Raw genomic sequence first — 288358 nt, 5'->3', positions numbered from 1 at the left:
AAAGTGAATCACAATACCATTTCTGGTTTTGCTTTTGTTTTTGGATTTGGTTTTTTTTTGATTTCAGGTTTATTTGGATGTTCGGGTTTTTTGTTTGTCATGTTGTGTTTTTTGTTGAAGTTTACTATGAGGACTCTGCTTTTAGGCAGATTAAATTCTTTTTGTATCCCTAAGGATAAATTGTTGCTATTTCTTCCCATGTTAGTCTACTATAAATATGTGGCAACACATGATAGAAACTTTGTAGCACTTGCTAAGTCTCCAGTATTGTGTGCCTCTTCTAAGCATGAATATAAGGTAAGTCTTGCTTCCTTGTGTTTCCTACATACACTCCAGGCACCTCTGCTCTGGAATATTGTGCCTGTTCTTGTTAAGAAGGGGTTTATATTTGTTTATGTAGGAATCCAGAAGCATTAGTGTTAATGTGCAGTCCATGATCAAACATACCGAGTGTGACATTTTCAATGATGTAGATTTTTTGTGTGTGTTGGATTTTTCAGACTAGTTCTGCTGTGGCAAAGAAGCTGCCAGTTCTGTCCTGCCAGAGGTTCCAGTCTCTCTGTACCTGCAGTCTGCTCTATGAATTCTTTATTTTATTTCTGGATGCCCTCCTGGTATCCAGAAGGGCAGCCTTGGCAAGCAGATCAGGATTTTCTCAGAGTAAGGCATCTAGTGATGCATCAAATTCTTCAAGTCACCACGGTGCTTAACTCTGTGTGCAAACCTTTTCTTATATTGACACACATAAAAAGGAGCAGAAAAACAGAGTGTGAGTGCAGGGGCTTATGATACCTTAAGACCTGTGCAAACTTGTCCAATACACTGCTCACGACTCCAGTATCTTCCTTATGTGCACCCTAGGAAAAAGCAAACAAATGTCCACTTGTGTAAACTAGAATCTAACAGCAAGTTTTGCCCTACACCAAGTTGCCAGGTTTGCGTGTTGGGCTTGTGGTCTGACAGCTAAAAACCCTCTTGTAATTTGGCTCGATGATGTGTCACGATTTTAATTACATTTAATACATGGTATGCTAGCAGAGTCAAGTGCCACTTGTGTGGAGGTGAGTTTTGAAGATAATGCACATCCAACTGCAGTGTGCTGGGTTTCTGCCAGTGGCTCTTCTTAACACACACAGAATCAAGATGTTAATGGAAATAGTGTCAGTAGCAGGATGTGATGATCCTTTATCTCACCACGTATTGAAACAAAAGGCATCCAAGGAATTCTGGGTCAGCTGTCACTGAAGATCACTGAATACAGCAACTTACATTACCATTTTTCAGTTCCATCTTTGGTGTTCTGAATGTTGAGCAGCATGTGGCTGGGACCTGATTTCCCTGGATGAATACAGGCTGCTATGAGCCAGAGGGTTAGTCAATAACTAAAATTGTACAGTAAAAGCACACCTGAATCTGTTTTGAGATCCCTCCTTTCTCTAAAGTATGACACAACTAAAGCTAGCTGGTATTTTTTAGTGTGTGTGTGCAGGGTACTGCTTATTATATTGACAACTTCACAGGCTTCATAGGGCTAAAGATTTACCTGTAAGGTATGTCACGGAGATAAATGTCTTTGCAAAAAAATGATTCCCAGATTTTTACAGTTATTGTCCTGGAATACCGTATATTGTCCTGGAATGAGCTTGCTCATTTGAAAGTTTTACACTCCTTTCTGACATTCATTCTGTTCAACAACATTGTGCTGTTTTCTCCCTGAACAACTAAGTTTTGAATTATCCTTTGTTGTTTTGAGGTTGTAGGATTCTTAAGGCTTTTTCATATTTTTGATGTTGTGTTTCATACAAAAGTATCAACTTCTCTGCAAGATGCAGATGTGTTTTCTGCCCCTTAGTTTGTGACCCTTTGGCAGGTAAAGGGAACTTGAATTCTAGTATTTGAAACAAACTAGGGGGAAAACCAAAACTCACTTCTACGAAAGAATCAAGTTTACAGTTGGATAGTAAATGTTAAGGAAGCTATATTTGTTTAAATTCAGCTATAATATATTTTTCCAAGAAAAACTGTGGCAAAGCACAGAGGATACACAGATATGTGCTCAGAACACTGTACACTGAAATAACAACAAAAATCTTTACTGTGAAGACATAGGAACTGTTTCTGGTTTTGGCTGCTTTTTTTGTTCTACACTATAGATTGCAGTATATATATATGGATTAAAATTTATGAGTGATGTTTTGTTCTTTAATATGTGTGCATTGATATAAAATACTTGTATCAATATATAATGTCCAAATATGACATTCTATGTTACTTTTCAAAGCATGTAGTAGTTACTGGGTTTCTTTTCCTTGTACTTTAAAGAAATCACTGGAGCGATGTGAGATTGCCTAACAGTGGAATAAATGGGGATAGTTACGTTCTCAGCATAGCTAGGTAACTTCTTTGTGCACACACCTGATATGAAATGATCCAGCCAGTTGTTATTAGTTAATACTTTAGCAACTTAACTGTAGGAGAAAATCAGGACTTAATTCTGCCTGGTGTCTGTAGAATATTGTGGAAGAAACTGATTTTGGTCTGTTTTTATTCTAGTCAGCTGCTGAAAATATATGCTTGTATTCCATTTTTGAATGCAACACTTCATACACTTCCCCAAACAGGTGACATGAATGAAGCCAACAATTTGGGATTTGCATATATTAAATGCAAACAGCCTTTTTTGAAGGGTGTGACAAAATGCTATCAAAGAACTAGTATATGGGAGAGAGATAAAGTGCTTTTAAGCATCACAGTGGAGATTATTTGTGGACTTATTTTACAAAGAAAGTGGAGAGGCAGCAAAGTAACTCTTGTATATCCTAACACTTTAACAACAATTTGCAGGGTGGTGCTGACAGGCTTATGAAAACAGTTTTTCTGCTAGATTCAGCTGGTGGATTTGTATATTCATGGAATAATTTTGCCCTGATTCTTTGCTTTTTATGCATGGGGAGATTTTAACATGGGAAACAATTAAACTATTTGTATAAGGAATATGCTGATGTTGTACAGAGGAATTCATTTGACTTTTATGGGAGAAGGTTCTTCTTCTGAAGAAGAAGTTTTGCATTTTTTGTTGGGGTCTTGGCTCATTCTTCCAGGCAATGTATTCATATATATATAATATATATTAGCTTTGCCTTGCCACCAAATCACTGGGATTTTTAGCTGAGGCACTTCAGAAATGGGCAAAAAGGAGAGATGTCTTTGGGTATTTAGTTATTTAAGAAAGATGCTTGGTCTTTTCTCCTTTTAGATGAGTTCAGTTCAACCAGTCTTATTGTTTAGGAGAGACATTGTTTTGTGGACTGCTAATGTTTGTACATTTCTTAAAAAATACTATTCCAGGATAAAAATGCTCTCATAAGCCTGTGTGTAAAAAGGAATAGCCTGGTTAAAAATAATAGGTTCCAGAAATAAAGAGTAAAGACATCAATCCTTTCTTAATAAAGGATAATTAATTCCCCTTATAGAATTTGGCTTCTAATAGATTATAAATGCATTTTACTCTAAAGACTAATTTAGCAACTGGGTCAGTGGCTACAATACCATCCTTATCAGTTTTATGATGGATAGAAGCACCTGACAATACCTTTTCTCTTTGAAAGGTTTTCAACAGATTCCTTTGTAATTTTGAGGCTGCCTTCGATCTTTAGCTTTCAAAAACAATAAAACATGTAATGACTTTGTAGTTGCTAGTGCTACATATTTATTAAGAACAAAAACGTAGTCTATGCAGAAACAGTATTTTCATTTATTATTATTCAGAAAGGTACTAGTATTTCCCCATAATAATTTATTACAGTTAGTTTAAATGAAGAATGGCATATGCTCAGGAAATCTGGGGTGAGCAGATTTGCTTTTTTTTTTTGGAATGTGGATGAGAATAGTTGTTTCTTCAGCTGTTTTGAAGGCAAAATACTATAGTGTGCAATTTCAGAAAGGATACCAAACTGAATATCTTTTGGAGGCAATAAGGAATAATTTTTACGGGTTTAATTTTTTATAAAAGCTAATGCCTGAGCAATGTGGCTCTGACTGTGTTTGAGCCAGGTATAAACAGACATTTCACTAGCTTTCTACATCCAGTTGTCAGTGTAGGTTAATCCAGGCCTGACACAACCCTCAGATTCACTCTAGGGCCTCTCAGCACAGACTACCCTTGTTATGAATGGTGTCAGACAGGGTGATGGCTTTGTGCTCATGATGTAACACCACCACTGCAGGTAGCAGAATCTGCCACTTATTTTATTCTAGCTTGGGAACCTGAAGCCTGAATTTATAAATAAAAACACAGACCCAAAAAAGGACCTCAACAAACCCACAAACAACATAAAAACCAGAAAGATAAGCTTTTTTTTTTCCTAATGTGTATATTAGCTATCATTCATAAGCTATCATGAGTTATCATTCATAAGTGAAAGCTTAGATTGCCCAGGTTCACAGACTTCATCAGTTGTAAACTAGTTTGTGCAAAGCCAGGTAAGTCCTTGGTCGGTTGTATCTTGTTGAACTAAGCCTTTAAATGATGTAAGAATTTAATGCATTGAAATTACCAATATACATTTCAGAAAAGCTTAAGGCTTCTTCTTTCTTGAAGGTACTGATTTTTTCTATGATTTTATTTTTTTTGGGTGATTGCAACTGTATGATACTTGTATAATATAGACAGAATATAGAGCAAGGTTGCACAACTGTTGTGGTTTGGGAATGTTATTCCCCAATTTATGTTTGCACCAAAGCACTCCAGGTGCTGCTTGCTCACTCCCTCATGCCCTTTTCCATCTCTCCCTGGGCTGGAGAGGAGAATTGAAGGCACCAAAGTCAAAGATTACAGCTTGAGATAATAACAGTTTACTGGCAGCAGCAATGGAATAACCAAACCAACAATAACAGCTACAACATCGATAACACAGGGAACTGATCTTACCCAAATTCTCCTTTCGTCATGCTTAACCACCCCTTCCCTGCCCCCAGGAAATGACCAGAGGTTGTGTAAAATACCCTCTGTGCCCAAGCATGTCCCTCCTGGCTACTGCAAAAATTAACCCCATTGTGGCCAGAATCATGACATTACTCACCCCTTATTCTAACTATTTCCTTCATGCCCAAATCCTATACCTTCTAGCTCCATTTATATATATGCATACAGACACAAGCACAGGTGACATTTCCACAGTCAATGGCAGTCCCTCCAACATCTCTGAGTTCACTCAGTCCATGGCTGGGTTTTAGCCATCCTGGAGGTTTTCCAGGAGGGCTGGTCTGGTGTCAGCTGGTTGCTGTATCAGGAGCTTACAACTGGTTTATCTGGAGCAGTCCTTACACCTTGTCCCTGGTAGTTACGGCAGGCACTGGCAGCATCATTCACCATGCTTTGTATCCCCAATTCCACAACCTTAGGTGCTGCTCTCAAGCCTCCCTGAGTATTTTTTTGCCAGAGACCCAAGGAAGGAAGAACCAGGAAGGGCTGTTCTCCTTGGCTGCAGTGTAAAGCACATTTTTCATGTCCTGTCTTGAACTGTCCAAGGGCTACTGCATGAACAATCTCCTCTTTGATTTGTTCAGAAGCGTAGCAGGGTGTCTCATCCCTCACAAGAGCTTATCTGCTGTTTGTTAACCCGTCAGATAACCCAGACAGGACAAGCTGCCTTGCTGTCATTTTGGTGCCACGGGGTTAACACTGTTCTGGCATCTCCCAGCTGCCAGTAAAGGTCTTACTGTTGAAGTGGGATCTGTCAGGATAAGCTAGATTTTTGTCTGACAGACACCTCACTTTACAAACTCTAAAAGCCACACCAAACATCATTGGAATACGGTTTTTCCTTTTGAAAATAACTGTCAAGTTTCTGCCCTTAGTCCATATGATGTAAGTTGTTCTTACCAGTGATGCAGTGTATGATTTCAACTGTCTAATAATTTTTCACCAACACTTCTTGCATGCCACCTTTTTATAGAGGAATCCAGATAGAGAGCATGAGGATTGCGTGTTTACTCAAATGGGGAAAGCCTTGCCACTGGTATTTCCGCTGCTGCTATTTTATCTTCTAATTTATTTTTTAATTGCTGGAGAGAACTTGTTAAAATAGCTGTATCAGTCTTTTGACTTATTTGTCCTTCTTGAATAAACAGGTTTTACCTTAGCTGAGATTTCTAGGGTGAAACTGGTTGCCTAAAACTTCCTATACGATCAGTGGAAAAAATTAGGTCTACACCATGCCATGATCCATCTTTATATGAGGCGTTAGTTCTGTGGTTAAATGAACCCTGAAATAAAGTCCTTTATCTCTTGTCTTGTGGCCACAAAGAGAACACAGGGAGATGAACCAAGATGTGTGCATCTACTGATTAGAGTCTGAAACTAGGCCTAGATTTTACCTCCAAAACCATCCAAGCCTGTGTCATATTGGTGCAGCACTTTTATTTCCAGGATCTGTGCATTGTCTCTCTATGAATCTTAGATGGATGCTGTGAAACAAAATTATTTTTCCTGGGTTAGAATAAAAAAAATCAAAGATTAAAATACAAAATGTCAATTAGGTTAGCAAATATTTGATCCCAACCTGTAATATTATTGTAGCATAGGTTGATTAGTAATAACAATGCATGTCAAATGATAATATGGACCTTTGCTTTCTTGTTTGGTATCTGAACTTGCACATCAGCTGTGGAAAATAGCACTGCAAATATGTTCTGTGTTTTCTAGAAGGTATAAAACAAGAACATCACATTTAACCAGCTGGACAAATGGATTCTTTTGGATTATTATTAAGGGGAGAATTCTTCTTTATTTCAGTATTCTAGAAGTTAGTTTACTTGTAAATTAATGAAAGACCTTAGCACTTTAAAATAATTTACCTCAAAAAAAAAAAAAAAAAAAAAAAAAAAAAAAAAAGCTATAGATGTGGACTACTTTCAATTACTCTAAGGAAGACAAAACGGGGCAAAGATAAAACTGAGTTGGTGAGGACCTCATGGGAAAAGCCCCTAATTTCCATAGGGGCACAGGCAGGAGAACATACCAAATGTACAAAGGATGCCCCAGAATACCATTCTGTTCAGATCAATATAGGTTGTTATAAATTCTGAGCTCTTCAGATGAAACTCTGTGCTTTGTCATTTACAGTGTGGTGTTGTGTAGTGTAATTCAAAATGAGAGGAGTTTATATATTTGACATTCAAACCTTCCTTTGAAAAAATATGCCTGTTTCAGTCTCTGAAGGCTTCTTTTGAGAAGTTCAGGACTTGCCTAAAATTCTGATACGTATTTTATAAACTGAGTTTGTGAGTATGTATCAACAAATACATGGCACACCATGGAATCTATAATCTAAACTGACCTTTAACTGCTTTGCCTGGTGCCCTGAAGCACTGGTCCTGCTCATTATTGCTATTTGACATTTTAAACATAGCCTGAGAACTGAACAGGTAAATGACAATTAGATGACTGATGATATAAAATCAAATCTTGTGATTCATTATGAGAAGTGAACTTCAATTTCAAGGATGTTTTTTAAGAAAACAACGATCGACAAACAAAACAACAGAATAAAATTGTTCCTTATGTATCTGACAAAACCAAGTATCTCTGAGTTTAGTAGTATACCAAGAAAGATATTCTGAATAATTCAAGAAATGGAAAAAAACCTGGCTGTTAAATTTTATTTCTAATAACTGCAGCTTGACTATTGATACAATTTCATTTTTCTATTAAATGCAGTTTAATGGTTTGTGACTTAAAAACATCTACATTTAAAATGAGTGTGTATACAGGAATCCACATGCATGCATAGGAATTCCCTGGAATGCTCCAAACACCTCTGTATAAAATGTTCCATATTGATCCAGTGCTTGCAAATGTCTGACAGGGCAATGGTTGTGTTGGAACTTGAGATCATATATGCCCCTTTTGTAGAAACATAAATCACCTGCATGCACATACATGTGCTAGGCTGTTAAAAGCACATTCCTGAGGCTGCAAAGTCACCAGCCTCAGATTTATGAGGAGTTAAAATGGAGGCTGCTTTCACATCCTTAACCTACTCCTTATGCGTATGTGTTTGATACACTTCTATGGGAATACAAGCCACTGCTATCTTTTGTGTCAGCAATCCCCTGTGGTGAGAAAGGATTGTATATTTTTTAGTGGGAAAAAAAAATTCCTTTGTTATATTTTTTCCTGGGAAAGTGTTTGACCTGCACCTTGATAGTTGCTCATCAGTTATGTCTTATCCTTAAGATAATTTTTCATTTATTTACCACATTTTTGGCCAACTTTAGTATGGTTTGAGTTCTTCACATGCAATAATTAATGTCGTGTCCCAATTTAGTGTTATATCAGTGTTTCTGCAATTCAGACAATAGAATCAGGAAATGAGATAAAAACAAAGCTGAGGATACACAGTTAAAGATGTCTAATAGGTAGTCTGGGCTTGTCCTCAATAGTTGTAGCATTAGACTCTTCCATTTTTTAGTCCACTATGATTTTTTGTTTTTGTGAGTTTTGATGGTAATTTGTAAGGACACAATGCAGTCCTGTTGTGGTAGTCATCTCCTTGGGGAGCGCAAAGTGATAATGAAAAAGAAATAAAGAATCTTTTAGTCTTGTTCTCAATTTTGAGAGACATTTCTCATCTACTTTTGCTGTCACCTGACAGCATTATGGAAGAATATGGGCCATGTTATCTTTGCTGTACCAAACACCCCCAACCCACAGGTATATTTGAGGATAAAGTGAAACATTTTTGGATTGCGTTGCTAACCATATTGCAACAGTAGAGTCTGTCATAATGCACTATGGTGATATAATTTGAGCAAGGTACCTAGAAAAGGCTGAAAGGAAGACCTTGGCACTTTCTACACCTCCCTGAAAGGAGGCTGCAAGCAGGTGAGGGTCAGTTTCTTCTCGCAGGCAACCAGAGAAGAGGACACAGCCATAAGATCCATCAAGAGGGGTTTAGGTTGGGCATTAGGAGGAATTTGTTTACAGGAAGGCAATTGGACATTGAAATGGGCTGCTCAGGGAGGTGGTGGAGTCACTGTCCCTGGAGGTGTTTAAGGAAGGTCTGGATGTGGCGCTCAGTGTCATGGTCTAATTGACAAGGTGTGTTAGGTTGGACTTGATGACCTCAATTTTTTTTTTAACCTAGTTAGTTATGACATTCTGTGATTCTGTATTGGCTTATAGACGAGTTGTCTAAGATTATCCTGTCCTTTATCATATTGCTGTAAAATGCAGAAGTTTTCTCTAGTTGCTACTAGAAATATACACACACAAAAGCAAGGCCGAAAGGTCTCCACTTGCCCATGCTTTGTGTTTTGTATTTGTTGCCAACTGTTCTCTACATATTAATTACATCCCTTTACGTTGTGTATAAAAAAAGATTCTTTGACATTTTCAAGATGACACTTCTCACTATGTTCATAAAAAATCAGAGTATTAAATTGTGCTAGTTTTGGCTGGTAGATAGTTAATTTTCTCCACAGAGTGGCTGCTATGGGGCTGTGTTTGGATTTGTGCTGAACACGGGTTGATAAGAAAGGGATTTTTTTTTTTTTTATTGCTGAACTGTGCTTGAACAAGAGTCAAGCCTTTTCACCTAACCCCAGCACTGAGAAGTCTGGGGGTGGAGAGGACCCTGGGAAAGAGGAGCAGATGGGGCAGCTGACCCAAGACCATATAGTATCATTCAGCATTTGAAACAAAGGGAAGCTTGGCTGGGGAGCCACTGATTGGGCATCAGGTGGCGAGTGGTGAGAAATTGTCTGTTTGCATGGTTTGTCTTGCTTTCCTTTTCACTACAATTTGTTATTATTACTATTTTATTTCAATTATTAAGCTAGTGTTTTCTCAAACCGTGAGTTTTCTCACTTCTAATCTTAATCTTCACACCCCTACCTCCTTCCCTCTCCAATCCTTTTTGGGGACAGGAGAGTAATCCAGTGGCTGTGTAGGGCTTCGTTGCTGGCTGGGGTTAAACCATGATAGCCCTTTTAGGAACTCTGGTTCAAAGGGTTTGAGATAATAACAGATTGAGCAGAGTGTGTTGGAAGGCATTTTTTTGTCTGTTAATGATTTCAGGTCACTATATTGATTCATCTGCTCTCAATATTTATTTGGTCTGCACTGTGCTTGGGTATTCTGCTGTGCCCGTTAAAGATTGCTGTTGGCTTTTGCAGTTTGCTGTGCTCTGTAGTTGTCAGTGATGTTTTGCCTGAGAAACTTGCTTTTTAAAATGCTGACCTCAAGCTTAATCTGGTATTTGGGCTCTGAATTGAAGCCATTAGTGTACCTCCAGTACTGTCTCATGGAAACAATTAACAAATACTTCTTCCTCTGAGAAGTTTTTTTGTGGAGGAAATACAGAATGACACAGTTGCTACCTCCTGTGATGTTCTCTCCCTTGTCATAATAGCTTCTCAGTATCTTGAACGTTCTTGGGAAGTTACAAATACTAATTTTGATATTTCTTAGACAAAACCCAAGCAATTTTCCTAGCATTAACAAGTAATTTAAGAATATCACCCAGACCACACAAGAGTATGGTCCACAAGGTGTTTAGGCAAATAAGGGCATGTAGCTAAAGAATTTCTCACTTCCAGGGGCCTGGAACTTTGCTTCCAAGAAACCATTAGATCCTGATCAAGTGATAAGATGTTTGAAAATGAAAAATATTCTGTGGCTAGTCCAGAGGGGCACAACTTACCACACTGTGCTGGGCCCTGGCCAGCATCTACCAAACACTGCTCAGTGTTATGCAAACATTATAAAATACACACACCACAGACCATATGGTCTTAACCCAGGTCTTCAATGCATTTCTGAGTTTAAGTTGTGCAATAATACTCAACATGTTTTATATTAAAACATAGCTGACTTGTAAGGCAGTATTAAACCACCTACCAACAGATTGGAGTTTGAACGCATGTGAAGACACTTGCCTTTTTTTCCTGTGTTGTCACAAAGAGAGTCTGTTTGCTGGTGTCAGGGAGGCTCTGTGGAAGAAACTGAACTCCAGAGGTAACTCTTTGCAGGTGTAACCATGATGATAAGCTGCATCATGATCTTCTGCAAAGAAGACAGAAGGCTTGTAGAGAAAATGGAGGGCTTGTAATTCCTTAGGGGTCTAAAGCCTCTTTCATATAAAATTTTAGGTGGACCTGTTAGACCATCAATCTACGGAAATAACTTCTCTTTGCAGTTTTGGCAGGAAGGGGAGAAAAAAATAATGAACAAGCATATGAGTAGGAAGAAGCACTAGAGAGACCACAGTTAGTGGGTTAGAATATATCAGGGAATACAGTTCACTGAAGTCGTGGAGAATTGGACAGAATTGGGAAAAAGAAGCTGTAAAAAGTACTTGGAGGGCTAAAATGGGCTTTTCAAAGGTTTTTTTTTTTTAATGGGAATATGTATGCTACTTGCTGGTGTCTTCTCTAAAGATGCAGTAAGACAAAATGAGAGAAACTTGAAGCCTGAAGAACTGTTTAGTTTTGTGGCTCAAGTAGTATACTTCTGACAGATAAAAATAGCCTTGGAACATCATACAGAATAATGCAATGCAGTCTGGGTTGTTCTCATACTTAGATGAAGGATAGGGAGCTGCGTATTTGGGTCTCCTTAGCTCTTGAGTGTTGACACAGCTGAAATTCTGTCTGGAGAAGTGCTGCTGCATTCCTTGAGTATACCCAGTTAAGGATTTCTAAAGAAGAAAATGGGCTTCTGGCGCACTGACTTTTGCATTCCAGTAACAGTCACCGTGTATGAAACTGATATGTGACTTCCTCACAGAAAAGCTTATGGCCAGATAGATCTACTGTATCTAAATTTTAATGCTGCTATTTATACTTTGATTGCAAACTTGTACTTCTGAACATGGATGTCTGTACCATTATCAGTCTGTCTCTGGGAAAGCTGATTACTGCTCACTGTATTTGTGTTTCCATAGAGCCAGCATGTAGAAAACACACTTCTCTGAGGCAGGTGTTGAATTTAGTTCTGCTTCATGTTTGGAATGTGTGTGTATTTATTTTCTCCTTTCTATATAGAAATATGCCACTAACAAGACACTGTGCATTCTACTTACTGTCCCTTTGTTACTTACTATACTTTCATTAATGCCATGATTAATTACAAATCAAGTCTTCCAAATGTGTATAAAGCATTATAAGGATGTATACCTTTGTTTTCAGTTGGCAATACTCCTTGCTTCATTTGTTTGGGCTCACTCCAGATATAACAAATTATTATGGATGAGCAGTTACATACTGTACAGGTTTACTGGTTACTTATAAAAGTATCTGTCAGATGACTAATTATCTATAAACAACATATTTATCAGGGAGAGCTTCAGTGGCAGCTCAGAGGACAAATATAGTCACCCTCTTAATTTTCTGTTTTCTTCATGAAAATTTCTTGTACTCACTTTAAAATCAATTTTCCTCACTAAGAAGAGGAGTTTAAAGATTTAGGGATTATCTATTTTCAGTTTCTTTAGATCATCAGAGGTGTATGAATGTCAAACTGGTGAATAATTCTGAGACAAAATCCTTTACTGGGGAGGTTTCATTCTTGGCAGAGGCGATGAAACAGCCTTGCTGGGAATTGGCGGCAGGAGTGCAACCTGGAGGAGGCAGGGTGTTGACTCATTTTTAATAATGGCACAGTAAACCTTGTCATTATGGTGTATCACTTTGTAATCACTGTGTCATCAGGGCACAGACAGATTGTTCTTAGGTTCTTTCTTGAACGTAGGTGTAGGTGCAGGAGACCTGTCACCTTTAGAGATAATGGTGGTGGTTGTTTCACACAATTTCCTGTTGTTGCTTGCTATAAGAACCACCTCCAGAGCCTCGAACAAAGGAAGGGCTGTTTGAGAAGTGTTGTGGTGATAACAGAAGCAGGAGCTTGAGAGGAGAAGGCAGAAGTGTGTCTGAGGGCAAAGCAATGGGAGGTGCACTCTAAGTTCACTGCTTGGCTTTCTTCATGTAAGGTGACTGGGTGATGGAATAGTAGAAGTAAGCTGTAGGAGAAGTAAAGCAGAAAAAGGGGAGAAAGGTGATGATTAGAGCAGCAAAAGGAGAAAAGCAAGGTAGCTGTATGAAATAGTTTCAGTCATTCCACGTCCAAGTAACATTATTTTGACTGTTTTGTTGCTGTTGTTAGGGACAAATCTATTGCATTGAAGCATTTCTTTAAATATGCCTACATACATATGTAGCAATTTGCAAATGTCTTGAAAATCCAACCTACTTGTGAGGCGTGATACTGCATACAAACACAAATAATCGAATATGCATTCTTTGGTAAGTCACCTTGGATCAAAAATGAATCTTCATGAGTTACTACTCAAACCTGTGTTTTTCTCTTTGCATATGCAACTACACAATATCAGTCCTGAGGATTTTAAAACAAGATAGAGGACAGCAGACATTTAAAGATCAAGACCTTTTCCTTACCATTAAAGTGTAATAAACTCCTTTTGGTACACTGTGCTTATATAAATTTATTGACTCTAGTCTTACTGGTTTTTCACAACGCTGTTCTTGCTGCCTTTTAGAGTAGCTATCCTCATTTGCCTTCCTTATTCCAGAGTGAGAAAAAGAATATAGAAAAAAGTAACTCGCCACTGCTAAGGGTCATTTAGCAAACTTTGGATCCCTATTACAGTTTGCCTTCTGGCTGTCTCCCTGTCTGGCATGCAGCACTGTATCATCCAGTTGCTCAGAGAAAGCATAATTGGCATATTGAAAACAGCAGCAGAACACAACTTAAGGTCTGAATTAAGGCTTCAAGTTTTACAAAGAACAGTTGAACATGTTTTTATAGGTTTTTCAAAGACATTTCTAGCAGATAGGAGCACTTGTGTATCCTAGACAAAATCAGTAGGAGAGCCATAAGGTTTTTTTCCCTGTCTCGTGTAATGTGTGTTTATATGATTTTAGTACTGCCTTTACAGTTTGAAAATCTTCTTTATGTTGCCTGGTTGAACAATATGAGCTACAAATTAAATGACAATTATTCCAGCATTTATAGCTAGGCAAATGCTGAAAATATACATAAACTGTTATCCATTCAGAGCATCTGATGTACATCTTCTAATGCAGAGTGATATAATTATACTTAATGTACAGTTCACGAAGCCAATGAAATGAAATTTCTAGAGCAGCTACTTGAAGCAGCAAGTCAATTATCAGCCTATTCATTCTTTCTAGCTTACTTGAAGCATTTATTTAAAAAAAAAAAAAAAAAACAAAAAAAAAACTAAAATATTTTTTACCTGTGTGTCCCTGACAAGGAAACCAAGTAGCTGAAAATGTTGACAGCAAGGGAACCTTCATATTGGCTGATAATTTACTGAATTAAGTGCAGATAAAGAGCCTGGGGTTGATTAGGTGCTTCTGATGTTAGCAGGGTTTGTGATCCTAGTAGTACAGCTTTTTAATAATTTGAAGGCTGTGAACAGTTTATCATTTTAATACTGTGACTGATAAATTATACTTGTGTGCTTTGTGAATACTGGACCTCTCTATTTTATACATATTATCTGATACAGATTCAGAAGAAAAGTTCCCTTAAGCTGAACAGCTGGAAATTTTGAAATATCTAATTCTAAATTCTGAACGAATTCTACCTTGTACTGCCACAGTTTCTTTTCCCAGTATTAACCTCCCCTTCAATATCCATCTCTCCTCTTTAAGCAACTGTTGATACTGCAAACAGTGAATCATCTGTGTGAAAGGCAGGCTTAGTGGAACACCTTGGCCAATCTTCATTCCAAAACATATAATTATTTGCAAACCACTCTCAATAATGTCAAGTTAAGCCTAAACCACAGACTTTCAACAACACTTTCCTACCCTGCTTATCAGTTTTTAGACACATTGGTTTGGCCCAAATGTTTAACTTAAAATATGCCATCTACAGCTAAGCCTTCTACATCCTCTTTTGTTTTTTTTAGCTAATGAGAATAATTGATCCTTTTCTTCTGTATATCAGCCCTTTAGGTGTTGGTAGACATTCACATCTATACACAATCTTTTTTTTTTTTTTTTTTTTTTTTTCTAAAATAAACACACCTTGTTAACTTAATCTTTCTTCGGATACCATGAGTGGGTTTTTTTTGTTTTTTTTGTTTGTTTGTTTGTTTGTTTTTGTTCCTCACCACATGCTTGAGATTTCTTTTGCTTCTCTCTTCTAAACTTTCTTGGCTTTATTTTGAAATGTGTCAATATACTGCTTTAAATGAGATATGAGTTATTGTAGGAAAAAAATAATGTGCTGAAATTCTTTTCATATTTTTCTGTTCTGACTAATGTGATCTTAAGTTTGAGGGCTTGGGAGTTTTTTGGGTGTGTTTTTTTTTGTAGTTGGTTAGTGTTTTTAAATCAACAGAAAGACAGTCTTAATTCTAATAACACTTTTAACGCTTGGTTTGCATGGTTTCAGATGCAGCTCAGGCTATAAATTCACTTACTACATCGTTGTTCTACTTTCTGCCTTCACTTTGGGTAGTAAGTGTGTCAGATGCCTGGTGTCCCACCAACACTTTTTTGAAGAATCTGTCCACTGAAGTGGGTCACAGTCCAGGAAAAAAAAAAAAGTCACCTCTAGTTCATGCCCAGGTGCAGATGTATTGCAGTGAGGGAGGAATGAGGAAGGTACAGACACCTTGTGTGAGGTGCCCAAAACACACAGATGATCTTTACCCATCACTTGTTGTGTTTTAAGACACTCCAGAATAATATCACACAGATTTGGAAGTTTTCACTGGGGCTCATAGGATTATTGATATCGACATTTTTGACTGAGGCTGGATTGGGAACAGTTGTGTAAAACTTATTGATTCCATAGCACTGAATTGAAGGGGGTGTGAAGATTTTATTCTACACGGGATCAGTTTAGAGTTAATGATAAGACCCCCCAAACTGGTCCAGTAATGCCAGTCATCTTGCAGTGTAGGGCACACTCATTAATAAATTCTGCTTATTTGAGATGTAAGATTCTTAATTTGAGATTATAAACTTCTTAAATGAAGTTATTTTTCATCTGACAATACTGTATAAAGTTTTATCAATAGAAATACAGGACTGGAGCCACACAGCAGTTCTGTATTGAATTTCCCTCCCTGCTGACACCTATGAACTGCAGGAAAATGCAGTAGTAATGTGAAATTTACTTTCCTTCATAAAACTTTGAACAAACAACTGTTTTGATGTAATATGGAAATTAGGACGTTGTATTACAGCTACTGATGCTGTGATGTTGAGAGAGTATGAAGTATGTCAAAGCTGCTAGAAACTAATCTAAAACTTTGCAATTTTTGGTGTTTCCCATAGATCCATGGAATGAAGCTATTAAATGTTAGTGAAGCACAACAGTATGGGGTTTTTATGAGTTGTATTGTAAAGGAGAAAATAAATAAATATGTCTCTATTGTCCCTTGTTAACCCTGCTTAGAGAAGTATGATGAAAACCTCTGAAGACCTAATCAGCCCCTTGCTGGTGTTTCAGCCTTTAATTTATATCCCACCACATTGTATGCACTGTTAATAAGCTCTGTGACATCCATTTTATTTCTTTACTATAGACTACACATCTAAGTAAAAGTACAGTGGGTATTTTAGTACCCACTAAAGAAGAAACTTCTTGCAGAAATCTGAGACTACTTTTTCAGTGTGCAAAGGGAATTAAAAAAGAAAAAAAGCTCTAAAAACATCTTATATCATTGAATTCTCATTCCTAATAAATATATTATTGTTCCTTTAAAAGAAAGGAGTTCAGAGGGGGAAAAAAAAGCTTCCTTAACTTTCCAAAATGGTAAAATTAAATATATAAATTTATCACCTGGCTCTTGATAGATCTCACACAAACCCCTAGTTTGCTTACATCTTCAGGGCTGGAGAGAGTTACTAATCTATCAGAAGCTAACTGATGTCAGAATCTTGAAAAGTCATGAGCTTTGAGGCAGTTCAGACTTTCAAGTTCTGCTCCATCTCTAATGTTTAATACATACAGTTTTATACTCTTTAGAAGTCAAAATATACACTTGAAATACCAGCTTCAAATCCTTCTGAAGTGTGTGACATATCTCTCTGGTAATATATAGCATTTTGGAAGTTTTTTGGGCCTGAATGATTATATGAATGTGAGGAACTGAGGGAATCCAAAGGCAGTAACACAGGCAACTTCTCATGTGTGATAATCTGCTGATCTCCTTTGAATGATGATGGAAACCTCATAAACATTTTGGAAATGTGACAAATTTGGAAAAAAAGTAGCTTAGACATGTCACATGCTGAAGACCAGTAATTGAACTTTTTAATGATGAAGATGAGAAAATATTTCAGTAAGTACTTCCACTACTTTCTTATATGCCCAGATGCAGAAAGTGTGGCATGACTGCAAATAACTTTGTGAAATTGACAATTCTTATCAGATATGGTTTTATAAAATTTATGTATTTGCATATTAGTATTTAAAACTCAAACTTTCAAAACAATTAAAAAAAAAATTGAAGGCTGATTAAGAGGACAGCTTGTAATCAAGGTGTTAAATTATGGAATTACAAGAAGTTCAAGAGTAAAAGCAGGAGATGTCAAGCTAGTAAGTGGAATAGTAGATGCCTGAATACACTTGCAGCACATTACTGTGCTGCAGGAAAAGCTAATTATATCACTGGACTAGAAAGCGAGGCATTTGGAGTGTACATCTGTCTCTGCTAACCTTTCTGTGCACATGACCTGTGGGTTAGTCTTTCCATATGTGTGAGATTTTTTTTTTTCCCCTCATCCTCTGCTTCAATCACTTACCTGGTAGAGCCTTCCCAGACAAGGGTTTTTGTTTAATGCATTAGCATCTGTCTCGGGGGTGCTGCAGTCTGCAGGAGTGACCTGGACCTTGCCTAGAGCTCCCAGAAACCCAGGCTGGCCCTGCCTGTGGCTGCCTGAAGTATGAAAGAAACATTTCATGTTCCTAACCAAATGTCTGTGAGATCAGATCTCAGCCCCACAAATGTAGTTTAATACCAGAATGGTCCAATTATACTCCGTAAATTTTCCAAATAGGAAAGGTTATAGACACTTACAGGACTGTGGGCTGTGTACTGAGAAGGAAAATGGTGATAAATCTGAGAATTACACTGTAATAGAAAACACAGAAAAATCTGATGGAGGATTATATTGTGATAGAAAGCATAGAAATAAAGGTGAATGTCCCTGACTGAAAGTTGTCACAAGTATCTGTTTATGGAACTTGAAAAAGAGTAAATAGAAATAAGATGTTCCTTCCTCAGCAGGAGGCCAGGTGTGCCTTAATCTCCTACACTTTGTGGTAGAAGTTTCAAAACAATTATGCAGTATATGCTGGCTTTTCTAAATGAGACTACCTTATATCTATTCCAGTGCAATTAAAATCAATCCCCCTACTTGTGTATCCATTCTTGTGTGCCTGAGTGACCTGGACCTTGCCCAGAGCTCCCAGAAACCCAGACTGGCCCTACCTGTGCCTCCCTGAAGTATGAAAGAGATGTTTCATGTTTGTAACCAAATGTCTGTAAGACCAGATCTCAGTCCCACAAATGTAGTTTAATACCAGAATGGTCCAATTATACTCCATAAATTTTTCAAATTCCTGATTCTGATATAATATACACCATTTATGTAATTTCCATACTTAATAAGCACAGCTATCTTTTCACGTTATCCACTCACCTTCATGCTCTCTAAGCCTTTTTGTGAGGGTTGTTTCAGCTGTGTCCCATGACAAAGTACATACCAGCTTAGATCTACATTCTTTTCAAGGGGATTTGAGCCACAGGCTCAACCCATTCCATTCTAAAGTATTTTTCTGAAAACACAGTCCAATGCTGCTGCTGCTTCACCTTCAGTTTTTATAGTATCTTTTTCTTTTCAAGTCCTTCCCCAGCTTTCACTTTCCAAGTCCTGTGGAGAAATTTCTTTGCATGTGGTACCTAGTTCTTGTGTAATACTTCTTGCTCCATCTGCAAGAACCAAATCTCAGATGTCATGTCAAAATGATTCAGTAACTTTTTTTATTGCTATTCTTCATGTTTCAGAAGTTCAGAGTCTTCTGTCTCTGCATTTATGTTATCCAAGGTTGTACTGCAAAATCAGCATAGGAAATGAAACTTTCTTGAAGTATGGTGTGCATTATTTCATAGTCAGCCTCCACAGTACAGAGAATTGAACCTAAATTTCTGTGTTTATTGTGGAAATTCAAATCTACTTCTTTTTGAAGAGTATAGCAACTATTCAAAAAAAAAAAAGATGAATTCCTTCTGTGTGTGGAGAGTGTTCTTACTCTTTCAGATTGAAAGTTGCCCTTTGAAATAAAACACAAAAAAAATCATGAGTCACTGGGGTATAAAAAGAGAATGGAAAAGGTTAGGGAATGTTAATGAAAAGAAGTTGGGAAATGTTTACGAAATCCAGAGTATGGGTAATTTTAAAAACAATTTCTGTTTTAATTTTAAGGTTTGCTGGTGCCAATATATTTTGTCATAAAAATGTCTGAGGAAACGAGACACATACATACAGTTCAGAGAAAAGAGACTGTCACTGTAACACTGAAATGTTATAGATGACACCAGCTACAAGAACTGTTCCTGAAGTACCCATAGGCTGATTTTGAAGGCAGAACCAACTTTAGTAATAGGGTATTCAGCACACTGTAGGAAACTGATTAGGTGATAGATAGCCCATTGCACTACAGTAGTAGCTTTTATTTTTTAGCATTCAATTGTTTAAATTAAAGAACTTTGCTGTTTAACAAAACACATTGTTGTCTCATACAAAGAAATATGAAATTTAACACATCTCATTTTCCAACAGCTCTACACTTCTATCAAGTCTCTTTGGTTTTCCTCCTGGTTGCACTGTGATTACATTATTTTATCAGATATTAATTTAAAAGGACTACAATGAATCTGGGTAATATTTTGACTTTAAGTATCAATTGTCTTTTAATAACTTGTATAACACTGCTTCTTATTTTACTACCTTATTTTCAGAATATTACTGTTATTCTAATATTTGCATGGAAGGGCGTAGCTCCTATTTTTATTTTTTCTCCTACCTGTGTTGATGCAACTCTAATGCTTGGGAGTGTGACGCAGTGCATTACCAAAATAAAATACAAACGTGGCATGCTGTGCCATGACTGAGGGCAAATAACACTAAGTACTGATTTATATGCTAAGGCATGATCCTGCAAACATTTATTGTGATCGAGTTTACCATATGCAACAATTTATTTGGATCTGTAAGCGTTGGCATTAACATGGCAAAACAAAGAGCAGCTGGATCCTACTCTACATGTCTCTCAAATGGAGAAATAACACTAATACTGAGGTACAGGTAAAATAGCTGCACATTATTTCAAATATATATGTTCCTTCTTCCTCTCATTTAAGTGTAAAAATGAAGGAGGTTTACAGGATCTGTATGAGCATCATCTTTAATCATGTTTTATTGCTCTTTCCATTATTATGAGTAATTAATGGCAAAAATAATGTTGTTTCCTTACTGCTGTCCTCAAAAACAATTAATAGGACCGTGGTAGTGATCTGGGAAAGCTACTATATTATAGCAGGAGGAAAAATGTGTTCTTCTGGCACATGTTATTTTAAAAACAATAGCATAAGTGTAAGTTGATGAGCTGAGCCTCCAAGACTGATAAAGGGGTGTGTGGCTTTTCTGGATCTACCAGGACACTCATTGCAGAATAATAAAGTCTAATTTTTGAATTATAGAGATGGTGCAGTAGTACTTTCTAACTTTTATTTAAAAAAACCCAAACAAAACAAAAACCAGAACTCCAAAACGGTCAGATTCAAATAATGAAACTTTTTAACAAAGTGAGACACCCAGAAAATATAAAAAACCAAAATAAATTTGTAGGTAGGAGCATACTTGGACCATCCTTATTAACCATCAGAGTGTTTTCCTGAAGCCAATTTCATTGGATGTGACTGAATAATGAAGACTTAATGTTATCTTCAACTGACCTTAAGTACAAATTACTGTACTGCCAATATTGTAGTTGTCACGATGCTGCCAGCCATCCCTCAGCAATGCAGTTTAAATGTTATGCATGTAGGAGGAATTAGAGAAGTGCTTACTGAAAACCTAATTAACCCCCTAATGCATTTAAGGTGAACTCCCTGTTTCTTAAATCTCTGAATATGCATAATAACAACAGCCCTCCAAGGGGAGGATTGAATGTCCATATTACAGGATCTTTAAAAGATTTAATTAGCTGGTTGTAGGAGTTTAGAAGAACACGAGGAAGTTTTTAACTTGACTCTATGACAGTTTTCTCTTGCCCTCCCTAAGACAAAGTTGAAAGGATCTGATCCATAGTTTGCTTCACTAAGTGATAAAACATTTTAGTAAATAGATGATGTTGCATCAGCTCACTACAGGAAACTATGTGTAATTCAAGAGCTGTAGAAAGCTCTGCTTAAAAGAATAAGAAAAAGAAACCCTCTGTTTTTTGATGGAAAGAATTCAAGGGGTTACAAAATTAATACAGCACAGCTCTCAAATGTGAAAGATTTCAGTCAATAAAGGCTAAAGTAAAATGTTCCTGCATCAGCTTGAGGCCTGAAGCTGTGGTGGCTCTTTCTTGACGTGCCACATTTCTCCTACTTAATTTGTTGAAAGAAAAATAAAAAATCTTTAATAAAAATTTGTGCTGGTTTTGGCTGGGGTAGAGTTGATTTCCTTCCCAATGGCTGGTACGGGGCTGTGTTTTGGATTTGTGCTGAGTGCAGGGTTGATAACACAGAGGTATTTTGGTTATTGCTGAGCAGGGATCACACAGAGCCAAGGCCTTTTGTGCTTCTAGTACCAATCGTGCTGGTGAGGAATTTGGGGGTGCCTGGGAGAGTGGGAGGGGACACAGCCAGGATCAGTGACCCAAACTGACCATGGGGATATCATGCTCAGAATGTAGAGTGGGGAGGAAAAGCAGGAAGGGGTGACATTTGGAGTGATGATTTTTGTCTTCCCAAGTCATCATTTTCTGTGATGGGAGCCTGCTCCCCTGGAGATGCCTGAACACCTGCCTGCATTCAAGAAGTAGGGAGTTAATTCCTTGGTTTTCTTTGCTTGTGCGTGTGGCTTTTTATTTCTCTAATAAACTGTCTTTGTCTCAATGAGTTTTCTACCTTTCACCCTTCCCATTCTCTCTTCAGGATCTCACAGGCGGGAGGATGAGTGAGGAGCTGTGTGGTACCTGTGTGGTTAAACCATGACAGAATTAATATCAATTTGCTTCTGTTCAGTCCCAGACAAACGTGGCCCTAGATGTGGTATTGTAAACCAGATTAGTTTTCAATAGAACTATAGAAGGCAATACTTGCTACAATTTGTGACTTGTCTCCGCTTTCCTTCTGCCTGGCCAGTAAGCTTGGTTAAGAAAGAATTGGGTTTTCAGGTGTGTGGGGTTTTTTTGTATATGTGGTTTGTTTTGTTTTGTAACTCTTCTTACAGTAGGGTTTGAGTGGAACCTAAGACACTGTCACAGCACAGTGAGTGCAGGCTCAATAATCCCCATCAGGAGGCAGAGATGAGGTCATGGTGATCTTGTCTCAGACTGCACCCACTGACAGACTCTATCCAGGTTGTTGTGTTCTACATATGATCACCTTATTTTGCAGTGGTGTTTTAAACACAAATGGGGGGGAAAAAAACCCGAAAGCTTTATGGAGAAAAACTGACTATAACCCTTAGGAGATAATTTCAAAGACACAAATTCCATTTACCATCTGAATTGTAACAGTGACTTTGCAAATCTTCCCCTATAGGACCAAACCGTCTAAATTAAATGAAGTTGAGGCAAACCAGTTTAGTAATTTTGGAATAATAAACATTGGCAATGACACTTGCACATGTGGGCAGCTGAATTTTACATGGTGTTTTTACTGTTTATTTTTTTCAAAATAAAGGTGAGTCAGGTTAGTTAGAGGTATGGAGTACTTCAGTAGGAATTCAGCAGCAATTCTTTACATAAAAGTTAATTTACTTAACTTGTCCATTTTCAGGTTTTATTTATAGCATTGCTACAGACCAGAACATTTTAAAGTTCACCTCCTCAAGGTGAATGTCGTTGTGTTCTTATTTATTGTATTTTTGTGTATTCAATCCTTTCCGTGTAAATAAAATGTGTGAATGGCCATGGCTTTCGTACTGTGAAAAAGATGAGAACTTCAACAATGAATCAGAGAAATCAAAGGCTGAAATCTTGTAGGCATGAAATACTGCTTTTGTACCACAGCAGCACAGCAGAGAATTTTCATTAGGGCCATGCCCCAAAGAAGAACTTCTTTATTCCTGCTTCCTATGCTAACCTTTAAACTCATGGCAAAACATCAGAGAGATGAGCTCTCCAGCTTAGGGCAACTTGTAATAAAAAATTTTGTCTGCGTGATTTAGTAGAATCCTAAGATTTAGGTAGAATGTGGGGTGGTTTTGTTGGGAATTTTTTAACATAAGGCTCAGTTATATGAACACAACATTCCACTTAGCTATCTAATTTTATTAGCTATTTTTAAAACTTTTTCATCTAAATTTAGTTAATTATGTCGTTAGGGACGAGGAAGTTGATAAAAGCAAGTAGAAAGTTAACTCAAAACTTGTTAAACACCTTAATAGTTCATAAACCAACTCTTTTATGACTCTTTCATTTTGTAAATATATAAATTTTTCAAGTCTGTGTTGGTGTACACACAATCCTTTGTGTGCCATAAAAAGACAAGATATGACCACAAAGTAAAAAAAATATACCAGTAATTAACAGTAATTGACACTTAGTGACAAGTTAAAACAGTAGTTTTTAACTTTTTACTTACTTAACCACAACTTTTATTTGTTGCATGTTATAATTGAACATTAATATATTTTTTTAAATGTCTAAGTTTCACCTATAGTTTTTAACTAAGGAAGAGGGCTCTAAACAGTTATGAAATGTAATAGCATTAGTATACATCCTCCAAGAATGCTAAAAAATCATTGGAAACAAATGAACTATAAATATTTCATTGTCCATTTGCAGTCATTGCATTCCCTGACTTTAGTCATTAAGCATTAATCTGTTTTGCTAAAATGCTACAGCTTAAAATAATAAATGGATCAAAATGTATCAAATATGGGAAACCATTACTAAAAGGAAAAAAGGACATGAAAATTAATTGACAGGTTTAGTTGCTGCCAGACAGATTTTAAAAATTACTTTAAATCTCTTCTGACACCTGAATACATCTTTAAATACCTTCTGGCAGCTCTTCAACCTTCTTAGTATGGGACCAGCATGAAAGATGAGGCCTTATAACAGTGCAAGGAAGTACCATGCAGCAGATAATGTGCAAAAGTTGAAAACATATTTAAATATTGCTTGTGAACTCTAGTTTCTCCTCCAGAAGAGAACCTTGTACCTTACAGAACATATCAATAGCTTGAGTTTTTTGGTTGGTTGGTTGGGTTTGTTTCTCTCTTTGGAGCTGTTAGCAGTGATGTGAAGTATTTAAAAAGGAATCCAGCCTAGGAATCCTGTAAGTGTTGAGTGACCCACGAGTCTGTGGAGTGGTTTGCTCTCATCCTGTACTGTGCTGGCTCTGGAACCTGTGCCATGATGAACTGGAAGGCAGAGGGTGCTTGCTCCTGGTCTGAGCTCTGTCTGACAAAAGCTCTCACCTGCAGCCTGGGAGGCTTCAAGGCTTCATCCTGCTCATGGGAGAAGGATGGGCAGCTGATGCCTTAAGTTTTAGCTTTCATGCTTTTCAGATTCTGTGGTGCTTAGGTGTAGTTCTGAGTCTCATATTAAGTATTAGCCAGCTATCTTCACAGAGTAGGGAGGCAAAACAAATCCTTTTCCTGCTGGAGACCAAGGACAACTTCCAGGCCCAAAGCACAAACAATGGTGGACTGAAGGGAGGAACAAGAAGGATGAGACCTCACAACCTGAAGCTGTAATTGGACAATTAAACCCCAATATGCAAATGGCCCAAAACTTATAAAAAGTAAGATCTTGTGACTGGTCAGACATTTTTGTGACCATTTTGGGTCCACCTTGGGTGTAGTCCTGGTCTGGCTCTTGTCCTGCCCAAGGTGAATCCTGGAGGCCTTTCAATGAGTATCTTCTTTATTCTCTGGCTCTGTCCAGTCCCTGTTTCAGGTCAGCCTTCTCACGGCATCACAGCCAAGCCTGTGCTTTAACTAATGCTCTTCTGGATGGAACGACACTCTAGGCTGCTTTTAGAGAGTTTTTGGAAATGGCTACTACTTTAGATAGGTAAGAAAACTCCTTTTGTGCTTAATCACGGGCTGATGCAGAGTTGCTGTGCTTGGAAGCTGTGTGCTGACCTGTTTGAAGGGGACACAGTGCTGAACTAAAGCAGGGCAGTGCCGTGCCCTCAGTGACAGCAATTCACACCTGTTCAGCACCAGCCTGGTGTACTCAGTTTGGGTTACCTTGCATCCATAGTCTTGTCTTTTGTGTTTTGCAGAGTTGCTTAGGTTTGTAGGAACTCTGTTCAGGCAGGATGAGATTAGAGCAGGTTTTCCAGGACTCAGTCAAAGCCTAACTGCACAAATAAGTTCTCTGGGCCACTCATTCTTGTGTTTGGGCAGAATTTCCTGGTGGGGTTGTTGTTGTTGCCGTGGGGTTTTTTTATTTGTTTGGGTTTTTTTTTGGTTTTTTCTTTTAAATTTCTGTTTCATGTTTTGTAGTTTTTGCTACCTGCCTTTTGCTCCTGTTAGTCGGTGTTACTGAGAAAAGTCTGGGTGCTTCCCCTTCATTCCCTTGCATCAGCTATTTTCACACATAGAGAAAAACCCCCTGAGCCTTCACCTCAGTCCTGTGCTCTCAGGCTCACTTTAGTCCCTTTATTGTCTGTGTTAATCATATCCAAAAGACATCTCAGCTAGTGGAGTGGAGTACCAAATTTAAAATGTTGTGTTTTCAACAAATCTAAGTCTCAGAGGCTCTAGTTAAGACCTTGGATACATAACTGATGTGTGCAGGTGAACCAGGGAATACTGGAATGACTTATACCTCACTGGCCTGTGGAAGCAGGAAATCTTAGTAGCTGCTATATCTAGCTAGTAATCAGAAGTCCAGCTCTCTATTTTCAAAATAGGAAAATCAAAATGAACATGTTTGGTGATAGATCTTGGAATAAAACAAGATCAGCCATTCACAGAGGTAACAGAACATGGAATTTTGTGTCCTGCTAATGAAATCAGTGATTAGCATTCCATAAGGGTCAACTAACACAGGCAAGGAATGCTGTTCTCCAATAGGATGAATTACCAATCCACTGCTGACCATTAAAGAGAAGGGGAAAAAAAAAATAGTCCACAGAGCTGAAGATAAACTGGTTTTGATTACTTACAGAGGTCAGGAGAAAAAGTCAGAAAACCAACCATCTCCAGGGAAAAAAAAACAATGAACACACCAAACCAGAAATAGTGATTTATTCTGTCAGCTAATGTGTGCATATTTATTTGAACTAAACCTTGCATTTCCAAACTGAATTTGAAAATTAGTTTGGGAAAAGAAAAGAAAGTTTTGAAATGTCAAAATAATTCTGTTTCATCATTCTGAACTGAAGCATTTCTGGTTCCTTAAGCCAGTGGCTAGGAAACTGGCCTGTAACCTTTTTCTAATTCAAAAGGTAGGCTTGTACTCACCCTTTTGGGATCTTACCCTCCCAAAAGTAGCCAGAGGCCTTCCAACATGAAGGAATAATGAAGGAATCAAGCTTTCTTTGAATCACCAGTTGAAAACCATTTATCTAGATCAATCCTAAGTATTCAATAAGGAATAAAAGAGAGACTCAGTAGCCTGTCACATTCTGTCACATCCAGTGTATTTGAAAAGAGAGGATCAGAGGGGGGGGAAAAAGATCCCAAAACACTTCTATTGTGGGTCAATTGTTCTGAATTCATTTCTTTGATTATTCAAGTCAGTAGCTAAATTGAAAAATCAATTATTTACACATCTGTAACTACATGCTTCCCTTTGGCCAACCAATTGTTGGGTATGGGCATTTCACCAGCTTCCCTTCTAGCCTGAGAAACTCAACCTCCCATCCCTCACCCTGCTTTTATGGAGGAGAGGCTGTGTGATAGCTTCATGGAGAGTGTATCAGTCCTTATGGAAAACTTGCAGTCCTATTGGGATCTAATTTATTTGCCTAAGGGACAGAGAGTTCTTCGTTACAGATGGGACAGAAAGTCAGTCTATGGTGTTTGGCGGTGGGGAGAGTTCCTCACGCATGATCACTGATTATAAACAATTTATGGAGCTGAATGAAAACCTGTGGAGCTGTGTCTGTGGGAGATTAAGACATTGGAGGAGAGGTCTGACTTGTAAGTAGGACGTGGATCATTTGTATGTTTTTCTGTTGAAATGGCAGTCTTAACTGTCTGCATGTAAAAGCAGAAGCTTGACTGAAAATCCAGAACTTTTTCTTAAGCATTACTGTTTAAGATTCATAGCGTTGAGGTCAGACACTTCATTGCCTTGTAAATCATTAGGGCATCAACAGTATGGGTGTTCAGTCTTTGGGAGGGAGTGTCACATGAGCTTGTAAGTGTGCCTGAGCTGGATGACCTGAGAAATCCTTTCTGACCTAAGGCACTGCAATAGTACAGTCTAAATGACCAGTGGGTCTTTTTAAAATACAGAATCTGCTCAGGCAAGCTCTTTAATGAATGCCATCTCCTTTCTAACTCCTTCAAAGTGGATACTGATTGTCATCCCATATTCTTATTTTTAATAAATTCCTTCCAAACGCAAAGATCAAATATACAAGATTATTTGCACATTCCTTTACTGTCCTCTGCTTAATAAAACAAGCAAAAGCAAATGAATAGCGATTGCACATCTAAAAGACACAGCACTATTCATAAAGCATATTGCTTCTTTAGGTTCCCCAAATTCTAATTAGAACTTTACAAAGCAATAACAAAGATAGCAACTGGAGTCTAAACTAATAATTCTAAGCTCTGTGCAAACAGGAAAGCCCCAGTGTCAGTAAAATAATACAAGACACCTGTTTTATATGGTACACATCAAAAGCAAGCCCCAAGGACAATAAGTTTTAATATAATAATTATTAAATGTTTATTAGCCAAAGCTCAAAATATCAAGATATGTATTGTAGCAGAGAAACAACTATCTCCCAGGCACACAAAATCTTTCTATTTTGATGATTAAAACTTTGGTTGCCAATAATCTTGTGGCCCAAGGTAGCAGGTGTTATTACTGTACTTAGAAAGTAATAAAAAGGATATTTCTTATCATTCAGTTTTCCTATTTATAATTTAAAGTACACTCCTGTCTGTTTGAAATTAAATTCCTAAATTAAATACTTTATAGCTTTTTCATTCTCTTTGAGATAACAAAATTACTAATACAAAAAAAAAATCTATTCAAAAGACCCAGAGAGGGTTTCAAACACAAACTTTGTAAAAGTGGATTAATGTTTTGCAGATACACAACTTCAACTTCAGTAAGTCTAGTTTATCTCACAACTACAACTTGAGTAAGTGCAGTTCTTGCACCAAACAAAATTATATTTAAATCTAGACCAAAACTTTAAACTGCTGCTCTTGTTTTGCTAAGAAAGAATATCCACCAATAAACAGAATGACATTGTTTCCTGCTTCTCCTTCAGGCCCAGTTTATTAAATTTCTTCCAAGCATAAACTGGGACATGGAATTAAATTTGGATCTCTGGTATCACAAAAGAAAGGTAAAGCAAAAAATAATAAATAAAATTAGAGCGTGTATAGGACTTTCCCCAGTAAAGAGGGAAGGAAGAAGGGAATAAGCCTTTCCTGTGACCTATCCTTTCCTTAGTACTGCTCTGAATGATCATCCACTGAAGACTCTTTTAGACTGCTGCTGCTATGTACTTGCTTACACCTAACAAGGAGGTGGGGATAATTGAGGCAGAGGATTTAAAACTGGGGAAGAAGTGCTTGAGGTGATAGTGAGCTGAGAATCAGCAGGGATGTCCCTGGTTCTTCCCTGCTGGGGGAAGAGCAGTAATAGGAACTGGAGCTATTCCTGCTAGAGTGGTGCAATGTATCTGCTTGCAGGCTCCTCACCTTTGGGTATAGCTCAATCCACAGATGATGTTAGTGCTTCTGGAGGCAAAAAACATGGTGCTAAAAGGATGTGTACTGTGGTGTGAAGGGGCTTCTTTAACAGAGAACAGAGCTTTCTGAGCTGTAGTTGTAAGAAGCAGGTTCAGAGTATCCTTGGATTAAGTGATTGCTGCTGATTCCATTTAAATAAAAGTGAACCCCTCTGAGTAGGAATAGAGGTTTCTTTTAATATAAATGTATATATATTTTTTTTCCTTAATAGATAACTTTGATAGACTAATAGTACTACTTAGTGAAATCAGCTAGTTCCTTAAATAAGGCTTTGGAATCACTCTAAATCAATTAAGATGAAAAATGGTTGGAGAAAAACTCCTACAACAGAACAAATGAAAGGGAGATTTTGGAAACTATCAGGGCGTATGAGGGGAAGAAAAAGGAGAGAGTGTTGAGAGAGAAAATAAGCATTTCTCTAAATAAAAAGTATATTCATATATGCCAAAGCAAATAGTTGCAGACCAAGTGCACTAACGTTGAAATGTAATAGGTTTTGAAAGCAATTTTTCAACGAGGTTGCTGTACCACCTAAGGGCAAAGTTGATAACTATCTGCTACAACCCTTAAACTTTAAAATACTTCTCTGTACATGAGATAAAAAAGCTTAAAGCAGCAACAGGAATGAATTCCATGTTTTCTGTAGCTTCCTGGGTGTTCTAATAGCTTGAAAAAGAACTCTGATGTTCCCATTTACAGACTTGTATTGTTTCTTTGCCACTATACTTTCCCAGAACTTGTTATAGGAGTACATAGGAAGTGTCTGCTGGGTGCAAACCCACCTGTCTCTAATCTACTTTCAATCATCGAAGGCAGAATTGGGTATCTAACCAATAATATTCTTTACTGAACAGAGCATCTCATGAGGTTTTGGGAGCCTTTTACCTCTCAGTAACATAGACAAAAGCTGGCACCACCACGCTGTGTTAGGTTTTTTGCATTTAATAGAGACACTCTACATTTATTTGTGAGGAATGGACTACATAGTTTTCAACAACAACAAGAATTTAAAATTTTAATCTTGGGTACTTTCTTTCCCATCTATTATTTTTTCTTAGGTTTATTTAATTTCTGATTATAGCAAATTATTATGATCTCTTGTGATATATCTAGTCTGACAAAAAGCATGTAGAACAAAATAGATTTTAAATACTATTTTCTTTCTCCTTACTCCAATTAATCTGCTGTTGAGGTTGACTAGAAGGGAAATTTGTCTCTAATCCAACAGGGTTTTTTTCTTTTCCAATTGAAAGTCTGATCCAGTAAGTGAATCTCTAAAATTCATGGGTTTTGCTTCAATAATTTTTAGGCTATATACACCCAGTTTACAATTCAATGATGGTTTTTTTTTCAAAACTGCCAGGGATACAATAATTTGAAACAGAGTGAGTGATTTACATTATATGCATTTTCAGAGATGACACAGACTATGTTAGGTAAGTCTCATGCTGCAGCAGTGCAACCATTTCAGTTTGTCTTCAAAATGCTCATTGGATTCACAGGTCTTGCACAGTGCTGTTGCTGTTTATGATGGTACAGAGGATGGAGTAGAATGGTTCAGCCATGTTGGCCTAGCAGTTCTATAAAATATTCAATTAAATCTGTATTTCTGACAGTTTTGTGAGATAACAGCCTTGTGAGGTAAGAAGGTATTGTTTCTTTGTTTAATTGCGTATCAGCCTTGATGAGTGGATGTTTGAGAAATTATAGAAGTGTACCAGTTTAATCTGGCAAAAGAATGGAATTTGGCAATAATATAGAGTGGGATAATGTCACATTTTCATTTGCAGAGATATGATTTATAAGTGTAATCTCTTTAAATTGTGGTTTGATGAGGCTGCAGTTGGTTACAGATTTTTATTAGCTGAAGTAAGGCAATATGTCTTGCACATTATTCCTGAAGCATTCATGCACCTGTGCTGCTTTATATAGAACTGCTAAAAATCTACCAGTAAAATAAAATATCACCTGACACTGTTTCTTGTTAGATATAATTTTGAAATATGCAAGCATCTCAAAATAAATCTTGATGCAAAGTAGGGGAAGTTAGAGGTTCTGATCTCCAGAGCAAATAAAGACTTGAAATTGCCATGGGAAACACACTAGATGCTGAACAACGCTTTCCTACCCACAGGACACGTAGAGCAGGTGAAATACAAAGCTCCTGTGGAGTCTTTTAATATTACTTGTGACTCCTCTGGAGGTACTAATTTCGAGTCTGACAGCACAGTCAGTAGGGGAACTCAGTTAATCTGTGTTTGTTTTCTCTGAGGTGGCAGCCACAAGCTCTTGCTGGGAGGGTGGTTTTTGTGATGTGGTCACTAGTCCACTCGGGAATGGGCACAGACCCCGGGGGGTTTGGAACTAAGTCACTCCAGAGCTGTGAGTGATAATGACTTTCATGCTGGAGGCACTATTTAGTTAAACAACCTTCATGATTTCAGACATTTGTGAGAGATGCTGCATCTTTAAGAAATGAAGGGCTTTAACAAGCACAAATTCATAATGTAAAACCAGAAGTTATTAATTTTTAAAGGATTTTCAAAAGCAAAACGCTATTACTTTAAAATAGGTTTAACTATTCAGTGCAAGAGCTACAACAGAAATCCAAAGCAGGCCCTATGTGGAACTGGGAACACTTGCAAGCTGGAGAACAGCTAAAACTCACCATGGGCCCCTCTGTTTGGTTTGCTTCGTCTGGCTGCCTGTGGCTCCCCCACTGAGTGTGCTTCAGTCCTCTGAGATCTGGGTTTTTCACCCAAATGTTTCTTTTAAGACCTGTAAAGGACCTGGGTGGTGTCCTTGGAGAACACTTTAAAAAACCTGGTGGCTTTGGATACTTAGAGGGGGGAGTGAAAGTCCTTGCTTTTTTCTTTTTTTTTTTTTTTTTTCTTTCCAAGTGTGTCTAGAAGATGCAGAGATGTTGACAGGTGGCAATATCTGCTGCTTGTTAAAAGATTGGGTGGAACTATCTCCAGAGGCACCATTCTGCTGTGCCTGCCTCTGAGTGGGATACAACTTGCAGGCATTTGGGCATGTTATTTACCCTCCCTGTTGCAACAGTTCTGTCACACAAAAAATTCTAAAATCATTTAGAATTCTGGAGCTGATACAGCTTGTGAGCTTCTGACTTACTTGGTTGGGGTTCAGAGATGGGAGTTTTGCTTTAACATCTTTTAGAACAAAATTACTTTGATGGCCGCTAGTTAAATCAAACTGATTTGCTAGTCTTTATTAGAATTATTGCATCAATATTTTAAACTTGCTTAACTTTGTTCTTAGAAGGATGTATTTCAAACTCTTATTACTCATCTTTGTTTACTTATTTTCTTTGTACACAAACATGCTTTGATATGGAAAATACAATATTCAGTCTAACTTCAAATGCCTGTATATAGACATTTGTTAGAAAAGGTACATTTTAATTTACCAGATAGATTTTTAAAGTCAACGCCTGCAATCACTTCATGATTCTTCCAGTACTGATAATAATGGCGGAGAGGTTCCTAAATAAGTTAGTAGATCAGACGGCACTAAAAGCTGCAAAAGTTCTGAGATAACTTGTTGGAAATTAGGACAAGATTTTATCTTCAGGTAAAGGATGGTGCAAGTTACAGTAGCCAAGATTTTAGCAAATTTGCAGTTGTTTCAATAAGAAACCACTAGGTCTCTTAAAGCACCATAGACAAATGCCAGCACTCTAATCTTACAGAACAATTCACGTGTACATAGTAATAATTTTATGGCATTCATCACAGAATCACAGAATGTGCTGAGTTGGAAGGGACCCATCAGGATCATTGAGTCCAGCTCCCGGCCCTGCACAGGATACCATGAGAATCACAACATGTGCCTGAGAACATTGTCCAAACACTTCTTGAACTCTGTCTTGATGCTGTGAACACTTCTGTGGGGAGCCTGTTCCAGTGCTCAACCAAATTTTATTTTTGTTTTGTTTTTGTTTAAACACTATTTACGTAGCTATTTTGCCATGGCATTTGTTCTGTTTACTGGTGGTGATAGCTTCTTATTTGGTTTTTGACTGTATTTCATCATATTGATATTTCAGGGTTAACTGTACCATATTAGTTACTTCAGGAAATGCCTTCAGTTTATTGGTTTTTGCTGCCAATAATGCTCTTTCCTGACAATTTCAAATTACTGTTATGAGTGGTAAAAAAAAGAGGAACCTTAGCATCAATGGCTTAAGTGACAGTTTTCCACTGCTATTTTACAGACTGAAAAACCTACTTTGAAACTTAGAAGGGGTTCAATGTCTAGAATTTGGTCTTTAAATGACACTTTTATCTCAATTAACTATGGCTGTATACTTTTGTCATGCTACCTTTCTTCACGCACATTTTTGCTTCTGGAAGAAATGTGGAATATGGAAGTCGGTAATGTGCCATGTTTCATCCTTGAAGAATGTTAACTGCATGTTTGGGAAGGGCACATACAATTTAGGTTGTATTCTCTTGACTTGATTACTAAAAACAGTTCCTATTTTTGCCTATTTTTTTCTTAATTTTTCATGTTTGGATTGAAGTGAACTGTGTATTGTACCATTATATTTTTTTACCAGTGACATCTCTGTAACATAATGCATAATAAAAGAATTTTCAGTTTATAGTAGATATTCCCTAGTTCCCTTTAGCCTGATTCCCAAGCTAAGTAGAATCGGTCTAAGCCCTAAATGATAATTTTTATTTATATCGACATCAGGAAAATGGCAAAAATTGCTGATGTTACTATGATTTTTAAAAAGGCAGTAAAAATACTGAGTGTCATGATTATATTATGCCTGGAGATTTGAAGATATTTCTTGTCCTATTTTATAACCAAATCAAGCTATCAATGGAAAGGGTGGTGTTAGATTTCAGCACAGTGTTCTCAACTGGACAATTGCAGTGTGAAATTAGAAATAATTGTACTTTTTCTTGGTATTATAATATTTGTTATTTTTGGCAGTTTTAGGATGCTCACCTAGGGCTTTCCCTGTCATATAAGTCATACAAATCTTACCTAAGCTCATAAAGGCCCTTGAGATCATGCATTTCTGCTTCTCACCCACAGTTAATTAGGGATGTGGAGGTTCTGAGATGCTCAAAGAGCAGGAAGCCATGCCCACTTCTCAGAAACTCCATAAAGGTGCACTGTGATGGGCTTTAAAGCTTAGTACTAGATCTGACTTGGAATAGCTTGCTGTCCTCACCTGCTGTTGCTCTTGTGTCCTGTCTCAGACACTACTTAGACATGACCATGAGCATAAATAACTGAAATTGTTGTTATTAATGACTGTAGAGAATAACATAAAGGAGAATAGTGGTGGATTAGGAGATACCTCAGGATTTGAGGAAAATTGCCTCTGATGTATGAGACACCTTCATTTGGCATATCTCCCCCTAAAAGTGCTACTTCTTTAACCTGTTTTCAGCCCCATCATCTCAGAGTCATTTTGAAAAGCTGCACAAGGTGTGTTGCTTTTCACTTTGTGGCTCTCAGCCTGAGCCCTCTCTGGGATACATCCCTGCCCTCTGCAAGAGTTACCGTCCTGCAGGGCAGGTTAAACAGGCAGCACAGAAGTCTTCTGACCTCTCACTGGGCTTGTGGAGTCTGGTGCAGTCCAAAAGCAGGCCTGTTGTTCATCTTGGCTTTTTCAGTGTTTTACTTTTTCAACCATACTGAAGTTAAGTGTCAGCCACAATAAAGCACAAAATAAATGTCACTCATACCCGTGGTTAGGCACAGCTAAGGCTGAAGCCAATATTAAGTAAAAATTTAAGGTTTCTTTATGTTTTTTCTTGTATCTTTCTTACTTGTCTAGAAAGACATATAACGATTCTGGCTGGCTTCCGTTTTTCCTCTCCTAAAAAGAGAAAATTTAGTGTTGATCCTGTACTACTGAAAAACAGGCTGCTTGACTTAGACTGTTAAGAGACCTAGAAAATAACTAGAAGTATGTGTCCTGGTGACTCATTTTTGATGTGAATAGTTTTGTGAAAGTTATTTATAGAACACATCTATAAAAGTGTAAAATTGGCCTTTTTATTTCTGCACAATGTATAATACCAAAACGTATGATTTGGAATAATTTGTAAATTTAAGCAGCAATATTTACTTGGCAGACAATGCTGCCAAGTTGGAAGCAATTGAAAAAAAAAAAAAAAACAAACCCGAAAAGAATGATTAATTCATTTAATAGAATGATGGAACAATTTAAGAATCATTGTGGAAAACAGCAAGAAACCAGCATTTAAGCAGCCTGCCACTACAGAGCTAACTTGAACTTGTTCTACTTAGTACTACAGAGAGCAATGAAAATGAACACCTAGAAAAAGAGCAATTAAGGGTAAAGTGACTAAAATGTCAGGTTACTAACCCTTAAATATTGCATATTGTTCTACTGAAAAAAAAAAAAAAAAAGAATCCTTTGGATTATTACTGCTAAAGTAAGAATTTTGATCAAGATAGATAAATATTCCATATTTCTCTTAATTTCCAACAATATATAGAAGAAAAGAATATTGATTATATTAAAGCATCCCAATAATTTTGAAGTGATCATTGTGGAATGAGCTTCATGTTCCAATAATTGTGTTGCTTCAAAAGAACTGCTTCCTCAAGAGAAATTTTATAACAAAACAAAAAACATGGCCTCATCTGAAGTATGTGTTGGCAAGGAACTACTAGACGGGTTAAAAAATCAGGCTGTTTATTTTGGGGTTGTTTTAGGAAATACCAAAGGCTCACATATTCCCTCTAAAATCTTGGAAAGAATAGAAATACCTTACAGCTGCCCAGTTTAAGATTGGTAGTTGTGTGCTCCTTTTGTGTGGAAGTTTGATCCCACAAGACAATCTTTCTCTCTCACAGCAACGTTGTAAACAGCAAGATCCCATTTGGGTAAAAGTAATAGCTGAAATTGGCAAAAGAAATGGGTAAAACCACTGGAAATTTGAGAATGAATTTTTGGCATTAGCTGTTTTTCTTCCGTATCTTTCAGGGAACGTCTCACCCCAGTAGATTACCACTGTCAACTCCTAGCTGCATCTTGTAATTTCTTTCTTGGGAATTGGAAAAATCCAGCTATAATAATCAGCCCTGTTTCAGACACCTTCAACAAATTCCCTGTCTCCATGTGGCATTTAGTTAATTTTGAACTTTGTCTGCTTTCCTACTTTAAGTACCTGTAAGAAACAAGATTTCAACGCTGGTAACAATGCTAAATAATACAATGCACAATGAGGAAAACACTGCATTACTTTTGCCAGTTAACCACATTTTTCCAGTAGTCAGATTGCTAGGAATCTGTACTGGGTGGGTAATAAAATCTAGTGTTTACTATTCTACTTGTCCCCTTTCATTCCTTCTCTCTTATTTTTCCCTGAAGGATGTTTTAGGTTACTTTAACCAAATGAGCAATGGAAAAGGAGTATGGTCACTTTTTAAACGAAGTCCATCTTCAGATTAGATGTGTTCAATGCCTTGCCTTTGTTTCTTCCTCTCCTTAAACGAGACTGTACTAACAGATCTGTACTGCTGATCATTATCAAAGCCTGAAATCAGGACTCATGTTTTCAGTGGAAGGGCCAGAGTTATGCTAACAGCTTTGAATTCCTCACCCTCTTCTGTCAGTGACAGGTCGTTATTTCATTGATATAACAGGTCCTTGACACATCTACTCCCAAATATGATAAAACAAACAAACAGAGCAGTGTTTCCTATTGTGATTTTATTTGTAGAGGAAAATATCATCAAAATTTCTAGATAAATTATTTTATTTAAAATTCTGTTAATGCCCACCACTCTACTTTGTTTTTACTTCCAGATCCACACCCTAATTTAAATTTTGGTTCATGCTTGTTGCAATTGCTCACATATACATGGGTCTGCACAGGGTGTGCAGATGCAGATAATTATCTTGGATGGCTGTTAGGGCCTACTTGCAAATACACAAAAGCAGGCATGGCTACGGTCTGCACAAATATATGCTGGAAGAAAGTTAATTTCTGGTAAATTTATGCTGAATTCAGGCTTTGGATTAGGGCCTAAATTCCTATACAAAATATAAGCACATGAGTGGTATCTCTGTTTCAAAATGAAGCCCTAGATATGTAGTAGGAAACGTAGAAGTTTGGTAGCTAGATCACCAGTCATTAGAAATGTCAGTTGCAATAATTTCACATTTATTCGGAGGGACTTCACATCCAAAGACAACTCCAAAGGGGCATGCTTCCAATAAAAAGAAAACCTCGAAGGCCAGCTTCCTATTGTAGTTGATTTAGTACTCTTTTTCTTTACATAACTTGACACATACTGGCCTTATTACACTCTTGCCCTAGCTTGACGAAGACTAGTTCTGACTTGATGTGGTGAAATGAGAGGAAATTCTGATGTGACTTAGAAGTTGAAAGTGAAATGCACTTGGTCTTCCCCAGCATGGTGGAGAGTTTCTTGTAACTGCCTGGCTCCAACAATTGTGTGTAAGGGGTGAACTATTTTCCTTTCTGATTTTGTAGTAGTGACTTTTAGTGTTAGAGCTCAGCAGACATGGAGGCACACACAGTGTAAAGGCTGGAGCTGGTGTGGTGACATAAACTCAAGTATAGAGGAAATTAGGGAAAATAAGAGAGCTAACAGTGGCTGGCTGTGCATGTGTATACCTCTGGGGCTGCATTCATTAGGACAAACTCTTTAAGGTCAGGAAGATGGGGAAGGCTTCGTGTACCTTTTTGACGTACATGAAGATTTTTCCTTCAGTGCAGTGGAGTTTCTTGGTAGATTAAGAGGAGATGTAGTGGACTTCATCGACACATCTGGTCTCAGCCTTCATGATGATGACCTGAATGCATCTTTCTTCTCACAGAGTCTTTAACTTTATGTTTCCTCCTGCTCATATACTTCTGGGAGAAATGAAATAATAGAAAAATAGTCGAATTGCCTCCTTCATATGGAAAAACAAGGGTAAGAAGGCCTTTTCCAAGTTTTTTATCCTTGGTTAATGAGATGAAACTTCTAAGAAGATATATTAAGATGAATGTAAATAACTGAAGGAGAGGTTCTAATATGCAGTGTTGACCCTCACCAACCTCTCCATGGAAGGAATTTGACTGGTTTTCTTCTTTCCTCCCCCTGTATACTAATTTTCAAACCTACAGGTTTTGAAAGACCCTGGGTTCATTCTGTACATGGGCACCCAGCAAGGAGGTCTAGAATTTCACAGTATCTTCCATCCTCTTCAATTTACACGCAAACGTATTCAGCAAGATAAATGAGAAATGTTGCTTGTAGGAAATGTGGAAAAAAAAATAATTGAATTATTGTTCCTGGTATTGCACTTCTGCTTCTCAGTATGCAAACCACATCTATGCAACCCCTATGCACATAAATCTCAAACAGAAGAAAGAAGAAACTTCTTGGGTTACAAAAAAATTTTTATTAATAATCAGAGGCCATCATCCATCCAAAAGTAGGAGAAAAAAGACAATTATTTTTCTTTACTATGGACATAATTTGGTCCATTGACCTCACTGAAAAATGTTGATCTTAGGGCATGACAGTATGTTTCCAGAAGATAAAACTGGGGTCTAAATCTACAGCAAATGATCTGTTTTAAGGTGCCTTGCACTTAATGCAAAAGAAGAAAGAAAGAAAGACTTCATGAATTGAAAAATGAAGCAACATCCCTTCTTTTTCTGAAAGACAAAATTCTGAAATAAACCCTTTAATTTAGGATGAGAAAGTAACTATTGAGATAATCACTTCTGTAATTTTTGCATGAAGACTTTGTATTTTATCAGCTGTTCTTCATACAACTCCTGCAAATTCTGGTCTTACTGCAGAAGCTGTCCATACAGAATTCTGCACCTTCTGTCTATGCTGAATGGATCAGAGGTGGATCAGAAGATGCCTGATCTCTGAGCAGACCAAATCACTTGGACTAATATTCTGCCTCTCATGGGTGTTTTCTAGTGTAGGCTCAAAACCATAAAGTGTCACCAGAATAAACTTTTGCTCAGAATGCTATGTGAATGCATCCTAATTTTTCATTCTTTGGTGATACATCTCTTAATTTCTAAAGAGTGCATCTAATTTCACAACTTTTTCCATTCCGATGTGTTGACATATGGGATTCAGGGAGGTTATCTGAGTACCCTTATGGCGGTGTGGTGGCTGTCTCAATTCTTTCCTAAGCTGGATAGGATAATATGTTCATGAGCTCTGACTTACCAGAGTGGATACAAGTTTATGTTGAAAAGTCAGACATGCCTGTTTCTCTGAACTGTGTGAATATGAGTTCATGGATTGCCGGCTTGAATGTGGTTGAGGTGGGGGGGGAGGGGGGCAGAAAAAAAAAGAAAAAAGAAAAGATACAAACCCAATAAAATGCAAATCTGCATAACATGGCTGCAGTCCAGGGAGGGATGGTGTAACATTTCTGTCACTGAACGCTCCGGGAACAATATTTTCAGATTAATAAGTGTAAGCAAAAGGAATTCAAGTTTGATTACCTTTGTAAAGATTTGTTTCAAGCACTTACATTTTAAGATTTATTTATTTATTTTGAGTAAGCCTTTGGGACTTATTTTCTGTTAATGACATGGCCAAGAAGGAGCTGAAACAGCAGAATTCCATTGCTAAAGTTGAGATTGATTGTCACTGTTTAACACTGCTTTATAGCCTCTCTGGAACAAAGAAAATATCACCTTTTAATATAGAGTTAAAATATTTCAAGCTAGGAAGGAAGGAGAAAAGAAAGAAAATAAATTTAACAACACTTACTATTTCCAAAACAGACTTTATTAAATAGGGCATTTTTTTTTAATTTGTATGTTTCAACATTTTTTTAATCCAGAAACTACCTTATAGGTTTAGATTAGTTCAAGTGCAATAAACTAATATTTGATTTTTCTTGTTAACTGTGAAGAAAAAGATCAGGGATATGTATATCTTATTTTTTTGTATTAGATTTCTGCCTAGTGCAAAAATGAAAAAACTGAAAAGTAGTAAAAAAAATTAAGTCTTCTTACAATAGAGGTTGGGCTATTCTATTAGTAAAATAAGGCCTTTGAAAAACTCTATTCTCCATTACTGCTGTTTTTGTGGGTGTGAAACAATTAGCAGTCAAAATTTAAATGAGGATTATGCTGTTTGAGGCTGACCCAAGCCAGACCCGTCCAAAATGTAATCTTTTGGAGCTTATAAACACATTCATGGCATGTCTCTGCGCACTCTCAAGTGTGCTGTTGTTTGTGAAAATCTAAGTTTCTTGCCTTCTGCATAGTTTAAATGCATGGGAGGAGTTAAATGGGTTAAAAATGGGTTGATTTGGTGTGGTAGCCCCAGTTTTGACTAGCTGGGGTAATATTTCTGTTGATGCCTAGAACTGCCATGTGCCAAGCCTCTAGGCACGGCCCCAGCGTGGCTGGTGTTTGTCCCCATTATGTGTGGCCCCCTGAGCCTGCTGCATTAGGGTGGAGGGAAGTGTTGATGCTCAGCTTGTCCTCAGCAGCCTGAGGACAGCTCCAGCCTGCAAGGTGAACTGTCACCTGCACAGGAGTTCAGTGGGAAGCCAAACATCACCTCCCAACCTGCTCTTTCAGATCAATCTAAGAAGCACAGGAACGCCTCAGATACACTTTTAAAATCTGTGATCCACTCCTTACTTGCATTTTGGTTTTGACTTCAGTTAAATCTGGAGTTAAACATTATTTCCATCTATAATGGCTTTTGCTTCAATTGCTTGGGGCAATTTTAACTTCTGCTTACAAAACAAAATATTTTATGCCAAAGCTTATGCACATGAGTACTCATAAAGTGAAAGCTTTTTCACACTTATGACTTGAAAAGTCACAATTTCTGGTCTTAAATTTTAGTTAACAGTCAAGAAACATTAATTTTCCACTGTACATTGAGCTGTAATGTATGAGAAATGCACACTGTGAAGTGTGTTTTCTTGTTTGCTTACTTTCCCAGGGATGACTAAAGAACAGCTCTTCACATCAATTGCCATTGCCCAGCATTTATACAAGGTGAGGCTGATTGACAGGAACACCAAAATTAGTGTTGGGGAAGAATTGTTAAGGTTTAGGAGCTTCAGAATAGGACCTGTCAGAAAGTTGGGGAAAAAAACAAACAGAAAACGCAACATGACAACTTTGGTGTTTAAATGAAAAGTTTAAAATAAATTATGCATGAACTCCAGAACAGAAGTCCTTAAATGTTTTCCTTGTTTTATCTGCTTGCCCTTTGCTGGGAGATCAGGTGAAGTCACAGGTTCCAGCAGTGAATCTATGAGAGAAAAAAGTTCAAGCATTTTTTGTTTCAATCTCATGGTAACTGACATCTGATTGTCCATAAAAATACACTCAGTATTAGCAAAGAGACCCTGTAAGAATGGGAAAAAAAAGAAAAAAAAGAAAAAAAAAAGAGCTCTGATTCAGATGTAGTGAAAAATATTTCAAAAGAGAAAGTGTTTTGTAGACATGCTAACTTTTATTATTGCATTGCAATTTCTGAGTATAGATTTGCAGCATAAATAAAAGCGATACAATTTAGTTAAAGGGAAAAAAAACATTTTTATTTGCTTTCTCTTGGGTGGGTTTGGATGAAAAAATGTCTTTTCTCCTTTCGAAAAAGGAAAAAAAAAAAAGCATGGGGACTATGGTGAAGTAATTTTTATGTATTTCATAACACTTCCATTTCCTAACAGCCTCCCTTCCTCTCCTACCATAGGATCAATTATCATCCTCTCTTACAGTTACAGGAAAAGGTCAAAAGTGAAATAAGAAAATACCAGCTTTCCAAGGGAACGGATTCATAATGTGGGAAGGAGCCTGTAATTTGGCAGCTGTAGCTTTGGGAAGCTAAAGTTTAGTGCAGGAAGAAATTGGAATGTCTCTTGGATGGGGAGATAGTGGTCATCAGAGAGTGCAGCTGACACGATTTCTCTTTGTGGAGCTGACATCGGGGTGCTTGGTGCTGTCACTGAAGGAAGGCAAGCAAAGGCTCTCTTTTATGCCATTGTCAGTTCTGCTTTTTTATCTCACATATCATGCTCAAAGCTAATTGTGTTTACTGTGCTCCTGCAAAACAGGTAGTGAGCATTGTATAATTAACTGGGAAATTCCAGCCCTCCTTTTTTCTTCCAAACAGCGTATAGATTTCCTTCTGTCTTTCCCATCTAACCGGGTTTGTATTGGTTGTTATATTTTGTATTTTTTTTTTCACCACTGATACATCTTCAGTTAATCTGTGGTGTAAATGGTGGGATTTTTATGTTTTTGAGTTTGGGATAAGGCAATGTTAGACTTGTATTTTTTTGCTTTGAAATTAAGATATTTATTTTATATTTTGGCTCAGAACCAGTTCTGTTTTTGACTTTGCACATTTGCCATTCATTTGTGCTGAATAATGTAATCATTAGTCCATTAGAAGTGAAGATGGCTAAAGAAGGAAGCACTAATAAGAGAATGAAAGATGAAGTAAAGATAAATCCAGATTAGACCTTAAAATAGAACCTTAAAGGATAATTTCATTCACAGCCACAGGGTATGAAATGAAGTCCTTCCTTCTGCAGGATGACCACCTGCAGGCTGACAGTGCAGTGGAAGCAGATCCTGTTGTAATGATACTTCAAAAAATCAGATCCTAGGTCTGAAACTTTCATTAAATGCTGGGAACATATATTAAAAGAAAAGAAAAAATCAATAAAGTCATCTTGTGCACTTAGTTCAGTTCTAGAATTGGTGTTCTGCAACTTTTTGTTGTTAATATACATCAGTCTATAATTTAGAACAAAATTGCCTATTTTCTCATCTAAAGTTGTTTTCTGAGTTCTGAAATGAGTCCAACAACTGAAAATATGAAATGTCTCAGATGTAATTGGTGAAAACTTGACTGAAGAAGCAGCATCCAATTATTGCAAAGTGTTTGTTGCCCATCAGCTCCTTTGGCCTTTTTACTTCTTAAGACTGCTTCAACCATATGGGTCACTTTTGCCACCAGAACAGAATTTGCTTACAAGCCAAGGAAAAGGAAGTTGTCCTTATAATGGCATCAAGAGGTTTTATTTTATATATATATATAACATATCAGAGAAATCATTCAAACTTTATCTTCTTTGGAGGATTAGATGTTTGTTTCAGGCCTTTTCTAAGTTGTTACGCAGCTTATTTTTTGTTCTGTTTGTGGAAATTGATTGCTCAATGGTGTTGTGGGGGTTTTTTTTAAACTACTGTGTGTAACTTAGGTATTGTTTGATTGTTGGATGCACCTAAACGATGTAATCAGAATTAATATCCACTAGAATAGAAGAGGCTATCCAGGCTACAGAGAACTTCAGGTGTAAAATGAGACAGGGAAGAAATAAGAAAGGAAGGCTAAGGGAAGATATGTTGTTTCCTAGTGCAATAAATGCACCGTGCAGTACTCTGTTGCCTTAACTGTAACAGGATCATGTGTGCTAGAGTTAGCCAGTTCCTCATGCCCAGAAAAATTAGCTGACTCTTCCCCAGACCAACCATTTTACAGCTGTTCTTAATCACAGACAGACCCCTACTAATTAGACCATGCTGTCTCTTACACTGTATATTTTATTGATAATGCAGTTAGCAAAATACTGTAGTATGTACTTGACATCATCTGGGGTTTTTACTTGTATTTGTTGTCCTTTTCCCTGTCCTTCTATTGAAAACTGTTCAGTATTTTTTTCTATTCTTCTTCTTATTTTTAATTTCTAGGGCATTCTCTCTTACACTACATATATTTCTTACAGGTGAGAAAGAAAATCAGCTTGTTTTTTGTTTTAGTGATTAATTTAATTTGACTTCTTCCTATACTGTGAACATGACTGTCTACAACAAAAATGTTATTCTGTGTCCTTGAGGTTTCTGTTGTTGTTCTTTGGTTTGTTTGTTTTTTGTTTGTGGTTGTTGTTTATTGGTTGGTTTGTTGGGTTGGGTCTTTTTGTACATTCAGGTTTTTTAGAGTGGTGAGAAATTGCACTCATACATGATCTATGTTACTACATAGGGACCAACAATTTTGATTTGCAGCTAAAGCAAAATCTTTTCCTTGTGAAATGGTTGTGTCCCCAGATTTATGCAGGGGGGAGAGATTCTAAGAGTTTCACAAATTCCTTAAAATGCAGGTGAGAAAATAGAGCTGTACATGGAGCTCTCCTTTGACCTTTGTCATTCATAATTATCACCTGTAAGAATGCCTAAGACTTTTGTGTAGTTTATGCTTTGTGTTTATATATGCTTCCTCACTAAACGGAACAGTAATGATGGGCTTAAGAAACTCGGAAATATGGTAGACTGAAAATAATTAAAATATTCACCCTTCATTTGTTCTTCATAATTCATCTTGCCACACTTGATAATTATGAGAGAGATTAAAAGCTTGCTTGTTCTCAGCCAATCTCCTTTTCATACTTGATCCCCACAGTGAAGTTGCACTGCTGAATTTGTGGTATCAAATTCATTTCCATAGCAGCACAGATTTTTGCTGTGGCATCCCATAAGTAAAATGATTTTGACTTCGCTGTGGGGTTAAGCTGCTATAAAGGGAGAAGGAAGAGAAAAAATAAAATGTCCTTATGGAGAAAAAACAACTGCAAAAGCAATGCTTGTGATAGCTTGATCCAACAACTGCAAATCCTGTGAGAATTCTCCTTATTTTAAGTCAGTGGGGCTGCTCAGTAGGGATTTCTTTCACAGTAAGAAATAAAGGGTAAGTCCCACAGCATGATCAATTTTGTAATTTTTTTCCCCCTCTTGAAATACTGTTTTTTCTGAGATTTAATTTAGCAGAAAATTTTTTCCTTAAAGCATCTCTATCAGGATTCTTTCACACACAAATACAGTACTCGCAGGCTCTGTCTGATCACATCCCAGGAAACCCAACACACAATATTTGGCAACAGATGTGTAAAGGAGTGGTAGATACATGCACATAAAAAATAACAACAGTGGAATATTTTCCTTTTCTGCCTGGTATCATTTAAAGATTGTGATGACAAAAGGGCGTGCTTGGAGACACCCGAACCACCACCATGAAGAGAGGCAAGAAATGAAATCACTGTAATGAGAACTGCTGCCCACTGCTCTGCTAAGAAATGAAAAACACTTTAATGATGGGTGCAGTGGGCTAATGTTGGTCAGTCTCCTGGAAAATAGAATTATGCATGGCTGGTAAACTCTGATAAAATGAAGACCAAAGTTAGTCAGTGACAGACAAATACCAATTGTAGTCTAAAGATTAGCAGGCTCAATTTTAGACTCATAATGTTTAAAATTCTTTTACTGCTGTTTCTAAATGTGCTAGTTTAGCAATGTATGCATATTTTTAAAGGCAGAGAACACACTTCTAGCTGGATTTCCATTCAATGCAGAATCATTGTAATTATACCAGCTAAAGCTAGTCTAAAAATACATTTAATCTGAAATCTAATTTTTAAAAGAATTATTAATTTTGAACCATGCTTTGGATTTTCATATTAAAAATGGGTTCTCAGGAGAGGCAGGCAGAGTGTTAAGGACAGATAAAAGGTGCTGAAATAAAATGGCTCTTTCTTCCCTTTTCATCCCCTCTCAAAACTCCTCTATTTGGGACAAGAATATACTTGACAGTGAAAATAAATGGTACAGGGATGGTGGAGTAAAGACATCTGGAACCATGCAACAGTTTGAACCATAGATTCTTCCATCTAATGTTTTTGAGCTCAAAATCTATTTCTGAATCAAAAGGTAATTCTTGAGCAAAAATGGTTTATTGTTTTAATGTTGGTAAATGGGAAATAAAAGTAAAAGAGATTCTTCTTTTATGAAATGTAACAAAGAGCCAGATTATCAAATGAGAAGTCATTATACCTGGTGAAGTTTCATGGATGGCAACCACACCAGGAAATGAAAAAGAAAATGCTGCAGATCTTTGTAAAGAACTTGGCACCATATTGATGGAAAACAGTCTGCAGGAGAAATAAACTCTCTCTTTCTCTAGCTGACTTTTTAGGAGTTTCCCTACAGCTTTAGCTGGAATCTGACAGATGGTAGGGAGAAGATCAAGGCCATGAGCCCATGTCATACAGCAGACTTAATTAAAATTTCTTTTTTCTTATCCATTCTTTTCCCCGACTCCCAATGGGGCATTTAATGTGTGTGAAAGAGTAAAATCAAAGCTGTGCATATGGAGAAAAGTCCATGAGGAAGAAAAATATTTGGTAATCTGTCTTAGTTATGAAAACACAGCTGGAAATGGTGTGTGATTAACAAAACTGAGTTTCTTCAACAGTGTTGCCATGCATGATGGTTTAGGAATGGTATTCCCTGATTCAGTGTCCCCATCAAGGCTCTCCAAACCACTCACTGCTCTCTCTCGATTCCCTGCTTCCCTTTTTCCCCCTCCCCTGGGACAAGATTGAGAGAAATGGAGGCATAAAGGGCAAAGATCATGGGCTGAGATAAGAACAATTTACTGCCAATAGCTATGAGATAAGAAAATTAACAGTAACAGCAATAATACTAATGACAGAGGGTACAAGAAAGTGAACAATTCAACAGGAAAAAAAAAAAAAAAACCCAAACAAAACCACCCTTCTGTGATAGACAGATAGTGGATGTCTCTTGAAGTGTCCACCAGAAGTCCCTCCTTTCCCCTGGAAGAAAAGTCTTTACCCCTGGCCCCAGCAATGAGCTGAGGTGGTAGAGAATAATCTCCAGGTCCTGGTCATGCCCCCTCTCAGCTACTGCAAAAATTAATGATGTCCTGGACAGAACCAGTACACCATGATGGATCATTTACCAAAAAAGACAAATTCATTGCTCTCTCACCCCTAGATTACCAATTTTAGAAACACTTTTTTGTATTTATAAGTTGCTGTTTAGGTTACTCATACAAATATCACACATCTCATGGTGATTTAGATTTTGCAGTTGCTATGAATGAATGTCCTTTTTTTTAAGGTACTAAGGAAAGAAAAGTTCTCAACAGAATTGTTTTGTGTGCTGGGGACTAACCATAGTTGCTTTGTCGATGCCAAATGTGAAAGTGAATATCCACGTGCTGTCTTTTATTGCACTGCAGTATGTGTATGAGAAGTCACCAGTAAGCCTGAAAAAGGGGAATTAGCCTGCATTTCCAAAGGAACAAACCCCCTCCCATTACGTAAAACAGAAAGATATAATTCTGGAACGGAGAATGGTTATGAGAGAAGTGAGTATTGCTACTCACAGTCTTGCAGTAGGTGGTCTTGATGGTTCAGAATGAGGTGCCCAGGAGTGAGTGTATTCCTGCTTAATAAATCATCAGGTTCCTTTTATCTGTTCACCACACAATTTGATTGTTTCATGTTTTTCATTATGAATTGTGCCTATATTTGTGTAATGTGTTGCTAGCATAGGAAGAAGCCTTAGGAATTCAAAATAGTTATGAGTGAGAACAGAGGGTTAGACATCACTCATAGAAGGAAATATACTAGGAGACAGAGTAATGATGAGATGGAGGGGGAAAAAAAATCCCATTTTTTTGTTTATCCAAAAGAGGTTTCTGGGAATAGACTTAGTTTTGACTGTTTTTCAGGACGGAGTTGAAGAAATGTTTAAATGATTACTCAAGCATCGTGGTATAATTGTAAGTTTCATTCTTGATATTTTGTCAAATTTCATGTTTCTAAAATCAGGTTAATAACCTTCTTGGCAATACATCCATACAGACCAAATATGTTTAGAGTGATCTTGTCACCCATAGCAATATATTTTTAGCTGTGTGTATTTTTATTCAATTCTTAGGCAAATGTCAATTTCTCTTTTTTTTTTTTTTTCATATATGTGCTAAGTACAGAAAAGCTGTTAGATAGATTGTCCAGATTCAGTCTGAAGGTCCTTCTAGGATTTTTGTGTTCTAGCCTTGTTTTTCATGAGTTTCAGTTTACTGCATAGTTGGAATTGCATAAATAGTGATCTTCACTTGTGTACCCACTCACATTGTGTTAGAAACTACATGGTGCTGTGATTTATTGATTAGTAATGATCTAGTTTGCTTTTTTTGTCCCCAGTGTTTTCTTTCTTTTCAGTGACACAGTATCTGTGGGTATGTTTAACTTAGGTAGTCTACCATCTGCTCAAAGACAGTTGAAAAAGTAAGAAATGTTTGAATGTATTCTTATTGAAGAAACAATTTTTCTTCCTAAAAGTATGTCTTAGTAGAAATTAAAATGCTTGAGCAAGAAATGAATAAAATTTCAAATCTACAGAACTGCAAACCACAGGGTTTAATCAGTATTTAATCCATGGAGACTCAAATCTCACTTTCACAAATTAGGATTCCCTATGGAGTCATTTGGTTAATGTTGGTATTGTATTATAAAGCAAACTGAGCTGGGATATATTTTGCCAACTTCTGAAAGTAAAAAGATGTGACATTCACTCAGATGGACTATGGGTTGGGTTTCGGTTTTGCACTTGTTTGCTACAGAGCCACCTCAGAGTACTACACTATTTTTTTTCTAAAAACGTAGTTGTATCTATTGAAATTTATGTGCAGAGGTGGATCATTCATTGAAAAAATATATATGTTCAGTGAGGGCATACTTTTGAGGTAAAAAGCAGAATTTTGCATAAGAGGATGTGTGTTTGAATGGACTGTGGTGGTCCTTTTGCAAGGACTTCCTAGCTCTGAAAAGTTAGAGCTAGAAAAAAACAAAAAAACTCCAACCAACCAAACAAAACCAACAAAGAAAACCTCCACCAGATTTAAAAGGAACATGAGTCTTGGATAAGAAGATACCGCTCTCTGCTTAAAAACATATAAATAAGCACTACAGAGTTTTTACCTGCCTGTTAGCAAGGAAAGAAAGTAAATACATAAAGCAGATAAAGTTTAAAAAAATATTAAAATTTCCTAAAATGATATCCAGTGCTGATTCCCATTATGCTTCCTAATGATGCTCATTACAATCCTAACTACATTTTAATGCTGAATTCTAATGCCTCCATTCATCATTGGGAGGAAATACAAATGCTGACAATTGACACACTTAAGAAGGTTCACAGGACTGAGAACTGTCTGCATATTTATTAGAACACAAAAAATCTATGCTGGTTGAAGTTAAGGAATACATTCCAGGGCAAAAAAACCCAAATGGAAACAAAACAAAAGTCTGAATACAGATGGAAGAAAAAAAGGAAAGGGTCATCCCCTGAGCACAACTATTGGTATTTACAGACTTTAAGGGGTAGCTTTTGTCTCACTAACTTTAATCCTTTAACTCATAAAATCCTTCTTTGCAAGAAAATACTAAATATAGAGAAGAGTGAAGAGCAAAACATTCTGAGTGATTTTGATAAATTAATTTGAAACTATGTTACCAGCAGTTTCATACATTACAATCTTTCACATTTATATATTCGCTCTGAGCATTTGAAAATTATCAATGTACCCACTCAGTTAGTTCTTCAAAATTGTCAGTTGTCAGTGTACACCTACCTCTTCTGATGCATAGCACACCTATAAAATTAACGCTGTAAACTGATCTTTAAGATTAAAAATAAATTGGTTCCAAGGCTTGAAAAGCAAACATCCAAACATGCAAAATACTTTATTTAATCATTGTTACGTTTTCCTGCTTTTTCTCATTCTTTCATATAATAAAATCTCAACAAATCTGATAAGACTGAACACTAGATCTCAGTAAGTTACTTGGTGCAAAGGAAATTTTATCTGCATGGTTGACAAAGTTGAATTCTCAGTTGCCCAACATAATATAACCCTAAAGCTGAAACTAGAGGAATAAGATTTTTTTGTAAAGCTTCTACTACAGTGGATGCAAATATATTAATTTTGTCCTTGTAAAGTCAAACGTTAATATAAATCTTCCATTAGATACTTCAGTTAGTGGTTTTCATATAATGCGACTGTCTTTGAGTAGCACTGAAACTGTATTAATGATTTTTCTAATAAGATCAACCTGTTCTTAACAAACCCTCTTTATGGTGGGGAGAGGCAGGAACAAGGGTGTCTTTCTAGAAAATTGTACGGAGTCTCTCTTCCTGATAAACTCCTTTGATTCTTCTGTTTGTTCTTCATGCTCTAAATTGTTACACTTATTGTATCAGAAACATATTTTTCTTTCCAATACTCCCTATTTCAATATTTTATCATAATATTCTCACCTTTATCTCTTCATTTTTCTTTTACACTGCTTTTTCCCTCCACTTTCTTTTTGCTTCTTTACATTGCCCACCCAGCTATCCTTCCTGCACTTTGGCTTCTTTTAAATAAAACTCTCGTGTCCAAGTTGCCATGACGTAGAAATGTAAAAATTATCCTCAGTTAAAACTTTCACGGTCCTTTCAGTAGGGCAATACTCTGAGGGATTGATGGGGGACGGAGAATGGGGGCTGTATACCACAACTAGATATATTAGAAATGGGTAAAGATAATGCCTATATACACCTATGGTTGTTTTAATATAATGTGTGCAAGTGATTCCCTTGGAAGAATTTCTGAAGACAGAAAACAAAGTATGTTTGTAAAGCATTTAGGTTTAGTCTTCTGTTAAAACAATTTCATCAGGAAATTAAATTTAAAGCTCGCTTCTCTGCTTAGTATTTTTCACCTTCCATTATTTGGAATGTTTTTTCTTCCAAAACAATTCTTTTTTTTCCTCCATTTGATTCTACTCTGCACTTCAATTTTTACTCTTTTAGCAGAAATATAGTTACTATTACTTTTAACTAAAGCTCATTGTTTAGAGTATCTATGTCTGTCTTGACCCAAAAAAGTACTCATATAGTAAATGAAGGCTGAATAGGGTTAAGAAAGTTCAAAAGAAACATTTTTCCGTCTGATACATAGTTGTGGGCAGCCATAAAGAAGTATTAGAAAGCTGGGTAGAAATATGGTTGTAATACAGATTTAGAACTTTTATCCAAATTACCTACCATTTTTGTGCCCAAAAAGGGAATTCTTGAATGATAACAGAACAGAGGAAATAAGACTAAATGGAACAAATCCTCATACCCAACTTCAAACATGGCACATGCAAAGGACTGTTCATCTTTTTCTATCCTATCACATTTATATCCTTCAAAAGTAAGTGCTTAAAAATTCTACCTATGCTCCTATCTAGTTATTTTTCTTCATTTATCTTTCTCCTCTTCAATAACTTGAAAAATCTGGGTTGAAGGTGTCATCATAATCCATTTATCTAGACCAAGTGAAATTATATAATTGAACTTTAAATAGGTTTATTGGATATTTGATTGTCTTGTCCTATAGCAGTGTTCTGCAGATTGGTGATTTTTTTTCCTTTTGAGTAGAAAGCAACTATAACTTTTGGCAATAGTAGCAAGTCTTGACAACTGGTATACTTCAGAACTATTATTAGGGTAATCTGAAAATATTCTCTATTACTATTTCTTTTGTTAAAAATTCACATTATCAGAATATTCTCATCACTTACAAACACGGGACACAGATCTAACTAGATTTACAGTCTTTGAAAAATAAATGGAAGTGGAGAAATGTTGACTTTTTTGCAGCTTTTCCAAATATTCAGAAATAGATAGATCCGGCTCAGTTTTCTTCCCAACCATGGTTTGATGTACCTCCTAATGCCATTTTACTTTAACAGAGTTCACAAATGGCACGCTGTGTCTCTGTGTGAATCTTGGCCTTCTTAGGAATTTTGCTTCTGACCAGAAGATCTTTAGTGTATACAAAAAGAAAAAAAAAATAAAAAAAGGAAAATAGCATGGTAGGAAAAGCGAGAACTGAAAGGTTCAGGAAAGGTAGCTGCTCCCTTTTAGAGGTAGACAAGTTGTAACTGAAGCAGTGCTGCTTGTAAGGGGGAAGTAAATGAAAGTTTTTCCCCCATAGTGTTATCCGTGTGTCAGCTTTTATGTACAATAAAATAGTCCCTGAAATCTAAATTTGAGTACAATTAAAATCAGACACAAATTAATGCACACAAACCATGCACACACCTGGATGGAAGACTACTCAGGTTAGCTGTTGCTGAAGAAAAGTACATGATTCGAACAGGACAATTATTTCTAGGTCTCATCTAATAAAAATGAAACTTTGCACAGCAAACCAGTCTATTAGACAGTCTTTGATTTCCTGTAAATACGTGTCTAGGTCTTTAAAAATGAACTCTTAATAATAAAGCAACTTTTATGTTCATCTTGATCCTTTCTGTGTGCTCTTACTTGGAGTCAGTGTGATTGATACTCAAGTTATTTCCTGAAATGTAAATGATTAAGGTAATCCCATTAGGAAATATATGAAACTGTAAATTTCTTATGAAATAAAAAATTACAGTGTAGTCTGATGTCTGGAGAGCCATTTCACAGCCTTGCCAAGAAAATTAAAAGAAAATAGATAAGCTAGAATATGCATCATGTGGTCTACAGGTCTGTACTTTCTCAAGTGATGCTTGTTGCAGTTGACTGAAAGCCAGTGTTTCATATTTGCAGTAGCTTCTAGGTTATCTGCTTGTCCAAATTGCTCCCAAACCTTTAGGAATTTAGCAAGTAGGTTTTCTGCATTTTGCATCTGATTTGAGTCCAAGTATCCCCCAGAAGTCCTTTGATAAGCATGATTACTTCTCTCTCTCTCTTTTTTTTTTTTAATTTCTTTTTTCTAAAAATACTTTGCACAAGAATTCCTGATCCCCTTAGACTGTTGTCTACAACAGAGTATTGAGCCCCACAGAATTACAGCTGGCAGAAACCATTTCACTTCTAGCTTTTATGCTTTCCTTTCACGTCTTGTCTTCAATGGGAGCCAAGATTGCATCCTCTTTATAAAGGTTATCTTCTTAAGACATGATTACAGAAATCCATTGTGCTGTTCTCTGATGCAGAACCAGATTTTGTAATTATGTAATTGCCCTTTAAATAGATACATTTGTGAGTTAGAAGGCAATCCTTTCAGCGGGAGAGAAGCAAACAATGGAAAGGCATATTTCTCTTGATCTGGTACAAAGTGGAAGGGAGAGGGGTGGAGACAAATATTGAAGGGGAGAAAAATGTTAAGAGGAGCTAGGTAGCTTATTGCAAGTGATTGTTGGATGCTGTTTCCCATCTATTTGAGAAACAGAGAAAAATACTTAGAAAAAAATAATTCTGTTTCATATTTGCTAAATGCTTAGCAGACTTAGTGGCATTTTAAATAGGAGCATAGAGAAGCACCATCACCTTGCCCTTCATAGATTTCCTTTGAATTTTGCCAGAGGAAAGTAAATGGGATTTGGAGAGCCACAAGACGAGACAGATGTTCTACAGAAGAAGTGAGAATAGCACTTTCATAACATAATGTTGTAGAGAAAAGATGAGAACAGCACTTTCCAGAGAACTGTCAGAGACACGTTCATGCATTTAGGCAACAATTTTGATTTTCATTGATTTCCCAGGAGAACTTTCTGCTTTCCTTTCCATGAGCACAATATGCAACCCAGAGGAAGAGACCCTAGTCTTGTGGGGAATGTTGAGTCTAGAGCAAAGAATTAGCCAATCAGTAACTGTGAGCTTTTTCTTTTTCTCCCTGAACAGCCTGTGGTTGTGGTTTTAGCTTTCAGTTAGTTAGCCAATTAATATTGTAGTATGGAAACGTTTCTTAGATTTAGGATTGTTTCTATCCTTTGATAATGCTAATGCTAATGACCTTGAATTTTTTAGGGAAATGTGAGTCTATGTTCAAGGTATGCCCTCTCACAGAACTCTCTCTAATTTGTTGCAGCTTTACAGTTCATTCTCACTGCATTAACTTGGTTTTGTTGCTATGGTCTTTCTGCAAATATAAATCTTGCTGAGATGAGCTCCTCTTAAAAGCTAGTCAGCCGAATTTTGGGGATGCAGTACCTAAAAGGAGAATGGTATCTTGTCCTGTAGCTGTGTTTGTTTATTACTAAGACATGGTGCAAGATTTTCTATTAATTTGACATCTACCAATCCCATAAAGATAGGTCAGAGTTCCCTCATGTTTTTTCTTGAACCTGCTCTTAAACATAAAGTGTGACTCTTGAGTCAAACATTTTGTTATGCCACATGAATACATTTTACATTCTCTCAAACCAGGACATTAAAAACCCAGCTTTGGAACAAAACTGAACTTTTGTTTCTTGCCTTCACTACTCCTACGGGATGTAATTTTCAGAACCTCAGTTATCAGATGGTTAATAATAATTTTATAGCTTTTAAAAGAGAGATTAAAATCTAGGCATTATTAAATTTGTTCTATACTGACACTGTTTTCTTCTTATCTATATTTTCTTTCTATTTATGGTATTTACTCATCTAATAACAGCATGGAAAAAGTCATATATTTTCATTGTTCTAAGAAGACTGAACAAATAAAGCTTACACTTCACTGTATTCATGCCTTTTATCAGCAATAAACCAGTTCTCTTTAGGAGACTGAACTGAAAAAAAATTCGGAAGGAGTTTGGTCCTCACAGAGTTCAAAATCTAATTGTGTCCTAAAGCTTGGAGCAGGAGAGCACCATCAGTAAATTTTTACTTTATGAGCTGTTCAGAGCAGTTTTTACACCAAAGTTCATCTGTCTGATATATTTCAAAATACATAAATTGAAATGTTAAAAAAAGCAAAAAATCCCCAAACAAGTAAACAATCACAATTTAAAGTGAAAATTGAAGACACTAAGACTTGAAATTTATAACTTCTCAAAAATACTAGATATATTTTTCTTTTCTGAGCAGAGCAACTTAGGAAAACTGAGCATTCAGAAAAACTTAATAGTTGGCAAAGATTCTTTATTTTTTGAGTTGGTTCACTTCTTTTTCATCAGAACTTACAATATACTGCAGTGGTCAACAGTAATTTGCCACAGGGTTTGCAATATGGAGACTTCATTTTCTCTTAGTTTTGTATTTTCAAAGTTCAATTAAATGAAGCAAATACATGAAAGTAATCTTCCTGGTGTTTTATCAGTTTCATTTGTGCTCCAGATTTTTTTTTCTATTAAGATGTTTGATACTTGGATTAGTCTGCCAGCCAATGCGAACAGCATTTTTTAGAAATTCTCTAAAAATCTGTTTTTGATGATGACAGGTTGATATATTTTTGGTGTTGTTTTCTGATCTAGTTACTGATATTGTTCTTAAGGCAAATCTTGATAGCCTGATGAGTTGGTTCATATTTGGCAGAATTTTGAATTTAATTCCCATCTTAGATACTCATGATCAAAAAATTGGTCAAAGTGGCTGTTCCAGATGTTAAAAATGTCTTGACTCACTGAAGATAAAAGTAGGGGACTTGCTGTGCTAAGTGTACTTCAGTGTTCTCCTTCTTGGAATGCAAACCTCATTAGATAAATAGCAAAGTTTACTTTAGCAGAAAAACAAGCAGCTCAGCCCTCAGATACTTTATATATCTCATTTATATCTGAAGGATATACTCTTGCACAAATTGGCAATACATATAGCACTTGGTATAACTAAAAGTGCAGATCTTTAAATATTACATTTTCTTTTTCACTGCTTTACCTATCCGAAGAATGTAATATTTAACAGAATACTTATATTGATCAGGTTTCGCTCTGTACATTTGCTGTATGAAATTCAGAATAAGGCTGGAAAATCTTTGCCAGAATTCATCAAATGTGGTTCAAATGAATTTTTGCCAGCTCTGAAAGAAGATGCTTGCTTGCAGTATGTAGTGGTTTGAAAGCAAAACAAATGAGAGGCTCCAAGTCAGAGGTACAATTTAATAGGAAGAAAGGAAAGAAAGTAAAATAAAATAGATGCAATAATACAAAAGACCACTGACAGAGTCAGAATACAACCTGAGCAGAGTGATGGAAGCAGTCCACGTGAGGTGGTCTTCCTGAAGCAGTGATCCTGTAGAAAGGTCTGGTAGCTCGGGTCCTCTGGGAATCCAGTGGGTAAGCGCCCCTCTGGTGTTCAGAGTCTCAGCTTATATCCAGGCTGGAATGCTTGGTTCCTCCCTCTGGGCGGAGCATCTCACAATGGGATGGTGAGTCATGTGATAAGGCCTGATGGGCCCATTAACAGGAGATAGTCCAGGAGGGGGTTATCTGTGAGTCCTGTGGCAAAGGTGCTGATGGGCCCATTAACAGAAGATAAGCCAGAGTGGAGGAGGCAGGGAGCACTGCCTCACCTGGTTTCAACAGTTCTTGAAGATGGTGATAGAATATACTTCAACCCAGGAAACAGCATTTTTCTGTAAGTCCACCACAACCTAGAGCTAAATTCTTGGGCTGTATTATCTGAAATCATGACCATTTTTGGTCTCTTCAGCAGCAAGGAGGAGGAAAATGCAGATTACATTATTTGCCAATACTCAGGCTGCATTTATTTAAAGGTGCTGAACACTTAAGGGAAGTTCTGCAGTCATTGTATTGACTGGGCTTCGGTGAGGCTCTTCGCTTCTTAGTTAATTTCTAATACTCTTCTGTCTTGTTGGTGAGCATGTGCTGGCTCAGGGGTTAAAAGAACTTGCTAACAGCTTCAGTTGTATTCTATTTCTCTACTAAAAATACTAGAATGCTTTGTCCAGCTTTAAAGGTACAGGTTTACCAGAGAGAATGTGGCCCTTACTTAGGAATTAAGATTCAAAAATATGAGAGTTAAATTAAAGACATTTACTAAAATTGAACTTTAATTTTTTGTTTTTTAGGAGATTAGCTTTCTTGCTCTATATCTTACTTCCTCTCTTACAGAAATTCAGAATCACCTGTATGGACTCTGCCCCTTTTTCTGTCTCATCATCATATATTCTGTTGACATACCATAAAGGCTTCTCTATGTATTTATTTCTGACAAAATATCAGTGTTTAGATCCATCTCAATAGATGGCTACGTCCTACAGTGGCCTTTGTGTTTACTCTCACCTCAAGAAAATCACTCTGCATATAAAAGTTGTAACAGACCTGTTCTTCCAAAGCACCTCTTAAGCCATAGCTTAGTTTTGCTATGGAAAATATTTTCTAAATTGTGGATTGTGTTGGACGCTGACTTTAAAAGCTCATTCTGGGTTCAGGTGCTAAAGCAGGTCAGTTTGGTCTGTGAGTTCAGAACAGCTAAGTGACTAATGTTCAGTCAATATTTAGGCAAATAATTATTGATAGTTGATTATATTTAAGTTCTTATTTTGCAAATATATTTGTGAGGAAAAATTTGCATTCCTATGGATTCCTTTTGATTTCCAGATTTGTTAATGCACATTCTAGTTTTTCTGTATGGCAAAGTTTCCAGAGCAGGAATGAGAATAGCTAGGTAAGAAATGAGAATTCAAAAATATATTTGAGTCAACTTACACATTCTTTTTTGAAAACCTTCTCTATTTGTCTTCTACAGAATTTATTTGGTTTAAATACTGCTGTTTCCTCCTTGTGAAGACTTTCAATTATAGAGTAGTGAATAAACATTTGCATTCTTTCGTAAATCTGAAGCTATCATAAGTAAACACTATTTTGCTGCATGATTTTTGGGATTTTTTGTGGGGTTTTTTGTTTGGTTGTTTTGGTTTGTTTGTTTTTTGTTTGTTTGAGTTTTTTAAATTATATACATAATTTCTATAACCTTGATGAATATATTTTTCTTCAAATAAAAGAAATTGCATCCTTATGTTAAAAACAATGTATATAGTCCTTCAATACCATCTTACCCTGGGTTTAGTGAATGTCCATAGTACATTTTTCTAAGTCTTGCTTCAAATCATTGCCATTGATAATTAGAGTGCATACTTATGTTGGATAATATAATATTCTTACTCCTTCACCTCTCTTCATTCTCTCCCATTTTAAAAAGTTCACAGCATCCTTTATTTTCTGTATATCATACATTTTTCACCATGTAGACAGAAAATGGGGCGTCAACCTGCTAATTCTTTTTTAGCTACATAATTTGTTCCAGTGATCATAATATTTATGTTTGTGACATTTCTGGATCATAGCTGAGTTATCATGGGAGCATTTTTTAAGAGAATCTCCATGCTTTAAACCTTTAAAAATCCATTTTATATTTTCAAGTTCAATTTTTAAGTCAACTCACCATTTATTAAAGCAGTTCAATTTAAGATAGGTTCAAAATTCAAACCTCTGCACATTGGTTCCACTTCAGCATGCCAAAGAGACCTAATCCTCACAGAAATGCTATTTGATCCCAGGAAGAAAGAAAGATAATGGATTGACCCTCTACATGAAACCATAAAACAGAATTCTGGGTTTCTGCCATTCAAATGAATAGAAACCGGCAGCAATTCTAACACCTTTCCAGTTTCAATTTTATTGCATCTGCAGGCATCATGCTGGAACGGTAAACATTTTAATGGTCAGACTCTGTCCACTTATACCACTACTATTTCCCTATTATCTTCTATTTTTTGTGTGAAACGGAAACGAAAAGGTGTCAGATTATTGCAAATGAAATGAATGGAGATGCCATTTGCTTTCAGTTCAGTTGAAGCAAATCCTCTTCTTTCCCATTTCTTTGTTGCCCTTCAGAGAGATCTCTTACAGCTTCTGAAAATCCATGAGCCAGGCACTATATTTAGATAGTGCTACTGAAGCCCCGTGCATCAGTCTGTCACCAATGTGATAATGCTAAACCTGTCTCTATAGAGTCCATAATTTTTTAAAATCTAATTGATTCAGATTAATAGAAAGATTTCAGCTACACATGCTCTGAAAAGCTTATTTTTTTTTTTAATAAGGATGACTCTCTAAAGAATCCGGGGCACAGAAAACCCGTATAAAAGCTGATCAGCTTATATACTTGTACCTTTTTCTTCAAAATAGGCTTAGCTAAGGCACTGTCCCGTGTTGTCCTTATTAAAGGTGAACTTGCGTATTTCCATTTCTTTGGCTAAGATACAAGTTGTGAGTGTCAAGTCATATCTAATTGTTAAGCATGCAGTACAGAACATTCTGAATGTGCCTTTACTCAAGGCTGCATTGGTTTTGAAATGTTCCCTTTACTGACCTATCTGCCTCCCATGCTAGAACTTTGCTCTGGTTTTGCCCCCATGGGCCTCATAGGTTTGGGTAAGTGAGCAGTTTCTTTAAAAACAGAGTTCTCTGTTAAGAAAACAAGAGTGTTTGGAATAAACTGTCATGCCTGAGGATTTCAAGGAGGCAGAGATTCCTCCTTGGCTGACATGAAAGGAGACCCCAGATATGGCTGATCCTCAGGCCTGCAGGTGAAGGAGAAATAACCAAGAGATTACTGAGGTGAGGACATTATAGCATTGACTGCATAATCTCAAGGACCAGTCAGCTAGACTGAGGAATTCAGTTTTGCATTTAGAGTCAGGCATTTTAAGCTCAGATGGTCACTGGGGGAAGGAAATTTATTTTTCAACTCAATACTGTTCATTGCCCCAAACAGGTAGCACCTAAAATGTCTTATTGCCAGAGGATATAAAAGGAACTCATGTGATTAAGTGGGGATGTGCAGTCTGTAGTCCTGGTTCCATAAGCATGGCTGTAGGCCTGCTCTGCAACACTGATTCACTGCCAAAAATTAAATGATACTGCTAATTGTAACATGCGAAGAAAAACTGAGGATTAATTCTGCTGTCTTTACTTTCTTGCCGTGGTCCTGTGGAGATGGACAGGCTTAATAGTATTTTCTTCTGTACTGCACATAAGAACAGAAAAAAAAAACCCCAAAAAACCCTCAAAAAACCCAATCAGAAAAAGTTCAGTAGAGTTATAAAATTAATTAAATTCTGGTAAAAATAGCAGCCCCAGAAAATGACATCCAAATTGCCGCAGACCAGTAGTTCATACATTTTCATGTTAATGTGTTTTTACACATAAAAGTTTTTATAGTTTTCAGAGTTTAAAATTGTTTCCAGATAGCTTTATGAGACTGTAGCATGTGGCCCTCTCCAAATAAAACTTTATTCCTCCATCTGTGATTTCAGGAGGGCTACCACTGCCATTGTGGACCTGAGGGTCTGAGACAGTCTTTTCTGACTTCACAGAGAGACTGACAATCTCAGAGAGCAAGGTTTTAACCAGAAAAAGAGAGAACTTACAGAGAGGAATCTGAGCAGTTTTAAAAAATATTTTACTTGATGCTTTTAGTTTGTATGATTTAGTTTCAGCTAGTCCTGCAAAGACAGTCCTGGAAACTATGTGTGCTGGAGAGGCCCATCAGCCTAAGAGCTGGAGAAGGCTATAGATGCAACCACTCCAGCATGAATTTTAAGAGTGTATGTAATGCACTGACTCAGGATAAACCCAAAATACTCTTATGATGTGCCTTGATACACAGATGGTGTAGCTGTGTGTTCGTAATTACATGTACAGCCTCTCTTGTACACGAAACTCAGAATATAACATGTTTTATGGTATTCTAGAGGCATGCATTTTGAACCTTGGCAAAATTCCTGAATGTGAGATAGAAATGTAGGCAAAGACACATGTAAAGGTTCTTTACTAACTGAGTTCCAACTCAGTGATAAGCTCTCCACATTTCCTTGTGGTATATACACTAAGCTTTCTGCAAAAGAGAAGCCTTAGAAAAAAAATCACATCATCAGCCCAAGAAGCAGTCTTTATTGTTTCACAAGCATGGAAAAGTCCCAATTCAGAGCAAATTTCATACCATTTGGAAGCTAACCATAGTTTCAAGCCAGACTATTCCATCTGAAATCCTCCAAGGCTGTTATAGTTCTGATATGAATTTGGATTCAAATGTTGTGGCTGCCTCATATGAAATTAAATACAAATACGGATCCAAGTGCTCCTAGGTTTGCCAAAGTATCCAGATTCAGTTTGAAATAACTAGTTCAATCTTTATTCTTAAGCTGACCTTTTTTCTTAACCAAAAATGTCTTTCTCACATATGGTAAGACTAAAAGAATGTGGTAGAGAAGAATTTTCCAACCACCTTCTATAAAATATCCTGTGAGCCTGGGTTTGCCATTTTTAGATTACAGGAACAATTTCTCGCAATTTTGTGCAGTTAGAGCCACACTTTTAATCAATCAGCTTGCAGAAGGATTATCATTTTTATGTCACTATGCACTCCCTTTGGTTACTAAAGGTGGTTATTTATTAACTTAAAGCTGCAATTATTACTCACAAAGTAAAAATTTAACGTTTATCCTCTTCAGCTTTTACAGGAGGAACATCCAAAAAGGCACACTGGGAGTGGTAGTGGTGATAGAGGGAAGAGCCTGAATTACTTAAAAATTCTTCCTCCATGGAAGTTCATATGTATGTACCCTATGGATGGCGAAAACATTTTTCTTTCATTGTTCCCTAGTGATTGCAGAGAATTTGCTATCTACCCAGATCACATATTCAGGTTCTGATAAATTAGATCACATTACATCTCCACCAGGTTTCTCTGATGTTTATGGACATTTTCTATATTCCTTTTCCTACTGTTTCCCAAGCTTGTTCTGCCCTTTATTCAGTGAGAAGTGGTCATTATCCATGTTAGATAGGTTGACTATCTGTGGTGGAATCCTCAAGCTGGCTCATGGCTAAACATCCCTGTGCTGAAGGTTTACAAATAATTTTCATCCCATCTACAGTCCCACCTAATTTTTTTTTTTTTTGCTTTACTTTTGATGAGCCAAGGTGGTATAATTGTGCTGGTTACAAGGTAGGGAAATTACTGTAACAAAATGTGGTACAGATATTGATGTTGGAAAAGAAGCAGAAAAATTCAGAGTTTTATGTTCATCATAGATTTCCAAATACAACTATTTGAATGCAACTCTAGCTCTGGAAGCTATTAGTGTCTTTGCAGTCGTGCAAAAAAATCATGAAGGAGCACCTTGGAAACATCAACAAAGCCTCCCTATTATCTTCCTTCTTAAATCCATAGTTAGGAAATGAAATTCTCTCTTTTCAGGCTGTCGTCCTAATAGTTTTTTGTTATTTCCTTATACTTCATACACATCTATGTCTTTTATTTGACTAAAATTGTAAAGCTTTTACTGTTACAGTCACTTTCATATTTCCTGCTTTTCAGAGCAGAAGTGGTGTCTAAGCCTCCAGTATACTGTCATGATAACAGTAATTAAACAGCAGCAGCAGCACTGAATTGCCTGATATAGAAAAGGATTTGTGTACTGACTGTTGAATGGGAAGGTCAGAACACTGTCTAACACTCCTGACAGAAGCTCAACATCTAGCATGAGTTTTGTTTTGGTTTTACAAGGGTGCGAGGGATGCAACTTTTTATTGGTTTCTTTCCATGTAGCTTTAGAGACTGTGTTCATAGGGAAGACGGAGGTTGTAGAAGGATCAAGAGCAGCTGTGAAGGAGCAAGAACAGTACTGTTAGCTTCAGAAGTAGCACAGGGACGTTTTTCCTGGGCATCTAGAGGCTGTTGTGTGCATATAGTTGCAATCTGTAAAGTTAAAGTTGCAACTGTTAAAAGTTGCTTAGGGAAGAACGATTAAAAGGAAAGAATCAGCAGGGATTGCTTTTAAATCCTCTATTTTCTTATTCAGGAGTTTAGAGTTTTCCCATTTACAAAGTTTCTTATTGTAGACTATTAATTTGAAATTTAAACTATCAGCAAAAATGTACTAGAAGTTACTTTCTCCTATACACATAATGCATACACAGCCTTCTCTAGGAAACAAGGACTGCAGGGGTTGTGTACAATTTTTGTTCTGTTTGTTGCATAATGCAGAAAATCCTAGTAATCTAAAACCTAAGCACTTTTGTGAACCACCCTTCCTGGAGAGAAACATTTTATGTGTTTCAGTACTAGGCAGAAAATAAGTTTATAAAGTAACGGAAGATACAATCATAATTTCAGAGCAAATCCTGACAAAGGTCCTGAATAGAGCATTCTGTGCTCTCCAGCAAGTGACATTTTCCTTGCTATCTTGTTTGCACTTACAGCTGCTTTCTGTGTACATGACAATAGGGCCTGCAATTGAAAGCAGACGGCGAGACAGGCATGACCAATAACACTCCACTGCTTTACCGATTCTTTAATAAAATTGGGAAAATCAATTCCATTTCTAACTTTTCTAGAAGAAGTGTTGCCCAACAAGATAGAGAATGATGAATGTTGATCTCTTAAAACCACTAAAGTATAAAGCATTACAAAAGAGTTTTTTTAATACAACAGTGTGATAAAGCAGGCTCCTGTTGATGAATCACAGTGATGTGGCTGTCCTAACGCTTATCTAAAACTGTGAAAAATGAAGTCATTAGTAAAAATAAAATGCAAATATTACTGAATGCTGGAACATTTTTCTTCCCATGTTTCAGGTTGGATTTTCAACTCCCTGGGTGACATTTACATGCACCGAGATGAAAATAAGATGCATAAACTTAGTTCCCCCCCGTATCTCAGTAAAAATTAGTGAACCAAGAGAGCTGAAATGCCACCTGCTATTAAACCAAAGCTACCTGACAGGAAAAAAGAGAAACCAGGACAGATGAGTATCATATACAAAGCATGAAAAGAACATTGTAGTTACAATCCCCATTGACCACTTTCTGTCTTTGAATACCTAAGGATGAAACAAGGAAGCAAAAAGGGGGAGAACTTGCTGCCCCAATGCCAGCCAAAGACCAATATCATATTATCTCACAAAGACTGAAGGATATTAAGATGCAGAATACTAATTTGACAAGTTAGGCCCAGGTCACAAGCCTGTATTCAAATCCTACTTACAGCCTCAGTCTGTCCCTGAAAATGTCTGGTTATTTCAAGATTAGTCCTGGGATGAAGCTTCTCTTCCGGTTTTACAGGCAGCAAAGTCTTCCTCTCTCCTGGTAGAAGTGGATGGGGAGAAAGAGCTGTGGACTCACTCTGTGGAGTTTTTCTCCTCTTCACTCCTCTGAAGGAGGTTCCCTCATCAAAGGAATCGTATTGCTGTTAACTGTCCTCTGAGCAGGAGCTACAGACAGGGCAGTTTGTCATTGCCTGAGAGTGCATGTACCTACAATTGATCAATATATCCCCTTCTTAAGAATATGTTTAGGATATTTTTTCTCTTAGTATTAGTCTGGATAGAGCTTAATGTAGTCTGATCTCATCTCAGACCATAGAAATGCATTTATGCTTCCAACTTGCATGAAGCCTTCAGGCATTACAAGCTTCTGGCCAGAACAAAACCCTGAAGAGTAGTTGTCATCATGGGAGTAGCACATTTGTCTTTTGCTTTCCATGCCACTGTCTCGTATGATATCAAATTTTAAGATGAAGTTTTGATCGTTTATCCACAGGTTATCTTTTGGCATTTTGGCTTGTCAAAAAATGATTTACCAAAGCTTAAAGAGAATGGTCAACCACTGCCTCGCCAAGCCACCACTTTCTTTTGAAGGTCTTTTTTTCATCTGTTTAAATCTTGATAATGGACTGGGTGTGCACAGAAGGTGTATTTCTTTGATGTGATGTAGCTAAATAGCAAGTTAAAGACTAGGGTGGGAAGGTATACTATAAATAGATCCAAATAATTAACTCCAAAGCAGACTACCAAAAGAATGCACTTCACCTCACATGTTTCTATGTTCTGAAACAGGAGACAATAAACAGCAGGATAAATGGAAATAGCATTAATATATGTTGCAGGGGGGGATGCTCAGGTAACAATATTTGTAATTATTCATAAACACAAGTATGCACATCTAAAAAGTAGAAAATAATGTATGTCTGTTCTCTTTTGTGAGTTCTTTGTCTTGCGGAGGAAAAATTCAGAGACATTAAGATTTTGGTTTTCTTCACTGGAACTTAATTTAGATATGTTGCTTAGTTGTACAATTCACATGGTTCCTATCAGAATGTAGTGGTTCTGAACAACATCTTGGTTAGAGAGGCCCCAGAGAACTGTTTCTCAATACAGGACAGCATGAATGTGGCTACCTATGTCACTCAGTATGTTTCTATAGTGTAGTGGGAAGGGTTTAGCACTGCTGGTTTTGCAGGCACAGAGATGCTGGTGGGTTCTTGAATACCCCTAATTAAGTTTGAAGACTAGGGTGGGAATTGAAAATGGATCACAGAATAATATATGGTTGCCTGGATTTCACCCCATCTGGAAACCAAGGCCCAGGCAGTGCTTGGTCACTCCCCCACCAGCAGTACTAGGGAGAGAATCAGAAGGGTAAAAGGTTAAAAAAAACCTCATGGGTTGAGATAAAGACAATTCAATAGGGAAAGCAAAACACACCTTCAGAAGCAAAGAAAACCAAGTCATTAATTCAGTGCTTCCCATGGGCAGGCAGGTGTTCAGCCTGGGAGAGCAGGGCCCCATCACAGTGACTTGGGCAGACAAAACCATCACTCCAAATGTTCCTCCCTTCCTCCTTCTTCCCCCTGCTTTATATACTGATATACAATGAGGTCATATAGTCTGGAATATCCCTTTGGTCAGTTGGGGTCACCTGTCCTTGCTGTGTCCCCACCCACCCTCCCAGGCACCCCCAAATTCCTCACCGGCATGACTGGTACCAAAAGCAGAGAAGGCCTTGTCTCTGTGTGATCCCTGCTCAGCAATGACAAAAACATCTCTGTGTCATCAACCCTGTGTTCACCACAAATCCAAAACACAACTCCATACCAGCCATTGGGAAGGAAATCAGCTCTACCACAGACAAAACCAGCAGAATAGTTCAGATTAGAAGAGACCTCAGGAAGTCTCTTGTACTTCCCCAGAGCAGAATTAACTCGAAATCAGGCCAGGTTGCTCAGGAGTTTAACCAGCAGGACCTTGAAAGCTCTGAGGGTGGAGACAACCTCTCTGGGCAGCAAGGTAAGATTATCCTGGAAGGAACATTTGTTTTCCAAGTTTGATCCACCAGAGCAACCTTAAATTAAACTTTTTTTTTTTGTCTTTTCCGTTTTACCAAATTTCTGTTTCTGAAAAGTGACAACAATTTCATTAGCACTTCTTAGCTAAAATAGATTGATATATTAAAAAAAAAAAAAAAAAAGAAAAAGAAAAAAAAAGCTAAGAACAAGAAATTGGAAAGGTTGCATTAGAAATGGATATAGTGGCTTTCCTCCTCTATGAACTGCAACAATATCTTTTTATCCTTGGATGTTATTATGAGACCAATCTGGAGCCTACTGAAATTTAGGGGACTCAGCCTCTGAGTGAAAATATAAAGATATAAAATATCTTCCCAAACAGATAATTTGATTTTATTTGCTAGACTAACCTTCACATGATACAAGTGAATAGAAAAGTACAATTTCTGATAAGACAATGAATTTAAAATCAAATATTATTTGACTACAGGGAAACAAGAAGCCTCTTCACCATTCATAATGTGTGTCTGAAAGATCATCAATACTACATTATTAGTCCTGTTAATGATGATTATTAGCTTATTCCATAATTGAATTGATATTTAATCAAACAGTGTAAGCTATATTCTTCTGTAAAATGTGAAAGTAGAGAAATTATTAAATCAGAAAAGGAACAGGATTTTCTTTGTAAAATCTGTTAATAAATTCTCTCAGACATCAGTGGCTGTTAGACAAAAATCTTGCAGTAACCAATGATTAGGCAGCATTAGTTGAAAAGTTACTTTTCAACTAATATATAACTAATATATAATTGATATAACTTTATCTTCAGTATAAATATAATTTAAGTAGAAGTATTCCACCAGTTAAAAATATTGCATGCAATTAATTGTATTTATTTCTGGAAGAAAACAAAAAAAAAGTGATATTACTTTTCTTTGGTTAATCAATTGCTCTTGCATTTCTGTGAGATCTGGGGCCTTATTCCCCAAACAACCTATCTAGAATTAGGTTGATAAAATACATTTTATCAGAGTAAGGAAGTATTTTGCAGCTTAGATGATCCATCAAACAAACAGTGCAGAGCTGGAGTGGTACAAGTTTGTCATCCAAAAATCAAATTTGTGATAGCAAGCTCCCCATATGCATCATTTCCTTCACTGCATTCAAACTCCATTTGATGAGACTGACTTACAGTCCACATCACTGGCTTTTCCTGAATTGCATTGTCTTTCCGACGCCATGAGATTGATTACTAATGCACACACAGGACTCTGGTCATCAGAGCACAAATGAGAAAACAGGAAAATATAATCAAGCATAATAGAATATGTAAAGTTTTATCTATAATATGCATATAAGCAAAGACAGAAGGGTGAATGAGGTTCTGGCGTTCCAAACTTTGACTTTTGACTTCTGACAATGAATGAGAAATCACAAAGTTTAACTACCAATACAAAGTGTTTGCATGTTTGGTGAATACATTAAGTGAATTGTAACAAAATGGTTTTCTTTCCCTCATACCATTTGTTGAACTGAAGGGATGGTTTGATGCAGAAAGGGGAGGTGCTTTTAATATAGGGATAGTGCCAATTGCAAGCTCCTTGGTGGAGAATATTTTTCTGCGTTTAATATGAACTGTTTTTATGTTATTGAATTTATATAGGACACAAAGCACAGATTGCTCAGCACAAAGATCTTGTTTCTACTTGCATGGAGAGGAGATCTGAGCAGAGAGAAAATACAATCACTGGGAAATATCCCATCTCTATTTTATATATCTTGTTAACACCAGGGAGTAACAGTAGCTGAAGTAATTAGATAAGGCTTTGTTCCTTCCACCTAAAGGAGAAGCCATGTGGTGGCAAAATATAAAAGAAAATTGCTAGACCACATGTATTGCAGTTCTCTGTTTCCACTGTGCTGTTTTCTTCAGTAAAATGCTTACTCCAGAATAACAGTGTCTACAACAAGGATCATTCCTACATTGTTATGTAATTTATGGGTGTGCTTTTAAACTTCAGCCCATATCATCTCTGGCAAGTATGTAAACTTCTTCAAAATGGACTTCTGTAAGAAAATATGCGGATTTATGCTGCTTCCTCTGGGCAGAATCTGCCAGTGTTCAAAGCGAAAATCAAAATTCATCATTTCCCACTAGACTGAGGATTGATTTGCACAAAGATATTTTTTGCAGCAAATCTTTTTTTGTGAGTTCATGAAAAGTCCATAAAAATCAAAGTGATCATTTTAAAAATAAGTCAATTAGGAATCAAATAGGATTACTCACAACTCAATTTGTTGCATTGAAAAATACAGGAAGAGAAATGTAAAAACAAACCAAAAAACACAGGAGCTGGGTGATACCATCTTTTGTGTTACAGCTTCATCAGTGTAACTATCTGGTTATTAAAATTCTAAGAGAGATGCCTCTGATGGAATTAAGGTGCAAATGAGACCATATGCTGAAGTCAATTGTATGGATTTTATTTAACAGTAAATGTGAGGAAATGAGCAAGAAAGAAAGAGAAAGAACGTGATAGATTAACTAGAAAATACTACCACTCCATGGATGCTGATGGCATCCTCTTGATCCTCATCTTCTGGTCTGCTTTGTGATGAGGTTACCAGAAAACATGGCAACCAAAGAATTAATATGTAATTTGGCCAGGTAGGAAGGCCCAGGTACCTCCCCTGGCGGGGACAAGTTTGACAGAGTCTCCTGCAGCAGCAGACTCTGGGTGTGTGTCAGCCCTCAGCCTCACGAGCAGTGCTCTGCTGCGAGGCCCCAGCAATGAGTCTGGGCAGCGCTTTGGGGCTCTGCGATGGGTTGATGGCACCTCCTCAGCTGCCCCGCACGGGAATGTCTCGTGGATGTGGCCTTCCTGGGGTGAGCATTTTAGAGCTGAGCCAGTTTGTGTGAGGGAGGATGGGTGTCCCCTGCCTGTGACCAGAGGTTACAGCAGAGCCCCAGAACCCTCCTCCTCCCTTGCTGGTGTTGGGCAGTGTGTGCAAACGTGGCCTCAGCAGATGAGCCTGTGGGCTATGGCCTCCCTGCCCGAGCCTGGCCCAAGGTGATTTTCAGGACAGCCGCTGGGTTTGGTTTCTTGTGGATGCATTCTCCTGCCTTAGTGTTGTTTCCTTGTCCCCAGAGCAGAGGTAATTGAGCACTAGTGTCACCTTGAAGGTATCTCAGGTTGTGTTGGGCAGCCCAAGTCCCAGCCCAAAGCTGCAGCCAGGTGAAGGAGGGGTGGGCTTGGGTGGTCTCAGCCTCTTTATTCAGTTTTGCCATAATGGGCAGGTCTCCTTCCTGGCAATGTTGAAACCATTTCCCATAACTTTCCAGTCTCCCACAGTCACTGAAAGAGGATTGTGTCTCCCAAGATGCCTGATTTAAGTGGAGCCTTACAGCTAGATATCCTAGTGTTTCTGACTCAGAAGAAACAAAGTCTCTAAGTCAATGAATTATAAAGGAACTTAACAAGGTCTTAAGACAATACTGTAATCAGTTGTTGAGATAAGGAAGAAAGTCAAGAATTTTTTCTATGTCCCACAGTAAAACAGATAAATTGATGTAACTACTGCAGCAACAACAGTAAAAATAATAGCTATTATTATTATTATATACACAGTTGTAAAATATTAAGATCCAAATAAAAGGAGGAAAATGAATTAGTGGCAGCAGGAAAAGTTAAAGTCATGATGTTTCCATATGATAATATCCGTTCTGTGCAGCTGCTTGAAAAATTTGCATGTAATATCAAGAAAAGAACATCTGCTGCTCAGCATGCAGCAGACCACCAAAGCTTCTGTAGAGAAGAGGTGGGAGGAACAGATTGATAGGAACTAGATCATGATGAGCAAAACACGAAGTGGCATCCCACTGAATGGCATGACCTCTATTTTCACTTTCTAAGTCATTTACTCCCACTTCTCAACTGGGGACTAGTGCTCATGATGCTGGAGGTAGCTGCCATAGGCAGGTTAAGCCAATAGTAAATTTGCTAACGTGGGATAATGTTCATGGAATGAATGTTTTCCAGAACATGTAAAATACAGACTTTCAAAGTAACAAAATCCTTTCTATGAGCTTGTGAGCACATGCCTAACACTGTCTTCCAACAGGTACAGAGGTAAGGTGGGGAAGCAACAAAGTAAAGTACTGTAAAAGACAGATACAAGTGTGGAAAATGATTCCAGAGTAAGTGTATAAGGATCCATTTGTGACTAATCACACATAGTGAGAGACATGGGAGTCAGATGTATGAAAAGCTCTTACTTCAGGCAGGTTTTTTAGTGTTGTAAGGACCTTGTTTTTTTGTTTCTGTTTAGCTCAGTAAAGTCTTTCCCTTTTAATGGTTCACTACACTGAAAAGCAAGAAATTACAGGATGGAGTTCTCAAATCAAGTTGCTACCTGCTCAATGCAAAGAAACCCATGTGTGTTTTCTTTTCTGAGTATCTTGGTAATTCAGAAATTCAGTATTAAGGGCATGTAAGATATTATCGGGAATTTATGGGGTTTATTTCATATATATACATATATATACATAGGCATAGACTGTTAGCTAACCTTTATTTTTAAGAGTGGTAATAAACCATTTGATTTTATTTCCATTATTTTCACATGCCTATGTTGCTTGTCTTTCTCTATCCTTCTATACTGTCCATATGTCCAAAATATACAATTTGGGATCATTTCAGGAACCCATTTATAATGCAGCACTGCTCAAAAAATGTTTTAAGATGGGCTATGTTTGGGTTGAGAGGAGCACAATTATCTAATAATCTAATAATAATTTAAAAATCTGTGCTGCCATCTGTGCAAAAGCCCTGATAGAGAGGCTCAACTTCAGCACAGTTTGACTTGCTTAAACATGAATCAGTATCTTTAGTGGGCAGGTGTTTTTTCTAGTTTTTTTACTATCAGAGCTGGCTTTCTTCCCCGCATTATATGCACAGAGGTCCATTTCTAGGAAAGACAGGTAACTAAGAGAGTATTGTTGTTATAAAATGTCATTTCACTTGTTATGTGCAACAATTCTGATTAATGGATTCTGTAAAACAGAGGGAAGTGAATTTTTAGTATAATCTGGAGAATTTTGTGAGTTACAACACTGTGAAGTGCCAAGCACGGCTATTAGTCACAGAGGGATCTAAGACTTTTGCTTGTTTAATCAGTGAACAGAAATATTCAAGAAAAGTGTAATTTTGTGAGTCACTACCACTGAGCTATTTTTTGCAGAAATTTTTTTCTGATTTTGAGCAATGAGCAAATCTGTTCAAAACCTGTTCTCTCTTCTGCCATGCACCTGTGAGCCCCTGGAGTGCAAGCTTGTGTGCAGTTATAGTGCTGGCCCCATGTAAACATAGATGCAGATCATTTCAGAATTTCAGCTTAATCTAGAAATAACAGCTGCGTATATAAAAATATAAATGCAGTTTTAGCCACACATAAATAAAATCTCCACTTTGAAAACTGCAATTCATTTTGCCTTCAGAGCCTGAGGAATAAATGGTAAGTAACATGAACAGAAAAGGGGGAATGAGGTCCTCAGGAGGCTGCCTTATGCAGCTCCACCACCTGCACAGTCACAGACAACTTTTGCTTAAGCCAGCTGGAGTGACTTTTGTTCAGCAAGCTCCTGTCAAGTCCGACTTCTTTTGGTATTCTCTTAGTCTGAATGGTCTGTGGATGGGGTTAGGAGGAAGGTAAGCAGAGGGGAAAAGAAAGGAAACAAATATTATGTTTTAAGATATTTTGGCTTCCTCTATGCATTGTACATAAAATAAAGATGTTAGTAGAGTTTTCTCTCCCTTCTGTCCTTCCAGCTGTGGAAAAAAAGGTAGGATATGATACTTGGTTATCTGTCTGGACTCAGGCGGCAAGGAAGATTCAGGAGGCATGTATACTCAGAATGGAATTGAAACACACACAAATAAGTATTTACTGGTAACTATTCTGTGTCAGGGACTTTAAACCTCAGACTCAAATCTGAAATACTCTCCATTGCTTCACCAAATAGCCATAAAATGTAAAAGCAAGGCTTTTTAGCTATCTTCTGGAGCATCCTGGTGTGTAATGACTTCTAGCTGTTTATTTAAAAAACTTTGGAACAGAGTTTATATCTGAGACACTTCTCAAAGTTGTGTCAAGTAACAGACTTTCTGATAGGCAGCTTCTCATTAATATTTGCCTCTTGTGAGTCATAATTCATTTTGTCACAGACTATAGCAGCAGTACTTTGCTTTTGTTAGAATGATATCTTTGTTGACTATTCAGTGTTTGGAGCCATTGCGTAACAAGGGTCATTTTGTGCCTCCTCTGTCACCACGACCTTCAGAATAGTGCTTTACTTTCCACTTCAGTCTAACATCCTGCTTTCATTTATTCCGTGGTTCCATGGTTCAATAGCACTTAGAGAGATGCTGACAGAAAATGGAAAAGTTTGAAGATACTCTTGTTTAAAATAAGACTGTCTATACATGCTGTATACAAAATTTATTTTCTTTCTCTTTCCAGATTAATGATAGTTACTTTTAATGATAGCTTTGGTTTTGTTCTTTAACAATTTTTTTTTTCTTTTTCCTTCCCCCCGTCTATTTCCCCTGCCCTACCATCTCATGTCTGTGCAAAGTGTTCACATCTCAGCCTTTTTTACTAGAGGTTAGTACCTCCATCTTTGGAAGAAAAGCAAAATATCTTCCAAAGGTATTGTAAATGTTATGTACTCTGCTCACTGCAGCTGACATGAGAGCACAGCCTGGGGAAGGGAACGCTCTGAGGTTCCTTGTGTCCTGAGAGTCCTGAGCTGCTCTTCCATCCTGTAGAAGTAGGAGCTATTTCTTCTCATCTGTCCTGAAGCAGCCTCTGTGCTCGGATTGACAAATCCATTCTCCAGGACTCAAGGAAAGAAATTTAACTTCCAGATGGGATGTTGACTCACAGAAATGTTCTTGCATTCACAGGGATAATGGGGACACAGAAATACACCTACGTGGACTGTACGGTCTAACAGGAATGTAGAATCTTGCTGGAATTGAGTCTGGTGCTGAATTTTTTGCTTGGATAAGGTAATTGTAACACACAAGTAGCTCTTGAGTATTTCTCTTTATGCTTTAGACATATATTTCACAACTCTTCATTCTGAAATATATGTATCCCAAAATGTCATCTTTTATCTTTTAAATTAGATTATAAGTATTTGTGATGTGATGTCCTTTGAGAGATATGACACAACATGGAACATTTTTGCACCTTTGGGAATATTTGGATACTTTCCCTCAGCTTCACTTGATGACAGTCTGTACTGTTTTGACCAAAATTGATATGTGTTTAACCTTTGTGTTACCCACAGTAAAACAGTCTAGTAATGAAGAAATCAGATTCTGTTAATGCTTGCTGTACTGCTTGATGGTGACTCTTGTTTTTTATTACAGTCTCGGAATGTACTCCCTAAGCCATCTCTTCTCACATTCCTTGATGGCGTTACAACTCCCTTCAGTCAGGAATAAAAGCAGGGCACTGAAGTGAATTTATTTTATTAAAAGTTCTTACTGACCTTCATGTACAAAATCAAGTGAGTTTTGTGTGATCTGGCTTCATTTGATCTGTCATTAGCATTGGACATAGTGGATCAGGAACAGTAGATGTTCTTGCAGTGCCCAGTACTTTGAGTACTTTGATGTCCAGGGGAGTGCACTCCAGTTGTGTGGTGCATTTCCGAATATGTATTTCAGGTGATTAACTCAGGTAGGAGGGGGTTGTTGGGTGTTACATTTATTGTCTCATTGTTTGCTGTTGTCATTTTAATACTTCTCTTTACTAGTCGGTTCATGCATTTGTTCATTCCTATGGCTTATGTTATCACTTATACACAGATGACATATAGATCCACAATTCCTGTTGGTGTTCCCAGACTTTGCCTTTGTGTTTCTCTGCCTGCATCATCTCCATAACTGGATACACAGTAATCTTTTATTACAAAGAAGTTGAAAACGTTTCTTTTTAATCCTGTTGTGTACGTTTTCTGCTCATAAGTATTTCATGTCTCAGATATTGCTTCTCTTTCCCTATGCTACAATACGGTGTGAGAGTTTTAAAATGTTCATTATAATTTATTGCATAGTTAACAGATTAATTGCAGATCAAAACTGTTTTTTTTTCCCCATGAATTGTATGGTTTTTGGGGGGGTTTTGGTGTTTTTTTTTTTTTTTTTTTTTTTTCTTCTTTTAAATACAGCTCTTCAGGTATTTTAATTTTGTTTTTATAGCTTATATTATAGATCAAAAAATCCCTGAAACAAATGATCTCTGGTCTCTGCAAGTCAGGAAGAGCACAAGTTATACTATAAGACTACCACCTTTCAGTCCAGTGACCTAAATTTTAGATTACAGCAAATACAAAAGCTACTGCCTGCTTTTTACCATGCGCAATCACATTTATATGATTTGACTTCTTTTTGTAGACTTACCCAGAATATCAATTCTGTTTATAAATTGTCTGCTCTTTTTCTTTCCTAAACTGTAGGAGCTATAAAAATACTAAGAACCATTTTTGAACAGCTATTTCCTCTCTGGTATCTTATATATTAGATCTTCCTGACTTTTAACAGCATCATTTGTCAACGTGCAATGTACTTTCAGTTTTGATTTAAACTTTATCTTCAGTTAATTTTTTCAAAATATCTGCCCTTTTGTTATGTGTTATATATCATTTAATTTTTGGCTTTGCACATGTTCTTTTTATTCAATATGCACTTTATGTTAAAAATATTTAAATTACTTAATAAGGCATAGTCAGAGATTGATAACACAGCTGACATTATTGCTTTACCTTGTTGGCAGTTATATGAATTGTATTTTTTTGTCAATGTCATTCTTATGCCCTTATAAAATACCATGTTTAATTTATTTGCAGAAAGTTTTCAGTATGACAGCTGTAAATGCACACAATTATTATAACACTAATGGTTTCTTATTTTAAAGGAACTATCCCTTCTGATGTTTCTATAACTGGTATATTGATATTCATTAGAAGTGGCTTATCTTGTTCTAAAATTGTGGTGAAGGAAGCATCAGCATGCTGCTTCTATTGAGCTGGAGAACCAGCCTCAGGAGGAAATGTGGAAATCCAACAGAGAAAGCAAGGACATGGTTAAAAATTTGGGCGTAATTTGGGGTAATTCCTGTGTACTCACAGGTCAGATGTAGACTTACAGTTCAGACTGAAAATCAGAAAGTCTTTGGAAGAGATAACATCCAATGTGGGGAGGAAGTGAGATAAGATGCTACCAGGGAAAGGATTTATTGCTACATGGGGTAAGCAGCAATTTAATTCCCTCCACCATTGCCAGCAATTCTTGTGGGACTAGACTTCTGAAGATTGACAGTTGTAGCATGGGTGCACAAAGTTAACTTGTACCTAAACTTTTGTCACAGCTTAAAAAGTAAATAATTCAGCTGGTGAGTAAATGGACTGAAGGTATATAAGGGAACCTTGTTTGCACACTGTCAGCAAAACCCCATAGATTTCTCATGGTACAGATCTGTAAATTTGTGGAACTCATTGGCTTGATTTATGTTCTCTCTGGATCACTGGGTGTGGTACAGCTGAGTTGCTAGGGGGTGAGATGTGGCAAAGGGACCAGCTGGGAAAGGATGTGTTTGTCAGACAAATAAAGGATGTGTTTAGTTTTGCTGTGTTCAAGCTGCATGTGATGACAGACCAAACCATTCTTGTAGAAGCTGTGGATGTTTTATTCCAATTCCTTATGTAGCTGTTGTGTGTGGCTAACCCTCTCTCTCTCACCCAGGAAATACAGCTGGTTTTTGCACAGTGCTATTTAATTCCCGTGAATTACGCATTGGCTTCTTGAGGCTGAGTCTAGTCAGACTTACCCCCTGGCAGAAAATGTATTGATAAGAGCAAGGTTTGTGCAGCCACCAGAAATTTCAGGGATCTTCAGGGATTGGCATGTAGCTTGTGCCTGGAGCAGCACACTAGGGATGTGTGATGTAATGCTCCATGGTTGTTTGGATAGGTGTGCTTGGAGACATGAAGAACGTGCAACTGCTTTCTCCTTGGGCTTCCAGAAGAGTAATAACGCTACTGTGTGTTAATTTCTAACGACCCACAACAAATAATGCTGGGAAATAGATAATAATTCATGAAAACATTAGATGCTAACAGCACAACAAGTGCTTTTAGCTGTCCTCAGGGATTATGAAAGACGAGATTGCCTCATAGCTGTGGCTTGTGGCCAGGGAACCTATGTGGGAAGGTCTGGAGTAATGAACAGGCAGTACTGGAAGATAGTTTGGTGGGTTTTTTTTGGAACAGAAGACTGAAAGCAGAAGTATCAACAGAAAGGAGGAAGAGCCTTTAGGTTCAAGGAGCAGAATCCTGAGCCCTCTGTAACCACTCATGGTTTTCTGGAGACACCAACTGGCTTCAGTCCATGACTGAGGTGGAAGCTGGAGCCTGGCTTGTGGGATACCTGTGCCTAATGCCATGAGTGGTTTCATAAAGAATGACCAATTGGCCTTTTTTCCAAAACTCTAACTCATAATCAAGCATTTGCATCCAAAATTAAAATTTTGGTCACAAAATATGTACCTACTCTTCTATCAGATAATCATGGGAGTAGCCATAGATGGACTTTTTATAAATTAAAGGATTTTTAAAAATATTTCTTTCACAGAAATATTTTCCATTCTTTTGTGTTGTATTGATATACATTTTCTCTTCCCTTTTGAAAATAATTTTAAGCTTTGTTTCCTATAAACATTAACACGCAAAAATATTAGCAAGATGAAAAAAGATATTCAAAACAGGTATTTAGAGAAGTTAACCATCCACATCTCTCTAACACTTTTTTTTCTTACTAAATCCATGGTGGTCTCAAGGCTTATCTTCTTTTCATGTCGTCTTGCTTCTCATCCAAGCAATATTCTTCCTAAAGTTCTTCTAAAGCTGATAATACTACTACAGTCAGAGGAACTGGTTTTTATGTGTTCTCATTTTATTTTCCCCTTCCCTAAATACAGATTGATTATTCTGTATTCATAAATACCAACTCACTTTGATAGATTCATTAAATCCTTTTCTCCTGTGCTATGTTTCTTTATTTCATATCTATACTGGCAATTTGGATTTCCTAACACAAGGCATTTCAGTGCTCAGGATTTTTTGCAGTCCTTCAGATGTTACAAAATCCATTTACAATTTTCAGTCCTAATATGATGAATAATATTCATATTTCCTTTTTCTTTTTATTCTTCAGTCACTCTGTTGTTAAGTACTAATGTTATTAACGAACACAGAAGCAGTTATTTTTATTTGGGGACTATCACTAAATTGACTTTGGCTGAATGTCAGTGAAAATTAAGTTTCTTTCTTCATTTTTCATCTTTCACTTTTATGGCTTAAGAAACTTGTGCTGTTTATTAAATCGTCCTTCCAGAATTGCAGCTCAGCTTTGATTCTAATAAATCTCAGTTATCTGTACACTTAGAGATTTCCAAAATGTATGCTTGTTTTCAGTCTGGTTTTGTAAATAATTTTGTATCTTTCTGCATTTGATACCTTTGTCTTCATATCTTGTCCCGTTGCCCAACTTGGAAATTCCTAGTAAGCTTTTAATCTTTGTCTTGAGAAATCTTTGCCATCTGCTGTAGTGGAAGACTTGAACTCTTGATTTTCACTGTCTTCTTTTGCTAGTTACCCAAGTGTGTCCTTTTCAAAAGTAAAAAAAAAACCAACCAAACAAACAAACCTGTTAGCCCAGTATTATTTCAGCAACTCATCCTGCAGTAAAGTCGCTGCATTATTAGATTTTTATCAGGTAACTCTATCAGATAAAATTTATTATTGTTTTACACATAGATCTGTAAATATCCTAAAGTCAAAGCAAAGCCTTTTCTTGTATTTGTGACTTATTTGTCCCTACCAGCTCTCCTGTTAAATGTTTCCATGTTACTAGATGTTTTAAGAAGAATTTTGACTCTGCAGTCTTTATTGGCAAAGGTGAGGTCACATGTAAGTGCGTATTTCCAGCCTTTCTCCACCTTGGATTGTTACAAAGATAGCTTCTCTCTTAAAATAGAAATTTTTAGATCCAAACCCTTGGATATCTAACTGTAAAACATAAGAATTTTTAGGGCTGATTTTCTAAACAAACAAACAGAAAGGTCAGAACATTCCTCCCTCAAAAAAAAAAAAAAAAAAAAAAGTTACAAATTTGTCATCTGAAGGGTGTAAGGCAGTGAAAAAGACAGTTGAGACGGTTTTGTTAAGGTGACAATATGGGCATGAACTAATGCATATAAAAGGAGTACACAAAGTTCCTGGTCCTCAATGCTCTTTAAAATGGTTGAAATGCAAATCAAAATTTGAATTTTGCAATCAGTGATGCCTTGGAGAAGCAAATAACAAATTCCTTTTTATTTACAAAATACAATTTGATATGGATTGTATTATAAGGCATAAAGGGGCAAGTAAAGTGGCACATTAGGGTACACACTATTAGCAAGTGCCATGAGCTGCTGGTCTATATTTTAGACAGGCATTACCTGTTGTAGGATTGCACTGTAACAGCTCCCACAGTTGTTTTTTTTTTTCCTTTTCCTAGTATGATGTTTTTAGAATGTTATTTTTCTACCGTGAAAGATTAAAAACCCCCAAAAACCAAACACCAATAAATCCCCAAATGATCTTTGATGTTTTGACAAAAAGTATTATCACAAAAGAGAATGATAATTTGTCACTCAGCAATTTTGGAGAGTTCTGCAAAGAAATAAATTACTTTAATCGTATTATTTCCCAACAGCAACACTTTCCATGGGGTTTTCTGATCTATCTGACTTGTTCATCCATTCCATCTTTCTCATTTATGACATTTTGCAGAAAAATTAAAATGTTTAAGGAACATTAACAACTATTAGAAGCGTGGAGTGCAGGCTGTGGGAAGTATGATAGCGCCAGTCATTTGATCATCAGTGAACGTTTACATTGTTATAAGGAAATTGCAGCTGCTTTTACCTGCTTATCTCTGTAGTGTGGGCCACTAAGATTTAAGAAATTAGTTTTTATTTCAAAACAGGAGATGCAGACCATATTTTCCACCCATGTGTTCTACCTTGGTGTGAAGCAAGAGCTGCAAGTATTTGAATAAACCACCATTTTAGACCCATGAGCAGAGATGAAGGACAAACGTGGCGGGAAAATCTCATGTCAAGAACTTGAAGCAAATTGTTGGGTGTTAGTTTAATAACAGGGAGGGTGTCCTGGGTCACTGCTGTGCTGAAACAATATCATGCATGTAAGCTTTGTTCTTCCCTTATAACCTCAGAGGTCTCAACTGCACCAAGCAATGTGTACTTCCAGTTTCTTTGCTGCAGTTCATCTGCTGCTTGCTTGATTTTTTTTTTTTCTGAGTTAAGGGAGAGCAACAAAATTTATATCCTAAACAATGGGACCCAGGAGCAGGAGTAAGTCCCAGATCCTAAGTCTTTGTGCTCATCTTGCAGGTGTCATCAGTAGGTGTAAGGGTGAATTCTGAGTGTACAGCATTGGCATCACTAGGCAGGAGCAGGTCTATATTTTCTGTGAAAGATAATGGGAACCTGGATGCACTGAAGTGCTACAGAGGACTTCTCCTGTGGAGAGGTGCTGGCTGTGGATGATGGAAGTGGGCATCACTGGCTGAAGAAAGGACAGTAGATTCCCAGCCTCAGGGTTACTGATTGCAGTAACTTTTTTTTTGGTGGCAGCTAAACAGATGTGCTCCCAGACTGGTTGTACAGAAAGGCCAAATCTGACACTGTTCTGTGTTATCTCAAGGATACTTTATTGTCAAGAAAAATAATTAGCAGAACTACAGCTAAAAACTAATATGTTGCAAGAACCTGAAATTATGACACTAATTCTCTTTCAGGTGTCAGTTTATAATAGAAATTCATTAACAATAAAAACATGCAGATAAGATGTGAAACAGACAAAAAAAATTAAGAAATCACAGCTCTTTAAACCCAGCAGTTTTCAGGGTGAAATTTGGCCTATTTTCATGCTGGATAAGGAACACCCAAGTGGACACTCTGGTAGTCACAACACTGCCTGCTTCTTACTGCATTTTCTGCTTCCTTGAAGTCCCTGATCCCTCTCAACCCATACACCCACAAAAGGCATTCTTCACGCCGCTTAATGGATCTCTAGGGCATCTTTACGGAGTTACAGCTGTCTGGTACGCAAACAACACATGATCAAGTCTGTCTCCAAGACATTGTGGGAGTGAGACAGGAGTTGTAAAGCTTGTACAGTTTACCGAAAGTGCACATTTTATCCCTCTCTTGGGTCTAGCCAGCTTTAGGTTTTCAACTGTATTATTTCTTTGCTGCTGTTTTATCTCATTCCTGAAAACCTCTTTGTCTAGCCTCGCTTCCCTCTGCGAGCACTAGACTTCATCTGCTGTCGTGGACTTCTCCTGTACTACATAAATTTGGGAAAGGACACATTAAAAATTAATGTGCAAACTCACTTGAGGGGGAAGAGAAAAAAAGGAGATGGTGCACAGTTCTCCTCAGGAACACAGAAACAGATGAGAAATTTTTTTCTACTGCAGGAGCATTTCATTGCTGCGTATAGTGAGCAGGATTTGAGGGATGGCAGCATGGACTTACAAGGCTCTCTTAAGACAGGACAAACTCAAACACATCTGAAGGGATGAGACTAAGAGTAATGAAAATTAGCAGAAAGAGATTTGATATCCAAGCAGGACAGCCCAGGGCAGTAGTTTTTGAGCAATGCCTTTTTTTAAGGTACCACATAAAAAAACCCCAGACTTGTGGGATGAAGTAAAGAGCCTAAGACACATAGTCCTTATCTATCTACTGCCATCTCTCTCTCTTTTTAATAGTAGCTCAATCTATTTTAATGTGAAATATCTAAGTATTTTTATTAAGAATCTCAACACAGTGTTTGGAGTTTTCTGGAAAGAAGTCCCCTTTTTACTGCTCAGATGATTACAGAATGTTTCCAGTGTTCACAAATATTTCCACAAAATTGACTGATACTAAAAAAAATGTACTATACCAGGGGGAGAAAAAGAATCTGTATGTTATCAATGCCTTGAATACTTAGTGGCCTATGGGCACCCAGTTTGCCATGAAAGATAAATAATTTTTAAATAGGTAATATATGCAATTAAAAAAAAAACAAACAACATACCACTGTACAATGAGGTATGGCATATATTCCACTTCGGAGGAAGACTCACATATCATGTGTATGGCACAGAGCTCAGCCTATGAATTATTTGTTTCTATTGCAGCACTCATGCAGCACATGATAGATTAAAGGGCACAATCCAAGTTACAGTTGACATGTTAAAGCAGAGCTGTGCATACAGATATTATTTATGAAAGAAATATTATATAATCATAAATTTTCAATAGGGCCTGCTTTCTTTCTCTTTTGAGGCAGAATAATAGTAAATAAGGTAAAATTCTTGAAGAAAGCACTCGGGGGTTTCTTTAAAAAACAATATCTTCCCTGTGGTTTTATCTAGTTAGCTGCTAACACTGGTATTAAATCTTTCTATTCAGAGCTGGTGTTCCACTCATCTTAAAAAGCTGGTGCAAGACTTGACCTCCTTTGCAGCTCATATCCACAATTTAGTGGGGGATCATCCAATGCTCTGCTCTGAGACTTAGTCGAGTGGCTGTAGATTGACACTGCATTTTTCTGGTAGCTGCAAAGGTGTTCCATGATCCTGCTGTGTCAGGATGAGCTCCCTAAGTGAGGTTACTTATACCTCACTGCACTCGAGCCTATGCTGGTCCAAAATGTCACCATTAGAGCATTTTTATCTGCAGAGCCAGAAGTATCCTCTAAGTGACTTTGCTGTCCTTGAATGTCGAGTTATGCCTTGGAGAAATAAATTAGAATCTACACTCCAAAATAAAGCCCTAATCAGGGAAGTACTGGCTATTTTGCCTCTCTTTCTTTTGGAGGAGGAGATAGGAATATGAAAACATATTTTAAAGATGAGTTAGATCAGCTGGTTATGAGGGACCTGGTAAAAATACAGGATCAGGTGTCTGGAAGTCTCCAAGCAGAGCTGTTGTTTTGTAACATGTTTTGCCCAAACTTGGAATGCTGTGGAATCCTGAGTTCAACACAAAGATAGGAGCTTTATTTGCATGCATGCTTCATTTAGTCACAGACTGTCAGGAAGTTTTATGTACGCAAAGTGTTACGGAAATATCTATTCCATCATTTATAGATGAAGTTTTCAAATTTACATACTTAATTGCAGAGACTACACAAGTGAATGTCAATGCACAAAATCAAGATTTCTTAGTGCAAAAGGAAAAGAGCGCAGAGAACAACTGTGTGTATATATGTATAGAATTGATATTTATTTTGATTTATTACGATTATTCATTTTGCCATGTTATATGAAAAATGAGAAAAATTCTTATTTTGCAGATTTTTAATGACAACTGAGAAAATGGTGATAAATTAGTTAAAAATATTTTCTGCTCCATTCAAGTGGTGATTCAATAGTTTGCACATATTTTATACATGCAGTATTATCGTGTTAACCATAAAACCTCCCCTCAGCAATGCAAGCAAACCTCTTCTGTGTTGAAATCCTGGCTGTTGTAGATACTGGGAGAACTGCCATGGCTTCAGAAGGACGAGGATTTCATCCACAGTCATATCCCTGCAACGAAAGATTATTGTTCATGATACTGGAAACCACTATCTCAATCTAGGATATGATGTTGAGTCTAAGTTTTTAAGATCATCAAATTCACTTCAAAGTAGCTCACGCCCATAATAAATTCACTCCCATGGCTTTAGTGAATCAAAAGCTGAATACTGACCTTGCTGCAAAATAAATCAGGATGTTTATTTCATTGAAACTATAGATAAATAATTTGAGAAGTGTTTTCAGATAAGATGGACTGAAACCCAAAGAGGTGTTGTGCTTCTCCTTTTCTAATAATTTTCTTCTTATTTTTATTAGTTTCTAGTGAAAAGGTATTCTCTATTTTTTGCTTTTGGGCAGGAGATGGAAAACTGCATATAAAATTCCATATTTATTTCTAAATAATACAGTACTGTATAGAAAAGTCATAAAAACAGAGACTGCAAATTGAATTCCAATAACTCTATCCTGTGAAAGCAAACTTCCATCTAGTAAATGAGAAAGCATTATTGACAATTATATGCAAATTACCAGGCTTTTGGCAGGCTCTTCAAAACTATTATCTTTTGGCAACTCTGTAAATTACGTAGCTATGGCAGCAATGTAGAATTGCTCATTATACTTTATTGATACATTTATGTTTTCTTATATTGGAATATTTTGCTATGGGTCTTTGGAGAGGTTCTTTGCTTATTTTCGTGCTTTCATTTCTCTCATGTTTTGTACTTACCCCCACACTCTGAGTTGGAATTTCCTATGGAGTCACTGGGCCAGAGGGAGTCAACTTTCATCATCATCATCTCCACCCACTCTTCTTTACATCCTGAAGGCCATCAAACAAACAGGCAAAAATTAGGCGTCGTTTTTACCACAAAGCTTCCCTGGAGACCTGTGCATATCCTCCTTTTTCAAAATCCTGCTCCTTCAGCAGCTCAGATCAGGTATTCCTCTACATGCCCCAAATTCAGTAGCCTCCCTTTCTCCTGAAGGAGGGAACACATTTTCCATCTCCACAGTGCTGCAGAATGTGCGTGCGTTCTCTCTCTCCATTACAGCTTATATTTAATAAACGAGGAACAGGCATCCTGTTTATGTTTATTCATAACAAGTTTAGATGTTACTTTTGAAGATAAAGAAACAAGTTTGATGATATACAATATCAGCTACACGCTCTGCACTGATAGCAAACTTTAGCAATCAAGGAAAGATAAAAAGGTTTTGGAGAATTTAATCATGTACTTCAAAGTAGGCTTAAGAACGTATATTTCAGAAACTGAGATAAAGATGAATCTTTAATTTATCTTCTTTCTTTTTTACCATGAGTGTTTCTGATTCTGTTGCTAATAACCTCATTGCTTCTGTCAGCCAACACCTCTTTTGGGTTGGTTTTTTTTTGTTGTTGTTGTTGTTGTTAGAGGGTTGTTTTTTTGTTTTTCTCTTTCCAGAAGTAACTTTTTTTTAAGAAAGAATATTTTAATTAGCTTCTGGTTTTCCAAATAATGCGACTGATGCTGTACTTGGGTAGAGGACACACTTCATTTGGGATGACTTAATACATCTCACAGGCTTACTGGAAAGCAAGAAATGGATGCAAAATAAACCAGGTCATAAGCAGTGATGTACTAAGGCTCTCCACGAGAGAACACTATTTCTCCAGTAACCTCTGATGGTATGTCCATTCAGTGGTACGTACAATCACACTTTATTGTTCATTTTTGGCTGGTTTGGTAGTAATATAAGAGGTTTCTCTACTTTAATTGCAAATATTTTGAGGCAAGATTCAGAACCAAATATGAAGCACCACCCTGCCAAATATTTGTCCTTTTACCTTCTGGACATTGCTAATTGGATTCTAGTGTTAAGGGCATGTATAAACAAAACTCAAAATGTGTCTCTGACCTTTCTCATAAAATCACAGGTCAATTCTTCCCTCAAAGTCACAAGCCAAATATTTAGTTTTACTTAGGAACAGTCTTTTTGCCTGGAATTAATATATATACCTGCCCAAATTGAATCCACTTGCCTCTGTGCCTGACGTGACACGCAGCGTGGTTGGAGAAGAGCAGCTCATTGTGCCCTTCTTCAGGCCTCTCAGCTAATCTTCAAAGTGGAAGAGTCAGAGTGAAGGGCAGCTGTCACGGAAGGAAATACAATTTGTGGCAAGACTTAAATTCATATTCTTTTTATAAATCCTGCTGAAATAGAATTCTCATACACGTTGGTGATATTCTCAAAGACCCCTTTCTTATTCCATATTATAGCTATCAAATGTCAAATTCAGAATAAGACGTGACTTGGGTCAGCATATTTCAGAATCCAACAACTATTTCTCTGGCACAAGGACAAGTAGCAGGAAAAGAGAAACACACTTTTTTTTTTTTTTTTTTTTTTTTTAACCTGGAATAGGGATACAAAACATGCAAAAACATCCTTGGGATTGTTTACAGGGATCAACTGAATGAAAACCTTCATTTGCACTTGGGGAACTTCATAGAAATAAATGGAGCCACCATGCTTAGGGTGAAATTTCAAAATGCTTTGTGTTGACCCAACTGTATTCATGTTAACAGTTAAATAAAACTCTGACTGACTGGACAGCACTGCTGAGAATATATGAGAATTATTACTTGCTTAAAAGTTACCAAATGAAAAAAAATCCACTTAGTCTATCTAAATTTTAAGGGATGAATATTGAGGAAACCTGTTTGAATTCCATTGTTTAGTTATTCTCTCTGGAGTTTCCATAAAGAGATCATGATAAACCATTGGGATCAAGTAAAAGAAACAAAGGATTAGGTGTCTTCGTGGCAAATAGTGCTGACAGCAAAGTTGCTGGTTAATAGAGGATGCTGTTAACTTGAGATAAGAGGCACTGAAGGCACGAGCAATCAGTTACCAGTTTTATGAGGATGAAGGTGCTCATCAATTATATTAGGTTTCTAAATTTTGAGACTTGCCAGAGCAGAATCTCGCTGGTACTGATTAGCATGTTGAATCACTTGATAAGATGTGTGCATCAGCTAAAATGAGGGGAACTCAGGAATCAAAGGAAAGGAAATTACCCTTTATATCCTGTACTTTCTTTGGCATTCAAAACTAACTGTCTCGAAAATAAGAGGAAATATCCCACATTAGAGATACTGCATGCATCTCTTTCACTGCTTCATGGGACAAAGGGAGGAGTCTGGCTGAACACTGTGTCCTATTGGGACAAGTAGCTCTTGTTTACTGAGGAACACGAGCCCTGTGAAGGTTGAGGGCTGTGCCTTCTGGGTCACCACTCTGAAGATGATCAGAATTAAAGGTTTATGTTCAAGGGGAGCATATGAGAGCCATTTCTAAAACGTATTTACAGTTTAACATTAATATCCAGCTTGTGGCCAGTATGAAATACTCATGGTAAAAGTATCCAAATACATATAGGGAAGCATAGTTCAGATAAACAAACATTAATATCTTGAGTGACTTCAAGAGCTGGACCACACAAGGGATATTAGTCTGAAGGTCAGCCTTATGAACTTCAGATACAAGCACCATCTTAGAAAGACAGTTCAGTAATTTTTACAGTGTGCTCCTGTATTCTGTCTGAGCAGCAGGACTGCTATTTCAGCATATTAGTATTGTTAAGGGAGTGCCTGCAGTGTTTTGGGTCTCTGCAACACCAGCTTTTCAGTGTATATGGCTTCCTTCCTAACACTGCCCTGGTATACTTACCAGAGAAGGCACACTTCCTAACAGCTAGAAGGTTCCTATAAGGTGTTATGTCCTAGCCTTCCTTTATTCCCAGGTTATTTCACATTTTTCATCTCTTGCTCTTCTTCCAGCGGTAGAATGCACAGGCTCCGGAGAGAATTCCCCTTGGCTACAGTTCATTTACAGCTGATTTTAAAAACAGCAAGAGAAGAACACTTAACTCAGACTGTGTCTGCTACCTACCTAGTTGAAACAAGGGAGTGCATAAATCTAGATATTAAAGTAAATAGAGAAAGAAACAGCTGTTTTATGGGAACTCTAGAACCTTAAATCCCTTGTTTGGTCTGTATTTCACTTGATTATCTTAACCTGTTCTCATTTTCTCAGCAAATGGCTGCAAAGGGAAATGCAAACAGACAAAAGGGAACAGCAAAGGGGATTTAAAAACTGCATACCATTATAATAGAGCATGGAGAGTTTAGACAGAGAAAATCACAGAATATGCTGAGTTGAAAGGGACCCACAAACATCGTTAAGTCCAGCTCCTGGCCCTGCAAAGGACCATCCCAAAGGTCACACCATGTGCCTGAGAGCATTGTCCAAATGCCTGCTGAACTCCGCCAGGCTGGTGCTGTGACCACTTCCCTGGGGACACTCCTCCAGTGTCCAACCACCCGCTGTAAAAGAATCCTTTTTCTAATGCCTGTACTCAATCTCCCCTGACACAACCTTCCTTGTTTAAAATGAATAACTGCAGATGTTGGAAGGCACCATGTAACCAGTGCCTTACCTACTGGTAGGTGTAGGGTATTTTGTGAGAAGTATGAAGCTGGTAGTTAGGTTATTTATCTTATTCTGGTACAATACATGTGAGGCATCCCTGCCTTGTAACATGTTTGATTTCCATGGGAAATGGCAGTAGAAGAACAAAAAGTGTGACTTGATAAATCAGGAAAGAGCTGTTTTTTTCAAGTACCCTTCAGAGAACTTGTGGTTTTCATAGCCCTTGGAATTCTGCCTGATTAGAAGGAAAAGCCAAATAATTTGACACAACAAAGCAGTGTACAACTTCACCTTGCTAGCAGTGACTTAGTAGCTTGCTTGTCTTTCTAGAATGTGACAAGTGCCTGAGGAAAGGCAAACAATTCCTATTGTGAGACAAAAGGAAGGAGTATTAAGTGTTGTTGATTTTGGAGAGGGGGAAAAAAAGCGCCTTTGCATGGCAAATGAAAATAGGAATGCAAATCAGCTCCAAATACTTAACATATCTGATAAACAATTGCATAAAAATAGAAAGTGGAGACAATAAAGACCTTAAAGCATTGTGTAGTCACATTCACTGTCAGGGTAGCCTCACGTAGCTGAGGAGCATGCCTGTGTACGCTGCCAGACACGAGCACATGTCCTCACCAGTCAGTCAGACTTTCCCAAGTCACTTGCAAACATCAGCTCCCAAACATTCCTGTTTGCAGTTACACTAATGATTAAGATTATATCCTGGCAACTGACATTTCACGGAAAAAAAAAAAAAAAAAAAAAAAGAAAAAAGAAAAAACTGCTCAGCATTGCCTGAAGCACCAGGAAAAAAAGAGAGAATTAAGAAGCTAAGGGGAAAAGGGAGGAAGGAGAAGCTAGTCAAGCATATTGTATTGTTCACTGGTGTCAATCTGCACAGATCATGTTTGAGCTGATTGTGCCTGATCTACTTAATGGCTGTTTTCTGTAAGCTGTATTTCAGCTTTTCTGCAGTTTAGAAAAACATCTTACACTGTCACATCTGCAGAGAACTTTATATAATAACATAACTTATAAAGAAGCCTGCAAAAGCAATGAATGCTGAATCCAAAGGATCTAAGGTGGATCACAGCTTTTAAAGTCTATTTGAAAAATCTTTTTAACAAGAGGTGCACTGCTTTATCATGAAGGATCCTTACATCAGTGTATGCCAACCCATCAGTCAGTTACTTGATTTTGGACAGCCTTTGTTTTCTGTTCTGATATTTTTCTGTTACAAATGCAAATTTTGGAAAATGCAGGCATCTTCTTTCTGAATACATTGTAGAAGCAGTATTTTGCGGTGCAGTTTAAAATTCCATTTTCAAACAAGGCCTTTTCTAGTGTTATAATTTTTCTTTAACCTGTGAAAATAGATGCCGTGACAACACACCTGTACCTTTGCGACCAAGGTCTATCTTAGGACAAGAAAACTCCAAAGGAGAACCTTAAAATAAGTTTTAGCAAGCAATATTCTATTTCCAAGGATGTGTTATTTCAGATCCCAGAGCTCTCCAGCCTTCCCAAAGCTCAATAGAACATGACCTGGTGACAGTGAATTCCCCAGGTGTGCGGCAACTGCAAAGTAAAAATAATTGTTCAGATCTCAGACCACCCTCCTAATTTATTATTATAAGTTAAATAGAGTGATTTTTCTTGAGAAAATATAGCACAAACACTCCTTAACTCAGTAGGATTTCCATAGGATTATTCATTATGTGGGAAAATACTCAGAAAATGTTAAATCTACAGTTTTTTCCCCTTATTGTAAGATGTGGTTTATAACTCCCTCTACCTCTAGGGCTTAATCCTTTCATCCATCAGCAAATCAAATAATGATATTAAACATTAATAAGAGAGACAAAAACATATGATAGCTTTTTTCTTTCAAGCTGCAGAACTCTAGAGAAAAAATGCCATGGCTACTCTTAGCTGTACTCCCCTGTTGCAGACTTTGGTGATGAACGGTATGCTTAGACTGCTCCTTATTTTTTTGGCTTGATAATTTGTTCCCCTGGCCAACCTGAACTAGGTGCTCAAGGCTGTCCTCAAGGAGTTATGTTCTGTTGTATCCAGTGGTTACCTAGAGTTTCCAAAAACTCTCAGCACTCTTCCTCTTGTTTTAGGCATTGGAGAAATGGTGTTTCTGTGGAAATGGCAGTTTCTGCTATTGCAGGCAAAATGAGGAAAACAAATAATGAGGAGTTGGTGGTGTAGTCAGGCAGTAGACTCAGAGGTAATAAATCATTTTTCTGTTTTTTCTCATTGAGTTTAGGCCTTGAAATTTTGGTGAACAATCCAACACAGGCACAGTAGTCCTGAAATGCTTCCTTCACACATGGATGCTGTTGTGAAATGCTCTATCCTTGCTCTGTCTAGCCTCTCTTTGAAAACTACTGACTTGGATTCCTATCTAGTTTCCCTAACACCTCCCACAGACCACTAATTTTCTTCTTATTGAAAGGCACAACACGATAGGACACCTTTATATTTGAATATCTTCATTTTTTACTGTGTAAAGCAATAACTTTATGAAAAACTTTATTTTCAAGGGATATGACAGGGTTTGAAAGGCTTTTTCTCTCTCAGAAACCTCATTTTCCCTCTGTTTGTTTTTATGAAAGCTTATTTATCTCACCTTAGCTAAGTCATCTCTATAGATAATAACTCACATTCCAGATGCCAGTAGGTTGTTTTTTTATGTTTCACTGATGTAGGTAAGAAGTGAGTAAATCCATATTCTTTTGTGCTGAAACTTGCATTTATTACAGTTTGTTGGGCTGTATTTAATTCTCTTGATTTTCAAGCATATAAACCCAGCATTTTTTTCTCCAAAACTTTCATATTATGTTTATACACTTCTCCTACATACATTGTATGACTTTCTCCCCCACCCCCAATCAAATTCTAACGTGCCTTGCATATGAGTTGCCCCAGTTATGGCAGATCTCCAGCAACTAGCCAACTGATGAGCTCACTGGAACTTGGATGTAAACAGGGAGAGTGGTCACTTCAGGACTGCTCTCTGCCAGTCCATAAGATAAGTGCGATGGATTTCTTCAGGAAATCTTCCTAACAAAGTTGAGGAAAGGAGACATATGTCATGTGGTTTTGGAAGTCTACAGAGAAAATCTGCTTCAGGTAGCTACAGTGAATTTGCACACAAACTCTTTAGTTGAAAGGGCAAAAGTCATGGTAAATATTTCACTGCAGAATGAAAATAGTAGCTTTTCCCATCAGTCTGTTTTTACCAATTTCTGTCACTGTTGAACTTTAAAACACACTTCAGTTGAAACCTGCAGGTGGTTTTGTTGTTGTTGTTTTTGGGTTTTTTTGTGGGTTTTTTTGTGTTATATTTTTTTAATACCTAAATAACTAAAAGCACATTTCATGCTAATTTCTGATAGTGGAAGGTACTTGCTAGGAAACAATTTAAAGAACCTAGGAATAGTACTTGAAGTCTAGTGAAGGATGTCTGGGTTGACTGAAGGAGCCTGTAAGCTGTCACTTAAGCTACATTGCTCTTACCTCAGTGCTTGTCTGATGTTAATTTTCAGCTATACACACACAAAAAAATAGTTAACCCAGAATTTGCCATTTTATATGGTAGTCAAAGTTGGTTTTTAACACATCAATCTGCACTCTCCATGAACATGTCTTCAAAGCAGATGGTTGTTTCTCCTTAATTCAGGAACTCCTTACTCCCTCTCATGCCATGTTCTTCTCCATTTAAGTTTAATGCTTTCATGAGAGGTATAAGAAATGGGAAAAAAAACCAAACAAACAAAGGCACTGTTTGCTAATGGCTTGCATTAGTGAATTTTGTAAAAAAATCTGGCACTTGGTATAGTTTTGAAAATTGTTCTCTCTTAATAGTAGTACTTGACACACTTACTAAAAATTGAACTTTCCATTTTGCAAGTTGGAATCTAAAGAGCAGCAATGCTTTCCAAGCAAGCTTACAGCTAAGGCACATTTTACATAAGGGGATGAGCTTTGTTTTTAATAGCACAGTCTGTCATGCCTTGGTAATGAATCCAAATGAAAACCATGCAGAAGTAATATATCAAGAATGAAACAAAATTTCAGACTGTGAGGCTCTTTTTGGGTTGTTATTTTTCTCCTCTTTTTCATCTAGTTAGCCAAGGGATTGTAAAGGCTTCTACAAATGGCAGAAGTTTATGTCATAGAGGTTAGTAATCAGTACAGCTCTCCACAGCTCCACTGTATGCATGGTAGTCATTTACCATGCCAAATCAGTTAAAGTTTTTCTCCATTAAGTAGCAGCTATTCTGCCAGGTAAAAATAAATACTTCTATGCCTCCTCAGAGGTTCATCAGGGCTGGGTTGGTGGGGTTTTTTTGGGGTTTTTTTTTGTTTTTTTTTGTTTTTTTTTTTTAATTTATTCTTTTCATTATTTAGCCACTTTTTTGCTGATTTAGTTCTGATAGCATCTTTTACAGTTGAAGTAATATGGCTTGTAAAGTTAAAATCAATTACACTAGAATATCCCTCATGGATATCCTGGTAAAAGATAGCCTGTATATGCATCACAGGTTTCATTTCAAACTTTGAAAGCTGTAATCTGAATTCAGTACATGTCGCCATTAAGAATTAATATAAGATATAAAATCTCACTCATGTTTATAAAACGTCACTCAAGTAGCAGCTGATGTCTAGAGTAGTGTTAGCACTGTAAGCTCAGGATCCAAAGAGATATTTTTCAGGGATGTTTATTTTGGAAACCTGGGGAGAAATGGAAAAGATACATGACCTTGGAACACAGCTACTCAATGGCTGTTATGTGTGTCAGATGTCTACAGAAATAGATGTAGATGATATATATATAGATATAGATATAATGTCCTCCTAAATATATACATATACATATATATATATATACATATATATATATATATACACACACACACACATGTGTGTGTGTATTTAGTAAAGTCACTGTTTTGTTGAAGCTACTTGTGCAGTCTGCACAGACAAATATCCTGATCCTAAGTTCTCATGTGTGGCTTTTTGGTAATCATGGTGGCCCAAATCAATTTAAGGCTTCAAGTGTCAGGATCAGAATGGAAACTGTGCCCTCAAGCAAAAACGAGTGCACTGCAAGAAACATCAGTTTTGCTGCATGAGGGATCAGTGTCAGAGGGGGCTCTGGGTTGGGAAACACCTGTCAGACCAGAGGAAGGACTGTGGGTGGGGCATTTTGGATCTGCAGGACAGCTGAAGGAAATTCCACTGCACAAAGCACTGACTCATTCATTCCTGTGGTTAAGGGACATATGGAATATATATGCTCAGGGACTGCAGCATTTTAATTTTTGAGGGGTCTTTTGCTTCCTGTAATTCAGAGAATCTGAAAATGCCAATCTATTTTCAGGAATACTACCAGGGTTATGCTTTCTTCCTCTTTGCTTTTTTTTGGGCTGCTCTTGGAGTATGATTCTGAGAGTCTTGAAATCTCAGAGGATTTAATTGATTCTGACCAGGCTGCATAGACTAAAAATTTGGGCCAAAAAGGTTCAGTAAGTTTGTACGGTGTTTTCTTTCTTAAGGTGCTGTCTTGGTTTAGATAGACAGGTATCTGCCAGGGAGGGTTGGAGTCTCCCTTAAAATGTTAGCCCCTCCCCCCCTTTCCAAATTATTATAAATTTGCAATCAAAAGGCTGTCAGGCAAAGAGTTTGGGAATAGGTAGAGCAGTTCCTTACTACAGATATAAAAATACAGATGTTGTAGTACAGAAGAAAAGCAGACAAATAAACAAACAAGAAATCCTAGAAAAACCCTGACAGAGTCAGAAATACAACCTGACACCCTGTTGGTCAGGGTGTTGGAAGCAGTCCAAAGTAAGCCCTCCTGGAGTGGCAGATGTAGTTCTGTTGGAGTAGAGATGGTCTCGTTGAAGAAAAAGGGTCCAGTAATGGTGAGATGGGTCTGGTCTTCCTCCAGGGATACGGTGGAAAAACTGGATTCCTAGTGGGACTGTGGGTCCTTTTTATCTAGGTTAAGATGATTTGGCTCCTCCTCCCTGTGTGGAGCATCTTACAGTAGTACAATGTAATGTGTCATGTGATTGGTGAGCTTTTAATGGTTCATTAGCAGAAGATATCCCCATGGGAGTAGTGGAACAATGAAAAGAGATAAGTAACACTCCACCATCTGATAAGCAACACTGACCCATTTGGGCAAAGATAAGCAATTCTGCTACACCCAGATGGAATAGAATATATGCTCTTTACAAAACCCATGACAGGTGCCTAGCATATTTCATGTCATAGTTTTTAATATTATAATTTTGGCTCAATATAATGTAACTGTATTTTCTTTAAAATTACATTAATCTTACATGATTCATATCTTGTGTGGGCATAATGTACATGACACAGCATGTTAAAAAAATGTCTTCAGATGCTGATAAACTTTTTGAGGGAAGTGGTGAGTGCACAACTCCAGCAGTTCCCCATACCTTGTCCTAGGAGTCAGCACTAATTCTTCTGTTGATACATTTCTTTTAAAAAGGCAAAACATGCAAAATGCATGCTGAAATTAGCAGCATGCAATATCCACAAGCACAAAGAAATATCAAACTGAAATTTTTGCTCTCCACTAATATTCACCTATTTTCAGTTATAACAGTACCTTGCTAAAGTGCAGAACAATGTTTTTTAAAAGCAGAGACCAAAACACATTATTGCACTGGTTTAATGACAGTGAAATAAACTGGTTTAATGGTAGTGAAACAAATGGATGACATTTTTCATATTTCTTTCACTTCTTTAGGAAAGCCAGTTGTTTTCCTGGAGTGGAGAAGTGTCAGCTTTATGCAGTGTTCCCTGAAGCATTGGTCCAGTGTGTTGCACATTTGGAGAGTCAGTGCAGTTCAGGCACAACAAATTGTAAAGGTTCATCTAAAGCTACTCAGTCCCAAAAGATCTTCGTTTGGCACTTTTGCCTTGAGAAGTCCATGGAGGCAATAGACTCATAGAAATTTAAGGTGTTTACAAACTGTGTGCCAGCTACTACAGCACTTTCTAGAATGCTGCTTATTCCATTTGGGTAACTTTTCCACTCTTGACTGCGACAGGGTAGTCTGACACTGCCTGCATGGCACTAACAAAAGGAGGGAGACAAACACCTTTCTCTGCTGTTGTTCTTTGTTTATCTGTGTTTTATGCAGCAACATTTTTGCCAAAACCCTGTTTGATTTCCTTGGAAAACAACCCCATACGCAAACCCAGGCTTCCTTAATGGTTTACTGGACAAGACTGTTTGTCTTGATTGACTCTAAAAATGCAAGCTGCCCTCTGTGGTGAATATATGCACACATGGAAAAATTTCTGAAAGAATTTTTTTCACAGTGCTCAAGTTTTTAAGATAGGATCACTCAAGCTTCCTTTTCATCTGCAAGAAGAATATTATGCCTGTAACTTCCATTTTGTGAATTAGTTTTCCACCTAGCTCCAAAACATGAACTGAAATATTACTACCTGAAAAAAAAAAAAAAAAAATCTCGTATTTTGTCTTCTAAAACCACCACACTCTTTCCTAGGAAGTTTTTCATCACTTGTGAAGAAGTATTAAAAAAAGTAGTCAATAACACAGGGTTAGATGACTTAGGAAAGTGTGCCTTTTTCTTCAACAACCCACAACAAAGGTACAGTGATAAATACACCTCTAACCAATGTGCTGAATAAAGCTGGTGAGGATGTGGCCTGATATGTTGTAAAAATACCTCAGTATGCATTGGAGTACCGATTTTGTGTCTGGAGAATTTTCATGATGGTTGTAAGTGCATATATACAAAGTGAGGCTGCTGTGTCTTGCCAGTCTTTTGTTAACAAGATAATACTAAAGGAAATTTGATACAGATTCCTTCACCATCTTGGCATGCAGATAAATGTTTCCTCTGTAACCAAATATGATGGAATAGTTTTCTATTTTTTTTATAAGTGTCAGAAAAAGTAGTTCCAAAACCAGAGAAAAGCCTTCCAGCCTGATGTTTAGGTTCTAGTTCTCTAATGAATGTGTAATTATGTATAGCATCTGGAACAGTTTCAAAAGCAGAGAGTGAGAGTTTTAAAAAAATAATCAAATAGGTTTAGTCCAAAATACCTCTTATTGTAGACCTTATGATAATCATCAAAGGAAATACAACATGTAGGGTTGAATTCTCCCACAGACCAGATAGAGATGGGAAGGAAACCAGTATCTCCCAAATTTGGGATAACTGCAGTAAGTGCTGAATTTTATACTTATTGAGTGGTGGTGGTATCACATCACTCATGGTAAATTCATCTTCCATAACCATCTGTTATGGACAAGAACTGCACTGGAATTTGTAAAGAGCTTCTGGATGACCAAGACAGTCCTGTGTGTTTCCTGCAAATATTGGATTTATTAGGGAATGTGTGTGTTCCAGTACCACAGGAGTTTGATTCCTTATTCAATTAATTAGTATTTGGTGGGAATTAATTGTCTTCTGTATTAAGGTTTGTCTCTATAAATAAGGGCATTTTTTACTGTGAAATACATGACTTCCCAATATTTATTTCTTTATTGCATAAATTGCTATATATATAATCAAAATGCGTTTCATTTGATGGAGACTCACAGAAACGTAAAATCATCCTGATTAATTGCCTTTGAGGCTTAGACACTGTTTCTTGCTTGTATGAAAGTCATTGTTCTTTCAATGATACTATAAACTATAGTATTAATTGGTTTTCCATGAGGACTTTACTACTCATAAAGAATCTAATAGAATTCAAAATCTGATTTTACACAAGCTGTGGTTGGACAAAGTCAGAAATTTGGCATAACAAAATCCTACTACTTTAGATGAGGAATCTGACAAGGAGGAGGATGATGATCTGTGCTGCATCCGTCAGTTCTGTTTTACTTTCCTCAAGCTGTAGTCAGCTTTTTTGTTTTTGGCAAATTTTATGTTTACTTCTACTTTCATTTTGTGTACATGCTAAGAATGGATGAAGAAAGGCAAGTTGACTTTCATCTTTATAATTAACACTTCCATGAAGCATAAAACGTGAAAATTAGAAATGGGGATGTAACTGAGGGGGGAAGCTGAACCTGCCTGATCTTTTCTAGTTTGAAACTGCTTGACAGATCAGCCCTTTGAGATTCAAGTTCTATTTAGTGAAATGTCAGTCGGAAGCTGCTGAGTGGGAGGGACGTCGTCACTCACTCCTCAGAGACAGCTAATCATATCATGGTGAGGAGGAAGAGCTGTTTAATTCCTGCAGGCTTCAGTTTTCAGAGAGCCTTGTGAATTACTTTTTGTAAATATATTCAACTAGAGGTAAGCAGGGAGCTAGTACACGATCTCAAACAAAAGCTTCCAAACTAAGCTCTCCAGCAGCTATTCTCGAGCTCAAAGCCCCAATATTTACTCATTTCTACCCACCAGCTTCTTATTCACACCAAGGAAAAGAGGCAAATAACCAGAATTAAGCTAGATAGGGGGGAAAAGAAAGCACTCATGAATGTGTTTCAGTGTTTAGCCATGTTTGCTGCCCAGAGCATAGAATAAAACTGTATTGCATTTGAAGATTTACTACTGGATTTACTTTTGAGTAGGGAGTGCAATAATAATTTTGTGGCATTAGGGTTGTAAATAACATAATTCTGAGCAAAGTGAGCAATCCAGAGTTAGAGTTATCTGAGGTAATAATTCCCAAGCTTAAAAAAAAGAGTTCTTAATTATATATGAACTTGAGTGATGCAATAAAACTTTGAAGTACATTGCTGCCAAAGAATAGAAGTCACAGATCCATCTTAGGCCCTAGGCATCCCACTGCAAACTTGGGAAAGTAAGAAGCAGTTTAAACACAGCATTTCCAACCTCCTAACATGAGTAAACCCTTCAGTCTCAGCATGTGACCTAGACGTTGTGTAGTTTTTCTTACAGTATTTTGGAGACTGCTGTGGCTGGTTCTGGCAGGTTCTTGGGCAGCCTGTAGCAGATGCTCACTACAGAGACCAGGTGCTGCTTACCCAGTCTGGGACAAGAGCTCTGGCAGCCTCCAAGGGACACTGCACACAGACATCTGTCAGCAATGTCACCTTTCTCTGGGACTGTGGACTCCAAAATAAGTCATCTCTTTCCTTTTGGTGTTCATGGCTCAGATATTGTGGTGCTATGGGAAGATGAGTGGGGAGTGGTAGACATGTGAAGCAGTAGAATTTTACTGGCAAACCCATAGGCACTTCTAGGAATAGACAGATTTTTCTGAAAATCACACTTATTTCCTCAGGCTCTCCTTTTTGGTTATGCACCTTATAAATCTTTCCAGACATGGTAGGGATCTTGATTTGGTTCCTATTTTAAGAACAGGAATACACTGTGAGAAATCAAGTCCAGAACTGTGGTAAAGAAAGTTGAAAATTATTGGAAAAAAAAAAAGAAAACTGATTTCTTGTAAGAAAACATGAAATCTGTAGAACCAACCTTACATAGAACTTGAGATGGGTGGATAAATAGTTTTGGCTATATCTAGAGCTGAACAAGACAACAGTATAGACACACCTGTAGGGTCTACACTAAGCCAAATGTTATCCTGTGCTATGTCTGTCCTAAGGGTGAGGTCTGCTGTCCCTGCAAAGCTTTCCTCTTGGGAATATCAACCCCTACTGATAAAGTCCTCTGGCCTCTCTTTCTGCCCCTGCCACATTTGCTTTACAGCAGGAGATGAGCCAGAGTGTACTGTAGTTTTACTTGTGGTATTGATTATAATGCCTCTGGAGAGTAATATATAGAAAATATTTAACTGGCATGCTGTATATTGATTAAAGATTACTAAAATGAAGCATGCTTATCTTTGCAAAGGCACTGTAGTAACAAAAATGGTGTGTAGCCTTGATCAATGTAGCTTAAGATTTTTTTTTTCCAGTAACTCTGAGTGCATTACTTTCACTGCCCATGTGATGGTTAGAGTTGCAATCCAGTCACTCAGAATAATCTATTAGATTAGAAAGCCAACAATTGTGATAAATTAGTAAAAATATTTCCATTTTGTGCTTTAGACATGTATAGTAATACCCTTGATTAAGGTATACATCAAATCCTAATTGATGTGTAGGAAGTAGAATAGATTTGTGGGAGCTAAGATAAGTCCCTTGATAAGAAGCACAGGAAATAGATGACAAAAAATGTTGTACATGGGTAATAAGTGATTATGAATCTCCCACACATCTTTGAGCGCAAAGAAACAAGCAAACAACTTAATATCGTAAACAAAAGAGCACATTTTAAAGCTCAAAATTTCAAATTATTTTCACTGCCATTTAGCTTTACTTTGACTGTAATTAGTATCAACCAGACAGAATTTATTGTGAATATGTGAGCGTGTATGAATCCAGCCAGACACACAGGAAAGCACAGATAATATATTTAGTGCTTGAGCACAGTTAGAAGAGCGATGTCATCGCACAGAGAGATGTTCACACTGTATAATTACCTTATGACAAACACATACATTGGGATTATAAAGAGTATTCAATCAAAGAACTACGCCATTCAGCACAGTATATAATTTTAAATAGAAGCATTCCAGATGTTGTCAGTACTGCTGTCAAGTTTGTATCTAAGCACACTCCCAGCACTAGAAAATGTGATTTAATGCAGCTCCTCTGGTTTGAATTTTTAAGAGTCCAGGTTCTAATCCCCAGTGTTGTTTCTGAGCTGTGCAAGACCAACTCCTTACAAGTGTCAAAATACCTGAAAGTTTAAGATTCACCCACATGGGTATTTTTCCAAAACCACTTTTCCAACATCTGCCCTTTAACAGTGTCTAAACAAATTTTAAAAGAGTCTAGTATTGATAATGCCTGATGAGTAAAACAAACAAAAGAAGTCAGCATGAGCAAAAACTAAGGGTGATATAATTCCTGGGGAATTATTTTCCCTTTTATTATCCTTCCAAAAATTGAGGGTTTAGAAATCTGGGTTCAGAGATAGGAACAGAAACTAACCCAGGGATGAAAACATTCATCAGGTGCATGGAAGGTCAAGGTTAATCTTCAGTACTGCACTTGTCTATGTGAAATGAAAGATTGTCAAGGCTAAGACCCTCCAACAACTTCACCTCCAAGTGCAGGAGAGTATGAAATCCAGGCACCTTACCTGCTTTGTTCATAAATCTTTTTTTCTATCACTTAAATCTTTGAATGATGGGCTATTATGAACTGCACTAGAGGAAGAAATATAGACATCTAGCTACCTGTCTGAAAACTGGCATAAATCAGTCCATATACGTGTGACAGAAAGTGTGCTTACATACAAAGTTATGTATATATTCAACTTGGTGCCAAGATTTTTGCCAATAAAAAGTCAGAAGTTTCCAGCCTGCTCTGAATGACTTTCTGTCAAGCACCAGATTAATGGAGAAGGAATGATATCTACAGCTGGGACTTCTGAATTTTAGTTTGCCTTTGCCTTTAACATTTAGCTAATGCCAATTAGTGTGCCAAAGAATCTGTGTTTAGATGCTTGTCTTTTTTTTTTTTTTTTCTCATCTCATTAAGAGTGATGTAGTAAATAAGATTGGTACTTTTCAAGATTTTTCCAGCAGAATTAGGTATATAAAAACTAAAATTTCTGGTTTTTTGAAAGACTGAAAAATGAAAGACATATAACGCAAATGAAAATTATGAAAAACAAAGAAAAGGCCTGATGTCTTAGTATATTTATACAATATGTGTTGTGTAATTATTTATACAAGGGGAGAAGAAGATGTCCCAATATTTAAACATGTTAGTGATTCCTGGCAGCTCACCCTTCCAACCACTGTTTATAACAGAAAAATACGTTTTATTGGCCCATCTAAATTGAAAAAGGCTGTTTTCATGGGTGGGTTTGAAAAAAAGCAAAAAAAGCAGAGAAGTTGTCTTTCAGTTCTCAACCCCCATCTAAGTCGACAAAAGAGATTTTGTAGAGAGCACCAATAGATTTAGAGAAGAATTGGTGGCTCATCGTTATTGTTCAGCACAAAGCTGTAAATCAGCCTGTTTCTGAAGAGCAGATGGGTTATATTAAATAGGCTTATAGTTCTGTGCCTCCAGATTCACATAACTGAGCTCTGAAAACAAATCCCCTGGTGTTTCATGAAATCCTTTAAGAAGGGCCATGAGGATCCCCTCCCTACCTTGCTTCCTTGCCTTCACATTACCTTTTGATGACCAGAGCCTGAAAAATTCTGAACTGGGGTCTAACATTTTAAAACAGGCTTTGCATACTGAAATGCATTTAACTTAGTTCTGGTGGTATCTGCTGTCAGGAATTCAGGTCAGGTTCCATGACTCTGAGGACAAACAGCAAGCAGATCTCTGAGAGTACTCCTGCTTTAGTTTTGACAATCACACATTTAAAAATAAACAAACAAACAAACAAACAAAACCCCACAAAAACCAAGACATGAGTAAACTGCAAAGCCTGAAATTTCCTGCAGAAAAGGGAACATCTCCAGAAAATTGCAGGGACATTGGAGGAGCAGCTCATTTCAGGAGAGCTGTTTAAGTGAAATTGAGGCCAACTCCAAACCACCATCTCTCATGGCCAACTTAAACCACCTACAATTTGGCTCTTTCTGTTGCCAATGGGTGCCTATGGGGTGGATGAAAGGGATGGAAGGAGGGAGAGAGATCTGAAAAACTGTTCTTTTAAGAGCAGGAGATAAATATCCATCCACTCTGGGCAGCATCATACCATCCTTAAAAATAAGGGGAAAATTCAGGGTGCCTTCAGGCAGGACTCTTCTAAGTTTCTTGTGGAGTTTGATGTCTTAATTTTCTCATGCATTTAACTCCTCTGAGAATACTTCATTCACAAAATGTTTCCTACTTATGAAATTATTTTCAAGTGAAAATTTGAAGTATTATAGAAGAAAATTAAAATTTACCAAATTTAATTTATTTTTTTCTATTTCCAAGTTTATCACCCTAATTTTTTTTTTTTTTTGCTTATTTTCTGGGAAATTTTGACTTTTTCTCTCCTATAGTCAGTTCTATAATTAGATTTTTAAACTTCTTAAGGAACCTTGAGATTCACCTTAGTTGATAAAAAATATTTGTACTCTATTTGATTTTATTAATTCACAAGTTTAAAATGCGTTCAACGTTTTGTGTGCACCATCAATGTTCTACATTGCCAACACATTGAAACAAAAATGTGAATTTTATTATATGTTGCCCCAGTTAAGTGATAAACATCTCTTCCACAGAACCTTTACTAATTGCTGAAGATGAGAAGAAAATAAGCTGGTAAAAAAAATTAGTGAAGTGGAAATCAGATTTCAGATAGCTTATCAGAATAGGGCCATTTTAAAAATGCTTCCCATTTGTTATGTACCTTCTGGTTGTCTAAATGAACAGCAGCTATTTTCAAAATTCATTTCAATATTATAAAAAAAATGTTTCAAAATTCATTTCAATATTTCAACACAATTTCAACTGATTTGCCATTACACTGTTAGAGATTGTTTTCTCCCTGTGACCAAGTACACATATTGATTTCAGATTATTTAGTTATGGTTTCTCTCTGTCACCTGGAAGAAGGGGGAAAACAGAACCACTGAAGGTGTTTTTGTTTGGTTTGTTTTTTACTGCCACTTACAATCATTGCCAAGAGCAGTCCTTGCTGTCTGTAATCGCTGATACTTCACATGTCAAAAATTTACCAAGTCCCCAGCCTTCAGCTGAGTGTCCATTCCAGTGCTCATCTGAGCCTGCCAGTGTTTGCGCTGCACAAATCTGTTTACTCAGGGGAAATGGTTTCTGAACACTGATGTGTTAGCAGTACTGCTCCAGAAGCAAGATTTGTTTGCATTTATTGTGTTTGGATATTTACTGTGAGTGCAGAATGTTTATGTGACACTGCTATCACTTAAAATAGGTAATCATGCTGCTATAAAACTGCCTTGTGTAGATGCACATCTGTATTTCCCCATGTGTGGGCACACATTATTTTTCCCTAGGGACGTGTGTGCATGCATGTATGCATTATGCATATTTTTAATATACATATTATATATAAATATGCATGTTTATACATATACATGTACATCCATAACAGCTGTGCTCCTGTATTTTAACTCTAATAGCCTTTGCCTCTCTGCTTTTACCATTTCACTTTCCAGCAAATGTTCTTAGTTTGGTTATCTGGCGCCAGCTTAGGTTTCTGTTAATAATTTAGTGAAGCCAAGTAAGGAAGGAGACAAATGTAACTCTGAGAAGCACTGAACATAATCTTGTGAATTCATATCCCAATTCCTTTTTTAAAGTAGAGGCTCTATTGTACTTCAGCAACATCAAAACCTTCTTTAATGTTCTTTTGCCTCATGGTTGGAGTGAAAAACCTGTTAAGCAATGTTTGTTTGCAAGCTCAATTATTATTTTTTTTTCGTCAATGACAGTTCATTCTAGGAAACTCTTACTGGATTTAAATGTGTATCTTTTCAAACTTTTTTTTTTTTTCTGAGACTTTTAATCACTCTTCCAAAACTGTAAGGTACTGCAGGTGATGGAGTGGTTTAACACTATTGACTGCAATGGATTCCTGTGAGGATCAATGTGGTGTGCTTGTTGCAATTTTTTCTGTGTCTTCAAATACTTAACCCTTTACTGATTTAATTGGTACTGAATGATTACTAGGTTTGGACTCTGTATTTTCTTGATAAAAATAAATATTGAAAGTTCAGAAGGGATTTTTTTTTTCTTTCATATCACTTAGAAATGGTATGAAAGTAGTTCAGAAAGACAGCTGGCCTGATAGCCAGGAGATAAGTAAAGTATATAAAAAAATTGCCAGACTGGGGAGTGCCTAAGGATGTACTTGTATGTCACACATATAGTCTGTGTGGCAAACTTATCTATGGGCAATTCAGATTCATCTGTGGAAAGCAGAGGCATGTCCTCCAAATGTTAGCCTAGAAATCTTTTCCAGCTGCTAAGTGTAATTTGAAGCTGCAAGCCTTAAATTCTCTCACTAGCTTGCAACCCACTTTATGATTTCATATTCTTATGGCCCAAATACTAGTCTGTGCATTTCTTTGTTCTACCTGCTTACTTGTTAAATAATGATTCCATCCTCAGCCTAGTCACGTGAGGGTTTTTTTTTTCCTTTAGGAGAATATCTCCCTCACTCATCTTCAGATTCTGAGTGTGTGCGTCCTTCAGCACTCCCTTGTCTGGGGTTATTGATTTATATGGAGACAGTTTGTATCCACAGCATCAGAGATTAAAGCATGTTGTGAAAATGAATATCAGCTGCATCTTTCTTCCCTTAAAAGGATATGCAAGACCTCAATGTTCACCAGCAGAAGACTGTAGCGTGCTCTAATGACTTGGGCAGACAAAGTGAGTGAACACTGTAGTAGTTTGAAGGCAAAACAAATGAGAGGCTCCAAGTCAGAGATACAATTTAATAGGAAAAAGAAAAAAAAAGGAAAGAAAGTAAAATAAAATCAATGCAATAATACAAAAGACCACTGACAGAGTCAGAATACAACCTGAGCAGAGTGATGGAAGCAGTCCAGATGAGGTGGTCTTCCTGAAGCAGTGATCCTGTAGAAAGGTCTGGTAGCTCGGGTCCTCTGGGAATCCAGTGGGTAAGCCCCCTCTGGTGTTCAGAGTCTCAGCTTATATCCAGGCTGGAATGCTTGGTTTCTCCCTCTGGGCGGAGCATCCCACAATGGGATGGTGAGTCATGTGATAAGGCCTGATGGGCCCATTAACAGGAGGTAGTCCAGGAGGGGGTTATCTGTGAGCTGTGTAGCAAAGGTGCTGATGGCCCATTAACAGAAGATAAGCCAGAGTGGAGGAGGCAGGGAGCACTGCCTCACCTGGTTTCAACAGTTCTTGAAGATGGTGATAGAATATACTTCAACCCAGGACAAACACTTATGAGCCTTTTGTTACAGGAACCCCTCAATGATCTGGCATAGGAAACCATCATGTTCTAAGTTAAGTTAAGTTAGTCATGGAAGACAGGAAAAAATAGAACAATTTATTTAGAAAAAAAAGGTAGAGGGATTTAGCATTATTTTTTACTATAGATATTAAAAAAAAAAAAAAAAATAGTCTGTGTATTGTTGTGGCTTCCTTTCTGGAAATTACCTCTTTCTTTATTTTGCTGACACCTCACGAGGCTATAAATGTGATGTATTGGAGCTGACCTGGAATATAATCTTCTATTGAGTTGTGTGTTTATCAAACCCAGGTAATTATTTTCTTAAACATTTTTGACGAAATATCTCTGAATTGTAAATAAAACCAAATGACAAGCAGATATGTGGGAATTGCCTATCGTAAAAATCCAATCTGTATTCCTAAATCTCAAGGGTTTCATCTGTTAAGCCCTAATGCAAGAACAATGAAGTCTGTAAGCCATGGGGAGCAGGTAATATGATACAGAAAATGGGAAAAATGTGTAGAAATGACACAGATTGTTGTGGATCAGGGTGCAATTCACATTGCATGATCACAGATAAGTTATGCATCTGCTGCTACATAAGTTTTCAAGCAGAGACCGTAATTTGCTGTTGAGTTTTATTGACAAGAATGTAGGGGATTTATTCCATGTTAGATATGACTGCATAATTTCCTTCAGGTTTACATGCACACACATTTTTGAATGAATGCAGAATCACAGACTGGGTAAGGTTGGAATGGACTACAGTGGGTCACCTGGTCTAACCTCCCTGCTTATCCTAGAAAACATTTTACAGGATTGTGTCCAGATTGTTCTGGAACATCTCCAGTGAGGGTGAATCCACACCCTCTCTGGGCAATCTGCTCCAGAGTGTGATTACATGCCCAGTAAAGAGGTTCTTCCTCATGTTCAGGTGAACTTCCTGAACATCAATTTCAGCCCACTGCCTTTTGTCCTATTGCCTGGCACCACCAAGCAGAGCCTGGTCCAGCCCTTGGCACCCTCCTTTCAGATATTCAGAGACATTGGCAGCAGAAGTGCTTGCATACTTTATTTCTTAAAAAGTCTGCAGTTTATAATTAAGAAAATTACCTGTTATGATCCCTACTGTATTGCTAAAGCTGATGGCTAAAATTTCTATTGCAGGATCAAATGTTCAGGTGCAAATCAGTAGATAAGAGTTCAAATAGGGATCTTGAGGAGAAAGGCCTTTAATTTTTTTAACGTGATGTCTTCCAAGCATAAGAAGTAAAACGTATGAAAAGTAAGCATAAAACACTTTGAGAGAAGTACAGTTAATTTTCTGGAAGAGTTCAACATTGCATATTAGGAATCAAGGGAAAAAATTCACAACAGGTGATGAAACATTTCAATGCACATTCTAATATATTAATACTTTCTCTTGAGTTTATTCCAGAGAACATATTGGAAAGATATTGTGCATTCAAAACATCTATTACACTGTATGTGAACAGAGAACATCTTAATTTTGGGTCCTGTTTTCAAGAACAAACATAATCTGTTTTCTAAAGACATTAATTAAAATGCTTGCATTCTCTAGTTTTATACATATATGAACAGAGACATAATATTGAGTAGAGCATGGAGCAGGACTTCTCTATTTTGAATTAAGAAAGGTTAAAATAAATATTGTGTTAAGAACACACAGGTATTCACACAATTTGAAAAAATACACTAATATTCTCTTCTATCTATGGAGAGACTACATTAATATTGTTCTACTTATGTCCAGCGATGACTAACTCTGGTTTAGGTTAGTTATGTGGACTAGTAGCCTCTGTCTCCTTTGTCAGTTGTGTTAAATATTAGTGAAGTACTAATAATTTTGAATTTTAGAAAATTCATGATTAAATGGTTTTGGGTTTATTTGGTTTTGTTTTTACTTTCCCCAAAAGTGATTATAACAAAACAGAGAGTATCTGGCCCTTGGTACTAGCAATTTGCACGGACAGGAACAGCTGAAGGTAACAAAACCCTTATTTTAATAACAAGGAGAAAGTTTAATAAATAGAGCCCCAAACCACCACAGCTGGCTTTAGGTACAGGGGATGTCTAGGCCTCGGCACAGTGATGCCACTGAGTTAAATGGTGGCTATGTGACTCTGAATCTAATATTGCCATTTAGGTACAAAGTGTCTCAAGCACTTTGAAATGAGAAGGTGTCTATATTTCTTCAGTATATAGAATGGATGTGTCTAACACATATAGTCTGCATTGCATTCAAGGATGTGGTAATTGCAAGCAGGCATGGTGCCTATGTCAATGTGCAAATAAAATATTTCATAAATAAAAGCATACTTTCATTAGTACATTTTAAAACTGGCTTTTATGCTGTGAAATCTGTTTGCCTTCAAGCCTTTCTAGTAATAATGATAGTTTTCTACAGTTTCCAAAGAAAAATAGTATTTTCTACAAGACATAAAATGCCTGTTGAGGGGAGGATTTCAATAATGGGTAAATAAATAGGAAACAATACATAGTTAACTTCTTACTGCTGTGTGATCAATTTGAAAAGTTGTCCAATAGCATGTAAGTCAAGGGCATGAAAATGTACTTCAGTGTATGCTGTGATCTGTAATATTTTGTTGGAGGTATTAATATTCAGAATTCAGTGTTCTACTTAAATGTTTTACTTGTTTATTCACAAGTGGTTTTTTTTCTTTGTTTTCTTTGTTTTGTTTTGTTTTTCTCTTATGCTTTAAGGGGTAATAAGCCAGTATTAACTTACTGTAAAATATTGCTGCATTTTGGTGTTTGTGGGAACCCTTGCTTATTTTTTGTCTGATTGGTAATGAGATAACCGTGTAAAAACAGGGCCTTACCTAGTAGATCTTTATCTCCTCACTCACAGCTGCCTCCTACACAGGTTCCCCAGTCACCACTAGTAATTGAAACAACTAATGCATAAAAAAGAAGCAAAAAAACAAAAGCAGTGTAGTAGGTGGGATTTTACTGCAGTGTGCGGAATCTGTCGCTCAGACCTGCAGGCAACAGAAAACCTTTACATGTCTCAGTGAAAGACTGAATACTGTGTTGTTTCTTAGTCTATAAAATGTGAGCTGTAATAGTAGTCTCTCCAATCCACTTAGGACCTGAACATACTTTTTTTTTTTCTTTTTTTTTTTTTTTTTAAATGAGCAATGGCAGAATAAGTTTCTATATGAACTTTTTCTTAAGCTTGTAGTAAAATCTTTTAACTAGCCTTTATTAATCTAAAGTAGAAGCTACCTGAGGTGTTTATATGCAAAATGTAGAAGAAGAAATGACACCTTAAATGCTATTGAAATCTCAGTGTTTTAATTGTTAGTTTGACTTGCAAAAGAAGCTCTGTGTTGCTCACACATGCAGCCTGTGGGGGTTGCTCTGTGCAGGCGGGTCCCTTGGACCCTTGCACAAGTCAGGCACACCCCTTCCCTTCCCTTCCCTTCCCTTCCCTTCCCTTCCCTTCCCTTCCCTTCCCTTCCCTTCCCTTCCCTTCCCTTCCCTTCCCTTCCCTTCCCTTCCCTTCCCTTCCCTTCCCTTCCCTTCCCTTCCCTTCCCTTCCCTTCCCTTCCCTTCCCTTCCCTTCCCTTCCCTTCCCTTCCCTTCCCTTCCCTTCCCTTCCCTTCCCTTCCCTTCCCTCCCCTCCCCTCCCCTCCCCTCCCCTCCCCTCCCCTCCCCTCCCCTTCCCTTCCCGTGTTAATTGTCTTTAAAAAAATTACTCAAATTAAAAAAAAAAGTCTACTTCTTTCAAAAGTCTGACGTTACTCAGTTTTCTTGCCCCAAGAGATTGTAAGGAGGCAGGGCGTACTCCTGTTCCATACATTTCCCTTTCTCTCCCACTCAACAGTGACAAAATTCTCACCCTTCACTCACACCTTAAAAAAGCAAATAAAAGCTCAGCAATGATTTAAAAAATTAAGCAAAACAAAAAAGGGAAAAATACTGTAAAGCAAAAGAAAAAAAAGTGTCCCTTTGGAGTGCTAATACAGTTTGCATTCAAAGAGGAAGTAATTTTTGATTAACAAGGAGGTAATGTTTCCCCACAAGGGTGGGTCGTAGATGATGAATAAATAATGTAATCAAATATTAAATTAACTTATTTAAAAACTGATTTGCATGTTAAAAGCTTATTGATGTAGTATTTTGTTTACTGTTATTGTTCTGAGACAATTTTGTAACAAATAGAGACAGGGAAAGGTAATGGCATTCAGTTTTTCAACACAAATGCATTTATATTGATTATTTCTTTTTTCTGACAATTTTGTGAGCTTTTCCACCTTTCTGCATCAGAATTTCTTTGGGAACAGTTTTTTTTTTCCTTACCATAATTGAATGTTTTTGAGTGGATGGAGTAAAAGAAATTTTTGTTCTCCATTTCTCTTTATTGCTTTGTATCACACCAAAGAGAGGTTATAACATCCAGTTTTCTGACAGGTCAGGAGGGAGGGGTCATGCCGTGCCAAAGGGGAGGAGTGGCCAAAGGACACGGGCTGCACTTACCTTGTCCAGCACAGAGCTCCCCTGGGATTTGGATTAATTACAGCTGCCCATGGATGGGGCCAAGGCTGGGGCAAAGGATCAGTGAGATATAAATGGCCCTGCTCTCTCTTGCAGACAGTATTTAGCCTTGGGGCTTTCCACTGAGGGAGTGGGAATACAATGTACTTTGGTAATGCAGTTAGCCTTGGTTTCCCCTAATCTCCTGTGAAACTGGTTCTATAACAGGTTTCCAGCAGAAAAGGGAAGAGGGTTCTTGTATTTCTATTTTGCTTTTGATTGTGCAGCGTGGTAGTACTGCAGGATTCTTCTGTGATTTAACTCTAACACATTCATTATAGTTTAGAATTGCATAAATTCATATAGTATGTCTCCTGAGGACTATATTTCATGATCCTGTGTGACACCAGGAAGGCTTTATTAATAAAATTTTGAGAAGATATAAAATGATTCTTCTACAAAGGAGTTTGTTTCTTCTGATTAATATTGAATATATTTGATGGAAGTGTTTCTCTGACTGACTCGTGTAGTAAATTAAAGGCTGAGGTTGAAGGCCTAACCAATAATTGAATTTATTTACTAGCTTGTGTTTCTGTTTATGAAGGTGAGTTGATGGGTTTCCATTACAACCTTGTTTGTGTAGCAATATAGCACACCTGCTTTGCAGAAGACAGTATCATAAAGCACTCACTTGAATTGTCTTGGTATTCATTGCAGAGGTCATTGTATCCTGCGCTGTATAAATATAAATAAAAGATCCAGAGTGTAGAATAAATATATTTTAAATACAACAATTAACTCTGGTAGTCATGGTAGACATATTACAGATCAGGATATAGCCCACATTTTTGTGGAAAAGTTGAAAAAATTTAAATGATTGATAAATTGATAAATCTGAAACTGACAGATGTAATAAACATATCTCACTGCTTAGAGATATTTAATGTCCTTTATGCTCATGGAAAGTCAGACATACATTGTACTTCAGGGATCAGTAAAATCTTTGATATTATGCTGTGCAGTGGGAAACTGGAAGAGATTGTGTGAACATTTAAAAATGGGAGGCTTTGTAACTGCAATGTAACTCCTACAAGGAATGAAATGCTAAGCAGTGGGGGAAATTTGTGAAATGGTGCCTTTTAAATCGAAATACTTGATGTAATTTCCTTGAAATTTTTACCAAAGCAATGGCGATGTGCAACAGCTGAAAAATAGCAGGACGAACCGAATTCTGAAGATATTGGTGAAAGTACCCAGTCCCATTAGGTGAATCTGAATAGACAAGGAAAGCATGTTTGATTGTCTTGGTTTAGATAGACAGGTATCTGCCGGGGAAGGTTGGAGTCTCCCTTGAAATGTAAGCCCCTCCCCCCTTTTCCAAATTATTATAAATTTGCAATTAAAGTAGAGGTTCCTTCGAGGGAATCCGACACAGCATTCCCACCTCCGTAATACCTGGCAGCTTGCTCATGGGAGGCTGAGGCTACCTTCATTCTAGTGGAACTCCCTCTGTTAGCGTTTCTCTCCTTGAGCTCACGTACCCGTGCTGCCAGGACAGAAGTAGGTTTCCCATGCCACGCTCCCATGTCCTCCCCATGGTCCCGCAGATAAAACCACAGGTCAGCTCGAGGGGTGTACCCTCTCTCTCTCGCTGGGGAATGTTGGGCTCTAATTCTGGGGCCTGTGACTTGCACCGGTGCTACATGGGAACTGTTCCTTCTCATCTCCTCTCTCATTTCCCTCATCTCCTCTTTGAGTTCCTTCACCACCGCAGAGACATGAGCCTGCATTGGGCCACTGATCATACTTTCATAATTTCTGAGCTTGTTGGCCACAGAACCCACTGTCTCTCGGTTATCCTCGGCATTAATTGTTGCGATGAATGTGGCGTACTGGGATGGTCCATGAGTTGCCAGATTCCACAACATGTGCCCTGTGCATTTAACCTTGTCGGGGTCATTATCATGCTGTCCGGTCCTCCCAAAAAGTACTTCCAATACTGCCACTTCTCTCAACTGTTGGATTCCTTCCTCAAGGGTCTTCCATCGCATTCTATTGTTGTGCTCTTGCATTCTGTCTCTGTGGACAAATCTCTCTCTCACACTCATTAGAAGTCGTTCCCAAAGGGAAAGGGGTCTTTGCTCTCTTACAAATACCTGATTTATACCTGAGTCCTGGGTCAAGGGTCCCAAATTCCTTGCTTCAGCACTATCCAGTTGCACACCTGTACCCATAAGGTCCCAGACTCGAAGTAGCCAGGCTGTATAAGCCTCACGTCCTCGTCGTGCAATATCTTTTTGCAGATTACGTAGACTTTCATACGTCAGGGACTCAGTAATGATCTCAACCTGTGGCTCTTCTGTGGATTGTGAGGACCCTCCTTTCTTATCCTTAATACCAGGATCTGACGATTTCACTTTACGCTTCCTTGTTTCCACAGGGGCGACTGCTGCTGGCTGTGGCTGCCCTTGTGGTTCAGCTGGAACCTGGACAGTTGTAACATCTGTGGGTTCCACTGCTGCACCATCAGTCTCTGCCTTCTCGGGGCAGGGGGAGGGTTTTTCATGAGCTGGGGAAATGTACTCCTTCAGCATTTGGCCTATCTCTTTTACCAGAACCTCAACCCAATCCGGGTGGGTCCTTTCTGCGGCAGGCTGTGGGGCAGAGTCAGGCTCTGGGGTATCATCCCTATTCTGTGGGGTAGGTATCAGGGTGGTTATCCAGGTCAATCTTCCCTTATCTCTGAATGCTAAATAGAATATGCCTATTAGCAGCACCAGCCATTGTATGATATCATTAGCATTCAGAGAGGATCTAAACCCTTCAAAAACTTGTGGGCTAGACCCAAGAGGTGGGTTAAGGGTTGGGAAAAAAAATCCCCTGGTGTCATTTCCTCACAGTAGGTACCATTGTTAAAGTAACTCCAAAAACACACAGTTAGTGTATGATAGCCCTGAATCCATGTGCCTGCCTTCCAGAGGAAATTAAAAATCCATGAGTTCCTCACCTTATTAAACCTTATTAAACCTTATAAACTGGATGACAGTCACAGCAGCTTCAGTTATGGGGCCCATATTTAGATAAGGGTTCGCAAATGGCAGAAATACAGGCACAACCACGTGCCACCCAAACCAGGGAAAACTGGACCACATGATGCTGTCCAACAAGGCTTCTATACACAAGAACTTAGGTCACCAAAGAACTGCTATTCCTTTGTCCTCTCAATGTCCTCTAGCCCCATGTTGGATGCCCAAATCTGTCTTGGTTTAGATAGACAGGTATCTGCCAGGGAGGGTTGGAGTCTGCCTTAAAATGTAAGCCCCTCCCCCCTTTTCCAAATTATTATAAATTTGCAATTAAAAGGCTGTCAGGCAAAGAGTTTGGGAATAGGTAGAGCAGTTCTTTACTAAGGATATAAAAATACAGATGTCGTAGTACAGAAGAATGAGCAGACAAATAAACAAACAAGAAATCCTAGAAAAACCCTGACAGAGTCAGAAATACAACCTGAAACCCTGTTGGTCAGGGTGTTGGAAGCAGTCCAAAGTAATCCCTCCTGGAGTGGCAAATGTAGTTCTGTTGGAGTAGAGATGGTCTCGTTGAAGAAAAAGGATCCAGTAATGGTGAGATGGGTCCGGTCTTCCTCCAGGGATACGGTGGAAAACTGGATACCTAGTGGGACTGTGGCTCCTTTTTATCTAGGTTAAGATGGTTTGGCTCCTCCTCCCTGTGTGGAGCATCTTACAGTAGTACAATGTAATGTGTCATGTGATTGGTGAGCTTTTAATGGTTCATTAGCAGAAGATATCCCCATGGGAGTAGTGGAACAATGAAAAGAGATAAGTAACACTCCACCATCTGATAAGCGACACTGACCCGTTTGGGCAAAAATAAGCAATTCTGCTCCACCCAGTTTCAACAGATGGAATAGAATAACATGTTCTTTACAAAACCCAAGACATTTTCTTTTCAGTGACGTTTGTGATGCCCTTATTTCAAACATGAGGATTTCCACCTTGTGAATAAGACATCAGCCTGATTTTTCATGGCCAAAATCATAGCCAATGTCTATTTTCTTGTTTTTGCATATTCTTCAAGCTAACTGAAGAACCCAAGCTTTCCTCTGGCTTGGCACTAAAATGTAAGCTCCAGGAATAGAACAGCCATAGTGTAGCGATGCTATTTCAGGGTGCTGAAAAAAGGATAAAAAAGGCTTACCACTGAGGCTAAAAGTCTCATGTGTGGGGCTGAGAGCCAACAGATACATGGCTGAAACACTGCTAAAGACTGTTTTTCTCCTGCAAAATCATGTTGGTGGGTGACAGAACCTGCAAACTGACTTACGGGAGCAAAACACTGTGAAAACTTAACCAGAGCAAAGAGGTCCCGAGAAGCACAAGCTGGGAACACTCCTGGGACTTCAGTATTTTATAGCATGGGGAAATTTTCATTAATAGCTTTGGGATCTAGTTCAGACTATACTTCACAACAGGTACTTGCAATGTGAGGTTGGTGTACCTGCAGTGATAACAGCTGCAGCTAATGAACATCCCTATGACAGGCCTATTGCCATGGAAACAAGAAGGGTTGCAGGCTACTTGATTTATAGAAATTACAGCTTCAATAAAGCATTTCTTGCTCTTTTGAGTTCTGATTTAATTAGAAAGCAGAATGATCTGTACAGTGTGGTTGCTATCTCCAGCAGTTATTGGAGCTTTATATTAACACAGCTGTTGGCTTGCTCCATCTTAAATTCTCTGTGTTTTGACTGCTAAGCAGACCCCAATCTACCTGTCTAATCCACTGGAATTGTTACTTTAAGGGTATGGTCTGTGATTATATAATCACTGCCTGGAAGCATAGCCAGGATTGTCTTGGAAGGAATCTAGGGAAGAAACGACTTCAAACTGTACCTGATCCTAATTTGCACTTGGTCATTTAAAATGGTTCTGTCTATAAAATGATTTTTTTCAAACTAACTTACTTTCAGAAAGTTTGGTTATTCTTTATATATATTTAAGGCTTTACTGGAAATAGGGTGTTGGATCTTCTGTGCCTCTTTGAAGGAAGATCTCACCCTTAATAAATATATCTGATGAGTATGACCCAAATATTGTTGTACCTTGCCCCTCTTTCTTAGAGATACAAAAGCTGACGAGGTCTGAAATTCTGGCTGAGATAGCGTCCAAAAATAAATAAAACCCCTTATAGCACAAGTTCTATCTGGCACTAACATGTGTTGCACTAATTCATAAGCCAAGTGGCAACAGTTTCCTGCAGAAGTCAAGAGGGGGAGTGCAAAACAAGAAATGTTTATACACATAGAGAGGAATGATATATACATACATATGGAAATAAAACAGAGTTGTAAATGCTGATATCTAATTTGAAAAAAAAGTTTATCTCAATGCAAGACGCATATTTAAATTTTAGAAGTAATTTTAATAGAAAAAATGTAATGAATGAGACCCTAGATTCTATCTGACTTCTCTCTTTACAAGTCCCTGCTTAGAAGGATAGATATTTTACAAGTTCCCAAATATGCAAACTGCTATGTTTTGAGATTCACCAAGTACTGCCATTCCCTTCTTTCTCCCTCACTCAATATGTTGTGAATGTTTTCATGCAGAAATAGCCATCAAAGTGACCCTACATAATACACACTCCTGGTAATGCAACAGTAAAAAACAAAACCTTTCAAGAGCTCTTAGCAAAGAAGTTTAGAATAGATCCAAGAATCAACTGTTGCAAGTTTTGAAAGGAAAAATTACTGCCATAGGCTGATGTGTGAGACCACTACAAATAATAATTAAAAAAACCCCATTCTTTTTAAGTGTTTACACCCTCTTTGCCCAAAATAACTGTTAACTTGTGCAATTAATCACATATACTCTGAAGTCCAGATCAATCATCTTCACGTCTTATACACACAGTATAGCAATATTTCTACAGGGCTTAGGAATTAGCTTAATGCACAGCAGGTATATAAATATGTCCCATGAGTTATTAGTCTCAAGGGTATACTATATATCTATTTCCATTTTTTAGTGCAAACTGGGAAAGAGAAAATTAGTACTGGTGATAGGTCAGGCAATCTAACTGCATTTTTTAAATTTCACAGCTGCAAGTAAACTCTTACTGCTTGGTGTGATGATTTTGTAAAGTGCACAGCAAACTGAGAACATCTTAAGTGGCCTTTATACCCTGATTAGAAAGACTTATCATGTTCAGTCACTTCCTTTTACAATCATACTAGTAGAAAGAGTGATGGTGACTGTGGCCAGAACAGATAAGCAGGAATGCTCAGGTGTGTCTTCTACCTTGGAGCAGTTCTGTTGACATTCCTGGTGTGAATGGAAGAGGGAGAAGTCATCTGAAAGGCTTTTCACATGGAAGTGTAGCTGCCTTGACATCAGGATCCCACCTGTCTTGAATGAAGTTTTGCTCAGGTGGCCCACAGCATGGCTGAAGGAATGCTATTAGAAAGGTAATAGAACATCCAGATGTATAGGCTGGTGGTACCTTGTTTCAGAACACCCACTGACCTGATAAATAGGGGTTTTTTTCTAGGAGACAAGGCAGACTTCAAAGTTTCTCTTCTTCTAGTTTGGAGTAAGTTTAGGTTTTAGCTTAATTTTCCTAACATTCTAACCACAGAAATATGTTCTTTCCTTACTTCTGCTTGGTATTTTTTCAGGAATGTCCTCAAGTTTTCATCTTCATCCTGGATTCATGGGTAAAATATACTCGAATTTGGAATATTAATTAGATTTATTACTTATAAAATCAGAGCGGGATGTTGAGAAGTAAAAGAAGATCTGAAAAACACCTTCCCCCCATGCCTCCCTACTTCCCAGCAATACCTCTTCCTCCCACAGAGGCACAAGGAGAGAGGAATGGGGGTTACAGCCAATTCATCCCAGGTTGTTCATGCTGCTGCTCAGGGAGAGGAGTCTTTCCACTGCTGCACCATGGGAATCCTCCCATTTGAGACAGTTCTCCATGAACTTCTCCAATGTGAAACAGGAGTTTGCTTCAGGACAGGCCTCCCATGAGTTCACAGCCTCCTCCAGGCATCCAGTGTGGGGCTTCTCCAGGGGCTGCAGGTGGATCTCTGCATCCCTGTGGATCTCCATGGACTGCAGGGACACAGCTGCCTCACCATGGTCATCACCACAGGCTGCAGGGGAAGCCCAGCTCTGGTACCTGCAGAACCTCTTGCACCTTTTTCTTCACTGTACTTGGTGTCTGCAGGGCTGTTCCTCTCACATCTTCTTGCTCTACTCCTCCGGCCTCAATTACATCTGTGCAATCACATTTTTTCCTTCTTCGTCTTAAATCTGTTGTCACCAAGGTATTATCATAATTTCTAACTGGTCCAGCCTTGGCCAGCAGTGGGTCTGTCTTGTAGCAAGCTGGCATTGGCTCTGCTGGGCATGGAGGAACCTTCCAGCAGCTTCTCACAGAAGCCACCCCTGTATCTAGCCTGCTACCAAAGCCTGGCCATGCACACCCGGTAAGGTGGTTCTGTCATGACTTAGTATATCCTTCCACTTGTGCTGACTTACAAGAACTCCTGCAAGAAACAACACAGGTGTATAAAAATGGAAGAAGAGGAGGGAATCTCGCTTATTATATCTGATGATAATGTGCTTTAGTGGAAGGACTCAGGTGTCAGGACCAAACTCACTGTTGATTTGTTCCTTAGAGCTGTAACAGATGGTTGAGATATGGCTTATGGTCACTTTCTTTAGATTGTGATAAGGTTGTTAAGAAAGAACCACTTTTAGCACTGAGTAGTTATGATGCTTTTGTGCTCTCTTGGACTGGTTGTCTGTTTGCTACCCACTGCTATTTCTGCTAGCAATGTTGTGTGAGTACAATCCTCTCTGACCAGGGTTTTGTACATATCCCACACATGGAGGGTGAAATGTTAGATATCATGTTTACTTATCAGAAAATGATTTAGCAGAAGAATGCACAAGATGATGAAAAGCCATAAAAATGTGAAGTGTACTTAGTGCCACCCTTTGGGTGCCTTTGTGTTGAGATAAATATGTTTGTCTTGTGCTTCCCTTGCAAGAGGGGTGGTCAGTCACATGCTGCATATTCCCAGAGCTTCACCCACTCACCTCCTCTGAGCCCTGCTCCACTGCAGGGGTTTACTGGTCAGTCACAAACACCACAGGCTGCTTTGTGAAGCACTGGCTACTCCTTAGGCTGCTTTCAAAGAATAGTGAAGACATAACCCCAGTGCCTAAATAAAAATACTGTCCTCTTAATTTTTTTTTTGAGCATATAATATTTAATAAATCCTTATTATTGGGATTTTAATTTTTACCAAGAGATTTATCACCTATTGGTGTCTTGGGAAACATAGATTACACAGGTAATGTATATTAAACCACTGTTTTAGATTAATGCCTTAATTTTTAAAAATAAGTATGAGAAGCATTAATTCTGGGCTAAAAAAATACAACTTAACCCAGTTATATTGTGCTTACTTGTATTTGTCAAAACAAACTACTAATTTTTTTTTTGTCATGTGTCCATACCATATTTATTTCAAGATAAAACTTTTGCTTGCAGTTCCTGATATGCCTTATTTCAGTCACCGCAGGATTGAATTTGCCAAAGGAAGTGTTAGAGAACAAAGCAGTGGCTAAAGAGTTGTCTTTATTACCTGGGACACATGACCTTGAATCTCCTGCAAAGACTTCTTATAGAAAAGGAAATGTGCCTTCAGGAGTCTTGAAGCAGTCACATCCCATTCCTTTGTTCTTGAGGGTGTGTATGGATGCTCCATCTCTCTGTCTCTTTCTCTCAGGCAAAATGAAAGGCACCCTTAGAATTCCAGTGTGTTTCTTTCTAGGTAGCAAATTTACTCGATCCTAGAAACATGAAAACATGTTGTTGTTACCTTGTATTTTTTTAATACATATTAAACTTCTGGGCTAACATAAATATACTTCTAGGATATCTTTCCCTCACACAATGCCTTGTACAAGGGTTTGTTTGTGACAGGATGAAAGATCATCAACCCACCTAAAAATGAAACTAGCAGTTATTTTCCATGTGTTTGGAATGATCTCATGAAGCCTGTAAGAAGGAATGGTTGGTGAAGCTCCCTAGCAAATACAGGCATGGGTATCCCTATTTGAACATAGGAATATGTTCAAGCATCACTACATTTGTTCTATCCTGGACTGGAACAAAAGATTCCTACTTTAGGAAAGAGACCTAATTCAACGATGTAAAATTTTAGTCAAAGCAAAACTTAACTTTGCTTTGTTTTAGTTTTAGAAGTCTTTTTTGTATTGTTTTATTCCCTGAAACTGGAAACAGTCTATTCCCATGGAACTTCTGTGTTTCTTGAATTTTTTTTTCAAAGAAAGGAGCCAATTTCTAGAATATATCTTTATTATAATTTTTATTAAACCTCTCAGCAGTAATTAGAATTATTACAAATAATTACAAATTAGAAACGTACTTCCGGATTTCGAAAATCTCATCTCAAATACCATTTTGGGACAAATAGCAGGCTGGGAGGGGTCATCTGCAACTGTTCTGATCCATATAAGTACTGTTAATGATAGACCGTGTATACCAGAGTTATAAGACTATCATAATTTAGCACTAGCCAGCAGCCCAGCCCCACACAGCTCACTTGCTCTCCCACCAGTGAGATGGGGGAGAGAAGTGGAATGGTAAAAGCCAGAAAAACTCATCCATTGAGATAAAGACAGCTTAATTAGGAAAAGAGAAAGCCATGCAAGCAAATAAAGCAAAACAGGAAATTGTTTCATTACTTCCCATGGGCATGCAGATGTTCATCCATCTCCGGGAGAGGAGGGCCCCTATCATGTGTAACTTGGGAAGACAAAACCATCACTCCAAATGTTCCCTCCTTTCTCCTTCTTGTCTTCACTTTATATTCTGAGCATGGTGTCACGTGGTCTGGAATATCCCTTTGGTCAGTTGGGGTCCCCTGTCCTGGCTGTGTCCCCTCCCACCCTCTCAGGCACCCCCAACTTCCTCCACTGTGGCAGCACAAAAAGCAGAAAAGGCCTTGGCTCTATGTGATCCCTGCTCATCAATGACAAAAACATCTCTGTGTTATCAACCCTTTGTTCAGCACAAATCCTAAACACAGCCTTACACCAGCCACTGGGAAGGAAATCAACTCTAGTCCAGCCAAAACTCAAACAGAAAGTTCACTTTTTAATACTGCACACATGTGTTTGCATATATATAACTGGATTAACTTAATCAGATAAATAGCTAAAGTGATTATTGGGCAAAATGTTTTAAGAAGGAAAGTTACTAAGAGAGCATGAAAAATTACTTTTTGTAGTGTTGACAAAAGCATCACAAAACAGAGAACAACTTGAGAAGTTACCAAGGTATGTAAAAAAACCCTGCCTATTTCTAAATTCAGAGGGGTGAGATTTTAGAAGAATATAGAAAAGATATGATTGATAATTGATCTGATAAATTTCAAAGCAACCATACATTATCTGGATCACATAATGTTGTAACCAGAATTTTGAGTTGAGAACTTGTATCTCAATTTCACCAATACATAACTCCATTATGACCACATTCCATCACATTTTAACATAACATTTAAAAAATGGTGACATGCCAGAAAATAAGTACCAAAATCATATACTTGTATGAATAGATCAAATAATTGGAAAGAACCTCATGGTCAGTGAACCTCAAATGATAGACCAGATGAAAGATGGTAACAATAAGGCCAATGAATATTAAATGAAACAAATTATAGAAAAGAAAAAAAGGCAGTTAGGAAATTGGTTTCAAAAGGGTATCTAATAAGTTCAGCTTAATAGCCAGCTCATTTTAAATAATATTACAGGCTTTTCAGCTTGCTCATGTACTGATGCAACAGCTTTTTCCATTTTAGTCTGGGCTTTGATTCCTATTCAGGTATTGCCGATATCCTGATAAGATTAATATAAATGTAAATAATATTTACATTCAAGATGGCTTGGAGGATTTTTAAATGATGGACATAATAATCTGAATGTTTATGACACAGATGGTTTAGGAAATGAATACTCTTAGTTTCTCTGATAATAAAAGTCTCTTCATTCTGTGTTTAGACAGGGTATCCCAAGCTTTGTATGCCAGGATACTAAAGCAGAACTTTTCTTAAAGTTTACATCAGGCAGATGAGGTGTCATTCAGCTTGTAACTTACAACATGATTCTATACAAAGAAAAAAAAAAAATAAAGTCAGAGCAGAATTGTAACCCAGTCCGAAGAAGTCTCTAAATGCTGGAACATTTTCAGTATACTGTGTCTACTAAGTCAGAGCTGTAATTGCCACTTAAGAAACATCCAAAATGTGCTATCTCCTTGTGTATTAGGAGAGACCAAAGAGATGTTGGGTCATTATGTAAAAAATTGATAATTAAGAGAAAACGATTTTCTAGTTAATTTGCATGTTCATTTATATTGAATATTATTTAGGTTTTTGTGTCCTTTTTGTTTCTCTTAAACTTGACCCAAGGGATCCTACATGATGAAAAAGACCTATAAATTATAAAATAAGACAAATATTTAACTGAGACATTGAACTTTTGTTGTGACTAATGATTCTTCCAGCAATCATTGCATTAGGGAAAACATTTCTTTTTAAGTAAATAATGTTCACTACCTTTTAGAGCTGCTGTCAGTGAAAAGAAAATAATCTACTGAAATATCTATATCCTTTGATGATCTCTCTGAGGGCATCTTGTAGATTTAAATTAAACTGATCAAATAGAAAATGATATACCCTTCAAAATACTTTAACTGATTTGACTACAAAGAAAAATAAAGTCATTCCTTGTGGTTATAAAGAATTGCTGGCAGACTGAGTTTCAAGAAGAAGAGGATTGATTATTTTATCTAAATTGAAGTGTTTTCCTTATGGACTTTAATGGTATATGGGTATATTGATGAAGAATCTAGCTCTGTAGAAAGAAAGAACTGTTCCACCTTTACTTAGATGTGGTGTGCTTACACCTTTACTCAGATGTAGCATAAATCAGGGTTGAAAACTGTGTGGACTCCAAGATGAGGTGTGGTTTTTCAGATAATCTAAGTTTCCTACGAGATTGATTGATGGCTTTCTGTTTGAAGCTCATGGGAGACTTGCCATTGATGTGAATGACAGATGTCAGTATATTTTGGAAATCAATTTCTGTATGGAGTTTTTTGCTGACTGAATTTTATTTTGATTTTTTGGAAGGATCTTCTTTACCTTTTATAGCAGCTTCAAAAGTTCAATCTATGTGCTCCACTACATGTGCTTGTGTGAATCATTACTGATTCTTTTAATTAATGTGATGATAAAGTTTTAAGATTTTTCATTTACTGATTACTTTGTTTGCTAGGAAATTTTTGCCACTTCTAGATCTGACATTTTGCCCACTTGTATTTAGTGCTGATGAAAGATGTAAATAAGAAATGATTTCATAAGCATTGCATGTGCATAATATTTTATCTTTTCATGTCCTCTAAATTCTCACAGAGGTGATTTTCAAGCAGGCTTGCAAAGAGAGATGCAATTAAGGAAAAACAAGAAACAACCCACAGAAAATTTTCAGCTGAGTGTTTTGGCTCCATGATTTTTTTTTTTCCATATGCAAAGGAAAAAAGGATAAAGTTACTAATTCTCAGTCCACAAAGTGCTATGAAAAAGACATCAATTTAAAAAAAAAACAAACAAAAAACCCAACATAAGTTATTATTGACATGGACTTTTCCTATCAGTTATGGACTCTAGAATACAAAACTACGAGATACAGTGGTGCATCATATATTGAAAACCAGAGTTTGAGCATGACAACTGTGTTTACCATACTGAATAGGATTAGAACCACAAAGTAATTCCAGTCCTCCTTTGGAAGAACAGAAACTGCTGCTTTAAAGGCAAATGGATGAAACATAAGATTAATTTGAATGCTTATTATTTAACAGCATGAAAAATCTTCCATTCCCACCTCGTATATCCAATATCTTTGAGAAATCATTGTGTAAATACCTTGATATTTTGCAGCAATCTGTATACACATCGTCTGCTGCCAAGGATTTGGCACAGTTATCTGTCACTAAAGCTGACCTCCTGTTTTCTCATGAAAAACCTGAGATTTTTGTCATACAGGCATTCTGTGAGATCCACACAGGCAGCATAATTTGCCTCAGTCTTTGAGAGTAGTGCTAGTGTTCTAATTTTACATTTTTCTTCACATATACCTGGTACATCTTTTCCTCTTTTGATTTGTTTGAGCCATAATACATAAAATGGGTATAAAGCACTATCACCCGGGTAATCAAATGGACTTTTCATTGTTTCCTGAGTGATGAACACAGACTTTCTCCACCTGCATTACATTTCATTTCTTAGGAGGAATTACATGGTCTGGAGTGTTTTCACAGTCAATGGATCTAGGCTGAGAAAAATATGGAAAAAAGGCATGTTTTGGACTAAAAGTGTGAAATCTGGACCTCATTTGAATTCAAGGACAATATTTTGGTTGAAGGGAGTATCAAAAAGAGTCAGCCTTCTGAGGAAAAAATATCCTGCTAACACTTCCCTCTCATGTAAAAAGAAGCAGAGTTTCAGCTCTTAGATCTCTCCTGAGTTCTGTGCAAGGAAATATGAAGTTTGTCAGGCAAAACAAGATCAAAATGTATAGAGTACTTTAAAAATTAAAACCAGTGCCCCAAATTCCACTTCAACACTTACAATATTTGCAGAGCATCCAGAGTTCAGTGTAAAGTTTTTTGATGGTGTGAACACAAATTTGGTAAGCAGGGAGTTGCTGCCTGGCTTAGGTTCCAGTGTTTTCAGGAATGAGCCTTTCACCCAATATGTTGTATTCACTTGTTTGCATACAGAGAAAAGGAGTATAGTGCCTGAATCAGAAAGAATTTGTTTTTTCACATATTCTTAAATGTAGGTGGAAATTCAGACTGTTTTGGACCTTTAATAGTTCTGGTTGAGAATAGATACTATAAAAACCCTTAAACCCCTCATATGAAGTTGTTGCAGTAACCTACAAAATTCAAACCACTTCAGTTTCTCGTATTTAGCATTCAGTGTATGGATAATGAATGTATCAGGAAGAACTCCCTCAAAACAATAGAAGCACAGGACCAGCAAAACTCCCAGCAGCCTGAAGATACAACAGACTTAATAAAGGGGCAAGGAATATTGTGTCCACCATACCAGCTGAAAAGTTTAAATGGCCCACAGATGTTTGGCAGCTTTGGAAATGTAGAGATTTGAGGTAAGGTTTTTGGAGATGTGTTTATAAACACTGAAGTAACAAGGTATTTGGCACTGAAGTGCAAGTAGGTGATTTCTGAATAAATTAAAAAAATGCCAATGCAAAAGCTGCAGCTTCACTGTCTTTGGCTGATGTATGTGAGTCTCCTTCACACGAGTTTATTGCTTTAATCAGAAAAGTTTGCTTTGTTTGTTTGTTCATGCCTAAGTTTTCCAATCATTATTGTTAAAGGGTTCCCTCTTCTTTGAGGAGCAAGAACTGGCAGTCTGTCAGAATCTCAGTATATTGTTATGCAACTGGAATATGTACCAGGAATAAAATTATAAATCAATTCTGTGATGCACTATTGAATGTCAGAAATGCTTTTCAGAGATAAGAGAATCCCATTACAAATGCTGATTTTTCAAAATTATTGTAAATCATGACCAATATTCACTGAACACTAAAAATTCAATAACAGTGTATGCCATTTCATGAAGCTGCCTCCAGAATTTATGTCATGCTGAGTTACTGCCTGGCAGCCCTTCAGAATAAGGATATTTTTAATATCTCAGGTCATGTAAAACTAAACAGGTTAACCTAAACCCCTGTGCACTATCATTTGTACAAACTGCCAATAACCACCACAAGGTAAGCACTTCTCTCTTGTGCTGAGGAATGCCACTGAGAGGATCATTTTTCTTCTCTTCTTGGTTGAATCCGATTGTTTCACTCAATGGAGCTTCAATTCAGCCAACAGCATTCTGTGCACTCTAAGATAAGGAACAATCATCAGCCAAAGGAAATACAGGTCTCAAAAGAAATTCTTTAAATTCATGGTTCTTGCTATATACCACACTTGCTAAAAATGAAATACACACACTCAGATGAACATATTTATATATGTATACATATATATATATACACATGTATATATATGCGCATATACACCCCCATATATATATATGCCTATTCAAAAATCACTGCCATCAAGAAACTTGCACACTTTAATACTCTGAGATGACTTTAGTAATCTGAGAGTCTTTTGGTCAGATTTGTGAGCTTGAGAGGCTAGAAAATTGATGTTGTAAATTCCCACAAGGGGAATGTAAAGCTTCAGGTCTTTTACAGTCTCTACACAACATCTTGTAGTGACAGAGAGAGAAAGAGCTTTGAACAAATCTGAGGCATGTCTCTGTGTTTCATATATTCCTCCATATATTATTTGTTTTAATTATGTATATGTTTCTTAAAATATGCATTCAAATAATATAAGGACCATTGTGTGAATATATGTTAGAAAATAAAGTGATAGAGTTAAGCTTCCTATGATATTTAAAAACTTGTAGAAATATCCATTTTTCAAGATGTTGTTAACTATCCATTGCTTGTTAGTAGTATGTGCATAACTCCACACAGCTTTGGAGGAAGGGATTCTCTTTAGACTAATGCACTTCAGGCAATTTCTTATTGATGGGGGTCTTAATTTTCTTAGTTTTATTCTTAAGTTTAATTATCTTCACAAATTTTATATATAATTTTTTAGAGAGTAGAGAATTCTGATGGGTTATGTGTGGCAACTGGATAAAAACTATGCACCTGTGCCTCATGGACAAGATGACTGCTCCCAACCACCTGTCTCCATTCCCTAGTCACAGAGATGTGATGCCCTAAGAAATACAAAGGGTTTGGGAAATCAGAGAAAGACATACTAAACTGCCAGTCATCCAAACCTTAAATTAATTATGCCATTGTCCTGTTCTGGGCCAGGACAGGGTTCAAGTTTTTGCAGCCGGCAGGAGGAACATGGCCAGGACATCGAGGTTGTTCCGTACCTCATGTCATTGCTGGGGTGGGGAGAAGAGGTTCCTTCTGGCCAAACAAGCACATGGAGCGGTGGGGTAACACTGACCCCAAGCCAGTCCAGAGGGAGCAGACAGGGTGGTGTTGCTGGAAGGTAGGAGGGCTCTGCAGAGGGGCCTGGACATGCTGGATGGATGGATGAGCCCAATCAAACAACATGAATTTTAACAAGTCTGAGTGGTGGGTCCTGCACTTTGGCCACAACAAGCCCTGCAGTGCTACAGGCTGGGGACGGTGTGGCTGGACAGTGCACAGGCAGAAAGGGACCTGGCGGTTCTGGTGACAGCAGCTGAACATGAGCCAACAATGTGCTCTGGTGGCCAAGAAGACCAGTGACATCCTGGCCTGGATCAGGAATGGCGTGGCCAGCAGGAGCAGGGAGGTCTTTCTTCCTCTGTACTGGGCACTGGTGAGGCCACACCTTGAGTGCTGTGTTCAGTTCTGGCCCCTCAGTTTAGGAAGGATGTTGGGATGCTCAGTTGTGTCCAGAGAAGGACAGCAAGGCTGGTGAAGAGTCTGGAACACAAGTCTGATGAGGAGTTTAGGTCAGACACAAAGAAGAAGTTCTTCACTGTAGGAGAAGAGAACACAGGCTACCTCACCCCTGATAAGTAGCAACTGTGTTAATTGCTCAATACAGCCTTGCCCCTCATGAGTAACAGCTACATCCAATAAGGATGAGTGAGATAAAAAAAGGGGTGAGCTGGTAAGGGGAAGATCATCATGGAGGAGGAGCATTGAGGAGCATGAAGGAGACCATCACGGAGTAGGATCCTGGGGAGAGAGAATCACTGCTGTGAGGTCAGTCTGGGTCTGCAGTCAGAGCCTGTTGTTGGAACCTACAATCTAGCTAGGGAAATGCCTGCAGAGTCTGCAAACTGATCCCTGCAGTCAGAGTTCAGCAGGAAATAACTAGCAGTCAGAGGCTGCAAGGGAAACTTCCAGCAGAAGCTGCTGCAGGCAGAGTCAGTGAATGGTTGGAGTCAGGATGGCTGAGCTGTAAAGGGGAATAAACCAGGACCCTTTTCGTGCTGTGATAAACAAGAGGTTGGTGTCTTGGCTCATTCCTGCCCTCTAACAAGAATGCTGCTGCAAGACTTCACAAAAAGGGTTATTGGGCACTGGAATGAGCTGCCCATGGAGGTGGTGAAGTCACCAGTCCCTGGAAGTGTTTAAGAAAAGACTGGATATGGTACTGAATGCCATGGTCTAGTTGGCAAAGTCTTTTTAGGTCACAGGTGGAACTTGATCTAAAACATCTTTTCCTTTCTAGTTGATTCTGTGGCTGTGTTTGGGTTCAGCTCTGAGGTGAACATTTTTGTATGTGAATCAGCTTCTCTTTTGTACACTTTTTAAATTAATATTTTTGCTGTTACTGTTTGTTTCCTTATCTCATTGCTGCTCCAGTGTATTGTTCTTATTTCAACGTGTGATCTTTACCTTTTGTGTCTCTAGTCCCCCTCTCCTGCCTGCCACAAGAGAGAAGGGAGGGACAGGTGAAGAGTGAATGAGCAGTGGGGTTTGGGGAGTTTCAATGAAAACACTAAATTGGGGAGTTCCATTCCCAAACCATGATAACTTTAATTGGTACCTAATGTGGGGCTCAAAGAGATAACAGATTTGACCAGAGCAGGCTGGACACAAATTCTGTGTAAGCATTTGTTGTATTCTATCCAGAGCCCCTGGTCATACAGTAGCTTGGTCTGTTCAGATGGCTGTGGTACCTGACCCTGTGTATGTTTCCGTATCTGCACTGTGTGCCCATCATGGTGCACTTTCTCAGAGCAGGGAGAGGGATCAGGATTGCTTTGTTGATGTACCCTGAGATATCAGCTCATGATATGATAACATCCAGGGCAATGAGGGTCGTTTGGGAAGTGCATTCAGTGTTGCTTTCCTACCCTTATGCTTGAAATTCCATTAATAATAGTGGGGGAAGCAGGGGAGGATGCTTTTCCCCAGGTTTTCCTCCCCTTTCTCTCCTTCAGGTTTGTTATAACAGTTTTTCAGGATTTAGAATTTCTCTTAGATGTTAAGGCAAGCATGTTCTTGTTGCTAGCTCTGCCAAGTCTCCTCAGTGCTGTCACACTCTGTTTTGTTTAGAATTACAAAATAGATTTTGAGGAGGGTCTTTCAAAGATCTGCCCTGAGGGTGGATAGCTGTGAATGGCATGGAAGGTAGGAGAAAATGGACCAGCTTTTGAGGGATTATTCTTCTCCAGCAGTTTGGAAGTTTACCCTTGATACAAGACCCTGATAAAGTGACAGAATATTTGGAAGAATAACGCTTTAGGAGTTCAAAAGAGGTGCAAAGTTACTTAGTGTGCTGGGCCTTGACTACTATTTATCAGACACTACTTGATACTAGACAGCACCCTCAGGGGCAGGAGGAGAAAAGCAAGACAAAACCTGTTCATTTAGGAAGGGATGAAGAAGTAGGCCCCAAAATCCATTGGCCTCTGGGTTATGGGCCCAGCAGGCTTCCTCACAACTCTTAGAGCCAATTAAATGTTTACTGAAGACAACATGTATATATCATATAAATAAAATATCTGCCTTCAAATAGTGGCTGTGGGACGCCTAATGAAGTGAAATACAGTGAAATATGCTAGCCTAGGTATGCAACTCTAGTCCAAAATATGTCGTGTCTAAGCATGGACAGGAGGTTTTCCAGCAGCCTGGGTCTGTTGTTATGGCTGGGAATGAGTTTAATGTGCCAAGTTAGAGAAGAGATGATGCTTACAGTGATCCTGCTGGAGAACACTCCTGGGCATCCTTCAACTCACTGGGCTCTGAACAGGCTAGCTACCCCTGGCCCAAAACGATTTTGTGGATTTGGGATATGTTTCCCCATAGCTAATAAACCCTCATAGCTAGTGAACCCTTGTAGGGCATAACTAACAGAGATGCAAGAGCTCACTGGGTCTGTGGATGCCAGATCCAGCAGAATGACTGCACTCAGCCAGTGAGCCTGGCTGAACCCAAACCCTTCCTGAAAATGCCTAACTTATTATCCTGTGCTCCCCGATACACTGGGATTTAGGGTTTTAATCTTCTACTCCCCCATTACCCTATGCAATTGTGTCCTGCCTTATGCCTGGTATTTTCTGTGTGCTGAATGGAGCAAGTTTGACTTCTCAGACTTTTCCCCAGTTCATTGCTGTTCTCACTCATTTCTAATGCACAGGCTCAAACATAGCAATTCCTCATCCAGAAATTGCCCTTCTACTATGAAATTCACTATGTGTGCTGCGTGGAAAAAAAGTCCTCGAGGGTTTAAGGATCTCAACTAAGTTCTATGGATGCATTTGTTTTCTTTTTTTTTTTTTTTTTTTTTTTTTTTTTTTTTTTTTTTGGCAGCTTGAGTTGTCTAATATATTTGTTTTTCAAAATCAGAAATGAAAGGGCAGCCTATAAACTGCCCATTTGTATAACCAGCCTGTAATTATATCAACATTCAATTTTATAGTTAAATTAGAGACTGGTTTTCCTTTATTCAGCACCGAACTTATGCTTTTCCCAGCACTTCTTTGTCACCTCAGTTTCTGCTTTTGTGAACATTCTCACACAAAAGCTTCCATTCTGATTATTCTGAAAAGTTTATGAATCAAAAAGATTGCCCCGAACATTGAGCTGAGGATTCCTCATGAATAAATGAATCATCTGGTGATATAATCCAACAGTCATGAGCTTTGCAGTGAGGAAGACAAAACTTTACACTTACAATCCCAACATTGCTTCTTCTATATCTTAAGTACAAACTGTTTTTCTCTTGAGATCTTGTCCTGGGAACTTAGGACCTCACCTAAATTTTAAATCAGTTGCAAAATTTTGAAACAATTACAAGAGGAATATGTCTAAAAGACATTTCTCTCCTGATCATACTTCCATATGCTGAAAGTAGCCTGCTGTCTGTTTTTTTCTGTCTCAAAAAGAGAGAGAATTTGAGCTTCGGATACTAAAAATTACCTAAGGAGCAGGTCTAAGTCTTTTGTATATATATACATAAAAGCTGCAGTAGCTATATTAATTTCTTTTTATACACCTTTTTCTAAAATTCCAAATCAAAAGTGTACCTGATGAGATTCATCTTTAATTACCCATTAACTTCCATCAAAACTGGCAGAGCCTGTGATACTTCACATGAGCCGAGTTTACTGTCATGAGTGTTTTTTATAGACTAGATTTTTCTCTCTCTCCCTGTGTAAGGGCAAACAGCAATGCAGGGAGAGGATAGAGAACTGACAGGAGCTTATTGGCTTCACGAACATTCCCCTGATTACCTGTAAGAGATATGGTGTTTGATGAATACTCTGAATATTTAACATTTGGTTTCCTGTTTGCTGTTACATTTTGACACCATGTAATCCTATAGAAGTGAAAACAAGCAGGATCCGGTCTGAAGTTTTAATCATTCCAGTGATTTTCCTGTTCTGAATCTCATTGCTATCTCCCTCACAACTTCCCAACATCCACCTTTGTAGTGTGTGTGATTACCTCTTACAACTTCCAGCATTTCCACCACAGGGGTTCAGCTCTGTCTCTGAAAATGGACCCAGTTTTGCACATCCCACTTGCAATCAGGAAGTAGACCCAGTTTTGTGAGCCATCATTTCATCTTGGTTTTTCCTTCTCAGCTTCTGGTCATTTTCATCTACCTCTCCTCACTTTGCATCTCCCTTTAAATATGCTCAAACAATTTGTTTGTAAATATACCAAGTCATGATACCAAAAATCTAAGTAATGTTTTCTTTAGAAGCATAAGACCCCAAACTCATTCTCACTTCTTGGTATTTGGGAACATGAAAGGAGTTGAATTTTGATCTGCTTTGTTTTATGAGTCTAATACTATATGAGTTTGAGTTGGCAAAATTCCAGTAAAAATAGACTTCCGTTATAAAATTGTACAGTAAAAATTAGCTTGGAGTTTTATGAATAACTTTTCTTTGGCTGTTACTCCAGGTTTTTCTAATAAAACTTATGACAATGTTCTGAAGAATTTACTACGAACTGGTAACTTCATGCTTTTTAATATATTCACAGAATACAGTAAACAAATATTCAAAGTTATATAAAAATATTACTAGAGAGTCTTCTAGAATCACTATAGGTACATATAGAATTCCTGGATTTCAATTCTTCTTGGGTGCATGTCTATTATAATTTGCAACAGAAATCTTCATTATGGATAGTTTTCTTGCTCTTCAGGGTGTAGTCTGAGTTGACTGACATGAAGAAATAAAAATGAGAGAGCTTATTTAATTCACTCCAGCTTATCAGAAACTTCTCACCACAGATGATTCAAGTTACTTCAGAACATCTAAACCAGCACTTTCTTCTCCTATTTAATTTCCTTTCTCTCTGTTTTTCTTTTCTAATACATCCATTTCTCACTCCATTAGTAACAAGTTCTCCCATATCACTTGGATATTGAATTGAGTTCAAATGGGTACAAATGCTCTTTTGAGTCACATTGAATATTGTCTGGAAATCCCAATGAAGCAAAATTCTCATCTTTTTTATTTCTTGACAAATTGCATGAGAAAGTTCTGCACAACTCAGTAAAAATCAATTTTTTGTAGGCTTTTTTTTGCTGAAAAGACTAGAAATAAAAGCTGCCATTTTAGCTTTCTCACTCAATGTCCTCCTTGGAACCTTTTTCTATCACCTTGGTATAGGTGCAGTGCTAATATATATATTTGTCTTACTGAATTCCTCAGCTAAAATAAGTGAAGTACAACAGCCTTCCTTGTAGTAACCTGTCTTGTGGCAACACCCTTATCACACTCTCAGGGCTGCCTCCTGCTGTGATGCCAGACTGTCTTGGTTTTACCCCAATAAGAGGGTGTTTTGGGCTGGTAAGTGTAGCCCAGGAGCTGTATTCAGCTGCATATTAGACTTCTGCTATTTTTAATACACTGCAAATATTGCAAGAATTTCCTTGTTTCTGGAACTCCTGGTTCCTGGGGAGTAAGTTGCTTGGAAAGGAAACCTAAACTATTTTGAGTCCTAAACAAATACATTAAATATATATATAATTATACAGACCAGTTACTAGCTTATGGTTTATTAGGCTTATCATGGTAAAGCTATTTGAAGTTTTTTTCAATTCTGTGGCAGTACCTTATCTCATTTGTTTGCTTCTTGCTCAGTTTTTAAGGAATTGTGGTGACCAGATCTGTAGGTTTCATTTCTGATAAGAAATCTGATATGTAACCTTGTGTTGGATGAGGATGTTTGCCATTTGACTGCAGATATAACTAAGTCAATTGGTACATAATTGGTGAAAAAGAAATCTCAACCAAAAGTGTTCATTGCTCCTGTTTCTCTTGCTTGCAACCTGCCCTGTTCATGCCATTGAAAAATGACAAATTAATAAACAGGAAAAATCTCACTACTTTTGAATAGCTGTGCTTGTGCTGACCTTATTTACTGCCTAATCCTTCTTTTCCTCTTTCCTTTTTAAGGAAATATCCAGGCAGCTCCCAAGCATGAGTTTGATGAAAATAAGAGTCTTTATTAACTTCAAAGTGTGAGCACACCAATTGTAAAAGACGGCTTCAGTCTGAGCAGAGGAATTCTCATGTTATGCCGCATAACTCCAGGAATGTTTATTTATCACCTCCGTTCTATTCCTGGGATAAATTTTTGTTGTCCATATCAATAAGGTGTTAAATTCGGCATGCTTGTGGATCACAGCCGTGAGAACTGATTTTGGAAACCAAACCTAGCTCTTATATATTAACCACCAACTTTTGACCTTGCTCTGCCTTCTGCATCCTTCCCTTCACCTCATTACCTTCCTTCCAGCAGTCCCAGCCCAGACATGTGGGAAAGCTGTCCCTGGATGAAATAGTGACCTAGTGCAGTGGCTTCCACAGACATGCATTTCAAAAAAGGTGGAACTGGCTCTTAGAGATACCAGTTCCCAAATGGGTTACGTCACCCTCCCCAACACCATCATCTGTGTTCTATATTCCTTGCATGAATCAAGGAGGATTTTGGTGTGTAGGAACTGTACTCTTAATAGAACAGTTTCTTTGTTGTCACATGGAAGAATGATTTGCTATTTTAGGATAGGTTGGGGAGGAAGAGAATCAAAATGCTCTGCAATTAATTCATAAGCTCTTCTGAGGTTTACCTGGCAATGGATTAGGAGAAGATTAATTTACGGTGTAGGTAACACCCTATAGCTATGATTTCTTTTATCTGATGTGGTCTTGTAGAAGAGCTCTCCTTCATTCCTAGAGAGGTTATTTCAGAGAGACATTTACATTTATGGTATTGATTAAGTAGATAGTTGCCAAATACATCTGTGTAATAGTTTCATAAATAAAGACTGCCACTGCAGTAATTCTCATGCAATGCAAAGTGCACGATTGGTCTTTGAAAGAGAGAGAGATGGACTGCAGGAACAAAGCTTCTAATAATTCCTGTGCAAGAGAACGAGGCATCACAAAGACAGGGTTTTTGTCCCTCTCTTTATGCTTTGCAAAGGCAAGATTTTTCTGAGACTTCCATAGCTGTTATCGCTTCAATCTTGACACTGAGGTTTCAGTAAAACGTTACTGAAATCCTTCTTTTTCAATATTACATGATGACATAATAACTATGGAGGCAGATTTTAAATTGTCATGTAAATTGTCTCAGCATTAGCTTTGAAAGTTTATTATTGCTTTATAATATTCCTTGCTCTAAAGCTTCTTATTTAGAGAGACAGTGTGTGTATTTGGAATAAATGTGATAAATTGAGAGATTAAGGTAATATTTCTTGTATTAAATCTCTTTATTTGGAAGCCAGTAAAAAGCTAGGGTTTACAATTTTTGTTGCTATTTAGTTATTTGTGTGTCTATGCATGTATTTGTTTGTGTATGTATTTTAACTTCAGTCCATACAAGTGCTTGAAATGTGGAATTGTTAAGCTTATCCCAGGCCATCAGAAATCCTTGGAAACTAATCCTGAAAGTACACGGAGAATACTACGAAGGTTCTTGTACGTACCACAAGAAAATAGACTACCATTGAGAGCTTTAAATCAATATCCCCTATCATTCCTTGCAGTTTCATGAGAGGATGAACACATTTTTAGGAAGAAAAGTATTGCACACTTTCTCAAAACTATGTTATTCACTGCTTTATTGAGCACTTTTCCACAATGTTAGTGGATAATGTGGAGTTCTGGTTTCAATTTGTGGGACATATTTTAAAGTTGAATGTGAGATATTTTTATCCTGTTGACTGAGCAAAATTTCTGGGTTTTCTCATAGTTATGAGGGATTCTTATTTCATTGCATTTCATGCTTATTAATTTCTGTGATTTGGAACATATGTTAAGTCTGTATTTCCTCCTGACCTGTGTAGTCTGTGAACTCTAGGATTTGTGATAAGAGCTGTCTTCAAAGCTATCGATCATGTCAGAATGAGATATAGCAAAGACAGACATGAAATTATTGTAATTATTTTCTCACTAGATACATAAATCTCCTAAAAATCTAAAATATTACGTAAAGATTTTTTACAGTTTTCAAGACATATTAGAAGCATTAAATATGAATGTGTAAATTAAAGTTGCATTTTAATGTTTACTCTTCTGTAAGTTACAGCTGGCCCATGTTGGCTTTTTGATATATGTAAGGAATAATAGGCTTACAGGTCATGTATTTTTGAAAAGGGCAGTCAGTATGGTGCAGGAGAGCATAGCTTTACTGCATTCAGATAGCAACTAGAATTATATCTACTCCCCTTTTGGAGATATATATAAATATATATTATACATACGTGTATGTATATATATATACACACACATGTATGTATGTATATATATAGTGTATGTGTGTGCAGGTGTGTTTGTGTGTAGCTGTGCCAGAAAGGAAGTGTCTCAGTTAATTTGCCATCACAGAAACCTGGTGACCTCTAGTAGTGATAGTCAGGTTTGTTACATGGATTTTTCATATTCAGCAGAACAGGCATGTGGTTTTTGTGTGGCTTTTGTTTGTTTGGTTGGTTGGTTGGGTTTTTTTTTTGGTTTTTTTTTGTTTTGTTTCGGGTTTTTTTTTCCCTGAAGTGGAATAAATGGAATAAAATTGTTCACTGCCCCTCAGTAAAAAAAATCCTGCTGTAATAAGCTTGTAGATGTGTACAGGGTTAAGTCACCCATTGATACCGAGTGTCTGATCTTGAGAAATACTAGATTTGGAAGAGATTAACCCAAAAAGAGATTTGCCTCATTATTTTGAAATGCTTCATAGAGAGTCTTTCCAATATTATCCTTGGGAGATTCTCATTAGAGTTTTCTAATTCTCCCACCTCCTCATTCTTCTTACTTTTCTACATTCTCTCTTTTCCTTTTCCCTTCCTTTCTCCTTCTCTCCCTTGGAAAATGCCAAACATCACCAGGGAGATCTTCCTTTAAATGTGCATGCAGGATTCCATCAGCTCTGAGCTTGAAAGCATCACTGCCTCAAACATATTGTGTGTCCTGACATTCCATGATTCTATGATAAAACCGAAGATTTTTTCCCTTAAACCTGCAGCCCATAAATGATTCTGTGATGCTATCTTTTGAGTTATGCATGAGAAAGATGCTCTGATGTGCTATTCAAACATGAGTTCATTCTAAGTCAGAGGCACTAGTGCTCAGGCAAGCGAGATTTTTCTATGGGACGAATGCTGTAACAATGGTTGTAAAGATAAAAATGTTCATACTAGCCGACCAGGAAAGACAAGGATTCTGCTATTTAATAACTATGACAAAGACTCATAAATACCACAAAGCATACAGCATGGTAAGGAAATTAAATAGAAAAGGAATGAGATAAGAAAAAGAACATCTTTTCCTGTCAGTTCATATTTACTTAAATTTTTATCTCTGACCTCTCTATAAAGCAAGATTTTCATTGTTCAGTCCCTGAAGAGATAAATTCTATTCTTTCAAATAAGAATAGAAGCAATGAAGAAACATGAATGCAACCACTAGAAACATAAGGACAGCCAGTTGGCCCAACCTTGTCAAGACATTTTGCTTTGATCTGCAGCACCAGAATAGCAAGCAGGAAGGAGATGCAATAGGCACTGGTTAACCCTTATGTGCAGCGCTAATCATGTCTTTCACACCCTTTAAGAAAGCTGAGGTTTTCATTAATCAGTTTTTAGGACGCCTGGCACACTCAGTCCAAAACCAGGAGGAATTCCAAGACCTGGATATTATTGTCCCTCATTAAATAAGGTATTTTCTTAACAGAGTTTGTTATGCAGGCTTGTCACTCTTTCAACTAGTTAATTTCCTTCTATTTTTGAAACGAAAAAAGAGTTGGATAGCTCTTTCTTGGGAACTAAGAAAAAAAAATTGTGCAAAAAGGCAAGATATTCTATATTCTGTAGTCACTTTTAGAATTTCGGATTGACTTAGAATGGTAAGGTTCATCATGTTCCTGTTTTACTTCATCTTTTTTCCAACCATAACGGATAAATTTCAAGCTGTTTGTTTAGAAAAAACTCTTGGAAGATTTTTTTCAAATTTTTACGCAAAAAAATATTACAAATTTTACAATATTACAAAAAAAAGGTTTTTTGCTTCTAGGGATGTAGGTGGATTAATTTTGACTTTATGCAGATATGAATTCACTACCCACTCTTCCTGAAGACTTGCTCTCAGGCAGATGCTGCCAGTCTAGGCTGTGGCATTGATGCAGTGAATGCAGTGGTGAAAGTTCCTGCTGCCTCTTATGGCTGTCAGGTTATTTCCAGAACCAGGAGGAATCCACTTGTATATCCTCTAATTTAGATGCTTTGTTATGAGTTAGCCAAAATTAAGAGTTCCTTTTTGATGAAAAACAAGAAAAAAAAAAAGACCTGATTTAATACAGACATTTTGAAGAGGGACACCTGCATTCAGTTTTCATATTTAACAATTCCACACCTCGGCTAAAACGATTTAGCATAAAATTGCATTGCATTCTTTCCGTGCTTTCATTTTGGATTAACATATTTCAGTGCATTTTAGTTAGCTGTAGTTCATGGCTTTGCTGTAGAACTCCCTGATGATAAAATGTCTGTCTGTATATGTGTGTGGGCTTTAATGCTGCTTACTCTTCTCATCAGCACAGCGTAGTTTCATGCATCGTATCAACCTCCATGCATGCAGCCTCTTTATGCTATAGATCAAAAGGGAGAGAAAAGAATGGAAAATTTATTTTCCAAAGTGTTAGTAAAAAGCTTATTTCTCCAGCATAATGGAATCCAGGTAGCTGGCAGGCAGGCTTATGAAACGTCAGATCTCCCAGGCTGGTGCACAGTTTCAATTCAATAATTATTCTCATTCCCACTATGGAGCTACTCGGCAGCAAGTGGCGCATCCAAACTGCACCCCGTGACTAGAATGGCATTAAAAAAGAAGGTGAAAGAGCTCTTCACCTACATGCTAATTTTCTTCCTTGCAGTAAAGGCTCAAACTTGCGTTGCTGAAAATAAATAATTACCAAACGTGATTGAAGATTGGAGTGGCCTTGTGATTCAGCGCCACTCTGAAATCAACCTTGTAACAAACCAGTGTAATAATCTGCTTGATGCAATGAATGGGCTCTAAAGTCCTTAGTCCTTCAGAAGGCTCCAGTAAAATTAAAAGACAATGTAGGCTTCCTGTGGGCATGCTTGGCCACATTAGTATGCGGCGGCATGGACTGACAAGGCATTTATAGCCACTGCTGCCCGCTTCGTTTACAGACTTGCCAATAGTGGCCAATAATTGCCTATGAAAAGCCATTATACACTTGCCCCATAAAGCCACACAAATTTTCATGATGTTTCACTTAAAAAGTGCTTGTTTTGCAGGATAGAGGCCATGTCAATAAAATGGATTGGATGTCACTTAAACCAAGTGATGTGCTAATCTTCTGGAGTCCTTGTGTCCTTAATCTCTACAGGACACAAGTCAGTTTAGAAGCATTAGCTGTTCTCACAGGTAGCCACTATTGAGCTCTTTAATGTAAATTCAAAGGCAAAGCTTATCAGTGTGTTTCAGAAATTGCTTCAGTGTGGTTGCTGTCTATGGGAAAAAAAATCCACACACTTCCCCCAAAATCCCTGGGCAACTTCCAAGCTTTCACTGTGCCCGCGAGCACCTTTTAATTATAAAGAAATTGTTTTTGGTGATATGTGCCTTGTGACCAATTGGATTAGAGGCATTTCTTCTGGCTATTATTAAGCTAACTTGACTATTGCCCTTGTGTGGCTGAGCATGATCAAAATGTAAAGTATGGGAGAGCATCTAAATTATGAACCATGGTGCAGAGCTCCTGCAGACTGAATTCTTTAGTTCATTAAAAAAAGCTTCAATGACTAGTAATACTGTAATGAAAGAGCAGAATAATAGGCACAGGATCAAGGATTCTCTGGCTCATTGGGGTGAGTTACAAAGACTGTTGGAAGATTCAGACTGGAATTTTTAGTGTTTCAGTGGCCTGGTCATTATTAGACAACAGGTAAAGCCACTGGAAAGCTATAGACAATATGTAACTCCTCAGAGGGACATAAAGATGAAGAACTAAAGTCTCTTTGGAACGACTATAATAATCTGCTAAATATTCTAATATATTAAAATACATTTTCTGGTGTAATTCCTTCCCTATTTATATTTTCTCTCCTAACTAATGATTGCTACTTTTCTACTCATTTGAGTGGTAGCAAGTTTTTTTATAAAGAGCTGATCTGTGAGCTTGTAAATCCAAACCAAGGAGCAGAATGCTAATGTGTATTTCTGACATTCTGAGCTACCTCACTTTTAAATCATGAACTGAAACCAGTGCAAATGGATGAGCTCCATTTATTATTCCATTGTTGCTTACTGGGAGCAGTATTTTCTGGCTGGGTGGGACTATATTTGGAATTATTGAATGATAACAGGGACCTAACTCTTCAAAGTATTTTTACTGTTCATACGTGGTTCGAGGAGGGTAGAAATGGGAGTAAGAACAGAGGAACTTCTAAGAGATCTGAAATGTGTATATCATAAGAGAAGAGGGTTTGTTTCATTGAAGCAGGAGCTAATTGCAAGCAGTAACATGCAAACATGCTTCAGCTAAAATAATTTATTAGTAAAATAAAGTTTTTCAGGTATTAGAAAAAAGGACCAGAGTACATCCTCAGTCTTCTGTGTGATAGGCCACCACCATGTGATTGAGAAGATTTATTGAGACTGGACAGTATCATTGCTAGGATTACCTCACTAAAACATTTACCACTGCGAATAACAGCCTTACTGTGGAGGTTGAATTAACTCTTTTGTGGCATTGAAGTTCTTAAGATTTTTACCATGTCCTATAATAAAAGAAAAAACCAGAACAAAACAACAACAACAACAAAAAAAAAAAAACCACGCAAAAAAAAAAAAAAAAAAAAAAATCACCACAAAGAAAAAGTCTCGTCAAGTAATTTCAAATTCTCATTATACAGCAAGGTATAAAGCATCAGTCAGATCCTCCCCATTTATCACACACAGAACTGGGGGTTTGGGAGGTGCAGCCATAAACTATCATTGTTCCCATTCCTAGATACTGAAAAGCCTGTTCCATATTAAAATTGATCACAGTCCATTTGTGCTTACCTGTTTAAACACTGTTATTTTCCTTTAATACAAATAAATGCCTCTACTTTATCTTGTTTTTCTCTTGGGATATGCGTAGGTCAATTTACCTCCCTCTGGCATTTAGCTAGATTGAAAAGCCAAGGCCACGAAGGTTCTTGTTTTTAGACTCACTTTTGATATATTCCTTTGATTACCACAGTAGTCCTTCCCTATATTTTAAATCTTTTTTTTTTTTATGTTAAATGGAGTAACATTTTAAAAACTTGAGGTATCACCAGTGACTTAAATAGCTGCACTGCCATTTGGCTATTTTTGCTGCTAATACTTTGTGTGATAGATACTAGGATTACATTGTCTTTTCCCTTACCATGGTACCCAGTACCCAAAAATTTGTTATACAGAGTGGCTGAATTTTTTCCCTCTGTCCCTGTGTTACATTTTTCTGTGGCATTGGAAAAGAGAATAGGAAAAAATTATTGATAGTAGCCTGTAACATATGATCTCATTTTATACCTGTGGCACACCCCCCAGTGCCATCGCTTTTCCCCCTCATGATATATAAATGTGTCTTGCTGTTATTGATTCAGTTCAGCATTGTATTATGAAGAAATGCAATTAGTATCCAACATATTTTTGTATGCCAAGGGTAGCTGTAAAATTATTTAATAAGATTGATCCTCAAAGAAAATTTGGAGAACCCAACTATTGATCTCATTCCAGTGCAACTACTGGTACAGGACAGCCTGTTCTCTGGTGAGGACCTTTGGTGTTTGAGATTTCCTGTACTAGTCCCTGTCTTTTCCAATTGTACATTATACACAGATTAATTATATAATTATATACAGAGAGTGAATAATCTGTGACACGAGCGACAGACATTCCCCTCCAATTTGATCAGGTAAGGCATAACAGAAGTGATGCCTTTGAGGAGAGCAACCAGAGAGAGCTCAGCACCATTTTTAGCTCCATGTCCTGCGAAGGGCTGGGTGATCCCCTTCTCTGCTGGGTGTGTGACGCAGGCAGTGAGGAGTTAATGGCTCTGAGTAACAAGCTGCTCCTGTGCCAGAACTGTGCAGCTGTAATAAATTGGCTAAAACATTAGCAGTATAAAGTAATTCAAGATTAAATTTTATAGCTCATATTTTTACAGTGAGCATTACGCACTGATACAAGATATTTCCAGCTCATATTTCACACCATTTAGGACGAACTCTCGTTTTTGCTGAAATCCCCTCTTGTTGGCCCAAAGACATGTCATATGTGAGAAGCTAAAAGCAAGGAAAAACACATTTAGAAACTTGAACTAGAACTGTCTTCAGCTGAATATATTTTTAATCATCTTATTTCGCAACTGTTAAATAATCCACGCTGTATCCTGTTTCTAACATTCCACTGTTGCAACATGAAACAGTTATTTCACAAACATCTCTGGTGTTTCTTCATTCTTTTGAGATAACAGGAAAATATTGTGTCTTTAAAATGTATCTTGATGCCACCGTTTCATAACCTTTGACTTTGACTTCCTTTTGAGCTAGTAGGGTAGTAAATAGCAATCGATCAAGTTGATCTATGTGAACTCAACAAAAAAGTATATGCCGACCATAAATCAACTTATGCTGAGATTATTTTACTGCTCTTCTGATTTTTATTCTCTGAAGCATCAAATCCAAAAATGTCATGTCAATCAAACACATAATATTTTATAATATCAGTTTTTCAATGTATTGGTTTAGTTGGAAAAAAAACAAAAGTGGAATCTATGTTGTAATTAACATCTGTTAATTACAGATCATCTTTTAGTAGGATAGTAGGCACAGGAAACAGTCTTTCTTCACCAGCCATGCTTTTAAATTCTCAAATTTCCTCTTCAGATTCATAATTTCTGATTACGGATCTATCTAAAAAAGGGGGTGGGGGTGAAGTGAAGAACTGATCCAGGTTGAAATCTTGCACTTGGTCTCAAGAAAAGGCTTTTTCACCTTTGCTAGGACCTACAGCACGTGGTTGTGCTAGGGTGGGATTTAGGATGAGCAGTAAGGATTTGGGGCAAGAAAGGCTTGCATTTAATTATGGGATTTTTTTTTTTTCAAGGAAGGAAAAAGCAGCATGAGAAAATAAGGGAAAAATCAAAACCTTGAAGAAGATTTTAGAAGTACAGGTTTACTTTTGCTAAGGAGACAAGTTCTGGTACTGACATTTGTCTTTAGAGTGTTCAGATTTTAGCATACTTCTGCAGCCTTCAAACTGATGTTCAGCAGTTGGAAAATACATTCTACTATGAATGGAAATTGGTCATGAGTGTTGCTGTTGGGTTGGATTTGCTATCCTTCTAATACCTGTTTTTATCCAGTAAAAAAAAAAAAAAAAAAAAACCCAAACAAAAAAAAACAAACCAGCCTGACAGGCCCTTAGTATATTTGAACAGAGAAATAAATAAAGAGGGGCAAATATTGAAAAACAAAAGCCTTCTTGGAAGGAAAAAAATCTAGCAGAAAACCGATTTACAAAGTGGTGGCATAATCTGTTAATAGCTGTGCAAAGTTTAAACTGGTACAAGGCCAATATTCTATGAGTGTAAATTAGTACTAGGTACACAAAGCAATCACAGAAATAATCATGCTATGGAAACCACCAACATTTCAAGTAGCGAGAGGAGAGCTTTTGCACACTGAAACTTTTCAGTGTCACCTTTGTGACAACTGCTCTGAAACTTCTCCTGAATAATCACTTTAGGTTGTCTTTTTGTGTGTGGCAGGTTTTTAATTTACATTTTCCCCTTGCAATAGAATGGTGTCCCAGAGCGTCTGGACTGTTGCCCATAAGTACAGCCTCTTACAGCCTGCTGATGTAAAATCTCACTGTCATTTTAGTGGGTTTATGGCCTCTCAGAAACTATTCTGTCCTTCTGATATTTGCCACCAGTACTGCCTAACCACGTGCTTCTAAAACTGTGCCCTCAATCCCCTCCTTTTTCTTAACAGAAGTGTAAAGGAAATGGGCTCTTATGGGCTTCACTGTAATTAGGGGTCTTAAAATGCTCTAAGAGTAATAAAAGAAGCAACAGGGTTTTTTGTGGGTTTAGACTAAACTGGGTAAACTGTTCTTTTTTTTTTTTTTTCACATGATACCAAATGCCTTTTTTTTTTTAATAGACTGCTGCAGGCTTTGGTTTTTTATATGCTTTTTACTGGGTCATGGAGCTCTGATAAAGTTGTTTCCTTTAAAGCGTAAATGGAAAATTTCTGCTATTTATTTATTTTGATGTATTTATTGCAATTACGTTTGCAACTCATTTTATCTCACAGATTTTTATTTCCTTCTGAAGGAAGCAAAGAGCAAAATAAACAGCTTTTGAGACTGAAGCGTTTTCTCTGGAGAAACAGAAAACACTTCTTCCAAATTACTGAGAAGGCGGCTGTGACAGAAAATGTCAGCACTTGCTTTTGTTGAAACTTTATGGAACATGGAGCAATGGAGGGACAAAACAAGCTCCCAGTCCTTTTACAATGAGGGTCTTTGAGGGGGAATTTGCAGCCATGCAAATTGTGCCTACCACCTCAGAGAATAACAGGTCCCTTTGCACTTACTTTAGATAAAAGAAGTTGGCTATAAGGTCTTAAAATATACTGCCAAGTTAATATTAATTATTATTTGTCTGGGGATTTGGAGAGGAATTAAAATAAGGCAAGTTTTATCTTTAGGAATCTCTGGCCCAGTCCAGGCTTACGACTTGAGATAGCGAAGCAGATTCCTGACAGACATTTTGGCTGTGGAAGATTCCTAAATAATACAGACACAGAGAAACACCATCAAGGTAAATTCCCTATGAGGAAGTATCAGTGTTTAGTCCAAACATCAGTGAACTCACTTGGAGTGGACTGGTGGGTTGATTTGAGGAAGAGTTTATCTCCTCTTCTTCATCCAGCATATTTATAATATGTTTTCAGTCTCTGTTAAGAAGCAGTGAATTTTAAATAACTTTGTGTAAAATCCAAGCTAAGTTTTCTAGGAAGGTGTGTATGCATATTCCTGAGTTTTGCTTTATGTTTGCTGTGTGCTCTTTTCTAGAGACAGATTTTGGGAGGATTTTTCAGAACAGCCAAAAGATTTCCTGTCCTCTGACTGACACCATCAAAATTAAATATTCTGCTCCCAGTTCACAGATGGTTGTTCTGGGAATTGCATCAGTTCCATGCTGTGTGAGTGAGGAATCTGCATTTCTACAAATCTTAGAATGGATGATTATTTCTTGCTATACCCTCAGGGCAAAAATCCCCCATCAACAGGAAGTAACTCTGAACAGAGTACACACCCCCTCCTCACACCACCCAACTGGAACAGCACTCAAGAATGACACCATGCAAGAGGGAGCATGTGAGGAGCAGGTTCTCTCTTCAGTTTTCCCTGGGTATCAGTGTCAGTGTTTCTCTGTTGACGTGATGTGTGTCAGCAAAACATACATAAACAGTCATAATTGTTATTTAAGGCCTAAGCTCAAGGCTTCGGGGATGGATGTGGCTTACTGGCTTTCAAAGATAATTCACTGACCCTCCTTCTGAAGAGTATCTAAAAGGCAACTATACTCATAAGGGTGATTTAAACTTTTCCTCACAAATTTGTCTTCAGCTCACATTACAGTCACATCACCTTCATAGCTTGCTTTAGGCAACCTTATCTTAGAGATGCTCTATATTACTTTTTGTTTCAGTGAGTGAAACACAACAGTAAATGCTGCTTATCCTCATTCTTCTACCTCCAGCTTCTTACACCACAATTACCTGATGCATCCAACCTAGTAATCAAAAAACAAACATGTATAAATCTGTATATCAATCACATCCATATAGATACATAACAGAGGACTGAGTTTCATTCTACTTTTTCTCCTGTTACTTGACAGAACTAGGAGGCATGAAATAGATACACTATATTTCAAGGCAGGAGTGTTTACATCTATATATGTATATATTTCAGTTTTAAGTACAATATTCAAATGAAATTATTTCCCTTGCAAAATATTTTACTGTTACTAATACTAACAACAGCTCATTTGCCTCATATCCAGTCTCCAGTCTGTGGGATCACAACATGATAAAAAAACTGCACAGAGGTGTTTTTTTTTTTATAAACTCAGTCTTATTCCCATAAAAGGTTGGCTAGAGAACTGAAAATCATGTTTGGATTTCAGCACAGCAACTCCCACTAGCTGAGAGCTGATAAAGCTTTTAGGAATCTCTCATGATCCGAATGTCTGAAGTGATCCTTGATACCCAGCGGCCAATTGAGCTGTGGCTGTCCACCACTCAGTGTATTAGGATGAAGCTATAAACAGAGCCATTTCTATTTTTTACAGTTTCCCTAATACGGATAATTGCACAGAGTATTATTTCAGCTGCCAAGATGATATAACCACACAGAGCCGCAATTTCAAAGAATACATTTTGAGAGCTCAGTGTGGTGCACGTTCCTTCTTATGTCATGTCTGTTCTATTTTTTCACTATGTAAATAGCTTCTAACTTCTCTTCTTTCCTTCTGCCCCTCAAACAGCGGGCTCTATAATGTCAAAGAAAGGTAGTACTAAGCACAAGCCTATTTTTCTGAGCTACAATAATCCACCTCAAACAAGAACACCCGCAAACCTAACCCTGTTATTGACATTCATCTCAGGTACTCTATGTATTTTGACTCCTCATATTCTGAAAGAGAGGACTTGTTTTTATTTTTACTGCTGATAGGCCAGGCACTCTGGCCTGTATAGGCAACTATCAACTGAGGTAGGGTGGAGAATAAGCCTAAGTCCTGCCTTCCTGGAACAGTGAACACTCCTGACTGCATCTAATGCACTTTCTTGACTGTGCTGGCTATTTGTTTGGATAACAGAACAAATCAGGTGCTTGGAAAGCAGAACTATGGAACAGTGTGAGCACTTTTCCCCAAAGCAGGTTCCCAGATGCTTTGGCTATGGGATTTGTGTTGCCTGGTTTTCCAGTTCTGCGTCTGTAAACTGCTGCTGCTCTTAGAGGAAGTTTTAATTTCCATTTACAGTCATAGTGTATTTAAAGTGCTTTTAATCTGGTGGGTTTTTTTTGTTTGTTTGTTTGTTTTTTTTTTTCTAAGTCACTTATATAGAAGTGAATCTTTGATGGTAAAAAGCTATTTCAAGTTTGTTTGCTTTTAGTCTAAGGAATCAGGATGAATTATGGTGCATTCTTCAGTTGCATTCTGCTTTGTTCTGAATTTTCCCTTCCTCAAGGATCTATATTCCATTCAGTATGGAGGTTATACTGTGCTGTACCTCTTTTCTACTCTCTCATTTCCTCTCACCCGCACTCCAGAGATTGACATGCACCACATCTCTCAAGGAGCCCTGTCACCCACCTTTCTGAAAACATTTCTATTTCAGTTTTATCATCTGAGATTGTTCCACTAATTTTATCAAAGGTAATCGTGGGAGAAACCAACATAGCTACTATCAGAGTAACTCATAAAGGTTAAACAACAGTTCTAAGAGGTTCCCTGTCTTATTCTAAAGGACAATAGGAGATTTTTGTGTGTGTTTTTGGCATCATATGTACATGCATCATATGAACGCAATAAATCATGTTTGTCTCTAGATACATTTCTGTGCATCAGCACCTGTGCAGATGCTCTAGATGATCTTTATCTTCTTCCCCTACACCCTGCCTTGGCTGACACCTGGCTGGCAGTTTTAACAGAAACAGGAAACCATAGCATGGGGGGAATTGCCATTGCTGTTTGGATGGGGAATTGTCATTGCTGTTTGGATGTGGAATTACCACTGTGAACAAGAAAAAAGCAAGCTGCTGCTCCCTGACCTTACTCTCAAACCTTCCTTTTCTCAGGAGTGGCTGGATCCCTCCAGGGAGGTGTCCTGGGGCATCAGGGGCAGAGTGAAAGCTGCCACCAACATGTCTAATCATGCCCTTCCAACGGGGAGGGACAGAGCAACATGGGCAGGGTTTTGTCTGGGCATGGCTCCAGCATCTGCAATCATGCACTTAGGCAAAAATCTTTTTCTGGAGGTCTTCACCTCAGGTTCATTGTTTCTGAATTCCAGCCAGCAAGTGGAAATTCACACTAGAAAGTGGGAGGAAAATAAGTGGGAAGGCATCTGAAATAGAAAGGATAAAGGACAGAATAAATTGAGTGACCACCAGCATAAATAGAACGAAGAACGAGAAAGCAATCATGCACTCCTGGAACTTAACAGGTTTTATTTTAAACTCCAACTGCCTGTTCATGAAAGGCAGGCAGAAAGCAGAATAGCATTTTCCTAAGTATCAATTAGAGAGCTGCAGAAGGTGCAGGCCCAGCCAAGTGAAAAATTGTGTATCATTTTTAGGTGGGTGATACTGGTGTTTCTCTTTTGGAAAATCCACTCTACAAGGAACGAGGAAGAATCTTCAGATTCTTCTGAGAGAGAGCTAAAGGCACAAGATAATGCCAGCAGATTTGTTTGCATTAAGAGGGACTGTTCTTCAGTAATGTTTTATTCCAATTTTTATGTCAGGAGGAAAAGCATGTTTTAATCAATTGATACAAGATCTAATATTCTTTTTTTTTTTTTTTTTTTTCCCTAATAGTTTCCTCACAAAATGAGAGTAACCCAACGTTTAGAAAGACTAGCTCTCCACACTATAAAGACTTTCCAAATTCAGGAATATCCTTCCAGGTTCACAATTATCAAGAGGAATCCACACCATGAGATCTGAGAAAGTTGTAGCATACTTTTCCACATTTGCGCTTTCAAGGGCAGTATAGTTGTGTTTTCACCTTGAGGCTTTAGAAATGAAAAAAGCTGGTTTTGCTCAAAAGGATACTGTCAACATACCAGGGGTCTTCTGGGTGTCCTTTTATTTTTTATTCTCTTGGCTAAGAACTGGAGTCATAAGCCTTTCCTGTGTGAAGTATATGGATAAACCCCCTGTCACGCACTGTACTTAAGGAATTGAGTTTGTGTGGCAGAGATTAAACGTGTAAGCAAGGAAAAGCTGCTAGTTTATGAACTGAACCCTTCCTCTCCCTGGGTATCTAATTGATTGTGTGGAGGCTGCCCACACGCAGCCCTGCACACTGCTGGAAGCTGCTGATCCTCCCTCCAAGCTGGCTTGGCTCAGCGGGTGCCCACACATCCTTCCAGTGTCCTGACAACTGGCTTCGTGCTCACGGGATGAGCTGTCTGCCCCACACACCTCCTCAATCCACATCATAACATCGAGTAAATCAGGTGTCAGTGTGCGTGTCTGGACATTTTTAAAGAGGGAAAAGTGCTTATTTACAACATAATGGGTAAATTGATGATTAGGCCAGCCACAGAGCAGCACAAAGCTGAGTACCTTAATTCCACAGCAAAGAGCGGCAAGAGCTGCATCGCGGTCTGCAGTGTCTGCCCCGAATCAAAAGCAGAAGATTTAAAAAAAACAAAGGTAGAAAATCAGGTGCTATAAATAATACTTGCCTTACAGAAATATAATGCTGTTTCATCGTGCAGGTATATAATATTTTCTACCTGTCAGATTTTTTTTAAAGGCAGTGAGAATTATTGCAGGGCAGAAGTGAAACACACGCTCACATTTGAGTACCTTAAAATACATGTCTGTATGATTCTTGCCTAGAATCACCAGGGAACATTCTGAAATGATGTACCAGGGAAGACAAAGCTCTATCTTAAACTTCTGTTTGATGATTGACTAGCAAAAGAAATTCACAGAAATGTTATGGATAAATAGCATGCTGTGTTTATATAATTTAAAATACTTCTGGAATGTAAGAATAATGATCAGCCAATAAATGGTTTACAGAACAGAAAATACATTTAAAGTGAGAAAAAGATGAAGATTAGAAGATTAGTATTAGTGTTGCTAGAATGAAGCAAATTCAATTCTAGTTTTCATCTTTGTCATTCAATGAAGCATCCTTTTCTATAAAAATAATACAATTTTGAAGGCACTCCAAGGGAGCTTCTTTTGATTATTCATCATTAAAGAAGCCAAATGAGAAGGCTATCTGCAATTTACTATTTCTATGTCAGTAGAAAGAGAGGGTCAGGTTCCTAGACTTTTTTTAGGACTAACTATATTTAACTATATGAAAAACTTCACAGTACTTGTTATGGAAATAAAAAATCAAAGTGAAATCACATTCCTCTCGAGAGAATAGATTAGAAAAGCAAAAATTACTGTTAGTGGTTGCCCTCATTTTAGGCTTGAAGCAGACTGTGATAGAAACTACATTGTGAAATAAATTATTCCTTTTTAATTACTTGCAATAGAAGTTATACCTTTATCTATAAAATCAAAGTAACTGATAGATAAGAGGAATGTTGACTTATTTAATGGCTAAACTGATTTACACCTTCAATTCATGAAACATGGGAGAGGACTTGATCATCTGTTACTGCAGTGTAGGAGTCTGAGCAGCCCCGACGTGCTGACAGATTGCATTCAGCAATATGCTTCTTCTCTAGGGAAAACTCTGGTTCTTATTTTGAAAGATTCAGGCACTGCTCAAATATGAGTATCTATAAAATGCTCATTAGGGACAATAAAAATCATTCTCAATGACTGCAGTGATATTAGGTGCCTTCAGAACCTTGATTAATTTTCATACTTGTTTTTGGGAATTTGCCTCATGAAGAGATTCTGCAGTCTGGGCTAACTTGTCTTTTGGGTTTATGCTCTCATTTTGAGCAAAAGAGAGGATTTTTTACGCAGGGCTGTCTGCAACTTGCATTTGCTCCAGCTCCTATTCTGCACCGAAGTGCTAAGGCCACAAAAGCAAAGCTGCCATCCTGGATGGGCCAAGGGAGACATCTAACTCCATACCTAGGCTCTGACAGCATCCAGGAGCTGAATTATGGAAAAGGGTGAAAACTAGATGAATGCAGAGGAGTAATTTTTTTGCTGTGTTCTTCAGCTCCCAGCAAACCCCTCCCTAAAACTGCACAGCAATTACAGAGCAACCATTATTTGGTGCAGAAAGAGGTCATGGAGAAATGGCATCTGTCAGAGTATGCTCTCTCCCTCAGTGTCAGCTGAGTGTTCCTCATTAGCACGGCACCTATGCATCTTATTGGGAAAAAAGCATCTAACAGGCTGCAGAAAATGGGAGAGGATGAATCCATGAAAGAGTGTTGATATATTGGTAGCCTATTAGCTCCTTGGGCTATCACCTAAAATGAGAGGGAGTAAGGAAGAATGCTGTTTTAATGCTACAGTGCCTTACAGGGCAGGTTTTCAGCACATCCACTGCAACTCATTCTTCATTCATCTCTCCTCACAATCACATTCATTACTAAATCTTAGTTAGAATTTTATGTTTTTTATTTAATCTTTATGTCTACTGCACAAAGCAAAAACACTTAATTTCATTGTACTACTGAAAAAAAGAGATTTTTTTCTCAAGTAATGTTTAAGCAGAAAAAAAATATAGAAAATTTTAAGAAACAAGGTGACATTTTGCCCATTCCTTCTCATTCCTCTTTCCCCAGTCCCTGTCCTACTGGGCTTATTTAGATCTACCATTAATAAATTAATGCAAGCATATAGAAATAATAATATGAGAAAAACTTCCATGAATCATCTCTGCAAGGGGCAGTCTTGTCCAACAGTCTCAAATAATAAAATAAGAACAGTACTCATTAGATTAGATTAAGGTATTAGTTAAAAACTCAGTGAAATATTAAATGCATCAATTTATCTACAAGTAAAGGAGAATATTTATGTCTTGGCAGAATGAATTTTTAAATTCTCTGGCACATAAATGAGTTATGATAGCAGAAAAGACAATATGTTCTGAAACTGGTAACGATTAGGAAACAGAGTTAATAAAGGCTTTGTCTACTCAAAAAAACCCCCCAATTAGATAAGAGTAGATGGATGTTCTAGTTCTGTCCAGGACAGGATTAACTTTTGCAGTAGCCAGGGAGAGGCATGGTCAGGACCTGGAAGTTTTCTGTAGGACCTCCCATCATTGCTGTGGTTGGGGGAAGGGGATGCTCTTCCAGGGAGAGTGGGTTTCTTCCAGTTGAGGGGGCATGGCTTACAGAGCAGTTGAGCAGGTATGGGGAAGGGCAGTGTGGTGCCAGTCCTGAGGGGGAGGGACCAGTGCACTGACTGCGGTCAGGCTGTGGGTTCCACGTGGGCTCCATGGTGAGCACATATATAAATATATATATATATATATATATATATATATATATATATATATATATGTTTAATTTTTGTGTGAATCCTTCTCTCTTTTGTACACTTTTAATATTATTAATATTGTTGCTGTTACTGTTCATTCTCTTTTCTCATTGATTTTTCCATGAAATTGTTCTTATCTCAGCCTGGGTTCTTTGCCTTCTGTGTCTCCATTTGGGGGAGAGAGGGGAAGTGGCACTGGGTTTTGTCAGGAGTACTGAAGTGGAGAACACCATTCCAAAACAGGGCATTTTAAGCAATAGGCATCCAAATATGTAAGGAAGGGAATAAAGAAGGGAAAAGGAGAGTACTCCATCAGAAAGAAAGTTTTGTCAAGGACACAGCTAGAGAACTGCTGTATATCTGATATACATAGCATCCTCCAAGTATATGAGTGTCTTACTGAGTAAATTAACAAGTTAATAGCAGGCTTGTGCTGGTTTTGGCTGGGGTAGAGTTGATTTCTTTCCCAGTGGCTGGTTTGGGTCTGTGTTTTGGGTTTGTGCTGAAGACAGGGTTGATAACACAGAGATGTTTTTGTTATTGCTGTGCAGGGATCACACAGAGCCAAGGCCTTTTGTGTTTCTGGTACCAGCCATGCTGGTGAGGAAGCTGGGGGTGCCTGGGAAGTCAGTTGGAGACACAATCAAGACAAGTGACCCCCAACTGACCAAAGGGATATTCTGGACTATATTACATCATTGTGTATCAGTATATAAATTGGGGGGAAGAAGGAGGAAAGGGAGACATTTGGAGTGGTAGTTTTGTCTCCCCAAATCACCATGATGGGACTCTGCTCTCCAGGAGATGGCTGAACAACTGCCTGCCCATGGGAAGCAGGGAATTAAATCCTTGTTTTGCCTTGCTTGTGTGCATGGCTTTTGCTTTCCCTATTAACCTGTCTTTATCTCAACTGATGTGTTTTCTTGCCTTTACCCTTCCCATTGGCCCTCCAGGATCCTGTAGATGGGGGATTGAGTGAAAGAGCGCCTGGTTGTTGTCTGGGGTTACACCATGACATGGTCAGACTTGTTATTTGAGCAGCACCTTTAGGCAGTTTTTACTGAAATGTAACAATAACACTTCAGCAGCCATTTTTGGACACGTAGAGATATCTCCTGGAAATATTTAACAACTGGGAACGCGGACATAAATTTAATCACGTATATTATCAAATGCTTGGTATTTTCTTTACTTCTCATCCTGTTTATAAAGCAGAATTCAGCTATATGATGATACTGTGATCTCAGGAAATTGAATGGCTACGGTGGAACAAATTTGCAGTAGTCGTTCTATTAGAGCTCTCTCAGATTTTTTGTTTTGTAAATACATACATGCAAATATTTACATGGACATATAAAACACATTACATTTGTCTATTTTTCTGTATTTAAAAAAAATCATGACCCAAGTCTTGAATGATTCTTTTGCAATAGGGCTAGATTTTCAACTGGACGGTGTGCCCAAGGATTTGAGACAGGGAAAATAAATGTCATCAAGACCCTTCCAAGAGTTTATATATAGTATGACTTAGAGGGTGTGAGCTTATTTCAATTCTTTTCCTGAGGTTAAAAGTGACGTTGGGTTTAGCTTGACTCATGGGTGAACAAAATGTGTAATAAGTCCTCCTGCCATTAACAATGACAGAGAGTTGACTGAACACAACCAATTCAGTCAGCCCCTTGACAAAGTTATGATTACTGGTTATGGAAGTAAGAAAGTTCTTCACTACAAGATCAATAAACAAACCTACCCACTTCACATGAGCCCCTTTTGGGGCTATGGTTTTCTCATATTTCCAGCCTGTTATTCTGAAAAGACCATGTTTGGCAGGTTCTTAGAATTTTTTTTCAGATTCTTATTAGTGAGTGCCAAAGATTTCTGAAGTTCAGCAGTTCCTGCTGCCTATGGTTTAATGACCTTTCTAATACCAGGGAAGCAGTGGCAGATGTCTAATGTTTTTTTGGCCAAAAAAAAAAAAAAAAAAAAAAAAAAAAAAAGAGAGAGAGAGAAAAAAAAATTCTTTCCAAATGTCAGATGCAGAGACCTTATTCAGACAAAATAGTTGCTTCTAAATTTCATGCAAGTTGAGATCATAAGGAACCATTAGTTCTCTCATCCTTCACTTCTGGAAGGCTCATAGCTTATCAATGTTTTTCTCAGGCTTTAATAAGAAGGATTTTATACCCTGAAGATCACTGTAGGAAATAATATTTGCTGAGAAGTTCATTCAGTAGTGATGTTACTAGAAGTGACGTCAGACTTTCCAGAGCTATGTTGGTAATGATATCAGTTAATCCTTTAAATCTAGTTCTGTGAATTTCCTGTTTAATCCTTGATGATTATTATAGTTACAAATGGGTCTAATCTTTTCTGTAAACCACTTTGTAAACACTAAAGCAAACACCTCTGAAAAATCCCAGTATACCATACTATTTACTGCTCAAATCCATAAGCCCATCAAAGACACATTCTTTGAAGACCAGATGATGGGCAGTACTTACACTTGTAATCAAATAAAGATCAGATTGACTGGTCTGTTGTTCCTAGTCATTCTTTCAGTTGTTTCAGAATTTTCAAGGATTGGTGACTCTCTAAACTTCTGGAATGTTCCCAGTTTTGTGAGGACTATTAGATATTAACATGAAAGATTCAAATATTTTTTGCCATTTTCTTCATGACATTTGACTGTCACTTTCTCTGGCAGAGTTGATTCAAAAATACTTTTTAATGATAATGATTCTTTCCAGTCTCATAGCAGCTGACAGCATGTTTTTTACACTGAATATATGCCATCAATGCCCCTTCACTAACCGTTCTATGGATACAATAATTCCAGCTTTAGAGCTTTCTGCAGTTTGAACACTCACAGGCAAGAACACTTAGTAGGCAGCTTGCCTTCAAAAAGAAACACCAAAGTTTATCTCAGCATAGCTCTGGTGTTCACAAGGTACCTTGGCTTCCTTCAAGGTTTTCTTTCACCTCACACACTAAATTGGAAATTTTAAAGTGAAACTAAAACCTTCCTTGTACTTTTTGAAGTGCTGCTGGATGAGGTGGTTGGGTGAAACAACTGTCAGAGGACAGCTAAGAAAATACTTTAGGTCTGACAGATAAATATAGATACACAATCATAAACAAAAAAATTAATGACTGCAAGTCACTGACAGCTATCCATAATATGCCCATTTAAGTTATACTGTAACTTATTTAGGGAACCAGAGTAATGAGAGACATGGTATATTGCATTGCTTTTCAGTAACAGATTACTTTGGGATCACTTTATGCTCTTGTAAATGTAAATGTCTGTAAATGACAATCTAGGATGACAGACAGCAGAAGTCAACGTTAGCATGATAACTGACTCTACACATCATGCTGCTTATAAATTGACAGTGTTAAATTAATCTGAGTTCATAATGGAGGAAAAAAATATAAGTAGGCATAATAAAATCTCTAAATGGAATATTCAGACTTGATAACATCCTAATGTATATGAAGCCATTTATCTGTTTGGTGTGAGTCTGCGTATTTCTGGTTATTCTTGTGTAGCAAAGGAAAAGGTTTGCATTTTTGCCAAACACACACTAAACTTTATTAAAACCACTTTGAATCAATTTAGTCTGTATGAGTACTAATATTTCATATTTCCCAGAAGGACCAAGGGCATATATGCCAAGAAACCAACAGTATTTCTGACTGTTGTCATCCGAATTTCAAAACCATGGCAGTCGTACTGCGGTTACGTCCAGAAATCCACACTGACATACACATACATAAGTAAAGCTGCTCCTGTCATGTCAGATATAGTTTGGTTTTAAGTAAAAGAGTAGATCAGTCTCATTTTTAGCAATGTAATATTACTTTCTCTGGTTTGTTTACAGACATCCATTTTAATTTGTCTCTCTGAGTTATGCCAAGCATAATCTTTTTCACCATCTGTATATAGACTTTCATATATACTTACGGTATTTCTGTCACTATAAATAGCAGTTGTGATTGTACTTACCCACAGTATAATTGACTTTGACTAGGGTTGATTTCATAATTAGTCTCTGTGTTTAGGTTAGAAATATTATGCCAATATTAAGTAAAGTTTCTTATACATATTTTGTTGCTGAAGCATTCAACTTTATGGTTAGGTGGATTTAATACATCTCAAATATTACTTATATGACGAGACACAACCATTATCCCAAGAAAAATAGGTTTCTCCCTAGATGTAGAGTGGATGGGATCAGCAGTTACCTGTCTGACACCCTTTCTATTTCTTACTGAGCAACAAGGGGAGAAAAAAAATCAATAGATCCCTACAGATTTTGTACACTCAAAAAAAAAATGCAGTGGCAGATAGGAGGCAGAAAAAGGAGAGCCTCCCCGAGTGTATAAATTATGTTCATCACTAGTTTCCCTGAAATTTTGAAATTAATTATTATGTGCTTTCTTTTCTTTTTTTTCTTCAGGATTTATTAAGGGAACAATCCAAGTGCTGTGTGAACATTACAAAGGTACAGCTGCCTCTGCTGTCCTTTGCAGCCCCAAAAGCTGGAAGATTTAGGAAAATCTCCCTGAGTAACTTCAGCTCCTTTAAATTCTTTATTTAAGCTGTTGCATTATTCAGGGAGTTAGGATTTTCCGTATTGGTAGAGATCCAATAAGCACTTTTTACTTTTTAAGGAGTCATCTTTACCATCAGAACCACTTGCTCTTCTGTATATGTAACTCCTTCTCTTTGCAATCGTTCTGGTGTCTTTTAGAAGGTTTGGCAGGATGAATAAATGCCCCTTTTACTTTCTGGGGGGCACCAAGCACAATCCTTGCCTACTTTTATGAGCTGAATCTCAAATTTGGGCTTTTAGATAGAAAAAATTTAAAAAAAAAAAAAAGAGAGAGAGAGAGAGAGAAAAGGGAGGTTTCAGAGCAGGCTGTTCTTCAGATTCAGGTTCAGAGTCGAATGAACAAATAATGTTCTTGTTCTGGTTATTTTGCATGTAGAAAGGTGACTGGACATGTAAAATAACCACAACTGGCAAATTCATTATTGATTACCGTGCAGCCTTTAACTAAATGCAAAATTAAACATTTATTCTGATCAATAAATGATGTGACAGTTGTGGCTATTCCCTACATCAGGCTGGATTTCCATATATCTGTGTCCCAATTAGGTAGCCTGGGCTCAGAGCAGTGGGAGATGTGCTGCCGCCTAAAACAGGAGGACAATTTCCTGGGCTTGCTGTCCCTCCTTACCTTCACAAGTGTTTCACCCTGGATCCTTTCTGGAGCAGTTTCCCACCACGGGGCTCAGAGGGAGCTCAGGGGAGCTGATGTACCAGGGGTGCCCAAAGTGAACCCTTGGAAGATGAGAGCATCCTTCCTGCAGCACAGACAGGGGTTGTCAAAGTGTCTGCTCATTAACTTTTGTCTTTGGGGAAGCTCAGTCTCCTCAGAGAGTGTAAGTGGTGGACAGGGTAAGGAGCTGGTTTTAAGTTGTCATTTCTGCCCTCACCTTCCCCTTCTAATTCGCTCCCACTGAAGAAAATTTATCATTTTTTTATTTTGTGTTTCCTATGTCCCTCCTTGAGTGTTTCACTTGCTGTACCTTTCCATTTGATCAGGGCAGTATTTGCCAGAGAGAAATGAAAGAGAAGAGAGGTAGGGAAATTACAATTGTTTTCCTCAAGAAATGAAATAAAGTGTGGGAACTTGCTTCTCTTGTTCAGTGCCACTGCCAAACACACTGCCCATGAATTTACAATTGACTGTTGTGTTCACACTCTCTACTTGGGGTATGGAAAACAAGGGCAGAAAGCTTTTAAAAGTGGGCTTTGGATCAGGATTTAGTCGCAACAAAGTAAAACTAATTTTTGAAAATTCTAATTTTTTTAGTATGTGTGGCATACCTGCAACAGCTTCAATGGGGATAAAGAATTAAAGTTTTCTGACGAATAGTCAACTGCTTTTTAATTCTATTTAATTCTATTATGAAGATGATTTGTAGGGTTCTAAGTGTTTTGCACCTGCCTCCAGGAATGAAATATATATGATTTATGGATCTGGAAGGGGGAAAATAAAGGAAAGAGAAGCCAACTGTCTGATCCTTCCCTACCATGACAACATATCAGTCTGAGAAGTAACTGTTTGAGGTTAATTTAGATCACATCAATCTGTATTACTTGACCTTTTCAAAATAAACAGAACCAAAAAGTGACTACACAAAAAAGTCAATTTTAAAGCCAATTACACTAATAGTATTTGATGTGTAAATGGGTGTTTATTATTTAAAAAAAAAAAAAAAAGCTGCAATAAAGCTGAGGGGCATTTAAAGACAGGAGATGTCTAATTGTAGCATATCCAGTAATGAAATCACAGTCAGCCTAGTAGCTGATTAAGGTTAATTTGAATCACATCAATGTGGATTAACTTGGCCTTTGCAAAATGAACAACACCTTTGTGCCAACATGATCAATTAGTCCCCTTAACTTCATACGTCTGCTTGGAAAGGTTAGATTTATTACTTATCAAGATAACCATTTGGAGATTAAAATCTCAGGCTTGTGTGCATTCCCCCCGCACCCCCCCCCCCAATCATACCTCAAGGAATGAAAAAAAAAAAAAAAAAAAAAAAGAAAATATGAAACTTTTTAAATCTTGGTGAAGTTTGATGTTTAATCTAATAAGCTTGAAAAGTCATGTTTATCCTAAGGTAGATGGCCAGAGATTGGACATATAATAGAACTGTCTAGAAAACACTGACTGTGCTCATATTCCTGTACCACTCCTTGCAGGTACCTATCCCAAAAGCATTGCTGATGCCAATTCTTTTTGGAAACATTCACCCAGTGTCAAATCTATGGTTTGCTTTTACCCTCCTCCATAATCTCCCCAACCAGTGCATGGGGGTGAAAAGAGGGGATGTTGTGTTCACGTGTGAACCCTGGTAAAGACCTCAGAACGATCCCAGTGGCAGTCCCAGTGCTCTGCCATCAGCTTCAGCCATTGCTGTGGTGATGTTTCACACAATTTGGAAGGTCAAATCACTTTATGTTGTCCCCTGTCAATTCCCTATCCATAGAACAGGATATTGTGTCTTGCCATGTTTAATGAAATTATTGGAGAAAGGGTGTTGAATATTTTATAGGGGATGTTTCCTTCTCACATTGTGGGACTAAAGCATATCAATGTTCTCCATTTTGATGCCCCCTTCTGACCTGCTAATAATAAATATTCCAAGAATCCTGGGATCACAGGAAACAGACTTGCAGACAGAAACTCCTTGCCCCATATATATTAATTAAAGACTATGTAAATTTGATGGACTATAAGGAAAGTCAGTAGTTACAGGGGTGAGAAGTTAAAAAAATATACCTGAGACTAATACGGGTCAGTGAACTTCAGTTTTTCACAGAAAGAGTAAGTTTTTTATGCCACAAGAGAAAATGAAGTTTTGTAAAAGTGTTTGGAAACAAAACTGTTGATGAGCAAATCTTCTGAGAGAAGGGAATGGGAAGCTCAGGCCTGGGATACAAATCTGGAAAGTCTCACACTCCAGCTCAAAGAGAGAAACATACTGTGGAGAAACAAGGTATGCAGAAGTCAGTGATAGCTGCAGCTAAATTAGACTAATTTATTTGGAGGCCAGGTCACATAGGGGGATATCCCTTTGAAAGGAAGACCTGTGAAGTGGTGGTCTTGTCACCACTATTCCTTGCACAGTAGAAAGTCTGGGATGATATTTAAGGCTGGAGACAGCATTTTCCTTCCTATTCCTGGTCATGTGAACCATGGGTCTCATGCATTCTCCCACCGATTTCCAATCACAGAATAATTCTCTCATAATTAAAACCGTAACTTACAAGGAAATAGGCCATGACTGATCTTATTTATTTTAATTTGTTGTGAATGGTCTTTCATGTATTTTTTAAATTCTGTCTAGTATTGCAGTTGTATCTAGAAGGCCATTATGAAGCTGGAATCCTGTTCTGCTGGATAGACGTGTGCATTTCGTCCAAGAAAACTGTTCATTTCTCTGTGCATGTTTGCTCATTACCCTGTCTGCCTTCCCAGCAATCTGTTCTGCTTCCCTCCGAAGTCGCAGGGGAAACCCCGAAATAATAGGAGTCGGCAGAACAAACGCAGGTCCAACCAATATGATTACTACTACATTTCTCCTCTATTCTATGTAAGATGGCAGGTTTTATACACTCTATATTGTTTACACTTTTAGATACATCCTCATTGGTACATGGCACAGGAAAGAATGCAAACACCTATTGTTTAATAAACTGTTTAAGGTAGCTACTATGTCCACACCAATTACTATACTTGTTAACTACTTTGAAACCCTTTGACCCTTGCAACACCTTAAATGAAATTTCTACATATGACACACTCTTGGCACTAATTTCTATCTGCGCCATAACCTCACAGGCCTCAGAGCCATGGCAATATTGCTCAGTCTGGATGATTCAAGTACAGCTCATCTCCTACATCCCTCAGCTGGAGATCAGGCAGAGTGGGTGCCACTTGTGCCTCCTGTCCAGCTGCAAGTGCTTTGCAAGTTGCAAGTTGCTTGTGGAATAGAGTGGGGGCTCTATTCAGCAGAAAAGCAGCACCAGTCTCAACACTTCATGTGCATGGAAACTCAGCACAGCCCTTGCAGAATATATTGGAATACTGTCATCTGGGCAGCATTGTCAGTCCACACTGTGTCTGGAGCAATCAGAACTGGAGAGCTGGTGTTACCTAGCGGCATTTACAGAAAAGGGAATCTACTGCTCTGCATCAAAGAGCTGTGTGCTTCTTCAGAATGGATATCAAGGAAGTAAGTCATAAAATTACACAGAGCTGCCTTAAAAAGCTTGTGTTATACATGGCTTCACACAGATCCATGACATTAAGGCTGGTATCTGAACTAATTTTGTTTCTTGTTTTAATTTTTATGAATGCTGCTAAAATACATTGTATGTTCTTACCTGAATCTCAGTGTCACCCCATAGATGATGCACAAATCTCAGCATGAAGAGGAGTCTGCAAATCAAGTATCTTGATCTGCTTTGTAAAGAAGCCTTTGATTTGTAAATCTTGCTTTTGGCCACATAATTGTCTCAGATATTGCAGTGATTTCCTGGAAGAAGAAACAAGTTAATTCAACACTGTGTATATTTTTTTAAATAATGTCAGACTTAATTCTTAAGGCAAATTTTTTTTAATAAATCATTGTTTCTTCTTTTCTGTGTATTTCAGTTTGCTATTATTATCATCTGTTTTCTTGCAGTCCAAAAATGGTGTGTTTTGTAGATGAGACATTTCAGATTGCTCTTTGGGCACAAGCATCTGGAGTCAAGAAATGACTTAAACCTTACTGCTGTCACAGAGAAACCTGTGAAATCAGCCAAGTATTATTCACTCATGCTTGACAGTACTTGAAATATGAACCTCACTAAACAAATGGCTCTTTTCAAGCCCACTAGAAAGACAAGGTGAAAGAACAAAGGCTGGCCAGTGAGAAGAAAGGAAAAGACACTCAGGAGTGAACTCACAGAAACAATACAAAACCCCCCGCACTTGAAGGAAGCTGATTGTAAATTGACTTCACACAGGTTATCAAAATATTTTTGCCTGGTTTTACAAGTTTAATATTGTTGTAGATTTATTCTTATATAATACATATCATATATAGTCCAACATGGTTTCATACATAGAGGTGTAAAATGTCATTCATATTTGAAGGATATATTCCTCACATCAATTTTGTGATATTTAGGGGGAAAAAAAAAGCATATTTAGTGATAGCTTTCAAAATAGTCTTCTAAGTCTCGTCCTGTCCTTCCTATAATTTTTTCTTCTGTATGAAATCTAATTTGGCTTTCATCAGGGACCTAAAAATGGTCCCCACACTTTGACAAAAGGGAGATTATTGTGCAGCAACTCTGAGATCCCTGATTCTTTCTTTATGTGTTATACTTGTTAGGCTGCACTGTTAAATGAAACAAGCAACAGCTGATAAATAAAATACCCTGAAGCCTTTTTAATTCTCTTGTCAGTATCAGATTGTTACTTAGCAAAAGCGAATCCAACCAAAGCAAATCAACCCTGACCAAAAAAAGCCCAACAACAAAAAATCGTACTACTTGCTCTCACATCTGATTCAGATTTTACAGTTTTAGACTTAATTTTTTTTTAATGTATAACTTTATCTTTCCTTTATGAGTGAAAGTTTTAGCCAGTTTTAAAAAGGCAAAGCAAATATTCAAAAGAATAGAGTGAGAAGACCATGGATAAACCCTCTCAGTCATCGCCAATAATAAAAGTTAGATCCAGGCTATTTCAATCTGGTATCAAAATTTAGAGATGAGAAGCAGAATGATGGGTTTCCATGGTAATCTCCATTTCCTGCCCTATCCCACATGTGCTCTGCTATGTTCAGTTGAGTCTGAGAGTTTGGGTGATCAACTCCTTCCTTCAGAATGGTGTGTACAAAATAAGATGGTTTGTCACACAGATGGGGAGAACATATGAGAGGAGCAGAACCACAAGATGAAGAATTGTGGTGTCCTGGTGAGGCTGCATGGATGCTCTGGTACCTGAAATTCCTCTGGAATAGAATACTAGGATCCTTGCACCCATAGCATGGGCACTCTCCAGCCTCTGCTGCTCTCTTGCCCCCTCTTTCACCATGTTGACTCCAAAGCATCTGCCAGGAGTTTTGGGCTATACATCATTCATCACTTCCTTGAGCTTTTGCCATCTCATTCCAGGCTGATGTAGCTGCCTTTGACTTTATTTTCTGGGCAAAAGCATCTTTTTGTTCAGAAATTTGCACAGTGTGTAACCCAATGGGACCTTAACCTGTAGTCAAGGCTGAAGGGTGCCAGTGCTTCCATGGGGCAATGCCATGCTTCCCTTCTTTTGTGTAGGAAAGCCATTTTCATGAACTTTGATTTACAGCCTTCCTCTTCTACCATTCTTCCTCATTAAAATAAAGTATTTCTAACCTTGAAGTTAGTTAAGGCAGTGAATACATATATATATATATATCAACATATTTCATGTGTGTGTGTGTATGCTTGTATATTGCTGAAGGGGTATAGGCACATATTTCCCTATTGATGTGAAATAATGCCTTAGGCTGCAGATAGATTTTGCACTTTTCATTTATTAAAGTTAATAACAATGACAACCACCCCACCAAATCTTTGTTCCTATGAGTTTATGATCCTCACTTAGTTTTTTCCCCCATAGATTTTCCTGCCTGACCAATGCAGTAATGCCTAACAGCCACAATTATCACACAATCTGGGCAACATCACTTATGATCCTTGGATGTGGTGTCCCTCAGTCACTCTGTACTCCCTGCGACCCACATCTGTCTTCTTCCTCTCCACTGGCTGAATCACAGTATACTCTGATTGGGAACACAAGGAAAAGGGAAACATATCTGCATTTGCTTTTAAGTCTCACAGTTGTCTGAATACAGAAGAAACTTGTGGCAATTTATGCCCTGCTGAAATACAGTTATCTTAACTGATATATAGGGATTACCATAATATTTCCTATTAAGTCAATGTGATTTTCCTCCCATTTCCATAGATAAAAAATGGTAATGCATTATTGCCAGTGACATTGCAGGCGCTGACTTTAGCTGTGAAAATAAAAATCTAGCCATATACATAAATAAAGTTAAGATTGTTACTGTTATATGATGCTGATAGAAGTGTTCAGTGCTTGTGATCCAAGGTTATGCTGAACACACTGAACCTTCCAGAAATCTACTTTAAAGATGCTTGTATTTGAAAATACCCTAACTAGCTCTTCCAATTGCAAAAGTTAGCAGGCATTATCATTAATAGTACTAAGGGAGCCAACAACACAATGAATCAAAACATAGACAGCAAATACTACACAGTGTCTCTCCAGCTTTGTATTTCATGCAGAATGACAAATATACTACTTTAAGTTGGTGCTTAATCATTGTTCATTTTCCTGCATTCCTCACCACAAAGAAAAATTGATAAATTTGTTACCACTCTTCTGGCTGGTTTCTGGAAAATTCTTTCTAGAGTACAAAACCAATATCAGGGACATTATTTTACTTAATTACAGTGTTTTTCAACAGAAAAAGCTAGGATTCTTTTTGTGTCTCAAATTGTTACCTACTAATAGTTTGTCCCTGCAAGCATGCTAAAGTTTTACTTCTGCTCTTCTCTTCCTTCCCCTTTATTTGTGCTTCCAAAACTCTCATCTCATCTCATCTCTTCAGCTGAATTACACTTTGCTGCTCTGTTTATGGGAGGATGAAGATTACAGCAAATTTATTTTATTTCTCAATTTTTTGCCAAATTACATAAATGTCTGTATGTTAAACCTGTTCCATTTCTTGTAGAATGAAGAAATGCTAAAATTCAGAAAGGAAGAGAAAGTATTTTTTCTGACTGAAATTATGTTTTATTTTATGCACGTGGGTGTTCATAATTTGACTCAATAACAGAAAAGACATTAGGACAAATAAGGAGTTTTGCATTTTATAACAATGATTTTTGAAAATAAATTTAATGGTACAGTGGCTGTTACCTGCTGGTCCTGTTGGGAGTAAATTATACAAAGGGACAGAGATGACAATATAAGACTGGCATAGGAAAATATCCTACTCTCCCATGTATTTTCCTTGTAGATTGTACAGCTTTTTGAAGTAGCAAACTGTTCCTCCAAAGAATGTTTCCTTGGTGCTTTATGCCCCTTTCAAAGCAATCTGGCTGCATCAAAGCCTTGCTGTGCTCTGGTGGGGCATTTGGCCATACAAGCCTTCCTAGTGTGCTAACACTGGCGGAGAGATTTTTGTCGACAAAGTAGAAACCAACTTTTTCAGACAAAGTATTAATTTAAGGCAAAAACGCTACTTGATAGTGGTCAGCAAAGAAATAATATGTTTGTGTGATGCTCACAAGCAAGCAGCCACCTCTGGAGGCTCTCTGGGATCTGAGAGGACTTTCTGAATCTGTGTGAGTAGTTTGAAATTGAACTGCAGCCAATGGAAATTGAACGGTATTTTTGTGACGATAGACTTCCCCCTCATATATGTGTATGCTGGGCAGCTTTTATTGTGCTCCATTTTGCAGTTTTACCCACTGCATTGTGTCAAAATGATATTACAGGTTGAATGAAGATAGCGAGTGCCAAGAACAGAAAGGAAGAAAAGAAAATCCTATTTTCCAAATGCAATTTCTGCTTCTTCAGAGCAAATTGGAGCATGAGGACTCATTCTGATGAGAAATAACATATTTAAACTACAGAAGTGGACATTAAATAACTAGAGAATTACATAACCCCCTTTTAGTGTCAGAGTAGAAGTGCAATAGATAGATTCAGGAATGGCACAGCTGCTGGAGGACAGACAGTGATGGTGCTGAAGGCAATCCTGCCCCCAATATATTGCAGCTGTGTTAATTACCAAAGAGTGGGAACATCCTTGTCCTCACAGCCATGGGTGTGCTAAAGAGTGAGTGAGCTGATATGGGGTCATTTGGGGTCTGTTTGCCATGCTGTAAGGAGAGAGGGATAGGAGGTTGTGTGAGGGACAGACAGGGGTAGGTGGATGTGCTGGGGAAAGGAGGGAGCCAGCTGGAACTGCAGAAGGAAGAGAGAAGAAGGAGAGAAAGAGCCAGAGCTGTGTGGAGCTGCCCATGGAAGGCTACAGAGAAAAGGTATGAGTGACTTTTAGATAACAAGGTGCTGATGCTTGAAGCCTTCTTCAGTGTCAGTTGTACTTCCTCCATCATGCAGCCAAACGTTCCTTCTCCATTTATTTGCCAAAGTGATGTGGATTTATCATTGTCCTTCTGCTTTTTCCTATCCCTGCTTATACAAAGTGTTTAAACCTTATATTTGAGGAAGGTGTGGCCCAATGCTGGATGAGAATACCTAAGTAATTGTTGAAGCTTAAATACTTCATTCTACATTAGCAAATTTCAAAAGATTCTCTAAGAGCATGTGTTTTGTGATCAAATAGACTACTTGTGTCTTGTATAACCTACATAATTTCATTATCTCAGAAATTATGCTTATTTCATTCCTTTAGCAACAGCATAGCTGCTTTGAATTTTCACATGTTAATGATGGTCCCTTTGGAGAAAAGCAGACAGTTCAGATTAAATTACATGAAAACACACTTTTACTCTTGATTTTATTTTCTTATGCTTATTTGTTTACTTGCCTTTTGTGTTTATTTGTGAAAGAATAGTGATGTAATCACATACTGTTTAAAAGGCATGTAATACAGCTTCATGACTGTTCTGAAAGTGCTGCTTCAAATTACTTGAGTTTTACTATTGGTTTCTTAATTTTCTGTACAGAAGTGAGCAAAGGGAGGCCGTACCAATCAAAGTAGAAGTCCGTCAGACTTTTGTGGAAAGAAACTAGAGTAAAAGAAAAACCAAAAGAAACACTCAGAACCTCTCTCATTGCATCCCTTAGCTCCTTCCCAACTTTTTTTCCAGATGACATGTAACAAGAGAGTAATTCCTTCTTAGTAAAATGTTTATAGAAGCAGGTTTGTTCATAGTTTTTTTTTTTAACTTCTATTGACCCTCCTTGACCCCTCCAATAAACCCACCCAGTTGACCCTTCCAATACATAAACCAGAGTTAGATTAGGAAATAAAATAAACTTTTTTTTTCTGTCATAATTTTATAGAAATCAAAGTATTTACAAGGAATGTGAGCAACACTTAGGTGATGAAAATTTTCCTGTCTCTTTTTTGCATTTTAATCTACACATATATTTAATCAAATCACAAGTAATAGCAAATTAATTAATTAGCAAAAAATCTTAATTTAAAAGAGCTGAATATGACCCTAAACAAAAAGTTCTGATTCAAAAAAACTGATGTGTTGTCACCTATAAGAATACTTAATGAATGTGTAAGCATACTCTCTGTATATTGAATACATAAGAATATTTTTTCAGGTTTGTCCAAGCCAGCATTCAAGAAAATAAGTCTTTTTTAATTAAGTATATCCTCAAATATGTGGCAATATCAAATTGTACAAACTAGAGATAAAACATAAATAGAGGAGATTACTAATGAAGAGGAAATTTAATGAACCCGGTTTTATTCCTGATTGCTGAGGAATCTTTTTTTTTTTTTTTGGATGTGTGATGGAGGGATTCAGGTGAGCTGAAGAGCAATTGCCTGCCTGGGTGACCCCCATTTCTGCAGGGGGCACAAACGAACTATGGGTTAGGGATTTGAGATGAGGCTTCAGCAAAGAGTGATGCAAGTCTGTAATGATGTGCAAGTTTCAAAAAAAGATTACCTGGCTGACTTTGAGAGCTGTAGGAAGTTGGCATTGGTGTTTTGGTGCTTATAAAACTGCTGCTGATGGGATATGAGGTAAGGAGGCAGTGGAACTCACATCCATCTGGCTAATTTTATGGGAAATCAGCACTGGATGTTCTTGGGTTTTTTTTTAATGAAATCATAATTTTATTGAAAATAACTGTATTTACTAATGCACATCAATTTTTTCAAAACATATCTTATTACAAAATCAAATAAGTCCATGAATACCCACAGTCAATTCAGTTACCATAAATCACTTTAAGCTACGAGTTAGATTTTTGTTTACCCATATTGCTTTCAGTAGTACCTCACTGATGATGGTAGGGAGCACCTGGCAATTCCAGAGGGTTTTCCTGTCAGAGGAAAGGCAGGCAGAAAGAATATTGTTAAAGAAGAAGGAGGCAATGAGATAAGGGATTTCATGGTGTGGGATGTTTTTTATTGTTTTTAGCAGGCTCTCTCTAAAGTGAAGTACAGGGGAAATGAAAAAGTAAATGGAACTGATCTATGATGGAGACCTTGAGGCATTTTGTTCTGATTAGGAGTTAAAATCCCAAGGTGATGAAATTGTTAGAGGGAGAGTGATGTGGAGGGTTGGTGGCCTCGGTGAGAAAGCAGCCTTTAGTGCTGTGTGGGGGTGTGACTGAGTGGAAGGCTTCAGGTAATTTTGGTAGATGCATGTTCTAACTCAGCTTTGAAATACTATTTTATTTGAATTACGTAAAATACTTTGTCATCCTAACTCCTAAGAGCAGCAATGAGATCCTTAGTGTGGGTTGGCTATTGCAGCTCACTGGACTAGATCAAATGTGGCTTCTAGTCCAAAAAGCCACAGTGAGGAACAGTTCTTATCTGACTGTAGGTATTTTCAGTAAATTTCAGTGCTGGTGCTATTCAGGATTTCCATTCAGTGATATAATTGCTACAAGCATTTGCAAAGGGAACTGAGGTGATGTACTGCAATGATAATCTAAATTAATTAGATGGGATTTCTTAGATGAGCTTATTGGAAAATCTCTTTAAATGCTGCCAAATGTTAAGCTTGATGTGTAGGAATACAGAAAGTAGTTTGTGTTTATGAGGGAAAGCTGCCTGGTCTAAAATAAAGATCCTTTGGAGAAGAACTTGATGGAAATTCAAGAAAAAAATTACAGAAATTTTGATCCTCTGATGTGATGCTTTGAGTAAAGCAGTGTTTATACTTGATTACTGAAAATCAGGAAAATGAAGCAGGAGTTAAATCTTGAAATTTGTAGTGAAATCACAGTCAGTTCTTATGCTGATTTAATGCTAAAGATAAACTGGAAGACAAGGAAGAACAAAGTGGAATTTCAAGGGTATTTTGTGAACTATAATACAAACATAACAACAACAACAGTAGCTAGTTTTTCAAGTGGAACTAATTTTTAATTCAGTAATAGTTTGATACTACTTATTTTACATCATGTAACTGAGTTTTGGATTTTTTTGTTTGTTTGTTTTCTTTGTATCCCCTAAAAGTGAGTGTACTTTGGGTGGAACTTTTTTAGCACTTATACTATGTGCATACATATACTCTTAGATTACAAATTCACTGTCTGATGTACACCTGTCCCTACAGTATATGAGATTAGAAAGTGGTGGCATTCGAGGATAGAGTAGAGAACAGCAGATTACATGGAAGGTAGTTCAATGTCTTGGGAACATTTTGTAATCATTATGCTCATTTTGAAGAAGGAGGCTCACTTCAAACCAGTTTAGGCAGCTTGATATACACACCTCTGAATTCCACATTATAATGCCAGTTTGATGCAGACACATAGAACAGTGTAGCCTGGAATTAAGTTTTAGCACAGTCTGGAATGTACTCCCTCTAAACCCTCAGGAGTACTACTTGCCTGAGAAGATGCAACATAAATTCAGTGAATATTTCCCATTGTATTCTTTCCAGAAATATGTAAAATTCTCCCACAAAAACGAATGGCTTAGTCTATACTATATCTATAATGCTATAATAGTTTTATTAAGGGCAAAAATTAAGAAGCTAGCTCAGGTAAAATTTCTTTGTCTATACAAAGAACTCAACTATTATAAATCAATCCCACATTAAGACTCCCTGGAGTTTCACAGCATAGCCAGCATGTTTTCAGTGTTTTGGCTAAGAAGACTTGCAGTCTACCTGTACTAACTGAGAGCAAACATTACATTTTGGAAGAGTATAACTTGGCACTTCATCTTGCTCTGTGTTGTATATGCTTTCTAGATTCTGTTGTTTATGCTGAAAATCATTCTTACTGTTTCAATTGCCTCTGTAAAGTCTGGCTTTCTTTGCACTTGAAGAGTAAAGATTTTGTGGCACACTCAAGGGATCTGTTTTAGCATCAGAAAAAGCTGTGTGTAGGTGGTTTTTGTGCCTGCTGGAGAGCAGGTAGAATACAACTATGTATGCTTGATGGTCCATTTACTTTCCCTCAGCCTCCTCTTATGTAAGGTAATTGCATATTGTCAGCCTTGCAATCTCTTGTCCCTTTGACAAGGATAATCATGGAAGTGTGAATGTGATCAAGCTTTCCCTTGTAAGATAAAGAATTGAGGAGCAGACTGAGTGAAGGCCAGCAGGGAGAGATCTGGGATAGTGACTGAGGATGTTTGCTGGGAAGCAGGACTTAACTGACTGAACTGTGTCCTTACCCCATTAAAAAAGGGATGATTTCCAAATCTGTGATTTTATGTAGTCCACACCACCCACAGTATGACCTGTTGTTGTAGTTCTTTGCATTGCATCTGTGCTTTCAACTTGAGAGGCCTTTCAGCATCCACCTCACAGCTTCAGCTGTGCTTCCAGAAAAGCATTGTCAGAAATACATTTATCAGATGTCTCTTTGGAGTTTAAAGGCTTTCCTTTTGCTCTTTGACTAGAATTGGAGAGGGGAAAAAATGCTAAGCAGGGCCACTCTTCAAAAGAATCCAAGCGTGTGTAAAGGTTATTTTTTTTTTTAATCTTTTGCTAAAGAAAAGGGAGCGCCACAGCTAAATGAGCTTTTGAATTGATGTAAAAGAAAAATACAATGCTTATCTTACCTCCTCCCACGTGGCTACTAAGGTAGGAGGGAAAGTCAGGATACAGTGTGCATCGAGTTCATGGTTTTGCTAATTGTCAGCAGAATCTAGCTTCTGGGTGTTCTTGAACGAAAAAAAGGGAACATTATATCTGAAAGCTTTCAATATGAATTTTAACAGTAGTAGTATTTGTGATGGACACACCGTGCATTCTATAACTATCCTGACTGTAAAGCTATTTTAATTGCTGATTAACCATTTTATTACAAAAGAACAAAAAGATCAATCTATTTATTGATGCATTTCAAACATATCATTTCAATGTGTCTTGGAAGTACTCTTGTACAGATATATTTTGGTGTGCTTTTAAAATCATGACCTTAAAATTTATGGCTTCTAACACTTTAGTTTTGTGAGGTGTCAATAGGCAGATACAGTAGAAGGTCAGATAACTTTTTTCTTCGAAGAACATAATCAGAAGAGTGAATATATTTAGTTATTAGCTAGGAGGTACAAAACACCTGAGGAAAGCAGTGGTACTTGTTTTCTATCTTGAATTTGATAACTGAAATTTTAGCTGTGTCTAAAATATCTGCATAGTTATTCTGGAGTATATCTAATACTAAGTGCTTATTTTTCTGTTTAATAAACAGTCGTCCAAATTCATAATTTAATCAGTCTTTAAATTCCCCAAGTTTAAAAAATGTATTTCTTATACCTTTGATGGTTTGCAGCATGTGAGGAGAAAGTTGCGTCTGAACTGAATAACAAACCGTTTGAGCCTGTGGGAGAACAATGATTTGGGTTTGTTTTTCTTCGTGGAAGCACCTATTAATAGGAGTTCCATAGGAACAGTTCTTTTGTCTTTAATTGTCAGTTATTTTAGACAAAAAGATTTTATACTTGCACCAAGAAATTTCTGGCCTTTGCTGTCCTGTAAGTTCATAAACTGCCTAGTAGTTGTTAGAATCGTTAAAGATCATAACACCCAGATGATATTTGTAGATTTTAATTTGCAGACGTGTTCTGTAACTCATGTGAGCAGCAATACGATAACAATGATATAGGAGCTGGGACAGTTCTTGCTGTTTGTTTCTTTTCAGAAGAGAATTTGGCTATGTATCACCAGTGGCAACCTTGAGATCAAGTTTGTATTAAGAGGATTATCAAGTGCACTGCCCACTTTGCTCCTCCCACCACTAAAATTGATACTAGTGAGGAGGTAAAAAATCAGGCTCCTACAGTTCTGACATTTTCTGGAAGCAGAAGGATCAAAATTATTTGGGTCACTTCTTTGGCTAAGATCACTATTTCTTAGAGATTCTCAAACAATTGATCTGAAAAACAGCTGCCCTGAGCACTGTTGGTGTTGGAAATAGGGATGATGAATGACTTCAGTTACATAGCCAAATTTCTTACCCAGGCATGAAGAAAGTAGAATGCTTATTTCTTATCCTACCCCCTCCTATTTCTACCTTATTTCTTCTATGCAAACTTTAATTTAGCCTTTGCATTAAGTTATTCACTTGCAGTCAGCTTGTATGTTACTTTTAAGATACTAAAGGATTATTTTTGCAAAATTTTAAAGGAGGAGAAATTGCATGTGCTATTTTTTTAGCTTCAATTTTGTATGCTGTGCGTTTATCTCAAATATATAAATTCACTAGATTGAAGGTATTTTTGAACAAATTATCAAGTTTGAGTAAAATCAGATTAGATCCTTGGAGGAAAAGAATAACTAATAAATGCCAGCTTGTGTCAGAACCATGAGTTTTCATCCTGAAGACTGACATTTAACATCCAGTGCATTGTATCCTGGAAAATATCATGATTCCAAGGCTTTTTCCTGGCCTAATCCTCCTTGGACTATGGGACTAGCAATGCTCTTTGTGTCGAGGGAGGAAGTAATGATTTTCTTCAGACACTACAAGATGTTATTTTGCTATTATAATCTTGATAAACAGCGTGATCCAGTTGTCGTGGCCCTATGGGTTAGTCCAATTTTGGGATCTCTGGAGAGTTTTTGAACTTACCCTAAAGAGTAGGGCCTGATCAAGAATCCTGAAACAGTAGTGGTTGAGTGCAAGGTGTCAGTTGTAAATGTTTACAAGGAGGATCTTTCCTTGTTGATGATAAACCACTCCATGATTAATCACACAAACATACCCTAGCAAGTGGAATAGAAAAGAAAAAGTGAAGAATTTTTCATGTCTGTGTGTTTTCTGGTTTTTATTTTCTTTAAAATTAGTACTTTGTGTGTTTGATCAAAGGTCTTAAAGTTGCAGTCAAGCCACCTTCAATTTCTGCTGAAATATTCATATAATTTGGGCACTAAGAAGGTAATGTGGAGTTTGAGTTTGAACTATGCCCAGTCAGCCTAATTTCTTCCTGCACTGGGGTAATGAGCTCTGCAGAAAAAAAGAGAAACTATAAAGTTTAGAGTGCTTTGTGTGATATTCTCATAAGCCTGTTAGGGAAACTATGTATGGGTAAGTTCAGAAGTAATTGGGGGAAACCTAGTCTGAGACTATTTATCTGTCAAATTCAAAGATACATAGGGTGTGATTTTCATGGGCCTTTCCTAAATTCAGTCCTGTTCAATAGCTTTCATTAATAATGTGTAAGCTCAGTGATTTTTCTATTCTGCTAAAGTACTGGGTACTGCTGTTGTAGGACAAATGGCAGGTACAGACAGAATAGCTGCAGTGCTGAAGTGTCCTGAAAGGAATATTATGTGAACTGACTACAATTTAAGTAGGAGGTAGTTCCAGCTGAGTTTCTACTGATCAGATGGGAGTCTGAATAGCTAGTGAGGTAGATCTGCAGGGAAGAGCAGTGGGCTGCAGGCTGAGCATAAGAGTTGCCTTAACAAATATGGTCTTAAAATGTAAACCTCTGAGTGGAAGCAGTGAACAGGATGCCATCCATCTCTCAAGTAATCCTTCTTGTCCATACATTTTATCCAGCAGTGTATTCAGGTTTGGACAGGACACTTTCATTTAATTCTGTCTATTTAGACTGTTTTCTTTATCCTTTTTTCTCCTTTTCCTCTCTTTCCTTATACCTACTGTATGCAAAATCTATGGGTCTGCTGAGTCCAGAGAAAATGAGCCTTGGATGACACAAAGTAATTGCAAATCCTTTTCTCTCTTGCAAGATTTTGCATTAGGAGTAAGCCTGATATATAGCATGTAGGTTTTGTGAAGTCTTTTTATTAAATGTATAGCAAAGCACTCCTTTAAAAGATCATTGCATCCACTTTTTCACAACCTTTGATAAGATAAAGCAGGCAATAATTTTGATATTTGGTTCCTCTTTTTTTTCCATTAGGAGCTTCTATTCCCTGTGTCATCTTTTTCTGTAATTAAATGACATACAATTTTGAGTCTTCATTTAGCTGCTGTTATTAAAATCTGAGACCATTCCACTGGAATGTTATTTCTGTTGAGTTGTTTATATGCTTTTTACAGTAACTGAAGCATGGGAGCCTGAGCCTGTTTAACTGTGCTAGGTCAAAGTATGTACAGCTTCTAGATATGCAGATTTTTAGCAAGTCTTGGAACAACTTTGTCCACCCATTCACATATCTTCTGCTAGATAAAATGCCAAATAAATTTGCAGCTGCTCTTTCTCCAGCAACTCTCTTGATCATAGAAATTCTTTCAAAGTAAATGGTCTGAATGTCTATGGCACTTTACAATGATAAAGTGTCTAATGTCTATATCACACCTAATTTCAAGTTTCCAGAAGACTTTTGCATGACTCACAATGTGACTGGAGTCTGGGAGTTACTGTCTTAAAAATAAAAAAAAATAAAACAGTAAAAAAGAGATTCTGTAAACTGTGCTGAAATACTAATATAAAGCTGATACCCGAGTATTCCATTCACATTTGGAGAAAGGGGATTGGTAGAAATTATGAAAATGAAAGGATAGTAAATGAGGAATGATGAAGAGAGAGGTCTAAAGGAGAATTTTTTTTTGGATTTACAGGTCTGCTTTCTTTGATCTTGTTTTAGTATCTGTGTCTTCCCTGCTAAATTTGTGTCAGATCTGGATAACAAAAAGGCAGTTCTTGTAAGAAAGTATTTTTAAACTTTAAGTTAAGAGCACTACAGACCGAATCCTGGCTTGAGACTAATACAGTGCCATTAACATCAAAAAGGCAACACTGATTTGCATGAGTTATGTGTCTGACCTTTTGTTCTTGAGAAACTTTAGAATGGTTTACAATTTAATATCATACATAGTTGTTTTTCAAACCAATTTAATTTTAAATGTTTCTGTGATAAAGATAACTTTGCTTTCAACTGTCATGAAAGTCTAAACTGAAGCAAAGCATAACATAATCAAAATACTTCAAAAATGCAGCTCATTTATTAGGTAAATTCTGACTTATCAAGTGTCCTTGAGTTTCTGAGTTGCCTCTGATCTTACATCAAAAATTCTCCTTGTGCCTTCTCCAAGCTCATTATTGCTCATTAAGGGTTAAGATTTTGACATTGGAAGTAAATGCCAGATTTTTGAAAAGCAATAGAGTTTTTCCTCTTAGAAATCATGATTTTCAGGCAACAATGTTAATTCAGGCTTCGGAAGAGGGCAGATGCGAACAGCCATCAGGGATATGGGCAAATAAGTTTCAATTACAAAAATTAACAGAAGAAACCTAAACCTGCTCATGCTTTGAAACTGTTTTCTCTGGGATCCTCTCATGCTTGGGGAAAGCAGTTGATGTGGTGTTTTGAGCTTTGTCACTTAAGACTGAATCCAGTAAGCCCAAGAAAATCCGGACTGTGGTGCATTTGTAGTAAAATTCATTTCACTGGAAGCAAGCATGTAAAAAAACTCTCCAAAGTTAATACTGTTTCACTGTGAGAAATTCCTAGTCAAAAACAATGAGAAGCAGCTTGTGAGTAAAAATATGTGGCCAACATCTACTGTGCCCAAAATGAAAAGAGAAATCCTAGGATATTGCTTCAACTGAGATTACAGCATCTCAACATAATGGAGCTTAGCTGTATGCTGAGAGGACAGGTTACTTCTACCCCTTCATTTAGGTGTCAAGAGCAGCAATGGCTTTATGTAATTTGTCTAAAAATAAATTCTGACTTGGATTTCTGCTTAGGGGGGAAATGATTTTATGGCTCTGTGAAGATATAAAAACACAGAACTTTGAAAGCTAACTGTGTTCCAAACATTCCCTGGAGCTGTGGGTGGCACCTTACACATCTTTCTCCAGTGATGCAGAGGCTGCCAGGCTGTGCTTGCTGGGGGGAACCTGAAGATTGCAAAACTGACTGTAGTGTGTATTGCACATGGACTGTGGTTACAGGTTGAGGAAGCCTGAAAATAACCTTTCTTTAAACAAAACTTGAATTCTGTTTCTAGCTTTGCATTCATCCTTGTCATCTGAGGTATGTTTTCATGTGAGGTTTTAATAAAATTTTACATATATATCTGTGTATAGACACATCTTCCCAAAAATTGATGCACTTCTGTAAATATAACTTAATATGTAAATTTATCTTATTTACTGAGATTTACATTGGTGTGCCAGGACAGCATTACTGACCCTACAGGGAGCCTGAGTAATTTTTCTTCCATTGACTACCTGTTGCAAGTGTTTGAAAAAGCTTTATTTATTTTTATATAGAACTCTGTGACAAATAGTTTTCCAGATGTGTTCATACAGCTATTGTGACAGTCCAGGTGCTTTCTGAGTGGGATGGGGTTGGTTTGTTTGTTTTTGATGTTTTTCCAAGAGGTGTTTCTGTTTGCAGTTTGTGTTGCTGTAGTACTGCTGAACATTAATTAGTATTGCTTGAGTAAAGAAGAGCAAGGGTTTATACTGCTGATGAAAGTGATGCTAAATGTGTAATATCTCTTGAATATAATGTGTGTACTGCTTTTAAATCAAGACATAAGCATGTAGCCTCTGTGCCATAAAAGGAGATACAGGAGGAGTCAAAACTAAACAGTTGTCTGAATGGAAGAGGGAGACATGAGAGGGAACTACTGGCTGGACCACCTGAAGACCAAAATCTGCTTCAAAGAAGGATAATAAGATGTCATCTATTTCTCAGAAACCTTGGATTAAATACATTTCCTAGCAGAAACACTTAAGAGTTATAATCGAAATATGTTGTGAGATACTAGCATTAAAATCATGTGTTGCTCAATTTAAGAGCAATTTGTGTTGTCCTGTCCTAAACTGAAACACTGCAGGTTTTGATGAATTACTCTTTTCCACTCCCATAATCCTCCTCTTCCCCCAAAAAAGAAAATTCACAGGATTTCTGTACCATTTACTGCTGGTCTGCAGTCCAAACTCTTCTGGTCCAGCTCACAGCCAAGCCTGCTTGCAGCCTTGGCAAGTTTATCATGCCTCTAGTCCCCTGGATACCTCCTTTCTCTCAGGGACCTAGATGGAATTTTCCTATGCTAACTTTTTCTTTTTTCTTATCTTTTTCTGGCTGCAGCCTAGTGGTGAATTATGAAGTACCAGGTTTTAGTAGGAGCCTTAAAAAGAGAGACGCAGGAAAAGGCAGTTTCCACCCAACTTTGCAACTTCCCTACGGACTAAAATATATTCCTCTCTTTGCTCTTTTCCAAGAAAATAATTTATGTTTATTTCCTTTTTCCTTTTTCCATCTTTTCTATTATAGCTATTTCCAAGGTGCACTCTAATTGATCCCACTAATAACTATTGTGATACCAAAAAAAACCCTACCAAATTTCTGTTTATGTACCAAGTGATGCAGTATGTTATTTGGTGGTGGTGTCATTACTATCCCCATTTGGGTGAAAGGAGGGAAATGTGCTTTAATAATTTTAGGAATCCCAATGAAGTTTAGACATCAGGTGTTCTGCTTATCCCTAATTTCCTGTTTTTGGGAAAATGACACTTGGAAAGAAAAATGTCCTTAAACTAGCAAGAGGTTAAAAAGCAAGAGCCGCCATCACCTTTAAATGATGTAAAAAATCATTTATACTATTTCTATGTATATATACACTGGAGGTTAATTAAAGCAGCCTTTTCTTTTCTTGGTAAAAATATCCCAATCATGTAAAGCAACATCTGGAATTTTATCTTGATCTAAGGTTTTGAGTGAGTGAAAAAATTATTCATTATATATGAGATGGGAAGAAAAGTACTTGGTTTGGTTTTTTTTTCCAAGATGTTCCAAGCTCTTCTCAAGGGCTGTATCTTGAATTTAAATGGACATAACATTCCTTTTCATCTTTTCCTCCTCTTCATTGATAGTCATTTCCTGCATTCTTTACATGTAAAACTTGTCTTAAATGTCATTCAAGGTATTTTCTTAATTATAACTCTTTTCTACAGCTCCTTGGGTAATTCCAGGCTATTGCCTTTCAACACTTATTGGATACTGGCAGAGGCAACATATTCAGGTCATATGAGTTTATTCAGTACAAGACGATTTTTGAGTGAGAATGCTCAAGTGGGTAGCTTAATTTTAACATGAACTGCCAGTAGCAGTAGAAAATAAGTTTCGCAGTGAATTGTGGTTTATTTTAGTCTACTAAAATCTTTATTTATAATTTAAAATTAACTCTATGACCAAAATAATCCATTGCTGCTGTTAGATGACTAACTCAAGAAATACATTTTCTACACTTTCAGCTTTCAAGTCAAAAAATGTTTCATATGTAATTATTCCAGCCAACAAAGTATGGTAGATGTAAGTTTTTAAATTAATTTACACCCGTTAGAATCAGTAAACTTTAAGTTTGTTCCTTCAGGGCATGGACATATGGAGTGAGATGGCTAAATGTATCTAACTCATGGAAGCAATCTTATGGATGACATACCTGAGCTCCAGAAAGGATGCGGTCTTTTTGTTGGTTTGATTTTGACTTTGTCATCTGAGGAAGTCTCCAAGTGAACTGTTGGTTATGTAGCTGCAGAGATGTGGTGCCACTCCACTTTGTTTCAGAGAAGAGATGAGAATCTTGTTTGCTGTAAGTGGGGAAATTCTCAAACCCTGCAAAGTTGCTGCTGTAGCAAAATTCTCTTCCCTTTCTCCAGAGAAACCTGCATCAAGAGATCTGTAAAAGAGGAAGGCATGAGCACAGCCTATGCTAGCTACAGCCCCAGGGTCCACTTCTGTACCCTTGTTCTCTCCTTATGTATGTGTGTGCGCATATATATATTTAAGGCAGGGCTGATCAATCAATATACTTAAAACTTTCCTTTAAAGACTTCTGATTCAGTTATGTCCTCAAATATCAGCCATGGCCCTCAGCCCTCAAAGCAAACAACCAAGATAAAATGGAAAGAGGTAGTTTTTGGTGCTAAAGCTGCCGATGTCTTTTCAACACAAGAGTATTTCAGTTGTGATTTTGCAACCAAACTGCAGCTCCTTCAGTGCATGCTGCTATGGCAGAAAGGATTTCTCCTACTTTTTTCAGCCCTTCTTGTTAATAACAGGCAGAAAATCTTCCTAAAAACCAAACCAAAATACATATGCTTCCATCTGGCTGAAAGCTCTGCAGGGCTCTTGCATTATTTCAGGAGCTGGGGTTGGTAGGAAGTCTGTGACGGATTGGCTCATAGGTTTTGCTCTCTTTGGAGCTTCCATGCTTTCTTTTTTCTTTTTTTTTCTTTTTTTTTTTTTTTAGGGATTCCCGTGTGCTCAGATGCCTTAGACAGGCACTGCTGAAACCATAGGACTGCTATCCTCTGGTGAAGCACAGAGCCCTGAAACGGAATGTGGATTGTGTCTTTTTTTAAGGGTTTTCATTGTTTTGGAGAGTGTGCGACTTTTTGTATTGTTATATGTTGTGGTTTAACTCCAGCTGGCAACTAAGCAGCAAGCAGCTGCTTGCTCCCACCCCTCACCCACTGGGGAAGAAAATAACTGGGGGAAAAGAAGTAAACCTGATGAGTTGGGATATAAACAATTCAATAACTGAAACAAAACAAAATATAATAATGGTAATTAAATGGCAATTTTAGTAGTGAAAGCAAGAGAGCAGGAGGAATAAAACCCATGAGAAACAACCTTTTTTCTCATTTTTCTCAAAACACACTAGCTCACCACACACTGACTGATGCCCAACCTATCCCCAAGAAGCAATCAGCTTCTCCCAGCCAGCTCCGCCCCGGTTTATATCCTGGGAATGACATTCCATATTATAGCATGTCTCTTTGGCTTGTTTGGGTCAGCTGTCCTGGCCATGCTTCCTCCCAGCTTCTTGTGTACCTCCTTCCTGGCAGAGCATGGGATGCTGAAATGTCCTTCAGTAGCAAGAGCTACTGAAACATCAGTGGGTTGCCAATATTGTTCTCATATTGAATCCAAAACACAGCACTGCACCAGGTATTAGAAAGAAAATTACCTGTATCCCGCCTGAAATGAGGGTATTTTGTTGCTTTGAGGATTTTTTTGCCTTTCATCTGTGTTTCTGGGTGATTCTAGGGGTTTGTGACTAAGCAGTTGGGGGGGGGGGGGAATAGGTGAATGAAAGCAAGTTCTGGAAGTAAGAGTTGCATAATAGGAAAGTGATTGCCCAGGAAAAGATGAGGGTGCTGGTCAGGAAGGTTGGGCAAGAGGGAGGGAAGGAGAAGGAGACCAGAATGAAATGGTGTAAAATTAAAACAGGTTGAAATAAGATTCACTGAGACTACAGGGTCTAAGCAATAGCCTTAGGTATGCCACAGAGCAGAACATCAGTGTTGCTAATGTAACTCATCTTCCACTAAAATGTGCCTACTGCCACTCAACTCCCCATAAAGTCCTTCTACAAGGCGGCTAAAACCACTTTGAACTGTTTCTAGGGGAAAAAAAATTAAAAGGTTTATTATTTAATAAATGGAAGGGCACACTATGCCCGGGTGTTCTGGATTTATGTATGTAAGTATCAAACACCATTGTAATGGATGTAATAACAACCCAGAGCAGTTCACTTTATTCTAAACCAGACTAAATTTTCCAGCTGGTTTGATTTAGGTTTGTTCCTTGGGTTTGCCTCTTTTCACTAGATTATCTGTTTATGATATGCAGTAAAATGCAAGTGGCATTATGGCAATACAAGCAACATAATGCTGTGTTGTAGCTGTCTCTGCAGCATTTGGAGAAGCTCCAAAGTGTTGCCAAACAGCCTTTTCTGGCTAGGAAATGGAACATCTCTTTGAAAAAAAAAAATAAATAATACCTCTAGCTTTGATTCTAAAAAGTGTGGAGGAAGGTTATTCCACTATCTCTTCTTATAATATCTAGCATTCCACATATAAATATAATTTATTACTTATTATTGATTAGCAAATGATGCCTTAAGTTTTAGCTTTCTTGTTTTTCAGATTCTGTGCTGCCTGAGGGTGTAGTTCTGAGCCTCATATTATGTGTTAGTCAGCTCTCTTCACAGAGTAGATAGACAAAAGAAATCCTTTTCCTGCTGAAGACCAAGGACAACTTTCAGGCCCAAAAGCATAAATAATGGTAGACTGAAGGGAGGAACAAGAAGGATGAGACCTCACAACCGGAAGCTGTAATTGGGCAATTAAACCCCAATATGAAAATGGCCCAAAACTTATAAAAGTGTGAGACCTTGTGACCAGTCATCCATTTAGTGACCATTTTAAGTACACCTTGAGTGTAGCCCTGGTCAGGCCCTGTCCTGCCCAAGGTGTACCCTGAAGGCCATTCAATAAATATCTACTTTATTTCCTTAGCTCTGTTCAGTCTCTGTTTCAGGTCAGCCTTCCCTAGGCATCGATCATATATACCATTTCACATATGAATAATATTTAATTCTTACTATGAATTATTTAGTTTGCTTTGTGTTTCTTTACCACATCCCAGAGTTCTTCTTTGAAATCTTGTCTGTTGTGTTTGGCTGTGGCTCTGGAGGTCAGGCACTGGTCTTAGGTGGGTCCCCAGTGTGTTGTGGCACATGGTTTGAGCCTACTCTTGAGATTCTGGAATGACATGCTGGTTAGAGGCACAACCCACTGCCCTGAGTGTACTGGAGCTGAAACGTCCACCTGTGGAGGTCACTGTCTGTGGCTTCTGAATCCTTTACGAAAAAAACCAAAATAGTCATGGCATGGAAAAGTAATCATTGAAAAGATTGGGAGTGTGTCCTAGGGCTGCACTAAAAAACATGATTTATCATGTCTTAAAATCTGCTAGAAGGGCTTTAATTCCTGTCTGTTGCCACTGTCAATTAGCTGCTTCTGGGCTTAGGTGGGTGTAATAGGTTAGAGCCCAAACAAGAAACAAAAAGGAGCACATTCTCTCACAATACATATTCAAGTACTGTGCTTCCATGAATTTTGTGCTTTCCCAAGGTCAGCGTGACACTGAGCACAACTGAAACCAAAGAATATTCTAGGAAGCCTGTAACACTTAAGCAAAATTCTTTTTCTTGGTCGAACAGTTCTGATGCTAAAACAGTGTCTAAAAGTCAGACATTAGTATTTGCCTCAGGTGAGCTCCTGGCAATTGCTATGAAATAAGTTTGGATAACAAATGCCTGCCCTGACTCATCAGGCAGGTGTTGTTAACATGATAATCACAAGGTAACTTTTCCCGATATTGAAAGTTACTGAAATAATGAAGGCAAATTCTATCTCCTCCAATAAATCGGGACTAAAGAATGTGGAAAATTTTTGAAAACTCAGGCAGAAATATTCTTTTGAAAAGAATCCAGAGTTTCTCCTCTTCTTGCAATTCTTCCTTCTACAAAATAATTTCAATTTTGTTTTTCAAGAGCATCAATGAATTTTAGATTTATGCGATAGAAGGAGAAACAATATGATGAAAAATCTACCTCTTTCTTTACCTCTTCAAAAAAAAGATAACCATAGCTGCTACTAAGATGAAGTTACAGCTGCATTTCAACAATGAAGAGTAAATAAGTTGGTTTTATCTCTGTTAAAATTGCAGAGTGTTCTTTTTCTTTTCCCCCCAGCATCCCATTTAATTTATTTTAGAGTCCTTTTTCAATAGAAACCCTGAAGAGCTGCCAAGTTGGCTTCCATGGTGAGTGATGACTACAGATAACTGGGTTATGATCTTGGCTGAGACAAACTGTAAGTGCTACTGGCATCCTACAAATACCTACTGCTTAGTGGTTTTGAGATGCTTATGCAAAAAAATCCCAAAAACATTTGAATGCAAACAATGGATAAGAAGGAAATGCGGCATAATCGAACACCAGAAGTCATTTTTAAGAATATTAAGCCTAAAGCAATTAAAAATAAATAAAGAGCCCACAGTTTTAACACTGCTAATGGTAGATAATATGTCAATAGCCTGTTCTAGATCTTTCTGGCTATGCAGAGCTCTGTCCTGTTGCATTTGGATCTCTCCACAGATTGAGACTCTGCACCCTCTTTGGGTAGTACTGTCCAGCATTTGACTACATCAACAGTTAAAAAAAAAAAAGGCAAACAAACATAATAATAAGTAAAAAATCTTTGAGTTGAACTTTTTATAACTCATGACTTGACTTGGAGTTTTCACAGAATTTTATTTCCTAAATTCAGTTTTTTCCCCCCTGCTCTGTCACTGGGCCCTGCTGAAAAGACTGTCTCTGTTGTCTTTCCTCAACTCTGTGAAGTATTTTTTCACTTATTTAGTGATAAGATCTCCCCAAACCTTGTTTTTCCATGGAGGAAACAGTTCTATTTCTCTCTGCCTCCTCTCTATAAGATGCTGCAAGCCTTTAATTGTTTTAATGGCCCAGGTTGTTGGTTCCTCTCCAGCACAGGGATGTCTACCTGTTCCACTGGGATGCCAGCACTGGTGCCAGCATTCCAGGGCAGTTCAGCCAATAATCTGCTGCCCTCACTGTCTGTTTCCCTCATCAATACTTCATCTCTTTGTCTTTGGAGCTGTTTTGGAGCACACTGATTTGGGATAAGGCACTTCTCTCTGAATTTGGGTGGCTGAAGAGTAGAGAAACACACATTTCTGCTGTAGCTTTGGTGGAAAAGTGAAGCAAGCAGTGAGGGTGAGTATATTTTCTCTCAGGAAGCTGGACCACAGGGAGAAATAAATCTGCGCTGGGTCTGTGAAAAACAGTCACTGAGCATTTTTTCCATAATGTTCAGTAGGAATGCAATAAAAACGGAAAATTGTTTAAACATTTTTAAGAAGTTAGAAAGCATAAATTTAGTGCCCTGTGGTTTATGACTATATTAAATACAATTATGTAATGTTACCTGCAACATCAAGTGCAGCCATAAAATGCAGTTTAAGTATCTCCACAGTAAGAGGTATCTAGTGTGTAAGGAAGTGAATTGTAATCACCACATCACCTGTGGACCAATGTCTTTGGTAGTCACTGACCTTTTAGCTGGACCACGTAAAAATACTGAAATGTGTTTGTTTCTGGTCTTTTCATAAGATTACATAGGCTGTACTAAATTCCCACTATTAGCTGTCACCTCCAGAGTATAACTAAATTTCTTTACTTAACTGGGCTAAATAACACATTTGTTTATCCAGGTGCCAAATTTACTCCTCACCCCCTCTGCCGTTATGTCTTCTGCTATTCCAATAGACAACACTTCTACCTTGGGATTTTTTTAAGAGAAAAAGCTGAACCTAGGCATTCACTCTAGTATTATGTTGAGATCTCTTCTAATAGTAGATGCATAACTTATTTAATTAACACTCTTCATACACTTGGATTGGTAGTTCCATAAACCATCTCTTTAGAACTACTTTAAATTTGTATTAAAACATTGTTCAATTTTACAACTGAGATAACAAGTAAACTTGCTTGAGCAGATAGCATTTTTGGGACTAAGAAGTAAGAAACTGGTAAATGTAATTAATTTACAGAGTTGATGGGCATATGTTTTAGAAGCTTAAGCAGAGTAAACGTTTATATGGCATAGAGCTCAAAACTGATTCCTTTTTTTCTTTTTTTTTTTCCAAAACCTGAAGCAGGTTGAATGAAAATTTTATATTTTTTTTAAATTATTTTTTTTAGAGAATAGGCTACTAACGTTGTATTCAGCAAATATATTGGATAGGATGCAACCAAATTTAGCTTCTGGAGCTAAAAGACAGCTGTTGCATACTGACTGTATTTGTGCCTTTTCTAATGCTCTGAAGCATTTCTGTGTTTCCCATTTCCCATAGACTTAATTCGCTTTGGGAATCTGTAATATACATGCAGCCCTGCTAAAGTAAAACTAGTAGAGCTTATTACCACCCCCAATTCCTGTATTTCAATTTGAATATGACCTTATTTTATATACAATCAATACTCAATATTTTCGTGTATATTGCAGTGTTAACTAGCTTGGAAAATCCTGTATTTCATTTAGTTGCGCTTTATGGTTATGCTTTATACACCCAAAATAAAATCCCTTCATAAAATAAAATTTTAAAAAAAACCCGAAACAACCAAACACACACACACAAAAAAAAACCCCTCAAGAAACAAGTTTTGCTCAGTTTTCCAGATTTATATATTAAACAAAACTGTAACTTTAACCTTTGCATCATTAGGTCTCTCTGTTTTGCATTTGCTGTGTGTCATGTTTGGTGACATTCTAGGTCAGGCCTTGGGGAGGAAAACTGAACTGAAATGAGCCATTGTTTGTGGAAATGAAGTGGAAATCCACACCACTACACTAAAGGGACTGTCCAGTGCCTGGGAGCCATACTCATTTTATCAAATCCACTATTTTATTTTTGCTTGTATGCTAATACCGACTGGTTTACTCTTCATCCATGAAATATATCTCCCTGGCTAGGCTTCCAGGAAACAATTTTTCTTAAACACTGCATAAATCATTTGGTTTAGTTAGGCAAGTGTTATGTCTGATACTTCTTTTCTTGCTAAAGAACTTAAATGTGAAATTTGCTGAAGGTAGAAAACTTTTAGATCTGTTGTTTCTTCTACTTGTGATTTCCTGCATCCTTTTGTGTGCTGCACAGCATTTCTGTAATGCACACTGAACAATTTTATGTATGAAATTCTTCACTTCAGCCAGATGGATTCATCATTGGTACAGAAAAGGTGATAGTGGCAGCAAACAATATATTACTTTTTCAAGAGTGTGCACAGAAGATATCTTTCCAAGTGTTTGTTGTTTCATTATTGGAGCTCTTGGAATACTGGCAAAACGCAACTGATTTTCAGTGTGAGCCTATGGAAAGCCTGAAACAACTGTGAAATACCTGTAAATTGTTTCTGTCTTTCTCAACATCACCTTTTATCTGTAGCCTAGGGGTGGTGTTTAACCCTTGAGAGTCTGGTAGTAGCAGTTTTAGAGAGTGAGCAGTTGAATTCTTTCAGTTGCAGAGTTTGTCAAATGCAAGTCATGGAACAATGGGCTGTGTTCTTCTTGGTTCATAAACCTGTGCTAAGTTATACTGGAGAAAAATTGACTTGGTGATTGCATGAGGACTGACTATCTTTTAGCTGCAAGCTGTGGTTATTTTTGGCATGCATGAAATTTGTCCATGAATCGTGAGAAGCCTTGAAAACAACTTTGATGTTAGTACCAGATGCTTTCATCTGCATTTATCTGGATTGAATCTATCTCAAAAAAGACAAATATGTTTGAACAGACAGCAAGGTACATGGTAGCTAAGTATCATTTTTCATTGCAGAATTAGGACATGTTTTATGAATTTTCTTATGTGAAAAAACGCATATACCTGACCAAATAGTTAAATCTAAATAATTAAATACTGATATGGTTTGAAGTTAATCTAAAAAATAACTTCATACAATGATGGAGAGGTTAGGGTTGGAAGGGACCTGTAAAGACCATCTAATCCAACATGCCTGCAGTAAGCAGGGAATAGATCAATTATATCCGGTTGCTCAGATGCCCATCAACTTGATCTTGAATTTTTCCAGGAATGGAAATACCCCTCTGGTCAACCTGTGCCAGTGTTTCACCACCTTCATTGTTTAAAAAAAAAAAAAAAAAAAAAAAAAAAAAAAAAAAAAAAAAAAAAAAAAAAAAAAATTTCTTCCTTGTATCTAATCTTAAATCAATTTTCCTTCAGTTTAAAACCATTACCCCTTTTCATATCTTTACAGGCTCAGCTGAAAAGTTTGTCCCTGTTTTTCCTATAGACCCAGTTTAAATACTAAAGAAGGGTCTCTTTCCAGAGGCTTTTCTTCTCCAGGTTGAACCCCACTATTTCAACGTGTCCTTACTGGGGTGTAGCACCTCTCCTTTTTTTTCCCCATTTCTGACTCTACAGACAAGAAATGCACTCTGTTAAAAAAGAAAAATTTCAAAGCTGTTAAGAAAGAATTGAGGCGAGATTCTTCTTTGCCCATGCAACTCTCTTCTCATCAGGAGAGCAGAGATTTTGCCAATGGTTCACTCTCCATTGTGATCTCAATGATTGGAGGAAACCAGCCAAGTCAGTTTTGGGAATTTCCAGCAGTGTACTCCCAGGTGATTTGTTTCAGGCTGTATTTCATATGCTGACTGAACTCTACACAGTTTCAGAACAGGTTTATAAATGGATTGTCTAATTCTTGCATTGTTCCTACTCGTCTGTGCCAGTGAGATCACTGCAACTTCTTAGGGAAATTCAGCAATTAGATTGATTGTATCTGTGATTGTGGTTTCCAAAAATCCTTTCTGATTGATTAATTTAATTGCAAGTGATTAGAGTTAGGATGTCCATTTAACATGTGAAAATACAGTTTATAGCTTAATTACTTTTTAAAGCACATCTTAATTAGGAAGTGACTATTCCTGTCAGCAGTGTTGTTTTTAATTACAAACAACCTCAAATGTTGTGTTTTCAACAGGTACTACAAATCATGATATGCAAGGCATAGCAGAACAAAATACAAAGAAATATAGTGTAGGTGTTAGGCTTTTTCCTGCTAAATTCAGATTTACAGTGATAATGTGGAATAAAAAAAAGCTTTTAATGGAGAATGTAAAGGAAGGATTTATTTTGTGTTTTTTTAAAATTTTTTTTTTCTTTTAAACCTGCAGGTGTGTGATCTTTCTCCTCAGTTTTATCCAACTTTATGCTGTAAGGTAAATTTATGTGAATATAGTCGTTTAATGTCAGTTTATGTAAGGATGAGTACTTGGACCTGAATGGAGTGGAAGATGTCCCTGCCCATGGAAGGGAGATTGGAACTAGATGATCTTAACGGTCCCTCCAGCCCAACCCATCCTGTGCTGCATTCAGGTTAAAAGGAAGGTGTTTAGCAGACCTTGGCAGCAGTGCAGGGAAGGAACTCATCTTTAGTGAGGGGGTGGTGGGGAGAGGAAATCTGGACTCTGTTTCATTGCCAAACCTTCTGTATCTCTACCCATTGGCAAATGACCTGAGGGTGGTTGAGCCTCATCCTTCTTAAGAATTGTGAAGGGTGCAAGGTAAAAGGGAAGAGACACAGTGAAAAGGAGTGCACAAGAGAAAGGTACCTGAATTTGGCCCTAAGGGTGAGTTTGTGAAAGAGGGGGTTGCTGCTGAAATGTGGATTTCTTACTTGTACAAGCAGAAAGTAATTATTTATGGTCAAATCTGGGCTATAAAATAATAGCTACTAATTAATTAGAAGTTGGTTATATTAATTAATGTTATGGTGGTTTAGATTGAATGGTATTCCACTTATTCCATCTTGCTAATTTTTAACCATAGTAAGTTGGGTTTGTTTTTTTTTTTTGGGGGGGGGGGGAGGGGGGAAGTTGGCAGGTGATTGTTTCTATGTCCTGGACTTAGCACTGTGGATATTTGGGAGAACTGCTGAGGTATCATCTTGTCAGATTTCAGGTGTCTTTATTCAAAGGATGTCTTGAATATTAAGGATAACTTCAACATCAAAAACTTCTCAGCATTTCAGAAAGGTATTGCTTCCCATTAGCTTAAAGTCCTTCCTCATTAAAAAAAAAAAAAAAAGAAAGAAAAACTCTGCCCCATAACCTTTCCCTTAATTTTATGATGAATAGCATATGCTATCTTTCCTAAGGCAAAGTAAGTGTACAAAGAATAGAAGAGGCTTTAGTTTTACATCTAGAAAAATTGGGAAACAAAAATCCCTCCCAGTGGGGGACTAAGGTACAAAGCTGACCTCATCTAATTTATCTGAAGGTATGATAGAAGCCTTTTTTCTTAGGTGGGTCTTTCCATCACAATGTGCTCTTTCTACCTTTCCTTGATTTATCGTATGCCTTTGTTATCCCAAGGTGAAAATGGCGAATTTATCTTCTACTGAAGACACCTTTTTAAAAAGAATCTGAATCACTAAGGCCAAGCCCAGAAGCAACTGGAGGCAATTAGGAACACTTTCTTTCAAACTCGCACCCAACCTACACATGCTTGACTTGGGAGATCAGAGCGAAATATAGCTAGAGGACAGCAGGACTAATAGCTACCAGATCTAACAAACCATAAAGGTGTTCACTGGAGAATAGTGGCAATATTGACTGTGTGTTCATTAAGGACATGACTGCCAGATGATGAAAGCATTGCTCTGCTGGGAGACATTTTACTACTTAAAATGGCAGATAAAGTTACTCTCCACTTTTTCCTGGTGGTAAAAAAAAAAAAAAAAAAAAAAAAAAAAGTGCTAAACTTGTTGGACTGAAAGAATTCCTGGGGTGAAGTTTTCAACAGTCTCCTACCATCCTCTGTGAAGAAGTGTAATCATCACTTCCAAAACTTGAAATCTATCAAGATTAATAAGTAGTGTCACTCCTTTCACTCTTGATGACTATCACTAACAGCCTTGTATATTTAATGCACCTGAAACAGAATTTGATATCATTACAGCAATGAGAAGTAAATCACTTTCCAGTGAGACCAATTTTCTGAATGTCACTGTTTCTTTTCCATTCTTTTCTGCTTGCTTATCTTTCAGTGATACTCTCTCCATGGCAGAGCAATCGTGTTTCTTTACCCTTTAATTTTTTAGCAGTCAAACCACGATAATACCCTGAGTGGTTTTTTGTGTGGTTTTTTTTGGGTTTTTTTGGGGTTTTTTTGGGTTTTTTTACTTCTAGTAAATGTAGTTTAGAATCATAGAGGACTTTTCTGAACTTGAAGATTAAGTCCAACTGTTAACCCAGTCCCATCATGTTCACCACTGAACCGTGTCCCTAAATAGGACATCCACACATCTTTCAAATGTCTCAGAGATGGCGACCTCACCATTTCCCTGACAACTATTTTGGTGAAGAATTTTCCTCTAATCTCCAATCTGTTTGTTGCAAGGAGTGCCAGAATGCAAAAACACAAAGTGCATCAAATCTAAAATGGCTGAATGAACTATAAATAAATTTGGTAATTTTGTGTTAATTGGTTTCAGTGTTTTCAGTACTCTTTGGGTCTTTGATCTATGTTATTCTATAGAATAGGGAAACTGAAAAGTCTTGAGGTGTCACAAGGCACCATGAGCTAGTAACTTCACTGGGACACAATGACACTGATCCAAAGTGAATGGTATTGGTGAGATCTGGAGATCTTTTCCTGCTTTATTTGTAACACACTGTTATGACTGCCAGGTCTGGAACACAGCAATCTCCTGAGGAAAAACCCATTCCCTTATTCTCTTTGCTTTCTCATAAAAGCGGAGAGGGCAATTCTAGAGTTATGCACACATAGTTATGCCTTGAGCCTTCAATACTCTGTCTGAATGCTTCGAGAATCAGTTTAGCAATGGTGAAAACCTATCTACCAACAAAGTGAAGCCATTAGTTCCCTGGCTATTTAGAGACAACCTTCAGCTGAGCAAAAATCTAAGCAAGCGACTGTGGGCTCAGCAAGATCACCTAGCTTCCACTGTTTTTTATTTTTATATTTTTTTCCCCCAACATTTCTTGGTCAAGACTGCTGAGAATTCCAGAGGAAAAGTTGAAAAGTGTGAGTACTGTCTACATCAGTTTGAATCTGCTGAGAATTAGGACCTTAGAGCTGTGCTTAGTCCTCAAAACACATTTCTCTCTTGGTTTAATCAAGTGAATTGAAATTTCCTCTCAAAGGTGTAGGAATGCCAATATTGTTCATTCACACATGGTGACCATAACTAAACCAATACTCACGTTTATATGAAATCTCTGTAGGTACTACATAATGCTATATGAAACTACTAAGTTTTATGTCCACTTCACATGAACAAGTTGCTTGATATTGCATTTACAAGGTGGCGGCTCTCTTATAATATTTTACAATAGCTGTAGGGTGGGTTAAAATATAGTTTAAAAGCAGAAAAAAAATCATCCTTTCTACTAATACAGTATTGAGGGTTTCTCTTTTTCAAAACAAAGCAACTTTTTTAAAGCATCTATAGAAATAAAGGAAGCTTGCTACGCTAGGTGTGTGTATTTAAATAAACTGCAGGTTTTAAAGGAAAGGAAATAATGGTTATATACTCTATGGGAAGAGGAAAGAAGTCCAGTACCAATAAATACTGCAATCTGAATGTGCTGCCAGGTGATGCTGAAGGTTATTTTACTAGCTTGAAGTTGTGGACTTGTCACCTGACTAAGAATTGGGAAATTACCTGCATACTGGGCAAGGTAGTAACTCTGATTTATTGAGATTACAAGGGAAATTTTCTGGTTCATAGATAAATGTTTAGCCTGTTTGTGCAAGAGTGAGAGATAAATGAAAAACCTAACCATCAAAGACATGAAACTGGGGGGCATGGGGACTATATTTATTTGTTTGTTTATTTTAATATATTGGGGTGTTTTTGTTTTTGTTTTTTAAATTTGAGAAATGCATCTATTTCTGATTTTACTGTGCTCCTAGGCCCCCCCTAGCTTGAAAAGGGATGTGGAAAAAGCTTTCAGTTCTATTTCCTATTTGGCTAGTCAGCTGGTTTAGGAATAGCAGAGTGATGAAAAGGTATGAGTTTAACTGTAAGTCTGAGCCAGGACTAAATAAGATGGGCTAGCTCAAGTGAAAGGTACCACATAAGTGCTGCCTTCAGCAGCAGACCATGAGAACTGTCTGAAAAAGAGCTGAAAGGTTTTTAAAGATCCCCTCACTCCTACTTATAACCCCTGAATTTTTCTTCTTCCGGTCTTTTAACCTCAGTAGGTTGTTTATCTTTGGGATTTTTTCCTGCCCTTACTAGCTTTTCATAATTTTTGTCGACTTCTGTGTGTAAAACTGTGCCTTCCACACATGCTCAAATCAACAATTCTGGGTTGTTTGTTTGGGTTGTTTTTTTTTAATAGAGAAACAAAGGTGTAGCAGAGTAAGCACCATGCAGTGGGAGACTAGGGAGCCACCACTAAGCCTTGCTGTGCACACTCTGTGCTTGAGAGAGACTGGAAAACTGGTGAACAGCAGAATGAAGATGAGGAAAAACCCAACTTGCTTGCCAATGGTGTAATTAGGTGCTATTTATCCTTTTTACAATATTTACATTGGCAGTGCTTCATTAGGGATTTATGGCCATCTGTCTTACAGATTTATTGTATATGGTGAGGATTTTGAGGTTTAAAACTGCTTTGGAGCCAGAAGAAATCCCTGTGCTGCATATATCCTGGCACCTGACTTTCCTGAGGATAAAAAGTTTCATGAATCTGCCTACAGCACTTCACAAAACACTGCCTGGGCTGATGTCACACCAGTGTTCAGTAAACTGAGCCTGTAATGTGATATCACTCAGTGTCATTTGCACATGTCTGTTTTAGCAGCACAGAGAGGAGAGACAGTGTTCAACTGTTACCTCTCTCTGACATTTTTAATTCGTCTTCTTCTCTTTGTTTAGCTTTAAAACCTTTTTTTTTTTTCTTTTTATGTCGTTTTTTCAACATAGTTTTCATTATAATACTATTATTATTATTATTATTTCCCTAAGCACGTACCTCACTGCCTTTCCTATTGCCATGCTGTCTGTGGATGCAGAACACTGTAACATCGGTGAAATTTTGTTCTGACCCCAAGTGATTTTCCCCAGAGTGTAGCCTGGGCAAAGAGGGGGGGTAAATCTTCCCCAGTGAGGGTAAACCAGCATTCTGTGTTAGAAGCAGGAGTCTTCTAGTTTGCTACTTGTGCTTATTGTACACAAAGTGCATCTCCCACAAGGCAAATTGTGCTCACACAGAACAGTTTTAATATCTTTCTACAGACCTTAGGCTTGTCGGTGTTTGCCTGGAGCTATACATTCCAACAGAAGAGAGAATTAGCAGCAATTAAAACAGTGTGGAAATATTATCATAAAATGAAGTCCAGAAAAAAAAAAATCACTGAAGTCTTTAAAATGAGGAGAAAAAACTTTTGTTGTAGAAACGTTGAGAAATCTGGAGGCATCCAGGACTTCAGGCCACATGCTCTGTGTTCCCTCAGGAACAGGCACACAGGATCCTGATTTAGAGGACAGCCTTTTCCTACCCTCATGTACCTTAGAATTTTCCTGTTTCCTTGCAGATAAGTTCAGGATTTAGGCATCTTTTTGTTACTGAGTGCTTTTTGACAGTATTTAACAGAAAAATAAAGTTTTGGGTTTTTTCCTTCTACCTGTAAGAATAATGTCTGTTCTTTCAAGGTGGTACTTGAAAAATAGTAGAGATCAATGGTGCAGATTAACAGAAATTAATCATGCTGGAAATAACTCTTGCATTAAAGATTTTTGTTGCGAGACAAAAAAACTATGCAAATTGAAAGAAAATAGCAAATTGGACCCATCTGTGTTGAGAAGTTTTGATTTGTGCTATCTTTGATGTACTGAAGTGATCCCATTGTGGGAATGTTTTGTGTCTGTACTCACTCTAAAACTTAATTACAATGTTAACTTGCCCGCACATAAGTAAATTTTAAATTTTTTTTCCCATTTCTACTTAAATTAATTTTTATTCAAAAATATGTGAGAGTTGAGTTTTAGCTCCTGTAACTAAAATGTCAAAGGGCCAGTGTCTTAAGTCCTCCCTTAAATGACCAAAGTCAACACTTCTATATTTTTTTTTTTTTTAGTTTTGCCAGAAAATGAATGAAAGCTCTATTTTGTAAATTATGAGGAGCAGCTGACGTAGCTGGGAGTGTTTAGCCTGGTGAGAAGAGGCTTGGAGGGGACCTTATCATTCTCTACAGCTCCCTGAAAGGTGGGTGTAGTCAGGGGGGGTCGGCCCCTTCTCCCAGGTAACAAGTGACAGGATGAGAGGGAGCAGCCTCAAGCTGTGTGGACAGTTGGATGGGCTATTAGGGAAAATTCTTTGGAGAAAAGTTGGTCAAGCAGTGGAACAGGCTGCCCAGAAAAATCCTTGAATTCCCATCCCTGGAAGTCTATAAAAAGATATGTTGATGTGGCACTTAAGGGCATGGTTTGGTGGTGAGCTTGACAGTTTTGGGTTAATGGTTGGACTTCATGATATTAGACGTCTTTTCTAAACTTAATGATTCTGTGATTATATCTTACTTGAACCTTAGGCTTTGCCTTCCACACCACTGCCATTACATTGTGTTTCCTGGTGTTCCAGAGGTCTGTTGGAGGGGTGGGTGAGGCAGAAGTGGGTTAGTGCAACCAGAAAGGCCCGAGGGGGTGAAGGCAGAAGTTCCTTCTCATACCAAAAACTTGCACCCCTCATGCTCCAGCCCCTTGCTTGCATGCCCAGGGGGACTCTCACTGCTGGTCACAAGCAGCCAGGAGTGAATCAAAGCAGAACTACTGCCGAGGAAAAACATCCATGAGATCTGTTAGATTGAAACTTTCTCTTTTCTCCTTTCCCCTTTGAAAGACCCACAACCAAGAAAAAAAAAAAAATTGGGGAAATCAGCTGATGTTTGTCAGGATACAGTGTTCTCTGCAAAGAAACCTGTCTCTGTTCCCTTGCTCCGGGTGTTTCTCAACACAATACATTTCTTTTCCCCTGTCTGTTGACCCAGAGCCTGACCAAAGGACAGCTGCAGCAGTGTGGGCTGCCCTTTTGTGTGTGACTGCTGCGCTGTGCCAACTCCTCTGCCTTTCTGCTCTCCTCTCAGCTTGTACCAGGCATATGTTGCTTCTCTCTGTACACAGGCATCTCACAGAATGCCTCAACTGCCTTTCTATCATCCTCGGGACCAAATTACAACTGTCAATTATACATGAAAGGCAGGTGAGATCAAAGGGTTCCCTCAGTCCTGCTACTCGTGCATCTGCTTTAGCCTTAGAACTGCAGAACCAAACTCCTCTTTCAAAATCCTCATCTTCAGTTTAACCTGGTACCTTTTATCAAAATTATCGTCTGGGTAGCTTCCCAGTATTGTACAGTGGATAATGAAGAATGCTTTATATGCTTGTAAATGCCAGAAGAATTTAAAATGTGAAAAGGACATTTTACAATGAGTAGTTTCATGATTCCCTTCAGTTTTTGACAAGGGTTTTACCTAGAGCTGGAAATATTAATGAGTCAGATAATTTCAGAGTAAGACAGAGAAAAAGGGCAGGAAAAGATTTGGGTTGGTGTTTTTGTTTTTTTGTTTTTTTTTTTCTTTGGGGGGGGAGGTGGAGTCTGTTTTTTTGTTCTTTTGTAGTTTACATTTTCCTTGTTTCAAAATATTATAATTTCTTTAAAAAATAGTAACATCAAAACTAAAATTCTAACATTTATGTGAACGTTACTGCATCCTCCCTCATTCTCTTGATATTCAAGCTGTTACTGAATGTCTTGTTCACACTGACTCCTGAGGAAAATCAAGAAACTCTGAAACTGAACACGTATAATTGTTGCTTTTTCTCCCAAATTAATGGTCCCTACACCCAGAAATTATTGAGAATTTTAAAATATTCTTATAAAGTATGATGACTAAAATTAGTAAGGGTATTATGTGTGTTTCAGCTCCAACTTAATCTGATGAAACATAAACTTCATCTTAAAACTGAAGCCTGGATGTTAAAATGTTCCACTTTATCTACATATCTATCTAAAGATGATAAACTGTACCAAAGTACTGTTCCAGTATCAGAGAAACTCAGCTTGATGAAATTCTTGTGAGGAAATGTTTATAATGAACTATTGCACTGATGTCTTTAAGAAATTGTAGCATTAATGGTTTATTAATTAATGTGAGCTGCTTTGGTCTTCAGCTTAAGCTCCTTTGTACAGGGCTTGCTCCCATGTAGTGATTTTGGTTCCCTAAAGATTTTCTCGTTGATTTGATAATTTAGTTCACGTCAGCAAGCTCTCTAATAAAGGGAACTTTTGGTGTGTTAGTCTTCTGGTGAGTTGAGCTGTTGGGGGTAGAATCAAAAGAGAAGAATATTTGTACAAAACATAATATTTGCCCGTTAAATTAAAAAGTGCTTAGACAGATTTTTTTTTTTTTCCAAAGGTTTTTTGCGTTCGTGAGACTAAATCTCATGTATAGGGTACAACAAAAGAAAAGGTTTATTCTGTTGGTATTATTGCATTACTTAGGGCATGTCGTGACACCAAGTTGCAATTAATTCTGAATCATCATCAGTCATTCTGTCTCTTCATAGACATTGAAAACTCTTAACAATTGCAAGCTATTTGAAGCTTAGCTCTTTATATCAGGCATGATGCACGGTGGCTACTCTAATATCACGAGCATCTTGTGTTCTTCTTCAGATCTGTTGATCCATATTGAAGTGTTTTTTAAAAGACCCCACAACCAGCACTACACACACAAACACAGAACCCAAGCTTATTATTTTGCTGGGTGAGGTTTAACGTGATACTGGCTGTAGAAATGACAATGTTGTGTACATCCTGGATTATTTCGGAAATGCTTTTAATCTTGTTGCTTGTGCTAGTCTAGAGAAGAAAGAAACTTTACATAACACTCTTCCAAAGACGAGGCATATCTGTTCTTTTTCACAGATCTCTAAAGCGTAATCGTACTTCTGAAGCCTTTTCAAGAAGAATGCAATGCATCTCAACATATGTTTATAAAAATGTACTTTCCAAATTGAATCCTATACTCTAATTAGACTAGTTAAGGATGATGGTCTTACTTTAGATGAGTCTATTTGAAATTTAGAGCATCTCCTCTCACTACTCTGATGCTGCTTTCTATTTACCTCAGTGTGGAGGCATTCAGTGGTTTGGCCCAGTCTATTTGGGAAAAATGAAACCACAGTGGCAATGTTTCAAAGCATCTCCACGTGTTGGTGTTCTGCACTGACTGAAAGAAAAGCAAATGGACATATGAGAGTAGTGAAATAAGGGGATTTTCTTCTTAATTTTCTTAATGGATCATGGATTCAGCAGGGAACACCAGTGGAGCAGTGGAGTGTGTGTGGAGGGTTGCTCTGCACAGCAGGTACTTACCTTGCGCCTTTTCCCCTTTTTTCTCTGCCTTATTACAAAGTGAAATGAGAGCAAAAGCAGTTTTGTCTGAAACCAGAACTGGCATAAAATCAGCCTTGAAGCTTGTAGCCAAATTGCCACTCTAATGTGAAGTATGTTTTGTAGGACGTGTGCAGTCTCCAGTGTGGCTCACACTGGGTGTGCATATCAATGATGGAAAAGTGAGCCTTTAGGTGTGCTCCTGTCTGCTGGTGTTTTTCAAGACTTTGTTGCCATCATTATGTTGTTATGCACTCAGGAAACCTCAAACTTTTCCAGGAAAAGCAAATGACCAGTTCTTATATTTATGGGTAATCATTACCCAATCTAGCAGGGTACCTGCTTGAACTTTAAAGGACTGACTCTGTCTTGATTCGGTATACTGGAGACTTAATTTTTCAAATCTAAGGTGAGCAGAGTGACCAGCACTCGGTAGGTTTTCTTAGATGTCTCTTACTTTTTCTCTTCTCTTCAATTCTGTTTTTTTAAAAAAAAATGATCAAGCTTTCTTTGCAGCCTAGTGCCTAGGAGAGATTTCTGGGATGAAGTTGGGTGAGGTGTTCTGTGTTCCACTTAAGTGCTCTAATTTTTACAGATTTTACTTATTTAGAGGTATGAGAAAATGGGCTTTTTTCTCCCCCCTTTCCCTCTTAGAACCAGAAAGGGTCTTCTCATCTAAACTGGTTCATACATTCCTTCAGGCAATCCAATTTTTATGGAAAAAAAAAAAAACTTTCATCAGAAAATCCCTGACTCGCTGTCCTCCCTGGAGACCCACATCTACTGGATTTTAGTTTCTTTGCCTTTGACGCGTTGACACAAAAAAAAAAGCCTCTAATAAGCAGAAGAGAGATCACCATTCATCTTCTTCTGCTGCTCTCCAATTTGTAAATGAGCAAAGTTTGGTTTTGTACTTACATGTGGGAATTATTCTGCAGTCATTAAAATATTGTAATCTATCGTGGTTCCAGCAGTGCATATTTTCCTATTGATTATTGGAAGACTACAAATGCTAATGACAACCATTTGTCATTATTGTAAATCTTTTCTACCCTGAATCAATCACTTGTTTTCAATTTTAGTTTTTTAAATTTTATTTTTCTGGACGTCTTTCTGAGACCTATCAGGAAAACTTAATATTGATATAGGTTATCTTATATTTCGATATTTTCATGTTCCAATATGATTAAGAGTAACATTAAAAAGAAGGTTGGTAAGTACTACCAATCATAACAGTAGAATAGTTCATAGTTGACTGGGAAGTTGCAGTATGAACAACTTCTTAGATCTCAGTCCTTTAGCAAAATCTTTTAGTATCATCTTGTGAATTTTATTATAGGATTGTTGCCATCATTGGTTGGTTGGTTCATTTTAAGGAATGGGAAATTCTGAGTAGAAAAGCCCACTAGAGGATTTGTTTGGTGCTTAGGAGTGGGGAAAAGAGGAAGAGGAAAGTTGACAGAGCTTTATGATGCATTGATGAGAGATTAATATCTGGTAATATAATAACTGCTAGGGAAACCTATGGTGATTTGCAGTTATCCCAGTCACTCAGGCAGTCTTATAGTTTATGACACTATGTTTTGGAGGGGCTTATTTGGTTGTATTTCACCGTTTGTCTTTTCTGTAACATGAGTTAGATGCCTGAGCTGCAGTTCACCAGTTGTCAGAAGGGCTGCTGTAGTGTTCTGCCAGTTGTGCAATGGACCCTCTGTTAGTGCTTCATCAGTAACCACTGTAACACCAGTGAGGTGATGAAACTGCAGTTTTAATTTGACTAAGTGGAAAATAATTAAATTTCAAATTGTTAAGCAAAAAATATTTTTCTTGCTGTTGTGCTCAGTAACATCACCTGGTTCTACCCTTCTGCACAAGATGACAAACTAATCTTAATTAATTAAATCTAAATATTACTTCATTACTGTCTTCCTGTGTTTTCAAACCTATTCCAGTAACAAAAAAAAAAAAAAAGTAGGACATTTTGGATTTCCATCCATTTGTAAAAATACCTGACACTTTCTATGTAATGAAAATCTGGAGTCTCACAGATAAATGGTAAATACTTGAAGAAGTGTGTGTCAGGGCTGGGAATTCTTTCAGGGTGACATGAACAAGACTGGCACAAACTGCTGCAAGTTTTCAATTAACTTATTTTTCTTTTCCCTGAGTTTACAATGCATGCAAAATGCTGATATGGTTCAGACAGCTGTTCTGACAGTGCAGTAAAAGCAGGTTTAACATTAAGATTGTCCAAGTGTATGAAGTTGTTGAGATGTGGGGGGAGTGGAGCTTTTCCCTCTGCTTCCACAACCCTGAATTCAAGAAAAAAAGGCATGGTTTAAGTTAGAATTACAGAGAGAGGGAATGACCCCTCTAGAGCATGGAAAACAGGGTCTGCTTCCTCTTACCCTCATCTGAGCCTCTCAGACTGGTGTGTCCATCTGCCCTGTGCTGCCCTATTACCATATTTCGATGGGAGGAGATGAGGGTGACAGGAGTCCCAGCTGATTTTGGGTGCAGTTCTGCAGCAGGCAGCTAAGGCTGGTCCAAAAAGCTGCTGCCTGCCCAAATGCTGGGGCAATTGGGAGTTCTTGGTGCAACTAAGTGAGCTTCATTGATTAATGGCCACTGTTTTGCTCATACAAGGCAATAAGATCCAGAAAACTTTAACAGAGAAAAACCTCCATTAACTCAGGCTTATAAATTAAGAAACAAGGCAAGTCATTAAAACATGTATTTTACTAATAAATCACATTTGAAACAGCATGCTGTGCAAATGGGCAACTTGAGCAGGGCATGAGTGGGACTGATTATGTTTCTGTAAAAAGACCTGCACACTTTTAAATGACAGGTTTGAATCTGATTGAGGAAAAAGAAACTCTAAAATGTGATATAATGGTGATGTAAAATTACGATTATACTAATCGGGAAAGAATTTATCTACTCCTAAACTTCATTAATTCATCTCATTAGACATTCTTCTTGTTTGTGATATCTTCCATGTGATATTGGCTCTCTATGTGATATTTAGCAATAGTGTATGAAAAAAAAAAAAAAACAACCTATGCCTCTGCCTGTTCTTTTGTTTCATTACTTTCCCCTGGAGCTCTTTTGAGTGCTATGCAAATTGTGCCAATTCTCATTAACAGTGGAAGTGTTGAGACAACTTCCTGTTGTCTCAAAATCCATGTTTTGTCCCGCTCATGCTGCTCTGAGTCTTTTTAGTACCTGTCTGATGTAAGTGTGAACAAAACTTTAACTTTCCCCCTGCCATGCTATTTCTGCTATGGGCTCGTGTTCTCTTTCTTCCTCTCTCTCCACAAACACTTATTGGTGTTGTTGCTATATCAAAAGAATTGCTAGATTGCACAACCCTCCAAACTAAAGACCAGGTGGGTTTTTTTTTTTTTTTTTGTTTTCGTGTTTGTTTTGTTTTGTGTTTTGTTTGTTTGGTTTTTTGTTTGTTTGGTTGTTTGGTTTTTTGTTTTTTGTTTTGTTTTTCCCTATCCTTTGGTCAATTAGTAGATTAGTCCTGAGAAATGCAAAGCTATATACAGCTGCTTGATGCTGCATGTAGCCATTAAAGGCATCTATTCATGTGCTTGTCAATTATGTCATCTGTTTTCTTTGTGTGTTGCCCATGGTACTTCTGGCATCTCCCTTCTTTCCAAACCTTTTCATGCCCAGCAGATTGTTTTCCCTGACCTAATGAGGCAGATGTCATCGCTGTGTTTGAGACATCTCAGTGTCTATTTTACTCTGGCATATTAAAACGAAGGTAAGGAAAAGTAGTTTGTGTTGTTGGGATAGACACATATCCCCCTGTAATTATATTGTAGCAAATGTGAGCCTTGTATTAGAAAATGAGCTCTGGGTTTGACATGCTGAGGCATGTGATTTTGAATATGCTCACATACAAACTGCTGCTTAGAAGATATTCATGGCAAAATGTTCCCATCTATGTATGTGCAACTGATTTTCAAACACAAATGAAACATGTCAACACTCAAAATGCTCTAGAATCCATCTTTCCTTTTTAAATAGTGTTTTCATCCAACTAGCTCTGTATTCTCTCAGGAAGAAGTGGGTTCTATATGACATTTGAAGGCTTCAAAAAATTGCAATAAATGGATAACAGCAGGTAAACTAGTCTGGGTAATATCAGACACAACCTATTGGTGTGGATTTACCTGCCTTCTTAATCAGGCACTCAGGATATCCAGAATACCATTCTCTAATATGATTTTATTTCTAGTCAAGGAGTAGACTGGAAGTACCTACAAAACTTATATTTCAGCTACTGCTTCAACCCTTCTCATATTTGACGTATTTGTCAAATCACAGCAGACCTGACCAAAATATCCTTTACTGTATTCCTAGAGTTCTTAAGTAAAATCCTTTGCCAACAGCAGAAAACATTCTATATTAATTATGCTTTGGAAAAAAAATGTTTTTTTCACAGAAATTCAGGCTAAATTATCAGTCTAAATCCAGGCTGAAAACAGTGTGTTGCTGCATGAATTTGTGCTATCTGCAACCCTGAGCTGGCAAGGGGATTGGAGAGTGTGTGTGGGGTAACCTGACAGCCAGCGGTGTGTTTTCTCACTTGGTCACACCTTGCTCAAGGAACTGGCTGCTGTCACCTGAGACCTTTTTTTCCCCTGGACATGATGATGAAGTCAAATTGCCACACCTGACAAGAAGAAATCCTTCCAGGATATCTTAAAGTTCAACGTTACCTGCCAGTATTTCAATCAGATCTTCACTGCAATTAAACAGACAACTTCCATTAATTACACAGTAAGTTGTTTGCCACCTGGGTAAATGACAGTTGATAGCTGGCACTGAGTAATCAGGATGAATAGGGTTGGTTGAATATCAAAAGTGAGAGACACTGAGACAAATTGCTCTTCAAAATGTGTCTGTCACTTGGCACCCCTGCATTTTATTGTGATCCACTCCTGGATCTCCATTACTTTTTGGGTTTTGAGCAGTAACATATTTGCTGGATAGTTACTAAAATGACTTGTTAATAAAGCAGATGGACATGATTTGGTAGAGTGACTGTTTGTGAAGTTATACTAAAACAATATTTCAAAATATCAGCTCCAGTAAGAAACTAAACTGACCTATACCAAAGTAATTTACAACTATGTATAGCTGAATATGTGTGAGAACACAAACGCTCACCCTGTACATATGTGTTGACAGAAGTCAGGGATTGTTTATGAAGAATTACCATTTTTTAGCTAAAATATTTAATAACTGTTTTATTGCCAGGCTAAAAAATACTGATGTGGCGAATCCATTATTACTGATGTGAAATATCTCTCCTCCATTCTATTTCTACAAATATTTACTGTTGTGAAATGGAAGATCCTTCTTTGTCATTTGTGCAACTCTGGGCTGCTTTTTATTCACTTCATTTATGTCTATGTCTGTGTGTAAAGGTGATTAAGGTTACTTGAGTCTCTTCACAATTACAATTAAGTAATATGCAGAAAACTCAAATGCATTTCTGACAATTGATAGACTTTGATTTTTCCAGTCATACATAAGTGAGAACTTGCAAACTCAAACGTTGCTTGATTTAGTGCAAGGAGTTTATTTTATGTTTTATACAGTTTTTTTCAGTGTCTTTTAGTTTTTCAAAGCTTAAATGATCTCCTCCCATGAGGCAAAGCTGTTGACATTTCTTTAAGCAATTGCAGACTTTCCAAAACTGTTTCTTGACACTGTCAGGGTAATCAGAATTGTATAAATTATAAGTACATTTCAAAGAGCTCTCTAACGTGAACTCTTTGATGAGGTCGTGTGGTGGTTGGGGCAGTGAGGGAAATTTATGGGGTACCAGACATTGCACAATATTTAAATTTCCTTAGTTATATATTCAGCAATTGCAAACATATGGCAATATTTTGTTAACTCTCCTGAAACAAGAGAATGTGTTTATAAAAGGAAAAAAAAAATTAGTAAAAAACTCATATACCATAAGACTCATGTACCAGGAAGCAAAATTACTGAAGTATTTTCAGAAAAGAATGCTTACCTCAGTACGATAATACCTTTTTTTCTTGCATCCTGCACACTTATTATTACTGTTAATGTGTTCTTCGCTCTTATTCAGAATGACTGATACACTTTAAAATGTAATAGTTTTAACCTGTCTTTTAAGTAACGCAACAACAGATTGATACCATATCCAACTAAACAGAAAATATGAATGAGATTCTTAGCACTAGAACAAACGAAAAATTCCCTTTAGCAATGTTATTTTTACCAGTCTCTTCAAAAACACTGCGTTAGTAAATTAGGTTATGGAGATGTTGCTGCAACTTGGAAAATATCTTTGAACTAGACACAAATACTTATTAAGATGCATTAGAGAGGAACACAGATGCTGGCAGCAACAGCCATACACTAGCTCTACCTTTTACTTTCCTTTTAAAATGTTATTTTAATTATCTCAATCTGTTTTCCCTAAGTAATAGAGCAGCTTATGCAATCCACCAAGTTCTGAGAAGGCACCCAAGATACCCTTTGTTTCAGAAGCAGGAAGAAATCAGTAATGGGAATCTCAAAATCTGTTTCTATCTTACTTAAAAAAAAAAAATGGTTTAAGAATGAGATGCTGGAAGGAAATGTGGGCTGAACAGAACAGTAGGGGTTTGTAAATCTTGAAAATGGAGAACCAAGAGCAGTACAGAATTAGAGAAAAACACAAATGTCAATCATTCACTGAAAACCCAAACTAACAAACGGAAAAACAGCAGAAAACCATCCCTCAAAGAATTTTACAGGTCTGACTTTTTGAGAATATATGGAAAGGGGAATATTATGTAATCAAGTATTCAAATTAATTGATGAAGGATTTCAAAGAGAAACTATTCTTGGCATAATAAAAAGACTGAAGAGATAGTAAAAGACAAATATGTCAGTTGTCATTAAGATTTTTGAACAGAAACAACTTACTCTGGAAACTTATGGAGCCCCTTAACTGAAAAGCTGCAGAATAGTTTGGATAAATATTTATTTGGTGCTGCTTGTAAATGTTAATAACCTACTCTGCATCTATGTTTCAAACCTATTTTTCAGTAACGTTACAGAAAAGTTGTCTAGAATTTTGGACATAGGTCTTTTTATATCATCGTAGGATGGGTCAGAAAGCCACAATCTTAGTTAATAGTTCAGTAAAAGGCACTAACTTTGATAGAAATAACCTAGAAAAAAAAAACGAGTTTCCTTCACAAAATTAATGTTTAAAAGAAGCTGTTTGCTTAAACTGACTATTCTGATTAACTTTGACAGGGCAACAGCACAAGTCTGGTGTGCCCTGAGAAGGGATCCTCTGGGTAGCCCCACTGCCCTACTTTCAAGCTGACATTTGGAGAAAAGCAAAGAAAAGAAAAAGAAAGAAAAAAAAAATGGGTGAACAGCCTCTAAACAAAGCCATACTTCTAACTCTTTTGAAATTTTGATTGTGTAATTTTAGTACAAGTGTGGGGGGGAAGAAAAAGCGCCTCAGCTACTTAACTGTGGAATTCTTATTCCTCTGGAAGATATTATTCTTCTGATCCCTTTGTCAATATAAATGCCTACAACTAAATAAAGCTGTCAACATTTGAGAATAGGCAGTAGAACAGTAAAGTTAAACCGCCAAAACATTCTCTGTATTCCAGTGTACACATTCATTTTTTAGAGATGTGGATGTTGCTGGTCTTTCTAGTCTATTGATGTTGTAAATATAAGGAGAAACAGGAGAAGATGTATGATGCAATTATTCACTATTGGTTCCAAAAGAGTAAACAAGTGAAAAATAAAAAGCATGTAATGGTATATACTTCTTGTTCAAGGGAAGTAAAATTTGAGAACTTATGTGATGTAGGCGTATTAGAAGGTAAAATTGAAGGAACAAATTTTGTCACAACACATTGTTCTTGCAGGTAGACATACTTAAGTTCTCATAGAAATACAAATATCTTTAATTCTTGTTGTGTCTGAAAAGGACTGAATAGCCATTAGGAATGTTTTCAGGTGGTTCGACTTTCATAAAATAAGAAGATGAAAACTAATTACCTAATTCTAAGTTTGAAATAGCCACATTATTTTGAAAATCTTATTGTCTCTTATAGTCTGCATCTTAAAAAAAAAATATATATATATATTCAGCTTGTATTTTATTTTGATAAGACTTCTGAGAAAGTAAGCACCCCTTTGTGCTTCACTTCTTTTTGGATACACTGTTTGTAGGTGCTCGAATTTACCAGAATTTCAGAGTCAATTAAAAATTACCACTGGCTTTAATAATTTACCTGAGAAGTTTCTCCTTTCTTTTACCAGGTAAGGTATCTTCATAACTATCCCCCCATAAAAAAAAAAAAAAAAAAAAAAAAAAAAAAAAAAAAAAAAAAAAGTCTCTGCTCAATTGAAATTAATGAAAGATATCCCCCTCCACTCCCCTTATTTCTAAAGCTTTATTTTGACATATGGTATTAGTTTTTATTTTGGCACTCAGGCTTGCTGCACAAATGGAAATGAAGGCCTAAGCAGTGACCAGCATTTTTAGAAAGATAAGTGAGAAGTGCTTTTGATTTTAGGCTATTTAAGTACCTAGCATATGTTACAGCTTATTTTATAAGAAATATTTAGAAAATAAAGCAAGCACTTCTCTGGGTGCTTTTTTTTTTCTTTCTTTCTTTTTTTTTTTTTTCCCTCCAACATATTCTAGTGAAACTTAATATTAAGTTTAAAAATAAAAAAATCTTAAGCAAGTTTTGTTCCTATAACTTCTAGACTTTATTGGTCTAGATGGGATTAAAATTATTAGTAAAATGAACAAAATATCAGTCTTTCACATACATGCACATTTAAAAATACCTCACTCTCCTTTCTTTCGTGCTCTTGCAGACATAGATAACTGAACTAATTCAGATATCGTTCCTTAAGCATTTGCAGTGTGAGTTATTTGAGGTGTTCAACGTATGACCAAGTTTTTGAGTATTAAATGCCTACAAGGCATTGAAGGTATCAGGAAATATGGTCTCAGTGCCCGATGCAGTCTTTGGTTTGGCTTGTACTAAGCATCTCCAGAAACAATTCGACTATAAAATAAACCTAACATGCTCATTTAGCTGCCTGAGGCATTGTTGATGAAGGATTTGATGTAATTGCAAAGTACTAGTATTTTACCTGATCAGTTATATGTTTTAAAATTGGCTAATTACTGTTTCAATGAGGATGAGGATGTGTTTTTTTGCATCACCTCCCCATGCCAACCAATCTAAACCCAACAGAAAGGTGATTAAATGAGCTGCCTCCAGAGCCTCTGCTGCAAGGATTTGCCTCAAGAATTTTTGACTGCATTACAATGCTAAGAGTATGAACATTCCTTCCTCCTGTTTACTTTTTAATCAGTTACCTTAATGTGATCTCATTAAAACCACATCAACTATACTAAACAGTCACAAATGAATTCCAGGCACAGATTTAAATCTCAGATATGGATTTGGTTAACAATATTTTTTTGATTTTTTTGTTAGAGTTCTCACTGAGGAAAGTCTTATAGATGAAATATAAACTTGCAGGCTTTTTTTTTTCTTTGACCCATTCTGAATGAAGTTATCGTTCCTCTATTTCAGTTTAAGGAATGCATGTTAAATTTGCTGTTATTATCCTCGTAAACACAAAGAACTTGTGGAATTTGTTGTTCTCCAAGTGGGATCTGAAGAAACATTTGCAGGGAGTCATTTTGAAGAAAGGATGTACTCTATGCTAGTGTATAAAAATAACCCAACATTTCTTAAGAATTCTTAGTTTTGTCAGGTTTTGAATCTTAGTATCTTAGTAATTCAGCTCTGAGTGTTTCTAAACATGTTTGTTGAATGATTTTTTCGTTGGGTATTGCTGCTGTTGTCTTTTCTTTTTTTGGTCCGTGTATTAAAAAAAAGTGTATCACAAACAAATTTTGCTATTTAATCGGTCTGAATTTAATATGTTTCTTTCGGGCCATAGCAAATTTATCGAATTCATACATAAGTAAGTGACTGTTATCAAAATTCTGTAGCCTTGTTGAAATGACGTTTAGGTCCAGATCTTTCCTAAACGCTGTAGCAAAGGCTCTGTCTGCTTAACAGCAACATTATTCAGCGAGAAGAAAAGTTGACACCGAAGTTTGTACCTAAAAGACTCTTCAGAGCAGCCCTGCACTCTAGTTCTTACTGGTAATTATCTCTGAAAAAGAACTGATTGCATGCTTTCTAGTGTGTTGATCTTGGAACTGTAGTGAGGGGTCTTTGAGTCCTCATGACTTGTACACAAGCTGAAAGCGCTCCACACAAGAGCTGTCTGGGGAGTCTTCCCCCAAGCTGTTGGGAAATGTTTGTTAAATCTGTGTGAACCTCAGGCCTCTTCATTATGTTTTTTGGTTTTTTTTCAATATGCCATGCTGTGTGTGGGTGTGACTTTCACCGAGTTTTCTGGTGTGCTGTGAGTGGAATTAATAGGCACTTATCACAATGTGCAACTTTACGGTATATATAAAATAGTACACCTAAGAGAACAGGTGCAATGAGTTTATGGAAAGCAAGTCTCCCTTTGCCAAGCATCGTGAATACCCCTGAGCAAAATAGGGATGGGGTAAAGAGAGGAAAAAACCATGGATCTGGGAGGTGGATTAAAACTCTGAGGTTTTAATCAAGGGCCATAGTTTAGGCTCTGATTTCAGACGGTGTTGTGTGTGTTTTGGCTATTGGAAAAGTGTTTGTGGAGGGAACGTGTATCCATTCTGCCCTCTGCATTGCAGTAGTTGTGTACCCTGTGCTATTAGGCTTGGTTCATTAGTTTGTAGCTTTCTAAACCTTTCACTAAAATTATCAGCTCAAATGTTTCTTTATTTTTAGGGTTTCTTTTAGAGTAACAGGTAACTGCATTTGTTGAAGTGTGTGTGTAATCTCTCTATACCTGGTGCTCTATGTACAGTCATGGTTCCTATTTAGAGAATTGAATGCAGGTTTGCCTGGTGTAATGGCATTCTTAACAATACATCTAATCCCCTTAACTCACAGCTGCATCTTACAGAAATATTTTTTCATTTTATGCTTGCTAGCCATAGCATGGCTATGGCTTCCTTTCACCATGGGGACCTACAGACAATGAGACTAGACAATATATATACCACAGCCTGGTAGAGGCTGTGTAGGTCTCTGCTTCTGGATATTTCTGCAGTACACCATAGGCAGTGAAGGCCCAGAAAAGCAATTGAGACTTCAGCTCCAGGAAGTGCTTCCAGATGAGGTGGAATATTCTGAAAAACAAAGCAAATATAGGCAAATTTCCAGATGAAAAAAGAACTGGGATGACGATGATGATATACTAAAAACTCACAACTACTCCTGCAACACACTCCAGCCAATCAATCAGAAATGCCCCAAAAGCTGCCTTCAGAAGACAGCCAAGGTGGCTCTAGATGCTTAAATTCATGATTGCAGTATGCATCTCCACAGTTTAGCATATGCATTAATGACTTCTAAGTAGAATTTGGAAATGATCAGGGTAACTCCAAGTCTCCCCTGGAGATGTCAGCTGATGATTGTGTTCAAAATGTGGCCATCACAGACTGATGACCTGATTTCCTATGGACTTTTGTTGTGAAGTGATGGTAGGGACCTAATCTGCTTGGAACAGCACAGGAGTTAAAGGACTCACTGGAGTGAAAAACCCAGCTTGAAACTGGGAGTGTTTAAATATCCTTTAAGTTTCCTAGAGGTGTCTCAGTAAACAGCATCCACAGGGTAAAACATAAGGGATTTTCCTCTCTTCCTCTGCTACTGAGATGAGAATGAAAGATTGATGTGTCCAGATGGAAAGCAGCTATTATTTCTGGTTCCTCTTAAGTGAATTTCTTTTACATTTTAATATTAGGCAAACATTGGAATAAAAAAAGACTGTTAGGAAAAAAAAATGAGAGGAAAAAGTAGGTTTTTAATGTACTTGCCTCTAGTTGATCTCCAGAGGACACATTTTTTCATCTATATATTGGTTCATTCTGATGATATGTCAGTCATTTCTGTTGCATACAAGAAGCATGATTTTACATATGGCTTCTGTGTTCTCAGAGAGAACAGTTATTTGCTTTCCTTCAGGGTGTTTTCATACCAAATATCTTATTCTAAATTGTAAAAATGTATCATGTATATATGAGATACTTTGCTTACCAAGCAAATCAAGCAAGGATTTTTTCTTTTTTTTTTCCTATCCTCTACCTTAAAAAAAAAAAAAAAAAACCCAACAAAAGGAACAAACAAAATCTTAAGTATTGAACTGCAAAAGATAAGTACAAAAATAGGGGTTTTTTTTAAATGAATGGGATAAATGTTTAACACGTGCTAAATGTTGTAAATACAGAGGGATAGACCAAAAGAAAGAAAAAAAATAAGGCATGAGAATGGGAAAGAGGAGTTTTGATTTCATCCAAGGTTTTGGAATCTCAAATGTAAAATTCTCCCTTTTCCCCAAAGTACATCCTGTTTTTCTCAGCGTCATAGGAGCACCCCTTTCAAAGCCTGTGATTCAATTTTAATACCTGTCATAGGTCCCAATTTTAAGCTTGAGATATACAATGTGTTTAGAAATTTTAATTAGCCAAATTAGTAAACTGATAAGAGCAGCTTAAATCAAACTGGTTGGAGCTATGTATAGCAAGCATCAACAAAATTTCTTTGTCTGCTGCAAGAGCATATACTACAAAACTTGCTGACAAAAAGGGGAACAGAAACTGACAATACATATTGGGTGGACTTTCCCCTCCCACCCCCACTTGTCAGACTTTATTTACACAGTCCCCTCACACTCATAACTTGATAACAAAAAGAGTTAGCGTGGTATGCTGGGTGACAGGTGACCTTGTGATGGAGGTGTCTGCCTTGCTGTTGCTGCTCCATTTCTAAGTCAAAAACAGCAAAATTGTGCAATTTAGAACCTGAGAGTGTGCAAATGGCTAGAAATTCAGCTCAAAAGCCTGGCTTTCAGCTCACCATGAAAGAAAGTAATTCATCAGGAATCATGCATAGTCAAACCACTTTGAAAGGTGTCGCCTTCAGCATGATTCAGCACTAACTTTGCTTAGAAGAAGTTCCTGTAAAATGATGAACAATTGTTTCCCTCTCAGGGGGAGGCGAAAGCTGGTGTATTGAAAGGTGAAGTTCTGAATACTGTAAGGCTTGGCTGGCTAAAGTAAAAGGAAAAATAGATCCCCTATAAATACAAGTTATTTTTCTCCACATTCCTGGAGTGCAGGCATGTGACCTCCTGCCACAGCATTTTCCTGGCTGTTGCTGTTCATGGGAGCAGAGTTGTCTGTGTTTCAACCAAAGCATTCCATGTTACCTTCAGGTAACTTTGGAGTAATATGCTGTAGGATGGATACTGCCTGAATTATTAAAAAAATATGAATATCGCCCTAATGCCAATATCCAACTATGACGAACAAAAGACTCTCTAACAGTTTAAAGTTAGAAAGTATATGTTTAATTACGACGCCGGGCAGCGTGCGGGATAGCTCCCAAACACACGCGCACCTACAGAAGATCACAGGGTCTTTTTAGGTACAGAAGTATTGAATACCCAAAACACAAATGTATATTCATGACTTTAGCACATCCCATTCCCCGCTTCGTATGGTAATTAGCCGAAAGCTATTAAGCATGCGTGGTTTGTTCTTTGAAATGGGTCGGTGGTCTTTTTTATGGGGCAGTGTCTCAAAATGATGAAGTAAGTGAGTCTTCTTCGCTTTGACTTTTTAACCTTTGAGTGTTGTGTGACAACTGAATCCTGTTTTCGCAGGAGTATTTGATTTATGAATTCATTGTCCTTCTTGAAGCCTATTGATTAGTCAGAATACACAAACATAAGTTGACAGGCCTCATGATTTATCAGTTCCTTAAATCCGGCTTCTGCTTATCAAAAGGGAAGTCTATCTGTCTTACTTCAGCAATATCTGGTTTAACTAAAATCTTTAATTCTTCAAAATTAATGTTTCATATCCCACTTCCTCTTTAAAGTGAGTAAATTCTTTTACTCAATATATAGAGTCTTCTTCATCTATCTAAGTTGTACAACTAGTGTCTCTCAAGACCAGTCCATACGCTTTCGTAAGTGAAGTTAAGGCTGTTACTCTTCGTAGCATCTTCCAATTCCAAATAAGTATCACTACAGATAAAACTAAATTTATACTAACTAAAATAAGTAACACAACTATAGGGTGGACGAAAGTATTTAGTATACCGGTTGCTGTCAGAGACCACCCAAAAAGCTTATCCCCCTAATGATGAGACACATGTTCTTCAAGCTTTTTAAAAACTCCTTTGATGGTCTCTGTGTCACGGTGTATTGTAATTAACATCTTTTTCCTCCTTCCTTAATTTCTTTTAAGATTTCTCTCAATTCAGGATGTCTCATCAATTGAGTGACTAGAGTCAGATTCATCCCTGTGGGCACAGGCAGTATCTTTTCCACAGTGGTTAGGTTAGTCTTTATATATTGATGTGATACTACAGGTGCTCAATAGGAAAAATCACTTCCCCTAATTCTAACAAAATTTCAAACACACAAATTGAATTGCGTCTCTTTTACAATTTGGTTATCTACCCTAATGATGGGGCATGCTGTCCTTAGACAGACGCACCCCTGTCCTGTATACACCAGTGAAGTTTTCTGTTTGCCTGGATGTGTTTCAAAGTGACAAATATTTTGGTCCGTATCTAAACAAGTGTCTTTGTCACCTTCTAATGTCCTTTCACATATGTATCCTAGTTGTCTCCTTGCAGTACAGGGTTCTAGATTAACAGTTTGCCATTTTCCTTCAATTTCTTGTGCCCACATCCTGTGTTCAGAAGGGTACAATACAGCTCCCTCATGGTTTAACCCTAAGGGCACTACTGGGTGTATTAGGTCCACTGAGGCATCGTGTATGATTAAAACAAAGGCTGTCACTATACTAGTCTCAGGGTTATAGGTGAAATTGACTAACACCCACCAAGACTGAAACTCCTTCTCCATACCAGAGGCATTGTCCCAAACAATTTTGCGAATTTCGGCAGGAAATGTTCCCTCTCCACCTTCCCTGATAACTGCAGCAGCCACTGATTACATCCACAGTTGTGCCTGAGTACACTCTAGAGCCAGCAAAATGTTTTCACTAGCTGTACTTAGCGCATTAATTACTGCCTCATGATCTCCCTCTTCTGTGTTTTCCCATTCTGGTAGTATTTGGGTCAATTTCCAATGACTGTTACCCAGTGCAAGTAGAGAGGATTGCAAAGGTTGCTGTACTCAGTACTTCTGAATCTATGGTATTTTGTACTTCCAATCTTGTTCCTAGAAATCTGGTGAGATCCTTATTTCTAAAATTAGAAGGCATGCCCTTTTGGAGCCAAGTGGTCTAGTCCATAAATGAGTTCTTGAGAAATGGAGCACATTCTGGTCATTTACTTGTACTCCCATTTCTACTCATTTTAAAGACCACATTGGGTTAATTATCAGCCCAATTTTGGTCTTATTGCACACCCCTCTATTTTGAGTCTAAACTGAGGGCATTTACTCAAGCATTTGTCACAGCATTCAGGACTAATCCGGATGGGTCTCATGGGTGGGTGGTAAGCCTCATGGAACCTGTCCTGTACAAATGCATACTTACAACCCCACACATTTCTTCCTTTCCACAAGCTTGCATTTGTGACTTTTAGCATCTTATTTAAAGCCTTACGAGAGTAAGCATCGTAAGCTCTCCCTTGACACCTGTTTATCTCAGTCACGTTGTACCTACGTGGTATTGCGTTGATTTTTGTTTTAGTTACAGTAATTACTGCAATAATTACAATTTTCCACATAATGTCCATAATAACTATTAGTCCATCTATTCATAGTTCCGAGTGAGCTTCAGCTTCAGTTTGTTATTGCCTGATGTGATCTTCCAGATTCCTTCTGGGGCTTTCTTCACTCGGGAGTGATGGATCCAGGCTTTCTGTTCTTTGATCTTGATTGCAGTGAAGGTAGTAAGAAGCACCTGGAATGGTCCTCCCCACTGTGGTTCTAAGGTCTTTTCTGCAAAAGACTTAACATATACATACTGGCTTATCTAATTCTCTGTTTTGAGCTTCGGCCACATATTTCTTAATTTCTCTAAGTTGTTTATTTAGGGCCTTTATATACTTACGTAGGGTTTCTCCCCCTACTTGCATGGGTGTTGTTCCTTTTTGAACTGCATACGGCCTTCTATACAGTATTTCAAAAGGGCTTAGTTTCTTTTTTGCGCTTGGTTTTGTCCGAATTCGCAATAATGCCAATGGAAAAGCCTGGGGCTAGGGCAAATTTACTCCTTGCCCCAATCTCACAATTTGTTGTTTAATCAAGTGGTTCATTTTTCCACTTGAGCACTAGATTGAGGGTGGTATGGGGTATGCAATTTCCAATCTATTCCCAGGTAATTACTTATTTGCTGCACAATTTTTGAAATAAAGTGTGGCCCTCTATCTGAGGATATGGTGACTGGAACTCCAAACCTCGGTATTATTCCTTGTAACAGTGCTTTGATTACCTCTCGGGCCTTAGCTGTTCTGGCAGGAAAGGCTTCTGGCCATCCTGAAAAGGTATCAGTTAACACCAATAGGTAACGATATCCTCCCTTCCTGGGCAGCTCTGTAAAGTCAATTTGCCATTGTTGCCCAGGTCCACAGCCCTTCCCAATTTGTCCCACTTTAGGCTTTGGAGTATTTTTGGGATTAGTTCGGAGGCAAAGGCTACGCTGACAAGTTACTTGTATCACTGTGCCCTGCAATTTCCTGGCCACGATCCTTTCTTTTAAATGGTTATACAGGGCATCTATTCCCTAATGTGTTTTCTCATGCTCCCTCTGTACTAATGCCCACAACAAATAGGAGGGTACTACAAGTTTCCCTTCTTCTGTTACAGCCCATCTCCCCTGGTTATAACTTGCCTTTTCTGCCTTAATGAGTTTTTTCTCCTTTTTATTGTATATTGGCTTACTCTCAATAGAAATTTTTCCATCTGGAATTAATGCTGCTTTAATTGTCCCATTAGGTATCTCACTTTTTGCTGCTTCTTTTGCCTCTCTATCTGCCAGCATATTCCCCTCTTCCAATTCTGAGCTCACCTTCTGGTGTGACTTGATATGCATGATGGCTACCTTCTCACGTAATTGTACTGCCTCCAACAGTCTCAATATTTCGTGTGCATGTTTAATATCCTTCCCTTGTGAGTTTAACAGTCCTCTCTCCAAATGGCTCCGTGGGCATGCATGACTCCAAATGCATACCTTGAGTCTCTCTGCTCGTGGTAACTGCATACCCAGCATGCCTCTTCCCACTGATGACACAGCTGCTCCCATCAGTAAACCAGGTCTGGGCATTTTCAAGCGGGGTATTTTTCAGATCCGGGTGACTGGAGTAGGTGGTTTCAATGGTCTCTAGGCAATCATGGATCACTGGTTCTCCCATACTTCTGCTGGGGAAGGAAGCTGGGTTCACAATGTTAGTTACCACAATCTCAACATCATCCTGTTCCACCAGTATAGCTTGGTACTTCAGGAATCTCTGTAGGGAGAGTCAATGCCCCCCTTTCGCTTCCAGGACTGTAGACACTGTGTGAGACACTAGCACCGTCGTTTTCTGGCCCAGGGTGAACTTGCGTGCCTCTTGGATGTTCACTGCCACTGCTGCAATGGCTCTGAGGCACCCTGGCCACCCCATAGCTGCCATATCCAACTGCTTAGAGAGGTAGGCAACTACCCTTCGATATGGGCCCAGGTTTTGTGCTAGTATCCCTAAAGCGATCCCTTGCTTCTCGTGAGAAAACAAAAAGAATGGCCTACTTACATCTGGAAGTCTCAAGGCTGGTGCTGACATGAGGGCCTTCTTTAGCTGGTCGAAGGCTCGAGCTGCTTCTTTGGTCCACTGAAGATCTCTGCTTCCTTTCGTGATCAAAGCATACAGAGGTTTAACAAGTAATCCATAGTTATAAATCCACAGTCTGCACCATCCTGTCATGCCTAAGAAGGTTCTCAGTTCTTTCACTGTCTGAGGCTTTGGGGTCTGGCATACTGCCTCTTTACAATTTTGCCTTAAGGTTCTCTGTCCAGCACTCACATCATAGCCCAGGTAAATTACTGTTTGTCTTACCATTTGGGCTTTCTTCTGGGACGCCCGATACCCCTGCAGGCCCAAAAGGTTTAGGAGGCTTACCGTACAGTCCACACATGTTTCTTGGGTCTGGGTGGCTATTACGAGGTTATCCACATACTGGAGCAACTGTCCTTCACCTGGTGGAGGTTCCCAAGACTCTAAATCCTTTGCAAGCTGTACCCCAAATATGGTGGGGGAGTTTTTGTACTTTCGAGGCAAACACACCATGTGAGCTGAGTTTTTTGTCTAGTTTTGGGGTTCTCCCACTCAAAGATTTTCTGGCTGGCTTCATGGAGAGGGAGGCAAAAGAAAGCATCTTTCAAATCTAAAACAGTAAACCAGGTTAGTTCAGGGATTAAATGAGTTAACAATGTATAAGGGTTAGCAACTACTGGATACAAGTCTTCAGTTATCTTTTTAACAGCCTTTAAGTCCTGCACTAGCTTGTATGATCTGTTAGGCTTCTTCACTGGCAAGATAGGAGTGTTGAAATCAGACTGACACTCTTTTAGTAGTCTTATCTTCAAACGTTTTCAATAATTGGACTAATCCTTTCTCTGTTTTTCTCCTTTAGGGGGTATTGTTTAACTTTTACTGGCTGCCCTCTTTCTTTAAGTTTGACCTATACTGATAGTGCATTCTTTGCCCTGCTCGGTATGTCAGAAGCCCACACCTCAGGAAACACTTGATTTATTATTTTCTTGAAATTCTCTTCTTCATTGGCAGCTTCAATTTTTTTGGTTATCATCATTAAGCTTAACAGTTCTACATATTGTTGATCTTTTACCGCCAAAATAATTTTCCTATTTTTAAATATTATTTTTGTCTATAGCTGCTCTAGCAGATCTCTGCCCAAAAGTGCAGATGGAGCTTTAGGCATATATAAAAATCAATGAATTCCTCTTTGTCTTCCAATTTATACCTCAATGGTTTGCAAAAAAATAAGCTCTTTCAGATTGGCTAGTCGCTCCTTTTACCATAACACAGTCATTGGTTACAGGTATTAGGGCCTTATTCAGCACTGAAAATGTTGCCCCTGTGTCTATTAAGAATTCTTTTTTTTTTTTTTTTTTTTTAAATGCTTTTTGATCTTATTCTAATTCTCAAGTTTCACTTGGTATTCTTCTGGTACAAAAATATGCTGGCCACACTCAACTTTAGGAATTTGTACTGGTTTCTTTAAGATCTCTGAAATCTCGTTTTCCAGCAACTCAAATATTTTACTGCTGCATAGGCTTATAGTTCTACTCTTAGGTACTAGCCACCTGTACCTTTATCGGACCCATGTGCCTTGACAGACTGCACCACGAAGCACAGTCCCCTGATTACAGTAGCAGCCCCTCCTTGAGCAGGGGAACTCTTCTGAACCAGCCTCCCAATTCTTGTGCCTTCTATTCCTGGGCATATACCAAAACCAACACAAGAGAGAAAAAACAAAAAAAACCCAAACTAAACAAAAACCAGTTTGTTAACTTTAAAAAGGAAAAAAGTTAGCTGTACTTTTAGCTGTTGAGGAAAGAGTTATGGTTAAAAAGCAAAAAAGGAAAAATCAAAACAAGGCTCGAGGCATAAAAAGCAAAAAAGAATTTTTCAAAATAAGGCTCGAAGCATTACCTGTTGAGAAAAGAACTTATGGTTAAGAAAAGGATAAACGTCTTTTTATTAAAGCAAACAAACAAAAAGCAAAAACAGACAAACGAAAACTTTTCCAATCAGTCAGGCACAGTTTTAGGCTCGCAAAGGAAGGAGCCAAGGTGGGGGGAGATCTCCTATGATTCTGAATACATTCTTAAAATCCCACAGACTTCGGCCGGGACACAGCACAGACCCTCCTGCAGGAAAGGGGGGGCGGGGCTCGATCCCACACTCCCCCTTCGCTCTTCTGCAGTCGCAGCCGAGGACTACAGCACTTTGAAGATATTATCACACACTCTGGCAATTGCAAACTTCCACTTGCCAAAAATCCCTCCGCGTTTTACAAAGAGCTGGGAAACATAGCCTTAGGCTGTAAGTTCAGCCTCTTGTCTGACTACCAAGGTGACACTAAGTACCTTTGATCACCGGCTATGTCAGGCATAGATGCAAAGAGAGGGAAAAAAAACTTCCTTGCCTGTTTTGTTCCTTCTCCCCTCCCCCCCCCCCTTTTTTTTTTTATTTTTCTCTACAAACACTAAACAGCTTATTCACTCACGGGGCTTTTCTACTGAACAACACACTAATTGAAGTCACACTATCAGTTAAACGATCAAAGCTAGCACACAGCCTTCCCAAATCCCTTCGCCTTCTCAGACAGAGGTATCCCTCCGTCAATGAGCGGGGGTTTTAAAATCTCTTACGTGTTGCAGAATTTCCAAAAACACTTACAGAGATTAGTAGCACATTCCAAAATTACACAAACCGAAACGACTACTTCACAAGCTTTCACAAACCGCAACACAAACGGTACAAAATTGATTCACAATCGCAAAACCTCGGGATCGCCAAGCAGACACAGATCTTCCCGCAATACACACACACACATCTGGCGCACGGAACCACGGCTCAAAACGGGACTCTTTGCATCTCAAAACTCAGGCTAGCCCCTCAGATTATGCACTACCAAAGTGTACCTTTAAACTACAAGCCGAAACCGGAGCTAGTACTGCTTTAAAACCAACAAGACTCAAGACCGGCGGCTCTGCTGCCGCCGTTGCTGCCCCTCCACTCGGGATGCAGCCACCAACTGCCAGGTTCTTTACCTGGAAACAAAACAACCATCTACAATACTCCGCGGAGTTTTTCCAAAACTCATTCAGGCCTCTGCTTTGCATAAGACGTTTCTTATGACTTACAAGCTGCCTCTATTCAAAGGTACCTGTCTTCAGTATTTGTTATTTTATTTTTTAAACATACTTTTTTTGTCCGTAGTTCCCGCAGGCTCTGGTCTATCTCCAGGGGTGTCGGGGGGTCGCAGGAGCCCTCTACCCAGAAAATCCTGGGGGGCGCCCAGAGGGGTCCCACACACCCCATGGCCCCCTCGGCTAGAGAGAGCAGGCTCCTGCCTGGCTCGCCATAATGAATTATTAAAAAAATATCAATATCGCCCTAATGCCGATATCCAACTATGACGGACAAAAGACTCTCTAACAGTTTAAAGTTAGAAAGTGTATGTTTAATTACGACGCCGGGCAGCATGTGGGAGAGCTCCCAAACACACGTGCACCTACAGAAGATCACAGGGTCTTTTTATGTACAGAAGTATTGAATACCCAAAACACAAATGTATATTCATAACTTTAGCACATCCCATTCCCCGCTTCGTATGGTAATTAGCCAAAAGCTATTAAGCATGCGTGGTTTGTTCTTTGAAATGGGTCGGTGGTCTTTTTTATGGGGCAGGGTCTCAAAATGATGAAGTAAGTGAGTCTTCTTCGTTTTGACTTTTTAACCTTTTAGTGTTGTGTGACAACTGAATCCTGTTTTCGCAGGAGTGTTTGATTATGAATTCATTGTCCTTCTTGAAGCCTATTGATTAGGCAGAATACACAAACATAAGTTGACAGGCCTCATGATTTATCAGTTCCTTAAATCCGGCTTCTGCTTATCAAAAGGGAAGTCTATCTGTCTTACTTCAGCAATATCTGGTTTAACTAAAATCTTTAATTCTTCAAAATTAATGTTTCACTGCCAAGGTATTGCACTACAGTGGATAATGTAGACCAGGGAAAGAGCCGAGGGTGTTGTGGTATTTTTACGTCATTGAATGGAGACACATTTATGTCATCATCCTGCTTTAAAGTCAGTCCTCTTCAGAGAGGACCTTCTTATTAGTGAAACAGTAACTTTTTGAACAAATCGACAAAGCTCATTGTTTAAACTCTCTCCGGAAGATTTAGTCCATCTCTTTGTTCTCTCCTAAGTCTGATTTAACTTAAAGCTCAGTAACTGCTTCTGCTTGAACATCTTGCAATGTTCTTAATGTTCGTAGAAACTCCAGTTTTCCAAACAAATTATCTAGTGCCTAGCTGTGTTGCTGGCTGCCAAAGGAAGTTTTATTCCCAAAGAGTTGGCCAGACTGTCCTCATAGCACCAACAGAGTTCTTTGAAGGTCAGCTGAGCCACAGGATTCCAGGTCTTTTGTTGCTAAAGACCTCCAGTACAATCCCTCTAGCACAGGGAATTTTTAAATCTGCTAAAGCAGATTTACACACTTGCAATAGTGAGGTACAGCTCTAAACTTGTTTTAAAATAAGGACTACTAGAATACAGTTTTTTATGATGCCAGTTATATTCGCATGATGCAATCACAGTTTTTGAATTAAATAAGTCTATGAGAAAAACCCATATCCATTTGTGCAATAGGAGAGCTTGAAGAGTATTGACTGAAATAAAACAAAATGTTCCCCAAATACGAATGTACAGCTAGAAATGTGAGTATATTGCTATTTTATTAAATATACTAACTATAATAAAAATAGCAACTCTTGCATCTGTTGGGGTAAGGATTTGAGGAATGATTTTCCTAGAAGCTTTATTTTTCCATGCTGGTAAAAGTGTGAAAAATCATTAGCATCTTTTCTACAATTCAATAATAGTAAACTTAAGTGTTGTAGTAAGCTGCTAAACTGCGCTGTGGGAATTATTCTTTGTTGTTGATGAAGAAAACAACTTTTTTTTTTTTCTGTTGTGTTAGAAGCATGTGTTCATTTCACACTTGCAAATAGCCAAATCTGTGTCTTTAAAGATGACTGTGGAAAAATAGAAAGAAAGGACTCTGGTAAAAAATAGCTAAATTAGGACAGCATAATTTTGCTCACCTGAGCCTGTAGGATCCTAAGCTCCTGGAGCAGCCACCTTCTTTTTAGACCAGTCTCTCTGGTCATTGTGTCTGCTTGAGTTATAATCCCCCCCCAAAAGATAAGTTTCCATCTAAGCCTCTTAAGGTTTCCTAGGTTTAGAAGGGGCTCCTGCAGCACACCCATGGCATGCCAGTGAGATCAAACCCAATCCCAATGTGCACTGGCAGTTTTTTCTTCCCACTGAAAAGGAGGCAGGTTGAGCAGTGGTTTTCCTCCCTTGTAACACTCCAGTGGCGAGAGTGCTCGTTCAGGCCCTGGAGTGGGTACGGAAGGCTTTCCTCTGCCTGGAGGGCCTTGCCTCTGGCTTAGCAGCTTTTCTGGGGATTTCCTTCTGCGCCTGCAATTGAAGCTGTACTTAGCACAACCCTTCCTCTAACAGGGCTCAGAGGTGATTATTCAGGACTCAGGATTATTTTGTGGGAGACGGAGTCAGTTACTGAGATCAAACTGAGCGGCTCTGTGGCAGCTGACTGACAGGATGCATTCAAATGGGTTGCCAGTGGAACATTTGACGTGATTGTTTATTTATCACAACGTGCTTGCTATGCTCATTAAATAAAAAGGGGATCCTTCCAGACAAATCAGTACTCTATTCTGATCAGCTTCACTTCTTTACACATATTATAAATAGAAGTAAAATATTTTGTGGCAGAATATGTTCATTTTGCTGTTATCTGGATTGGAGGAAGGTTGTTTTTCGGCTTTCATAAATTTTGTAGCTTGTTCAAAAATAAATGGTGGTAATACTGGTAATGTAGCTATAATTTAATTTCAAAATAATAGATTCTAAACATATTATTTAAGTGATGAACATACACATGCTACAAGCCTTTTAAAGATTATAGTGAAGTAAGTCTGGTATTATTACATGAGAACTAAGAGGTCTGAACTAGTAAACCCCTCTACTTAAACATCCTAAAAGATCCCCAAAAAACTGGGAGACAGTCTGTTTCACAGACTAGAACCCGACTGTTTGGTTTGCAGACTGTTTTGACTAGAACCTCATAAACAGAAACTGATGTAACACCAACTACCAGTTGTAGGTAAAATATGTGAAGTGGTTTCACAGAACTAAGATGTCTTTGTGCAGCTGTAAATAAGTAATTAAACCCATTCAAATTGCAAGTTCTGGGAGATGAAAGAGTAACCATCCTGTTTCTGACTGATCCAGTCCAAACAATGCTGAACTACATCACTAAACTCCAATACTTAACAGCTTCTTTACCCTTTCCCTAGTAAACAACATTTACTAATGGCAGCAATTGTATGTAAGGTTGTATTTTTGGTAGAAATGAATTCTGAGGATACTTGCTTATACACTTATAAAATGCTGCAAAGAATGTCAGCTTAACATTAAGAGTTCATCTCTAGTGCTTCAATAAAGATATTTGAAAACAAAATCTTTGAAAAGTTAGAGAAGTAAAACATGTATTTCTGCTTCCTAGTCAGTATGTTTTAGCAGACATTTGCACAGAAATATAGAGAAATTTATAAGACTTGTGGAAGGTGAAAGGATTAAAGGGAGAGAGAGAGTTTTTTCCCCCAGAATTATAAACAAATTATTGTTTATAATTCTCAGTAGCAGTAGAATAATAAAAAACAGGGTGTTTAGCAAGAAATGAATCTGAATTTTCAAAATGGGTGAACTGGCATTTTTGTGGAAACAGAATGCTGAAATAGGTGAGAGCTGTTTTGCAGTCTGGGCATCTTTGGCACATAACTAGAATATTTGGGGAGTTAGGAGAATTTGGCTCAGCACAGCATTTTACAGCCACACTGCTGCAGTGGAGGTTGCTCTGGAGAACCAGAAATGAGCCTGCAGAGGACACACACAGAGGAGAAGAGCTGCTCCCTTGTCCTCACTCTTTGTATCTGCTCACTCACACATGTGCAAACATACACACTGCATACATAGAGCACATGGAGAAAACTTTTGACTTCGTTTGGAACAATTAGATTTGTAAATGTTGGAGTGCCATGATCTCTGATGAAACAGGTGGGGACTGGAAGTGCATATGTTCACCTGTTCTCCTCTCAGTGTCTCAATTTTTGTGCTACCAGGGATTTACAAGGCCCAGAGGTTGTGGCAAATGTGACTCATGAGAGCTACCTGCTGTCTCCAAAACCTCTCTGTTTCTGTTCCTCTATGCCTATATATAAGCACTCACACACATATGTACATCTGGGCCTACAGCAACTGAGGTACATGCCAGCAACATTTTTTTTTACTAAATATCTGCAAAATTTATGTGGGGCTTCAGACTCTCAGTTACATTTCAAGTGGGGGTCAAGAGCCTTGACATCAAAATCCATCTTAACGTGTTAGATGGAGAACACACAGGTTTGAACCACCCTGTGACCAGACACACTGTCTAAAGCTAACCACGTTCCTTGGAGTGGTACTGGCAGATGGGAGTTGTTGCTCTCCCAGGTAGTGCCCAGGTTTTTTTGATGAGTGCTGGGGATCAATTTAGCAGTGTAGATGTAATGGGGGTGATTGAAAGAGTCAAAGGGGAGAAGAATGGAATGGGCTGGAGTGGAGTTTGTCATATTAGTGAGAGTAAATTAGTAGTAGTAGTAGAGTAAAAATGAACAAACCTTAAAAAGTAGAATTAGAAACCTGGTTTGATGTTTCCAGTGATATGTTTCAAGAAGCATAGACAATCACTTTTAAAATAATATGCTGCCTTAACATATAACTATCCAGATGGCTTGGCTTTGCTTCTGACAAAGGCTGAGGTTTTTACCTCAGTCGCCAACCTTTGTATGTGCAAGAATAAGACATAACACCAAATATGCATATATAAGTAATGTAAAACAGAAATCATGTAGCGACATTCTTGGATGAAGATTTAGAAAAACCTCTGATGTTTTTGAATCCATGTTTCCTAAGTCTGGCTCAATATGAAGAAACACTTCTAAACATATCCCGCTATTCTATTTTTTCCCGATAACTCCAGAGAAACAAGGGACAATATAAAAAATAGATTTATGAATGCTTCACAATGTTGTAGTTACAATGCTTGTTCATACGTATATTATGTATTTTCATGGAAGAACACTTTTGATGGGAGGCAGAATACCATCAAATCTCAACTGCTTTCTCTCTCTATTTTGTATTCCCTGCTGTTTGGCACCCACTCACATATGAGCTTGCCAAAAGCGTGGCTTGACAATTAGGTATGTTAGCACAATTATGCATTTTATAAACTATGCAAAATAATGCCCTCACTGGTATGCTGAATAATCTTTTATCTCACAGCTTTTTGAAAATTATTTTGTAAACAATGCCCCAATTGTAACTTCGTTGGTATGATAGTGCAGTACACAAGCGTTACGAAAGGGGAACGCTGTCTTGCGCTTCAGGCAATAAACAGTCTGATGGGTCCTAAAGAAGAGGTCACAGCCATTCATCACCAAAGTATCCCAGTACTCTCCAAGTGTGTCTAACATCTGGCATTTTTTGCTCTCCTACTCCTTTACCACAGTGAAAGTGTGTGCAGCAAAGTATCTTGGTTTTGACTTTAGAGCTGGTCTGGGTCTCCTTGCTCGTATTTATTTGTTAGGGAGAAAAGAGCCAAGAAAGACTGTGGAGAATAATCTTCTCATTCAATGAGGGAGTTTATTTCATAGATTTGGCCCCCAGTCTTCCCAGATTTTTATCTCTACCAAAAGATCAACCGTGGCTTTACTGTGGGGAAAATCACCGTGCTGGACTATGTTCACTGATTATCACAGTGCTGGACTTTCTACTGCTTTGGATGATTTTGTTACTGGGGCATGTGTCCATTAAAAACCCTGATGGCAGAAACCAATATATTGGATTTAATTTCATTTTCAGTCTGTAGCCAGCTTAAGGGTTGAAAAGGGCTACATATGGCGAGTTTGTGTTTGCTTTTATTTCCTGGGTAGGTCTGCTTTAATGTCTGGTACTAGTTAGTACAGATCTGGTGTTCATTTAAACTTGTTGCCTTGGCTTCATGAGCAGGAGATATTGAATGATTGCAGACTGAACTACAATGCCAAGTACCTCCTCCATTTTCTCTGCAGTTTTACTTCATTTTCGTCATTGATTTGTTTCTTCCCTTGTTTATTATCCTAGTTATGGTTGCTTGCATCATTCTTGACTTCAAATCTTCATGTTTTTATACTTCCTGACTTGGCTTTGTGTTATTTGCTGATTTCTTATAAAGAGAAGATTAGTAAGGCAAGATGCTGCAAGGTTTCTTCTGGGCTACTTCAGTGACAGAGAACCTATTTTGCTGTTTTTAATCTCTGAAAGATTTTCTTCAATACCTGCTGCTTCCACAAGTAAAGACCCCCCTGAGTGGTTCCTCAGTCATGCTGAAGGATCACCCTCTTGGACTTAGTACAAAATACTTAACAGGATAAGTATTTTTTGGTGCTCTGATTTAAAAAACACCAAGGAAACAAAGTGCCTGATGGTTTGTCAGCCACAAAATGAATTGTAGCACAAGTAGGTAAAGGTAAATATAAGATATTGCAAATGTTCTATAGAAAGATTTTGGAAGCAGAGGAAACTGTACGTCAGCCTGTGTAGAGCTGGTTTGTCCTCTGTCAGGCAAAGTTATCAGACTAAAACTGCATAAAACCAAACATCCTGTAGCCTTGAGAAATTATTTAGATTCTTTTTCATTCCCCCTTTTTTTCCTTCCTTCTTCCCTCCTCCTTCCTCTACCCCTTGTTCCTCCTTGCAACCTCCACCCAGGCTGCCCATAAAAACTGTGGATTCTGTCCTTGGAGGATTCAAGATATGGCAGAGCAGAGCCTGAACAACCTGCTCTGGCTGTGCCTACCTTGGTTTGTGTGAGCTGCCCCACAAGTCCTTCTCAGCCTGGACAGTTCCAGGATTGCAGTGAACTGGCTGCTACTTGAGACAGCATCCAGTGGTAAAACAATCAATTCAGAGCCATGTGTTGAACCTCCTCTTCTTTAGAGGCTCCTGTTATAACATAAACCTCTTCCTTCCTGCCCACACCTTTAATGGTTATTTTATAAAAGGCATATCATTCTGAAAAGGGATTTTGTTGCTGTTTTATTCACAGCTCTTATTTTGTATTTCATATATTCATGGAATGAGTAATCTGTAGCAATTGAGGATATTATATTTTATTTACCACATCAGAGTCATCTGTCATGCATTTTGCACATCTATTTAACATATTCTCCTACTTTTGTCATTCTATTTATTCTGAATTCTAATGGGAAGAAAACTTAAAGTGGAGAAACCTGAAATTGTCTGACTGAAATCTTTGTGCTTGTTTAGCATGGCCTAACATGCAGTCTTACTTGGCCTGTCACATTGCCTTACATTTTGCATGTTTATTAATAACTAATGCAGAATTCTTTTAGGGTTTTAGCTTTGTTTAAAGCCATATTTTGCACAAATGCCTTAAAGAAACAGAAACTTGCCAATGGAAATTAGGTAAAGTATAATTTTGTACTCAAACACTGGTTTTGAAGAAATCAGATGAAAGAATCTCTAGATTTCTTTAACAATTTTAACAGAAGAAAAGATGGTATGACTCTGGAATGTAATGTAAGTTCATATAATAAATTAATTTTACATATCTAAGTGGAAAATTAGGTGTTTCCCAGCCAGGAATCTTCTTTTGCTTCCCCCACATAACTGAGATTCTGGTGATTATCAGTTATAGCCTGGTTTGGCTGTGTGCAGGTCACATGTGCTGTGGCTCAGCAAAAAAATGGCATATTGCAAAGTGACAAGGACCTAAAAATCACACTCTCTGTTTCCCTCCTCGCCTGAAACAGGGCTCAGGACTGGAAACCTGCTGCAGAGACATCTCTGCTACTCTATTTTCTCTCCAGTGTCTGTTTATGTGCAATACCTGTAAACAGGTTTCCAATGTGTTTAATGTTTTGACACTGCTTTTGATACTGTGAAGTTTTCCAGATGTTGCTGTGCTTGGTAACAATTATTTCTGGGATGATCCTTGTGAAGTGTTATTGTCTGTTAGTCTCATTTTGTTTCCCCTCTCTTGTCCCTTAGTCTTTCTCAGTCACATTAACACAGGAATCATGAAGAGTATGTGAAATAGTACAACTCTTTTTGGGAGAGTTGAATTTGACTGCATCTATAAAAAGCATTTTATGATTTAAGGCTTCACCAGACATATCAATGGTCTTAAAAGCAATATTCATTCTTGAATGAAACAAACACAGCACTTATTTTGTCCCTTAAAAACTGCATAACACTGAAACCGCACCCCCCCAAACCAGGTAATAGAGGCACTGAGGTGAAGCATTTCAGAACAAAACCATGGAGATGATTTACTCAAGTGCAACAGCAGCTGGCTGAAAACAGTATTATTTCCAATGTCTGGGAATGCTCACCTTTCTTTTGTTCCTCCCCCCCAGTAGTTATTCCAGTTAGGTCAGGTGGCTGACATCGTCTTTCCTTTAGGGCACAAATTGTAACGTTTTGAGTGGGATTAACACTAGGAAAAAGCAGTTTGATGGGGGCAAAAAGCTGTGGTCCTTCCCTCCCGGTCTGCTCCTCACAGACTCTCAGCACAAGAAGTTCTGCAATTTCTTCTTCTCCAGTCAATAGCTACAGTCAAATATAAAATGAGAAAGAAATGTTCTCCTTTCATTAAAGCTGACAGCTTCCAACCTGTAAGTGCAGAACCACCATTGTTGGACAGCCAGCACTTGCACTTTTGACCCCACGTTTTATCTAGTGAGAAAGCAGAAGGTAGAAAGGGGACAAGCTGTTTCTGGCAACCTTTTAACTCCTTTGATAAGAATTCACCAAAACTTTATCCAACAGAAATAATATGAGTGAGACACTATTTTCAAGCCAATAAGTGTCTAAAAACTTCGGAAGTTTTCTCAGGTTGACAAACTTTACTTCTCCAAGGTACACTTAGAGGAAAATTTTCAGTTAGAACTAAATTTGCAGGGCCACGTTTTTGAATTGTTTCTGAGGTGTTCTAAAAGCTACTGTTGTTGCAGTAAGTAACATCAATTAATTGACAAGTGCCTCCACATTAGGTTTCCGGATCCTGGCCTTTTCTAATGTGAGAGTACTAATCATCAAACATTACCTTCCCACTCAGATGCTGTCTTGAAAAATTGTTATAGGCAACTTGCATTATAGGAGACATCTGCTCTCCGATTAAATCATTCTGTAGCCGTTCTATCAATTTGGACTCTTTGGTGCTACTAGACAATCTCATAACCTTGACAACAACAACAACAGCAAAAATAGACTTTTCCATCTGTGGCTAGAGATGATTACACACTCTCCGGCTGTATTACAGTGACAAGACTAGATCACAGTTTTACAATGCTATGTTTTTATGTTAAAGCATATAATACTGAGGAAAAAAAAATAGTAATACCTAAGAGTGCCATCTGGTATAAAGCATGCTAGCACATAGCTTATAAAGATACTAGAAATATAGTTTTATTTTTAAACCACTTTCATACAGCCATCAGGTTCCAACCAGAGAATATACTGCGTGGAAGCCTGGAAAATGGCAGTCATAAAATGAGAAAAAGAGGAATGTGTTATGTGTTTTATTCCTAAACAGAAAAGCGCTGACTGGCAGTTTTGGGGTGGTATTTTTGGTGTTCAAATATCCAATAGTCATTTCTACAGCATGCTATGTTGCAAAGGGAAATCTACCAGCAGTGTGGATTGTATGAGGTAGGGGAACACTTTTGGCGGTCATCTGGAGCAGAATGCCAATGACTGGTTTCTCTTATGGCTGCCTTACTTGGAAGTGAGGTTCAATCTGAATGAAAGTGATGCCCTGAGCAGCTTTCCCATGGACATTTCATTGCCTGAGGTTTAGCAGCTCTGACAGGAATATGTTTTGGTTAACGGTAGTGAAAAGAAATCTTACCCTGTCAGCTAATAGTTCCTCAGACCGAACAAAGACATGGTCTCTTGTGGAGGAGCGGGGTGCTGCCATAAACACAGGGACACAAGCTGAAAGAGAAGCAAAATGCCTTCAGGACATCTTCTGTAATTTTTCAAAAAAAAACTAGATTAAAAGCAATTTCTCTTCTTATTCCTCCTGCCCTTTTCTCTGTTCTATCACATTTCCAGGAATTGTTAATGCAGGCAGGCCCTTTGTGTTGCATTGCTGTAGGAGAAAGTGGCATGTGTAATTTGATGTGTGGGAGTGGGCTTTTTAAAAATCAATTTAATCAACTAAAAAAAAAAAAAAAAAAAGAAAACAACAAAGCAAAACCTCAGAACAAAAACCACCCACTCTTTTCCAAGTGTTTTCTTCTCAGAATTAACATGAATGTCTGTGAAGGAGTGATGCAGGACTTTGCATGATCTCATCTAGTGATAACTTTTTTGTCTCCAATTCCCAAAGACACCAGAGAGGCCAGGGCGTGGTTTACGGGCTGTTAATACCTACTTTGTAGGTCCTTCCAGCTGCCTTCAGCTGCACAAGCCATCCTTTAATGGCCTCATAAAATGTGCCCTGGTGTCTCTTTGGAGTATTAATATGCTCTTCTAAGTGAGAATTTCGTCTTTAGAATATAAAATCTTTCAATACAGTTTTTACAATGGAAGAATATGACTAATTACGTTAATAGATGGTAAAGACAATTGGCTAAATTGAAAGGATTTGTTGCACTTTCTTATATTTTAAAAATATTTCTGATTCATGCATTGTAAAGTAGAATTCCTTGTAGTCAATGTCAACATCAGCCAATGTTCCAGCACAATGTCTTTGTGCATGATCTCTTAAAACTTACTCAGAACTTGTTCTGTGTTGTTGCATCTGATATTCTTATCCCTTCAGCTGAGCAGCTGGACCCAACCGGGTTTTTTTCCACCAGTATCGGTGTTTCTTCGAGCTTTTAATATGGACTACTGAAGTCACAGCTCCAAAAAGGTGGTGGAAGGTGGGAGGATCATAAATTTGGAATAGTGGTGTGTCTTTATTTATTGTAACTCTCATTAGAATGTAGGAAATATGAAAGCGGTCCAAGTACCTAAAACACCCCGTCAAAGGTTAATTGTATCAGGATGAAGCTTTTATAACTACATTCTCCCATTGAGACACCATATCAGTCACCACAACTAATTTTTCTTTTAAGTAAAAGGTAGATAAAATGGAGATTATTAAAACTATGCTTTACTTGGCTTCCACAAAGGCCATACTGTTATAAAATGAATTAACTTGAAATCTCTGCTTAATTAAGTGAAAATGCTTAATTTGTTCTTGCTTCACTATTCAGATTTTATGAAAATAGGGGAAGAGAGGGAGGATAGATTAGAAAGAAAGCAAGAACCTGTTTGAAACTTACTCTTCAACCCCTCATGCAATCTAATTTATTTATTATTTGTAAAAGCTTTTATCAAAGTTTTTTAATGCCGTTTTTCCTCCCTCTCTTTCACTTCTCTTTCAGTTATCTTTAGTTTTTCTTCAGTTATGAGATTCATGTAATGGGATGCTAGATTATTCATGTAATAAGGAGATTTCTTGGATCCAGTGGAAGATTAATGATCCACCACAAGGGTTAAAACAACCTTTCAAAGTTAAGTGCAGTTGGTACTGTGTTATGATGGCCTGCAAAGAAAAAAAAAATCTCTTTCTTCACTTCCATCCTTTAAAATAAAAAAATAAAAAAGAAAATAAAATATTGACTTAAAACTTGAAATGCAGGAAAATAGATAGGTCAGGAGGTAGCACTTGGGGCAATTTAGGATGAGATGTAGTTTCATATTATCCCTAAGTCATGGATTAGAGGAATAAATCTCTTTTCCAATGTGTGACTTCAGTGGTGGTCATAAATAGAGGATATAGGTTGGGGCAGATATTCTGCTGATACAAACTTTTAGATCTCTGCTAAAATCAATTGGACTCTGGCAATCTGTATCATGTGCAGGTCTTGCACAGCATCTCCAGAAACATGCAGAGAAACAAAACCAACTAATGTTCTGTAGGAGGAAGAATTTTCAGGCGTTGCTTGAATTGGCCTAAGTAATGAAATGAGACTTAAGGGTAAAAGTGAATTAAATAGGAAATAAAACCTTTCTGGGAAGTGACTAGTGATAGACTATGGAAAAATCTCCCAATGGAATTATTCCAGTGATCACTGGCTTGGATGAATCAAAGCAGTAAGCGCCACGAGATATAAATTTGAAATTTCCTATGTACCCTTGTTTGCTACAAAACTTAATTCTTGATTTCATGCTTTATGTTATATAAAATAAATATCACTCTAAAAGTCTTGAAGGTATTTCAAAACACAGAGACTGCAAGAGCTATGCTGACATTTTTTTCCAGAGTGGGGACGGGAGAATAAAATCCTCAAAATTTGCCTGTTAATAGGAAATTTAATTAAAAAAAAAATCTTATTTAACTACCCATACAAGCAAATAATGATGACTGTGCACATGTAAATGATCACTGGTTAAGTCTGTAATTGAGAGTTGCAGTCCTCTTTAAAAAAAAATACTGATGATTTGCATTATCTCACCAAATGTGTGTATGTTAGGGTTTATTGTAATCAATAGAAAAGTTCTTGCTAATAGAGGACCAAAATTAAGTGCATTTAGTGCCCTGTTTAATGCATTTGCTGATTCTGTATGTGAAATTGTCTAAGTTAGCATATACACAAGGGAATTTCTCATTCTTTTTAGTGGAATCTTGCCATCTTAAAAAAAAAGTCAGGCTTCTATGATCTTACTGATCCAAGTGCCCTCTTAATTAAGCTTTTACTGAATCAAACTTAATGTCTTTGTCCCATAAGGTCACACTTCTATGTATCAGTGTCAAAGCTACTAAAGATAGTTCACTGCTGAGACAGAAGGGGAGGAAATAGTCTTTCCGCAGCTGGGAGGTAGTGGCACTTGTATGACAATCTTTGGATCAGAAAGGGCGTTTGTATTCAGGAAAAAATTATTTCCCCATACAAATACTATTTGAAGGAAGAAAAGACTCTGTACAGAGTGTGTAAAATGTCTCATCTTACAGCTGTCCTGAAAGGAGCAGGTTTCCGGTAGATGATTCTCACTACAGCTGAACGTGGAAGTGCATGTACAGAGTCAACACAATGACCCGCCATGTTGTAGCTGACTGCTCCCACTAAGTGATATCTGGATACAAAATATTTGTACATGAAACACATTGTGATATTCTTCTCAGAATACTGACACCTTGGTTTTTGAGAATATTTAGTGCAATCTTCTGTGAATTTGTAGAAAAAAATTTTTCTGAAAGCATGTTACCTAGGATTTATTCCTCAGTGATTCAACTTTGCAGTCTTCTATAAATAGTGTAAACAGTTTTGATTTGTTTTAAGATCAGGCTAATTATTGTCAACAAACTTTGTGATGTAACTGATCTCCTCCTTTCTTTATGATCCCTGACTGCGCTGAAGAGTCCAGGGCTAGCATGAGATCCTGCTGAACCCCACTGATGTGTCTGGGTGCTGCAGCCACCTGCCACCCTTACCTTTATCTCTTAACTAGGCCCACAAGACAACTTTTCCTTGATAAAAGTATCAACCTAATGTCAAGTGGCAAACAGAAGGAGTGTTTGATCTTTTACCTCAAATAGGAATAGTCACTGATGTTTTGTTCATATCAATGTCATGGACTTTCTGAATTTGGAAGTCCGCATCTCCCAGGCTTTCCTCTTGGGAATGCTTGAGGGGCAAAAGCCTTCTGGGCTTGCCAAAGGATTCGTGACACCCAAAGAGCAGAGAGGGAGGAAAGTGCAGTTGTTTCTTCAATTGCTGCTCTGAATATCTTCACCAGGTATGTTTTGCTGCAATCCAAGTTACTTTAATGCCTCTTGTTGCCTCTTTGCTGTCCTTCTCCAGTCTGGAGTAACAACTTTGGACATGCATTCTGCTATTTAATCTGCAGATGTTATGTCAGAGTTTTGAATTCTTCTTTTGGTTTAATATTATAAGCGTTTCACTCTCAGCCATCTCAATAGATTATTTTTGGATCTTAGAGATCAAAGCAATTATTCTTTTCCAGATCCTGTTTCCTCTATAAGGTCCATTACATAAATATTTGTCAGTGCATAGTTACTTGGTATTTGCGTTCAGCAAGAACTGAATACTAGTTTGAGCCAAATAACACTGCAGATCTTATCCATGTGATTTTTAGTTTATCTAGGGTTTTGTTTATGAGTACAGTTAGAGAAATATTTCTGAGGGAAAACTATTTGATTTGTGCATGTGCTGAGCTGATGGCCCCTCACTGATGGTACTCCTGAGTCTGGGATTAACTTGAACTTGTTCCTTTCCTGTCTTGGAGTAATTGAAAACAGTGAAGATTAACTCATATTTTAGATGCAATTTCTCATCTCTGGTGATCTTTCACTCATACTGCATTAACAACATCCTCTGGTGATTGTATATGTTAGTTTATATAGAGAGTGAAAATGACATCTCAGAGAGAAACTGAGTGGAAAGTCCTTAACTAGCGTAAAGTCAGTATTGATCTGCTGATGTGCAGCAGCAGACTTGCTTACCAGTGCTCCTCAAAGTTCTATCTTGGTCAGGGTAAAGGATGTTAGAGTCACTGATCAGTGTGATGCTAGAGTAGGCTTTTTTAAAAACTGCCTTCACTGCTAATTTCAAAACACTCAATATATGCTCCAAACGATGAACAGTATTACCCAATTTTGATCTCATTAATGCTTTCAGGATCATTTCCTCCAGTATTTCCTCATCTTTTAAAAATTCTTTTCAGCACATGAAAACAGCTTTGGAGATATTAGGCATATTTATTTCATTGTTCTCACAGTATCAGGAGAGTTAGTTCTACAGGAATCTTGTTAGGCTCGTTGTAGGCTACTTTTGTTGGCTGAACAGTAACGAATGAGGTAGAGTAAAACGTTCAATAAAATATAGTTAATGGGTTTTGTAGGAAGGTTGTATATAGAAAGTGAAAAATGTCTGAATTCTGTCAGAGTTGCCTTTTGTGTTTGCTTTCTTTCATGTCAATATTTATTTGCTCCCTCAATAAAATTAGGAGACTTTGCCACATTTCTGAGAAAGAAAGATTTCCTTATTTTACCTTTACTTACTCAGCTGTCCATTACTCATATCCATCTTCACCATCAGAAATGTTTTCCCTGGCATTCTCAAAAATTTGCTTCTATGCAGATATCAACCAGACACACTGCCTTTGTAAGGACAGCACAGTGCCCTTTTACATCTTCCATATGTATTACGACAAACCTGTCTTCTCTAAGGAAATGGTGCCTAATCACCAAGACTACATAGTTCACGCAGTTCTGCTCCTCAGTTAACATGTTTCACGTAATTCTCAGAAGACTGGACTCAGCTCACTATGTCCCTTCAAAAAATTAATGGCACCAGAATTTGCACTAAGGAGTTGCATAAAGAAAAAGGAAGGACCTGATATCAGCCCATATTTATTTACCGAGATTTCAAATAAATTAAAACATTGCACTATATTCAGCTTTCTGGTGTCAGGTCTAATTACTGTCTTAGCATCACAATAAAAATGATAATTATTTCAATCCGAAGAATTGAGATACTTAAAAAACAATTTTCTTAATAGCATTACACATTTAAATAAATCAAAATGGCTAATTTAATTCAGGCAATGACTATGAAAAAGTTATCCTTGTGGCAGTCTTTAGAAAAAGAATTTTTGCAATCAGATGTTCAGTTTGATTTATGTCTTCATATCTACTTTCATTATCTCTTCTTAATATGTATATTTCATTCTAGAAATTTGCTAATTATGCATATGTAAGATATTTGGTTGTTAAAATGATTTCATAAAAATCTATAGAGATTATAAAGGTACATGATACCTTAGAAAGCAATTTTTCTCCTACTGAATAATTGTCTCATTAGTCCATCTCTATTATTTATGTATACATTGATTATAGTCAGAAAGATCTCCATTAAGACTCTCGCCTTTTCTAAATAAAATTGTTTTCAGTTTATATGAACTTTTTTTTTTTCCCAATCTTGTATCTTAGTTTTAAGGAAGAAAGAATTAGGAAGTGTTCCAAAATTAAATTATCTATGTCTGTCTATCTAAACTGTAACCATAAATCATTATCTGAAATAATGACTATAATTTTAAGGTCAAAAGCTGTATCCTCGCTATAATATATCACGTCAATTATTATAGATTGCGAATTAATGGACAAATTGAAGGAGAAATTGGGAGAACAGAAGGAAGTGTTAAAAATACTTTAGCAAGTGGTACTCTGTATCAGTGAAATGGAAGAAAACCTGATTAAAAGACTATTATTTGCATTAATATAAGGCTAAAAATCTGTTCCACAATCTGCAAGTGCTGGTATTATAGAAAAGCAAACACTTGAAATATATCTGTGTTAATGAAATTGCTTTTTTTGGTAAATTGACAGTTATGTGCCTTTGTCAGTTTTCTTTCATCACCATTTCATCCCTCCTCCCCATCTCTGTATTTTCTAAGTTTTGTGTGCTGCAAATGGAGCAAACACTGAACTGTGGGGAAGAATTCCCTTCCTGAACCAGTCTAGGTGGTGTTAGACAATTGAAAGTTTAGTTTGTTTGGTACGTGTAATTGCCAATGTGTTAAAAAATCTATTTACTATTATTTCTGTAACACAATTGCCTGAAACATTTTTTTTTTCTTTTTAATTACCAAAAATTGTCAAGTATAATTGTAGTCTGTATTTTACATTAATGCTGCTAGGCATGTTTATTTGTCATACACAGAACCAGAGTATCCAGTATAATTTATAGATGAAAATGATATAACACAGGAAGATAAATATTCAGAATACCTATGTGACAGAAGCAAGTCCTAGTTTGGCACTGTAATATATTTTTAATGTAATACAAAACTGAAGGAACTGTCCTAACCAGCCTGAAATAAATTAATTTATAAGGAGAAATATATTAATCATCTTGAACTTACCTTACAGTTGCTCACATAGCCTTAGGGTTATTGGAATATGCAGTAAATAGTTTCTTGATGCTAATAAATGCTTTACAGCTGAATTGAATAAGGTCAGACAAAACCTGGCCTTCCTGATGATGACCAGCAAGTTTAAGGAGAGGATCAGTAAGTCATCCTTCAAAACTTAGGGACTTAAAAAAGAAGTGCTGTTTTCACTAAATTTCTTTACCATGCATCATCTGCTTTTGTTTCTTGTAAATGCATGACCTACTACACTTGTGTGATGCTCTGAGAGTAGAAACTGCTATTCTCTATTTTTTTTTTCCCCCTGGGAGGTTGCAACACAGGGAGAAAGCCTCTTTCCCTGTATTGCAGTACGAATTTGGGAACAATCCATGTCACTGCCCCTGGCTTGCAGTGAGTGTATGGCTATAGTGATGGAAAGCCTACTCAGCTCTTCAGCTCCACAGTGTTTGCTGCTCTTACCAAGAACTTCTGTTTGAGAGCTTAGAAATAGGAGAGATGCTGTGGTAATTTTTAAGTATCGGTGGAATATGTAGACAAAGTAGAAAACATTTTTAAAAGACTGAGGTTTTGCTATTTTGCATTTCTTATGACATTCTTTTCCATTATTCCAGGTTACAGATGAGCGTGGTGGGACTGTAGAAATCAGGGCAACAAATGCTGAATCTTTAAAGAGCTGCTTTGCATAATGGAGATTGGCACCAAGAGGAAGCATTATTAAATGGTTCCAAACTGACTGATGTCTTAAGTGATGGTGTGGGTTGAATGTTTTTTTAGCCAGTATGTCTCAAATGAAAAGTAACGTGAGAGGTTCAAAATATTAGAAAAAGAAACAGTTTGTTTCAAATAAGCTTTGTAATTTTAGAAGGAAAATCCTCTTCTAACATTGCTAATTCAATATTTCTTTCTAGGGCAGCAGGGTCAGGCAATAGTGAAACTTAGGCCATGACCCTAGCACATTTCAAAAGCAGAGGCATGGAAGCAACAGTTCTGGAAGAGAATTTAGGTGAGTTTGGATTAAAGACTAGGTATGTCCAAGACGAAAGTGATTTCTTGAAACTTTGTATTATTACTGTTATAACATATGCCTTCATAGAAGCAACAATTGACATAAGGCTGGAAATCTGGTTACTGGTGCCTATCCTATGAAAAATTTCCTCATGATCTGACTTTGATCTTATATTTACTGCTGTATTATTTCAGAAAGTCTGATTCTCTTATAACTAAAACTTTATTCAGGGGAAGGTCACTCATGCAGTAATGGAAAAGAGCTCACTTTAAAATACTTTAATACAATACAGGCCTATTTTACAGTCCTAGGTGCTGCTCAGGGAATGCCCAGGCAGGAGATGGATATGCTTAATCTGGTGAGGTTCAGAGCCCATTGCCTGAGTTGAAAGGACTCAACAGGATTTGGCCTCATTGTTGATAGTCTCCATCTTGAAATATTCACTTTGTATAATTCTCAGGACATTTCAGTTCTAGTGTTTTAGTGGAGGTGTTACACATGCAGGTTGGCTCAGAATGTAAAAAAAAAAAAAAAAAAAAAAAAAAAAAAAAAAAAAAAGCATAACTAGCTCAGTTTGTCAGTCATTTAAAAGACAAGATGCTTGGGAAGCTGGGAGAAAAAGATGATGTGTTTCTGCATTAAACATCTTTGGCATGTGTCAGAGGACAGTAGGCGAAACAAAGCTGTACTAATGTAAATGTCTGTTCCCAGTGTATAAGCAAATTCAGAACATGTTCTTCATGAAGGGGCAAAGGGGTGCTGGAATGCCTAATGCACAAGTATTCGAAGGAAGAAAAGACTGTGAAAGAATTTTACCTGTTTATTTTAGTTAAAATCACTAATTTAAAAAGTTTATTACTGTGCATGACATTCCAGTTCATTATTGTGATTTTGTTGTTCTCCTCTACATTCAGCCCTCCCCTTTTGTTTACTGAGGAAAAGGAAGAATTTTTTCCTCCTCTTTTATGTTTTCCTGATTCAAAATTCCATTGAGACTGCTAATTTTCTTTGCCTCTTATGTGCTGCTTAATTTCTTCTGATGTTAACCACTTTGTTCAGTTATTAACTCAATTAATATATTTTTAAATGAGTGGTGACAGAACCTTAAATACTATATATTTCTGAAGTATTTAGAAACTTTCAGCATAATGCTAAGTTTTGCTGAGGTGCAGTAAAATTGAACACCTTTCAATTAGGTAAGCATTGTTTAAAATAGAACCACACAGCCTTTTCATTACTGTATATGTCGTAAATAGCATGCATGAGAAAAACAACCTTATTGTATCCAAAGAGTGCTTTTGTCTTAGGTGGATTGTCGTGGTTTGGGAAGACAGATATCTGCCAGGTAATAAAAAAAAACCAAAAAACTGGAGTTTCTTCTGGAATGGAGAGTGTAAACCCTCTCTCTACCCTTTTTTTTTTTTTTTTTTTTCAATTATAAATTTACAATCAGAGGCTCTTAGGCAAAGATTTGGGAAATAGGAATAGCAGTTCTTTACTAGTATGTACTACAAAGCAAACAAACACAAAAAAAAGAAAAAAAAACCCCACCAAACAACTACAGCATTAATAACAAACGACAACAGTACCAAGAGCCTTGAGGGGTTTGTTTCACAAAACCCAGGGCAGTTTGGTTTTGGTGTCCCTGCAGGATCCTCAGAGCACCAAGCTGAAACAGTGGAAAAGTCCCGGGCTGGTAGCTGGGATGGCAGGGTGTCCCGGCAGGCAGGGAGTGCTGGGTCACGCTGTAGCAAGAGGAGCAGCGCCGAAGAAGTCGAAGGCGAGGCAGAAAAGCGGCTCAGCTCCCACAGGTGGCAGAGAAAAACTCAGGATTCCGGCCGAACCGGTGATAGTAGATTTCCCAGGGCTGGATCCCTTTGGCCACAGTGAAACTCTTCCAGCCAGCAACAGCCGTTCTCTCTCTCCCCGAACGCCGGGAAAAAAAAAAAAAAAAAAAAAAAAGAGCTCGCAGCTGCCTCAAGCTCTGTCTTTTACCTGTGTTATCTCCCCCTTCAAACTTTGTTCGCCTCTTTGTTTCGGTTAAGTACTCTCAAGTATCCAACACTTGGTCTCCTTGGTAACTTATGGGGAAAAAATTCTTTAGAGAAAGAAAGAACAAACCTAATCCCCAACAGTGGATCTAACATTTTCAGTTTGGGAGTAACACTCACTCTCTCCCTCACACAAACTGGCTCAGCTCTAAAATGCTTACCCCAGGAAGGCCACATCCACGAGACATTCCCGTGCGGGGCAGCTGAGGAGGTGCCATCAACCCATCCCAGAGCCCCAAAGCGCTGCCCAGACTCATTGCTGGGGCCTCGCAGCAGAGCACTGCTCGTGAGGCTGAGGGCTGACACACACCCAGAGTCTGCTGCTGCAGGAGACTCTGTCAAACTTGTCCCCGCCGGGGGAGGTACCTGGGCCTTGCCACCCGGCCCAAGTGTGCGCCAGCCCTCTGAACTCCGTGGGTGCCGGGGACCCTCAGTACCAAGATCTGATGGAGAGCAACCATGAAACGCCGTTGGCATGCACTGGCTGGGGAGATTTTCTATACTTAATCTATCTCGGTCGCTCTCTTTTTCTCCTCTCATCACTTTATTGTTTCTCTCTCTCTCTCTCTCTCATTTCTTGTTAAATTAAGTCCATACTATTGACTTCGGCATACGGTCTCATTTGCACCCAATTCAGGCAGAGGCATTTCTCATCGTTTTAAAAACCAGACGATGACAAGGGGCTAGAGGCCCACGACTCCGGGGGCTGCTCCGTGCCACTCCCAGTGGCTTGGGCTGCTGAAGGGGTGCCGGCCGTGGCCCTTTGTAGCACTGTTCCGTCAGAGCCCTGGGCGATGTGAAACGTTGCGGTGCGGCCCGGGGCGCTGGTGACGTGGCGGAGCCACGCCCGCCCTCAGGGCTATATAAGGGGCGCGGGGCCCGGTGTTGCCCAGTCCCAGGAGAGCCTCTTGCTCCGCAGGGAGTGACTCCTGGGACCCTTCTGCGTTACTGGTGATCAGACATGGAGGAGGAGAAAGTGAACCTGGAGGTGCTGTACCCTGGAGTTGCCGGTAAGTATGAGGCTGGGTCCCAAGGGGAAGCCAGCATTGGGCAGGAGTTGTCCCCAGCAGAAACCCCAGTTACCATGATGGGGGCCCCAGGGGAAGCCAGTATTAAGCAGGAGCTTTCCCCAGCAGAAACCTGCAGCTACAGTAAAGGATCCCAAGGGGAAGCCTGCATTGCGCAGGAGATCTCCCAAGAAGAAGCTGAACTTTATAGCATGCTCTCAGACTGGGATGAATTTACTGAAGATGACCTGTCCGATAGTGATGTTGGCAGCTACCAGGAAGCTTCAGACTGGAAAGTCTGCCCAGCGCAAGGCCTTTCCCAACCACAGGTCAGTAACTCCCTCAGTGTCTTTGACTGGGAAGAGTACAGCAAAGCACGAGCTGTTCCATGGACATGTCAGCAGTTTCCAGGAAGTGTCAGATTGGGAACAGTCCGTTGGGCATGAGCTTTCTCAAGCTTTCTCAACTCTATTTTCCGTTAGCTGTCTGGAGGGGATGGAAGGAGATCCTCTGTGCAGTCCAGTCAGGAAAATGATGGTGACCAAGATCTCCTGCAGTACGGCTGGAAAGAGACCATTGGGGACAAGGCCTTGCTGCAAGAAGACGAGTGGGATGGAATCAGCATCCTGGAGCTCTCCAAAGACCAAGACAGAGAACGAGGACTGGCAGGGTTGGCAGGAGGCGAGTTTCTCGTGCCAGTTCCCTGCCAGGCTTGGGTCAAGGATGAGGCATCTGAGCCATGCCCCTGGGGACTGCTCCCTGCCTCGCCCCTAGAGGACAGAGGGCCTCGTGTCTTCCAGGAGCAGCTGCAAGAGGTCAGCATCCTCAGCCAGCAGCGGGGCCCCTGGAAGAAATGTCTCTCCCGGCTTCAGCGGGCTCTGCGGGTGCTGCGCAGACTGTTCTTCCCCTGCCAGGCCCCACAGCCCCAGGATTAGGGCTGACCAGGACCCTGCTGCAAACTGCAGGACCGTGACACACCAATCCTTCTTCAACAAATAAAAGTTGTGTTAAAAAATAGTAGTGGAAATAGTAGTAGAAAAAAAAAAAAAAAACACAAAAAAAACCCAAAAAACCCACAAAAAAACCCAACCAAAAAAAACCCCAAAAAAACCCATCACACCAAAAATCCTACAAAACCCTCCAAAAGGAAGACAAAAACAAAATAGAATAGGAATAAGAAGAAGACTATGAAGAAGATGAAGAAATGGTAGCAGTAAATTAGAATAGGATTATAGGATTTAGGAATAGGAATAGGAATAGCAAAAGAAGAAAAAGAAGAGATAGAAGAATTCGTAGTAGTAGTAGCAAATAATTATAATAATGAAAATTTTAAAAATTATGATGATAATGGTATTAATTATATTAAGGTAAAATACACCTTCACACATGTTCCAGAGTCACAGTGTAGTTTGGGTTGGGAAGGATCTCAAAAATCATCTAGTTCCATCTGGTTATCTGTGTGTGCCACGGCGCCTCACAGGGGCTCTGGGCACACCAGCCTCGTCAGAGACTGCAATGGTGTGGGAAATGGCTTCAACATTGCCAGGAAGGACACCTGCCCATTATGGCAAAACTGAATAAAGAGGCTGAGACCACCCAAGCCCACCCCTCCTTCACCTGGCTGCAGCTTTGGGCTGGGACTTGGGCTGCCCAACACAACCTGAGATACTGTCTAGGTGACACTAGTGCTCAATTACCTCTGCTCTGGGGACAAGGAAAAAACACTAAGGCAGGAGAATGCATCCACAAGAAGCCAAACCCAGCGGCTCTCCTGAAAATCACCTTGGGCCAGGCTCGGGCAGGGAGGCCACAGCCCACAGGCTCATCTGCTGAGGCCACGTTTGCACACACTGCCCAACACCAGCAAGGGAGAAGGAGAGTTCTGGGGCTCTGCTTTAACCTCTGGTCAGAGGAGATGAGCTGATCGATTTCTGCCTTGGTTTTAAATCCAACACATTTTGTAATTATGTCCTTTGAGAGAGAAACTGTTTTATTTTTATTTCATTAGAATTTGAATATTGAGTTGCTCATGGGGAAAAAAAAGCCATCATCTCTTTCTGTGGTATTTGTCAAATCTATGTTATAATCTTCAAAATAGAATACAAGTCACATATCTGAAAGTTTTACTCTCACTTAGATAGCGCTTTACATATCATTTAATTGCTATGGTTTATAGAATTCCAGAAATATTTGTGAATTTGTGAATTTCAGTGGGAAGCTTCTAAAACTGATGATGATTAAAGGCAAAACTTACCTTTTCCAGTGTAGGCCTTGATTCCGTTTTGTCTAAAACCTTTTAGGGGTGTGAGAGAAGTCATAGTAATAACTGCCAATTTCTAACCCTGTTCCTAAAAAACTGGTTTTCATGAGTGAATGAGACGTGCCTTGCACATTTCAGTGAGTATAATGGAGTGTCCTGGGAATTCAGTACTCCTGAATTTAATTCTGTGATGATACTACTCCAAGACTGAAGGGAAGGAAGAAGAAGATACCTTTTCTAACAGAACTTTTTGAGGTTATGTTCCAAAGGCATCTAAAATATTGCTTTACAATCATGTACAAAAAGGAGCTAAGTGATGTGAAATTTTACGTCTACTAGGATCATCCTACAACCTAACAAACTGGCACCTAGCTGCTCAAAGTAGGCTGGTATCATCCTTATGTAAGAATAAAATACCACGGAAAAGAAATGATATGCTAAAAGTTTGTACAAGGTTTTGTTTGTGAGTGGAGTGGGAATTTTCTATGTTTGCCTTTGCTTTTTTCTTTTGATTTTTGTTTTAAATCTCCCTGTAATACAAAATTATTTAATGATTTCCTAAATATTTTTAGAAAAAAAATCAACAAAGTTACTTCCTAGAAAAAAAGGAAGATCTGTCTCTGGCATGTTATTTTGAATTATACAGTCATATAGTATTTCTAAAGAATTTATAAGCTAAGATGCTTAAATGATCAGTTAGTCTAAATGAGTCCGTTCATGACTTCCAAGCAAAAAAAATAATGCAGAAAATGAAGTGTCTTTTTCCATTCTCTATGGAAAAGCCATGGAGTATGATGGAGCAATGTGTGGTGATTGTCATGATCACTCTGATTCTTGGAGAAGGATGAGAGCCGATTACATTGCAACATCATCTCTTCCAGAGATAACGAAAAAGAAGAAAGAAAATTCTTTTTTTTTTTTTTTTTAGTGATTACTGTACTAAAGTTGAATCCTTATCTGAAACTTACTCTAACTGAGCCCAAGAGCATTTTTATCAATTTGCTTATAGTAGTATTTTTCTAGCCTTTTGGATTTAGATTTTTAGAAATACTTGGATAGACACACAGCTAAAATTTTCTTATTCTGAAGTCTTTTCCTTTTTCAGCTTTAACTTTCAGCTAGTGGGAGAGGGATGAAAAAGAATGAACAAACATACTTAAGAAGGAACAAGCATACTTTTAAGAAAGCTGTTGTTGTGGTTAAATTTAACCTAGATTGGTTGTTCTAGTTTTTTGTTTTGGGGTTTTTTTTTTTTGTTTGTTTGTTTGTTTTCTGGATAGGCTTAGGCTATGGTAAATTAAAGTTGAAGTGTCCCTTTGTGAATCTGATGAAAGTTAGCAAGGCCTTGAATAGTTTAATGTTTTTAAGACTTTTAAACTGAGGTGATGATTTCTTTGGTTTGTTTTCTTTTTCCTTTGCCTTCACCCTCTTCTTCTGTTACAACACCCCTAAGGTACAGTTTCATCTTTAGGATTCTCTATCTTTCAGTAAAGGAAAAAACCTGACATTCTGAATATTATGATCAATAAAAATCCCACTGCAGTTTTTTTTCTATGAGAAGATGTGTTACCCTTGGGGTTCAGTCTTAATTTCAGTTTAAGTAGTTAGAGTTGGTCCTTCTGCAGTGGATCTATGGTCTATTTTAAGTGTCTTTGTAGCCAACACCTCAGGAAGCAAGTTGAGGGGTCCCATTGGTGCTCATTTCCTCAAGCTCTGACTCTGCATTCCATCACTCATTCCTGGCAAACTTGGTGTTTTCCCTCTCCCTGTTCCAACCTAGCTAAAAGCTCTATGAATGAGCTCCACTAGCTTCTGTGCTAGAGCTCTTGTTCCATTCTGAGATTGGGGCATCCCATGAAGTGTCAATAGAACAGATGTTGAATAGATCATCCCATGGTCAAAAAACCCCACATTTTTCTGATTACATCAGCCTCAAAGCCACTCATTAAACCTGATGGATCTACCTATTTCTATCGGTATTATTCCTTGTTCCTGAAGGATTGAGGAAATCATTGCCTGCGCTCCCAATCCTTCAACCAGTTGCCCCAAGACCCTGAAGTCTCTTTTGATTGGCCTCAGACTTCTTGTTGTAATTTCATTGCTACCAGTTTGAACAACCAGTAGCAGATAATAATCAGAGGGCCTTAGTAAACTGAAGAGTTTTCCAGTAATGTGTCTCATCTAAGCCCCTGGGAGACTGCAGACTTCCCTGTTATTTGGGTCTCATCATAACTCTAAGTTTGAAATGGGTATTTGCTTGAATTTTTCATTTAGGGAATGATAACAGGTAGATTCCTTCTATGTTTAATTTGGCTGAATTAGGCCTTCTGTTAAAAAGAGAAATTTACTTTTCAGGAGAGGACATCTTTGTAGGAGGGAATTATTAAATGTATGGACAGTTATGGTCCTGCTCTTCTGTAGTTACCCCATGCACCCAGCAGAAAACTCTAACAGGGAATGAGTGGTGCATTTGTGGGTGAGCATCTTCTGGAGATTTAATACCAAAACTGATCCTTAGTTATCTCTGAAGTTATCAAGTTTTCAGGAAAATTGCAAGATTCTAAGATGTTGGGGTTTGGAGAGATAGCAGACGTACTGTAGCACAGAAGGTTTACATGACCCACAGTCTGTATGTTTTATATCTGTTTTGCAGCAGGCTAGGGACAGGTGTTGGGAGTTTTCATTTGAACTGGTGTTGGCTGGGTACAGAGGACCTTTAAAAGGGTTTCAGATACCATTTTCTCTCATATCTCTGACTTCAGGCAGTTGAAGAAGTTTGCCTGTCACTGTAGAAGAGATGTCAAAACAATCCAGTAAGAGGAGACTGAAATCCTAGAATAAGCTGAATGTTTAAATCCATTATTAAAAGACATTTGTTATTAAAGTTACATGACAGAGACCCAAATAAAATGAGTTTAATAGAGATTATTTGAATTATTTTTTTCTTTGCTATGTCTTTGACTATTGCAACTTCTTGCAGTCCAGCGAAACTCAATTGCCATTAATATGTTCAACGTAATTTTATTCATAATAATACATAGACTATTGAAAAATATTTTATCCATGTCTGTTCCTTGAAATGAGTCCAGAACACTGGGAAAAGTGGTTATTGCTCTCTCTTTGAAATTAAACAGCCCCTGATATCCCTCAGAACTCAGAACATAAGGACTCCCAAATTTGGAAGGAGACTTTGGTCTGAGCTGCAGCCATCAGGACCTCCAGCAATGAGATTGCCTCTTTTCCACCCAGCTGGACAGAGAGTTCAGAATGGGCTGGGTTCCTTCTCACGTCTATTCCATAGCCTGAGGCAGCAGACAAAGGGGCTGAAATGAAAAGGAGTCCAGCCAGAGGGCTTCAGTCACCAATTAGCTCATTTCACATCAGCCATGTGGCTTTTAGACAGAAGTCTGGAGCCAAGTATTTCCAAATTACCTGAAGTAAATTGCTTCATAGCTTGTTACTAAAATTCCAAAAAGCCAAGAATTTTTGGCTGCTGTATGATATTTAATTAAACTCCATGCATCTGATAACTTCTCTGTGTGATGTGGCACATAGCAAATGCTTATGCAAATTTCAATATATGGTAAGGGATAAAAATCCAAAAAGTTGAAACTGTTGTTTTATTACAAGGAAAAAGAGTTTTTTTTTTCTTTTTTCTATACAAAGGATTTAATAAAATCTTATACCAACTTGCATTTTTTGCAGCTAGAGAATAAAAGAACAGAAATAGCTATGTTGTGATTCCAGGCATGACTCACACATTTGAACTCTGTACAACTTTCTCTCCAATCAGACATCTTCTACATCTTTGTCTCCCTCTGTAGACTTTGAGAAATAATTTCTTATTCATGATCCTAATAGCTACCTACCCACTGAACAAAAAGAAAATTTCCATCTCAGAGAGTAGATAATCCCTGTAAGAAAAAAAAAAAACAGAGGAAGGAAGGAAGGAAGGAAGGAAGGAAGGAAGGAAGGAAGGAAGGAAGGAAGGAAGGAAGGAAGGAAGGAAGGAAGGAAGGAAGGAAGGAAGGAAGGAAAGGAAGGAAAGGAAGGAAGAAGGAAAGAAAGGAAAGAAAAAGGAAAGGAGGGAAGGGAAGGGAAGGGAAGGGAAGGGAAGGGAAGGGAAGGGAAGGGAAGGGAAGGGAAGGGAAGGGAAGGGAAGGGAAGGGAAGGGAAGGGAAGGGAAGGGAAGGGAAGGGAAGGGAAGGGAAGGGAAGGGAAGGGAAGGGAAGGGAAGGGAAGGGAAGGGAAGGGAAGGGAAGGGAAGGAAGAAGGAAAGGAAAGGAAAGGAAAGGAAAGGAAAGGAAAGGAAAGGAAAGGAAAGGAAAGGAAAGGAAAGGAAAGGAAAGGAAAGGAAAGGAAAGGAAAGGAAAGGAAAGGAAAGGAAAGGAAAGGAAAGGAAAAAAAAAAGAAAAGAAAGAAAGAAAAGAAAGAAAGAAAGGAAAGAAAGAAAGGAAAGAAAGGAAGAAAGGAAGAAAGAAAGGAAGGAAGGAAGAAAGAAAGAAAGAAAGAAAGAAAGAAAGAAAGAAAGAAAGAAAGAAAGAAAGAAAGAAAGAAAGAAAGAAAGAAAGAAAGAAAGAAAGAAAGAAAGAAAGAAAGAAAGAAAGAAAGAAAGAAAGAAAGAAAGAAAGAAAGAAAGAAAGAAAGAAAGAAAAGTATTGGCTGCTTTTGGTCAGCTGTGAAGTTAATGGCATACATCCCAGATAAAATAATGGGTTAAGAAATATTTTTGAAGATGCTTATAGGGAATTTCTGTTCTATGCTAGTTTAACACAGAAGTCAGCATTAATATTTATGTGAGAGAATTTAAAATGTTAATATGAGAGGTTGGCATTGTGAAGTTGAGGTAAGCTAATGTGGTCTCCTCTGTGTGTGTAAGATAGTTGTGTGTGTGGGAAGGGTATGGCAAGGAAAGCCACTGGTTGCAAAAAGTCTTAACTTAGAAGATGTTCCTAAACTTTGATGTGATAGAAAGGGAAAGTGTGTGGTGTCTCCAAGGAATGGGTTTATGCTAAGATACGCTCTTTTACCATGACTAATAGGCAGAAATTATTACTAAGTAATATTTTATGCAAAGGTAAAGTTCTATGTGACTTGTAATCTGAGGCATCTCTTGTATGCAATCTGTAGGAAGTTGACTAGCTGGTTAAGATTGGAGACTGTTACAGTCTTTTACCATTTTTTAGATTTTCCTTTATATTTGGATTTCCAAATTCTGGGGGGGAAAAATAGTGATGCTTCGTGAAATGCAAGGTCTTTGTGCATGTGATTCAGAGTACTGTGAACACCACAAATTAAAACATAAATTGCATCTCACAATTACAGTATTTTCTTATTTTTCTGTTGTTTATCCTAAAGCACAGCCTCACAAACACTAATAAATAAAATAAATTCAGCTTCAAGTTACTTATCGAGTTGAAATATGTTCTCTAAAGAGGGTCACAGAGACACAAACTGTCAGAATTCCATGTCTTGCTGACTATCTCAAACCATTACTTCAAGTGTGAATATATATTTGTCATTCACTGACAAGGCAGATAGCATCAAGTACATTTTTTCTAATAAAAAAACCAAAAAAATCCAAACAAACCCAGAAAGAAAAGAAGTTTAATGACAGGTTTATTGATGTGTCACAGCACTAAATTAGGAACTTGCAAAGAACAGAGCATGTCGAGTTGTCCCTCAAGTAAGTAATATTAAATACAGCCATCCACCTATGGTAATGTGTGATATAGAGAGGGGATAACAAATCTGTCTTGTCAGTGGCTCTTGCAGAAGTTTAGTTTTGAAAACAAAAAGTCAGGAGAATAATACTGTAATGTGTTGATAAAGCAAGAAAGACTTTTTAGTTTTCTACTGGTGTAGCACAAACTTCAATGATATTTAAGAAATAGCATAATGTCTCTTTGCTCTTCTACTTCTCCTTGAATAGAGCATGATTAGGGAGTGTTTAATTGAAAAGAAGTTTATCCATTTTTCAGTTTATTTTCAAGAGAGTCGTGCATAAAATGTCATGGCAAAGAGAATGGGAGGATTAAATAAGGAAAAGGAAAAAGCAGTTTTATCTTTGGAAATATTAAACTTCTGTATTTCTTTTTATATATGTGCATGTATATAGAAAAAAAGTATGAAAACTCATTTTGTATTTGACTTTTGAAAAATGTATTTATTTAAATTTCGATCCTACACACAACCGGTAGAAATCAGAAATTTTTGACATTGGAGTGAGACAGCAAAACAAAGAATGAAGTTCCTTGAGTTCTGGAGGAAAAGAGTTGAATATAGAAAAGATAAAGTTTAAAAGTTTAATAGTAAGACACTACCTTAAGGTGAGAAGATGAGGAAATGAGGAAGCCCATTCTTATTTTACCTTTGTAAAGTACTTTTTTATGATTTTGAAGAAAACTCCTTTAATATCTTGGGATTTTTTCAATTTTGACAAGTAAAACACTTCTTGAATATTTAAGTGCTCTTGGACAACCCAATATTTAGAGTATTTGGAACATACTAAGTGCTTAATGCAGCTAATGTTCCTTACTAATAGGATACCAAATACTAAAACCTACAACTAATCAAATAACACATCCCCAAACAAAGAACAGCAACAACAAAACCCCTCTCAAACCAGTGATTCTTGTTGGTGTTAACAAGAGGTAGTACTGCTTGCTCTCAGCAAATTTTGTTTTGTGGGGGTTTTTTTTTTGGTGTTCTGTAGTTTTTTAGTATTTTTTTACATAGTTTTCTTGTGGTCCTTTGCTGGGCAGGAATAGAAATAGCATCTCATTGTAATGGAAGTTCCAGAGACATTAGGAGGTCTTACATTATGGATAAAAATGTTAATTTCTCTTCCATAAACAAGTAAATCAAGGAGCATAAAAATTTATGTAGGAGAAGGGAATACAGCTGACCTCAACTCCTGATAAGTAACAGCTGTGTTAATTACCAATACAGCCTCACCCCTGAGGAATCACAGCTGTATCCAATAAAGATAAGTGTGATAAAAGGAAGTGGGTTAGCTGGTGAGGGGAATCATGAAGGAGGAGGAACCTTAAGGAAGAGGAAGGGATTGGATCATGAAGATGAAGACTCCTGAGGAGAGGAAGCCCCTGCTGTGAGGTCAGTCTGGGTTTGCAGTCAGAGCCTGTTGTTGGAACCTACGCTCACAGTCCAGGTATTATTTTAGCTGACCAGGTAAAAGCCTTCAGCCAGTTTAGCAGGAAATAACTAGCTGTCAGAGGCTGCAAGGGAAACCTCCAGTAGGAGCTTGCTGCAGGCAGAGTCAGTGAATGGTTGGAGTCAGGATGGCTGAGCTGTAAAGAGGAATCAACCGGGACCCTTTTCATGCTGTGATAAACAAGAGGTCTGTGTCTGGGCTCATTTCTACTCACTAACAAGAGGGCTGCTGCAACAAATTTACTTGCTAAAAGTTGCAAAGCAGATCAACAATGGATTAAAAGCTCCTGTGTCCTGGACTGAATCCATTATGTGAGATATTTTACTTAGAATTGGTCATTCAGCCATTAAAATCAAAACCTAAAAGAAGCATTACATTTTTAACAGATTTTTTCCATCTTCAGCTCTAGATGGGTCCATCTGTACAGTGCGTCCTATGTCAAATTGCTTTATTTTGGATGGGTGATAATGAGTATGTTTTTCTCTCTTTGCCCTTTCTTCCTTTTGGATTAGTACAGCGTTTATTAATTCTAATTAACCTTGCACTAGGATGATAAGTGTAATGAGAATCTTGAATAACGTTTAGTGATAACAGAAACACAAAGATGAACTTTTGCTTGCTTGCCAGATGGAGTTTTACCAGTGTCTTACTGCTCTGACTCACAAAACAAATATATGATTTTATGTCTCCTGGGGTACATATATATATACAAAAGTGCTCTTGGTGGTAAATGTCACAGCAAAAGCAGGATTGAAGAATTACAGGATTTTTTTTCTTAATATTTAAATGTATTTTAATTCAGACATGCAAAATAAACTCCAAAAAGCTTCCTCAAAATTGTCTTTGTGAGAAAACAATAAGGTGCAGATTAGGAGTTTTGTTCCCCCTGTCCTTTTTGCTACAGTTTTTTTACTAGCCATCAAGTCAAGGTTGTATTAAAACGGAGTGTTTCGCTATCTGTGAATAATTAACTTCATTGCAAATGCAATAACATTCTAGGTGTAATTTCCTTTACTAAGTTTGTAGAAGATCTTTCTAAGAAATTTATTATCATTGCTAAATATATACATATTATATATATGTGTATATATAAGCAGACACATTCTTGTGCTGTTTTGGGTTGTATGAGTATTTATCACCCCAAGCTGCTTCATCAGTGCACATGCTTTAGGACAGACAGGGCTATTTTGTTTTCACAGGTTGGAATTGTGTGAAGCTACACTGAAAGAACCCAATATTGACAATGAAGTGCTCATACCTGCAGTGACAAGTGCTGCAACAATAATCTCTCTCTCAGGAGTTTCTTTCTGACCAGGCTGCATTTCCTGAACTGTTAATTCATTGCAAGTGTATGGAATGTATAGACAAAGCTTTCCATGTGATTGCCGTTTATCGTGGAATTGTTTGGCTTGTAAGAGACCTTACGGATCATCAAGTTCCCTGACATGGGCAGGGACATCTTCCACTAGACCAGGCTGCTCCAAGCCCCATTTATCTGGGTCTTGAACACTTCTAGGGATGGGCATTCACAGCTTTTCTGAGTAACCTGTTGCAGTGCCTTTCCACTCTCGCAGAAGAATTTCTACCTAATATTTAATCTAAACCTGCCCTCTTTCAGTTTTAACCCATTACTGCATGCCTGTGTAAAATCCCCTCCAGCTCTCTCATAGCTCCTTTAGGTACTGCATGACAAAAAAGGAAGTCTGATGCCTCTTTGCCAGCTGGTACTTTTGGCTTTTTCCTTGTTGTGTGGGTCTATGTTGGGCGCACTGTCTGCAGAGGGATTGGTCTCCCTAATACCATGAAAGCTACAGACACAAACTTAAAAGGTTTTTTTGCCTTTGTTTTACTGCATTGCAGTTTGTCTTGGATAACTATTTCCTATTTAATAAAGAATTGACCTATTAGGAAAAAAATATGAACAGGGATTTTTTTTTTTTTGTTAAAATGAACTTTAAAAAAATGTTGTCGTTACTGTGTAAGATGTGATGGAGTTAGTTAAAGAAGCATCCAGATTCCCCATGGTATGTGTGACTTCTGTATGGTCTGCTACAAAGTAGGACCTTAGATTTTAGGAGATAAAGATAGTAGAGTCTTCGGGGCATTTAAAACGATAGTAGATTTTTTTTGCACTTTTGATATCTGATGGCTCAGTAACACACATATGTGGTGTGTTTGTGTTGATTGTATGGCTTAGCTACCTGCATTGCAGGGAAATACTATTGCTACCTGAATTTTACTGAACTGATCTTGGAGCACATCTCCAGGTCAGGCAATTTCATTATAATAATTTTATAAGTTGGAACCCTTAGGACAGTCTTTTTGAAAGCCCTTAGCAGAGATAATTTTAAGTACTGGTTTAATGCTTCCATCACCGTCTGTGTTGCTATGTCCCCTGTGAAATGGCTGGTGCCTTCAAGAGGTGGGCTTGAAAATTCCAGTCCATAAAGATAATACCCCAGCATATTAGTAACTTGGTCACCTCTCCTGTATTTTATGATGCTGTCACATTATTCTAGAGCAATCTATTTAAATCAGACAGTGCAGTGTGGACCATGACAAGCCTGAGGCTGGCAATCCACAGCAGCAGATTATTTTTGTCCTGGACAAGAAGAGACTGCTAATCACTAAGGGAACAGTTCCTGTCCCTTGCGTATCACTCAGATAAATTATTCACCTCTTCTCTCTTCCCAAAAGAAATACCTCTTCAGCAATAAAACAAATATTTTGAAGTTTATCTGAAGAACTACCAATATATCTGATTCCAGTGAACTTGCAGAAAGGATATAATTTAGACTGTATCGTCACTTGTGCACTCTTGCTCTAGGTTTTAGTAATAATTACAAAACCCAAGGATGTAAGAACAAGGCAAGGTATTTAATTCAATATGAATGTATTTTATGTTTGGAGAAAACCATTTTTTAGGGTTGGAATTTTTGCAAAATAGTTATCAAAAGTTCATTTCAATTTTTTTTTTTGTGGGGTTCTGGTTTTGTCTTATGGGAAGGCTATGAAATTTCTCACAGTGAGTTGTAGCTGTTGATATATTCTGAGACAAATAGAACTTTTGCCAGTGCATTTAAATGCTTCTGTGCTTACTGACCTACAACGTTTTGCTGGATCTATGTTGCCTTCTTTATATCAATAAATAAAAACATATTAGTATTTTAAAATGAATGCAATTTTTCAAAATCTAATTTATGAGCCTTTAAAACTGTAAAGCAGGATCGATGATCTGCGTTCATTTTGCAGAACTATGATGACTACAGATGGTGCAAGGCATTGATGAATCAGTCTCTTATTTTCTAATGCTACAGAATAAAGTCAGCTGCTCCATGTAAATGTGAAGAAAAAGCTTTGTGGGAAAGAAACCCTGTAGGTCTATAAAACATGCAGTAGAATGAATGTGAAATTGATACATAGGTCTATTTGTGACTTGGAATATGTATCTTCACATATTTGAATGAAAATTTGTATCACCAGAAGTTTTTCTAGATTTGTTAAAAAGGATGTAAAATGTCAGGTGCAGAAAATACAAAGGTGTGGAGAAGTACCTAAGTGCCTCTTCTTTGCTTCCTATCATTTACCTTGACACAGAACTTTTGTTTGAGTGTTTGATGGCACTTATGAATTTCTTCTGCTATTAAGCATCATACAAAAGCTTTCACAGATTTAGCAACACGTCAGTAGCAGTTGCTCTCTTGTTAAATGCTTTACAGTGAAAAGAGTTGGGCGATAATAAGGCACCTGCTTAGGAGTGAGAAAAAGTGAAAGGAAGGAGGGGGGAAAAAGTCCTGTGTTGAAAAGTGATTTTAATGAGTGTGTGACTGACTTGGAAGAGAGAGCTTGATGCTTTTTTCTAGTATCATGTGATGAATATCACAAAACTGTTTGTAAAAGAATTAAAATTCACTGTTAAAGGTTGGACTTCCTTCCATTCTGGCCCATGGCAGGTGCTCAAACTTCTTATAGACAAGCCACAGGGTCATAAATATTCAGAAGCTCAGGCATGCTTGAGAAAAGGAGATAAAGAATTTTGTGCATTCTTGAGGGCCTTTTTGTAAAAACCGTCTATCATTAGAAATAGCAATTCCAGCATTACATGTTTTCTCTATCTGGAAGGAAAAAGAATATATAGAAACTAGTTATAGATGTGCAGTACAGCCAAATTTAAGCTTTGTTTAGTTATAAAGTCAAAGAGTTGCCATGGTCAGTGGTGAAATAAAACTGAATCCTGGTGTAATTGGCAATCTTACCAAATCCAAACCAAAACAAACAACAAAAAAAAGCATGTCAACAGCTCTATGTAATCTTTTATTTTGAAGCAAATATTCTACCTAGCAAAGAGTTTTACTACTGGCCATAGATGAAGTGGAAGTGAATTAGTGGTGTTTGTGTTTTTTTTTTTTTTTTTTTTGTTTTTTTTTTTTGTTTTTTTTTTTGTTTTTTTTTTTTTTTTTTTTTTTAAATCTAAATCTAGTTTCAAATACTGGAGCACCACGATAACACTGCACTAGCTGTTGGCAAAAGCCAGTGTGAGGTTCATGGGCAATGTTACCTTCCTAATGCAAAGATGACATGTAGATTATAATTTAGATTTCTGATTTCCAGTCAACAAAGCTGGTAGGCTGCAATTACGTTCTTTCCTTTCAAGCTATGTTGCATTTAGGCTAATAGAATAGGAATCATTTCCTTTGTATCTGCATATACACAAGGCTGTCATAGGAGGAAAAAAAATTATTAGGGAACTCACTGCCACTCCCCTGCCTGGACTCTGCCACCCCTAAATGGGATCAAACAAGTGTCAACTCAAGACATTTACCATGTCTCTATCAAGCAATTTGGATGATTTGGTGGACTGTGCAAGTCAAATGTGTCTCTCCTCTCTTGGAGATATTACTAAGGCTGTCTTTGGAAAGAGTTGGACCTTTGAGCTTTCAAATATGAGATAAACCAGAGGGACTTCAAAGCTGATTTCAAAATACTGTTTTATGTCTGCACATTAAAAAGTGCAGGCTCCAAAGAATGTTGGAGAAAAATAGTTGTTGCCCCTCTTTCTCTCACTTTTTAGTGGAGGAATACAGAATTTTCATCCATCTAACAGTACAAGAATTTTAATTTTACTGGAACTTTTTCTTTTTTTTCCCTTTGTAGTGACAAATCTATTACTCATCACAGTCATTCCTGCTTGGTCACAGACTCTTTTTACTTCTGCTTCAGCTCTAAAAAGTCAGCCTACACACAGGGTTGGTTTTTCCTTCATGCATCAAAGATGGTAGAAATTCAGAGAGTGAATAACTGGCTTCCACAAAGCAATCTCCTTTAGTCACCTGCATCCCCCTACCCCTGTGCAGGATTCTGACGTGCTTCAGGCAGGCACCGAGTTCTGTAGAGAATTGCTGTGAAGTAAACTGCAATTCCAAATAAAGAACTGTATGAAATAGTATGATATAACAGCCAGAAGTTTAAGGAGGAGCAAGTGTCAGACTGACAACATAGATGCAAGGTTTGGGTTGGACTTTTGTAGCAAAAATATAGTATAATAAACTCTAATAGACCCTGCTTTGTGTTCTAAATTCCTTTTGATTAAATGATTAAGCCTGTTTTAAAGCAGTCAAACAGTCTGCTATCAACAGGTAACAAGTCTTGAATATTTTTACTTCTGAGAGTCAGATAAATATCCTACCTGATCCTACAAGTTAGATGTTTGCCCTTAATAACAAATTGTACCCCAGTATGCTGTAGAAGTTTTCTTCAGGTGTCAAGGCAAAGGACCTTTGTGGAAACTTTTCATCTGTGGTCTGGGAAGCAATTCAGAATGATCAGTTTATGAAGGATAATCAGGACTTGTGCACACAGAAATGAATGAAAGATCGCTGCTAAGATCTAAAGACAATATAGAGCTCTCTGGTGAGAGGTTGTGCTTCAGGCACAGCTTCCGTGACATTTGCAGTATTCGGTCTGAGTTGCTACTGTACCAAAAGAAGATGATGACAGTTGTGAGTTATCATGTAAAGCTGGTCAATACCAGTACATTTTACTGCCCGCTGTCAAAAGAGGAATTTGGACACTCACTGGAGACCTGATTTTACTCCAGGTGATCCATCAGCTCTCTTTATTCAAAGTAGAAGGATATTGCTTGAAAAGTGCCTGAGGCATCACAGACTTCCAAGAGAGAATGGAAAACACAGTTGTTCCATGTTCAGTTTGTGCAGTTGCTCTCTGGCTATAAAGTATGCAGGGGAGGAAAAAATATCCACTCTATTCAGTGAGTTCACCAGGTATTAGGAAAGGTATTCCATGAATGTTATTACATCACATCTGGAATGAAATGTGCTATAGCTGTGACTGCCAAATCAGAAACTCAAACACCTGCAAACCCTCATCATTCAGCAGTAATGGTTAACAAAGAAAAGAAATCTAGGGTAGGATTTTTATTGAATTGATATTGATGGTATTATAATGCTATTTGTAACGTAGGCTGCCTCTGGAACACAGCTTTCAGCTCTGTTTATGTTATTCCTAAAAAGACTATAGGGAAAATAGGAAGGGTTCAGAGACTGGCAATAAGAATGCTTAGAGGAGTGGAAAAACTACCGTATGAAGTAAGATTGAAAAGACAATGGCAGTTTACTTCAGAATAGAGATGAACAAGATGAGACATGAAAAAAACCCAAGTAAAAAAGACTGTGTAAAAATGAATTTAGAGAGAAGCTTGCACAGGCTTCCTACTTCACTTCTGACATAATATCAGAGGAAGGAAATCAGAGAATTGAAAGACAGCAGATCTAAAATCAAGAGAAGGATTATTTTTTCAGCCAACAATAAGCTAACAAAAGTCATTGTCACAATATATTATTGGAGTCAAGAGCTCAGATTACAAAAGGGAATGGATGTTTTTATAGATTATAACAATGGTCAGAGTTACCATGGTTTTAAAATAATCAGGGATCTAGAAATCATATAACTTGTCATGCTTCAGGCAAAGGACAATGATGGGAGCTAGGAATATTGTTTTTTATAGGAAGGATACCTTGTAACTGTTCACTGTGAGGATTCTTTAATTTTCCTCTGGAGTGTCAAAGACCATCTTTGGGGTGCAGGGTGTCAGGAAGTGTCTAGTGTTTCCTAAGAACATTTTTAAAGCTTAATTTGAAAAGGGGTTGTTGGAAAATACTTGTTCTGCTGTCTGAACTGCTTGTCTGGAATGCTCAAAAAGTATTTTATTATTTTGTATTCCCAGAGCCAACAGATAAGAATTTTATTTATCTGTCTCTATATAGACTTATATATATACACACAGATATTTTTAATCTTGTAGAAGCGAAACCAGATATGGGTATAAGAAGAGTGCATACCCAAGAAAATAGTTGGAATGGGTATCAAATGCATGAGAAAGCTCTAAGGTCAATCTACAAAAACTGGAAAGCAACATGCTAGAATATGTTTTGGTTTTACTATTTTGTTTCTCATGCCTTCCCAATGAACAGGTGCATTGTTCCTTATTCTCTCCTGATGTTGTGATGTTTTGATCCTTGTCACAATTTCCTGATTGAAAAGATACTGTGTAATTATTCTGGTTTTACATCACATGTGTCTTTGAAGCTTTGAAGGTTTCAGACTTTGATTGGATAAGGAGGTCATACATTTGTCACCCATAGTTGTTATTTAAAAACAATTATAACAAGAAAAAACTCTCCAACAAATACTTATTACATTAAGAATCTAAATTTTATTCCAAGCTACACAAACATTTTCTGAAAGTCTAGGGAGTCAATTATTTTTATAACTTTGGATATCTTGGTGATCTAGCAGATGAAGTGATTTGAAGGCAAAAGTTAACATAGAGCAGGTGTATGAAAGCCAATATTATTTATATTTTAACTTCCTATGAACATTATCTTACTGAAGACATATCTCTATAGCTAGATGTATATTATGGGTGAATTTATAACATTTTAACAATTCAGGACTGGAACTCCTGTGGGTTTCAGAGGTATTTCATTTCTCTTGTCACAGAATAGAATCTTATGCAGGAATCTGTAGAACAAATCTTCACTCAAAAAGAGATTCCACAAAGAAATCAAGACTGTGTAGTTCAATGGATCAAATAAATAGTCAGAGTATCAAAATTACTGAATCTGATAACCCAGATGTTCTGTTAGTACTCTCCTGATTACTTTATTCCCTTACAAGATGAGAAGGAATGCTTGACTTGCCTCTTAATCTCCATGAAGGCTTGTCTTCCAGAGGGCTAGCTGTTCAGCCAAAATTTATTTTCTCAAATTCCCTTCTTTATTTTGGGGGTCTTATGATAACAGTGGAAGCAAACTCCTCAGTAACTAAATAAGAGCTGCCTTTGATCTTGATTTTAAAGGTAAGCAGATATGTCCCTTCTCAATTCCTATAGACAAGGCCATTATTCCCTGAGTCTCTACTCCTACAAAGTAATCATCACTATTTTAGGACTAATTAGTGTTTTAAGTTAAGGTTCTGCACACTTCCTTAAATAGCACTGGTTACTGAGTCACCTATTAGGAAGACTCTTAACCTAGGAGATAAATGGTGAAAATTTCATTACTGCTCTTGCTAGCTAACTGATTTTCATTAACAACAGGATAAAGACTGGTTTAGAATTCCAGTTAGTGCATCATTGATACTAATTTTTTGTCTTAATTAAAACACAACTCTGTTTACTGCAAAATGCTTAAAGTCATGGCAGAGCTCCGTTTTTCACCATAAAAGATGGTTTTCTTTGGGTGTTAGTTACAGCAGTCACTGGTGCTTACTTTGACATGAGGCCACTGGTCTGAAGTTTTTAGTGTGTTTGGTAAGGGATATATTTCAAATCATAAGCTTCTGTTTCTTTGGGAGCCAAACTGTTAAATTTGTGAAATTGCAGCACCTCAGGAACCTGATTTCTGATTATCAGAGCCCTTCTTCATGATAGTTCCTCCTAGAATTCCCCAAAAGATGTTATATTCTATCCTTCTTTGCTCCAGATGAGGCACTAGAAGTTCTTTAATATTAGAAATACTTCAGGCTAAGAGCAGTAAAATAAAAATAACATCTGAGTATAACTGCTTGTGTGATGTATCGAAAGAAGGACATTGCAAATTAAAAACCAAAACCAACCAAACACAACCACCAGAGAGTTATTTATATTATATGTTATTATTGAAAGTTAAAAGAATGCAAACAATACAACTTTTATTCTGCTAGTAATCATGCAAAATGTAGTGGCCTGCACTATGTACAAAACTGGAGTTTTGATGGAATCACAAAGAGAAATCCTGGTTCAAGCTCTGAACCACGCAGGAAAATAAAAATTGCACGTGCAAGCAAGCTCCTTTGTGTGCTTCTGTCATTTTGGGTTTCATCAGTGGCCTTTTTTTTAATACTGAAGTCTATTTATTGGTTTACTTTGTTTTTATTCAATTCATGGTACAGATTTCAGTGCTGTTTAGTCATAACAAAATAACTAAAATTAACTCCTCACAGGGATTTTTCTTGAATTATCATTTTCTGCATGTTGTTTTGAAGTTTTTTTGTCAATCTATCATTGATGGAAAATTTTAAATAGTTAGAAAATGATTGGTGGCATGCTTGAGCATCACCTACCTTCTCAACTAATTAAATATCTTGGTTCTGACCTGTTTTTTCTTTGGTTAGAACAGCAGGGTGGCTTAAGAACAAAAAATAATGAACTTCAAACCATTGCATCTGAACAGTACAGACAGCTAAACCACAACTTGGAACTGAAATTCAACTGTACTTAGTCTTTGCATCTTTCACTGTAATTAAAATTACATAAAAAACTTAGGTTAAGTCCTACATTTTGTTGTCATTTTGGGGCATCTTTGTGTTTTGTTGTTGTGTTTGTTTTTAAAGGATTCTAAGTCCATGGACTGTGGTTTTGGTGGCAATGCTATGAATATTGAAGGATTAGCGGAAAAAGACAAGGGAAAGCAGCATTTCCCAGTTTAAAATGAAAAATGCATCTGAGTAAAGGGTTCATTAATATTGCCTATAGAGGCTACATTATTTAAAGAATGTTCCTGAAAACGATTGTGCTAATGTACAGTAAAAAAATATTTTGTTGCTATTTTTATAACACTCTAACATTCACCTTTATCAATGAACCAGTGAAAATTGGGAGTAAGTCCTGATCAGCCATTTTTTCTCACCGGTATGCAACAGCTGGTAAGTACAAAATAAATCAGGCCAACAGTTTCTATGTCAAAAGATGATTTTACTTTATTTTTCGATCAAATAATTTATTCTCCTTGTTTACTGAGAGCACACACAACACCATCCAGAACTAAATGAATTCAATTTGTTTGATGTTGGAATAATTCAGATTTCTTGCAATTTTGTAGCTTGCATCCTGCTTGCTTAAGTGCTCTTTTGAAGCTTAATGGAGACACTTTGCCATTTTAATTACTAATATATAATCATGTTTTATTCACATGCAGAATTTTCTCTCAGTAAATGTTTCTCTACTTCGTAAATAATATAATTAATTTGCTAATAAGTGGATCTAGAAATGGAGGGTGATTTTTTTTCCTTGTAACTTAAAATCCCATTGCCAGCCCCCATTCCACATATATTTGTTGTTTTCCACCTCTGAAATTTGTGAACTCTTCTCAACTTTTCCAAAATGCTATATGTACTAGCAAGATAAGACAACAGGAAAAATATAATTGAAAAATATATTTGATGCAGCAGTTGTTAATGTGTGAGGGAGATTGAGATAGCAGGATTACAAGTAAGGTGAAGGAAGGTCATGATATTTCAGTGTTAGTGTCATGGTGAAAACCATTATATATTTTTTGTCAGCTCTAATATGGGCTTAGTAACATCTGTGTCAGTGGGAAAACCAAGTTGCATTTCCCAGTTTTTTTTAGGATGGATGAAGAAATCTTCCACAAAAATTGAAAGTCTCCCCTATTTAAATTTCTTCAGGCGCTTTGCTGCCATGAAAAGTGTCAATCCATTATTTTTGGGAGAAAAAAACCCCCTAGTTTTATTGGAAAACTCCTATCTCTAGAACTCAATTTAAAATAAATATATTTTAGCATAAAATGAAGAGGACGGTTACATATATTTCTCATCTAAAGCATCCAATAAGTATCCAATTAATGCCCTGAACAGTTTTCTCACTGTAGGTAAAAATGATTTTGTTTCACCAGAGGAGAGAGGAGAAACGGGAACATGGGGATGGAAGGTCACGCGCAGAGCCTGTGTCAGAGCCAACGGCAAGGCTTTGTTTCATAATCCATTATCTCCATCACAAGACCAGCTTCTCTTCATCACCACTCAAAGGCTGGAAAAAATATGCTAGGGAAAAATCTAATTTTCTTAGCCTTTTTTCTTTTTTTTTTTTTTCCAAATTTCCGTCTGTTAGAAGTTAATGAATCATTTGGATTATGCAGTCCTGTAGATGAGCTTTATAGAGGATTCAGAAGCTGTTTTCAGAGCCTGTTGTCACATGGTGCCTTGAGAGCTGTGAACGACCATGGCCTACCCAGCATTTCTGATGTTTGCTCCCTGGCCTAGAACTATGGCCATTCCTAATTACTGTGGGTTTGTGATAGCAGGTTTTAAATACTAAAACCCCTTCACTCAGCTTAGACTTCAAAATTGGTTGAGAAATGGTAATTTTACAAACCAATGTCTCTGAATAAACAGACCAAAATAATATATTTAAGCACAGTCTGGCCGAAGCAGGGAAAGCCCCACATTAGCCACATACATAAAATCCTTAATCCCTCATATAATCTAAAATACTAGGTGAAAAATGACGTTTGATCCCGCTTTTTCCATCTTGTAATGGTACCTGGAAGTGTTCTTCTGGTTTGGTGGAGTGAAGATGTGTACCCTATATGACTTTCTGTGACTATTAGAATGGAAAAAATATAAAAAACTATCTTAATGTACTGCAGGCTTAGTTTTATTCTTTAAAAGAAATTATTTATCCAATATCCTTTTAGTTCCACTGGATTCAAGTCTTACACAATTGATGATTTTGGAGGCTAATTAAGTTGCAGTCAGGGGCTATTTTAACTTGTCTTAATGTCTCTGATTACATGGAACACATTTGTAGAGTAAAGCGTATTTCTGATTTAAAGGGTATAATGGAACAAATAGGTATTATATAGTATTCCTCCTCAAGGTAAACTGGAATGGATAATTTAATTTCCAAGGCGACAAATTATCTTATCATGAGGGAACAGGCAATTTCTTCCCTGCAATAAACTAAGTAGGTACAGACAGCTCTAACCAGATGAAATCATTATCCTTTTTAAAGCAGAAGCATTGAATAGAAGTAATTTTCTCAGCCTTAGTTTGAGAATAGAAAGTAGCTTTTGTAAACACTGTACACTGTGGTCTTAGGTAAGAGCAACAAGTTTAACCCTTTCAGTGAGAAAAGAGAAACAGCTATTTTAAAGGTAATGAAATGAAAAAAGAGATGAAATTGCTTATATATGTATAACAAAATCAAAATTCAATGGAAAGTAGAAATAGGTAAGAAAACAAGGTAATCTATCCATGTATTTTGAAAGTTCACAGAGATCAGAGTAATTTGTATGATCCTTAGTGGAAAAAAACAAAACTGATGTTTACAGAAGAGCAGTATATTACTAGGTTGTGTATCTCCATGAGAGCTGTAAAGGTGCAATTGTGTGTAATGCCAGTTAGCTCTCCTCTGGTTCTTTGCAGTTTGTTCCATGTTACACGTGTGCACACACATTATTACTGTATACACATGCACAGGTCCATAAGCTGCCCTGCTCTGCTTGCTACTTGGAACAAAAAAATGAGACTTTCATAAGTATGTCAATTGACTTGGCTCAAAATTAAAAATGTAAATAGGTTTTCCCACATGTTGAACAAATGAAAATTTTAACACAAATTTTAAAATATTTATATGGTATTTGCCTTTTCAGGGCAAATTACAAATTTCATGCCCTTTGTACATGCTTTGGTACATTTTCCAGAACAGATTCCTAGTTAGAAATTTAATTTTTAAAGAGGTTGGGTCAATGACTACCTTGTCAGTAGTAATGGTATCTTCTGACATTTTGGGAAGCAGGGCTGAAGCTAAGGATGATTTCAACCAGTTTTTTGTTTGTTTGTTTTTTGTTTTGTTTTGCTTTTCCTTTTCACTTGTACTAAGAAATGGGAAATATTTCTTTGTCTTTAACAGAATGTTTTTTGGGGTTTCTTTGGAACATATTCTTGATGATCTTGCCAATATTATCTCTTTAGGTCTTGAAGTCATTGCTTAATATTGACTTCCATGATCTTTATCATCTCGCTGGTAGGCACAAAGAGACAAGAAATGAGCAGGTTCTCTGCCCAGTGCTGCCAGCATTAGGGGCCCAGATTTGCAGGTTTAGACATGAAACTTAGATAAGTACTTTCTAGATCAGATTTTTAACTTAGTTCAACTTTTTTCCAAGAAAGCTCCTTCTTGCTATTGTTGTTTTCCCTCACTCTCCCCAAGAGCAAATGTGGGATCAATTGAACAAGTGCCCTGATTCCCTCCTTGTTTTGCTACTGAGAGATGAGGCATCATCCCCTTATATATGTAAGATAAATTTGTAAAGTATTAATTCTGAGCAGTATCCTCAACAAATCATGCTTATCATCCTTAAGTGGTCTTTTTGGTTAAGAATGTGCTTATTTCTTTCGATGCTATCAAAACATATTTTCAAAACTCTTGGAATTTTCAAATCCATTTAGTTGCTTATATATCTGTCACTTATTTAGGTAAAACTGCTAAAAGAAAGTAAAATGTTGTCCTTGGGATTACAGGTCCTTTTCCTTAATATTGTAACATAACTAACATTACAATATGCAAACAGTAGATATGTGTGAATTAATAGTGCCCTCATCTAATTTTTCTTCTTAAATTTTAGATGAAGTGTCCTTTTTTTTCTTGCAGTATATTCAGTGTGTAAATAAGATCAAAATAAGAAGCATTAACATGAAACCCAGGAATCTATTCTTAAACAGCCAGTGTATCATGTTGATAAACCTCGATCACACTGGCCATGTTGAAAGCCATGGGTGATGGAACTGCCTTGGAAAGGAGGATGTTTCTTAAAAGAAGTATTGTAGCAAGCATAAGAAAACACAGAGAAACCACCCCCCAAAGACTGGAATTTAAGCTGATAGTTCAATTTAGAGTTACATACATGAGCACTCCAGCTAACATGTCCAAGCAGTTTGAAATTATACATTTTATACTGCACCATCTCTGGGTTGTAGCAACCTCTATAAACCCTTCTGCACTTTGAACTGAGTTGTGAACAGTTGTTGACTTCATGTTGCCATCTCTGAAAGGTTCTCTGGGGTATATGATTGATGCAGCAGTGCTTTTTTTTTTTTTTTTTTTTTTTCTGAAAGCAATTTGAGATACCTTAGAGATGAAAGACTTCTATATAAAGCCTCATTTTGTAGTCTGTTTCTTCCTCCTAACTCAAGCCGTTTTCCAAATGTAGCAGATCTTGTCATTTCCAACCATAACTTAATATACTCTAAATTTCAGGAATAAATATAAAGAATTTATATTTAATTAGAGAGACCACTATGTTCAGAGATCTCATGTAGATTGGCAAACACATTCGCTGAAGGAAGAAAAGAGATTATTTTCTTGATATATTAAATTTGACTTTTGTAGCAAGTTTTTCTTTGACAGAAAGTGCCAGTGTTCTCTCCCTCCGTTTTTTTTTTCAGATTCAAAATGAAAGTTAACCCATTCATTACAATGTTCTATAAAGATATGGTTTTTTAAGAGCTAAAAATCTTTACATTAGGGTTAAGTTTTTACTGTGACAAGTGAGAAATATGTGCTACCCCATTGGATTGGGAAAAAATGGTGACTACCACCAAAATTACATTGGCACCCACTATTTCTGGCAAAATTCAGGTCCAACAGTATCTTTGCTTGGGGCTCTATTACTTTCTGTCCTCAGAACTCTTAATATATCCTTGATGTGCATTAGGCTGATATTTTCGTAAAGCTCAAGCTCTTTACAGCTTTTGCTACTTTTTTTTTTTCTCCCCCCCCACAACCAAAAATGCATTTCTCTTGTAGACTCATGATTACATTATTCTGGAAAGATGACATATTGGGTTTGGATAATGATTTACATAAAAATGAAAAAAAAAGTTGTAGTGTAAAACCAAAATGAAGGCAAATTTGGTGGTTTTTTTCTATCCTCTGTCTCTGAGGAGAAAACAGTGGCATTGACTGATACAATACTGTGAGCATTCTGCATAATTCTTTTTAATTATTCTTTTTACTTTAAAAAATGAAAAAAAAAATCAGAATCAGCAGTATCGGCATGGTGAAAAAACACACTGATGAATTGGCACTGCTAATCAAAAATGTGAAGTTTCTTCTATGCAAGTGAAATGTCACATTGTCTTTTAACCAAAAATGGCCTAAAGTCCATGTTTACTGAATTTCTGTTGATGCATTGTTTAAATTTGGACTGGGGGAGAAAGCACTTAGCCAATAATACAACAAGAAGCCCTGTGGAGGTTGGACCAAAAGAAATAAATATCAGTATTGATCACTACTGTTGACTATTTTCGTAGTAGGTCTTTGATTAAGTCATTTATAAGTTGTCTACATTTAATCATTTTGGCTGGAAACTAACATGCTGAAAAATTACAGAGATTGCTCAGTCAAATCAGCAAATCAGGAAATTTTACCTTCCAAAAAATGAAGTTTGCATATTATGAAAGTACTCAATGTCACTTTTTAAAAATTTTATGATGATTACAAGGCAAAAAAGAAAAATGTCTTTTCAAACATCCAAGAGGCTGACTTTTTGAAATGCTTGTTGTTTTACTATTGGTTTTAAATCCTTTTAAGGGCTGAAAAAGACAGTCTTTAAAAATATTGTGAGTGTATTTTTATGAGTTAAATCAGCTTATTTTTATTTTGGGCATGAAACAAGCTGAAGGAGGTAGGGGAAAAAAGGGGTTGACCTGAAAAGGAGGGGTTTTTACCCGTATGAAGAAACAGCAGTCATTTCTGCATAGCACTGAACTGTATTTGTCTTAAAAAGATGAATTATTTTGTTGTTTCTATATTGTCAAGGAAAGCTGGGTAAATTAGATTCCATCCTTTCATCTGTCATAGATTCAATGGGAAATGCTGAACCAGACACAGATGCAAAGATTTTTTCCCTGCCTTGGAGACTGATACCTGTGAGGGAGGATGGCTGAGCTTTCACTACTTCAGCTGGTGTCCAGGAGAACTGGATTTATGACCTCTGGATATAAAATGATAACACATGCTGCAAGAAATTATCCTATTTCACTTACTTTGTGCACACATAACTAGTATCAGCATTTTTACTTTAATCTTTTTGCCTAGTAGCTCCCTGTTCTTAAGGTGATTGCAGTGCTTACAGCTGGTCTCTGCATTCCCAATGCAACTTCAGTGAGCTCCTGAGCTCTCCAGTACCAGGTCCAGCCCAGATCCTGGAGCCTGGCTTCCTGCCAGGCAGGCTGTCACCAAAAATGAGCCACCTCTGGGTTCTCCCTGCCTGCACTTCAGGCTGCTTACAAAAAAAATAAATCCCTTCATGTCACCCCAGGGTAAGTAAGAAATCTTCTGGAGCTGGCAGCTGCTTCTCCAAGCTCTGCAAAGTGATGAGTAAATGCTCCAGCTGTTGAAGTCTCCACAGAGCCTTTGTGAGTGTGTGATTCAGTTCCTCGGTAACAGAGGCAAGGATTGTATTTTCTTTTATGGACTTTTAAAGGATTGTATTATCTATTTCACTATTTCCTTCCTCTCAGTCTCTGCCTTGACCATCTTTTGGGCACCTTTTTTCCAGTTATACAGACTTCCTCTAGGACAGGAATTGCCCCATATCATTAATAAATATTGTTGGAAGAACAGCACGCATTAATGTTGATGAAGCAGTCAAATGCTACAGAATAAGGAATTTACCATCTTCAATTCTGTAGTAGTTCAGGACATGAAAAACTGTGTTGAATAGAAAAAAAGAAAATGGAAAGGTTTCTCAGGGTGTGCACTATCCATCCTCTATGCTGAAAGATGGGTTTCTGTAAGAAAATGAGAGTGAAGCCCAAAACTGAAATCCATATGCATGTGTTAGTAGAGATGGGGATATGTTTATGTGCAATTTTAACTCTGGTGTTTCCTATCTCATAGGTTTCTTCTTTTTTTTTTTTTTTTTTTTTTTTTGCTCAACAGTGAAAAGTTTGTTTAATGTTTTTGTGTCTGTAAATGAGTTTAGAGTAAGAACTTGCTTATGTGTGCATGGGTGTGAGGGGCTGCTGGGGGAGACAGGCTGTGCCCCTGTAATAGGTATGCAGGAAATCCAATCTGGATAATTATATGTCCACATAATTTAAGGTTAATAGTTATAATTTACCTAGTGAGGTTTCAATGAATTTTTAACGAAGGTCATTGATGCTCAGTTTATCAAGAGGATTAGTCGTGTTCCCACCAAAAGGGTGAAGATCATAAGTAGTTTTAACACTGATTACCAGGACCTCAGGGTTTTGTTTGCTTTACTTGATATGTATCCTGTGAACAATGCAAATGCAGACTTCATTTTAAGTATCTGTGTATCTCTGAATTTTCTGACATCGTACATCTTGGTGGTGTTTATTAATTTACATAATTTCACTAGTGAAGTTTCACCAAGAGCAACTGAAAGGTTCTAATTATTTTGCACCAGATTTTTATCATGTTCTGTGCTCATGTATTACCTCAGATTTACTCCTCTGCTATTGAGATCATAATTTGACCCAATATGTTAATGACTTTAATGTAATATGAAAAATAATTAAACCATTTAATGAATATTTTCAAACAGAATTACCTACTTACTCATACACTCAGGCAAAAGGGTGTCTGTTTTGTTTGGTACAGGTGATGTACTGAATGTCCATGAGCAAAAGTCAGCTTTAGTATCCCTACCTGCTGTCAGAAAGGATTCTTCATAGAGAGATAAAATGTGGAAGAGAAAAATAAGCAGATTCTTGTTGGTAATAATGAAATCAGAATTCAAACTGGAATCGAAATTTGGCAGCTGGAATTTATTACAAGTGAAATAAAGCTGCCAGGTCCCACCAGTTCTCATGAAGTGAACTGCAATGGGAAAAAGTAGGCAAGATTTGCCTGGGGGATAAAGGGACATTAGACACACATACACTCTTTGGACGTACAGGTGCTGAAATACTGTCTATCCATTCCAGGTGTTTAAAGTTATCCAGTTCTAGTGGATAATCACAACCATCAGTGACAGCAATTCAGTTCACAGGTAAATTCTACCTGGTGCAGCAGAAGGCAATAGCCTTGGACCAGTAAACTGCCACTTTCTTCCACCTTCAGAGAGGTGAAATAAATTTTAAATTCTGGTCCCTGTTCTTCAGATTGTTTCATTTTTTCTCCTTTTTTTTTTTTTTTCCCCCTTTTTTTAAAATTTATTTTTTAAATATTATAAAAACCCCCTAATTTAGTGAGGAGGAAAGCAGAATTTCAGAATTTTCCTTTCTATCCCAATAACCTAGTGTTACCTGTAGTTATGTCACTTTTTTGTTCTTGTCCTTTTCCACCAGGAATATTGCACTCAAGGGAGGAGAACCTCTGTTTTTAGTCCAAGTAGACAACTTGTATCTCTTACTAAACTGGAAAAAAATAGATTTAGAGGTGGTCCTGGGGGGGGGGGGAATGGAGGGGGTGTATGTACAGGTGTTACATCTGCTGCTTTTTTTTAGGGAACTTAAACATCTACCTCTTGAGGATGTTTGAGGGGCTTTGTTTCAAGAAAGCATAAATTAATTTGACGTGAAGATACTTAAATTGTGATGGATGTGATTACATGCTTTATATTAAACTAACTTGTCACATTTTTGATAAATAAGACAATAGTTATGAACGTTAAACAAAATAAAGAGGTAACTGCTCAGTTTCGAGACCTATATATTGAAGTATATTTATTAAGGAGGAAGGTATTGGCTCATAAATTTGGACTTCAGCTCTGGCCATCTACTCCTGCTCTTGATGTCAAGGTGTTGTTTCAGTTCTGTTGTGTCTTGTCAGAGTCACACAGAAAGAAAATCTTTTTCTGAACTGAAAAAGAGCTGAGTCTGGGATTTTTATATCTCCTGACATAGGTCTTCTCCAAGGATTGTGGATTCTGTTGCCCTTCTGCTTTCATGTACCTCCTGGTGCCATAGAAAAAACAGAAATTTTGTAGCTTTTTCTACTTATTTACTATTCATCTCTTGTGTGTGTTATGATGTCTTGAATTACATTTAATATGAGTTCAGAGATTGATAGTCTTTTTCAGGAAACGCAACATAGCTTTTCCAGAAAAGTTCCTGCTGTTTTTTTTTTTCACTCTGCTTCCCTTTGCCCCATAGCCATGCATTCTATGTTATGGTTCAAAAAGAATTGTTACTTTGGATAGCTTAATGAATTAGATAATTTTTCTTTAATAAAAGTATCATCTAGAATCACATCTGTGATTTATTGTAATGTTCCTAGAAGACCGGATTACAAATCTCAGTAGTCGGGCAACGGAAGTGTTTGGAAAATGTCCAGCAACTTAAAATCCTCCAATTTAATAGATTTCAAATTAGAGAACAGAAGAAAAAAGAAGCATGTTGATCAATTATTGTAAAGATTGGTGCTGAATCTCTGCTGTTTTATTACACCCAGAGGATTATTTCAGAAGACATCAGTCAGGGTGAACTGTTCCATGAAACAGCAGGGCTCATCCCTTAGCCTTAACAATTTAACAAAGTCAAAAAGGGAGACTGAGGTGGATCACCATTATCCTTACTGGGCTGTTTCCTTCAGCTTTCTTGTGTCTCTCATTCTTCTTCTACTATGTGAGGCTCTGTGATTAAATTGCGGGCTTGGGAGTCTGACAAGTTGTGCTGCATTCACATTTCTGCCACAAAGTTGACATTATAGGATGTATGACTTAGCTCATGGATGTTTTTTCTTATAAATATGTGAACATTATGATATTTGCAATTGCATATTTAATTATGCACATAACCATAACAGTGACCATACACGTAAATGAGATATTTGCAGATGCAAAAAGCTACTTATGTACATAACAGGGCAAACAGAAACACACAGTTGTTGTAATTATACTCATAAAATATATGAATGAATGAACAGGCATGTCATGAAAATCAGACTGCTGGCCAAAAAGATACTATTAATATTACTATCCATCATGAGGCATGGCTTATTACTATTTGTAATGAGCTTTAACATTATTAAATGGGAGGTGCTAAAGATCAGCAATTTTTTTATCTGTGCCTGGAGAGTTAATTTATTTCATAGATTCCTGTGTTTGCATGATCTTGATAATCTACTAGTTTTTGCTTTGTTCATACTTTCAGAATTTGTATCACAGGGCTGGAGAATCCTAGTATATGTGGATTGTTCTCCTACAGCCCTCAAAATGGGAAACAAGAGTGTAGAAACAAAATGCAGTTTCTCTTTTGGTGTTTTTAAAATCTTCCCTGAAACATGCTGTGCTCCGGCAGGTGGGATGTGCCCAGATGTGATGGATATTTGTTTGTTTTGCACCTTCACAGCCATCCTTCAGGTGCTTTGTGTACAGCCTTGTGGGCATGATAAAGCAGCAGCGGAGCAAGCAAAACTAAAAGCAGGATTTCAGAAAGAGCTCTTTAAAGTCAATATTCAGGTGGCTGAAAAATTGAACATCTTCTTTGGAGTTTGTCGTTCAGAAAAGAGCCCAACCCAGAGCACTCTGCCATGAAGCACTGCCAAATACTGCGTCTAAATTATTACACAAGGGAGACCTGCCCACCTGAAGAGGGTGTCAGTTCAGGGGATTTAAACCCCTTCTGTGCCCAGCTGTGGATTCTAAACAAGTCTAATTCATGAGGCAGAACTTCCAGGATATCATTCTTCCCTCAGCCCATGGGCTGCTGTGTCCTACCAGTGAGTGATTGAGGATGGGTTATGGCTCGGTGGCTTCCATTGGGCCCATTTCCTTCAAAAGTTGTAGCAGAAACCTAAATATCTCTCTTGTCACATATTTATTCAATAATGCCAAATTATAAGCAAATGTAAAAGCAATTATCCAGGAGAAAATAAGGTAGCTGAAACATAAGTGTTTGTTTAATATCATGAATTTTTAATGATGTATTCTCAATTCTTTCGGATTAGGGCTGTGCTTCGGTACAGACCTGCAGATCTGCTGCTGCACCCTCTCTACCTGGCCTGCTAACTGCTCACTCTGGAGGAGGTGGGAAGTTTTTTAGTATCTCTCTTTATGGAAATAGAGGGACAGAAGGATGTGTGCTTGAATCTTTCCTAAGAGAAACTGAGGTTCACCCAAATTGTGACAAACAGAGCAGTTTTTTCCCAGGAACCATAATACAGATATATCTGAAATTATTTCTTCAATTGCTAATGCCAACAGGACTCTGTTTTGCATTGAATGATTTGGAAACTTCCAGAGGACATGTCTTTGGTTTTGGATTTTAATGCAGCTACAAGTCTGCAAGAGGTAACAGTTCACATCTTTCCTAATCAGTTTAGTTCAATCTAAATGAAGAAATAAATATTTGAAAACTGGAAAAGATATTTTTTTCCAGTTTCCTTAAATTTTCCTTTAATGGAAAGCTAACCTGTTAGCTACAGCAGCAGTGTTTCCCTTGTACAACCTCTCCAGGCTATTTATTTGTTTCCCAGAAATTGACTTCAATGTAAATATTTTTAGTATTTTTTTCATTCATTTTTGCAAGAGGATAAGACATGATTTCATTTGCTGTAATATAAAGTATTTCAGTTTCATGGAAGTAATTGAAAAGAGTATTCTAATGGTCTAATGAATCCTAAACCCTGTTATAACATTTGGAGAGTATTGGGACTTGTTTTTATTTTGATGTCTTGGGTTTTTTTTTCCCTTTTCCAGTGTCTGTGAGTGAGCCTCTGACATCTGCATCATGTAGATGCAACCTTACTATTTTAATATCACACATAATTCTATTTCAGCTGATTAAATTGAAAGAATTTTTGGGATGAGGGCACTTGCATCCTCACAGTAAATTGAACTGAGACATTAATAAGTGAGCCCTATAAATAGCATGAGAGGCAAAAATGTTAAAAAGAAGTTTTTAAAGATTTAGCTGAACCAAGTAAGAAGAATATGGTTTCTCAGCTAATCTCCAGAGAAAAGCTCTTTCGTTTAATTCTGGAATATTCAGATGAATTTTAATTTGTGTGTAACTATATCTCCACAAAATGCATCCTACTCATTGACGCTAATGGAATCGTTTGGAGGTCTGAGAATCTTAGGTTTATCTGATAATTCTATAAACTTACTTTGACTGGGGCTTTGTGCTTGCTTAGAAGTTGTACAGCTACTAAAAATAAATGTGTGATCTTGTGATGGGAAGTCTTCAGAAACTTAAGTGTTTCAGATAAGCTGTGCACTGGCTCTCAACTCATCGGAACCCCAGCAAATCTTGCCAGGCTGGAAAGTTCTATAAAAATGTGGGAAAGCTAAAAACTCTCTCTGATGGTGAAGGCAGAGAAGATGGAGGAGAAAGTTTGCAGCCAGTCCTGTCATTGACTTACTGAATGACCTTGAGTAAGTGTTAAGATGCTCAGGTAAAGTGTGAGTAAAAATTATTTATCCTTTGCAGTCATCCTTTTTGTTTTGCAAGCTAATGGAAACCAGTGTTTTTACCAGAGAATTTTCAGAAATTCACCCCAAACTGCTACCTTGGTGGTAGGACTGAGAAACTCGGTGCATACTTAATTTTAGGGGCTAGAAATCTCAAACTGGTGTCTATCATAAGGTTTTACACTGCTGCTCCTCAGTTACAACTGCTACTCAAAAGGACTCTGAGGTTGACTGCCATAATATCTGTGCTGAGGTCAGCAATAGCAGGTTATGAGTGATTAGGAGAACCATCATTGTGCTACATATATTTAAGTTTTTGCTGCAATTAAATCAAGAATTGAAGGATTGTTTAAAAAATCCACACCTAAAAAACAGACAACAAAACAAACAAAAGAGTGGATTTTTTTAACATCATAGTGTGGATTCAACTTAGGATTCTCTTTGAGATTTATGCCTATGCCTGCAACTCCTTAGGCTAAAAGAACCAGTGCATGTCTCTCTCGGATAAAACAGGCTAAAATGAAAAAGGGATATAGGGTTAGACTTTTTTAAAAATCTTTTCGTTGCCATATATATTTATTGCCATATTTGATAATGAAGAAATTAGGTGGATAATGCATATCAAATAACCTATTTCTGAAAACTAATTTTAAGGCTTATTTTTATTAGAAATCAGAAAAAAGTCTGAGTACAAGCAAGAAATAAACAGCAGGATATGAATCTGGTAGACACTTAATGACAGAAATTTCAGAATTATGTCCATTTTGCATAAGTAATAAATACATCAAAAGTGTGTGTCCTAAACCCACTAACTGTATCATGTGAAATTTAGAAGCAACTCTTATTTCTACAGCTCAAGAAAATCTCTAGCACAAATACAAAAGTCTTGTTTATATAATTTCCAAGGTGATGCAATTAAGGTGAAGTGTACTTAGTATAAAGATTACAAATATGCCTCTCTGTGTACATGACACTTTTAAAGGACTGTAACAAGATGGCTAAGTAGCAGGCACAGCACCTCTTTGTCTGTACTGCAGCAGTAATTGGCTTAAGAGGCAGACAACAGTAGTGAACATTTGCCTGAGCTCCTCGGAAAATGTCTTCAGCCTTGGCAAATGGATCTGCTCCACAATTCATTTTGTAGGTATTAAGCTCAGTCCTGTTTTCCTACCAAGCCATCATCTCCTTAAGCAGATTATGGTTTATTGCTCCAAACAGCAACATCTGAAGGGGAAGCGATATTTCCATTACATCACCCGAGTAGGTGGTGACATTTTGAATGCTTGATGACATTTCCTCTTGTAAATAGACAAGGGAAGTCAGTAGGTGCAGCATTACTTTACCTTTTGGAAAATGTCACTGAGCTGAGGAAAGCAAGAGGACTCCTGTATATTATTTTATTGTTTCTGGGAAACAGAAGGAAATTACACCAAAAAGTTCATAGAATCCTATGTAATACTAATACTATTTGGTGGGGTTGCTGTAAAGAAATATCATTGAACTTCAACTGCATGCATTGTTAGTTTTTATAATAAATAGCTCTCTTACTTAAATTCATGCCTCTTTAAACTTCTAATGCTCCTGACTTTATCCTGTAGAAAGAACATATTTTACAACCTTACCTGTCCTCTCACATTTACTTAAAAAATATTTCTTCTTTTAACACCTAAAAATGTTCCTTTCCTTATCTCTTTTGTTTGCTTTCTAGCATCTGCATTGATCATTAGAATAATGCTTTTCATTTTAGTCCCTACTCCTTTATTAGTATTTGGGTCTCCTGGCTCTCACTTGCCTTCACTCTGCTGGTACCCTGGTACTCACTGAGAAGAGTAATGTCATTGGGGTGCTTGGCCTCAGCACTTTTTCCTCTACAATAGGCATCTTGGGACTTTTTTGATTACAGATTGCAGAAAAGGGAGTACATTTACTCTGAGTATAGTCTCCCACAAGAGAAAACAGTAGTGTTGCATTTTTCCCTGGAAAGCTGACCCCAAACAGATCTGTTAATCCCACAGAAATCTATGTCTAATATAAAAAACATTTCAGGAAATTGTTTGTTGCAGTATTCTGTGTTTGAAATACTTCTCCTGAATGCCATCTATCTAACAAGTCTGAGCCACGACAAGCTGGTTTTCAGCCAGGTCTGTTTCTGCCAGTTGCTGAGAGCAGTTGGCACCATCTCTGTCTATCTCCTACAAAAAGGCAGCATAGAAAAAGATATAATCAGTATGCTAATAATAATATTTATAGCTGAGGCTCATTAGATGATCATTCCCAGTAGTTTTCCATCAAATTTGAACTCAACCCACAGACTATTCTGACTTTATCGGACCTTGCATATTTATTTAAGAAACACTTAACAATTTTTGTCTTCTAGGATCAGTCTAAAGATTCACTAAGTCAGGGGTGAAATATTCTACATTTTCTTTATCAGCATCCCTTTGGAACAGCTGCACACTGCTGAGCCTGGCCAGCAGACCCCACCCAGTGTGCTCTCATGGCTCAACCAGCATCCTTTCAGTCTCACCATCGCTCTTTCAGAGTCTCCCAAATCTCCTTGTGCCTTCCTGGACACCTCTTGAAGGTCTACTGCAAAAACTTTTTTTTCTTTTTTTTTTTTAGCTGTTTGATTCCTGTGATGCTGTTGAGATGCTCCTGTGGACATCTCTGTGCTACTCAACTCTTGCAGACAGACCCCATGTCATTGTGATTAACATTTGAAGTTCATACTTTTATTCTGTATTAAAAGATCTTCTGTACAGTTAGTTGGAGACACCACACCCTTCTCCAGTGCTTTTGCTCTCTCTGCCTAACCAATCCCTATGACATCAGGTTTTCTTTTGCCAACAGGTTTTCTCTGGAAGTTTGTTACTTGTTCTCAACAGACCAGCAGAAAGGTTTCCCACTTTTTATCTTGTCCTAATCCTACAACACACAGCTGGTGTTGAGTGTAGTCAATTTGGTTGCTGTCTTGAGGCAAGAATGCTGTCTTGGTTATCCCATTCCCTCCTGACTTCAGCATGTACCCAAAGGCTACATCCCCCTTATTTTTTTTCTTCTGTTTCCTTGATCGCTTTTATAAAGTGAATGGACTTTGACATTGAAGAAATAGACCTCTCTGAAATGGATTTGGAAGCATCTTTGGGAAAAAGCAGAGCCAAGTCTTTGTCAACCATCTAGTCTTATGATTCTTCCTCATGGTAAATGCATTGTGGAATGTAGAGTTGTGGGGGTTTTTTTTTATATTTCTTGACAAGAAATAGTTCAACACTGCTCACAGAAGACACAGGGAAGAAATCTCTGGACTGTAATTTAGTACAGCTTAGAAGGCTTATGATGATTAGCACAATTTGTTCTCATCACGTTAAAACGTCTGTGCCATCAATATTCAAAAGGGCACAAATCATCTTCCAAAGATATGATTCTGTAAGTAAATTTTGCACCCATTTATTTTGAGGGGTTTGCAAATAGTTTCACATGTTTATTATGAAACCTGAGCAACAGTAGCATATATTCCTTTTAAAAGAAGCTGGGAGGAAAAAAAAGTTGCAGCTAAAAAAGGCAGACTAATCTCTTGGAAACTCCTCACTGGAACATTGTAACATTAACTGGCAGTTTCCTCGATCCAGGTAATTTATTCATGAAACTTATGGAGGTTAATCAAAAGTTCATATAATTGTAATAAACAGAATACATAATGGACTAATCATGCAATTCAAGGCATTTTGTAATTTATTTGAAATATCAGATAAAAATAACTAAGAGGTGTGCCAGGAAGCCAGCAAATAATTTGGAAACTGATGAGCGTGGCATACCTGCTGAACTATGAATAGATAATGTAGTGTCTAAAAATATATAGACAAATATAACAAAGTCGAAAGTATTCCGGATGCTTTTTTTTTTTTTTTTTTTTTTTTTTTTTTTTTTTTTTAAGGCTTTAAGAATTATTTAAAAGCTTATGATCTGGTTTCCAGTTATGCCTTCACCAGCACAGGTTTGTACATAGTAAGGATGCACATGACGGTCTAGAGGTGCACCCATGTTACCAGCTAAATGGGAATGAAAATCAGCTACACTGGGATCTTAATATGTGAACACAAAATGGACTCTCATTTGTATTTGCATTTTTCTTTTTCCAAAAAGGATTTGTTAAAGATTAATAAGGACAGAGGCTATGCTGTGAAAAGGTTCGGGGTTCAGTGTAAGGTGGCTTGTGGTTATTTGTTTTTAATGAGAGGGCAAAAAAAAATATATAGTGTATGTTGCAAACACACAGGCAGATAAAACGTCTTTTATCACAAGTGCATAGGTTAAATAGATATCTATAGATATAAAATATCTATAAAATAGAAGTGTGCACATGTATACTGAGTACAGAGGTGACTGAACACTGACATGGGTTACCTGGAGAAGCTGTGAAGTCTCCATCCCGTGTGATAGTCAAAATCCGTCAGGGTATGGTTCTGCTCTGGGCCACCCTGCTTGAGTACAGTGTTTTCCAGGTGTCTCTTCCAACCTTAGCCATTCTGTGATGCTGTGAAATTCTCATGTATGATAAAAAATGCTTTAGTTGGAAAAATACAGTATTTAAAATGTCTTATGTGCTTTCATTATGCCAAAAACCTAATTTTAGGCTTGCCTTCTGGATAATGATTTGATTTTAAGCAAAATCTTCGTTTTGCATAAAAATTAGTGAGGGTGGGCACTGAAAATCAAGGCATGTAATAATTAAGTACTGTGCTACGCTGCAGAAGAAATGTGTTTTCTAAAAAATTGAATGTCTGAAATAAAATGGTCAGTTCTAAAAAACAAAAGCCAAAGCAAATGGTGTCAGCTACAGGAAGAGTGAGGAGATAGAATCCAATTTCCTGAAAAATCGTAATTTTTCCCAGAATACAAAGTTGAACAGCCTAATAAGGAGATCATACAAAAAGAAATTTTAAACATTTCACAGGAAGGCATTTTTCAGACCTTGGTTGGAAGACTTTCAACTCAACAGTTGCTTTAATCAGTTTAGTCAATTATATGCAGGGGAATCACTTCAAAATCACAAGAAAATTTCATGTTATGCCTTGTAAGTGATGAACAACTTCCAGACTCTGTTCCCTTCTTAAACCCATACAAAAAAGATGAAAAGATTAGCACTTTTCATGGCACCCTTACTTTCCAAGATTGCTTTGAAAGCAGTGAGCAAAGCACAGTAGATTTGAAAACTAAAGAAGCTATTGTGCAGAAATTAATTGATGGCCTTGTTTTGACTGTGTTATAGCAGCAGAAGTAATGAGTATAGACCTTGCTTCAGTGTTTTGCTTTCCAGCACATGGCAGAAAAGCCAGTGAGCTGAATCCTAGCAGGTGAATTCTTTTTTTGGAAGTCAGGCTTTTTGAAGTAAGTGGGTAAGCTCCTCTTTCAGGCAATGTTTATTTTCTTTCTAATAGGCACTTTTACTTTCAGGCAATCAAATATTTTTCTGCTCTCTACATAAGCCTCTTTCCTTTCAGGCAGGTAAACTTTTTTTTCTCCCCCTTATTTCCCCCTGGTAACCAAACATAACCTAAAAGAAAAGGAAGAGATTGAAGTTGTTTACCCATAAAACTCTGCCACCTTCCTATCCTAGGAAGTTGTCTTGTGACCTACTTCCTTACCACTGTTTGCTATTGTGCAAGGACAAAACCCAAATGTCATTTCACGACATAATCCACTGTCAAAATTGGCACTAGCCAGCAGGCCTGCTGGTGGTCACTCACAGATAACAACTGTGGAGCAGGCATAGCAAATTAATTTTTTCCACAGAATATGGTTAAGTCAGGGTTGAAGAGTATTGGGAAAGAAGGGTGGGAGAACTCATGCTGCCTCTGTCAGGTCACATATATTCTTGAGGCCTAAGTTTCCAGTACTTGTCAATGACTTGTCAAGTTGGCATTCTTCAAAAACACGCTGTTTGTTAATTGGTGTCACATAAACAGGGTATTTCTATTTTCTACAATACCATTAGCGGGTTGGTTACTTACCCACTTCTCCATTAACAATATTAACATACATATTCTAGATCTGTAATGTGATGGTCTTAAATGCAGTTAAGGTTCTGAGTAATAACTAATGCTTTGGAACCTCATATTTAAAAGATAGCAATAGTTAGCGTTAAATTTTGAAGTCTTGAAAATACTACTTGTTTTACAGATTAATATCCATCTTTTGACTAAGACCATAGGGTACAGGGTTATCCTTTGTAGAGTCCTAAACACATACATCCTTCTGTTTATAAAATGCATTGTACAGTAAATAAAAATCCCTCTAAATATTGAGCCAAGAAAGAGGTTCTTACAATATCAAATGCTTTTCAAACTTCTTTAGGGAGACTTAATTCTAAATCATGCCAGAGTAGTAAGGGAGGGTGAGTGCATGTTTAGGAACACTGGAAGTAGCTTGCTTTAGGATACTGCAGTTTGCATCCATGGGAGGAGTCTAAAAGTTAAATGCAGATGTCAATTTTGAAATTTTATATCATTAAAATTCTTGATTCATTAGGTTTTTGTATTTAAATGGAAGACAGAGGACAGCTTTTTTTTTAATCATCCAACTTTTTTTTTTCTGCATTTGAAGCTCTCTTTAGGCTATTTACTAGCATTTGTTCCTGAAAGCTTCTCTTTCTACAGATTATGTAAATGCTTTTGATGGTATAGCATCAACCAACAGAATCCTATTCTCTGATAGGAGATACATGCCCTGTGTCATCTGCAGACATTCTTAGATGTCACTTAGTATCTTGTCTCTATTTTCACATTTACACAGAAACAGTACAAAACTTACTTTGCTTTATGACTTTTCCTTTGCAGCTCACACCTCAGCATATTAACATATATTGAAAATCAGGCAGTGTGCCTGATGCAACATTCAAGGTGTCTGCCTGTAGGATACCTCCTGTTCTGAGAGGATGGGAGAAGTGCCAGACCTGATGGGCATGACTGACTCTGAGCAGGATGTCATGATTATCATCACTGCAGAGCTACAGAGGACAACTAGGCAGCTATGTAAAGGCCCTGGGTAACATGTTGGTTGTCATCAACACAGCAGAATGTTTTTATTGTACCTGTGAAGGCAGGGAAGATGTAGAACACCTACCATGCATACTTGACCTCCTCACCCAGTGAGGCTTCTATCTTATATTGGCTCTTATTCAGTGCCCTTAACACAAATCTCAAACCTTAGTTCTGTTTCATCCTTAGCATTTCATACATGTGAAGTAGCTGCCTATTGCTTTTAGCTGCTTGCTGCAATATTTCCTATGGATGCAACAGGTGGAAATTAACAATCTGCTGGCTTTTGCAGGTGTTAGATAATGTCTCATGTGGACCTGGTACCTGGAGATAATTATACTCTTCAGTAGATTTACATTGCCTCTTTTACTTTGTGTGACCTGGGGAATAATTATATGCTACCTAGCTGCCTTTTCATACTGTTCTATCAACTATTTCATTTATTTATGTACAATGGAACCATTGGGACCAATAACTTTTATTTCTTCCATTTATCAAAATATTTAACTAGCATACTCCAAGGTGAGTCATCATTAAATAATGGTTTAGGGCACTGCTGAGGTTAAACTTAAATCATCATAGTTGTTTCTCTTGCTGCAAACCCCCCAAATCTGCCTTCTGGCAGTGTAAAAACTTTGACAGCTATGGGCTTAGGTCACGCCATTTAATATCAAGAAACTGTCAGATCTTGTTTTCTTTTTGCTATTCCCCTCATTAGTTAAAGCAGGTTCTTTCCTGCAACAGGTCGGCCTGGCTCAGCCTAGCCCAGCACATCCACAGGAGTGTGATCCCAGGATGATCCACCAGAGTGAAAATATCAGTGCTCTGTCACAGTAAGCCAACTGTAACATCTTCCTGCATCCACTTACACAGCCTGGCAGTTGTGCAAGTAGCTGTGTTAAAACAGCAGCTCTCAAATTCTCTTTTAGGCTTTCTTCTGATGGTGGTGGACCTTGAGGAATTTTGGCTTTTCCCCAACCCGGATACATATGTAGTATTTCCCTCGATGGATGGCAGGTATGTGACAGTAGGCTGTTTGTGGATGAGTTAAACAAATCAAAGGTAGAAAACAGTTTTTATATTTCCTTCATAATCTATTATTTAATAAAAAATGTGGAATTGAACTGTAGTGTTTTAGAGTATTTTAGGGTATTAGACATTAAAAACCCTTCACTGAGCTCCAGAAATGTGTAATTCTTCCACAGGGAAGAGTGTACGCATTTATTTTTTTGGGTTTGTTTTATAAAAGTCTAAACAGGTTTTTGGGGTGTAGATAGGTAGATTTTTACAAACAGAAATATGGGTAAAAGAGCACTGCAGCACAAAGTCAGAGATGGTAGAAAGTATCAGAATAAAAATCTACTATTCAGAGTATATCTAAGATGCATCTTGCTTGTGGGGGTGTGAATGCAGCATAGTTTTTCTCTTGATCTTTGATTCATGCAGAATACTGAATGGACTATAGAAAACTGAATAAAGTACTTATGTATATGTGTAGTATATAGTAATATATACAGCAGGTGTCCACTAGTCTGTCGTGTTGCCTTATGATTTATCCCAATGATTTTTTTTTTTAATCTACTCTTCTGCATGTGCAAGCCTCTGAGTTGCCCTGGTGAGGCATTGTTAACTAAGACTCAGGACATGTTTATTTCAGCTTTCCATTTCCCTTTGCTCCCCTGGCGTGCTAGGAGTGTGTCTTGGGCATGGCTTAAAAGGACTTCCATGTGCTTGCCCAAAATCACTGTGGCTGTTACTTTCCCTTTTGGCCCTTCTATCACAGTTTGGGTCAGAATTGTCCAAAGACATCACTTTATTTTCTTGTCATAGTTCTCCTGTAATGAAGGGTCTCAGCATTTTATGCGTGAGGAAATTAAGCTAGAAACTTTAATAGCAAACCAATTCATTTTAGCATTGGAATGTGAAAACCCATTTTCTGGCATTATTATTGTTAGATTTTGGAACCCTTGAAGCTGCTATTCATACCTCCTGATGAGCATCCAGGGTCAGAAAAATACCCTGTTTTTGATCATTATGTAAAGATTACTGAATAAACTGAGAATTCATGGAAATATGTAGAGATGTGACTACAAACCACTGTCTCCCTTCTCGAAGTGCACTTAATTGTTAAACACATTGGGGTACACGTGCATTGCTATGAACAATGCGGTTCAGACACAGAGCCAACCTTGGCTTCGTGTCCTGGCCAAACAAAAACTGGAGGGAAATAATGCCTGAAAATCTCACTGCCTAAAAACTTTCTCCAGGTATGGGGACCTACTTGGAGTGTGTCCAAGGAAGGGTAATGGAGCTGATGGCAGTCTGGAGTACAAGTCCTTATGAGAGCTGCTGAGGGTATTGGTTTTGTTTAGCCAAAAGAGAAGCAGGCTGAGAGGACACCTTCTCTCCCTCTTGTCAACCACTTGAAAAAAAGGTTGTAGCAACATGAGGGCTGAATATCAGAAAAAAATTCTTCACTGAAAAGGGTGGTCAGACACTGGAAAAAGCAGTCCAGGGAGGTGATACAGTGACCATTCCTGGAAGTGTTAAAAAAAACCCCAAACAAACAAAAAACATGTAAATGTGGTGCCTAGGGACACGGTTTAGTGAAAATGTTATGCTGATGGTTGGACTTGATGAATGTGGGTGTCTTTTCCAACTACAATGGTTCTGTGATTCCACATTCTGGATGCAGTGATACAGTCTGGTTTTAGTCAATCTTTCCTCATTCTTTGTCAGGTGAGATTCACAGTACAATGCATTACAGTATCCCTCGGGTAGCAGCTAAAGAACCAAAGTGTTATAACACTGTCTTGGACTGGCTCTGCTTTTTGTGGAGCAGAACTGATGTTCCGGGCAGGAAAATCTTAATCTGTGATTCCCACTGTAGTATGGAACAGGAATGCACTAGCATATCTTCAGAAATATGTTTCACATAGTTTTGGTTTTAAAACAACTGAAAATAATAGCCGTACAGGTACACATAGGACAAGATTAATGGAAAAAAAAAGATTGGAAATGTATATTATAAAGTAGATAAATTTTACTGGAACATCTCAAAATTGAAACTAGGTATTTAAAAAAAGAATCATAGGATATTTTTTTCAAAAATGTTGTCTTCCAATCATTTATGGTAGAAGGCAAATAAAATAATTTGGTTTTACTCTAGTAGCAACAAATTTTTATGCTTGTTTCTCCTATTATTTAATATAATATACAAACAATGTTATTATTTGAATTTAAAATATCTGAGGGGGGATTCATATCCTCAGGTTTAAGCTGTCTGCAGAGATCACCTACAGCGGAAAGGCAGAAGTAAACAGCCCCATAAGATGATTTACCTTACACTGAGGGAATAGGTCAGATTAAACACCTCCTCAAAGTGATTGCAGCCTTAATTGCATGGGTGTTGAGTTCAGCAAAGGTGAAGACATCTTCTCTATTGTTCCCTAAGGTTACTTAGGTAAACCCTATTCTCAGTGTTTGTAAAAATGTGTTTTAACTTTTTTTTTCTTTTAAATTGTGGTTAACTCTGTCTGAAACTGGGAAGAAGAATCACAGGAGAATGTTATGTACGATATCAAAGTGGCCTCAAATATCCTTTTTTATAAACAGCAGCAATATATTGAATTACTTTTGATTGCAGCATGACATATACATGAAGAAATTATATAATCCAAGCACTTGCACATTTGGGAAAAGAGGGAAATACAAAGGAAAATTAGACAAGCTGTATAGTCAGGGATTAATTTTAATATTTTTCAGAGCCTGTACTAATCCATAGACGTGGGTGGACTACCTGGCCATGGAAATTTCCCATAAAAACCCAGAGATCCACAAATGATCAAAGATGAGCTGAAAATATGCTGGCAAACTGGTGATCCACTCAGCATTGGTCTAGAGCCACCATATTTGATATATAAGGTAATGCCATCACTAGCAAATCAAACCTGCCTTGCCCACCTCTTCTCACAGGTTTCTGCTGAGATGAATCTATGCTTTGGAACATCAGTTTCCAAATGATGTAAATTAAAAAGCAAACATGAGAAATAACATAGACTTGTTTGAATCAGATCTTTGACTTTAACATGGAAATGTCGTCCATATTCTCATATTCTCACAAATTATTTGCCCCATATAAAGCTACGCTGGTTGAATGGAAATTTTTTTTTCTTTCACTGTGTTTCAACTATCTGATTTTTTTGTTTCTGTCACTGATATACGAAATTGCAGAGTGTCAGTGAAATGAAAGTTGGGTTAGAATCACAGCCTTCTGCTGTGGTGGGTATTGTGGGCTGCTTTAGGGTAACCTATTTTGAGAAGTTATTGTTTAAATAAGAACCACGATGACTTTTAAAAACACTTTCTGACTAATGATCTTAAAGACCAGTGACTTTCAAAGTTACATGATCCAGATTTATAATATAATTTTCAGGATTTCAAATAATACCATTAGAGAAAAAACAAAACCAAACACAAATAAATAAACAAAATTGAAGCCAAAACTCAAAAATATTTTCTCCCTCTACCCCCTCCCAAATCCTTTCTAAAAAAAATGAGTATTTTTTCCTTATTGTTGGCGCCCCAGCACTTCCTATTCAAACCACCCTCTATTTTAAGCCATAAATTACATATACAGCTTAGACAACTCTTCAGCAACACATTTAGGATTAAAAGCATGTTTTGTTTATTTTAATTTTAAAAATATAAGTATTTGCTTACACTTCATTATATTGTCAAGTGTTCCTTGAAGAGTTATTTTTGGAGGTATTCACTTTTATTACAGGTAACAAAAAGGATAAGTAGATCAATGAAAGTTTTTCACCTTTAGAGGTCATTCCTTCTCCTCCTAGACAAGGCAGTAACATCCCACACCTGGTGAACATAACCTTGCTTGAAATCTGCCCACGGGCTCCCTTCCAGTTCTTATGACACCACTACAAATCCACAGGGTTGTTCTTTGAAAGTTTAGCAGTTTATATAAGTTTGTAGAGCGACTAGAGTGAAATCAATGTTTTTTAATTACGGGAAAAGTAACTTGAAATATGAATTTTGCATCACTTAAGCAATGTTGTATTCAAAATTTGTCATATGTAAGGCCAAGAATTTCTTGTTAGCACAGTTGAAATAATGAGAGTTTAATCATTCTTAGTCCAGGAGAAGTATAATAATGCAGTTAGGAATTTGGATGCATGTTTCTTTGTTTCTAAACCTATTGCTGGTGCTGTGATCCTTCTTCTTCATCTCCTGACCAGGGGATTGCTGCTGGTGCTGTCAGTGATGGTATCAGTCCTTTACAAGGAAGAATATTGGGTTATTTATGTCAAAGTTTCTTCTTCTTCCCTCCAGGATCCATTCAGGGTCATTTTAATGTCTCCTAATGTGCTTTTTACACTTTCTTTCTTCAATAATCAGCAGCTCCAAGTAATTTTTGAATTTGCTACATATACTGCCTTGTACTTTTGTTAGATATTAGTTCTTAACTCTCTTTGTTGCCCCTAGAACCAGTTTTTTTCCAGCTCAGGGCATTTTTTTGGGGAACCATGGATGAGTTGTTTATGGGCTTGAAGTGTTGATGCCTGTGCCCCATTTCCATCCTTATGGGCTGTTTCTAGATACAGACATTATGTGCTGCAGGAATGTGATTACATCAACAAGGTACTTTATTTACTGCTAAAACTCTTTTGTTGTTGTTTTTGAAGTGTTATTTTTTTAATTAATTTTACTGTACAGTGATATCTGAGATATAAAGTTTATGTACTATAGGAAAAAAATTAATGTGTCTTAATGTTTTGATCATTCAGTTTGAAAACAGGTATGATCTAAGTAACCTCTAGTTTGGAGGTAGTTTTACATTTTAGTAAAGAATCTGGGCATGTAAATTTAGATTTACAGTTAAGCATCCTAATGAAATAGCATGATCTTTAGAGCCTGAATGCAGGCTATTCCTGTGATACCCTATCTCAGTGTCTTAGATGACTCTGTGCTTATTTTGTGTCATGACCAATAACTCTGTTCTCAATTGTGGGTCCTGTCTTGCCCATTAATGATAGCATTCCTGTCCAGAGGTTATGCAAGTCTCTAAGTAATTGCTTTTGCAATGACTCTTGGGCTATTTTGTGGGACTGGGACAAGTTTCCAAGGAGAAAACAAGTAATTTTGAAGTGAGCAGTGGATTCAGGGCTGAATAAGAACAACTACTGAAGCTAATAAAAGATAATTGTTTTTGTTTGATGGTTTTAGGGGAATTTAATATTAAAAAAAAAAAAAAAATTGGAAAACTATGCAGATGTATTGGGAAGCAAAACTCCATTGTGGTTACCAACACAATGGAGCCAATACACTTCTAAAATGGTGACATATATTTTACAAAATTGTTTGCATTTTCCTGCTGAGTTACCTGTGTATCCGTGGGTCATTTAGCCTGCTTGCTACAGATGGACAAACTCTATCCTTTATCTTCAATAAGTTGACTTAAACACAGCTGTGACCTTACCTGGACATCAGGAGGCAATGGTGACCCAGCTGTAGAAATTGTCTGTCTCACCCTTTCTCTGTCAAGAGACTTTTGACAGGAACATAACATTCCTTTCAAAACCAGTTTGTTCCTTTGCCTTTTTTTCAAATATTGTGTTTATTTGATTCTCCTTCTTCCAAGCAGTCTTCAGCCCTGCAGACTGATTAGATCCTAATTCTTTTGGCATGCTGTCAACTTGTCCTAGTCAGAATAACTATTAGGCCTTTGCTTTTCCTGCTCCTCTGCAATTTTGTTTCCTTTTCTGTGATTCACGTCTTCTCTTTGTGATTTTCACCTATTTTGCCTGAAGCTGTCTTCTGACAATATGCTACCACCTCTCTCTGTGAATTTGTTCTTTGCCTGCCCAAGTAATTTATTTATGTGTTAGTTTCCTCTTCACCATTATCCAGGCTGTTTGACTTTCTGTGAATTGCTTTTCAGAGTCCCTCCAATCCCTGGTATGTTATTAACAATTTGAAACAGAAGGGCTTTTGAAGCTTCTAATGTAACAACTTAATCATGCTGATGATGTGTTTTTTAATGACTGAAATGCCTCATGTGCTCACACTGAGAGAACACCTTGCACGTGGCCCCAGCAGCCATGGAAAATAACACAGACTTCAGTAAGATTTAGGTTTTTTCCCCCTTGGCAGGTAAGTGACATATTTAGATTATGTGACAAATTGAATAAAAATCAGCCCTTAGAATAATGTGTTCTACTCCTATATTTTCATTTTATGTATTGGGGCACACAGGCACATACGCACACAAAACAAATAAGAAAAAAACCCACAAGACATGCTGTTCTATTGAAACAGCCCTTCAAAGCCTGCTATTTGGATGTGACAGAAATTTCATCCCATAGCTTGTCCCTAAACTCCAGAAATAAATGGAGAATCATATACAATCCAGGATAGGGGTTCTGTTCTTTTTCATTAGTTCTTCTGTAGAAGGAAAGGGTGATGAAGGCAGACAGTAGAAATTCAACAGCACAAGATCAAAACAACCCTATCTTTATTCCCCTGCACCTCACACAAAACTGAAATGCCAGCATGTTGGACAGAGTTGCTTACTCTGACAAATCTAATATGTTGATGGCATGATAGTTATGATTTCCTAGAAAACTGGTGATCAGTGAATGTCTTAGGCTTTTGGTAACCAGAAATTCAACTTACTGGCGGTCGTCTGGGTGGTTTTTTTTTGTTTGTTTGTGTTTATTTTTTTTTTTTTTTTTTTTTGTTTTGCTTAAAAAGAAAAACAAACTGGGGGGAGATCAGATTTCATGTGTGCTAGCTTTGTAGTAGAAACCATCTAAGTACCCACACATGGGGACATAATTTTGAACCATATTGGTAAGTTTCGTATGGGTTTTTTCCAGTTTACCTATAAAGTGATTCCTCTAGGCCAGATACCCTGTTTGTATACCCAGTAAAGAAAATTAACAAAAAGTAATTTTATTTTCTGTATTTTGTTTTTCCTCTGTGGAATAGGTCTGGAAGGACAGGGAAGGCTTGACCCTGTGGCAGGTGTTGGCCTAAAGCTGTAGATCATGAAACCAAACTACTTAGAAGGCAACAGCCTGGAGTAGGCAAGAAATGTTTCCTGAAGCTTTGCAAAAAACACTTTTTTTTTTTTAAAAAAAAAAAAAAAATCCTGTGTGAAAATATTTGGGACATATTGATTTTACCGATCAGGTTGTAAAAGATTATGTCCATTCTTGTTGCATGAAAGGATGAGAGCAATGTTTATCTCTCTACATCATCATTTCAGGGATCTCTGTATCTATCCAAAGAGCAGCAGTAGCAGCCAAGTGCCCAGACTTTCATTGTGGTGTCTTGGTCATTTGTCTTGAATATAGACTTCACTAAAATCAGTTGCATCTTCCTCACCTCCATGCTGGGCCCTGAAGTACTTTCTGCAGAGCTCATTGCATAGTGAAGGTTAAATTAGAACTCTATAAACTTAATTTGCTTCCAGTGCTTCATTTGCTTCCAAGCGTAATTCTTGATATTGATTTTAACTTATACTTAACTTTTATGGTGATAGACATGCGTACTTAAGAGGCTGCTACTTCTTCTCTGCTGTGAAACCTGACCTGACTATTAGATTTTAACCACTGGAAACAGGAAGATTCCTTTCTCTCGAAGACATGCAAAGTATTAACGTAGTAAATTAAAGCTCCCAAGACATTCTGCAAAGCCTGTCTTCTGAGGTTTCAACAGTGGAACTGGAAGACATCTGTGGAATGACAGTCATTACTGGACTGATCTAAACATTTATTTATTCTTTTTTCAAACATAGATTTTATTATTGAGAAGTGTATTTTAATATGTACTCTCATGAATGCACATGAATTTTGCAACGCACAGGAGAGAGCAGGCAAAATGCACCATTTCCTATTCGTGCTCAATCATTCCTCCTCTTGATGACAGTGTCAAGAGAACAGTTGCTGTGACCCTTTAATAACTTTCATCTGTGGGCTTTAACTTTTCAAGCATATTTTGGAAGTTTCTTCATATTGGAAATGCTAATGCATTGGTTTTCCTCATAATTTTTTTTCCCTAAAATTTAATGTTGACATTGTTTACACATGTTTTAAGTTTGATCAGAACTTTTAAAATTGCTTTATATACATCTGACTCCATTCAATGATTATTTCCGTAATCATCTTTAAACCCTCAAACTAGCCTTCAAATTAAATTTGAATTTTCTGTTTTTAGAATGCAGACCCCTGTATGACTTTTAGGTGCCATCTGGTGTTGAGCTTTAGCTCCAGAAGAGGAGTACACTGTATAATGGGTGTGACTTTCTGGATCACAAGAAAGGAATTAGTTCCCCTTGAGTCAGGTAGAATTCATTGATGTGGTATCCTCATACATATATTTAAGTGAGAGTAAGAGCAGTCATTCTTCTTTCAGTCCCAGGTACATGCTATTCCTAAAGAAATTCTGTTTTTTATTTTGAACTTTGCTAGGGATTGTTGCTTTTTGTTTGTTTTTTTTTTTTGTTTGTTTGGGTTTTTGTTGTTTGGTTTTTTTTTTGTTTTGGTTTTTTGGTTTTTTTTTGTTTGTTTTGTTTGTTTGTTTGTTTGTTTTTCCTGACACATGACTCTTAGGAGAACAGTCAGACCTGCAAACTTCCTGGCAGTGGAATTTTTCAATGATGTATGTACTTCAGATGAAGTAAATACCAAGTGTTAAATATTTTACAGTTTTCATTTATTTTCATTATGAATAGTGTTGGACCTGTTGTTGTCTAACAGAGATTGGCTTAAAATGTCATGAGGAACCTGAACATATAAAAGACTGACATACAGTTGTGATTTATGATTCAAAGACAAATAAATCACTAGTGAGATTTTCATGACAAAATAAGTGAAAACTATTACTACTAAAGAAAGCAGATATTGAGTAAATGTGGCTAAATACAGAAATTATGATAATTTCTGTATGGTAATGCATGGTAAATATTGTAATCTCTCAGTCTGAAGAATAATAAACAAAATATTAAAGTTAATATATTTTTCTGTAGAATGTTTTGAAATTGTTGTAGCCATAAATTGTCGACAGAGAGATTCCATGCTTCCTCCAAAGGCAGCCCTCGAATCGACAGCCTTCAGGCTGCAAGGAAAAATGGGTAAGGCCAGAAAACTTCCCTCCTACACTTCCTAATATTATTAACGAAAATTATATATTCCTCTGGCATTTTTTAAATTACTGTAAGTCAGCATTGAGTGTTTGGTTAATTTTTTTTTTCTGCTGGTACTGTAGTAGTAGCTGGTTTCTGGGAGGCAGGAAGATTTCCAGCTGCATAATACCTCCTCCTTTTCCAGAAACTCGTGGGGGCTGCAAAAGGGTGTCCCCATCCACTGCAGTGACCTTTCTTAATTTGTGCTGTAACTGATAGGATTTTTGGCATGTGGCTGAATGAAACATAGAAAGTAGAAATGAAAAATGTATTCAATACTTAAAAATGTTAAGATAGCCAGTATTTCATTAGAAAAATTAGGCAGTTCCAACAAGAAAAGAAGCAAACCACTATAGAAAAAGCAGCAGAGAGAAAATGTAATTAAAACTCTGTAGCAGCTTCTTTTCTGACATTGTTTTCACTTTTCTGCAACTTTGACATTTTCTATCTTTATTCTCTTCTCAAAATTACTTTTTTTTATTATGCTAAGCATTAAATACTGATAAGGAATTGAAATTTGCTAGTAAAGGGAATGAATAGAATAATGGTAAAAAAATTAAGTAATAAGAAAGCACAAAAGTACATAGAATCCTGTAACGTTGTTTTGCATAATGCTGGGAAGTTTTTCTTCTTGTTTCTAAAACTTTAATGTTTAAAATGTTCTAGTGACCATTGGTTCACCCCTTTCCAAAAAACTGGGCAGGTCTTCCTATTGTTGCTAATCAGCCCAGTTCAGTGATGTTTGTCTAGTTTTTCACTGCCACAAGTTCTGTCTTTAGAAAATATATATTATGCAGATATTAGACAACCAAACTGTTAAATCTGTACTGCGGTAGCAACATCTGTGTTTCCACCTACCCAGCAGACACAGATTTTTAAAATTGGGTTTCCTTTACAAAGTGGTGTGCTGAGATTCTTATCCAGGCAATAAAGTAAAGCAAGTAAATTTCGCAGTGTAAGAATCCTAAAACACATTGAGCTTTTTTGCTTTTTTTTTCTTTTTTTAAAATTTTCCTCTCATTAATTAATCAAGAAATAGTGGGAATATGGTGGACTATTACATGGACAGTGAACAGTTCATAAATCAAGATAAGCCTTTAGGTTTTTTTTCTGGCAAAACTTATTCAAATTTCACCTGAAAAATTAAATTTATGCCACTTCAGACACTGCACTTGCCAAAACATCAGCTGAAGTGAGAAGTTGCATCTTAATGTAACTGGAGCTTCTGGATGCTTGAGTGACTCCCGAATTAAAGTGAGCTGTAAATGATAATTTTGGTCGATGGGTAGATTTCTTCTGCTACATGTGAGTCATGAATGGCTGATGGAGAGCCTCAAGCTAGGTGGAGCTTATTAGAAACCCATTAATAGGAGAAAAATGTAGTAAAATTGATGTGTTTTGGTGAAACAGGCAAGAATTCTCTGAATGTAATTGAAAATATATTGAAATTATAGTTTCTAATGAAAGGGCTTTTAAACAGGTGTGTGTATACTGTCTGCCAGGAGTGAGAATACACCAAAAACTGTGCTGGGCTGAGAAGACTGTAATTCTGGGTTGGTGTTCTACCTTGCTTCTACTTGCCATTTCTCCTTTTACTTTTTGTGTTGTTGTTTTTGAATTCCTTAAACTGACATTATGCTTTAAATGCCAAATGACTGAGAGGAAACATATTTCTATTCAGAAATCCCCTACTGAGAGGTAGGTCATGCTTAAAAGCTTGAGGATTTCTGATTTGCTGTTTGCATTGTGGTGTGAGAGCCCAGATGAAGGGCTAGCACCACTGATTTTCTTATACAACTTATCTTACCTACCTGACTTTTAAGTTATATTTCCAAAAATCAGATATTGTATTTCTTCTGGACCACCCAAGACTGAGTATTGGTTAGTGCTTGCCAATAATTCATTTACCATTTGACGTGAATGGCAGTTTCTGAAGCACCTTCAATAGAGTAAAAAACATTACTAGAGCCTTCATATCTATGAATAATTATTATGAGTTTATTTATGCTGTTACAGCACAAGTAGAAGTATGGGAGAAAACGTCTTTGTTATCATCAGTTACATACATTAGAACTCCTGACGTAACTTATAGGACACAGGCAGCTGCAAATAGAAATACTGGAAACCCCCACAGTTCTCACAGACCAATCCAATAGATAAGCATCAGAGGAAATGCAGAATTGCCAGTGAATGCAGCACAAAGGACACAGTAGGATTTCATTATGGGAAAAAATGACATAAGGTGCATGCAGTAAGCAGATGATTAGAAAGGGACATCTCAGACTAGACCTTAGCTGTAGCAACAATTTGACAAAGGAGACATTCCACTAAGATCTACTGAGAAGATATTTTTGATCACCTTTTGACACAAAATCTAATTTTTAAGATCAATGCAATCTTAAGGTTTAATACAGTCATGTGCAAAGTATGTCGTTATTGAAAAGCAAGGAAAATGTGATTATGCTTGCTAAAATTAATCACTTTAACTAAAGGAACTTTGAGTATGTTTAAAAGTGGCCTAAGATATTATTTAAAGAAATTTTAGGTATTTAAAATTCTTGTTAAAGAGAATACATCTGAGGAATGGAAATAATATTACTGGTCTCCTGAAAACATCACTTTACTCATTCAGAGCACTTGGTTTAAAAACAAAATTCAAAATCTATGTTCCTTAGCATGATAACTTGGCTAAAAAGGTAGCCATTAGTAAAATATGAATTTGTAAGGAAATTCTTCCCTTCCCTTCCAGAATTGCATTTAAGTGATTTTACATGATTCATTTACTAATACTATTTGTCAGGGAAGGTGGTGAAAGCAAAGGTTGTATAAACAATTTGCTCTTGATCATTTTTGATGTTGAAGTACTTCTTTAAGAGCCATTTA

At 37.5% G+C, this 288358-nt stretch overlaps 1 protein-coding gene and 2 long non-coding RNA genes across 12 annotated transcripts; all 3 read left to right on the top strand.

The window, feature by feature from the left end:
* The first annotated feature begins 115085 nt into the window (after positions 1–115085).
* LOC136290724 (uncharacterized) lies at positions 115086–117424 on the top strand. Its single transcript, XR_010721338.1, has 3 exons — positions 115086–115170; positions 115256–115294; positions 115437–117424. It is a non-coding gene; the product is annotated as an uncharacterized lncRNA (long non-coding RNA).
* Positions 117425–125434: 8010 nt separating this feature from the next.
* Positions 125435–238906, top strand: LOC136291491 (uncharacterized). 5 transcript variants are annotated; one of them, XM_066186642.1, is made up of 5 exons: positions 125435–125504; positions 232960–233054; positions 236028–236118; positions 236242–236444; positions 236598–238906. In XM_066186642.1, exons 3-5 carry the CDS (start codon positions 236070–236072, stop codon positions 237048–237050), a joined length of 705 nt encoding a protein of 234 aa, XP_066042739.1. In that variant the 5' UTR covers positions 125435–125504; positions 232960–233054; positions 236028–236069; the 3' UTR covers positions 237051–238906. The 5 variants fall into 5 exon arrangements, with proteins under 5 accessions (XP_066042739.1, XP_066042740.1, XP_066042738.1 ...); XM_066186641.1 differs by lacking the exon at positions 125435–125504 and adding an exon at positions 162981–163194 and having other exon boundaries at positions 232965–233054; XM_066186640.1 differs by lacking the exon at positions 125435–125504 and adding an exon at positions 162981–163194.
* A 6505-nt stretch (positions 238907–245411) lies between these two features.
* Positions 245412–281009, top strand: LOC136291488 (uncharacterized). Of its 6 annotated transcripts, none has more exons than XR_010721563.1 (7): positions 245413–245491; positions 266770–266848; positions 267026–267112; positions 268029–268198; positions 276016–276104; positions 276201–276288; positions 279037–281009. It is a non-coding gene; the product is annotated as an uncharacterized lncRNA (long non-coding RNA). The 6 variants fall into 6 exon arrangements; XR_010721562.1 differs by having other exon boundaries at positions 268021–268198; XR_010721561.1 differs by having other exon boundaries at positions 268012–268198.
* Positions 281010–288358: the final 7349 nt, after the last annotated feature.

This window comes from Chamaea fasciata, unplaced genomic scaffold (assembly GCF_029207755.1).
Source record: "Chamaea fasciata isolate MVZ Bird 193981 ecotype frontalis unplaced genomic scaffold, bChaFas1.0.hap1 SCAF_6, whole genome shotgun sequence".
NCBI lineage: Eukaryota > Metazoa > Chordata > Aves > Passeriformes > Sylviidae > Chamaea > Chamaea fasciata.
The sequence above is the reverse complement of the archived record's forward strand: the minus strand, read 5'-3'. Positions and strand labels throughout refer to the sequence as shown.

Coding starts and splice junctions, on each gene's coding strand:
- LOC136291491 (XM_066186642.1), top strand. CDS start 236,070: ATGGAGGAGGAGAAAGTGAACCTGGAGGTGCTGTACCCTGGAGTTGCC. Junction 236,119..236,241: donor GCTGTACCCTGGAGTTGCCG/GTAAGTATGAGG, acceptor AGCTTTCCCCAG/CAGAAACCTGCAGCTACAGT. Junction 236,445..236,597: donor AAGGCCTTTCCCAACCACAG/GTCAGTAACTCC, acceptor ATTTTCCGTTAG/CTGTCTGGAGGGGATGGAAG.